Source organism: Uloborus diversus, chromosome 3 (assembly GCF_026930045.1).
Source record: "Uloborus diversus isolate 005 chromosome 3, Udiv.v.3.1, whole genome shotgun sequence".
Classification (NCBI taxonomy): Eukaryota; Metazoa; Arthropoda; class Arachnida; order Araneae; family Uloboridae; genus Uloborus; species Uloborus diversus.
The window spans coordinates 175,086,358-175,374,715 of record NC_072733.1 but is presented as its reverse complement, the minus strand read 5'-3'; the positions used below and the strand labels follow the sequence as shown (position 1 = coordinate 175,374,715).

The 288,358-nt window shown below is 31.7% G+C and overlaps 1 protein-coding gene across 1 annotated transcript; it reads left to right on the top strand.

Moving 5' to 3' along the window:
- The first annotated feature begins 78,641 nt into the window (after positions 1-78,641).
- Positions 78,642-270,348, top strand: LOC129219301 (homeobox protein Nkx-6.1-like). The gene is made up of 3 exons (XM_054853644.1): positions 78,642-79,454; positions 227,042-227,427; positions 268,725-270,348. Exons 1-3 carry the CDS (start codon positions 78,782-78,784, stop codon positions 269,337-269,339), a joined length of 1,674 nt encoding a protein of 557 aa, XP_054709619.1. The 5' UTR covers positions 78,642-78,781; the 3' UTR covers positions 269,340-270,348.
- The last annotated feature ends 18,010 nt before the right edge of the window (positions 270,349-288,358 follow it).

Below are 288,358 nucleotides of genomic sequence, written 5' to 3'. Positions count from 1 at the left end.
AAACTTCCGGAATTCAGTAATCGATACCAGTTAAAGGAAACACGAGCTCTGCGCCAGAAAACAAGAGATAAAACAATGAAAATAACGGTTGTGAACTTTTTAAGTTCATTCAAGCATTCGTCGAAACATTAAGGAGATTGAATATATTAAGAAGGGGACGAGAAGAGAAGCTCAGCATGCGTCTAATTACGAATCGAAGCTTGTGTTTTCTTGAGGGCTTCCAGGAAAAAAAAAAAACCTTTATCGATGCTGATATCGATATCATGAAGTGTGCGGTTTCAACTTTTAACTAATTATAGCGTTGGGGAACATTTATCAGGTTCGGTGGAGCGCGCAGCACAAAACTAATGATTTTAAAACATCATATTTTATTAGGTAGAAACGCTGTCCTGTACAGAAAGAAAGTACTTCATAATTCATTAAAGATAGCTTTATAAAGTTATAGATGACAGCGTGTGCTGTTGGCGATATTTTAACGGAAATCAATCCGGGCGTCAGTCCGGAATTGAGAAAACGATTGTGTGTGATTTATGTACCTCTACGACCAAAAAACCTTTTTCAACCAAATTTGACCGCCCGTAAATCATTGGCAGGTCCGCTTCGCTTAAAAGACAACACTTGGGCTTTGTTCAAATTACGGCAGCTAGTTAAGAAAACGCATGACATGAAAAACGTAAAACTCTTTAATTTATTTAGTTCTTCATATATATATATATATATATATATATATATATATATATATATATATATATATATATATATATATATATATATATACTGAAAAAAAATGTAAAATCTTAGGAGCCATGAAAAAAATTTAGACGCCGGACAAAGTATTTATGTCAGTCAGTTCAAAAAAATTCTGTGTAACATTGGTAATGAAAGATCTAGGTATACGTGTGGAGAGAGAGAAAGACAAAATGTGAGAAAGAAATACATAGACGGATGTACAGCGGTTTTTTTTTTTTTTTTTTTTTTTTGCTTAATTTACTGCTGTACATAACTTCAGCCGAAAATTTAAAAAAAAAAAAAAAAAAAATAGGACGGAATGGTAAAACAATTTACAAAAGCAGATCTTTCAAATTTAACGTGGAAAACCAACGGGAATCAAAAATACATAAATTGAAAAAAAAGATAAGAGCAAAAAGAACTTTTTAAAGCGACAGCAAAATAATGCAACAAAGAGACACATTATTAATCAATATTTACGAAGAAAAATGTGAAGAGGGGAAAATGGCTGGTAAACTTTGGTGAATTTTCACTCCCACAAAAAATCGTGATTTAAAATGCCGTCTAAAATAATGAGCTACAATAATTTTATGTTAATGAAGTTAAAAAAACTTGTATAAATGCACAGATAGATACATACATAGTATATGATAACGCAGTGCATTCGTATATTTTCTTAGCTTTCAAAAAATAATGTCTAAAAATACTAAAAGTCGGTTTATCATGAGCAAACAGCTCGGTATAAGAGGGGCGAAACGACTTGTAAAAAAACACTTAGCGGACTGTTTAAACCTTAACACCTCATCCCGAACTTTTTTTTAAATAAAAAGTTATGTAAAAGGAAATGAAGTCGAGTCTTCTTTGACTCTTTATTGTTAGGTCACAGATTAATTGCCCTCCCCCCTTTTTTTAGTTTTAAGCGAAATTTTATGTGTAAGAGATTTGAGGTTATAATATTATTCATTTTTTTTAACCTCATTACGTCTTGTTCTACTTTTAAATAAGACGAGGAAAAGAGAGCAAAATGTTTGCTTTAAACTTAACAACTCGCCGGCTTTCATATCAATTCACTTTGAAACAACTTAAATTCATTGTAGTGAGTATTGTAAAAAACGAAGAATCCTAAAAAGTAAAAAAAAAAAAATAACTGAGCATAAAATAAATACCTTTGAAAGATCCGTCAAAGAATTTTCAGACATTGTTTGTGATCAAACAATCATTTTAGAAGATGGCTTTAAAAAAAAAAAAAGAAAACGGAGAAAAGAAGAGGCTGGAATTAAAGGACTTGGAATCGATAACATTTACGAAGCGTTCCCACCGGAATGAAAGTAGCACTTCTTTTTAGCCTAAAGCATCCGCTAAAGCAAAACGTTCTATCGTTAATTAGAAGCTGGCGAGAGAGCGCTTCAGAAAAACTGCAGAAAACAAGACCGTCAAAGCACTGTGAAATGTAAGCAGGCCCCAAACACGAGAGTAGCTGTTTCTTACAAAGACCTTCATCCTTGGAGTGCTGATTTAATTACCAGAACTCAGTTTGGCCCTCCCTTCCCTTTCTTTTGTTCTTATTCTTTGAAGATCCGATGGCAGATTGGACCCGCTGTTTACATCAACGCAAAAATCTTTTTTCCTCTTCTTATCCGCTCGGATATATATGTTTTTTTTTCCACCTCCTTACAAGGCCCTCTTTGCCTTCGTTTTAATTCGAGGTTCAATTACTAATTGGGAATTTTGCGGAAAAGTAGTCATTGAAGAGGACTGATAGAAGTCGCTTTGGGGCACCAGCGACACCGGTTGATAAAAAAACACCACGTACGAAGAAAGACGTTCGAATAATCTTCGGAGTTCGCTTTTATCTCGATCCCCCGTTTGATGAAGTATCCGGAAAAAGGGGAGACGATAAAACTGACTTTCAATGAAGAAAAAATCTTGCCCATTTTCATCCCAGAGCTGCAACGGTTAAGTATGCTTAAGTACGCCAAGCGGACCGCAACAAAAGATAAGAATTCTGAGAAACTTCGAGGCAATTAATGGTTGCTGTTAATGTTTATTTAACACGAGTCCCTGGATAGGGATTCTGATCGAAGCAGAGCCCACTTGAAAGGATTTTAAATTGGGCACCTCAATGAACACTTTTTTTGGTGCCCAGACTTTATAATTAAAGAAAGGAGGAACAACAAGGAGATCGTGAGAATGATGGTTCGGACATACTCTAATGGCTTTTTAAGTATTTTCGGAATCCTCTTAGAGTCTGAAGCAAGAAAAGGAGACTATTTCCATTTTATCGAGAGCTAATAGTACTGAACAATGAAGGGAGATCTACGAAGATAACCGAATCGAGAGAAATCTCTCTGTCCCTGGAGTTGTTTAAAACTAGGAACTTCTTTGTGTTTTTTTATTTTTTGGAGAAGAGAGATAAATATGAGAATTTTAATGGGGGAGGCATTCTTACAGAGAGAACTAAGTCTTGCAAAACTAATTTGCCCAAGAAAATTACCTAAACTAAGTTTCAGATGATTTTAATGTTTTTTTTTTTTTCAATTTTTGTTCTATCTTCAACTAAAAGCACGGTAAGGTCATTTGGATTAATCAAAAGTGGTGTTATGTAGGATAAATTACTTTAACTTTACTTAATCAAAAAGATAGGCTCAAAAACTAAGCATATTTTGTTTTCAATGCTTAACAGATTTCGGAAGATATGTAGGGGAATGTGGGGCAAAGTGAAATGGCTAAGATGACTGAGCTTTTTCAAAATGGAAAAAGGAAATTTGTTTTGAAAATTTCGGTACATAAAGAGAGAACATTGTACTTTATAATAAAATTTGCGTTCAAACAGTATTTTTTATTTTTGGCAGCAAATTTGATTCTTCAGAAAAAGGTGGAAAAATTTCACTTTTTTTTTCCATATGGCAAAGTGAAAAATAAAATATTTTTTAAACAAATATTTTCTATTTGATTATAAAACATATTTTTGATCAAAAGAATCAGTAAATAAAAGGTTGAATGAATAAATGAAAAGATACTGAAAAAAAAACGAATAATTAAATTAATAAATCAATTAATATATGAGGAAAAATAAATGAGCGCGTAAAAGAATGAATGAATGACTAAATATAAGTGAGTTACTAAATGTATGAATATAAATGAATTAATTAATAAATGTAAACGTACTATTTCACTTAGCCCCATCCACTTTGCCCCGTATGAACTTAACTAGTTGTACAATTTATTTAAAATACAAAAGAGATCAACATTAACTACATTTTTGCTACATTGAATATTAGGAGGTCTCAATTAATATTTAAAATGTTAATAATAAGTGCTTTATCATTTTATGGTAACAAAAATAATTTTTAACTTACAACAAAATATTACAATATGAGTATCAATTCTTTAAAGTTACCTGTATTAGCAAATGCTTTAATCTTCGACGGTATTTTTTTCCTCACTGGAGTATACTACATATGGTACTATATAGTTAAAACAATGCCAGATAGGTGGAGCTGAAAGCAGAGTAAATATTTCACCATTTCACTTTGCCCCATGTCAGGGGCGGATACAGAAAAATCTTTTGGAGGGGGCACGGGAAATTGAATCCCCCTCCCGCCTTCGATGTTTCATAACAAAGTTTTGACGACTATATTTTTAAATGTGTGTTTTTTTTTTATTTATTTACTAGCCGCCTGCGGCGACCAGCTGGCCCGCCTTTTTACGCCATTCGCCTTTTTGTGCCAGGGTTGCCGCCTTCGGCGGCTGCTTGGACAATTTAGCTACGGTATTAATCAATATTTCTCTCTATATTATCAATTTTATCATTCGCCTTTTTACGCGAATGTTGCCGCCTTCGGCGGCTGCTTAAATAAATTTCGTGGCGGTATCAATCAATCTATATCTTTATCATTAGTAGTTTGAACAAAACATTTTCTAGATCTATCTCCAGTTCCGTCGTTTGGAATATTTTTAAAGGAGGGGGAGGGGAGACACAAACGGCGTACTCTTCATGCAAATTTTGTCGAAAAATAACAAAAAGCACTTCCACTTTTATGTGAAAGCATTGTTTTTTCGAAGTCATGGTGTGTGTATGTGTGAGGGGGGGGGCATTGACACCTCGTTGAAGTTCTTTAAATGACGGGCATGTCTCTTTCTTTGCTGTCTATTTACTATATCGACCTCTATATTTGTTTATCTATTTATACGATCTATGCATATCTATCTCTGACAGTAATTAACAATCTTTTTTTATTTATATAAGTATTAATTCGAAAAAAACATTTTTTGTTCACTAAATCTCTATCTCTATATCTGCCTAATGCGGCCTTCGGCGGCTATCTACCTTTACGATCTCTCTCTAAGTTTTCTTATCCATCTCTATTTATTTTAACTCCCCGCTCATTTCCTAATAAAAACAAAGATTACTCAAAAAATCGCTTTTTTTATTTAAATAGAGCAAAAAAAAAAATTATCTCGAATTTCCCGTTGTGTGCAAAAAGTAACGAAGTAAAGTAAGTGACAAAGAAAAAAAAATCTCGCTGTTTTTATTGAATTAAATGCGCACATCTATGAAATGTAACGTAATATAGATACAGCAAAAGGTCCAGCTTGGGGGGGGGGGGGAATGGAAAAAGAAATAAATGCAATCCCTAAATTAAACAAAAAAAAAGGAAAAGAAAAAAAAAGCAAGCGCTGCCGGAAAAACACGTGGTCATCACGTCATAAAATGTAAAAGTAAGCTATATAGTAAAAAAAAAAAAAAAAAACATTGTTTGCGATTAAGATTCCGTCGTAAATATCTAATCGAAATCCAAGTAGTGACGTCAGAGGTATAAAAGATTGAAAAACGCTTTTTTCGACCGATGCGTAGAAAGACACGATGTGTTCAGCATTAAAAGAATTGTAGAAAAAAAACTATTGCGCATTTTTAAGAACTTTTTTCTTTTGAAGAGGGCGAAATGTTTTTACTATTACCAACTTAAATTTTAGAAATGAGGCTTTGATACTTCTCGTAAGATGATATTAGAAAAATATAAAACCCAGAAAAAAATGCAAATTGAAGGTTTTTTTCAAAAATTCATAAAAAATACAAAAATTGCTCTATCTTCAAAATTTTTTCATTCATCGTATTTGAAATTAAATTTCCAACACTATAGTACAAAAAAAATTTGTGTGGTGCGATTGGTTCGGGGTCTGTGAGGTAAAAAGTACTAAAAAAACGCAAAAAAACACATAAAACATTAAATAACTTTTTTTCTAATTAAAATATCAAAAATCGAAGCCCGAGGTGCACATCTTCAGCAGAAACTGTACCTGTATACCAAATTTCATCGTTCTAGGCCTTACCGTTTTCCCGGGAAGCGCGCCACACACACACACACACACAAACATCTTGTTTTATTATATGTATAGATTTATTTATTTTTTTTTTCAGGATTCCTTAAGGTCAATGAATCTACTTCTAAGTACATGAATATTATGCACTAATATACTTTGAATGTGGACGGAATACATCTTTAACGTTTCAAGCCATTTAAATACTAAACCCAATATAATGTCACCAAGAAGCTAGACAATGAGCGGCTTTACCTAGGAACATTGTCATAATGATTATAACATGAGGGCAAGGTTATTAAATAAACCCATACCTCTCTTGAGTTTTTTAAAAATTAATTTAATCATAACTTCATAACATATATAAGTGTCACTGAAGAATTCAGAAACTATTTCTGTGTGAATTTCAAAACAATTGCTGATTTGTTCGTAAAGTCATGATACAGTTGAGATAACATATTGATACTACATGCCGTTTCTATTAAAAATCATTGTTTTTCTAAGGAACTACCACATGATTTCTTTAATTTGCATCTTTTATTAGCTGAAAAAGAAATCTATTATTTCGCAAATAGGTTCCTAGATCAAAATGACTCTTTTAGGTGCGCCTACAAATTTAAAAAAAATGTTAATTATTGATTCCATCAAAGAAGAATTAATGGACGAATCGCGATAATGCGGTCTCTTGAATTTGAAGCCAATGAGTTAAATGTATTCTGCAACTCTGGGCCTCTGACTCCAGTAATACTTCTTTTGCAAACAAAAATGCTTTTATTCAAAATATGATGTGTGTGTGTGTGTTTTGTGTTTTTTTTAATTAGCTACGTAAAAAAAGTGCAAAGGAAAGGTCAGTTAAAAAGTAATAAATAAAATAGTGAAATTAATTTATCCTTTTGGGGGGACACGTGCCCCCCCCCCTAAAATCCGCTACTGCCCCATGTTTCCCTATCACGTTTGTATAACTCAAAATAACAGAACGACGCGACGATTAAAAATGCTAAGTTCATAAGTTTCTCATTCGTTCAAATCTGCAATAGATATGTATACTAGCTGCTTACGGCGGCCGCTAAATTAAATTTGGTTCGGTATAAAAATATTTCAATCAGCATCTGTACCACTGTATTACATATGGTTGTATATTAAAAAATCCATCTAATCTATCTCTGTAAATATCTATATATTTGTGTTTGCATACGAGGGGGGGGGGACTCAAAAATAACCAGATTTTTGTTCTAAAATACTTATATATTAGTTTATTCGCAAAATTTCTTTAGTCTCCTTCAAAGGGTTCACCCTTAGATGCAATACACTTGTTAATTCCTTTTTACCTCTGTTAGAAGCTCCCCTGGAACTCTTTAACTTTGACCATGTCCAGTGCACGTTGCAAAGCAGTTTCAAATCAGCAGCATCATCAAAATGCTTCACTTTCAGAATTTTTTTTCATCCTCGGGAACAGAAAAAAATCACAGGGGGCTAGATCTGGTGAATGCGGGGATCGAGGAACGACTAGCCACCTCTGAGAGTCCAAGTAGCTGTTAATAATGAAGGCACTATGTACGGGAACGTTATCATGGTGAAGGAACCATTCTTCCGATCGCCCGCAACTCACTCCTGTTTCTTCTGAAGTTTCGTCAATTGTAAAACGACGACTCTCGTTTTATTTTTTAACGGATTTTTTCAAAGTTTTCATCATTTCGAGACGTTGAAGGGCGCTCAGAGCGAGCATGATCTTCAACATTTATGCTACCACATTTAAAGCGCCCAAACCACTTGAAAACTTGTGTACGGCTCACAGCATCGTTCTTGCAAGCTTGTTAAAGCATTTGGTAAGGTATTCCGTTGCTGACTTTTCAAGCAGGAAGTAAAATTTTAAGCTTACAGTTTGTTCTTTTAAATGTGCCTTAATGAGTTCGCAAGCGGAAAGCAACAACACCTGAGAAAACTAACACTACGATCCGGCGTTATCAACTAAACTGACGCCACTTGCACAGCTGGTTTGTGAAGGTCTCTGCTTGAGCCATCTAGCAGGAGAACACTACTACATCTATGATTGGCATCGCACCATTAGTCCGGTTTCTTTTGGATCCTCCCTCGTACATTTATGGTAAATGGTTAATGCGTGAGTGTAATATTTTAGATCATAGAGACGAAAATGGCTGCTTCTACAATAAACTGAAAAAAAGTTTGTGTTGGGTTTTGTTCAATCAACCTAATGAAAGGGGAAAAAACTAAATGAAAAGAAGAAAAAAAGTCTCGGTGAAGCAAAAACAACTTTCTCTACAAATAAAGTTTGCGATTTTACCATAAACAAATATGTTTATTATTCGAAGAAGTAAAATAGCACCTAATGCGCACGCGCATACATACATGCACTAAGAACATCGGCAAGACATTTGTGCTAAATTGTTTCTTTGTTTTTTCTTTAAAAAATATCATTGACCTATTTAGCTTTTCTGGTAGAAATTGTGCTTGTTTTAACGAATTTGCTGAAACCTTTTTTTATTATTATTTACGTAGAAAAGTATATTTTATTTTTAAAAATAAAATCTGACAAGTTCCTAATCCAAAGAACTACATTTTTCTATATTTGGACACTGACGATTTATCATTACAAAATACGAGAGTTATCTATTAAATATCACGTGCCATGTGAATCTAATAGCCCCACAGTGGCGACAGGGCCTATTCAAAATGCGTTGCGTAGATCCACGCGTTCATTATAAAGCACCCCCGCGTCTTTTCACACATCGGTGACTCAGAGTCAAACTTCGTTATAATGGCCGAGTTGTATAAAAATCGGACAATTATGAGGATACACTGGTAGGCTGGAACCAATTAGGCTTCGATAACTTTCATGATCCAGGATGACATTGCAAATAAGAAGTTGAAGTTTCATAACCACTGCCAAAAAATGTGCTATATTGCACAGATGAAAAACACTTTCCGGATCGAGTAATTGAAATGACTGTTAGTAGACAGTTTTAAGTATGACACAGTTTTATTATCTCGTTAACGTCGAGAGGAAGAGTTGCTTTCTTGGGCTTGGCTTTTCTTGATAGATCTGGTGACAACCAAATCTAGGCTGAAGATTTCTGGAAAATAGATTCTTGAATCAATTTCAAAAGGCGTAAGGTCAAGGCCATGTGTTCGTCATAGTTTATGTTTGAATAATATCTTTTGAAATAATTTTAAATAAAGCAATATTATTTCTCCCAATTTCATCTCTTTTAGCTGTTACAAAACTACAGAAAATTAATGCGATTAAAAACATAAAAAGGAAGTTGGGGGGGGGGGGGGGATTTTCAATGCCATTTTTTAAATCATAAGCTCCTGATCAAAAAGAAAATGAGAGATTTCGTTTTCATTTAGCATATAATAAATGGCTTTAGTAAAATTGATTTATGGGGGTTTAAAAAAATAATAACTACATTTTATTTGGTCTCATAGCAAATAAGTTTTATTTCTTTGATAACAAAAAGATAGCTATAACCCTGCTGTAAATTCCATGTAGATTTCTACTCTTAGAAAGTGGAGTAATACTGAACGATTTTTTAACGAAATTATTTATATATTATCAAAAATTTGTAGAAGTAAGGAATACCGTTTACCTTTGGTAAATTTTTTAGTTTCTCGGAGATATATTGTTCACATGACCAGCAGGGTTCGCTAAGGTATGATTCTGATAACCAGACGTATGTCCTCCGATGGAATAATATTGTCTGAGGAGCGAAAAGGAGGAATTCTTACATTGGGTTACACGGCCAATAACTACAGTATTTCGTTGCTGACAAAGCAATCATGCTTTGCTTACTCCTATTTCAATCAACTGAATCGTTTAAACCTTACTCAGTCGAAGTTCAAATTATAAAAGGCAAATTATATATCACTGAAAAAGAAAAAAATAAATAACAGTAGGAGAACGAAGGACTATGAAGAGTAGAACGCACATACTATAAAGTGAATTCATGTAACGCTTTTCCATTTCGTAAAGCATAATTGTCAAAGACTATACTAAGATCAAGTGAAGATCATCATGTATTTTCAACTTTTTCGAACCCACGTACCTCTTTTTGTGTATCATTAACTATGTTTACCCTCCCCCCCCCCCCTCCAAAAAAAAAAGTTTAGCTTTATTGAAATACGTTTCACTAAAGTTCTATAAACGTTTAAAATTCGATTACATAAAGGTAATTTTAGTTTTAAGAAATTTTATTTTAAATAATATTTATTATTTAGACATAAAATTCAAGAATTCAGAACTAGTTGAAACTCTTTGTTTGTTTTTTCTTCCCCCAATATAGAGCCATTGAACCAAGTTCATCAATGTTTGGCTACCAGCTTGATCAGATAGAGCCTCAAATCACCAAAACCTTAATTTGTTACTTCGAAAGTGAGTAGTCGATAAACCACTGGTAGGTATTTGTCTGCAGTTTTTACTAGTCCTCATTATTTTTTTTAAATATCAGTTCAGATGTTGATTGAAAAAAATAGTAAACTGTTAATTTTCTCTCGGTGTAGGACCACACAATGTTAATCAAACTTCTGTCACGATCTCATAATTAAGTTATAGTTATCAGTATATTTGTGTGCACTTTTTGGTTGTTAACTACATACCCCTTAAGAGAGTATTGGTACCTCCGGTTGAGCTGGTCTTCCAGCGTTCATATGTATGCATGCTTAATAGGTTAATACTTTATCTTAGACTGTGACTAATGCAGCTTTTTCGAAACTTAATTCAAATCTTTCGATGAGTAAACTTTGGTTAAGAAAGTGAAATATTTAATTTATATTTTTTTTGTCCAATGCTTTTTTCGTTTATATCTCTTTTCAATATCCCGTAATAGGAATGTTATAAATGTTTCGAATTTCGCACAATCTGGCCTTCCAATATGCAGTCTTTATGGACGTTTTTCTCTCATACTGTAAATTAAGGAACTATTAGTTTACAAATAAAGCTCTTCTTTTTTCAACCGCAGACGCTGATGAATGTATTCGGTAGTTCAGATAAATATACTACCTCACTTAGGAGCCTTTTGCATTCATTTGTTTCCGAAATTTCGTTATATTTCCCTTACTGCGTCACAATGTTTCATAAGCACTTTACCATTGCAATGGTTTATTTGAAGTAAAACTGATCTACGTTAAACCTTCAAACTCGTTCCGAATTGACATAAGCAGAAAATGGTCTGTAGCAGGCCTGTCATTTAGGGCGTTCAGCCAAACATTGAGAAAATAATGTATTAACATGCAAATAAACGTGATTTCTCCCCCCTCCCCCCCACACAAAATTCAAAATGCCGGGTCTGGACTGGCTTTTGCAAGAGACGAAGAGACGTTAAGACTCTAGCAAAAACAAGATTTCAGCTATTGTTAAACCCTTTTGAACATTTTTGATAAAATCACAAAAGGTTTAGAGCATCGTAAAAAATCTCACAAAAAACAAAAATAGTTCAAAAATCAATTAAATATTTAAATGAAAACTGAAAAATAAAAATTGGAAAGTAGAACCATGCGAAGGATAAATGTGTGCCTGTCAATATGGTCTTTTTTCTCCCACTAATAAATTTGAGAAAATAACTCAATTCGGAAAAAAAAAGGGAAAAATCCAGTTTGGTACCGGCCAAAGCAATTCTATCATATTTGTTTTTCTTTTTCTTTCTTTCTTTTTTTTTTTTTTTAGTTTTCAAACATTTTTGCTCCATTCTGTACCGTTACGAAAAAAATAATTTAAAAAAAAGAGGATGTATTGGACCTTACGGGAAAATATTAGTTCCATATAAACCCTCGTTTAACCGGTAAAATGTCTCTCGATACCGTACCGTAAACGGCATTTCTCAATTTCTTAAGCCTAACACAAATGATTGCAAACACTTAAAAAATACTTGATAAAAAAGTAATAGATTCCGCTTTCAAATGTAGCCAACTGTGTTTTACAGAAAATAGCCAAGTTTCATTAAGATGGAATAAGGCTTTAAAAATAAAAACTTCAAACTTTCCTTTCAATTTTTATAAATCGATTGATATTGGTAAGACATTCTAATTTTTTTTATTACAAGAAATTGCTTAACCGAAAACATGATGAAACCATACAGAGAAATTGTTTTGTAAAACTAAACAGGAAAGAAATAAAAGAAAAAAAAACTAAAATGCGAAAAAGAAAGAAAAAATTATTTTCTCCTATTTTTCTTTTCAGCACAAATTTCGCACATTAAGAGAATATGGTACGTCATCAGGAAATTTTAATTATGGAAATAATAAAAGGTAATTATTTATGAATATCCAACCCAAGTGTGTACTGTAAGATGTGTCAAACATTCCAGTTATATACATATTACAAATACTTAAGTTATAAAAAAAAACAAAAAGAATGCATATTTCTTTACTTGTGGAAGTCGTTTAGAACTATTCCGATTAAAGTAGTCAGGAACGCGCTCTACACTTTTTTTTTTATTTTTAAGATCTTAAAAATACAACTTACAACAAGGATACTTTCTTTCTACATTCTGTAAGTTACTTCTTAATTAACGTCTGACAGCTCTTCCCACTGTTTTGATTTACTGCCAGAAATATTGCAAGGGAAAACAAGTTCACTCAGACGACAACGAAAAGAAGATTATACAGGTCGTACTAAATTTTGCTTCGTGATGAAATATACCCAAAATATCACTTAACACTCATAAAACGGGCCCCTCCCAATAGCCATCTAATTGAAAATCGAGTCAATTGGGCAAAATAATTAGATAAGTGTTGAGGCAATTCAATCTTTTCCTGCTGAGTATTTGAGGATTGCTACTCGTTAAAAGTTATTGGTATCCTTGACGTTCTCTGTTTTAATTGGACGAAGGCGTGTCAGTAGATTTGATTCGAGGAGATAAATATAAACATGAATCTTGAGCACTGATACAGAGATAGAACGTTTTAGATTGATTTTTTTTAAATATAAATAGAGAGATTATTTTTCAAAGACTCCACAACTAATACAAAGACTTAGAAATGTCTAAAATACTCTAGTAGTTTAATGAAAGTTTTTAAATAATTAATTCTTGAGTTTGATCTTCCGGAATACACTAAAGATAAATTCATATAAAAATATAATTTGATCTTTATATAGTTTGTGCAGTGAAGATATATAGTGTTTGTGGTCTGAAAGTGGTCATATCCCCCCCCCCTATTTGCAACAGCACGTTACTTTTGGCTTAATATTTATTACGCACAGTTACCTTGAAGTCTTAAGAGTCATAAGCATCGATATGAACGCCATCCATGTCGCAACACAGATGAATTTTATGCCATACGGTCGTACATTACTTTGTGGAGATATACGGAGTCACGAAGACGAAGGCGTGTTCCACAGCTGCTCGTTTTTCATGTTTTGTGTAATACCGAGGTATTCTTCCTTATTGCTTTTTGGAACACCAGAAAGCATTGTCTGGTGTCATCAAATAATAGGGATTTCTTGTAGGTCAGACAGAAGGAGCTGAAGAAGATCTCCGAAAACATGGCGCAGAATTCAGCTGTTTTACGACATGGATGGTGTTCCTACCAATGTTTGACTCTTAAGACGTCAAGGTAACAGTGCATAACAAGAATTTGACTTTAAGTATTATAATGTGAAAGTTAAGAGTTGTGGGTTCACCCACTTCCTGATCACTCTATGTTGGAAATATTGTTGTCACATTTCCTACAAATACGTATTTATTGAGCATTAGTTACTGCTTATTTTTTTAATGCAATGTTAGTTACAATTGGTTGCTTACAATTGGCTACGCCCAAAGATGGTTCAATCAGTAATGCTGATGTGTAACTTTGATAGTGTCAGGAATTTTAATAATAGATGTTTACTAATAGCAAAAAGAGGAATGCTATTATTTTAACTATTTTTAAACTGCCCAAATAACATTATTTAGCATTACTAACCCAACATTACTAAATTTAGAAAATGCATTTAAACATTAATATTAACAGTGATGTTGCTTTATATATCTCTGGGATATGTACTTCATTCAATATTTCTGAATAAAAGGTTGCGGTATGTTCTCATTCTGTTTAATAGAAGAAAAGTAATAGTCTAAGATCCCACAAGGCTTAACAACCCTCATCGAGTTTCCAAAAATTGTTACCACAGACGAATAGTGAAAGTTGTAAATAAAACGCAAAATTCAGAATTCCTACCTCATTCACGTGAACTAATCAGGGTTGCCAGGGGTTGAAAGTTGTCTAAAAATAAATAATTTCCCCTCATCGAGTTTCCGTCGTTATCATAAAAAAAGTCGTTATCATAAAAAAAGGAGTAAAAGATGGAAATAAAACGTTTAAGTAAGGTTTCCTACCTTTTTCGGGTCCCTAATCAGGGTTTTCAGGGGCTAAAGGGTGCCCAAAGAGGGAGATAGTTTACTCCTCATCGAGTTTTCAGAAATTGTTGTCATAAATGAAGAGTAAAAGCTGTAAATAAAACGCCAAAGTAAGGTTGTCTACCTTTTTCAGGTACCTAATCAGGGTTGCCAGAGGCTACAAAACGCCCAAAGATGGTTAACTTACCCTCAGAAAGTTTCCAAAATTGTAATCATAAATAAAGAGTAAAAGTTGTAAACGAAATGCTTAAATAAGGTTGCTTACCTATTGCATTTGAACTAATCAGGGTTAATAGGGGGCTAAAAGGTGCACAAATATGAGTAAGTTACCCTCATTGAATTTAAAGAAAACGATAAAGTAGGTTTGCCTAACACGTACCTATTGCGTGTGAACTAACCAGGGTTGTTCGCCAACAACCCTGGTTGTGGTTGTGTGTTGGGTGGAAAGGTCTCCAAAAATGAGTAATTTTCCCCTCATCGAGTTTTCACATAAGTTATATTAAAAAATGTAGGTAAAAAAATTACAACACCGATGGTATAGGGTTGCCCAAAGAAAAGCGGTTCATACATACGGTTGACGCTGCTCGCAGTTTCAAATATTGAAACTTCCTAGTGGGATCTCTCGCTCTATAATGCGTTTCCAATTCTTGATTAAATTATGCCTCTGTTATTAAAATGGGTACCACTATATTTATTGCCAAGGATTTTCGATTTTCCCAAGACGGAGAAAAATCTTGAAACTGCCGCTTATTACTATCTTCCTTCAAGTTTTGGTATCGACAAAAATATCCCCTTCCAAAATTTCACCGCCGAGGGGAATGTCCCCGGCTTGCCACCCCCCCCCCCCCCCCCCGACACACACACACACAAGATCCAGCACTGACAGTATTTAAGTTCCATACTGAATTTAAAATCAGTTTAAAGAAATTCCACAATGACTTCTGATGTTTAAATTAACTTCATCATAAAAGCAGAAGAGATTAAAGATTTTTTAGAAGCATGGATAACTGCCAAGAAATAAACACGAGATAAATAATTCTGTTGAAGTTTTTATGATGAAAGTAACTCTCATAGGCAAGAAAATAGCTCTCAACTAACGTGATTTATGCTGTCAAATGATGTATGTTACATAAATTTATGTTACATCCATACATGGATAATAGTTTTAAAGTTAATCATGAGTACGTTATTTAGTTTTAATTTTATTGTTTTCTCTATAGATTTTATTATAGTTGAATGTTGCTTTAAGTACCTGATCCATATGTTTAGGCTGTGTATCAAAAAATGAATATTTTCTGGTAATCTCATCGCATTCGAGTTTAATTTCATTCTTCCATACTTGTTTAATATCGACTAGAATAATTAAAATACATTTTTTAACTCTAGATATTTTTTTTTAAAGCGCACTTTCTGTGCATAATTAATTTTTATCATTCGTAACAATAAACACAACATGTGATCAAGTTTTTTTTTTATGTTTTTTGTTTCTTTTTTTTTCGTGGAATAGTTGGTTCTCTGAATTTATGTTCCATTTGAGACGTTCTGTGACAAATCCAGTAACCCATTAGTTAATCCCATTTTTAACGTTTTATAAAATGTTGTCTCAAAATAGCTTTTTGGTTTTATTTGATTAATAAATACTTAAATACATTTGATAAAACTCAAGCTGTAAAGCTCCAATGCCTGCTACAATAGAGATCTTCAAGAAAAAAACTAGCATAGAAGTTAATGCCACGAGGCGGTATCAGTCTGGTCTTAGCTCCAGGATGTGCTGTTGAGCAACTTTTTTTTCTACCGACAAGCGTCCCGTTTTTTCTACATTGAAGTATAATGTATTTTCTAAAGTTGGTAACAAATTTACTCATTCAACATATATTCTAATTTATCCTCCATTCACTCCTTGGCGATATTTGTAATTTGCTTTTGATGACTGCATATTTTACGAAATTACTTAAAGTGCCTACCTTGTTATTGACTTACGAAAAAAAAAGTAAATCCTTACATGAACCAAACCAAAAATCTAATGATTTTGGATCAACCCCACCAATATATCAACTAAGTTTTTCTAGGACAAAATCTCTAACGTTTCTCCATATAACGTTTACCCGACTAGACGCTTAAAGGGTTCACTATTATCAGTTCATTTCCGAAAAGAATTCTTAATTGTTGATGTTATCCTTGGGATGGTACGAATGTTTTATATCTGTACCTCAGAGCCAGAATAACGTAAGTCACATAATCGCAATTTTACAGGAGACAGAAAAACTTTTGTCTGGCACAAGCAAAATATTGGAAGCGCGCTCTTTTAACGCTGATAAATAATGATAATATATATATATATATATATATATATATATATATATATATATATATATATATATATATATATATAAATTATTTTAAGAAGTGCATTCACCTTGCTCGATGCGGAATAGAATTCTAAATGCATTAATAAACAGAATATCGCAATTTTTGAACTTACGTCAGTCTGGCTCTGAGGTACAAATATTTCAAATCGACTGAATTCAACACTGCTCTAAAAGGTATTTTTGACCCTAGAATATTCTGCGACTAATAATAAACAGAGTATTTGTTAATATAGTAAAGATTATCTGATACACTGATACATAAAACATTACTGAAGAGAATAGCAGCTTTATCAGTACATTCTGAAAAGAATGTAACTAAAAGTAAACTTTTTTAATCGTATGCTCAGAGCCGGATAGTCCAGATGTAGGTTGTCGTTATCAAAGAGAAAACGGTGGTATGCAGTGAAAGTAGTACAGTGTAAACATATTCCCCATTAGATTTTATGAAATACTCATAGTAAGTATCAAAAAAAAAAAACTAATAGTAGGGAAATGTGGGGCAAAGAAGTAAAGATAACTTACCTTGATCAAAATGAACGAATTGGAAATTTGTTTTGAAAATTGTAGTACATTAAGAAAAAATATTGAATGTTATAGTAAAACTTGCTTTGAAACATTTTTTTTATTTTTGGACGTAAATTTGAATCTTCAAAAAAAAAAAAAAAAAGATTCCTTCTTTATTCATGGGATAAAGTGCAGCATAATTTTTTTCTGTCAAGCCTTTTCTATTCGATTAGTAAAGATATTTTTTATCAAATGAATAAATAAATAAAACAATGAATGAATTTATGAAAAGATAATGAAACAATAAATGAATAAACAAATTAATTGACGTATGAAAACAAATAAATGAGTGAATAGGAAAGTGAATATATAATTGAATGCATTAGTAACTTAGTGGATTAATAAAAGGAAAGAATGTAAAAGAGTTAATCAGTAAACGAATACGCAATTGATTTAATGAATGATTGAATAAGTAAACGAAATGAATTATATTATTTTGCCCCATCTTGTTTTCCCCAGCATGCACGAGACAAATTTTACAAAGTACAAAAAAGCTCAGATATTTAACTACATGGATTATTCTTAATCAATTACGGATTTTATTTACATATTTTGTAGTGTTTAATGCATAAAACTTAAAATTGATGATAAAGCTGCCTCACTTGTAGAATTATATCGTTTTTTACGAAGTAAATATTACATACTGCGTATGTAACTTTAAAAAAATATCAAGTCTTCATAACAATAAAAAAAATATATACACGTTACGTTAATAATGATGTTAAGTCGACTTCTTTCTGTATGTCAACATAGATTTAATGACAATCTTTTTAGGGTAATTTTATAAAATGTGGAGCAATTCCAGAATGTTTCGCGCCTCTCGTAATGACAAAACAGCACTTTTAAAAACAGAAAATATAACTTAATTACAAAGCAAACACAATAAACACAAAACATAAAAAGTGCTCGAGGATAAAGCAAATAATAAAGGGAAAAAAAAATCCGGGAAAGTATAAATCTAGGCAGACTTGTTTAATAATAACTTTCTTCAGTTCTTTTGCAAATGTGTTTTAATGTCTGGGCAGTTTACTTATGATGAAGAACAGCACTTGTTTAATGAGCATTAAAAGAAAAACAGCGGAATTTCTCGTGCTTTAGTTTAAAGTCTTTTGTCTGTGGAATTTAGTAACTTCTTTCACTTACAGCGGAGGAAATTTTTCTTTCTTTGATGAAACCAATTAAGCGTCTGAAGTCACGGTATTTCTTAATAGCACGTCTATTTGTCTTGTCGCTTTCATAAGGACGCATTATTAGAGATCATGTTTCTTTGCATAAAGAGATCACTTAGCATAGCATGAAAACGAATTGTTATTATATTTAATTCTTTGAAGTACCTGCTTTATTCAATTATTCTAAAGCGAGTGTCGAAGAAGAAAAAAAAATTATTCATTATATTAAAAAATACCACGCTACATAAAACTTTAGTTTCAGCCCTAAATGTTTTAAGTCTGGTGTGAGGCCTCATATATATACATATATACCGGGTGACAGTTTTGGTATACATTCGAAAAATTAATAATACACGGAATATTATACGTAGATAGGTACAAATTGGACATACATGCTTGAAATGACGTGGGGCTTTATTGTAACCACGAAACAAAATTATGTTAAGACATTGGCGGTAGATCTTATCCCTTTTGATGTCGGGTAACACCCAAAATGAATTTCCGAGTTTTGAAAAATTACGTATTCAATTTGAAAATTTTCTCCAAGATTTAAATTATATTTATTACTAGAGGTACCCCCCACGGCTTTGCCCGTAGTAGAAAATTAAAAGGTCATTTGGTTCGCCTGTATATAAATGGAAGATGAATTTCTCGCCAATTTGCTATGTTAATTTTCCCGCCCATTCCCTAAAGTTGATTCCCTTTTCAAATTTATATTTGTCTTTTCTACCTTAGATAACTAAACTTTCGTTACAACACATATAAAAACAAGTTTTTTCTGAAAACTAGATAAATGTCATGTTTGCATAGAATTTTTTTTTTTGCGGTTGAGGGGGATGTTGACACTACAAATTTCCAATTTCCTCCTCGGGTGACAACCGTCCTGGTTAAGTCACACACACACACACCCACATATATATATATATATTGAAAACATATTAAAGAGGATAAAATTACAATACTTAAAACCACAAACCCTAAGATGCGCAAAGCAGCCAAACAAATTAGCCAGGTAAATATAAATATCAATAAAACAACAAGCAGACAAGGTTACAACACAGATAAATGACAAAGATGAAGCCAGAACTCTTCAGCAGTGGAAACTTCATTCTATAGTCAAAAGACCAAAAAATTATACTAAAACTAAATGTAGGATGTTTTGTTCTGAAAAAGCTAGAATTCAGGACTACATTGGGCTAAACGCACCACATGTGAAAAATGAATGCTGATTTTTGGAACTAAGAACCTAAAACTAAGCACTGGGGTTTCATCTTGGACATTAGAAGCCAAGGCTATCATTAATATCCCTCCACCGTACCACCAGCTAAAAATCAAAAGTCTTACCTAAGTGTCCGGATGCAAATTTAAATCCATGTTCATCAAGTCAATTTTCGTGCCAGTCTATAAAAATAAAATTAAAACAAAATCATTCAAATGAATTTAAAAAAAATAAAAGGATCATCCATTAAATCAGGTCCAAAAACATTCCAGGTCGACCGAAAAACAAATTTCAAAAAAAAAAAAAAAAAAAATTATTAAATAAAAACAAAAAACCCGACTGCGTAAAAACCAAAAAAACTAAAAAGAAAAATGTATAAGCCCATTAGTATAGAATGTTATTAAGTACTACTGAATAACTACACCGTTGAAATAGTTTTATAACCGTACACAGGTAGGACAAATCATAAATTCAAAAGCAGAATAGAAGGATCAACAGTCGAGGCCCATTCCTTTCTAATTCAAAGAACCCCGTAAAATTTGAATGGGCCCCGACTGTTGATCCTTCTATTCTGCTTTTGAATTTATGATTTGTCTCTTTTTCTTTTTAGTTTTTTTTTTTTTTTTTTTTTTTGGTTTTTACGCAGTCGGATTTTTCGTTTTTTTAAAAAAAATTTTTATTTTACACTTTTTAGTTAATTTTTATTGACTTAGTTATTATGATTATAAGACGGTACATTTCGCTACCTTGTCATTTCATTGGGATAGTTTGTTTCTATCGTGAGGTTTATTAAGCAATTTGCGGTGGTCTAAACTACTGATAAGTAATCCCTCTAGGGACCTAACTCGGCTTAAAGCTACATGTGCTTGACCTTCGGCAAAAATGCGCGAACTTAAGTCCACCACAGCACAGCTATATAAGCAGCCTGTATAACTCATGATGACGCGAAATCGGTAACGTCGTCAGTTAAATCTTTCTCGCAAAACTAAAAAACCCTCTCAAGAAGTACACGTCGCGAAACTCAGTCCCTTGAATCAAGGCAAAAACAAATGCAACATGTTAGAGATAAAAATCGAATTAGTAGACTCTTTCTTTTGGTGCATATTGCACGGGTTTATTTTGATGAGGACTACAATCTTGCCTTCGCTACGCATAATATATTTTTTATTACAGTACAGAATACATATAAATAACACATGTAAGAATTTACATCTGAAAGAGGGGAAAGTACATCCGGAGCGAGGGTGTCTTCACGCACCGCCTCAAGTAGGAGAAGCAATCGCTTAGACCACTCGGCCAATGAGACCCCAATTAGTAGACTTAGTAAACAAAAAATTTCAGGCAATGAAAACTACCTGCATTTGTCGCACGCAGGTAGCGTGCGACACAGTGTGCAACACCCAGCGTGCGCCGATCACCAAACTGACAAAATATGGCAACTGGTTGTTGATATGGTGAATTTTGATTACTGTCATGTGTTTAGTGACACTCCCAAGGTTAAGACAAATCGATTGACGTAAGAATTACCAAAATTGGCCAAGGCGTTCAGCCTGCAGATCGCCACATAGGAACAGACATACATACATAGATTTGTAAACACATTACCCTCCTTTGCGTCGCGCACGCGCAGTCGGGTAAAAAACATCTTCAACTGAAGTCCAAACACATGGTTTCCTCCAAAAAATTCATACTAGTGAATAGGGCTCGACCGATGGCATTTTTTGGCCGATGGGCCGATGCCGATTGTTAAAGGATGGCCGATGGCCGATAGTTTTCCTCCAAATGGCCGATTGCCGATGGCCGATGCCGTTGGCCGATGGCAAAAAAAAAAATCAAACAGAAATAAATTGTTAAAATTATCAGGGATTTAAAGGATCTTTGATTCATTTCACTTTTTCTTCCTTTCTACGAATAAGGAATTGTGATCACAAAAAAAAAATCAGATTTTGACCTAAATTTCTGTTTTACGATCACCCAATTTAATCTTCACAAGATTTTTCGGCACATCTGTATATGCATATGTACTTAAGAACATATAGATGACCGAAATATCCATTTTGAATGTCTCCTCAGTTAATTATCGCAAATTCTCTTGTGATCTCTTCATGTGCGTAAACTTGTGTCACTCAAAAACGTTATGAAATAGTAAGTTTAAAACTCATACGTACGTAGTATGATTTAAAAGTTCGAGGACAAGCTGTATAAAACCTTACCCTGAATAGTTCACATTACCGAAGCACATCTATCTACAAAATAGTCACCTCGAACGACTATGCACTTCTGCCAACGTTCGTATAGCTTTTAGAAGCACTCCTGAAAGACATTTTTCGCAACCTCCTGTAAGGCCTCTTGCGCTGCTGCTTTAACTTCATCGTGGGGAAGAAGGCAACTTTCATGTTGAGGATGCACGGTTCGATTGGTCAATACTCTGATATGACAAACAAATAACGTTTCGTCGGACTCAGCTCCGTGTGACTTTTACCTGTTCCCAGCAAAAAAAACATTTGCATGGACGCCGCTTCCGTCATGAGAAGATAAAGCTACATTATAGAAGGCTCATCGAAAAATGGATTCCAGGAGTGCTTCCAAAAGTTATATGAACACTGGCAGAAGTACATAGTCCCTCAAGGTAACCTTTTGAAGGTGGATGTGCTTCGGTAATGTGAACTATTCTGGGTAAGGTTTTATACAGCTTGTCCCCGAACTTTTGGATCGTACTACGTACAATCTTTATACTTTATAAAGTGTAGCTATGCTTCTTCTTTTTTACTGCTGTATGATGAAAGAGAAAGAACAACAGCTAAAAAAAAAGAAAGAAAAAAAAGGAAGAAAAACAAAGAGATTGTTTAATAACCAATTGATTTGTTTGTTTGTTTTTAATTGAATATTTACTAAGATTTCAGTAATATTGTACTAATGTATGGATTTAGGTACATTAAACATAGTTAAAAAATATTAAATTATGTTGATTAAATTAAAAAAAATAAGAATAAAACTATCAAACCGTTAACAAATTACGCAATTAAAGTGGAAAGATTGCACACGTAGACATTTTTTACTCATCAAATTAAACAAAAAAGTAACAGATAAATTACAATATTAAATCATAATAGGAATATTTTTATACTTATTTACAATTTATGAATAGAAAAGTTTGCATTTTTCATGAAAGCCATAACAGTGACATAAATTTTGCTGAAAAAAATAGCCATGAAAAGAGAGATGTTTTTAAAACGCAGCTACAATAAACAAACTCAATATTTACACCAAGTTAATAACTGAATACATATATTACTTGATCTGATGTTTGCACACATAATATTGAAAATTTGATTGTTTAATCTTTTATGAAGCTTTACAAATAAGTTCAAATTAAATTTTTCAATTTAACAATAATTTTCTGAAATTTAAAAAATTGCATAAAAGAAAATCCTTGAAACTTTTCTATAAAAAACAAAAATAACATATTCATTGATTTTATATAAATACATAAAAATAGTTACTTACAAAAAAAAAAAAAAATCGATCGCTATTAATGATGCAAAAAAGATGGCGCATTACGAAATATAGGTGAAACAAGTATGAGAAATATGCAAAATGACATTTCTTGACTAAAATAAATAATTGCTAAATATTTAAGAAATGCTTGAAACCTCGAGAAAGGGTTAGGGAAGGGGTCACTCTCTGGTTTTGGAGTAATTCACACTTCGGCCCCAACCTCGGCCTAAATTTTTTAGTAAAGAACCGCTAAAACCAACGCCTCGGAAGAGTTTCTGAATCTATTTCAGCAATTCCGAAGAAAAAATTAAATAGTCCCTTCGATTTCCGAATTATGTCACCATCCAAAACGTCTTTAATCAATTTCTTACATTAATGCTCTAAATTCCTTCTAAACAATAGATAAAGTTTTTTTTAAAAAATCTCTAATTTTATGAATAGTGTTAGTTTTAAACAACTCAGAAGTACAATTAGAGTTTAATTTCAGAAATTGATGGAGTAGGAGGAGGAGCACGCAAGTGTTCTCGGAAATTCAAAAAATAAGACTTCAAAATAATCATAAGCATTGAACGGAAAAACCCTTTCAAAACTTGCACCCGAGTTTGTTTTGACGTGCAGTGGCGGAATTAAAATATAGCAAACTAGCTGCGTTGCCCGGCTTAGCCCGGTCTACCTTGAAAAAAAAAAAAAAAAAAACATTGCATCAAGTGAAGTATCTTCAATAACCAGGATTAAATGAAGGAAAAAAAAAGAAAAAAAAACATCATGCAAAATTTTCTCGCCAAACAATGACGACAGATACTAAAATACTTTAAATAAATTAAAATAAAATGGGAAAGATGGATTTAAAAGGCGTAACCATGGAAACACAAAATAAAATAAGTTTAAGAATTGAAAATGAGAAAGATGGAAATAAACAATGGATTCAAAAAGCGTTACCGTGGAAACGCAAAATAAAATGGTTAAAAACTTGAACAGAGAACTGATTTTTGAACTTCATTTAATTCGCTTGTAACTTTTTTTCTAATGGAGCTAGAGGGTTAAACTTGCGACCTTAGGTCGAGTTAGATCTGGAGTAAAAAAAGCAGCTTTTTCCAATGCTGTCAAAAAGAAAACTGTGGGACAAATCCTTCACTTTTTATTGATGGATTTAATGAAGAAAGTAGTGCCTAAATTTCAGCTAAGCCTAAAAAAATTGGAGCTAAAAACATAAAAAACTCCCGCCACAATTAAATTAGAGCATTGGAACAAATTGCGTGGAACGCGGAAAATTCTTCCCTTTCCAACGATATATAATATTACTATTTGCGAGTAATTTCTCACTCCCATATTCGGGAATTTATGTGAAAATTGGACCTAAATTGGAATAAAAAAAGAACTATTCATCGAATTATTTTCGAACTGGTCTGCAAACCTTTTCAGGACTTAAAGGAACAAACTGTGAAAATTTCATCGAAATCGGCCAGGTAGTTCTCGAGTTTTGCGAGTTCAAACACACAGACGCTTTTTGGGGACTTCATTTTATACTATGTAGAGATGTTGCAATTGCGCGAGAAGCCCCATAACCATAGGGGCACCGTAGGAGTTACAAAACTGCTTACGGTAAATGTTTTACAACTTGTGTGATAGAGAAATAGGGCCCCATAATGTATTTCGACGGGCCTCAAACTTGTAACTCCGCCGAAGCGATACAGAAAAGACTGCATTACTGTGATTCATATTACAAATATCGAAAAATTAAAAATTACCGTCGGCTCAACGGGAATCTAAAAAAATGACACAAAAACCGGTTTTGCCATCTCTTATTTGTTTCCATGGTCTTCAATTCGGCAATATATCACCAAATGATCGTCAGTCTGAAATGCTTTATTAGTTTTGCATTGAAATAAGTAATTAATAGCCACAAAAAATGAGTAAAGAGGCTTTTCAGAATACCCGATCGAAAACAAAAAGGGAAGTGCACAACTGGAACGTACGCACACAACCCACATGCGAAAATTTATCCTTCTACAGCTTAGCATTTTTGAGTTATGACTTATGAGAGATACATACGTACATCCAGCTGCAAGAAACAAAGCAATAATTAACTTGTTTGGTACCTGAATGCAGTATTAAAAACACTTTCAAAGGGGACTAAAATAGAAAGTCATACTGAAATTTTATATGAAAAAAATAACTCCCTTTACTTTGCATTAAAAAGTAAAACATCAAAGGTTTTTTTTTTCGAAAACATCGGCCAATTCCATCGGCTTTTCGATGTTTTTTAAGGCCGATGGGCCGATGTTTCCTGCAAGTTAGCATCGGCCGCCGATGCCGATGAATAAATTGTTGAACCATCGGCGCCGATGCATCGGCCAGGCCGATGCATCGGTCGAGTCCTACTAGTGAACAGTTAGATGGTTACAATGAAGCGAAGTGTCGATCAAAAAATCCATGCTAGAGAAAATACTATTTACGAGATTATTTGGGAAATTGTTTTCAAGTAGTTTATTTTTAAGTAGATGTATTTCTTGGTTGAATGATGTAATAGTGTTGCAAATTCTTTTGATTCTAATGACTTGCGAAACAATGATGCCAATAAAAACTTTTTTTCTGAGGCAAGAAGAAAAACTTTGCAGACAGTTAACTTTGAATTGGAATTTCCGTGTTTTATCATAAATTGTGGTTTCACAGTTGAAGTCAATATTAACTTTAATGTCAAGAAAATTGAAAATTTTACAATTAGAACTAGTCTTTTTAAATGCAAGGGAGTTATGATAAGTGTTTTTGCTGTGTTCGGAAAAGTTGGAGCAGTTGATACGTAATAAATCATCGATATATCTGCAACAAAAAGGTGTAGTACCAGGATTATCAATAGAAAATTTTCTTTCATAAAATAGAAGAAAAAGGTTTGCTAGGGTCGAATTAAACTTAGCACCCATAGCAATACCATTAACTTGTTGAAAGCATGAATTGCCATTTTTAAAATGGTTGTTAAAGATGAAAAATTTAAAATATTTTGAGAAAAAACTCCTGATTGAGTGAAGTATTGATTGTTTTGAAAAGTTCAGTAACTGTGTGAATAGCAGTTCATTGAGTGAAATGTTGGTAAACATATTTTCGAAATCAAATGTTTCCAAATGAAACAAATAGCAAACAAATAGCGATAGTACCAGCATTTTACCTTATAAAATACTGGTTTAACACTATTTCGAAATTGCATGAAATACCGGTATCCGGAATACCGGAGTACTATTATTGCAATCGCTACATTTTACAGATCATATCTTTTTAACATGATAAAAGACCTTATTGGTACTATCATTAAACATGTGTGCGAGCAAATATTCATCAAACATTGAATTTTAAACGATATTGTTCCTGGAGGCACACTTCCCTTAATTGAGCGTGCTGTAAAACGGATTCTTTGAGCCAAATAGCACTGAAAACCTATTCTCTTAATAACCGAATGATCGTCAATTTCAGAGTGCTTCTGAAACGTAGCGTGACTTGGTTACTTTTTCTAACACGCACAGTGAACAGTTAAGTAAAAACATTAGGGAAGAATGAGCAGTTCTGTAATAGGCAGCAAAACGCAAAAGCGCAGGTAGGTTTCTGTTTCATGAAACTGGGATCAGATTGGATATTGCGTTTTTGTCGTAAAACTGTAAATCTACCCAACCCTTTTAGTTTAAAGCGTTACTTTGGTTATATCGCCTAAAATATATGACTTGCATTTTTAAGTCAATTGCTCGGATTTGAAAATTTATATTTATTGCCTTAAATTTGTCATGAACAAGTTTCATTCAATGAAGAATGGGTCAGTATTTTTACGGCACTTTTACTCATGAATGTAAACTAAATAGTCTTCGCTCTTTTAATTTATTGAACAGAGTCTTATAATTGCATTTCTCGATACGCTAATTTTACAATAGATAACAAAAATACATATCCTGCCTCTCTAAAAAAGGAGCCAAACTGCACCCTTTGTGAAAAGGTGAAAATTGAACAGTTTTGAGTGAAATATCACACAAATAGCACAATAAGTCACTCTTGGTAAATCCAAGCTAGTAAAGTGTTTAAACAAACATGAACTTTGTCCAGTGGTTGGAAAAACTACATTTTATTTTTGAAGTGAACTACAACTACTTTATTACAAATGTAGTTAACTACAACTACACTACGTTTTTTAAAATGAAGCGACTACAAACTGCTTTTGAAATGCAGTCGCTACTTTTTGCCTACCTGTCCAGTAAAAGTCAAATATAGAAGAAAAGATCTCCGCGAGGACAACTCATTCCCATGTTTCACTTTTTCATTTGAACAATTTTTCGGTACAATATGAACAGTTCAAAAAACCTTATTACTAGCGCCTGAGGGGAAATTAAAGGCAAACATAGAACCCGCACTTAGAGGCGAATTTGCTTCAAACAAACTTGGGAAAACTTTAACTGTTGGAAGGCATATTTACTTCAAATATGCCTTCTTTGTTGGAAATAGCTCATGATAACCAACTCCTGACTCCAACGCCTAGAATTTCAGGGTCGTCGACCCCGTCCCCTCAGTCGGACGCCGGCTCTTAGCTTCACAAATTTAGACACTGAAGGAAAATGACAGACTCCGACTCTGGAATTTTAAAGCCTCCGACTCCGAGTATTTTATCTCAAAAGAAGTCCGATTGCGAATCCGCAAACATTGGCAGAGTTACGAACTTAGAGGGAAAGTGACAGACTCCGAGCTTTGAATTTAAACCTTCGACTCGCGAATCGGACTAATTTACCACAAAATCAGATTGACTCTGACTCCAAGGTCCTGGTTTTTACTATGTTATTGATGATATGAGTTACTTTTATTTTCTCTCAAAAGTTTTAATTTATGTATTCTGTTTTTGGCAGCGGCTAATAAAGCAAAATTCGGAATACTTTATATTTTAACATAAAAAGTTGCACTGGCGATTTTTTTAATGATGAAAACTATTTCTTTGAGTTAAAGTTTTACTGATTTCAATTATTTTTTAACGTATATTTTTTCATTTCTTTGTTTTTTAATTATTTCTTGGCAACGGAGGAAAAACAATTTTTTTTCATATAATGTGTTTATTTTAATGAGCTTATTATTTTTTGCTCTTTTTTTCTTTTTGAAAACGATTAAATTTTTAACGAAAAAAAGTATATTAACTGCTTTGTTTAAAACGTGTTACTACTTTTTTTGCTCGTTTATTAATTTCTTACGTATGTATTTCTTAAGATGAAAGAGGCATATTTTGTTCCCAGAAATGAGCTTAAAAAGTTAAAAAGATAGGTTTGTCATAATTTGCAGTCTCAGCTAATTAAGAGAATATTGTTTAGATAATAGAAAGTCGATGTTGGCTTACGAGAAAGTAGGCTCGTTTAGTTCTGGACGGAGCTTCTTTTTAAAATAATAATTAAATAGAAAGCGTACACACACAACGTTTGAGAATTGAATGAAAAATTATTAGCTCATTTGAACATGGAATATTACTCAGAATTAACGTTTCTTTCTTTTGTTTCGTTTTTAAACTCTTTTTACGTATATTCGGTGCAAGAAAGGATTAAGAAGTTGAAAGATTCAATTTTTTTCAGTTCAGCTATTTGAAAAATGTAAATAGAAGCAGTCACATAATTTGATTTAAATTTTGCATCGGCATACATATAGAGTAAGTTCGGCGATCTTGCCCCACCTAAGCAGAAACTTTTTTTACAAAAAAATATGTTAACAAAAATTAAAAGATAATACCTCCCGCCTCTTTTAGTGTAGGTCCAGATGCTGTGTAAAATTTATCGTGGCTAAAAACTACGAATAAAAGTTTTTATTGCAAAAAAAAAAAACTGCAGCTTTGGGGCATATTACCTTGATAGTCAGACAATTCGCCCCACTACACCAGGTAAAATGCTCCACTTGACCAGCACTGCAAAACTTGCTGCTATTAGTAAGAAAGTGCATTGATGGACTAAATTAGTTGAAATAAATACAAATTATAATGTGGGCAACTAAATGAAAAATCAAAATCAATTTAATTCTAAACTGCAAATATAGGTTAAAATGTTTTACATAATAAGCACATTACTTGTGGTTTTTAATAACTTTTGCTTTTCAATCTTGCCACAGCCATTATATCTCTGATTATACATTGTGCACGTTTCATGCAACCATCCTAAGCAGTCTATACATTTTATCCAATCTACAGTCGACGTCATTCAGGTCTTCATTCAGGTGGGGCATATTACCTTTTTGACAAGGTTAATTGTCCCACCACTCTCTTGTTCAAACAGCAAGCCAATATGGCTGCTGTTATAATTAATAGTAACAGCCTTCTTTATGATACTCTTTTACTGTATAAACCGATAATTGAACATAATATTTGAACGCTAGTTAATTAAACAAAAGTTCTTAAAAGTAAAATCTTAGATCAAGCGTTAAAAAAATGTCACTCTTACCTTTGCTCTGAAGCTGTAATGACCTTTGAAAAATCGCTGAAAATGGCTTTAGTATATGCGTGTAGCTTCTTTATACACAAATCCCCTCGAAAAACTTGACACAGGCGCACTCTGAAATACAGTTACTGTGACAATTTATCACACGGGGCAAATCGCCGGACTTACTCTACATAAAATTGATTCATATGAGGGAAACATGTTTTAAACAAAGGAGAAAAACTTTAATTTTCAATATTGGAATTAATTTTATAGGAACTTCTATTCTGTAAGATCTAATTAATTAATAATGAACTTCAAATTAGGGGTCTGTATATGGACACAATCCCCTTTCTTACGCTACTGATAAAATGCTTTCTTTTCTCTTATTTTTTTTTACCTCAATGTAAAAGTAGTTTCTAGAAATCTCTATAAACTACAATCTTTGTATCGAACTACTCGCTACTCTAATTTTTTTTTCAAAGTAGTGCGCTACACTACAAAACTACTAAAAAATGTAGCTACTACAGTAGCGTCGCTACTTGTAGCGCGCTACTTCCGACCCTTGACTTTGTCGCAATTTATCATCGAAAGTAGAAACATACTATTTTTACAAATTTTGGCTAAAAACATTAGAAAACAGCATTTTTTCGAAACTTCAACCCAATTGCGGCAGATCAAGAAATTGTGCAAAAAAAATTCAAATTTTTTTTAATGTGCACTTTTCTTCACCAATGGCTCCTTTTCCGCACTATCCATCATCGAAATTTGAAAAAAAAAAAAGAAAAGTTGTTTTTCGATCCACCCTATTGTGCAGCACACAGAAATGGGAATGGGTGATAAAGTTGCAAAATGTCTTCTGCCGTGGGCAGGTAAAGGATAGTAGCTGCAAATTTTTAATTTTTATTTTATTTTATTTTATTTTATTTTTTTTTTTTTTTTTTGCATTTTTGTCATTTATTGTATGTTAGCCTTATTGTACAAGCTTGTTTATTTGATTTCAACTGGAAAAAAAAACGCAAAAAACCGTCTAATATCAACCTTTCCCTTTTGGTAGTATTGAATTCAAAACGCGTTTCTTTGAGTATCTTGAACACTCATTTTTGAAGATACTGCCGTTTACCCGCCCACGGCAGTCTTGACATCAAAACTATCCCATTTAGAAGCATGTCCTTACTCTAAGATAGTCCTGTTTTATCTTAACCTTTCATCCCGTCGTTATGTCATATTCATTCTTTTACATTGCTTCACTTTCAAAATGTTTTACTTTTACGTAAAGGGTTGTAGTTTGAGTGCGCTTTTTGCTTCGTAAAAAATCTTTTTGATAAGAATTATGAAAGTAATAATCATATTTTTGTTTTAAACTTCAATTAGAAAGTCTTACTTAAGCACCTATTTCCTAATTAAGGAGGAAAACGTCTGTATTCCACTGACTCTGCTTGCTTTGATAAAGCTATGAGATTATAGTGTGGCAACGTATAATTTCAGCGAAGGAATTAAGTATTTCTCACGGCACCCTAATGCTTGACAGTTGTTTTTGTAATGTTCTTTAAGTACGTAAGAACACATGTTTGTAAGAGCTAGTTGATTAAAATGTATCTTTCAGTTAGATGTGAAGTCATATGTTTTATTTTATTCTGCAAAAATTACCGAGAAACATGAATTCAACTTCTCATTTATCATTCCACAGCTGTCAAAGCTTCCACTTAAAAGTGTAAGGAACTTTCCACAATACTCCGCCACGGACACCAAAGAAAGAAATTCCTTTTTCCACCAAAAAGAGTCGTTCTTGGAAAATAAACCTCATTTACTGTAAAGACTCGAGTAACAGTTACAAAGAAACCCGCGGCCATTCGCGCTCAATTTTATCGGTATGTAGGAATAAAATCAAGGCAATTTGGAGCCCCATGTCGCTTCTTGACCAATCGATATATCGGGAGCAGATTGAACGTCCGTGACAGAGAATCCAAAGCTATCGAACTGAGCTTTTAACCGCATGTAGAAAATGGCTTGTCAACATCTCCAAAGGCCTTTGGCGAAGTTGTCGATTTCGTCTCGCGCCGATTTAGCTGCCTTTTAAAGATAACGTATGGAGAAATGACATATTCATAGGCAATTCAACCGTCAAAGTAAAATAATTGAAAACATATTACATTTTATCAATGTATGTCATGTAATAGATCAGAAGCTACGTTGGAATTAAAAATAACTTATCAACAACTATATTTCTTATGCAGTAAACATTCACTTTGTATTTTTACTATTGAATACTTCTGTGCCTCAGAGCCAAACAGACTAAGTCCAAAAATTGCAATTTTCGGTTTATTAGTACATTGTATGTAGAAGCCTATTCCGTATCGAGCCATGTGAACGTAATTCCTATTAAAAAAAATCCTTTTCATTTTTTACCAGAGTAAAAAGAGCGCGCGTTTCATTCTTTAAATACGCCAGAAAAAGTTCTTCCTCGCTACTATAAAATTATCACAATGTGACTTACGTCCTTCTGGCTCTGAGGTACAGATTTTACAACTGGCTCCTTCTGCCAGCAAAACAAATTCGGATCTCTGCTATTCAAAAATGATTTTTAGTACCTATGAAATGTTCTGTTTTTATTTCTCGCCTATACCAGGTTTTGAAGTCGTCTATAAGTGATGTAGCGCTTTTTAAGAGGAGGGAGGAGTCATGAAATCGTGACAGTTTTTGTCCAGGCGGAGGAAGGTTGTGACATATCACATTTTAGTTAAAATAAACATGTTGTTTGAAACAGTATACTTATATAACACAGCTTGACATACGAGGAGGGAAATGGTTAAGATGGAGAATAAAATTTTGTGACAAAGAGGAAGGGGTCGATTTGTTAAAACAAAAAGTGTGACATCATTTATTAACAGCCCTTTTACTGCAATTTCACGTTTTAATTGCGCTTTCATTTCCTGTATCATACTTTATTGCAGCTTTTAAACCGATATGAGAAGCTTAATTTCAAGTTAGTCCCATCTATCTCATTTTATCGCAATTTCCTTTCCAGCATCATGTTTTATCACCATTACAATTCTCAAATCAAGCTTTCAACTAAATTTCATATCCTCGAGGCTTTGACGCAATTTCATCTTCTGTGTCATGTTTAAAATTTCATGTCTAAAATTTTCTTAATGACGTGTCTCAGTTTAATAAATTTTACAAATAGCTGCATTAAAAACAGGCATCGTTTTGCTTGGCTGTGATTTTTTTCTCTGGGTCTAACCTCGTTACATCAATTAGTACTCATGTTTTGTTCCTTGATTGGCACTGCAATTTTTGCCATCTCCTTCGCCATATCAACAAGTTAATACTCCTTTCCTGTTTTGTTAAATAAATGTTTGCTTCCAGTCAACAAATAAATAGCTCAGAAGATCAAGGGAAATAATATGTGTATCAAATTTTGGAAATAAATTATATTATTAAAATGTTTTGTGATATATCAGGAATGATTTTTTTAAACTATAAACTAATAATTTTTTTGCAATTAACATTCAAATTTAATTTTAATTTTTTTACTGCGATCCACTGATGTTTAGTGCACAACTTTTATAGGTAATATTATGCATATTTTGATTTTAAATATTTAATACAATTTGTCAAGCGCATGCTGGGCAAAGGGAATGGAGCAAATTGAAATAGATGATTTTGTTCACATATTTATTAATTAATTCATTCATTTACTTTCCTTCATTTAGTAATTCAGTTACTTATTTATTCATTCATTTACTTTTTTTTCTTTTTCAATCACTAATTTATTTCTTTTCTCACATATAAATTCATTAATATATTTATTTATTAGTTTATCGTTCAAATATTTATTTATTTATTTGTTTGTTTGATCAAAAATATTTTAACTATCAAAAAATATATATATAGGGTAAGTGCTCCAGTAGCCGGCCACAAGGACATAAAACTGCTTATAAATAAAATATATAAAACTCAGAATCGGATATGATGCATTCCCACATTCCTTTACCTGTCCCCAATTATCATTCAACTACAGTGAAGTTGTGAGTATGATTTATTAAGTAGTAATGAGGTCATTTTATTTTAAATGGTGTGCCCTTCATCCTAGTTTGCGATTCTACTTACTTTTTCCTTAAGAAGACACTTCATCTTTAAATGTTAAGTACCCTTATTTTTTCTGTTCGGATGTAAATTTGCTTTTACTTATGTTTTAATGGGTAGTATAACATTACGTTTCAATTAAAAATTAAACTCCTTCTTCGATTCAATTATTTTTAGAAGGGTGGCCGACCACTGGGTACTGAATTCTTATGCATTTCCAATCGCCGGCCATGGTAGGTTGACCACTCGTTCTATACTGTTTTGTTGATCCACCCAGTAGTCAACTGCGTACCTAATATAGATTTTCTAATGTTCATCAAATACTAATTAAAATAAAGTATTGACACAGCAGCAATTTAGCTGTTTTGAGAAAAAATTCCCCTTCTAACGTTTTCTTCTAAAGAAAATGTTTAAACTTTCTGCCGAAACTTTTGACAAAAGGGGGTTATTTCGTCATTTTACTGCTTCTAACATTGATTTCAACTTAGAATTATTAAAAACTAGTGCTATAAATTTATTCCATCGTTGCGTTTAGAATAAATGTTCTATTACTTAACATGCCATTAACAAATGGTGATTTATCGTCTTTCTTAACAAATCATCTTACGTTTATGGTTTGATTTTACTAAGGCTAATTATTTTATATGTCGGTAACACTTTTTATTACTGCTTTTCCATAACCAAATATTTATTTCCTTAGGTTTTCTTCTCTAGGAAATCAAAATTTATTTTTATTCCAGAAACAAGTTAGTGAATCATTATCAGAGAGGTACAGCCTAACGGCTTACATTGATTTTGTTGTTGTATTAATAGCTGAAATTTATAGGTTAACAAAACTCAACAACTGATCTCTTAAATGGTCGACTACTAGAGCATTTACCCTATATTTCATTAGAAAAATAATGGCGGTGACTGAGTTTTTTTCAAAATGAACAAATCGAAAATTTGCTTTGAAAATTGAAGTACATAAAGAAAGAACATTGTATTTTATAATAAAATTTGCGTTGAAACAAAATATTTTATTTTTGGCAGTAAATTTGAGTCTTCAAAAAAAAAAGTGGAAATTTTTCTTTTTTTTTTTATGGGGCAAAGTGAAAAATAAAATATTTTTCTAATGGAATATTTTCTATTCGATTATTAAACATATTTTTGATCTAAAGAATCAGTAAATAAAAGGTTGAATGAATAAATGAAAAGATAATGAAACAATATAACGAACAATTAAATGAATAAATCAATTAATATTTGAAGAATAATAAATGAGCGAGTAAAAAATTTAATGAATAAATAAGTGAGTAAATAAGTAAATTTCCTAAATGAAGGCGTGTAAATGAATTGATTAATAAATGAAACCGTAAGTGGTTTATTTTAAATGATTGAGTGAGTAAATGAAACAAATTTTTTTACATAGTTTAAATAATACCAGATAGGTGGATCAGAGTAAATATTTCACCATTGCACTTTGCCCCATTTTCCCCTCCTTTCTTACAGTCCTCTAGTCTTAATTACAGTAGACCCTCGTTTAACGCGGGTTCATTTTACGCGGTTTCGGTTATACGCGGTTTAAGATTTGACACCTTTGTTTTACTTTACGGGGTTGATTTACGGTTTTACGCGGATGCGGTAATGCAAACAGATAAAATTTTCCCCTCTCTCAGAATCCAAACTCCTAAAGATTGCAGATTACGAGTAATCAACTGCATTTTTTAGCGTGCTAATAATTGAGTTTAGGCCACTGGAGACGTTTTATGCGATTGGTTCCAGAGCTCTTTCCGGAAGTAAATTTATTAAACTCACACAGTTCAGAGCTGACTGGGAGAAGAGCTTTTAGGAGTGACAAAGGAGGCCAAAACCAACGAGGATACCGACGTCGGTGACGCACAACCAAAAACGTTCAGATTAAAAATTTTGAGCCATTCCTAGACAATAGAAATGATCTTTCTGATTTGTTAGTGAAGGAAGATTCTGTTATGGAAATGACGCAAGTGGTCATGGATGCGTTAATGTTCGGCAAAGAATTAGAGAAAAATTCTTAATGACTGCCAAAAGACTATCAATGCGAGCTCCTCTTTGCAAACAGAATACGAAATTAATTCTAGTTTTCTTTACGCATGCTGTGCATAAAAATCGATCTAAGTACACATAAAACTTTTTTCACAATTAGTCTACACTAGAATGAAGTAGGTTTTTTTATCTACGGAAGCTAAACCCTATTTTAACACTACTATTGAGTCTCAATTTACGCGGTTTCGATTTACGCGGCGTTTCCGTGGAACGTAACCCCCGCGTAAAACGAATGTCTACTGTATTGCATTAGATCATAAAATGTTAAAAAAATGAGAAAATAATCACATGGAGGCATTTGAGTGGTCCCAGGGGAAAAAATTGCCTTCAAGGCCCCCAAGCTATTTCGGAGAACAGTTAAGTCCACCGTTTATTGACTGCCCGTTTATAATATTTCAAAGCTAAAAGGATTTCTTGAAAAATTTTGTCAAGTTTCTTCTTATCAGAGAAGAATTTTACCTCTCAGCGGGATGCATGAATGACTCAACCATAGTGAAATTATGGTTTAATTGCTCAGAGCATGCTGAAGCTAATTATGAACATTGTTTGTGCTCTCAGCAGAATACGTAACTTAAGAGATGGTTGGGCCTCAAATTGAAAATATAGCGGTTGTATCTCATTCATTCTTCAAAACTTTCCTCCATAGTTTGCAGGGAAATGTGGAGCAAACTGAAATGGTGAAATAGTTACTCTACTTTTAGAGCCACTTATCTGGTAATATTTTAACTATATAAAAGCACGTGTAATCTATTCCAGTGAGGAAAAAAATACCACCGAAGGTTAAAGCATATGGTAATATAGGCAATTTTCGAAAATTTATATTCATATTGTAATATTTTGTTGCAAGCCAAAAATTATTTTTGTCATTATAAAATAATAAAGTGGTTGTTATTAACATTTTAAATATTAATTGAGACCTTCTAATGCTCTGTGAAATATTTATTTAGTTAATATTAAGCTTATTTGTATTTTAAATATTCTCTACAATCAGTTAAGTACATGCGGGGCAAAGTGGATGAGACCAAGTATAGTTTATTTTGTTTACTCGCTCAATCATTTACTAAATAATTTACGTAATCATTTATTTACATTCCGCCATTTAGTAATTCACTTGTGTGTTCATTCATTCACTTATTTTCTTATTCATTCACTCTTTTAATTGTTCATTAATTTTTCTTCATACATTAATTAATTAACCAATTCAATTTTCAGTTTATTGTTTCAGTTTCTTTTCATTTATTCATTAAACCTTTTATATAATGATACATTTGATCAAAAATATTTTCTATAAATGAGTAGAAACTATTTCATTAGAAAAATATTTAATTTTTCACATTGCCTCATGGAAAAAAAATGCAAATTTTCTAATTTTATTTGAAGGGGCGAATTTACGGCCGAAAATAAAAAATACTGTTTCAGTGCAAGTTTTATTATAAAACTAGCTGCGTGCACGGCGTTGCACGGGCTACTTAAAAAGTGAAAGAGATGTCCAATTGATGTTTTTGTATTACTCTGACATCAGTTTCTAAATCGCTAAGGAGTAAATAAATACGCGTAATGTAAGGTTTGCAAAACATCAAGAGCCTATTTTTGTCAAAAATCTCTTTAACGTTAATCATAGTTATCAATGATACAAGTTATGAGTATTTTAAATTAGCACAAAAGATGAAAATATTTGCATTATCAACTATAATCTGTGCTCATGTTAAAATGAATTACATCTGATAGATTATATCTGAACTATTTATGTACAATTACAATCAGCTTTTTACACAGAATGACACATACTTTTTGGTTGATTTCGTGAAACTAAAGCACCAAGACTAAATAACTACCAATAAGCATTAATTTTATACCAAGTCATCAGATTCCAATTTAGCTTTAGTTAAAATCCTTAAAAACAATCTTTTTTGTTCAACTCTGTTTCACAAAGAAATCCAAACAATCTTAATTTAACATGTTCTTTTAACGATATAAACTGTATTTTGAAAATAGAAACAGGAAGGAAAAAGAGAGTTATTACAATTCGAAAACTCACCCATGTGACGGGAAAAAGTCCAACAAAATAAACATAATTAATCGCACATCCTAAGTGTACCAAAATATGAGGCCCGGTGAATGATAAACTTACACTACAATAAATAAACATAGCTAAAGAAACAACTTTCATATGCTGAAAAGAGTTAAGAACGTTGAATGTAAAAAATTAAAAATGGACAGACGATAAAATAAAGGCTATGTCCGAATAGGGAAACCAATTTTAAACTAATTTAAAATAAAATTCTAGATGGAAACGTTGTTTTAAGATTTGGACAGCAGCCAAAAAAAATTTTTAAAACAATTATTAGAATTTTACTTGCTTACGCATATGCAAAATGGCAACGGGAAAGAAATAAAATTCCTGAATGACGTTATGTTCATTAACGTTTTAATTAATATCTCCGCTAATTAAAGTCGCACAATTACGAGATTGGTCCTATTGTTTTCTTTGGAAAATTTCGAATTGATCGGTATCTCGTTTCACTCTCGATTCGCAGCGGTTTTGGAGAAGATCGATCTTCAGACAGACAGACAGACGGACGGACGCGAACAGATTTTAATATTATAGTGGATAGAATGTTCGTTCTTTATGTGCTGCAATTTTCAAAATAAATTTCCAATTTGTTCATTTTGAAAAAAGCTCGGTCATCTTAACCATTTCACTTTGCTCCACATCCCCCTACTTAACATGACACCAGAAAAGTTAAACTTCGAATTTTAATTGCCCCCATAATACGATGCAAATTTGTATTTCATTTTGATTCAAATTTATCTTATATTTTTTACACCATTTCACACCTCATATTTTTTCCCTTATGTTTCTTACACCTTAATTTAGAAACGTGTGTAGATAAGTTTAAATCTTTAGTTAAAGAATTAATGAACATATATGAAATTAAATAATGATTTAAAGAGTACAAAACAATCTTTAACAAAAAGTTTCATTCTAATGTAGATGCCACAAGTTGTTAATACGTATTAGACATTAGCCTCTGGATGGTTTCGTAATAGTAATATATGGATTTGATTAGTTAAATTAGCTCTACACCTTTATTTGCTTCATGACAACATTATTTTAATTAGCAGAACATAATTTCCTTTAGTTGTGAATACTGCTATAGTTTTACTTAATAATGTTAATATGTTTTTTTTTTTTTTTTTTTGAAAAAGGGTTTGACCTTCACAATTTCAAACATTCCAACAGTCTTACTGAATACTTTCATCTGGACCTTATTTAAGCCTGTATGTTATTTTCAATATTTACTGCTTAATTTAATTTATTCCATTACAAACTTTTGATATAACAGCCGGTATCATTTTAAACATTTTTCTTCATGTACAAACATCGATGTGAAAAATACTTTTATTTTTACATTGATAGGCAATAAAAAGGCGTTATTAACTAGTAGTAATATCACGTATTAAAAATTGCTTTTTTTTAATTATTTTATCATCTCTGGTTTCATTTCAATTTTGTTTTGCATTTAAACAAATAAATGGGTCTAACTTTAAATCGATTTTCAATAAATGTTTTCTAAAACTGATTTCTCACTTGAAAGTAAACAAAGTGTCCCTTAAAAGTAGTAAGTAGTTTATCTCAAGTATACCAACTGGCACAAGTATAACTAAATTCTATAGAAGCATAGGGACTCCTTGTCATCACTCGTCGTTTCAACTTAACATTCACTCAAATTCGATAACACCTTTATTACTACTCGAATTTATTTTTAATAGGGAAAAAATATTTAAGAGCCTCTTAAGATATGTTTTACTTTATTGCACGAAGAAGGTCATAAAGTTTGCGACGAATTTTTCTTGAAATGAAATTATACAAAGATACATTGATATGATACGAAGCATTGAATATTTTGCTCACAATTAATAATTAACAAGAAACACTAGATTCTTTTCACCACAACTATCAAATCTCGTATTAAGGACTATCGTGACTCGTGGGGTATAAACAAAAGTGACTCTTTAACCGGGAGTGACCACATATCCGATGAAGAGAAAATACCATCAATTTTAATCCTTAAATATAGGAGAATTTTAGCTCTTAAGCAAGATCAATTTATAAAATCGCTGAACTGAAAGTTAGTTTGTAATTACATAAAAATCATTTTCTTTATTTAAATACTAAATGCAATATTGTCGTGGGCAGGTAAAGTGCAGTAACCACAAATGTTTCATTTGTTTCTTTTTTTCTGCATTTTTATCATCTGTTGTACGTTAGATTTATTGTACAAGTTTGCTTTTTTGGTTTCTGCCGAAAAAAAAGTGCGGAAAAAAGTCTACTTTAAACATTTCCATTTTTTAGTATTGAATTCTAGGCGCGATTCTTCAAATATCCCGAAAACTCTTTTCTGCAGATACTGCCGTTTGCCTGACTACGGCAGAATAGTTAGCCAAAAAAAAATGTTTGACATTAGAAGTGACGCACATTACTAATCGAAGATCTAAAAATGTTTCCCTGATTTATGCAAGACCGCTTTTGCTTCAGTTGCTCAACATTACTCGAGTCAACAATTTTTAAACGGTGATCTTATGCTTCTGAATGCGTGAAGAACGTCAAACAAGGTTAAATGCTTTGAGCGCATCTGCATGGGCTAGGACATAATTTCCAGGGACATTATTTTTGAAAAAGGAATAAAGGGAAATTTATAATCAAGCCCCTGTTCTTTTGAAGCTAAATCACTTGAGAAAACTCTACTCACCGAGTCCCACAAATCCCGATCGCTGGTCACTTGGGCGACCAAAAAATATTTTAGCGACAAATTATTTCAACGACAAAAAAAAGAAAAATCTGAGAAATACTTTGTCTGGCGACTAAACTCTTTTCATATCTCCTAAAATTTTACAATTTTTGTCGGACTCTGTAAACAACGAGTCATTCGAAATTCTTTATCAGTCACCTTCTGAATCCATCTGGTCACACTCTTCAAAAATATCTTGGAATAAATTCCTAGAAAATGGAAGCTTGTTTTGAGGCAAACATGGACTTAAAAACAGTTTCCGGTTAATGGTAGAGCGAGGATTAATTACTCAGGCCGGAATCTCTTTGGAATGGCATTCTAAACGCGGAAGCAAGCCGGGAAGTTACAACGTAATCACGGAGCAGGGCTTGTTACGAGTTCTCTAAGTAATCACAGCATTTACTCCATTAGCGTATAAATCGAAAACATTTAATCTGCGCTAGACCACACGTTTTCAAACCAGTTTCCCTCCACTGAATAGCTGCTAACCGATAATTAGAGTTAACTATGCCGTGAACCGAAAACTGTGATATGTACACAGAAAGGGAAGTCGAGGGAGCGCTTTCCATATGCCCAGAACAATCGGAGCTGATCTTGACCATTGGTCATTGAGAACGGATGATTATTCATCTCTGAGATTGCGTGTTTGTTTTTTTCACCGAGCTTCAGGACGGTTTGTTTGTATTGTTTTATTTATTTTGATTTTTCTCGCATTCTATGGTTTTGTTGAAAGGGCTATGATACAGTAGGTACAGGAATGTTAAAAATTCGGATAAATATGGCGGGTAGTCGAATCATAAAAGATGTCAGTTTTGTGGAAATATAAAGCGCAAAAGGTTCAAAATATATGTCATTTATGCAGTGCGGAATAATAACAAGGGTTTCATCGATTTTTTCATTAGAAAAAAAATCCTGATTATCTGTCCGGATTTTTGCGATCCGAATGTTGTTGTTGTTATTTCCTATTCTCAATAGCAAGAAGGGGGGGGGGGAAGCATTTTAATCTTCTTTGGTAAGACCAAAGCAGTCCAAGATGTGTGACGGTTTGCTATATTTTCAACCGTGGTGTTTTAAAAATGTGATGATGGTTCAATCAGAGGCTGTCATGAACTTCTTGTTGACATGGCATGAGGAAAGCTTTGCATCCCCTCTATTCTTCCCCTTCTCCAGATAATTTCCCAAAAACTTCAAAAATATAATTATATTGTTTTTATTTCAATTTCCGACATGGTGGTCAGTATCAATCAACTCTTGCGTATCCGTTTTGGTCTTAAAGGTGTTGAACGCTGTCATATATATATATATATATATATATATATAATATATATATATATATATATATATATATATATATATATATATATATATATATATATATATATTACGGTGGTCCTTATTTATATATGGACATTTTTTTTCGGAATTCAACAAGTGACGCCCCCTAGTTTTGCTAAATTAGTTAACACTTTTTGATAATTTTCTTACAAATCTTTGAGTTTTTACTTCAGATTCAGTGCATCGTTTCTCCTAGGTTTGCAAAATATTTTTACAGTAAGTTAGCACTAAAATTAATCTTTTAAATTACTTTACATCATCTAAAGATTTTACATTGTTGAATTAGATTGAAATAATGCTACAGAAACTTTACCTTAATCGCACGCTTTTCTCAATGTATTGGTGAATTCCAGCGGTAACGGAAGGACAGTTTTACAAAAAAAAAATGCAATGCATTTCTGTCTGTGAGCATATCAAAATACATATTTTTTTAAAAACTGATGCATAGACTTTTATACACATCATAGTAAGTTGCTGAAAAAAGTCAAAGCCGAGAATTTTTTGTTAGTATTTTTTTTTTAAATAAAATTTATAAAACGGTAACGGAAGGACATTTTTGCGACATGATTTTCAGCACGCTATCATGTTCTCCCCAAAAGTTCATCTAAACTATAAAAGGGAATATTCTTTAAAAAATTTAAGTATATAAAAGTATATATGTATTTGTTAAAGGTAACGGAAGGGACAAGAAATCCAAAACAATTAAACTTCATAAATTTTAACTTACAAACATTTATTAAAGCTAATACAGCAGTCTGAAACAATGATATCTAGTGCCTGAGCAATCTGTTACAACTCTGAATTCTTTAAAGATTCAATAATTGTATCATAATCCATAGAACATTTGTCTTCTTTCTCAGCAAGCATTAAGATCATTCCCACATTATTATGCATTCTCAAACAAAGTTATTTCTATTCCTTCATCTTCTATATGTAGTACCTTTCCAACATTGCTCTTTGTTAATTTCTTTCCTTTCCATCCAACTAACAGAACTTGTCCAAACGTTAATGAATCTTTTGGCATATTCTTATGATTTGGTGTTTTTGATTCAGCAGTATCTACATTTTTAACATTATTTATAACTGAGAGTCTGTTGACGTTGAAGTGATATCTCCTTCGATTTGTTGAAGTACTTACTATATTCAATAACATAACTTGTTACAAGATTCAAATAGTGCATATTTTATGTATCAGAATGAAAATGGATCTTTTTTTCTCCATTTTTTTGAAAGTTGAACAATGAATTTACTGATATTTGCGCAGTACGTTTAACGGTTAAATCAATGCTCTCAACAGTCCTTTTCTGTGACTTGTGGCAACAAATCTGAAAGTAGCTTCACTATTGTATTGTTCCAATATAAATTTCAATTTTTTAAGCACATGTTTTTGCTTGAATTGGCTTATCATATAAACATGTCATACCAAAATGATTTTCACACGCTTAGGAGTTTTTAAGTGTAGTTTTCATGATTTTCATCACATACAATAAAAGAAATACAATCACGAAACGTTTAGAAAAAATAAATAGAAGTTTATATTTTAAACAAAAGTACACAAAATATTTGTACAAATATTACTTATGTATGTTTTAATTGTGACTACTAACTTTAAACAATAGTTTGTTTTAGACTAGCATTCTTAAATTTTACCCTGTTATCAGCTTATAGTTAAATGTTCTTCCGTTACCGTATTTTTTGTCCTTCCGTTGCCATTAAAAACCATATAAATTAAATATCTATTGAAATTATAAATATGCCTCCTTGAAGAGGAGCATTATTCTGCTTTGCATAAAAAAACACTAGTTTCTAAACCCAATAGGTTTAGGGGTGTCTTGATGAACTAACTGAGATGTAGTATTTTGGTAACGGAAAAACATCAAATTTTCACCTTAGTAATGGAACCTATTACATTAGTTGAAAAAGAAGAAATTTTAAATTACTTACCAAAAACTTTAATTAGATATTCAAAAGATAAAAGTTAACCTCTGAATATTATATGCTGGGTAACATGTTTATTGAAATTACAGTTTGTAACAAAATTGTTTGCTCTGTAAAAGTATAAAGAAAAAACTTAATTTTGCCCTAGATTTTCTGGAAGTCATTAAAGTAAATGGAAAAAAACAGGTTAAGATTCAAGAAGTTCATTTTTTTTTTTTGAAGAGAATGGTATATGGCAAGTGACAGTCATCAGACACGTCTTCCTTATCAGCGAGCATTTTTTGGAGTTGTCTTTTCCTATTTTCAAAGTTGATTCCTTCATCCAATACGGACAAAGCTACTAGTTTATCCCTTAAATACCGTAAGTGATCTATGAATTTTCCAATCTCTGCTTATCTGCTGCATGTTTGGCATCATTTTGTATGCTGCTAGTTTTTTAGACACATTATATTATTTAAAGGAGCCTCGATTGGGTTGCTGCGTAAAACCATATCTTTATACAGCATTTAACTGTAAAACAGCATTTAAGGGTGTGTAAGATCAATTCAAATTTTTTCCTAAATATATAAATTTTCAAACAATAAATTCCTTTTCCCACTCTTCTGGCTCAGGAATAAGCTCCATGTTGCCGAAAGCATATCCCTCTAGGAGGGACTTCACCAGGAAATATTATTACAAGTTATGAGAATTCTCTGCAATCTTTCTCAATTACCACTACTTAAGTGGTATGTGTACTTGATTGAAATGTTATAAGTTCTGAATAATGGAGATCTTTCTACAAAATGTTGAAGCGCTTAAATATTGAAACATCAGGTCTAGAACTAAGAAAGGCAAGAACTTCTTTAAAGACACAATTTCTGCAGTACAATTTCAAGTGCATAATGATGACAATCCAAATGTAATATATCACCGTTCAGTTTTTGCTCCAAAAATTGCATGCACAATTTATACGACTGGTATTGGAAGCTGCTGTATCAAACACTACAGCTTGAACAGTTAGCAATAAAGAGCAATTATCTAAGATATCATATACAACTGAAGAAATATCTCAGGAATTCCGAGTAGCTGTTCAACATTGGAACATGAGTAAGCCTTTCGGCGTTTTTTTCCATTTACATCTGGAAGTAGCTTTGTATCCCAGTGCATAACTACAGTATCTAAGTTTAGATTCATGAAATTTGATTTTACCTCTCGAAGATTTTCTTTTGCTCTCTTAAGAGATGTACGATTGAACACAATGTCATTTGGATTTAAATGTACTGCATCTACATAAGCTGTTAATAAATGAACAGCATCTTTATCCCTAATACGGCACTTGTCTAACATTAATGAAATGCGAGCAGATATCAATAGTTGTCAAGCTTTTTTGCGTTGTGGTAGACTAGATATAGAAAAAAGTTTCAACAGGTTAGAATAGATACCCATTTCGGTTCCTAAATCTTGTGAATTGCAAGGAGAATTTGATGATAATAAAGGACTATGTAATGAAAAAGAAGACAATTTAAAGTATAGATTTTTACATTATTCCGATGGGGAATTTTTTTAATTTATATTTTAAATATGGAAAATACAGTATATTTTTATGTTAGAGTAATCGAGGATTTTTCGAAACTCATATTTTAAAAATAAAAAATTGCATAAAAATTTAAGTATATTTATAACTAAAGAACAGCGAATTAAAATATAATTGTCATGACCTATATTTATAGCATTGAAACCTACCGATCCTATTTTTCACACCGTTTACATACACAGGAAATTTTATAAATCAAAACCCCCAAAGCCTGGAAGAGGCAATTTGTTGTTTTCCAAGATCACTCATAAACGGCCTAGGACATTCATTAATGGCCTTTAGAGTCCCTTGTGTCCATCTTGGTTGAAAGAAATGTTTTCCCGCTGCTTGGTTTCGAACGAGCGCAGAAAAGCGGCATCCCTGACCGAAGCCCATTAGTGTACATGTACCCTTTGTAACATGTAAAATTTTACAGAATGAAAGTGAGAGAATGGTCGGTCTGGAAGAAGCAGCATCTATTGTGGTTCAAAATTATTTTAAATATAAAACGTAAGAATATTTTTGCTTAGAAATGAGAAAATCCGCATTTTTTTCTACGAAGCTCAAAAAAGGGGGCCCTAGGGGCACAGGTTAATATTCATGGATTGACTTAACATTTGCAAGGATCATTTATTTGTGTAACGGAACATATTGAGGGGGCGTCGCATAAAATATCCACAACTTCAGAAATGAAGACCTCCCTAACATATATATATATATATATATATATATATATATATATATATATGTATATATATATATATATATATATATATATATATACATATATATGTATATATATATATATATGTATATATATATATATATATATATATATATATATATATATATATATATATATATATATATATACATATATATATATATATATATATATATATATATATATATATATATATATATATATATACATATATATGTATATATATATATATATATATATATATATATATATATATATATATATATATATATATACACACACTGGTGTCCAAAAGTTTATAATTCATAAAATGCGGGAAAAATCTGTAAATTTTCGTAAAATTATATAAAGTTACTTATGGAGATATTCATTAGTTGAAGAAGAAACAATATGTTTATGCAAAATAGTATAGTCGATGGTGTCATGCGCGAATTAGGTGCGCGTTTCGGAATGTGGATAAAACAGCTCGCACGCTTTAGAGAGTTCAGGCGCGTTTCATGCAATTGCTGCACCAAGAAACATTGGATCTGGTGAAACAGAACTAATAATGGCACAAAGACGCCAATTGGACATGTTTGCGAAAGGAGGAATCGTTGGAATGCTAGAATCTGGACGATCACAAACTGAAGTGTCTCGTATTCTTAATGTGCCTCAGTGTGTAATCTCGAGACTGTGGCAGAGGTTTTCAAAAACGGGAGATGTTACCCGCCGACCAGTACCAGGTCGACCAAGAGTCACAACCGCAAGCCAAGATCGTTTTCTTGCAATTTCTGCACGACGTCATAGGGACAGATGTGCCAGAGAACTGGGTTCGGCGCTCAGGACCGTCAGAGGAATAACAATTTCGAGGCAAACTGTTTACAGGAGACTCAATGATGTCGGTCTGTATGCCAGAAGACTAGCAGTTTGCATTCCTCTCACATCAGCGCATAAACGCGCTCGTTTAAACTGGAGCTTGCAAACATCGGCATTGGAGTCTGGGACAGTGGGCTAATGTGATGTTCAGTGATGAGTCCCACTTTACTCTACAGAGTGATTCTCGTCAGGTAACAATCTGGAGAGAAAAGGGAACTCGTTTCCAACCTCAAAACATAAGAGAAAGACATCACTTTGCGTCAGCAGGAGTAATGGTGTGGGCGGGCATTATGTTGGATGGCCGCACCGACCTCCATATTTTTGAGACAGGCTCCGTCACTGGTCAAAGATACAGAGACGAGGTTCTTGAGCCTTATGTTCGCTTGTTTCGAGGTGCTGTTGGTCCTGAGTTCATATTCATGGACGATAACGCGCCATGTCACCGAACAGCTGTGGTCGATGACTTCCTCGAATCAGAAAATATCCAGCGAATGACGTAACCTGCGAACTCCAGTGATCTGAACCCTATCGAGCATGTCTGGGATATGCTCGGGAGACAACTTGCAGCCCGTTCGCCCCCGCCAAGCTCCGCTCCGGAGCTAAAAAGAACTCTCCAGCATGCTTGGAACTGTTTAAGCCCACAACTCATCCACCACCTCCTAGAAAGAGTGAGTAATCGTTGTGCAGCGTGCCTGGCAGTCAGAGGTGGCCATACACACTATTGAACTTCAGCATCATCTTTTAAAGAAAAATTTTTGTGCAAAGAGTAAACTCCTCATATGCCTAATTTTCATTTAAACTATTTTTTGAGATGATAAAAGTAAATATTAGAGTTTTTTGAGTAGTTTCCTTATTTTGTGACCATGTTGCACTCGCATATCACGATTCCCAATATTTCGATGTATATTTCTCACATTACTCACATAAATAACAATTTTGCTTAACTTTCGGACACCAGTGTATATATATGTATAATATAATGGGAATGTGAAAAATAATATATTCTACACTCAACCAGCGCATAATTGCGGATAAAGCATTAAATGTATTTTAAATATTTGTCGTTATGCATGTGTTTCACCTCCAGGCGTGCACGAAGTCTTCATTAATATATATATATATTAATGAAGACTTATCAAAATTTAGATTTAAAACAAAAGTATTTAAGTTATTCAGCTGTGACGTAGATAAATACAAAACATATAAAACAATGGTAAATTTGAAAAATGAAATGGTCGTCAGAAATTAATTTTTTATGTGTTAGCATTTTTCATAAATTTTTAAACAATTTCAATGCACACTTTATTTTTTACAAAAAAGAAAAAATAAAATCTGGCGTGCCAAATAATTTGCGATCGACTTCCTTGTACTTGCGATGGGCAGCAATTGAATTCATTGCAAAATTTCTTTTAACGAAAAGCTCAGAAGATTAAACAATGTAAGAGACTAAGTTTCAAGACTGCACTTGTTCGTCGTATGTTTAGATAACACAAATTAAATAGCCATTACAAAAAGAAGTTTTATTTTATCTAAGCTTTTTAAAGGATTGAAAAAAGCGTTTTACTCTTCTTAAGCTTTTGATTGAAATTCCTTAGAAAACCCGCAATTAATCTTTGTGACCAATTAAACCTTCTGACGAAAAAGTGTTGGCTTTTATTTTAAAACGACCAATTTAAAGCTTTAGACGCAGTTAGTTTTGCTCCGAAAGTAAATATTTAACGAGCTTTCCTTAAACTCATTTATTTTCCTTCCTTTTTTTTTTACCTTGAAGAAACTTTTATTTATAATTTTTTTGAATGGATGATAGTAGCTCGCATGATACTAGCCACATTTTATTAATACTTTCCAACAATAGATTATTTGTGACACTTAGGTTTGAACAAAAATTACTTATTCAGTTAGAAACATTTTACTTTTGGTAAATGTTATTCTGTGCAAAAAAAAAGCAGCGTATTTTGGAAAGTGTTGTTTCATATAGAACTTAAGGTTGAATGGACTACTACTAAATTCTGAAAATTTCACTTTAAAAACATATTCATTTTTATATTCTCTGTAAGATTATAGTTGTGATTCAAGTGAACTAGCAAGATTCCTTTGAATTGTGCCATTTTCTTCCGAGAGCAAAGTTAGAAAGAATTGGCTTAAAAACTGAATTTTCCCTTTCCTTTAGGTAAATGGGCAAAATAAGGCCACCTTAATGTTCATGACCTAATATCTCGCTCATTTATGAACTAATAGGGTCCATTGATTGCACATTCACCAGCTGATTCATAAAAAATAAGAAAACAAAATTCAATGCGAGAATTTAAGTTTTAATTGTTTTTGTCAGCGGTTTTAAGAAGAAAGGCAATCTGTCCGGAATACGGCCAACTTTGAAAAAAAAAAGAAAAAGAAAGAAAGAAAAAGTACGGTCAAACTTTTAAAAAATTTAAAATTTATTTATTGTCTTTTTAAAAACATAATAGCTGACTCGTTTAAAAGCATTCGCGCTCGATAACAGGAATTCAAAAATCTGACTCTTTTTTTTTTAATGTATTTTTTAAAATAACAGCCAAAATGTGAATTGTTTGTTTGTTGTTTGTTCTTAACGGTGAAAATAATGTGTGATGATTCGCTTCTACTAAGTATTAAGGAAGTTAAAGCGTAACCACAAAGGGAAAAAAAAAAAAAAAAAAACTCTTGAGAAATAATGCATATGATACGGCGATTTACTATGTTAATATAACCAATTTATTTTGCGGTTTCAATGCAACAATACAACTGTGGTTTAGAATCCTGCCCACAATGATTATATACGCATGGAAATTTGAATCAGAATTAATCATTCAAAATTATATTTTCTGACCCATGCAAGGATCAATCCCATGACCTTTGCGTTATTAGTACGATGATCTTTACAACTGAGCTAATCAGCCTTCATGTAGGGATGCTAGACCCTAAGCAATGCGCAAATTAAATTTTTAATGCCTCTATTATGTTAAAATATTTTTAAAAAGTTGCATTCTACAATTTACGATGCTAAAATTAATGTTTTGATTCTTTTCTTCTCGGAGCCAACGGGTCTCCATTTCGGAGTGCTGCACATGAAATCAATGTGTAATTGAAAACATAAAAAATGCTTTTTTTCGACAAGAGAAACAAAGTGTAAGTTGTCTGTTTGCATTCACCACTTTTGGCAAAAAATAAATCTTTAAAATAATGCCTTGCTAATGAAATTTGATGAAGTGTTGTGGTAGCTATAGCGTTTCCACAAAAAATACCTTTGGGAAATAATATATATGACCTAAAGCACATTTAATAAACTGAAAAATGCTATCAATATACCCTTTTTACTTCTTGAATGTTCAATTGCCACATTCGAGGCACTGATAGTTCGTTATTTTCTGATTTTTAGTTACTCCTGCACAAAGTTCGTGCACATTCGTGAATGATTATGCATCACAGGATAATATCCTGAACCCGATCCTCTGGTGTCCTTAGAAGTACTTTAGAGTCCTAATAAAGATAACTTATAGGATCATATATGGGGCGGGCTTATTGAGCTACAATCTACTTTTGTAGGTTATCAAATCACAGCAAAAAATGACGGTATACAACGACATTATCCTTTTGGAATTCGTTAAATATATATATATTCGGCTTCAAGAACAATAAACAAATTTTTAATAGTAGAACATTACACTGAATCATTCAGAAACAAAACTTACTGCAAAATAAAATCAGGTAATTTCGACAACACTCATCTATACTAATAATATAAAGCTGAAGAGTTTGTTTGAACGCTCTAATCTCAGGAACTACTGGTTTGAATTGAAATATTATTTTTGTGTTGAATAGTCCATTTATTGAGAAAGGCTATAGACTATATTTTTTGAAAATCATATTGATCGAAATTTTTGTAATTGCAAATTAAATGTTTAATTAAATGCTTATTCTATGAATTCCTAAGAGATGGCCGGGTAAGTTTAGTTCTATGAATTTCTAATAGATGGCGGGGTAGGTTAACTCATCGAATGGGCGCTGGCCGACACTGTCGATAGCTGTGAGAAACTTTGCTGCGCGGCTCAGACTTTACGCTATTGCGGGACTGTTGTGGTCAGCGAACTTATTTCTGCATGCGTTTTGTTTCGATATTCAGGTACATAATTTGTTTTTGTAGGATTTTTCTATTGAGTTTTGTTTTCCTTCGTTTTTGTTCTTAAAATAGGTACTAATCTAAGTAGATCATTTGATTTGTCATATTATTCAATTGTGATTGTTCTTTAAAACATTTTTATTATAGTATTGTTTATTTGGCGAAACAATTTAACTTGCAGGAAAAAAAACCACTTCACTCGCTAAAGGGCACGGTTACGTTAGCGTGGTTGCTTGGCACGTTAAGCGATGAACTATACAGTGAAAGGATTATTTTGAGTTTTAAAGCTACTGTTATTTTTTTATGTGTTCTGGAGAAAAGCTTTAAATTCCAAGGATAGTTTAATAGGTTTTTTTGAAAAGTCACGCATGTTTTTTGAAGAATAATAATCATTTCACATCAGAAGGGGAGGGGGGGCGTGGATTTTTTTTTTATTCAATGGACTTCCTTTAAATTGTTAGCACGGACTTCTAGTTGGCAATAGTTAATGCTATACTGCTGCTTGGTGATAAGAAACTGCTCGTTGATAACGCTTTATCGTTAGTTAGAATTTCTGATGATAATGAAGCCACGATCTAGCGAAGTTTTGTTATAGTTAATTTTTGAACTTCGCAATGTAACAAGCAACTGTGAAACCCTCTTTGATAAGCCGGCAGCATCCCCCACCGAGTCGCAGCAAATAAGCATGTCTCCACTATTTATTTTTTCTTTTTCTTTCCTGTATTTTGGGTTTATAGATATAGGCGATTGGTCAAAATGTTATAGAGTGAGTTGGTGTATCACGCCTCACTATAGCAGAAACTTTTTTTTTTTTAGAGAAATCATTTCAACAGAAAATTAAAGATAATATCTCTAGCCTCTCTTAATGTATGTCCAGATGCTGTGTGAAATCTAGCATGATCAAAAATTTGATATTACGTTTTTTTATTGCAAAAAAAGAAATGGTAGCTTTGGAGCATATTACCAGGACAATCAGGCAATTCGCCCCACTTCATCAAGTTAAACGTAACATTTGAGTCAACATCACCAAACTCATTATAATAAGCAAAAAAACATTTTAAAAAAATCTAAATTTATGCAAATCAATACCAATCATAATATGAACAACAAAATAAAAAATCAAATTTAATTTTAGTATAGCAAAATAAAAGTGCAAAAGATTTTAAGCTGCGTTAAAAAGTGAAAATTGGTACTTTCACTTTGCTATAAAGTTGCATTTACCTATAAAACATACCTGAAACTGGCTGTAGTATATGTGTAAAACTTCTTTATACACAAATGAGGCAGTGAGAAGCAAAGAGATGTAAGCATTTTCAAATTTTGAGTAAAACGCGTTTAAGACAATGACCGAAGTAGGCTTTCATTGATTTTTTTATTTCTAAATCATACTGTATAACAGAACCTACCAAGGTACTATCTCCTGCCCCAAGACAGAAAAGATACCTGCTATTTATACTGGATATCTCCAAATTTTTTAATATTTCCACTTACAATTTTGCCTGCTTCTCTCTGCCTCATATGCTCTTGAAAAAATAAAGGCAGAGGCATACGCTGTTGCTGAAGTCGTGAACAGTTACTTCGGCGTTTTACCTCATGAAGCGTGATATACCGACTTTCTTTAAATACAGTCAAATATTCAGAAATTGGTTCATGGAGAACAGAAAAAAACTTCTCATTAATAAACTTGCCATCAAATAATAATGACAAAATTCTTTGTTTGTAATTTCCAGCCGTTTTCCATATTTTCCTACGATTTTATTTTTTAATTACAGTGAAACCCCGATTTAACATCCCCCAAATCTACATTTTCCCCACATTTAAGGTTTTTTCATCTTGTCCTATCATCAGATTTGTTGCTATGTATTTCATGTATTCACCTTATTTAATGTTTTTAATCCAGTCCCTTGAAAAACGTAAAATCGGGGTTATGCTGTATATGTGTCTGGGTCCACTACATAACATCTTAATATGATGTGCTGCCTGCAAGTATAAAAAGATTTGTGAAAAAGAATGCGTGAAAGTTCGGTGTCTAGCTACAGCATTTGCATCAGCAAGTGTAATAGTTGTTCTCTTTTGAATTAAGTCCCTGCCTTCTTTAGCCAGGGAGTCTGCACGTTCATTTCCCTCGATGTTCACATGTGCAGATATCCAATGTTAGAACACATGACTTTCCACGAGTGTGTAGCAATTCAAGGTAGTCGAAAACCTCAGAAGTGATTGCGCTTTCTCCTTTTCTGATGGCTTTAAGAGCAGATCTGGAATCGGAGAAAATTACCAGTCCTTCAGTGGAGTTCAGACCCTGCAATTCACTTAAATAAAGAGAGAGTGTTTCCCTAATCACAAGAATCTGCGAAGTAGCGACTACATTCCAAAAATAGTTTGTCGTTGCTACATTTCCAAAAATGTAGTTGTATTTAACAACATTTGAAACAAAGTAGTTGTATTTCGTTACAAAAAAATGTAGTTTTTCCAACCACTGGTCCTTACTAAACATTGTCATGATAAGCAACAAAATTTGAGTAACTAAGGAAAAATTCTGACGGTTGAGGAAAAGGTCTAAGGATTGATAACATTTTGATAACTAAGGTGATATGAGTTAAGTGAAAAAAAAAAAGCGGGAAAAAACCTTAATGGTAAAAAAAAATAATGTTGAAAACATGAAAAAGATTAAAGAATAAGTAAATAATCATAAAACAAGAATTAAAGGGAAAATTCCAATGAATGATATAACATTCATAGTGCGTAAAAGAGGACAACCAAAAAAAACCGAAAGTGGCTGGTAACTTCTGAAAAAAGTAACCCGAAAATTTGGAGGAAGGCTCTGTGCCCACAGAACACCGTCACAAAACGTAGATCAGTCTATTTCGGGAAAATGATTCATGTTACAGTATACCAAGAAAGCTGAGCTTGATAATTTTACAAATAGAAAAGAGATACTTCTAAACATTGACTAAAACATTTCAATTACAGTCGACTCCCGCTACAACGCGATCCGACTTACGCGAAATGGCTATAACGCGAATTTTTCATGAGCAATGAATTTTAGAGCTAACGCAAATTTTTCGCCCACAACATGAATTTTTTTTAGAAGATAGTATCAGCTTTGTTATTGGTTACTAAATATTGATTTCGTGAATGTTATTACGTCCCTTTGAACATCACTGACAGCCAAAGTTCCCACGCCAAACTAGTCTAGTGCATCAAATAACCATAATGGCACAGTAGTGTCACCTTCATCTAAAGTTTGAAAATGTGAAGAAAAAGAAAGTTTGTGATAAAAAAATTTAAAAAGGCTAAGATTCTCGATATGCTTGAACAACTACAAAACGTCGAAGGTAGCGCGACAGTAAGTATGAGTGAATCTTCCATATGTACAATTAAAAAGCAAAACAAAAAGATGTCCGTAAAAGTTTAGAACTTAGTTTCAATATTGAAGCTTGCAGAGTAGTCTAGCAAAGTAAAAATTTTGAAAATAGAAGCTACACGCGCTCTTGCATTGTGGATTAATAAAAAGATCAGGTAGAGGAGATGTAGCCACAAATTGAAACGTTTTAAATAAAAGGTAAATCGTATTTAAGAATGTGTTAGATAAGAATGACGATCTGATCTTGGAGCATAAATTATCGCTAGTATACTCATTTTTTAACTCGTAAATATTGCTACTGTATCTACTGTACAGTACTATTTTGTGCACCATTTTAATTTTACTGCATGCAGTGCACACCGTGTTGTTTTATTTTATATCTTTTATTCCGATTGGTCATTCATTTTGTGCATCTTTAGTATTTCATATTGAATAACAGTTTTTTATTTTTTAAGTACAGTAAAAGTTCAGTTCTTTATGGAAGAAACTATAATCGTTAAGGAATGCTTTAGAGCAGTTTGAGGGGTGTTTATAAGTGCCTAAAAGTATTTGGTATGCTTTAAAAAAGTTGTATGCATATATTTTTCCACAACGCGAAATTTTAACTTACGCGAGGAGTCTTGGAACGAATCCCTCGCGTAAATCGGGACTCGACTGTATATCGAACTCTTGGTTTAGGAATTTAGCACATAAAACAAATATTCGCTGTTGAGGGGATAGGTTAATTTTAGCTCAAACCAGTTAAAACATTTCTAATCAGAAAACTACAATATAAGTACAGCCCCACCGGAGATCATTAGATTTAAATGCTTGAATGCATAATGCATTTAATAAAATATTTGTCGCTAATATAGTTTACCTCTACAGAAGAGCAACCAACAAAAATGTAGCTAAATTTCACTTGAACCGATAAGTTTTAACCTACGCCAAAGTTTCAAAGATTTAGATTCACAAAAATGTTTCATTCTAAAATTGAACTTAGAAACCACAGTATTAAACGTAAACTACAGGGTGATATAGGATTTAACTACAAATCTAGTCCACATCAGCTCCATGCTCTTTATCCATGAAAACCGAATCGCAACATAATTTACACTATCGCTACTTCTCACAACATAGAGAAAAACAGCATTTGCCGAACCAACCAATAGGACACCTGCAGCTTCGTCCGAATTGGAAACCGAAATCCCTACTATTTGCCCTCATGATCAATTCTCTACACGCCCGCACAGAGAGAAGGGCCGAATTTCATAAGTTGGTCAACGAGTGTGTTTCATCTCAAAATGAAAAATTGCTTTTTATAATGCATGGCTTTGACAATAAGTCAGTTATTGTAAATTGTTTTGTTTTTTTTTGTAAATTAACTTTTTTTATTAGACTATTTAATTATTTTCTAACGGTGTAGTTTTAGAAAACGCTTCCACATCTATCTGAAGAGAAGAAACAAATGGGGAAAAAGGTGACTTTAAAATTTTAAGAGTGAATTTTTCGTGTTTTGTTGGATACTGAAAGTACAGAAAATAGCTTTCGGCATAAGAGAAGAAAATAGCAAAGCAATATTAGCAAAATATTGTTTTTTTCAAAAGGAATAACTTTTTTCCATTGCTGAAAAACCGATACAATTGTTCTAGAATTTTTGAAAAAATATCGAGTTATTCGATTTATAAAAATGCTGTTTACTGAAAAAATTATGCCGAAAATATCAAGATAATCTAAATAAACTTCAATCAGTAATTTTTACATAAATGTTATGAATTAACAGTGTACATGCGAACTTATTGCATCAAAAATCAATTTTAAATAGTTTTAAGATATCTGCTGCCAATGTGTTTTTCAAAATATTATAAGTTTTGGATAAATCCATAACTGAACTTTTGGATTAAACATTACAAAAAAGTACTGTCTTAAATATTCGCATTATGTGAACTTGACGGTTTTCATCAGCGCAGATGGCTTGATGGCTATTTTGAAATTAGTGCTGACTGCTGCATGTTGGAAAATACGCTACTTATTACATAGACTGAAATTCATCAATAAAAAATACCGAATGAATTAGATTCACATTCATAACTATGTATTAGCAAGACGTATTGAAGCCAAGCCTGTTGAAGAAAATCAATAAAGTGAAATCGCTGGTTAAGATTTATTGATGTATTTTTTAGGACACCAATAAACCTTAACCAGTGGTTTAGGATTTATTTAAAATGTTAATTCAGTGGTTGATTTGATTCGGTTAACTTGCTGGACGCTTAGGTGTGAAGCCCAAATCTATAAATTTTGCACCCCCTCCTCACCTGCAACAAAATCTTTAGTGCCCCTCCACAGATGCAACGCTAAAAGTCTCAGTGCTAGTTTATTTTTTCAATTTCTTTGGATGTTGGGCTATTTAAAGACGTGCTACCACTCCCCCCCCCCCGTGTTGTAGGGTCTTGTGACAGTGGCAGTTAATCACTAAGAGCTTTATTTTTACATTTTTTTCTTACTTTCCGACGTATGGTGAAATACCACAAAAAGAAGGGATAAAAATTGCATAGTATAGTCCATAAATACTCAAAGTTCCGTCTTATACAAAACGAAACTCCAAATAGATAAATTTTAAAAGCAACTCTTAGAAGGTGAAATTTGTAGAATGTAGGCAAAAAAAACTACACAATTAAAAAAAAAACACTGTTAACACTGTGTATAGTAAAATAAATTTTATTAAAATACTGAAAATTTTAAAAGTAGCTTTACGCGTATCTATATTTTGATTTGTAAAAAGTAATAATCAATGGAACTGAACACCTGCAAAACCCTGGTCACTTACCAGTAATTTTACTTAGTACTATGAAATTTTAATAGAGAAAATCTCGTTCGATCAGAAATACTAAAATATTTTACATTTGTTTTTTGAAATTTAAAAATAAATACATTTAAATGCTTTTTGAAACGGTTTAACTGCAAAACAATAGCCTAGAGCAAATCGTTGCGATCCAGCTTTCATTATACTAAGAAATCTGAAGATTCAGGAGAACAGGAAGTCTGATAATACAGCTTTTAACCGGTATTAATTGCGTTTTAATATTTCTAACATTATAATAATGATACAAGAAATTAATATAATCAAAACCTTTTTAGTTTCAAAAGTTTTACAAAAGTTTTGAAACTAGAAAAGTATAAGGCTTCAAAAACAAAGTGTTCTTAAAAGGGGTTCCGCTCACCCCAATCAACGCTATCTAGAAGTTTGTTTTGACTATCCAGTTGATTCTCTTATATTCACTTCGCTTCAGGAGAAAAGTTTTGAATTAAAGGATAAAGTTGGTGAATCCTTATTGAATAGTGGGTTTATTCATTCGTCTGGTTTTTTGAGATACAAAGGGAGGAGAATGAAAAAAAAAATGAACCTGAAACTATGACTGTATTTTTATATTTGTTTCTAAAAATACGAAAAACATCACAAGTATAATTTTTATCTTCTTGCTCTCGCACACTTTCGTTCTTTTTTTTCTTTTTTTACATAGGAAGAAAAATAAGAGAGAAAAAAACTGTTGTTCATCGTTTGTCGGATTTTCCATCTAAAAAAACGATTCCTGAGCGAAGTGGACAGTAAACGCACAATACCTTCCACCTTATTTTCTAAAATTAGATTGTAATAATTTAAACACTCGTTTTTTTAATGTCGTAAAACTACTTAGTCCTCAGAACACAATTCCACAACACAAAATATTCAAAGGATTTTCAGAGACTTGCAGTTTATATTTTACTACATCCAATTACAAAACTATTAATCAAATAATTATTCTCCCACTAATTATTACCTTTGCAACAAATATAGGTCAGTAAACCAACATATTCAGGCCCGTTTTCTATCCAGTACTTTAACATAGTGTACATTTTGAGCCTGTTTCTTCAATTGAAACATTCCTTTTACAAATTTTTTTTTTCTCCCCCACCACTTACTTTGAGCTTTGATTCATGAAGTACCCAAAAATGATCTCACCATTAACTTCGGTGATTATTGCTGTTTATCTGATGCAGAAAAAAAGAAAAAAAAAACACTCAAACGCTTTTCCCCTTACCCTCTTTGTCAGATGAAAGCGACATAGTCTTCGAATGATGCGGGGCATCCCCATCAAGCATGAGCAATCCATCTCCCCCCCCCCCATTCAAATCCCCTATAGCGCCGGACGACATGCTAGCAATTATGAGCCATGGAAGTCAGCCTGCACGGTGGATCATTAGCAGCGTCAGGCAATACGGACCTCTTGTGTTTCACTCCAGGCACCCCCTCGAGCCCCCTATTTCGAACAGTTGATGGACGTTTCTCCTACGACCTAAAGGGATGTCGTGGGTGTGGAAGAGAGGGTTCAATTCCAGCAAATGCGGGGTGAAAAGAGCCCACCTGCAGTGGCTGGAAGAGGAAGAAGAGTGTTTTTCCTCTTTGTTCGCAGAGAGGATTTGGAAACGCTGAAATTTTTAGAAATCAAAATTACAGTTTATATTTGAAAAATGAATTCATTAGAAAAATGGTTTTGACTTTTTAAGAACTTGCCTCGATATCGCTCTATATGACTTCTTAAAGGAGCCAAAATACATTTCTAGCCAGTTAATTTCTTTAACAACGATATTTTCATTAAGTTAATTTGTTTCCCTTTCTTCATTAATAAGTTCATGTAAAAGCTGACTTTCTTTTTAAATGCAATGTTTAAAAAATTCTAAGTGCTCTCTTTACTCCACGATGCTAAATTTTGTTCAAAATACGAAGCGTGAAAATACGCTAGACGAAATATTTTTCAGATTTTCAGTCAGTGAATTGCGCTTGAAGAGGCACTAAAAATACATCTGTACTCTATCCGTGCTGCCCAATTGTACACTATTACAAAATGAAGTGCTTTTAAGGGTGTCAAAGTAACATTTAAGCAAAGAGTGAAAGTCTCACCAGAATCTCATAAAAAGAACTATGTTTAGAAATGCAATAACATGTACTTCTTTTAACTCGACGAAGATCAATACTTATAAAATTTCAAATATCTCCATACTTACTATTTCAACTCGACGTATTTGATTAATATAGAAAGGGTGATCAAGTTGAGGTGTGTAATTAGTAACATAATACGCATGTAATTTGACAAAAACGCCTTACGATTCCAAAGTTTCATCAAAGTCGTCACCAACTTACTGGAACAATAAAAAAAAATCTTGAATGTTCAAATACACTTATTGATATTGACTGATTTTGATTTGCTGGTTTGTTGGAGGTAAGACCTATATGAGCTACTCAAGAACCATGCACTATATACTACATAGCTCGCTTGGTTGCACTACCGTGGGCAGGTAAAGGGCAGTAACTGCAAGATTTTATTTATTTATTTATTTATTTTTGCAATTTGGTTATTTGTTGTACGTTAGCTTTAATGTACATGCTTGTTTGTTTGGTTTCAGCTGAAAAAAAAAAGCGAAAAAAGCGTCCTATGGTTGGTTTTGAGTCCAAAACGCCTTTCTTCAAATATCTCGTAACATCATTTCTGCAGACTGCTGTTTACCTGCCCACGGCAGTATAGGCGGTTACAATTTTAAATTTTAGCTGAAGCTTAATTTTTCCTTTGTTCTCTCTCTCTCTCTCTCTCGAACTTTAATTTCGACCTCCCGTTTCTTTTTTCAGTGAACGCTCAAGATTAACAGCTTGAAAATGCAATAAGTTTGTTTTCGGGTTAATTGGCTATAACCAGACTTTCTTCCTAAGTTTCCTCAAATGACCATCTGTTCTTTCCGTTTCTTTAAATTCAACGTGAAAACTGAACAGGTTGCTGGAAAAAGAATGAGTGTAATCGGAAATTGGAAGATACTTTCGAGAATGCCGGTTCCTGCCCCAGAACACCGAAAGGAAGAAGTCAGCTTTCAAAAATACTGGGAGTGTTTCGACCCTGTTAGCATAGAAACACTATCGAAGCTTTGATAAGAATCACCATATGTTTGCGGAAAAGCATTTGATGTATTTAATAAAAGTTCATTATTATTGCATGCGAATATTTTGCATATTAATTATATTTATGGGTGCCATTAAGTCAGAGTTAAGGCTCAGATAATAATGTGAATACTTAAAATCGCAGCATGTTAAAAAGTTTACTACGAACATGTTTTTACAACTGTAAAAGTTGTAAATGGTTAATATTTACTTTTGCACTTGAACAAATTTAATACACTGGTCTCAAAAAAGTTAAGGTACAACCGTTTTTTTTTTTTTTTTTTTTTTTTTTTGAGCAATCACGATTGTTTATTGTTCTCATTTGACCGTTTTTGAGGTCCGTGCCTTTTTCAGCTTAGACCAGAAGCCTCTGCAGCACCACCGTCCTCTGCAGGTGGCGCGGCGCGGCTGCTCCGGTCCTGAGCTATCCGCTTCTCCTGGTCGGAGGCGTCCATGTCCTACACACACGCACGCTCACACACTCACACACATATACACACACACACTCCTACGTGCATACACACAGGTCTACGCACACACACAAGCCTACACGCTTGCACACACAACTATGTACACGTAACCGCCCAGGAGGAGAGGCAAGCTTGTGGGGGGGGGCAGGAGCTGTTTCTAGAAACAATAACTCCAATGAGTAGGGTCCTGTCTCAGTTTGTGATTGCGAAAAACATAATTTGAATTCAAAATTTCAGAATTCAATTTTTTTTTTTTTTTTTTTTGCGTCTAATTTGCAAATGAGTGAATGTAGAATCAGAAAATTTGGAGGATATGTGCATTAAATGGTTTTTTTATTGAATGCGTCATAGAAATTTGTATAAGTGTATTGCAAAAACGATTTATAACAAAAAAAAAGCAATCTTTGCGGAAAAGTTCATTCTTGAAGAAAACAGAACATCACAGTGTTATGCAGTAAAATGTCACAGAAACAGTACAAAAATGGGTTCGAATAAGGAATGTGTCCCCTCTAACTTGAATTCATTGGCGGCATCGATTTTCCATGCTGTTTATTATGTTGTCGGACGCCGAAATAGGAAGCGAAAACCAGACACAGTATAGGTGGAGGAAAGGAAGCCCTGTTCCAACTCATCTAATGACCTTTGGAGGAGGATTTGAAGCATCAACCTGTCTACCAAGATAGTCCCAAAGATGTTCTATCGAATTCAGGTCTGGAGATCGAGCTGGCCATTTCATTCGTCCTAAACCGGTGGTCCTCAAGATACTCCTCAACAATCCGAGCTCGGTGAGGTCGTGCATTATCATCCATCAAAATGAAGTCATTACTAATAGCGCCAGCACATGGGCGGACATATGGATCAACGCTCTCATCCCGATATCTCAGACCAGTAAGAGTTCCTCCATGGAACAAATGCAGTTCAGTGGGAATACCGAGCGAGATCCCTACCCAAACCATGATTCCACCACCTCTATAACTGTTAATTTCAACAGTGTTGGGATTGGTGGTATCTAGTGTGCTGTTCCCTCCAGATCAGGAGACGCCTTGAATCACTCTCCAATGTAAATCTGGACTCGTCTGTGAACAGCATAGAAGCCCATTGCTGCTGGGTAGAGGAAACATGTTCTCTTGCCCAGCATAAGAGGATCCTTCGCTGTGGTCCGTTGAGGGGAACACCCAAAACTGGTCGTCTTGCATAGAGACCTGCATTGTGAAGACGATTTCACACCACAGTAGCAGAGTACTTCTTCCTGATACTACAAAGTGGTCTGCTACGAGCTGCGGCACAGTAGTGGTTCTTCTCCTTCGGGTCGAAAGAACTAGAAAACGGTCTTCTGCAAGTGTTGTAGCTCGTGGTCGGTCTGGAACAGGTCTTCTGTACAGAGAATTTGGATTGGTATCGATCCTAAACTCGCTGAACAATAGTACGAGACACATTGAGACGTCTAGCAGCATCAGCCTGGGATAATCCCATTTCCATTCACCTAACTGCCCTCCACCTTAACGAATCAGGTAAACGACGGACGTCTCTGAGACATTTTCTAAACTCTATTGACTATTGTCACCGAAACTGCCAACAACAGTCGAAAATCAACGCAACTTACACACAAATGAACGAAAGCATGATGTTACCATATTTTTTTCTTACTCGTAAAAATGTGTCTTTTTCTATAAACTAAAAGCGGTACAACCTTTTTTTATAAATGGTTTTAAAGTTCGTTATTATCATTCATGCAAACTAGGCATTTTATTGTTACTGCCATTTATTTTAATGGTGAGCTTCGAAAAACATGTTGTACCTTAACTTTTGGAGACCAATGTATTACTAAGTTAAGCGTTATTTACAGTGGACTTGATCAAGGGTGTGTTTCCAGCTTTCTGCTTTTTTTTTTTTTTTACTTTTCACTTTTTCGAACAACACTCATCGGCTTTGTTTAAAAACTATCAAAGTTTCACTGTAAAACTTTTTACTTGAGACAATATTTCACGTACCAATTATTTCAAACACACTTGTATAAACAGTCAATTTTCTGCAGCAAAAAATAAAATTAATATTTTGCACGTGTTGAATCATTACATTTCTGGACGAGAATTGAGAAACTTATCAATTACTTTGAAATTTTCCTTCAAAATAGTCAATTATTGTAACAAAAAAATAGAATCAATCACATCATTTGATCCGTTCCATATGCTCAGACGTATTTTATAACAATGTAAGTGAAATAGTGAAACACAAACATATGCTCATAACTAGAAAATATCAGGTTTAGAATGCATTGGGTAAGATTTTCTTTTTCTAGCCCTAATCAGTCACTGAACGGAAAACTATATATTATATTTTGTGTGGCTGCTCGATTTAACTCTAGATATTGTAGTTAATCTATAGGTGACTACACTGCAAAAAATAATTGTTGTTTTTATAGTAATATACTGTTTTTTCTTACAGTTTAATACTGCTCTGCTAAATAACAGAGAAAAACTGTAGAACTGTTTTAGATTGCGCAAAAGGTGCTTCTTTTCATACGGGAAGAGAAACTAATGAATTCAAGGTATCGATAGCCATGTTAGTTATTTTTCGAGTGTGCTGAGGCAGGACTGTTCAGCTGTAATCCAAGTTAAAGGTAAGTGCTAGCTATATTATTCATTCCCTTTTCCTCAAAATTTAGTTTTCTTTATCATCGATAATGTATGTAAAATAACAGTGTTTATTCTGAAATCATAATTTGTATTCCAATATTCGTTGATGTTTTTCAAAGTGAAGTGGTTGCTTGGTGAGCAAAAAGCTTCCCGCCAAACAAGATAAAACATTTAAAAGATCTATCCATATTTCTGAGGAGTTGAAGGTGGGAGGAGGTTCTAATGGAAGTAGCTGTGATGAAAAAGGAGAAGAGGGAGGATGATAGTTTGGCAGATACTTGGCGGGCACTAGATATCATAACTTTTTATGGTTGAGGGTTTTTGGGTTTAGGATGCAGGTTTTCTTTTTTGTGCGGAAAAGTTAAAGGTTTTCTTGGCGGGGAAATTTTTACAACAGGGTTGTTTTTGATGAGATACATTACGCCTCGAATCACGACGACCGGATTCCAATGGTGTGGGGGGGGGGCGATTGTTTTTGGATAGGGTACGAATACTATGGTATATATTCAAACAAAAATGCGTATCACTGTCAACGATGGAAGCGGAGTATAGTTCAATTAGTGAACAATCTAAGGAAGTTATGTGGATCAAAAGAATTTTAAATGAATTGGCCACGAAAAGAGTTCAGAATTTTAGATTGATTAATAGTACTCTGTACTGTGACAATCGATTTTTTTAATTCTGCAATAGAAAATTGCAGAACTAAGCAGATTGATGTGGGGTACCATTTCCTAAGGAATTCGATTGATAAAAATGAATTTGGAATAAAATTTGTTTAGAAACTAAAAATAATTTAGCTCATTGTTTCACAAAACCTTTCTGTAGGGAAAATTTACGTAAAGCTTGAATTGCAATGACATATTTTCTAGTTTTTTTTTTTTTTTTTGAAATGTTTCAATTATTCCATTATGTTTAAGCTATAACTTGTGCACACAAACGGATGCCTATAGAATATTTTTTATTCATGTCTTAAATTATTTCCTTTTTTCCGTGTGCTGGAGTGCCAAGAAGGGGGGAATTTGCTAACGAATATTTTGTTCCTGTCCCTCTACACTGTATTTTGAAATTCCCTCAAAAAACGGAAAATGTACTGGCAGCAGAGTTGCCGACAATTTTCCGTTTTTTTTACAGGAGTGGTGTTTTCCGTTTTTATCACGGATGCTTTCCGTTTTTTCATACTAACACTTTCCGTTTTTATCACGGACACTTTCTGTTTTTAGCACGAAAACTTTCCGTTTTAAAACTACTATTTTCCGTTTCATGAACTGATGTTTTCAGTTTCTAATATAGACATTTTCCGTTTCATGAACAGATGTTTTCAGTTTATAATATAAATATTTGCCGTTTTATTCACGTATATTTTCAGTTTAAAAACCTATTATTTTAAAAATATAGCTGGGCAATTAAAGCATAATGAATTAACATTTGCAGATTTTAAATGCCCATACATATATATTTTTTCTTTTTTTGAGAAACAGCAAAAAAAAAAAAAGAAAAGAAAAGCAGTTTTATTAGAGCAGATACACGAATTTCTTCATTAACTTCCAAAAATTTGTGAAACTTCCTAAAAGTGAGGAAACACATTTTTACTATGCAGAAACTATCTTTCTCTTTTGAAGGTATAGAGGGAAGATATAACAGCTATCTGGGAATGTATTTGCTTTGCAATTTATTATATTGAAATCTTTTATGAACAAACAATTGCAAAATATATGAAATAAACGCAAATCATACCAACTGTTTTTTTTTCTTTTTTAAATCAGTCTTCACAAAAATACCCTCCTCTTCCCCCAACCCCCCGGGAAATAAAAAAAAAAAAAAAAAAAAACAGTTCCTGTTGTTAACTGTGCGATGTTTTATTTAACAATAACTGTTACAAAATTTAAGTTTATCAAAAGTATTGAAACTTATCAATTGTGCATAGTTAACATTGTTTTCAATAAGAAAAAACATTTATTACAAGTACAAAATCATTTATTGCAGATCTTATGTTACACAATTTTAAACATTATTTGCTTGCACAAATGTCAAATTAATAGTTCGCTTTGCTGTCATCATCAATACCATTTATTTCAGCACTCATATATAGAGATCAAATCATAGGTACAACTGGGCCATCTTTCGACGATTACAATTTTTCACAATTAATGTCACAAACCTAAATTACCAGAATAAGAGTATCAATGCATTGTATCAAAAATATTTAACACATGGACTTTTTATTGAATAAATTACCAAGTGTCATGTCATAAACATGCAGATGAAAACATCACAATTATCTACGGTAGGAAATTTGACTACAATTTTTCTTGACAACGATGTAATACGCTGACGGTAAGCTAAAAAAGTAGCCAACAGCACTGTGTCGGAATTTGGAGAGAAATTAGGCATATCTTACTTTAGAAACAGTTAATTTGTAAAAACCCGTGCATACACACATATATATATATATATATATATATATATATATATATATATATATATATATATATATATATATATATATTTTTTTTTTTTTTTTTTTGCAATAATTTTTTTAATTAATACTTTCAATTTTACAAGTGGCAGTGTGGAGTAGTATATATGTTAGAATTGAACGTGCCAGCCAATAGCTCAAAATCAGTTATCGATCTCTTCTAATTCTCGGCTAGCTATAGTTGGGGCGAACCTAACCTGGCAGCCAAGTAATACTGAGCTTCGGATGTGCTTAGCTTTCACAATGCTTCCAGGTTAGGTTTGCCCCAACTATAGTAAGTGTAACATTTTATTTGCTAACTCAATTTTTGTACCGAACCTCATTACTTGACTCCCAAGAAACAAAACTTATCCATGAAAAAATAATATTTTAGTAGGTCATAAGAATTGTTTCGAGCATATTAATAACTTCAAAAGAACTGTCATGAACGGAATCGTGAATTTGTGAATCACAATAAATATAATGGAGTTGTACCTGGATGTTTTTCTACTATATTCTCTCCCCCCCCCACAAAAATAATCATTATTTTTTTATGTTTATAATTTGTCCTTGTACTGTGCTTTCAATCTCCTTTTGCATTTATGTGGAAGGATGCAATAATGCACAATTCCACAAAATCGTATAAAATTGCAGCTGGTGCAGAAATAATTTTAACTACGAGAAGGCAACCTTTTCAATGTATATGTTATAGTTGAACTCAAGTCAACAAGAGCCAAGGTTAGCCTTTCTTAGTTTGGTCGCCTTAACCCCTCTCCACATAAAACTAAAAATTATATTATTCTGATTCTGACTGATCAGAATAACATTGCCTCTCATCAGTGCACTGGTAAATTGAGTCAAATTTCAACTCGCATATTATACACCTGAATTTTTTTTTTTCATAAAACATTTATTTTTAAAAGAGTAAAATATTGTTAGGCTTTATTTCTCGAAGTCAGTCGAGTTTTTAAACTTAAATTATATCCTTCCGCAAATGGAAAGACTTCTGTTTAACATCAGTTTTTCTTTAAATTAACATTGAATTCGGTGTACAGACATTCTGCATTTTAGAACAAATTGTGAAGGATGTTGAGTTAGGATAGGCTGTCTGCTTTATTAGTTTTATTTGCTAAAGCAGCTATGTCGTCAAAACTAGATGACACTGCAATAATTAAAAATTACTTTTGTTAGACTTAAAGCGGAAAATTTTCATGTGTGTAAATTTTGTCATTATAATTCATAGTAATCTAGTAGCTGATAAACAGCCCGCCATTTGTGCTGAGTAGGGCAAAGTGAAATAGTTAAGGTGACTGAGCTTTTTCAAAATGAAAAAATTAGAATTTTTTTTTTTGAAAATTGTAGTACATAAAGAAAGAACATTCTATTTAATAATAAAACTAACATTGAAACTGTATTTTTTAATTTTGGCAGTAAATTTGCAGTTTCAAAAAAAAAAAAATTTTCATGGAGCAAAGTGAAAAATGAAATATCTTTTATTCAATTATAGAAAATATTTTTGATCAATTGAATCAGTAAATAAAAGGTTTAATGAGTAAATGAAAAGATACTGAAATAATAAACTGAAAATTAAATTAGCACACATGTGCACACACACAGTTTGTAAGCATAATATTTCAAATTTTAATGCATGATTAAAATAAAAGGATATGTATTTTTCATAAACAATTTTTAAAACTTTTATTGATTAAATGCAACTATTCTTCAACATTAAAAATTATTCACAATGAAGATAAAGGACACTCGTTTATTAGGAATATACTAAACAGCCCACAATATAAACTAATAGCTATTCTTCACAAAACTTGTAACATGTATTTAATGTATTAAAAAATAAGTAATATACTTTGAGTAAATTTTTAATTTATTTTGTACTCATTAAACTATGAAACAAGTACGTATTATGTTATTTATATAGTTTGAAACGTATTTAAACGTGTTTTTTAAAAAAATATCATGTAATTCTATGATGCGACTAGCCTTTTGGAACATGCCGCCAGTTATTACTTGCATATGGTGTAAAATTAACTGTTTACTTAAAAAATCAATAGAGACTAATTATGGGATTGATGTTTCATATTTCTTTTAATTATCCAACTCATTTATTTTGATTTTAAACTTTATTATTTCCTATACCCACGTCCAATAGCCAAAACAGATTTGATCCAAGCCGGTTTCAACCGGTGTTATCTATGGTTAAAACCACCACTGGCCAAAACTCTAACAACCCTGCTAAAAGCAGAGGAAATATTTCACCATTTTACTTTGCCCCACATTCCCCTACTTCCACTTCTACTCGCTCTAGATGTAAAAATTAATCTATTTTACTGAACTTTCCCACTCGGGTAATTTTAGTTTTTCTAAATCAATAAATATTTGGTTATCGTGAAAAATATATTGTTACTACCTGCAATTAAAATGTGAAATCAGTTAAGGTTTTAGAAATATTTTAAACTGATTGTCAGTTGTAAGTAAAAGCGCACTATTTATATTTAATTAAGCGATAAAATTAGAGAAAATTGTGAATTGGTAAATTCCATTTGCGACAGACATGACATGAGACTACTTGTTTGTTGATTTTCAAGTAGTAAATAATAATTTTTAAAAAACAATTGCATTTACTACAAGTTTTCCGAAAAGTGAAAGTTGTATGTTAGTTTATGATACTTCTTTACAGACAACCCCGCTTTTAAATGTTTGGGAAGGGATGATTTTTTAATTTGCCGAATGATACTCTGAATTTTGCCGAATGATAAAATACGAGCATGAACACAAACGTGCATCTAATGAGAAGAGACATTAAACATCAATATTTAAAATTTTCAAAGTTTTGCAGAAAAGTGTCCAAATTTACCGAATCATCAGAAAAAATTGTCGACTTAGAAAATTTTTGGTAGGTCACAGTGACCTCCCATCAGGGTGCCGCTTCCAGTGGCGTTTTGAAACAATAAAGATATTATAACGGCAATGATCGTAAGGCGATGTCCATACATTGGCGCTTCGATTTGTAGTTGGTGCGGAACCAATGCATTGGTTAAGAGAAAAATTTGAAACCGATTTAACAATGCAGGATTTACACTGGTTTTTGACAATGTATCGATCCAACGCCCAACCCTAATGCATATGTAACACAACATGTTTTATACTTACAATTTGCATATTTGCAGCGAACTTCCCTTTTCTGTTCAAGGAGTTCTGTTCACTCATTGCACATTTGAATCCGTGTTCCACCAATAATTCTCCGGTTCACTTTGGAAAGTTAGAGCGCTGAGAGGGTGCAAAGTGGACAGCATCTGGAATGTTAAATAAAGTGCTTTAGAATAATATGATTCAAAGTTCTCAAATTAATGCTTTTTTTAATGATTGATACATATTTTTATTTCCATCTCCTTAAAAAATTATGTATTATATTCATTAATATTGATAACAAGCATTTAAAAGTTTGAAAGAGGGGGAGGGGGGGAGAATCAATATTTAAAATTGTTTTCTTGAAAATCCAAGTAGTTAACTAAAACTAGATGCTTCAACTTGTTAATTGAAATCTAATCAATTGCAAGAAGCAAGTTTATACAGACACAGTTGTTATTCATAGAAGAGTTAAAATAAATAAAAAATAAAAAAACAGTAGTATTTTAAGTAATAAACAACATCTTTACATTAACCTTACATGTAGGCAGAGAATATTCTTCATTAACAATAAAATAATCAAGACTCAATGGTGTCCCATCTAACAATTACTTAGTTATTCGAAACAATTTTGTAAAATATCCCCTTAGCAAACAAAAGATTTTAATATTATTAGAAGTTTTTTTAATTTTACAAACTTGTCACGATGTTTTAAAGTTTAAACAAAGGTCTGCGGGAAATTGAATGTTCAAACTAGATAAAAACTTAATTTTAAGCAGCAATCATCGTTACAGAATTCAAAAAGTGTTTATTTGTAGTAAAAATGTAAACACTCACCAGCAATCAATCCCGGATGAGAAGATATCAAAAAATTCCTATTCGGCGAGAGCGATTTCTGACCGCTACGGCATCCGCCATTGCTGCAAGATAAGCAAACTAGCCTACGAACAAGCACTCGAAGTGTTTCAGTTAATGCCGTATTTGATCGAAACAATTTGATGTTGATGGAGAAGAGGAAAACGTTCGAAAAATGTTCAATATTTCAGTCATGGAGTCTATCAGTATACATTTCCATGCACGAAATAAACAACGTGCTTCACCGCCATAACTCATTTGTTGCCGTTTCTAAGTACTAAAAAAATCTTCTACACTGGAGATATTCCGTTTTTTCACAGATAAAGGCTCCCTCTAACGATCGCATACGGACATGTTCTGTTAGCTCTCTCAAGTAAAAGAAAATTTCCAGTAATTCCATGAAAAGTTCCGTTTTCAATCCAGAACGGAACTTTTCTTTTTATAAGGGGAAATTGTACAGTAAATTTACGGGAAAGCATTAGTAAATTAAATGAAGCAATTTTACAGTGTAGCGCACGGAGGAAAAACAATTGTAGTTGATCTCATTTTGAATTTGTGCCCGGTGATATGGTTGCGGTTACGTATTTCGGAAAAATTTAAACTATAAATTTCCTTCTAGCCGCCTGAATTTATTTCATTTAAAATTTATTCACTAATGCAACATCATTTCTTTGAGTTTAGAGGTATGCAAATGTAAAGAACTACGTAACTCGTCACCAGAACTGAATGGAATATTGAGTTTTATCTAGATGGTAGTTCGCGGTTGTGTTCCGCTTGGAATTTCAAAGAAGTCTCTAGTCTGAATGATGTTGCGATGATTCACTTTGTGACATGAATGCCGGCAACGGAAGTTTATAAAGTATCTCTTTTCATTTATATTTTTGTGTTTTCGAATGTAATTTGTAATCATCAATGCTTTTGAGTTTTAGAGCGTTCTTAGCCACTGATGCCTATCCTACGGTCTGCTTGCCATATTGGGCCCCTGAAGCTGATTTTTGTGCCCTGTTGTCAGGTTCTATGTTACAATCAAGAGCTATGTATTGGAATAAGATAAACTAAATTTTATTTTGTTTTGATTGAAATGTGATCTCTCATACAATTCATTTAAGTGTGATTTTTTTCAAATTGTAATTCAATATTAGATTTTACGGGTAGTTGAATATTATCGCTTCAAGAATCGCCGGAATATAGAAATTTCTGTTGCTAGAGCTAAATTAGACGTACATTTATTTCATTATAATTTTTTCAATTTTCCAGTAAATTTTGGAACCCTGATTCTTTGTTTTTACATGTTATTAAAATCGAAGGAAGCAAAACAGAATGCTAAAAGTACGATGTATTACAACGTATGAAACTTTCTTCGCATATTCAGACTTGTGTGACACTTATCAAAAAAAAATTATAGATTATTTTTATTGTAATGTAAATAAACAGCAGTTATTTTGCAAATGTGAGCATGTTTAAATCTACAGTTAAAAAGTGATGCGGTCTTCTGGCAAAGCATTTTCAAGAAGGGTAGCATTGTTTACAACAAGGACGGCGGGCCAAATGTGGACTTACAATTTCTTAATGATTAGAACTGGCCCTACCAAATTTACTTTTTTTTGACATGTTTGACGATTTATTATTTTGTTAAAAACTTTCAACTTTTCTGACCGATTTTCATTTTTTACTGAATTGACTTTAATTAAACCGTCTTGGTTTTGGGTATATAGAATTTTTTCTTCAAGATTTCAGGTAAATTCTGAAACTTAAAGATAAATTGTCTAAATCCTCTCAAAAGAAGTGCAACTTAAAAAAAAAAAGTCGCTGGTGGCTTAAATGGGGACATTGATAGCTCTTCAAAACGGTTGTCGGGGCGTGGGGAGTCGTCCCCATTTTGAAAGCCATAGAATATAAATGAAACATCTTAAATTATGCTTAAATATTAAGACATATATAAGATACAATGTTCTTACGGTATTATTTTATTTCAACTCAAATGACTCTTTTATGTGATTCTTTAGTACTTAAGAAGAAATCTCCAAAAAATTAAACTTTAACAATATAATAACACAATTATGGAATAAAATGCATGAAAAAAATATTTTAATAAATTAAGTAAAATATTTCATATCAAGTACAGAGTTCTAAATAATTATTTTACGTTACACTTTGTTTCATATTCAGATTTCTAATAATGGGCAGCTGTCAAAGAAAAATAAGATGAAGCTGGTATCAGTTGAACATAGCTCGAACTGTTAACAAGTGTTGGAAAGGAATATAGGTTACAAAAAGAGAAAGAAAAGAAAAAACATCTACGGTTTTCAGTGCTACTATAGCAACTCGGGGGGGGGGGGACTAAAAGAGGCTAGATACAGTATTCATTGTTTTAAATGAATACCCCAATATTTCCCAATTGGTTGTCCTAAACGTCGACCTTGCTCCATTTTCCAAAAAAATAATTCTCTACCTCATCCTAATTATTGTTTTGAAGTAAACATATTGCAATCCGAAAATCTGGAGCCTATTGTAAGAAGAAACTAGTTTCAAGTTTTATCATCCTTAAAACATTTTTATTTTTTTAGGCCAAGATGTTAGCTTTCCCTTTTTAGCCTTTTTTTTTTTTTTTTGGACAACTTTCCGCTGCTTTTTTTTTTTTTTTTTTTTTTGGAATTCTTGACTTATAGAAGGAGTTATTCTCTAGATCATTTCAGTTAGCTGATCAAAGAAAAAAACATTATTCTTAATCAACAGTCTCATATGTAATTACAAAATCCTTCAAAAATACCGAAAATTACAAGGATTGTTTTTTTTTTAATTGTATATCAGAAACCAGTATAAGTGCATTTATTTACATGGAAGACAAAATGTAAGATATTTTCTTTCTTTTTTGAGTTCTTATGTAAAGTATCAAGATTAGGTCTACTTTAATTATACATTAATAACCACCGTTACAAATGCGTAGCTTGTAAATTGCTGTCAAAAAATTTTTTCTCCTTAAAACAACATATTTAGCGCTTAACTGGTTCCTGAAATAAACGGTTCAAGTACAATTTACGTATATGTTGAGCAGTTTCAAAATAAAAGCAATTCCCAAGGTAATTTGAGATCATTCAGAGTCATAATTTTAATCATATTAAGGCGTATTTTTATACCTACGTAACAATTTTTATTTTGACAGAAGCTTTCATAATATAAGTTCTAATGATGGCACCTACGTCGGCAAAGATGTCACAAAGAAGAATCAAGTTCGTGATGTAAAAATGTTGACCTTGAAAAAATTAGCATTCGATTTTAAATGAATTTCTGCAATTTCACTGTAAAAAAGACTAATCTATATGGGTAATGTATACGAAATAAAATTATTTGGCAATTTTTAATGTTGTTAATGTTTCGTTTTTTCTCAACAGTATAACAGAAACAGTATAACAGAATATAAAGTTACATAATTTTTGGAGTAGTAAAACAAATTTTTAACTTTTAATACAAGTGCTCATAAACGTAAGATTTTACTATACCGAGTGAAAAATTGTTTCTGTTTAGTAGCTCTGGAATTTTGAACCGTCACATATTTATTGTTTTCATGTATGTAAACTGTAAAAGGTTAATAGGATAAAGTATTATCTAATCTATAATGATCAGTTTACAATAATAATCATTCTGTGCAGTCTAAATGCTGAATACTGCACATATGGTGTGAAATAAAGTTAGTTGGTCAGTAGTACTTCTCAAATAAAATATAGGTCCAAGTGCTACTTATAACATTAAAAAAAGAAGAAAAACCATGAGAATAATCTGTTTTACCACAAAAGGAAAATAAATGCACAGAATTGCATGCATAAAGTTAAAATAAACTTAAAGGCATAATGGATTGCATGCTGCAAAACATTTCCCACGTTATGCTGCACATTTTAGCAACACAATATTGCTGGAAGAGAAAAAAGTACTTTTAGTGAAGATACGATATAGTATTTTCAGTTATATATAAAAAACCTTCTCATTTTTACTACCTTCATGTATCAATAAGTTTTGTTTTATGAAAAGGCTATAATTGTTCTTAAAATAAAGCTTCAAACCATATTTTGCAATTTCCTTCTATTTGTAAATTTTTATGTTTGCAATAGAGCAATGCATTTTTGTACAAATGAAAAAGCGCCATTTTTTCTCCTTTAACAGGTGTTTATGAAATATAGAAATGGGGGGAGGGGGGGCATTGATTTATTTTTGTACAATGAAATTAATATCAATAAAACATATATTTAGCAGCAGTTAATTATTTGTATGTAAAAGGCTTTTATATTTCTTTACTTGTCACTTTTCATAGCCTAAAATATTATTTTTGTTGTTGAAAAACTTTAGAAAAGGAACACAGATTTCGTTTGTAGGCTGATTTCTTCTACGTATATACAGAATCAATTGCTTTACTTTTCTATATTGTTCTTCAGCTGTAAAAGCAGTGATTTTTTTACTGTACAAATCATTTATAAAACCGTATACTCCTGCTTTTATAGCGCAGTGCAGTTGATTTCGCAGCATATTACTGCTAACTTTACAGTTTGTTACTGTTAATTTTGCAGGGCAATTTCATTAAAAAACAGTATATTACTGTTAATTTTACATATTATCTCTGTTAAATTTGCAGGCCAATTCATTCCTAAAACAGTACATTACTGCTACTTTTACAGTTTGATACTGTAAGTTTTACAGGGCAGTTTCATTAAAAAAACAGTATATTACTGCTAATTTTACAGTAAAACATTGTTAATCTCACAGAGCATTTCCATTAAAAGACAGTATATTACTGCTAATTTTACAGTTTATCGCTGTAAGTTTCACAGTACAAGTCTGTTATAAGACAGTATATTACTGCAAATTTTACAGTTTAGAATTGTAATTTTTACAGTTTTTCTTTGGAATGTGAGCTGCCAGTATTATACTGTAAAAACAACAGTTTATTTTTTGCAGTGTATAGATTTAACTATAAATACCGTAGTTAATCTATAGGTGACTATAGATTTAACTGTGGATAGTGTAGTTAATCTATAGGTGACTATAGATTTAACTATAACTCCATGTAACTTTATATATAACCCTTGACAAATTCAATCAATTTTAACTCTTGAAAATGTCCTAAAAATGTTGCAAATTATACAAACCATTTTTATTCAATATATTTTGTTCAATTATATTTAGTAGAGTTTTCTCCAATATGTCCTTCTATAGTTTTTTTTTTTTTTTTCAGAAAACTAAAATTTGTTTCTGAACAGTTATTGTCTGTGTGTGTGTGTATTTTTTCACAACTCATTCCTCCTGTTCTGAAAAAAGGAATTCCGTTTAACAGGAAAACGTGTGGATGCGATTCTGTAGCAGATTTCTTTTACTACGTTGATTATATTCAGACGTATTTTCTGTACCAAAGCAAGTTTTTTTTTTTTTTTTTAAACTCAAATGAATTTTGCAATAGTCAGATTCATGTACTACTATCATTTTCAAATTCTTGTAAGTTATAAATCCTATATTTTTGTAGAAATTGCTCATTTTGCAGAAATGTATTTCAGGAATTTTTAATAATGTCTTGTGTCCAGTTATTTTTAGCATATTTGTGCATAGAATTAAAATACATAGCAGAAAACAAAGTTAGAAGTAAAATAAAGATAAAACTAATTTTGCACAGCATTTTTTCTGTTATATTCATAACACTAAAAAACTAATATTTGATCATTTTTTATTATTATTTGTATGAAATGCAATGATGCAGAGAAACTTAGTTAATAATTTGATAATTTTCTTTATCACTGATAATGTATGTACAGTCAGCTTCTAAATGTGAATTGCAAATCGAAGAAGTTTATGTACGGATTATTAAAAAGAATTATAACTGCAGTGGAAACCCTGATTTTAGGTTTCTCAAGGGACTGTGTTGAAAAATGTAAAAGACTAGAAAACGTCGACTACGAAAAATCCGTAGAAAGCAAAAATCAAATAGAAAAAACAAATCCATATTTACGTGAAGAACATTATTATACATACTATTTTAGATTATTTTAACACATTTGGTTGCAAATCCAGGCGTTTATGGTATAACTAGTCCGTAATAGTGGAGTCCGTAAGATAACCGGATGAAGCAGTAGTATTTCTATTTTAATTGATTTACTTTCAACGGCGTGAATTTGCTTTAAAATGCACAAAAGGAATTATACTGCTTATTTTAAAGTATTTTTTTCTTTTCTTTTCCTTCCCAGGGAATGCGTAAAACGCGGGAAATTCAGAAACTAACTTTTTATCCGTTTTAAATTATCATTATTAGGATAATGAAAAATTGGGATATGATGCGGGTAAACGAATAATGCGAGGAAAACGTTGATTCGGGGGACGTAAAACCGAAGTTTTGCTGTAGTACACAAAATGTAAACTAAGATTTATACACATTTTTTGAAGTAAATAAAAGCTTACCAAAATGAGAAATATTATAAGGAAAATATATCTCATGAAGACAAACAAATTAAAATGCTTTTAAATCCTTTTTCTTGAATATAAAAACATAATAAATATTGACAATAAAGGAAACTTACTTTTATAGTTACTTTTAGACGCAATACAAAAATGCGCGTCCCGAATTGGGGATTAACATACTAAGGGAGTTGATGTCTGCTCGGAGCAATGAAATCAGTTTTTTCAGAAACAATCAGTAAAAAGTATTTTATTTTACACTTAATTTCAAGCTGGGGGGGGGGTAATTCCTTTCATGCGCACTATGTTATGAAAACGTATTGAATAACTCAATCAAAACAAAAAAAAAACTCTTTTGTACATTTTCAACGTAGAAAGATCTTAACGCTAAAAGTCTGTTCAAAACAAATTTATCCGTTTCGCGAGGATTCATATAGGAGTAAAATTTTTAAATTGACTCCAATGTTAAAATTGTTGAACTGTTCACATTTGCACGAAAAGTCACTCTAATAAGAAGGAGAAGATCGAAAAGTCACTCTTGTACTGGAAAAGAGATTGCAAACATTAAAAAGATTTGACTCAAATTAGACTATTCTTTCAAAAGTTATTGAGCATCTTAGTTTCAAATTTTCCGTTTTTCTATGTATATTGACATAACTAATGTATTGTTGACAGGTATTCATACTCAGCCATGTCTATGAGATAAATAAAACTGTCTGTAATGTTTTTAAAAAGTTTTGCGAAAAATCAGGCTAATACCTAATTTTCACCTTATCAGCATTTTAGGAAAAACACGGAAAATCATACGATTCCCCCGTAGCCATCTCAACAATTTTTCCTATGATCACAAATTTTAAGCTAACAATGAAGTCATTTTGCTCATCTGTATGTTCAGCGTGAAAATTTAAGTCTCGCTGAGCTATTCCTGAAACAATTTAATTCGCGAAGTCAAATTTTAAAGTTAGATTATTTTGATGAAAAAAGATTTTTTTTCGTGCACTGAAACTAGAAAAAAAAAATAAGAAACTAGACTTTCTTTCTTTCTTTCTTTTTTTTTTTTTTTTTGAGAGGGGGAAGGACGACTAAATGTATGGATTCTGGGAATCCTATCAGCTTTTCGTATTTCTTTAATTTCCTTTATTTCGATTATTTAATTATTTATTTTAAATTTTACTGATAACGTTCAAGAACTTTTAAAGACATTGTGCAAAGCTTTTAATCTTCGTTTGTTTGAAAGCAAGTCGACTAGATTTTCTTGACAGCTGGCTAAAGCGCTATGTTCGAATGTGCGTGAAACTCTCCGATTCCCTCACGTGAGAAATATGAGCAAAACCAACCCTCAAAACTCTTCACCTTTCGAGTCAGAGTTAAAAGTGTCCTAGATAATGCATGACACATTCGTCAACTGTTTCCTCCTCGTATGTGTTAAATGTAAAATTGTGAGAGGAGGACTTGCTTTTCCATTCTCTCTCTGTCTCTCCAAAATCCGATTCGATTTGCCGAAAGTGGCGCGAAAAATCGATGCATAGCAACCCCGAATGCTTGGCGATGGTTTGGCGCCGGACAGAAAATGCTGAGAACCGCTCGATGGTAAACCCGACGGAGCGCGCTCAAGTCGTTTAGGTGATCTTGTGGCGAGTAGTTCGGATTGCAACCGAAGTGATAAGACGCAAAGTGCTCTGGACGCAACTGTTTCGGCTCACTTACTATTTCAATCATGTTTCGGCGCTCTGCAAATAGGCAATGTAGGAACGGTCTTTGTTTATTTTGGATGCTGGTCTTCGGGGCTGTTTGATTTCCTATTAACAGCGTGTTTTGAGTGCGTTTACAAAATTAAGGCAATCGGCGTAACTTTTGGAAAAGTTATTTAAAACTTCTTTTGCATCATTTAAGAGAAATTTAATATTCTGAGAAGGGTTGGAGAAAATATATTATATTAACTGAGACTCATTGAGTAACATTTTGCTGTTCCTACTTCTGTAATATTTGAGCTTAAAACTTTTTTTTTTTTTAATGAAAGAGAAAACATTTTTAAAAATTTGATTGTATATATTTGAATGTTATAACTGCTTGCTAGTAAGAAAGTAGCATATGTTTGAAGTTGATTTTTGAACTGTGAAGCAAAGCTCAGAGAATTATTAATGCATTCAAAAATATAACTCTTGAAATTCAATTAGTTCTCGGATCATTTTCCGTATTGCGTTTCCTACCGAAGCAACAAGTGGCAAAAGCCGATGTGACAGCAAATAAATTTGACAATGTTTTTATGATTTTATCCAGAGGCTTAAATTTAAACATGAATCATCCAACGCAATTGTTCCAATATTTTTAAAACTCTTAAGCAGCTACGAAGTGCAAAGTCATGCATCACGAATCTGGGCATTTACAACGTCCAACATCTTATTCTCTTTCGAAAATGAGGACTTGGCATCCTCATGTGTACGCAAATCCTCCTAAACAGCCCACACCTCACTTTATCATTGACATTCTTGGCATTCGTGACAGCAACTCGCCTTTGCCACCAGCACAAGTGAGTGGTCCTATCCTCCTGTCGTCTCCAACACCACCATCTCAACCGGTAGTGAATGGCAGCCACTCGTACCACCACCATGCAAACCATCACCACCATCATCACCACCACAGCAACCAGCACTTTCACAATAGCAGCAGCAACAGCAGCAGTTGCAGCAGCTACAGTCCTTCCATGGCTTCGGCTAGCGAGGACCTTGCAGAGCCCGCTAAGACGGTAATTGAGCAACCTCTGAACTTGTCGTGTCCAGAAAAAGGAAGGGGCGAGACGCCATCACCGAGTAAGCTGACCCCCTTCAGGGTCGTGCCTAAGCCCAGTCCGGGCCCTACACCTCAAAGGGTCTCGCCTAAGAACCTACCGATTCAGGCCGCCTTTTCTCCTCCCGGCATTAACTTGATTCCTGTCGGGCCTCCAAATGGAGTGGTGCCGGGCGATATTGCCAAAAAGGCGAACTTAACTGCTCTTATAGGGACTAAACCACCAACGGCTGGGACAACACCGAAAGGTAAGTAATGCTTCATTTGAAGCTTTTTTATTGAAAGCCATTTACACTATGTGTCATTGTTATATAGCAGTGCTCATTGACAGTTGTTCAAAATAACTTCTAAATTCTAATTAAGAGACATCTTTCGCTTTTTGTTGGAAACTAAAATAGTTATCAAACGTTGCAGAGTAATTCCTCTTAGAAATGGTTTAAGCCATAATGCAATTGTTAATGTAAGGACAGTTCAAGAAAAATACATCACCTTCACGAGAGACAATACTTGCCGCACCATTAGTCACTCAATACCACATCTTGAGAGCTATGTTCCTAACCAATTTTTTTTTGCCCTTGCCGTCCATTGCCCTTTTAAAGTATTTACTTTTAACAAAACTTTTGCCGGAAGGGAGTTGTTTCATCACGTCCCCCTAAAAAATAATTTTACAGTCTTTTAGATTAAGATACACTTGTTTCATCAATGTTGCCGTCTTGTGTGAATTTTGAACGTAAGTTAAGTTAGAAAAACTAACTTCTTCTATCACTTAATCCATTTTTTTTCTTTTTTGCATTTTCTTTTATTTTTCATTTAAGCCCTTACTAATCATACCTTGGATATTTTTTTTTTCAATGCAGCTTTTCAATAATTCATCTCTAACATCAACAGAGATTATTTTACATGTGTCGTTGAAAAATCAACTACTTTTCTCACACATAAAATAAAGCCTTTCAACAAATGAAATCAGAGGTATATATCTCGTGTTTTGATACTTCAAAAGTGCTTACAGATAAAGAGAATTTCTTATGGAAAAAGAAAATTTTACTCTGCAAGCATACTAGTATGGTCAGTCTTTTTGCATATTTTTTTTTATTAGAAAGCACTGCTAATAACAGGTTTATTACATAGTGTAAATGCCCAGTTACAATGTTTTCCAATTCTGAAGCACAACCAGAGTATTAATTCTAAAAATTTGGGCAAAATTTTTCACCCTAAGTTTTATTTGTCTAAATCGTTAAAGTATTTTGTGTAAGTATAAATGTTACAATAATAACACTATTTCAAACTTTGAGACACATTTTTTTACTTATTAAGTATTTATTTGTGATGAGTGTAAAATAGCTTACTCAAAGTGTTTTAAAATATGTTATAAATCGATTGATTTTGAGGGCAAACCAACTGAAACGTAGCTTTTAGTAACAATGAAATTGCTATTCAAAAACATAAAATTAAGAAATAACTGGATTCACGCTTCGACTCTTTTAAAATTCCTGTAAAATTTGCATAAAAGTATTTTTTTTAGATTTATTTTGTACTTCTTTAAATCTGTATTTCAATTTCTCGAACTGGAGAGAAATGCTAAAGTATGAAGAAGTCAACCAGTTCAAAATTTAACGATAGTACTGAGAATAAATAAATGTGTTCTATCATTTAAGACGTTGACTCTTCTTTAAAAAAAAAAAAAAAAAAAAAAAAAAAACTGCTACACGTTTGCTAACACTGCTCGAATAGATTGTTATTCCGACTTTTTTGCGCACAATGGTTCGTACCGCGGCCAGTGGAAATTTAGTAGGGTGAAAACAGATTGGGATTTGAAAAACCCGCGTTCGGAAAAATCATCTTCGTAAGTGATAGCGTCTTGAAGCGTTACTGGTTCTGAGAAATCTCTCTCTTATTCCCCAACCAGGGCTTTGTTTCAAACAAAATAAGCGCGAGTGACTTTTCAATAGGTTAACAGAACATACTTTTTATACACAAACAGTCTGAATTTCTTCTTATGTGCATTTGAAAAATGGTCAAGGGTTGGGCTCCGTTGAGTGCACATGCTAATTTTGCTACGTGCCATATTTTGAAATATTCATCATGGATTCAATTCAAAATTATTATTATTGTTATTATTTAGAAATGGTACTTCTGCAAACAATTCCTCTAGGCAGTCAACGATCATGAAATACATAACGCTTAATTAAATCATTATTGCTGCAATACATTTTCTATGATTATTTTGACGTTTTACGTGTATATTCAATTGCTTCACAATTATTCACTGCTTGGTAGTAATAATAATCTTCCGTACACAAGTATTTTCTTTTCTTTTTTTTTTCTTTTGTTCTGTTTTACCTTCTTCACGCGAAACACACCACTTCTCGTGAATAACTTAAAAGGTTTCAATGTTTCTTTGAAACACACCATCCGTGTTTATGCAACTGTTGAGTAAATGTTTCATTTCTTAATAGCAATACTGTAAATATGATCAGACAATTATGAATGAGAAATATTGTTTTTAATTACTTCATATCTTTTAGTACTTAGATTTTCAACGCATAACATAGTAAATGATTCCTCTCCTTTTGGCGGAGAACTTCCGAATTTCGGACCGATTTTGCGATAAGAAATTAAAATCTTCTCTTTTCTCCCTTGCTTCTTTTTTTGTTTGCTTCCTTTAAAGAGAGATAACTAATCCCTGATATTTAATGTTTTATTGAAATGAATGAATGTCATTTCTTTATACGTTCAGCTCCATTTTGTGTTTTGTAATGTTTTTGAAAAAATTTCTTAGTTTCGGTAATTAAATAGCCTTTTTCCGCCCAATAATCAAATATTTTCTTTTTCATCAATAAGAATTTAGGTTGTTTCAGTTTAAACTTTTTTATAACTTTAATTAGAATTTTACTCCATCCATTCTATTCATTCTTGTTAGATGATGAAGGTGTTTAGGGTGGTTGTTTTCACTACAACTGTTACTGGACAAGGTTAAAATTGTATACGTGAAACCTGTGAAGTTGACCACTTGCGGTGCACTAATTTAGTGGTCAACTTAAATAGGTGGTCAACTTACAAAGCTTGATTTATATGATAAGGGCTAATTCCGTGCCTGAAAAAAAGCGGTCAACTTAGACAGGTGGTCAACTTACAAGGGTGGTCAACTTCACAGGTTTTACTGTAAAAGATAACCTTTTTATATCTTACTTGCTTTAAAGCATTTTTAATTTTTTCTATCATCAGTTGGAATAAAAATTGCGTAAATAATAATCGTGTAAGAAAATTAAAGTTTATGTCGTGGAAAAAAATATTTCTAATTTTAGAGAAACGTTGCTTGTTCCATCTATTGGAATAATAATTGTGTTAATGATAATCGTATAAAAAGAATAAAAGTTTATGTCACAGTAAAAATCTTCCTTATTTTAGAAAAAATTTGCCACTTCTAAGTCCTTTTTTCTAAGATAGGCCAGTAGTAGTTAAGTATTACACTTTACTTGGAGAAACTTTCAAATTAAAACTTTAAGTCTGAGCTTAAAATTGATATACATATATTATTAAATGAATTTGGAATAAATTATTAATTTGCTTTCAAATTACCTTTTAAGATTTGGCGTTTAGTTTAGCGAAATATATACAAAGCAGAAATTAAGTAGCTGTGAATTTCGAAGCAAAGCGCGAGGTATTTTTCTAAAATAACATTAAAATAATTAATAGTTCGGAGAATTTATCCTCATACCTTCCGCGTATTGTCACTTAGTAATATGTATTTCGAAATACATATATCGTTTTAAGTATTTAAGAGCACTTTTAATAGAAATAATTTTCAGCATTGCACTAGACATTTTAATCTGGTTTTGAAACTAGAATTTCGTAAGGCATCTCAGTTTTTGAGAAAAATCAAAATCATGAATTCGTTCAATTTAATTAAACTGAAATTGTTAAGACATTCCCGACGTAAAACTAAAAAAAAATGTTCACATAAGAGGCAAAATAGGAATTAATTTTTGGGAGAAAATTAAAATGATCTCAAACGATGAAAAGGTAATTCACTTTCTCTTTAATAATTGTGCGCAGCTTCAACAGCTACGTAAGGAGAAATTTTTTTTAAAGCAATGAATTAGGGAATTATTCTTCATGTAATCCCCTTTGAAATCAATGAATAACTAGGCTGGAATCAGAAATTATCCGAAAAGATAAGATCGACGAAAAGATGCGATCGCATTATGCATTAGGGAATCCTGAAAGAAGTTTTGCGTTGAAAAATGTGATTAACTTGTAATATTTTATTTTATTCATTTCAAAACTAGTTGTTTTCCCTCGAGTTAAGCTTAAATGTATTACGGTAATGAAAGATTTTAATTTTAAAGGCTATTAGAATGAAAATTGTAAAGTCACATCTTTTGTGGACAGAAGACATTATTTATTTAAAATTTTGTGATGAGTAAAATAATTCCGTCTATATTTATAGTTTCATTTCTTAAGGAACATAAAATTTAACTTTAACTATGTATCAAGAGTTGGATTGAGAAATGACGCCCGATTCCTTATTGGAAATTTTTACGCGTCCAATTTGTTAATATAGTTTTGATTTTTAGTTTTAATTGTTAGTTTATTCAGTATTTGCGGTTATTATTTTGAAGATCGTGAAATGTTGTTTTTACTTGATCTCTTCTGAAATGCATTTACTATCCAAAAAGAAAAGATCAGTGAAAAAATGCGATCGCATTATGCATTAGGGAATCCCGAAAGAAGTTTTGATTTCAGAAATGTGATTAAGTTGTAATATTTGACTTTATTCATTTTAAAGCTAGTTTTCCATCGAATTAAGCTAAAATGCATTACGGTAATGAAGGATTTTAATTTTAAATGCTATTAGAATAAAATTTGAAAAGTAAAACTTTTGTTGAGAGGAAATATTACTTATTTTACGTTTTATGATAGATTAAATAATTTCGTCCATATGATCTAACATAATTTTTTGCTAAAACAACTACGTAGAGAGGTTTGAATGAGAAACAGGTTTTTGATTCTTCATTGAAAATATTTATTCGTCCCATTTGTTGATATTAGTTTTTTAAACTTGATTTTATTTTTTAATATCAGTGGCTTTTATTTTGAAGTTCTTGAAATGTTAATTTTTTTTTTTAAATTTGATATCTGCGTAGATAAATGTATTTTTAACAATGACCAGAAATGAAAAGAGGAAAAAAAGGGCAACCTGAAAACATGAACCTTTTTAAACCTTAAAATATTTTTTTTTGTTAGATTTGTTAACTTTGCAATCTGGCCCTTGCCGCAGCTGGGTTGTGGCAGCTGAAAGGCACAATAGTAGCTTTTTTTTTGAAAGAGACTTAATGTCTGATATTTTCTTCATTTTATTTATTTTGTTTTATTTTTGAGAATTCAACAATTATAATAACAATTATCAAAATATTACTGCTAAAAATACATTTGGAGATGCCAAACCATTTTCAACATTGTGTTAAATTAAAAACTAAATTGCTCTCATTGTATTCCAATTGGATGTTATATTTTCTTTCCGTAAAATTTCACATCTTTCGACTTTTAAATCTTCAAAAACTGATTTTGAAAATGACTGCAGATTAAAGAACCGTTATTCACAAAAAAAAGTATATAAAACGTTAAACAGTTCATTATTCTTTTCAGATATATTAGTTTATATAACAAATTACGCGATACTCAGAAGATGGCATTTAGCAGTAAGTCCTCACGAATACTTCTGATGTAAATGTTTGACAAAATTTTTAAACTGATTTCACAATTTTATCGTCTATTAATACCTCGTCACGTCAAGTCTTGAGAATATATTTTTAAAGCTCAACTAATGCGCTATCAAAAATAATCTTTTAACTTCTCATATAAATTGTGACGCATTTATTCAGGACTAATTTCGTAAAATAGTTTTAGTCATATGGTTACGGTTTTTGTCATGATTTCTTCAATGTTTTTCTTTATTTATTATTATTATTATTATTATTATTATTATTTTACGTTAACTGTAACTTAGTTCAGTACAAAGTCCGAAAACCGAAATATTCGAGAATTCTGCAGGTCCGAATTTCGAAATTTCTAGATTTCTGATATTCTGCAAATTACGGCAAATAATAGCTTCCATCATAGATTGCCAATTTTTGTAAATTTTTGATTTAAAATACAATTTTTTTTCTGGGAAAAAATCGGAGAAAACTTTCGGTCAAAAATCAAGTAATAAAGTCCGAAAAAAACGTACTAATTTTAGAATTTTCCAACTATCAGATATCCGAATTTTGTTCTTTCTGTGTAAGAATGAACTAGGAAAATATAAATTGCTTACTCTTGACAATCTCGAGAAATACTTCTTTCTGAATTATTATTTGGTTAAATTTTAACTAATTGTTATCGTCAATATGTTTCTTGTTTTTTAGTAATAGTTTTTGTCAAGTTTTTACTCACATTCTTTTGTTACTCAGCGATGAAGCACGTTAAAAATTATTAGAGACCTCGAAAAGAAAATTACACAGACTTTTGAAATTAGATTTTGTTTTAACCTCTGAATAAGTACTCCACAAAAGTACAAACCGTAAAGTCAGTCTAGTCATGCAAAAAGTTAAAGACACGCTACATAATACTTTGAAGTCACGTGAATTGTATAAATATAGTTAAAACCTAGCTATTGAATCAACATTTCTAGGAAAATAAATTAATGTATCTGTCAAATCATTGTCGACACAGCAATAAAATATTAGAATTGTTTTAGTTTTTAAAGCAATTCTATTTCAAGGCAATTTTGTTAAGCTGCACGCTATGCTAGAGAGAAACATTCACCATACAATTTATATGAAATGGCATTTTTCGTCCTTTACAAATAGAGACGATACTTTGCCGACAGAAAAGAATAGAGAATTTATTTTCTGCAATGTAAAAATGATTTCCAGCATCAACGTTTGCACTTTTACATCACCTTCCCTGAATTTATACTAATTTCCGAAATCGTGATAAAGTATACAAAATTGACTTCTAAGAAATAAATAATAAATATGCAACGTTCTAACAAAGTCACGTGGGTTAGCCAAAAATTACATTTTCTTTTTTTTTTCAATACCTTCGCTAAAATACCCTAATTACCCTAATATGTGATAAAGTGTTTGAAATTGAACTACAGGCAATCGAAAATAAATGTGCAAAAGTATAACCGAGTCACGTAAGTTAGCCTAGTAACATTCACTTTTTTGAACATCTTTCCTAAATTTATGCTAATTTCTCAAATGTGTGATCAAGTATTTAAAGTTGAAATACAGAAATGCAAAACCAAATATGCAGTATTCTAACAAAGTCATGTATGTTAGTTCATTCACACTTATTCTGTTTAGACATCTTCCCAAATTTATTTCATAGTATTTATAGTAAGAATGCAGGTTTATTTAAAATAATAATCAATTTTACATGATTATAGATAGTATCAAAAGAATCAGCAGATAACAGGAGTGCCCACCTGGGGAGGGGGGGGGGGGGTTGGCGCAGACTGCGCCATTGAAATTTTTAGGGGGGTTGTTTTGAGTGGGATTTTCCATTTTTGGGGGGTCTCTTGCTTTTGGGGAGTCTGCGTGATATTTAGGGGAGGTGCGCCCTTGCTCTTAGGGGGTGGGCACCCCTGTAGATCATATCTGAAGCAATAAACTATATCTTTTTTTAGAAGTTATAAGGGAAGAAAACCGTGTTATGCCGCAGAAATATCGATAATATTGCAGAACATTTTTTAGATAATGATGAAAATAAAAGTATATGTAGAAACACCTAAGATTTATTCAAGGGTTAATTTTTGATTTGAAGCTTTCGATATAATGTTTGGAGATTAGTCATACGCATCATATATTTTTATAGCTCTTAAAATCTTGTTTCAGAACACTTTTAAAATCAATTTAGTTTTTATCCTAATTGTTGTGCCGCTGCTTGAAAAATAAATCTTTTTATGTGTGTGAAACGAAGAAAAATATTAGCGAGGGGTTGGGATCCCTCCCCCCCCCAACAAAAAATCTCTTTTATTTCGTGGCATAGTTCCAATCCTAGTACGCTAATATACAGTCGACTCTCGATAACTCGAAGCCTTATAACTCATATTCTTTTAATTCGAATTTTTCTGTCGTTTTAAAAATAATTTAGTATTTTCAATACAAAGTTGTCACTACATCTCGTATGTTCTGATTTAAGTCGAAGTTTTTAACTGAGCTTCGTTTCCGACTTTTGCACAAAATACTGCCAAAATAAGAAAAAAAATGTTTTTTTCCCCTTCAACACATTTTTTTTTTCAGCTTGTGCGAGTTGGATAATTTGTTTACAATAGTGCTCCTTAATGCACACAGTGTTGCAATCTTACGTGAGAAATAGTTGATCGGGCTATATATTTTGACGTGGCTGACGGTCTAAAATTTTATTGCTGGTTAACATTTGAAAGACTTGAAATTTTGATAAAAATTTAAAAAAGTTGCCTTTATTTTCTGGATGACTCAAATAATCTGTTTTAAGGACGAAAAAACGTTTAAAAGCAGTACGAACTGAAATCAGGAGAAACGAAATTGAGCATATGACATACAAACGTAATGACGTTTTAAGATGCGATAAATAAGCAATCAGTCAAAATAACTTCCTTTTTCGAAGTATCTTAACAAAATTTATTCTCTGTAAATATATTCTATCGTAGAAGCAATAATTAATTTTATCAAAACTATAAGTGTTACAGTTTTTCCATTGCGCACTATTTCTGAAAACGAAACTAAGAAGGTAGACTTCTAAGAAGGAACTTCAGAAGGCTGTTAAAGAAACTTCCGATAACTCAAACTTTAGCCAGTCCCTTGGGACTTTGAGTTATCGAGAGTTGGCTGTACACACATCTAAAGATTGTTTTGAACCTATTCCCATAAAACAATCTGGAAAAGAAAAAGAATGAAGCTTGTCGCAGATTTCGAATCCCATTTCCTACAATTTCATCAAATGCTTCAAACCTCAAACTGGAAATGCAAATTTCTGTCTTTTAGCAATACTGAGAATTGCCAATGATGAATAAACGCAAAAGAGTCTTGTTGATTATTCCTTTTAATGAACTGCGGATCTAAAATTCCGTTAAGTGTATAGAATAGAGAATATTGGTGAAAAGGCAATTTCTCTATGATCTGTATTCAACGAGTAACTCCGAAAGGCAATTGCGAAGATAGTGCAAAGCCCATTAAAAGCTCTATTTCAGAAATACTGGTTTGGACGTTTTAGAGGCATCGCGATAACATCGTCCGAGTCTAATTATGTGGTACTCTGGATGCTCTTCACAATAGCGGAAGTCTGTAACTTGTCGGAGCTACAAGTTACCGGGGAAACCACAACGTTGACTACATATCTAATGTACTCAAATCACATACTTAGGATTTTGTTCAATGCTCCAGGAGATAAAATTTCTGTGAAGTAGTGTTAATGCTGCTTTTGTTAGTGACATGATCGTGTTATTATTTTGTGACTTATTTGCTTAATTAAGTTTTTAGATAAGAGCTAATTGCACGACGATGGTTAATTTGTCTTTAAATTATCAATAAATTGGTGTTGATAAAAATTGTTTTATGAACACTAATTTGTTGATAATTTAATGACTAATGGGTTTAAAGAACACATTTTTGATTCTCTAAAAATGATGATGAATATTGCCTAAAAACAATGAATCAGGGTTGGTACAAATTATTCTATCATGTAGCAAAATTAAGTTTAACTTCCCTAAAAAACATTTTTAGGGTAGAGGTTTACAAAATAGATTTTAAGGAGCTCGTTACACATTAATAATTGATAAAAATCTTTAAACCATGATCAATTTGACAGTTTTTAATTGCAAAGATGTACTTTATGGAGCAGTATAAGAAGTAGCTTCACTGTAAGGGAGGGGAAATAAAGTTGATTATATTATTAAAATTTGTTCAGAGCATGTTTGTTTTTCAACTATATATTTTTTAATAGAACTGTTTATGCAGAACAGGATTTTCATGAACTTTTTACAAAATATCTTCAATAGACTTAGTTATAAATGCTTTTCCTGGTGTTGTTTACTACAGATAAGTGCATACTGCTTAAAAAGCTTTTCAGAATTATACTTGGAAGTCAAACTTTTGGAAATTGCTTGCAAAATTCGTTTAAGAAAATTATTGCCAACTTTCAAGGAAGTGTGGTGTTACGTAAATAGTTTGAGGATTCACCGAAAAAGAGGAAGTGTAATATTTTTAGGATTTTTTAGAAAAATGAGCTTGTAAACAAGAAAGAAATGCGTACATATGACCGGCGTCTGTAAATTGTGGGCTAAACGAAGCAAATGTTAAGACCCTTTTTTTAAACTTTTTTTTTTTTCATTTATTTTCTCCGTTTTTTTTTTTTTTTTTTAAATGAAGTGACATTGATAAAATTAATTTCATGATTATGATTGTTGAACGAATTTAAGGAAAATATGTTAAAATTTTAGTCACGGGGAGTTTTTTTTTTTTTTTTTTTGCAATATGTTTTTATGTTAGTCTATTTTGTGGTCCATATCGGTGGTGTAATATTTTGTAAATGAACTCTTACATTTTTAATTCCTGAACTTATTATAGACAGACGAGGCCCGTCATTTAAGGGGGCAAGTCACCATTCCTGGCTTTGAAAAATTAATGCTTTTTCATACAAGTGAATCACTCTATTTAGACGAAATTTTTTTAAAAAGCTATAAATGTTTGTAAGGTAGTTTCTCCTCTCTTTTTTTCTTAATATAAAAGGTAGAATACAGATTATTTATAAAATTAAAGCGGGTGGTTTGCTTAAAAAATACGTCTTGTCACTTTTAGTTTCCGTAGCGAAAGATAAAACTTAGTGTAAAATTGTTTTATACCGGTTATGATAACGATAGATCTCTACTTGATGTTTTCTGAATGAGGTTCTAAAAAAAAAAATATTTTTGTTCATTATTCTTTTATTATTTCTTTTTTTTTTTTTTTTTTCAATTTATTAAAGTCTCGTATAACACGGTTTCGATACAAGAAACACTTGTACTTTGTAATAATTTTATGTTAATGTTTTTGTATTTCAATCAATTTCGAAAAAAGAAACTTAAAACGAAAATGTGACAAAATAAGGACATACACATAAACAATATGTAAATGTTTTTTTTTAACTACTAAGAACCTTTTTTGTGAATACTTATTGTTATTGATCTTGAAATTATTTTTTTTTAAACTGCCCAGACATAAACAAAGTATCTTTTTACATACTTTAAAATGTATTTTATTCTGAAATGATAGGAAAAGCATTTTTAGTCTTTTTTTTATATAAAATTTACTATTTTCTTTTTAGTGCAGCATTTCAGTTCATTATTTGCAAACATCTATGCTTACACAAACTTTATCAATCATCATATCATTTTTTATTGTCCTGCAAAACTTTTTTGATGGCAGATAAAAGTTTCTGTTCAGTACATAAATGCTTTTTACAATTGCTGTAGGTTTTCTGAATGGATTTTAAGAGTAATTTGCAGATATACTTTTGACTGTATGATTTTCAACATGATATGAGATATGCGGTGAAAAAAATAAAATTAAAAACTTTTGACTGTATGATTTTCAACATGATATGAGATATGCGGTGAAAAAATAAAATTAAAAACTTAAGACACTCAAAAAACTTAGTGAGGGAAATAATTATTGCTTCCGTAGAAAGATTTTCTTTTAGTTAGTGCACAAAATTGCTTTTAAGGTCGTCTACAATGAGAAATTGAAAAACTAAAAATTATTATTGATACTTTCAGAAAACAAATAATTTTTTCGTAAACCTACAAGTGTCGCCTTAGAATATAGATACTAATAAATTTGTCTGCAAATTGTTCAGCAGAACACAATAAACCGCAAAACGCTCTGTATACTACAGAAATTCCCTAACGGACCTAAAAAGTATGTATAAGTTCTATAGACATTTCTTTTAAATTGCAGAAAAAAATCTTCGTTACGTTACAAAAGTTATTGACAAATAATTCAACTTCAGGTAATAAAAACAACGATCGTTCTAACAGCAATAATTCAATCCGTAAAACGATACGAATTGTCGAAACGATACGATTGCGATTGTCTTGTCAGCTTCGCTGTTATTTCTGCGATGGCTGGAAAAATAGGTATAAATGTAATATTACTAATTGTTAATTTTCATTTACTTTCAAAAGTTTTTAAAAAAATTTGATTTCAGTTGTAAAAATTGTATGAAAAAAAGAAGATCCTCACTAAAACCAAGTACTTTTTCTTTCACTTTAACTTTTTAAAAAAATTCCAAAAATGCCCTATGTCTGATCTTAATTTTTAGATCAGACATAGATAATTTTTAATTCTAAGGATGGTTTTAAGTGCAATCTCAGAGCAATATCGCATTTGTTAGCAGCTTGAGGTCCCGTTTTTTGTCATTTGTTCTCGTTCTCTTTATTCCCTTTTTTTTTCACTTTTTATTGTTTATTCATTTATATATGTGTTATCTTATGTGCTACCTTTTAAGACATTTTTCAGTGCAATTTATTTGAACTAAGTTTGTTTTAGACCCGTATGGTTTTTTGAACTGCAGTTGGCATCTTTTTTTTTCATTTTGTCATTCAGATTTCTTTCCTTTTTTGTTCTGTCTTAGTAAATTTCTTGGCATGTTTTTGTTATGGGTTACCTTTCATTTCGTTATGCTTAGTTTTAATTTTTATTTTGTTTAATTTTCAATTATTTTTCGTTTAATAATTTTTTCGTCTTTCTCTGTTTTTTCAAATATCTACGGTGCTTTGAGTTATAGTTGTTAAAACCATTTATTTTTATTTCAGCTGTATCGGCTTGGTCTTGCTTCCAATAAAGTTCTTTAAACCAATGAGAACCAGTGATTTTCCCCTGCAATTATAAATCATACTCTTGCTTTTATTTTACCTTACCTCGTATTTATCTTAATCAAAATGCAATTTTCCAACGATTTTCAAAAGCGAAATAATTGCTGATAAAAATTATATAGCTGTTCAATAAATAAAAGTGTAAAATTAACTAGCGTTCGACATTCCACACCAAATCAATGAAGAAAATTACTTTAAAATTATATTTAAGTACAGTTTTTTATTTATTTATTTTTTTTATGTATCGTCCAGTGAATGCAAGGCATTCTCGAATTCTGAGTTTCGTCGAATACTTTCCAAGGATTTCATGCGTAAAGCAATTCCTAATAAATACGCTAAATAAGGTAATAGCTACGAACACAACGCCACTAAGTAGTTAATAAATGATGCTTGAGGAAGTAAACAATTATCCCTTCGCTTTGTCTGGTATGTTAGCTTTCTATAGGAGGCTACGTAAGCAGCCCTTGTTTAATAAATGATACTCAAGGAAGTAAATAATGATCTCTTGGTAGTTTGTCTTGTATCATTGTTCCAGTTGTAACAATAATATTTAAAGGCATTAGAAACGGTGGTAATTGTCAAAGGATAATCGTCATGGCTAGTTAAAAACTCTTTTTATGCTACATTTAATTCGTTAAAGTTTATTCTGCGCAGTTGTTTTTGAAAAAAAAGTTGAATCTGAGAAAAGAAAAAGTATTTTACGAAGTTAATTGACGATAACAACAGGTTACTAGTTGTCAGTTTTTCTTTTCTTTTTTTTTTAATTTGAAGGTTTTCTCTTGAAACTAAATTTAGATACAAACTGTTTATGGTGCAAATTAGATTCTAATGACATCAAACGCGATGACTTAACTGTTTAATAAATGTCTTTTTTCTAGACATAATTGAATGCGATGACCTTAATTTTGTGTATGTTATTCACCGACTGCTTCAGTTACTAAATTTTAAAAACATAAATATTCGATTTATTTATGGTTTATTTGTTTTTATTTAAGTACAGTTTTCAATTTACTCTTTATTGGAGTAGCAAGTTAATATAGCAATGTTATTTGATTTTTTAACTAAAAATTGCAACAACTTTTGCGATAAATAATTGTATTTATAAAAATAATGATAGTGTTTTAATAAAAGATATATAGTTTCTGTGAGTATAAAAAGTTTCTTTTGTGCAAGATTTTATTTGCAAATAATTTTGAAATCTTTATATTTGATCATTTCGGCAATAATGTATGAAATGTAAAAAAAAAAAAATATATATATATATATATTTAACTGTCTTATCATTAGAGTTTTAAATTTTTAAATATGACCTTTAGAAACAATTAGGAGTTTTTAATTCGATGCTTGATCTGAATTTATGAATCAGTATTGCTTTTATCAAGTGATTAATGTTTTACAAAAAGTATCTAAGAGCTTTGTATAAATGTATTTTTGCTCCATCAAGATAATGTGTAATTAATAACGTTTTTCATAGCTTTATTAAATCAGTTACTTTATTTTATGTGTTCAGACTTAAAATGTTCAATCTATTCAGTGTCAACGCTACTCAAAACTTAATAAAAACAAAATTGAAACTTTAATGTTATTTAGCTTTGGCTTTTTCGGCCTGCAATTTGTTGAATAAATTTCTTGAGGTAAAAGAGGGTCTTCCTTGAAAACGAAGAACTTAAAAACTGAAACTAAAATATTTTCTCCAATGTTTCCATTATTAACATATGAGTTTTTCAATTTAACTATAGTGCAATCTTATCAAAGTGCAATTTTAATGTTATAGTGAATAACATTAAAATTGCACTTTGATTGATAATTTTGAATATTACAAAATTAACTTTGAAACTTTTTTGTTTTTAAATTAATTGCAAATACTTGGTTCAAAACCACAGATAAACATTTCTTTTGTTAGTTCATAACACGTTTTTCTAGAGTAGTAATATAATGTAGTATTGTAGTTATATTGCTTATATAGAAATTCAAGGCTTTATAACAATTAAGTTTATTCATAAAAATGTATTAAAAGTTTTTTTTTTTTCAAATAATCTTCTTGATGATCATTAAGGGGAATAAATAAGTTAATTCTATAAAAAATTCTGACAAACCTACCTTTGAATAGTTTCGTTTGTAGGTAATACTGAGCTTTTTTACTCTCATAAAAATGTAACTGAGCATAAAATCTTAAATATCAAGTTTGTTAATGATGTGGATTTTTTTTTTTTTTTTGGCTTTTGAAGTTTACCAATCTATGAGGGGTTTTTTTTTTTTTGATGAACTTTATATGCTATTTAAAAAAAAATTCTTATTGAATTATATTTTAAATATTGTTTGTGCGGTATTTAAATTCTCTGAAAGCAGGAGTTCAAAATAAAATTAACCAAATAACGCAAGTAAGCTGCTTCAACGTTGCAAAACTCATCGTCTTCCAGTGAGCAATCATAAGGTCTTCTTTATTTTGCTGTCATTGCGAAAGATTTTTTTTCTTCATAAAACATATTTATACATCTATTTTTCAACGTACATATGTTTCAAATTGTACACATTCAATATCAGTTTTCACCAAATTTTATTTAAAAAAAAAATTGAAATATATCCAAAGTTTAAACACCTCTTTTGATTGATTTCCCTAACTAAAAATTTCTTAAATAATCCAAGAGGAAGTAAATTATAATCCCTTCCTTTAATCAGGGTCCAAAATATGTACTCCCTTTACAAATCCGTCCATTTATGCGGTTGAACCCTGGGACTTAACTTCCTAATACACTTGGCTTCATTTGACGGAATTCAACCTGATGGTCAGCAATTACTGAAGAGTTCTTGTCATGGTTGTCTGCGCATTATCCGTCAGATTACTAATATTTTATAAATAAATCGACGAGGAAGAAGTGGTTGATACGCTTTGTCATGCAATTTTCTAACAGCAGATGGTACAGGAATTCTTCTAAAACACCCGATTCACGTGTTTGGCAAACAGCCAGGATCCAAGCGCTCCTAATTGTTCTTTCACTATTTTCCTTAAACGTCTCTTTTTTCCATCTATTTGGCTCTTTTACCAGCAAAAAGTATATTAAACCTTTTTCTTCTACTTGGAAGTTACACACCTGTTTTGTTCACAGCGCCACTCAAGACTGAAATATCTCTCTTAGAAAAAATGTTGCTTTTTTCTCTCATATCTTGTTCAAAATATTTTTAAAAAATAAATATCTTCTTCAAAATACGGAAGAAAAAAGAAAAGAAGATAAATTTACCGAAAACCAATATCATGGCATTAGCTCTTGTTTTGTTGCCAATTTGGTTGGAATTGGTAGTTGCTGTTTTGGAGGGTTTAGCTTTCGATAATCGTGTTGTGTAGGCAAGGAATAAATATTATACTCTGTGCGGAAGCGAAATAAGATACTGTTTACTAACCAATTTCGTCATGCATTTTAAATTTTTGTAGAAGATGTGGAATTTAAACTTACGTAAAGAAGGCGGACTTGGATTCTGAAATCTATTGGTTTTCTTTTTCTGCTACTTTTTTGGCTTCCATTTAAAACCTTTTCAAGTGTAAACATATTACTTAATTGTGTAAATTTATATGAAATTTACAAATCTGGGGAAGAAAAGCTTTTGTAGCCAACTTTCAGACACATTAAGGCTTAGAATTCCTGTTCTTTGAATTAAATTTCGGAAACAACGGTTGTTCATGATGGGATGGTACGAAATGAAAATATACAGGCTGATTTTTATTTTATTATTATTATTATTTTTTTTTTTTTGAAAAAGGACTTTATAGACCTATTGAATGTCTTTATCTTTTTCAATATTGATAGAACTCAAGTATTTGATTTGATAAATAAATCTCTATATTACAGATCATGGGGGCAGAAAAAGTTAAAAACAAATATTAAACTTATTTAAAAATATATTAATCACGCATCGTATCATCTAAATATGAAATATATATTTATAGTTAATTTTTTTTATATTTTTTTACCTCTTTATGTATAACTTACTTTAAGACAAAAATGGCTATTCCATTTTTGCATAGATACTTTTGACCCTGTTTCTTGATGAGATAGTACAAAATGATGATAATTAGCGACGACTAGACATTCTTGAAACCAACCATCATGGCCCTTTTTCCATATTTTAAAAGATCTTACATATTAAGAGAATCCGTTTATTACGCATGGGATTGAGTAGTCTTAAAATAATTTTACATATTTTAAGGCTCTTCAATCCCATAGCATTAAATGCTCAATTGTTCGACATTCTAATAATTTTACAATTACAAAAAATAATCTACATATTAAGAGAATCTGTTTATTTTGCATGAGATTGATTAGTTTAAAAATAATTTTATAATAAATTAATGACTGTTATGAGTTTTCTCAGATTATTTCAATTACCAATTAGTAAAGTCTAAAAAATTATAGTTAAATTATTTTTAGTACTTTATTACAATAATAATAATTATTACTATTGATGGATATATGTACTTTAATCATAAGCGTTTTTCGCAGATACTTACATCGTCTTATATTTGCTATTTTTCGTTTAGAAGTAAATCATTTTAATTATGTACAGCTATCTCTAAAATTAAATAAGAAATATACTCTTAAATGAGTTCCTATTAAATTAAAGATTTTAAAAATAATCGTTCAAGTAATATCTTAAAAACGTCGTCATCGTAATTCAATGTTAAGGTTTTATCGTCATAGTAGTTTCGTAGTATAAAAAATTTATCGTAAATTGTCTTTCTTTACTATAGTTGATATTTTTGGGTTCCTTATTAATTTGATGCGACATTAAAGTAAAATTACGGAACAAAAACTTTTATTACCTTTCGTTATTTTTAGTATTTGAAATGTCGATATACATTGGTACTTACGTATGTTATACTCACCTTTTCTTATAAGTGTCATCTTTCATTAGCATAACCTTATTTATTTCACCATTTTGTGAGCACGATGATGCATAAATCCTTAAATTTTAAGATCAAAGTAAACATAAACTTCACTTAAGAACCTTAAACTTGCAGAAAAAATGCACTGATATAAATGTGCCAAAATCAATTTTGCAAAATTGAATACCACATTTTTCATTTATGAAGCATAAGGGTATAAATTCCAAATCTAAAAACAAAATGAAAGAAACTATTACAACTTGTGGACGGGGATTGTCTTCTATTTTGTTGCAAGAAATAGTATTAGTAGCCCAGATAGATGCTGCTATGCAGCATGTTTTCGATAATCGTGTCATTGAAAGTCTACGAGAAGAAATTTTGAACTTTGCCCCTGTTTTACGCAAATCTTTAAAAATACCACTTAAATCCCTTTGCTTCTCACAACTTCATGTAATGAATAATACACGATAAAAAACAAAGGCTACTAACAATTAAAAGCATTTTTAAATAATACGATGTTTGGTATTATATTTCAAGATCTTAAACCATAATTGTTATTTTTGTATAACACCATAGTAAAAAAGAAGCAGTACAATGACAAGTGTGCGCTTTATTGAATGAAACTCGTTAATCTTTCTTTTACACTGTACTTGTTTTTAAGAGCTGTTTCGTTTACACAGAAAGTAGTCTATTTTTACTCCTAATCTGAAACGTGTTTCTAATCCAAGGCGCGAAAGCAGTCCCTTGCATATTTGAGCTCTTAAAAAAATACAAACGTTTCGATTGTTAGCAACGAATAATGCTTTACGGTAGCCGAGTGATTTATTCTTTACGAGTGAATCTGACACAATTGGAATTAAAGCTGCTTACTCTTCTACCTTATTGTTAAGACTTTTTTTTTTCTCTTAAGTTCCTCAATTCGGTGAAGTTAGTTAATTACCGAGAAAGGAAATTATTTAACTAGATCTCCTTACTAACTTCGTCAAGCTTTTTTTTTAAATTTTTTGTTCATGTGTAAAAAAATTTAAATCCAGCTAAAAAAAGTCCTTAAATTGCTATTTAAATCGGTTAAAATTAGGAGTTCATCTATATTACTATTTTGACATTTATAAAACACCAAAAGTTTTTATGAAAACTTAATTTATAAAAAAAAATCCCTTTATCGTCATTGTCAAGTAGTATAAGTATTTAAGCATATTTAAACTTCATTACTGTAAATCCTGCTGCTTTCTTTTCAGCCTACTTTCTTGTAGAAGTACCATAACAAAAATACATAAAAGAAGGTTTGATGTATTGTAAAATATGACTAGTTGCGAAATATTTTCAAAAAGAGTTAAATAATGAAATAAATATTTAAAATGAAAATTTTGAAAAAAATGTTTTGAATGGAGAAATGTGTGACTATCTGTCCAAACACTCTAATAATTTTTGAAGAAATAATACAATTTTAAGACTTTGTTCAAAGAATCTCGAGCAGAACTGATCACTCTAATACGTCACATGTTTTTAATTATTTTTTTATCAAAACAATTTTTTATTACATTTGACGAGTACAAAAATCCTTTCTAAGAAAATTTATTATTTTTTTGATTTAAGAGATCAACATCAATAAAATTATTTTTTAATACCGAGCATATTGGAAAAACCGCGTGAGTACTCTTTTTTTAATTGTCTTCTATAAGAAATGCAACAAAGATATTAATAAAATCTAAATTCAGTTTTTTGTACATTGGCAAGAGACTGATTCAAGCTGCAAGTAAGTTACTAATAGTGTAAACACAGGTTTTTAAAATTATTGTTAGGTTTGTATTTCTTTATTTGTTAGGGTAAGTAATTGTCCATTTTTTGTATGATCTCTGGTTGTGAGTTGTGCTATTGGAAAACATTTTTATCTGTTATTTTTATGAAGTAATTGCTTTTAGACAGCGTGAAGTGAATTTTTAAGCAGATTTCTTAAAAGACTCTTGGTCAGAGAGTATAGAGGGAGTTATTTTTGAGACATCAGTAATCGATTTACAAAGAATTAATTTATTTTTTCCTTTCTTTTTTTCAAGGGACCATCACAAACATCCCTCTTAGCATCAGTATTTTGTAAAACAGTGCTCTTTTTTCAAATTTTCTTAAATAATTGTATAAATATTACAATATTTGGACAACTTTCCGACTTCTTTTCACAGAATACATGAGTAAATATTTAAAATAAATTTTGTATAATCTCGAAATATGAAAAATATATAACAATTGATTCAGCTTACAAAAAATTATTAGTCTATGTTCTAAAAAAATCCTTATTTTTTAAAAATATTTTTTCCAGAATTATTTGAAGTATTTTCCAGAAAAGTTTTAATTTATGTGCAAAAATAAGAATATTTCGTATCCTCCCATGTCACTAGCATTTGAAAACACTTTCATTGGTTTTGCAGTAGTTTGCACAAATTTTTTAGCTCCGTTCTTTGATGGAGTATTTTATTTTTTTCACAACTTAGAGATGTTTGTTTAAGAGGAACTTTGAGAAAATAAAAGAAAAATTAAAAGCGTTTATTACTCTCGAATAATTTATATAATAGATACTTCAAAAATATTTAAAACCAAATTGAACTAAATAAATATTTAATTGCTTGAATTTATGTAGTTGTAAAAGCGATTCCTTCACGATCATACAATCCTGATGTACCTTTATTACATCCAATGAACTTAAAAATGAACGCATGCTTACATCATGTTCTTACGATAGTTTTAAAACGGTAGAAAATGGTCTTCACCTTTTTTTTTCTTTCATTACGCTAAAAGCTTCGTTATGCTACAGTCTAATTTAAATATAAAATAAATGATATAATGTGGCAGGTAGTGTAAAATATGAAACGGATACATTTCACTGATAGTCACAGTTCGGATTTACTTTACTAATAGTCAAAATATGGACTATTATATTATAATAGAACGGTTTTCCTCTCAGTAACGTTGTGTTTTTCATATAGTCAAAATACCTCAGGCCATTGATTTGAAAATTTAAATGATTTACTCATAAAATAATCTCTTGATTAAAAGTATCCTTTCATGCCTAATATCCAAAGAAAGAGTTGCGTTTGAGGAGGATTTATAACAAGGCATATTAGTCATTTCAACTTTTATTTAATTTACATGCTTACACGCGTAATGAATGCATTGATATTCTGAATGTTATTTTCTTGATTGATATATTTTTAATCGGAAAAAAATACAATACCTTATTTTTTTAAGTTGAAGAATTGTGCATAAAGTGATGATCACTTACATTATACACTTAGTTTTTGAGATATATGAAGAAATGTATGGTGGATTCAATACTAACGATTGGAAAATGTTGGAATTAGACTTTTTTTCGCACCTTTTTTTCAGCGGAAGCCAAATAAGCGAGCTCGTACAATAAAGATAACGTACACTAGATGAGAAAAACGGTGAAAAATGAAAAAAATTGCAGTTACTGCCCTTTACCTGCACACGGCAGTATAAAAGAACATACATCTTTGCATTTTTCTTTTTGCTTCCTGATATTCTACGTAAACATTGGTTGAGACATTTATAAAAAGACGTGTGCTCTTAAATACGGAATGAAATAGCGCATTGTACGTAAGTCCGTAAGTTTTGAGAACTAATTGTGAGTAGTTTTAATGTTACGTAACTTCTAAATAAAATCAATGACAATTTTTTGTCATAAAACATGCCAATTATAAAAAAAGAAAAAAAATAAGCGATTACAAACTTTGTTGAAATGTTTAATCCAAAATATTTAAATTGTTATTTATCTTTTCTATTACGTGTTTGATTTTCTGCAAAGATGTGTACTCTCTTTCTTTACCTATAAGTTAACTGAACAGCTTGAACATATAACTGCATTTAGTGCAGGAAAAAGAAATACACACTGGCAGGTGCAAGAGAAAATAAGCATAAAAACATGAAAATTATAATGTAATAAAGCGATAACAAACGTTGTTGAAAGCTTTAATTCAAATTATTCAACCTTTTATTTTTCGTATCTGTTATGTGTTTGTTTTTCTTCAAGCATGTGTGCTTTCTTTCCCTTCATCCATAAAGTTAACTCAATCGCTCGAACACATTGCTGCATTTAGTGCAGGAAGAATATATGCACACTGGCAGGTGCAAGAGAAAATTGAGGTGCAGTTTTAATGTGATAACTTTGTTGATGTGCTATCTATGTAACGTAAATATTCATTAAATAATAAAACAAAATGACATAAATGACTAAAGCATACGGGTATCACTCTATTTCACATTAACTCTAAAGCGGTATTCCTCATTCAAACAATAATTGGTAAGCGACTATTATAGGTTGTTTCTTTTCCGAAGAAATTCGATATTGAGAAGCCTCGATATTTTACAAAATAGCCTTTTTTTTCTTAGATATTATGTTTATTTAAAAGCGTTCCGTTGTGACCGAATAAATGAAAAATCAGAAATTACAAGAATGTGTCTGTTTTGATAATAGTTTTAATGCTTTCAATTGACTCTCTCGTTAAACGGTTTATTGAAATTTAAAGATATTGTTTTCTGTGCATATAATTAATTTCTTATATACTCTAAATAAATATTTCATTCATATTAATCGTTATCCATTAAAACATTAGTTAGTGATTTTTTAATTTCCTAATGGTATTAAAAATTAAAATCTACAAGTATGTTTTGGAAACTCCCTTTTCAGTACAGTTAAATACCATTGCGTAAAAAAAAATATCGCGTGATATTTCATTATTTATTTTTTGTATTTTTCATAACAGTAATATAACACAGAAATAATAACGGGGGGATCATAATAATAATATAATACAACTTTTTTGAATCGGGAAATCCTTTGAAGAATTAGAAATTTCTCTCGACGACCGAGTCCATCTTTTTTATGAATATATCTTGATAATCATGGACTCTTCAAGGCACCCCTCATCACTCTCTGTGGCACCCTCTGTGAGAACTTCTGTAACACATAAATACATTTTTAAATATATAGTTTAGTTACATCAAAAGTCAGCATCAAACCAAAAACTGCTAGTTGATTCATGCACTGCCGGCATCTGATGGCCGGATAACGGATAAAAGAGGACTGCTTATAAGAATAAAACTTTCTGGAACCAAATCCCATTGACACAATGTTCCATTTCCCGCCTAATAGAGTAGCTAACGGATTGGTTCAGGAATACATATGTGTATGCTCTTAAAACATTTTTCCTGAAAGAACTATAAACAATTAACATTTTATGGAAATAATATTGTCAAAATCGAAATACAATTTCACTACAGCAGTAAACAAAGCATTAAATTTTAGTACACTTTTAATGCATCATAAAATTATCAGTAGTGTTTAATTGTGTTATTCATTCGATTTATTTCAGTAATTCTGCTTCCTACAATTAACAGCATTTTTACATAAGACTCGAATCAGAAAACAAAATTCAAACGTATGAAGTAAGGATTTGCACAAAGTAGCAAACTGAGCATTATCCTTCAAGCGATGGCGGTTAATATTTCAGTCGCAGGGTTACAAACTAAGTTGGAAAAAAAATTAAAAATTTGAAAAACAAAAATCTGCTTTATATTTGTTAACTGCTATTTTTAACATTCTGTACTGCATTTTGTTCTGTGAAGAATAATAATTTTACAGTTGGGGATTAAATGATATTAATAAACAAAGGCCAGGTTATCTTTCACAACTTAACAAATTTAGAAAGAAAATCAACTTCTTCGTTCGCTATTAACATACAGAGATCAATGCTTATTGGACGTTAAATGATTTTTGAGGACTAAAAAGTGTGGCGATTTTTAAGACTTATTAGAAAAGAAAACACAAACATTCACAAAAACTTTAATATCGGCTCTGCCAACAGAAACTTAGAATAATCGAGGCTATACTCTACTTTTAAAATATTTATGTACAGGTCTATTAGAAACATTTTTTTGAAATATTAATATTATTTTATTTTTATTATTAAACATTCAATGGTTTTCACAGTCAACTCTAAAACATTTTTATTATGCTATAAGAAATAACTGTACATTTTTAGGGTTTTCCATTTATGACAAAGGAGAAAACTGAAAGTGATATTTTAAAATCAACCTTCAAGAAAATTAGTAATTAGTATCTAACCAAAAATTGGCGTGTTTTGTATGAACTCATGCATGCCAAATAATTAAAATTGACAAAGGGTTTTTGTAACCGCTTCTTGAGTAGTATCAATAGTCGTTATCTGAAGAAATATCTCCCCATGAGAAGTTCTTTATTTAAATACGCAAAATTCTCTGTAATCAATACCTCAGGCCTTAATTCTTCAGTCTTAATTCTTTTGTGAGCAATTGAAATTTAACAAATATTAGTATTAAAGATTTTTTTCACAATCCTCTCTTGAACATCATTATTAGTTATTATCCAATAACGAATCGTTGCATAGGTTTCCCATATGCGCTAAAGAAGAAAATTGACAGCGATATTTTGAAATCACCCCTCAAGAAGGATGTGTAATCATTATCTAATCAAAAATTGCCGAGTCTTGTATGAATTCACATACATGCCAAATAATTAAAATTGATAAAGGGTTTTTGTAATCGCCTTTTAAGTAGTATCAGTAGTCATTATCTGAAGAAACATCTCTCCGTCGGCAGTTCTTGATTTAAATACGCGAAATGCTCTGTAATCATTGCTTCAGGCCTTAATTCTTCAGTCTTAATTCTTTTGCGAGTTCATTGAAATTTATATTCCAATTACAATTTCTTTTCGCTCGCTACAGTGCTTGCGATTCATCAAACAGCGCGTGCATCATTTCTTCGGAAATTGTTTCTGATTGCAAATTAGCCCCGGCGAAGGGTTTTAAACGCTGCGTTTTGCAACTGCTATCATCCGAGCGTCTTCTAATCCCTCTGCCCGAGAGGAACGGAATAATCCATGAAATAATTCCTCGAAATCTGTTATCGGTAATGAGGAAGATATCCCAGGTTCGGAAAATGAGTTAATTTATTAGAGAAGGCGGCGTTTGCCTTATTAGTAAGTGCAGCCTTTTTATTCATCATATCGACTAGTAAAGAAATGTTTGTTTCTTCCTAGCGCTTGCGTTATACGTATTACTTTTTTTATACACAGTGTTATTTTATTGTTTAAGGTAAACTTGCTGAGAAAGTTATGTGTTTTTTATATGAGTGTATACATTTCCGTGCCTTAATTATCATTAGTGGTAAGTTACATTCTCCTTTTATTTATTTATTTTTTTATTTTGTTTTATTGCTATTTTTATTTATTGTTTTTTTTTCATGCACATTTTTCATACATTTATCTTCCACAATGCTGGATGGAAAAAAACACCTGCTATGTACGATAAATACTTATTTTTCTCAGGTGGAGAACCAAAAACAAAATGATCGTTTTTTTATGCTTAAATATTTACTCAACAAATGGCATGAAAAAAAAAGTAAAATGGTAAGCTTCATTAATTTTAAGCTTTTAGTGGTTTCTGCTTTAATTTTACTTTCCGTAAACCCCTTTTTCTTGTATCTAAATTTTGTTTTCAGGTCAGAAATACAATGAAAATGTCATTAGTAAAAACAACGTGTTCAAAGTAAAACTAACATTGTAAAACGACTTAAAGTTATAAATACACTTTTAAAGTTAACTACAGAAGTTTGTGAGCCTAGACTTTGCAAACAGTTCTTTTTATGGAAAAAATGTATTACTGGAAATTTTTTTTTATCATACGATCCAAATAATCTTATGCATTTATGCTATGTTTTCCAGTTATGTTAAAAACGCTTTACAAAAAATGTAATACTCATAGCACAAATTTACTTCCTGTTAAATAAATAACACGACTTGCATCAAGCAATTTTCCTGACTTACATTTGCAAAACGAAAAAGAGCTGATTTCAATGACACTTGCTTTGTCTAAAAACTACAGGCGCCATTTTTTCATTGAATAAATATCAGCTTACGCAAGGATCCACACAAAATCGTTAAAGCACTTTTTATGCATAGATACTGTAAGATAAAACTTCGTAAAAATCTGGAATCTCTTTCTCGGAGGTGTATAGAGCATAAAAATAAAATCAAAGTACACTTTTTGCATCATGAAACCCTTAGATTGCCTTATAAGCGATGCAGTCTCCTCGAGTATTTCTGAGCTTAATAATCCAACCCCCCTAAGCGCAACTATATTGCCAAAAGCACTTCTGAACTGTAGTAGCATATCCCTCTTCATATGCATTACGCACGCCTATTGCACTCTTATTTTCCCCCGCTTGTGCGCTATAAAGATTGTTAGACATAAATCATCGTCGAAGATTTGACGATAAACAATTTAAACGGATGTCTTGTATTTGGTGGAAGCGAACACATTTTTATTGTGTAAAGGAGCTTTGAACTATCGCTAAAAGAGCCATTTCATTGAAAATTGCCTTTCAAAAGATTATTTCTTTCCATCTACTCTGAGAGGATTGTTTTTTATTGAGAAATATCGTGCATTAGGGCAATCGCTGTCTTTCTTTTCTCAATATTTTCGGCACCTTTAAGTGCACTATTTACACTTCATACTTTTTTAATGTGAAAATGTAAACACGCGTTTTCCTCCTTTGAGGGGGAAGAGCTTGAATGCGAAACTCCAAATTGCTTCAACGCGCTCCTTTAAACGTTGGGAAGATGAACGTTAAACGTTGGTCTCTTTCGGAATTATTTTGTTCTCGAAATGTCTTTTCTCACCCCCCTCCCCTCCTTCCCCTGTTTAAAAGAAGCACTTCTCCCGGCAATCGTTTATAACTGAAGATTAATAATGGTGCAAAGAACATTGTGTTAACATAATGTGGTTTTCGATAATGAGTCAATCGCTCTTTAAACTGCTGTTGACTTACACTGGTAATCATTTGATATCTTTGTTTGGAACAAAGGCAATAGAACTTGTAATAAGTGGAATTAAGTTTCACCGAAAAAAAATATCTCGAGAGACGGTTTTTGATGAGAAACAATATTGTTTTACGATATGGGATTTTTGATGATGAGTCAATCGTTCTTTCAACTGATGGTCTTGACTTATACCAGAGATTATTCAAGATTGTTTCATAAAAATCAAAGAACATGATAGCCAGCTTTGAACGAATTCAGGTTTCATCAATACATGAATAATTTTAAAGTGATTATGTTATGGATATTTATTCAGTTTTGTAAAATCTGTGGGTTTTGATAGAACTTGTTTTTCTTTTATTATAGCTGAAATAACCCAGTAGTCATTTATGGGTTTTTTTTTAACGTAAAGCAATGAAACTCGTAACAAACGAAACCTACTTCATCGGAAAAATGAACCCATAAGCTTCTCTCTTGACACAATATAGCTAAAAGTTGCTCTGTTTTCAATAAAGAGCCAATAATTTTCTTATAACTTTTGTTGACTTACTCTAGTTTAATATTTGATTCTACTTTATTGAAATACTTTTATCAAAGTGTATTTACTTTTATCAAAGTGCGATGGAACCTGCAACAAAAAATTCCACTGAACTTATTATGCCGATTAGAATTTATTTTCAGTTTACCATAGTGTAACAATTATGGTGTATAGTTTTCTGCAATAAATCAGTCGTTCCTTCAATTTCAATTGATGGCACTGAACTTCATTTGAAAACTAGCTATATATGTGAGAACAGAACCTGTAAGGATTGAAAGTGAGGAACAAAAAAAATATATTTTTTTACTAGTTACCGTCTTCTGCAGGTTATGAATGAGCAGGTACATGGTACATGTCAATTAATTGCGACTTAAAATAACATTCATGATTTAGAATATAAAAATACCAAAACAAATTCAGTTATTTAATAACTACATTTAATGTGGACTTTGGATTTGTATGTAGAATCGTTATTTTTCTGTTCTTAAAAATCATTTTCAATCGTTTGGCATATATTATCTGACAATTCGGCAAATTTGAAGATGCTAGTGCATAATTGAGTGTTTTTTTTTTTCTCGTGGTATAATGTACCTAGTTATTTTAGGTATGTGTGTATGCACTTATTTTATCATTCGTTAAAAACGCAGTTTATTTCGGTAAATTAAGAATTTTTCCCCTCCCAAAAGTTTAAGTTCGGAACGCCTATGACTGCTTTTCACTAGCATTATTCAAAGTTTATAACTCTTTGAAGAAAAATTTATACTTCAGACATGAAAGCAAGAAAGAAGCTGAGTTAGAATCGCACTGACTACAAAGTACACTCTTTCAAGGAGACCCCATACATTTAATTCGTTATTTAACTTGAATGCCAAGAACCTTCAAAAAGGCATGCAGGTGAGAATTGCAATAAATGACGTCATTTCAACAGACTGGTAGAGCAGTTACTTTGTCACATGGTCGAGCTAGAAGAAAATAGACTAAAGAGGGGAGGGTGCCATTAAATCTTACCATGAAGATAAAAAATATCAAAACAAAAATAAATAAATAAATAAGACATTTTTAATTTGAGCTCGGCATTACTATGTAGAATTATAACAATAAAAGATTGTTTTTCAGCTTTTTAAAACCATTTCAATCGACTCTATTTCCCGAATGCTTTGCGCTGGTATTTATAGTGTATAATTCTTTGAAGAAGAATTAATATTTCTGACATGAAAACGAGAGAAAGAAACCGAATTAGAATTGCACGACTACAAAGTATACTCTTTCAATGAGAGCCCATATATTTGATTTGTTATTCAACTTGAATGCCAAGCACCCTCAAAAAGGAATGCAGGTGAGAATTGCAATAAATGACGTCATTTCAACAGGCTGGTAGAGCAATTAATATGTCACATGGCCGAGCAAGAGGAAAAGAGACTAAAGAGGGGAGGGTGCCATTAAATCTTTCGATCTGTGGCTGCGTGTCGTCATTTCTTAGAAGCGACACAGTTTGACCCCATTAGCTGCTTTTGCCGACGCCATCAGTTCTCCCTTCTGTCTATTTTGTGTGCCATAGCAATGGCAATGGATCGTTTTTTGACATCTGTTACCATTTTGATGTTGGTTCAGGAAATGAAAGTTCTGACAATTGGATTTGTTTCATCTATCCTGATTGATTCTGTCTAATTGCGCACTTAGCAAGCTGAACTGCATAATCACATGCGTGACTGCAAATGGTTGTATTTTGAAAACAGACATGCTGAGGTGCCCTGAGCTTGAAATTTTGGGAGAAAAAAAATTCTCAATTTACCAAATGAAACTCCGAGTTTTACTTGATGATGAAATCTGAACATGCACATGCACTCGTATCTATGTGTAATGAGAAGAGACATCAGGCATCTTCAAAAGCTTGCCTTACATGGCCATCTTTTTGAGAACTCGCAGTGACCTCCCGTGACCTCCTATCGGGGCGCTCCTGCATATACGTTTGTCGGTTTAAATATATTTTTCTAAGCAGAGCAATTCTATAACTTAAAATACAATATTTGTTATAAATTAATGAAGTTTTCTGCAGTCATAGAATTTTAGAAATTTCTTTTAAGGGTCGTAGTTAAAAAATCTGATTTTTTTGCAACTATAAACCTAAAACAAAATCCTCTGGTTTCAACAAAGAAGCCAAAAAACAAAAAGACTTCGTCACCAGGTTCCCTAGTTAAGACATAAGGAAAACTAAAGAATACTGTTATTTTTCCACAAAGGTATTATAAATACACACCAATCGCTACGTAGCATATAATATTTCATCTTAAACGAATAATATGGCATAATAATTTTATACATTAGTATTTTTATTCTTGTGGCTGATGAAATACAAACATAAAATTATTTTTAAACATAGATATAAGTACTTCTGCCTAGTTATATCTGGACTTCGAAATCATTGTGGTTCATTTTAAATTTGAGCACAATTTGATTTCAAAATCTGAAGTACACAAGAAAACATTTGGAATGAAAATTTCCCTTAATGAGGCGTTCACTGATATTTGGGGATATTAGAAACTATTTTACTTTTTCTCTTGTGAAGACATGTAAGAAAACTACTAAATATTTTTATTTCACTAAATGTTTTGACCCTAAAATATGCTTGCTTTAAAATACTGGGAAAATTCAGTAATTATCCAATGATTCACTTATTTCGCTTTTTTCCTGTTGAGTATATCATTTTCGTCATAAACTGATTTTTTAATCTTTGAAGTCTGTAGCTATATTTTACGTTTTTAATGTCATTGTTTGTACGCTATGCAGACAACACACTATGCGAGCACTGTACTGTGCATATGTACTCTATGCGAGCAGTGCAACTGTTCCAGAATTCCAACGGATTTTGGAACAGTTGCGCTGCTCTTTCCCTTTTTGAAATAAAAATAATTTATTTTTCGAATCATACAATTTACGCAGAGTAATGTAGTCTGTAATAATAGCACTTAATTCTTTTTTTTTAACAATACTTTGACTGCCTTTCGTGGTATTCTTGTAACTAAATGAAAGTTGTTTGATAAAACTGTCGGTGGTTTATTCGTTATCTTTCTCCAAAAAGCTCTATTTTAGTGATTCATTTAGTTATTATCAATATAGAGCCTCTATATATGCTGGGCTCCTAAATTAAGGGACCTTAAACTAACCAAAGCCCTTTCAACAACTTTTACTAAAAGTTCAGTTTTTTTTTCAAAAAAAAAAGATTTAATATGTTTTAACCTTCTCATTTACTGATCAGAATGAAACGAATGATGGGTTTCTTGAAAACGATTTTTTGCGGTTTAGTTTGGTTAAACCTTACAAATAACTAAATTATTAAAATAATTTTAAATACTAAAAAAAATTAAATAAAGGTATCTATTATTTGACTTTGTTGCTGCGCTTTAAGTTCATTATTATCCTGTGTGACCAATTGAAAATAACTTATACGAGCTATTTCTGTTCCTAAACTTTTTGTACTGTCCTTTTTAGCTTTAAACCCTTTAGTTTGCACTCTGTCCAATTACGATTTCATCTAACTTTTATTTTAGCTTACTTATTTAGAAAGTCTTCATATAAAAGTATAATGTTTTCCCCACTTGAAATCTAAACAAAGACCTTAGGCCTTGTAATTCATCCAAAATGTTAATCCAGATTTTTTTTTTCATAAGGTGATGTTTCGGTAGTCATGTACAGAAAGACACAATTGACTTTTGTTTCTTATATTCCTTCCTAAATCTTTAATTTAACATTTATAGTTGGAAAAATTGAATGAACATTAGACTGGGTTTTTCCTGTGAAATTCTAATTTATAATTCAGGACTTGGCCAAAAGTCTCTTACGTTACTCCATAAATTAAAAATAAAAATATATATTATTAGAGCAATCCAACGAAACCCTCCTTTTTTCGTTTCTTTCCCATGAAATTCAAATTTTTAGTTGAAAAATTGTGCAAAATTTTAATCTGCTACTCCAGCTACACTTATTTTTCTACTATCTGTTCTACTTCAGCAGATGCATACACCTTGCGTTTCAACTTAATATGTTGTTAGTACGATTTTATCACACCTAACGTCGAATACATGTGTCTGCCCTTTATATCTATTTTTCCTTTTAATGTTATCAAAATGAAACCATTTTAGGTGCCACGTACGATTTGGGAAGTTTAAATTTACTTCATTTAAACAAGAATTGAACTATTTTGTTTTATAAAACTCACCGTTAGTATCAAAGACATATTTATTATAAAAATAATAAAAAATAATAAATTTCAGTTACATAATAATATAAAATTTTGTACAGGAAATATATATACACATACATACATTCATGCATACATACACACATATTTACATACATACAAACATGCATACATACATACATACAGCGGATGTGTCAGGTGTCTCTTGATAAACTTTATAAACCGATGATTCAAAACCTGACACAAATTTGTTCTAAATAGCTTCCCCTTTTATCATTTACGCTTAAACACTTCGCCGTTTAATACTGCTAGCAAGCTACATTAGGCAAAGTAATAAGTAATTTGGGCGTCCACTTAACCTGTGTTGAAATAAGATAGCGATTCGCATGGTTAAACTATGCGAGCATAAAGCACAGCTCTAATAGCTGGAGAACAAACTTTTCATCGCTTTTATTTGCTTATTAAAATTTCTTATCTCAGGTTAATTAAGCCCCGAGTCTTTTTTCTCACTCCATTTTTTCCCCTCTCTCCTGGCTCGTTGGGATTTTTTTCTTTTTTGCTGCTTTTTTTTTCATCAAAGGGACTTTTTTCTGCATAGATGAAGGCTTTACAACTACGACGTGTTTTATCCTCGTTATTAAAGATCCAACGACCTTATTCCTCAGCTTTTAAGTGAATGATTTAACGATAATGAACCTTAATAAGACCGTCCTTACCCGTTAAAGTTGGAGTAGGGGTGAAAAAGAAAAAGAAGAAAAAATGGGAGAGAACGATTAAAGCGTCAAAGCGTACTTCCGTCCCCGTATTTGTAAGGATTGGTGCTTTGTAGTAAGAAATATGTAAAATTTAACTGGTCTTTTACACGCATAAACACAGCTCTGAGTCATGCTGAGCCTACCAGTTATTAGACGATGTGACATTGATCACTCTGAGGGACTGTTTAAAAATCTAAATTTAATATAAATAGGTTGCGTTGCTTAATATTAAGGTAAGTCACTCGTAAATAAATATTGGAAATGTTATGTTCAATGTTATTTTATGATGGCTAAAGAATGCTAATAATTGAACGAGCTTCATTTTATGCATTTGTATCAAGTTAATAAGGAAAATTAATTGAAAAACTAATCACAGTTGAAACTTTGCTAAGGTAAAATTAATCACAATTGTATCTTTACTAATGCACAAACTGCACACGAATAAGTCGTATAATACATCCAAAAAAATACCAGACAGCCCGGTTATAATTTCAGGCAGAACTACATGTAATATCTGGTGTATTGCATTTAGTTCTGCTTTAGCCCTGGCGATAACTTACTGCTAAAGTCGCATAATGTTATTCTTTTAACTCATCGTTTCATCAAAGTCAGAATCTAATCATTATATATATTAGATAATTAATAATTTCAAACGATTGATGGTATAAACATTTTTGCAACATTGTCACAGATCATTGAAATGAAATGAATGGATTTTTCTCATAATTTCTTTACAGTAAAATGTCTGGAATAATAAAAAATTCCTTTATTACGTTATCCTGCCCTATGCTGGATAAAATGTTGAGGCACACGTTTCGTTAAAATGTTAAAATAAAGTAGTAGAAACACAATAAGTAGTTAACACCACTTTTTTTTAAAAAATATTATTCCTAAAAAAACGGCGGAGTGGAGAAGGAAGAAAGAATTAGAACAGAAACAAAATATTTCGTTTAAACTGTATTTTTATTAAGAGTTAGAACGGAGTAAATGTAAGCATATTTAAGGAAATGTTTAATTTTAAGTACATAATGTAAGTTCTTTTACATTTTTAACTTTTACTATCTACTCTATTTAATATATAAATTTTTCATGTTGTTCTGAGAAACAAATACAACAAATAATTTTTGTTTAATAGAATTCGTGTTTGTATATAAAACGTGTAGAGAATAAATAAATATGAAAAGCGTTGAGACTAAAACGTGAGGAAAACATATTGGAATTCCATCTCTTCTATCAGTATTATCAATGACTTTTTTGTTTTGCTGAGCTTGCGGCGTGTGCTGTAATAATAAACATTAGAAAGAGGTTGAGACGAAGCACTTGAGACACCGATTTCTTCCATAAAATCGTTGCGTTAATTTAAGTCTATTCTTGAAATTGATTCTGATCGTCTTGATAAAATGTCTTTCATTAATGGAAATATATTTCTAATTGATAGAGAATAACGCTTTATTTTCACCTGAAAAAAAAATTTAAAGCTTAGGTAAGGGATAGTACATTGAATTGGGGAGACACACAAGAAAAAGTGCATAGAAAATCAATAAAAAAACTGCAACAAGAGAAAAATTCACAAAACAAATAGGTACAAGAATTAAAATAAACTTTAAGTAAGTAAAGCATTTGCCCTTTTTTTTTTTTTTCAAAAACCGTGAAAAGGTTTGGAAATACGGGATCTATTATTTACTTCACTCCTATTATTGACTGCTGTATTCTTGACTGTATTTTTCAGTAATTTATCATTAATGAAACGCTGAATAGTCAAAATTGGGAAAAAAATGCATAAATAAAAATAGGAAACACCATGTTTCGTGAAACTATAGAGAATTTCACATAAAAATAAAAATATTTATCGACTACATTTTAATTTTTTTTTTTTCTTATTTATTTATTTTTGCATATTTACCCGGCGATACGGAATTTTTCTACTCTAGAGAAGATCAAAACAGAAAAATCCCCCAGACTTTAAATTGTGTGAAATTTTGCCGAAAATGAGGGGGGATGTTTTTTTTAGAACTCAAGAGCAACCAGTTATTTTATTTCTTTTACATTTTTTCTCCTGGGTTTCTTATCAATACACATGTTTTTACATTGGAACATAGGTTGTGCATATTTTAATTTATAGCTATAGATATATAGATTGATGGCAGATGTTTTTATGACACGATATACGCTTTACACAGAATAATGAGTTGCTGAATAATAAGGAACAAAGACACATATTAGCAAAGATACTTCATTGTAAATTTGTGCTTTGCTGCTTTGGGTGTCAATATCTTATTGTCAGATTAAAAGCATTCAGTTATTTTTTATGGTCTAAATGAAAAAAGAAATGTTATAAAATAAAGACAACAAATTTGAAACTCAAATTTCCAGCGTATGGCCACTATACTATGAAGAGATTATTCAAAAAGTCTCAAAATGAAGTGTATGGCTGCACCAGAAGGTGATTGGAAAAAAAAAGAAATATACACATATGTCGCTACAAAAAGACTTGGTTCACAGAAACTTTTCCTATTTTGTTTAAACCATTTAGAATTTAGATGATCATTTTAAAACTCTATGACTATCTCAGGTTCTTGGCTTGACTAAGTAATGCAACATTTGAAAAAAAAAAAAAAAACCGCATTTGCCAAATAATTGGAAAAATCTACTTTTGCTTTTACACGCTTAAATAAGGAGTTTGCACACAAAAAAATTGCGCCTAAGAGGCATGAAGTTTTAACTAGCTCGACATGATTGTAACAATTAACAGTTACTATAATACATGAAAAAGTAATGAAACACGTACAATATTTAACGAAAACTTATTACTGATATTTAATTCTGGTAACAAGAGTTAAATTACTTTCGTGTTTTGTTCGTGCATAGATTTTGCAATACTTCGTCTACAGTATTTATCAATCGCTTAATCATATTTTGTATTTATCTGACTTCTTCGAATATCTTATTACACTCTTCTTTTAGAATAATGTTTTTAGTTAAGAGCTGTATTACTCATTCACAATACGATGGCTAGACGATTGTTGTTTTCAAAGAATAAAGGCAGTTGGCTTAATAAATGAAGGATTAGGAAAGAAGGTTTCGTGCAATTGCGCTAAAGGGAAACATCTCTAAATAAAGAATTTCTTGAGCTTGAGAGAAATAGGGATCTTGTTTCTAAGATCTCATTTCATGACATGTTATTTCTTAATTTCGTCCCAATGTTTTGTTAAACATTAGTTTAAGGTCAATAAATGAAGTAAAATAGCTTCATTTATGTTTTACATATGATTGCATAATCAATTTCGTATTACATAAGAATACGCGAAAACTTATAGCAAAATAATGATGAAAAATGAATTTTGAAAGGTTAACATAAGGAAAAAAATAAGTAAAATAATCGAATAATCTCAAGTGTGGCGATATATTCAGCGAAGTAAAGTATGGCCATTACTAATGAGAGTTATAAGCCTTCAGATTGAAATATGTAATTGGAATTAAAAGGGAAAAAAAGAATTTGATTGATTCCTGTTAGTTCTCTAAATTTGTGTGTTCTGAAAACGTTCTCAAACACGATAGTAAATACTTGATGTTGTATGACAACAACATTACTTCTAGTATTAGTTTTCAGTAAATTTACATGCACACACTATACATAAACACAGATATGTATGTGTGTGGAATGGATGTATTGATGAATAGAAGAACCAACAAAAGAGGAGGTAAAAAGTTGAGAATGGTCAAGTTCATCAGTTTTCGAGCGTAGTTACAAAAAGCGCATTTAAAATGTTTGCAGAGTTTGTTATCAGATGTGCTGTCAGAAGTTTTCCGAGTCCGCGTGCGATTACTCTTTTTCAGATCAACACACTCAAAGTATTCCGTATTAATATTAGAAACTCATCGCGTGAAAAATATCAGATCGGAACTTTAAAAGGTAGAATCGTGCCTTGTGCACGAAAGCTATTGGAACGCTTGAGTGCTAAAATAGCCGTGAATGCAGTTTCCTCTCCGTCCTAAGTATCCCGCGACAAGAGTCAGATCCAAGAAAAGTATGGTTGGCAAGTAGACGGGAACAAGTGATCTCTACCACTTGTTGGATACCGGTTCCGGTTATGTCGCAGGAGGGTCATTGATTTTATTTGCATATGCGCAGCGATGACCATTTGATCTCAATGAATATTGATGGAGACCATTTGCTTCGATGCTTTCCTCCAACAAGGAACGAGTTCCCGAAATAGCCGGACTATAAATCAAGCTAATTAAATTCGTTTTTAATCGGGTCGTTGTTTTATTCGCTTATTTCTGGAGGAAGTAATCGAAGAAAAAGCCGAGACTAAACACGCATTCAGATGTTCGTTGATTTTGTGGAATCTGATCTGGAACATCTGGAAAGGCACTAGCGCGTCTTTTGCCTATTTGTTAAATGATGAAACTTCTGATAAATAAAATGGTCGTCTTGAAGTGCCTGCTTTTATCCAATTACGCTAACTTGTCTCTGGTTATCAAAATAGACGCGTAACATAAGGCTGCATTGTATGACTCATTTGTTTTAAGATTGGGCGATCAAAATGTATTTTTTTGGGCGTATCAGTGCGAACTGCTCGCCAGACATGTTAATTACCATCCAAAAAAGAAGCAATTGAAATTCCATTCATGACACAGACGAAAGTATTTTCATTTGAACATTTATCCGTCATTTCTCCAAATATGGATTAGAGGAAGCGGAGTGTTTTGAATGATTAGCACCAATTTCGTGAAATGTTTCATTTCTTGTTTACTGAAATTGATCTAAAGTTTAGTTCCACGTGAGGGAAAAAAGTTACCAATATTTTTTCGGAGCCGTGATCTGGACGGTTTGTTATGCTTCCGCTTACCATAATTTAAAAACACACGTGACATAAATATGAAATTTAAACTCCTTTAATACTTTTCACACAGTTCTCTTCTTGAAAATAAACACTTGATCTAAGATATTGGTATCCCTTTCAGATTTGGGACGCTACTTACAATATTGTCTTCGTTGTCAAAATGTAAAACTGATCACACTTTTTGCTTTCAATGAGGAATAATATTAAAGTAAATGATCTGTTTTCAAAAAGACACTTTTTAAACTTTTTCTAGTAGCATAAACTACAGATACAGCTATTAACGCTGATGGAAAAAAATATTTTCCTTAATTTAACGTGAATGGAAGATAGTTACTCGCTAAAAAGGGCCATTCCGCGGGGAGCGAAAAAACATTTCGTCCCGCACGTAACAACTATTATATTAATATATAGTGGATTCCCCCCCCCCCCGTTTCTGCTAGTCAATCCTCGGAACTCCTGACACAGTTCCATAAAAATCGTCACCGGTCACTAAACATTTTAGTCTATGTCCATGATGAAAAATCAAGTGCTTTTGCAATAAAAAAAAGTTTTTAGTCTAGCCTCAATGACCCTTCTCAACTTTTTAATACAGGAATTACAATTTATTTCTCAAACAGTTTTGCGAAATTAAGAGAAATACAAAAATTATGAAAGATACAATTACTTTTTGAAACTAAAGTACGTCAGCCGTTTAAAATAAAGCTTATGGGTACATCTGCCATTTAAACAAAGTGTCAGAATTTTCAGTTATTTCAGTTTTCGTCTTTGAAAGCTCTATACGTCGGGCCACATCAGTTAGATATAACGCGTGACATTTTTAGCTGCAATAATTGCCAATTCTCAAGCGTTGCCATTCTATGAGTTGTAATGAGGCCTGTTTTTAACTTCCACTTACTGGTGGTTCTACATATATATATTTAGATATACTAAAAATAATAATAGGTAAAAAAAAGAACTAGACAACGTTTTCTTTTTTAAGAAATTACAAACGTATGTGCGATTTCAGAAGAAAAACTTTTTATTCATTATCTTTTTAAATTGTTATTTTTTGATATAATAAATATATTAGCTGTTACGTGCGAGACATAATGACATCTTTCGCATGAAATGAGCAATTAGTGAAATGTCGCAGTTGTTTCCAACACAAAAATGTAACTCCCGTATAGAGCGAAGTCAATTTAATTTATTCAAATTTAATTTGTATTACATACTGCAAAAATAAAGCACTTTAAAAAATGCATGAAGAAAAAGCTCTCATTTTTATTAGTGGCATCTTTAACTCGTTTTGCCATTTAGCAAGTGTTCATAATTTGCGGTTTAGTCACGGCATGTTGATTTTGATTGACGCAGAGCTAAGTGCCATTTATTCTAATAACCATATTTTATAACACACAATGATCGAGATGAGATAACATAGAAACTGAAAGCGAAGATTAAAGTTAATTAGCCTACATTTTATTTTGGCAGCCACGAATGGAATTTGGGAGCAATCCCTGTTTTGAAATTAACGATTTGCGGGGAGAAAATGTCAGCGATCGTAAATGATGACTACTTGATATGCAAAACGAGTCGACACTCAAAATACGGAAAATAAAGCTCGTTATCATAGGCAGTAATGTCGCTATTTAGTTCCGGTGTAGATGGCAACGGCCACCACAATCATCTTTTGAAAATGTGACACTTAACTTCGAATAACGTTTCATTACGCCTTCATGACTTCATTCGTAATACTTATGACTCCCTTCGCAAACAATGAATCTCGGGAACAGCGATGAAAAAAATTTTTAAGGCAAAAAAAAATAAAAATAATAATAATAAAAAAATCTCACATCAAAGGGCGTGTTATCGACAAATTCACCGGAAATATCGGAGCTCCTTAAAAACGCTGGCTCTTTATGTTCCTATGTATAAGCGCATTTATCTACGAGCGTTTTTTATGGCTCTTTTTATGTAACTGCTTCGTACACTTGTAGCTGCTGAAGAGAAACAGTGGTCTCTTTGTAAAGTCAATTCTACAGTCATTTTCAGCTTTAATTACATCTTTCGTTACATTTCGAATTAAGCCAGTTAATGTGGTGAAGTGAGTAAATTGCTGAGTTTTTATTGAGGAAATATGGAAAAAAAATATTTTTTTTTATCTCGTTTTAAATCAATATTTTCAATAGATTTTTTTTGTGTTAAAAACCATTTTTTCCTTTATTAATAACCTTATAATGCAGTGTTTTAAAGTGGTGCACCATTAAACGAAAAGTTAAATTCAATAGTTTTGCGATATAACGATTTACATTTAAATCTTTACTAGAAGTAATAAAACTATCCTTTAAACTTTGGAAACTCTATTGTTAGTCAGATTAGGCTAATACATATAACGTAGCTCAATATAAGATAATTATTGATTTATGTGAAATATGTGTTATTAGAGCAGAAAATACGTTACAGTATTTTTTTATGATTCTTATTATTTTTTTTAAACCAGTAGGCTATGTGGAAGCTTTTAAGATTAATATATTTTCTTTAAAAAATGGTTCGGTGGCAGCAAATGTGACGCAGTTAACTGTTACATTTTTACTTGCTCAAATAAATGTTTAAAGCTACTTTTGTATCATTATGTTTATCAACCCAATAGTTTAATGAAATGATAATTTTTTAAAAGCAAAGCTAATTATAAAAATGTTGCATTCTTTTTATATAGTTATGACTTACAGTCTTGTCTCAAATCTGAATTGAAGTAATAAAATTCTTCTTTAAAATCTTTTCCTTAACTGCTCTGTTATTGAGATGGTAGTCATAATAACGCATTTGTGCAATGCTGTGATGCGTCAATATTAATTTACATGAAATGATCCCGTAAAAAGGAAATAGTTGTTTAAATAACGTGAAGTTATTGTTTGCATTTCGACATACTGTCTGGATTTTTCAAATTAAAGCAGAATATGCTACTTTAACTGTGCATTTGCTTTAAATTTTTGAATTTCAAAGATTGGAAATAGCCTAATTTTATTAAATTGCGTTACTTGTTATATTTTTAATTTAATGGAATTTTGATGCGTAATCTTATTATACAGCAAAATTTTAAATCAACAAATAGTAATGAAGAGATATTTTTACTCACTAATGCTAGTAAATCATGAAATCGTGGTATGTACCTACTTCAATGAAAAAAAATTATGGATTAAGTTTATATGAGTTGCAACATATACAATCTGAAGTGTAAATAGTGCCAAAAATTTAACTAACACATTTACAAAAACTCAAGTGTAGCGTTTCTGAGCAATATGTTAGGATGGTATCTTAAGTCTTTAAATGCATTCCGTTGCTATTTCGCAACATAATCAATTTTGTCTTCTAAAATCCTGTAAGAACAAATTCAAACTCTGTAGTTGCCAATAACCAAAAAAAAAAAAAACTTACTGAAAATGCTATTAAATCAATTTTAAACTTCTAAATGCCCCAATCTGATAGAATACAAAAGTAGACTTCTTTTCTTAGAATTCGCAAATGAGGATTTTTTTATTTTTTTTTAGTTTAGTTTGCTTGAAAACTCCTACTTCTTTTAATTCTGTAATGAATAAATTTTACTATTACTAAAACAGTAAAGCACTTTTATAATTTATATCAATGTTTTGGGACGTTTGGTTGTAAATTTTTTCTTGTTATTTCTTTAAAAGTCTGATGTTGCCAGATTGTTGTTTAAGTATACACCATCACTAACTTAAATTATTATTTTTTAAGCATTCTTTCATGATTTGAAAACAAGTTTAAAGCCAAAAAACACATTTATTATTATTTTTTTAATCGTGCAATTAGGGGGAGGAGCACACTATTCCGAACACCTTCAAAGCAGTAAACAGGAATTAATAGGTGATAGCCCCAACCCAAACTGAAATTTTAATTATTCATTGTCGGTGCCATTCACGACGTGTTCGAGACATTTGTTATCTATCTCTCTACAAGCGCTCAGCGAGGAGGTAGGTTTGGGGGTCCCCCCCCCCACCCAAAATCTTAGATTTTATCATTATTACTAATCCTAGTATGGTAAAATATATGCATGTAAAGACTTGACCTACCTCTCTCCCTACTCCCCCAGAAGGTAGATTCTGGATGCGTTTATGTCTCTTCATCATTGGTAATAGGCACGAACAAACTTTTTTTGCCGGCTAATTGTGATGGACGCACCGAAAACAAAATGTACGTTTCTTGTTGATTGGTTCTCATCCGCTTGTTGATGCTACAGCCTCCGTAGGCTATTGCTTCATCAAATCTTGTTACATCTGTCTTTTTATTGTGACTATTGGTCAAAATTTTCCATTACTTATTAGTGACGTACAAAGTTTAGAATCGTAATAGTAACAGTCAAAATTGAAACCTCGTTTTGTAGCTGATTAGTAACTAAGCTTCCGAAAGATAGTGATATATCACTATTGGTAAATGATCTGACATAAATCCAGTGTCTGTCGTCTAACAATATGCTAAGTGTTTACAAAGGAAACGGGGGGAGGGGGGAGGGGGGTGATGGCATAAAGTGCTTCGTTAAAAATTTTATGGGGATATTTTAAGGGGTATTTCTTTCTACTTGGAGTACTGTCATTCTGGGGGATACTTTACAGCACTTGAGATGGAGTGTGCCTTAGCTCTTGGGGATCTCCTGCAATATTTGGTGCTTATTCTCATTTTCGGGACATGAAAACATCAGAAACAAATCAAAAACAAATCTTTTAATGAAACTAACCACATTACGCTTGATTTAATCATGAGTATTGTTGGTGTTTAAAGTTTGAGTAGACGCTGCAATCAATACAGAAATGCTGAAGATGGAATCTTTTAATGGTATTATAAGATGATATCTTTTAATGGTATATCAACGCAAGCACTTTTTTGATTCGCAATTTGTCATTTTTCTATCAACGTTCCGAGCACGTTTCTGATAATTAATGCACTTCTAATTTTTCTATGACGGATATAAAAATGACCGTTTTTCCACACCACCATGGACGCGGCAACGGGTCTTTTGATTAATGAATGAGAAATTAATCTTCTATTGTGAAGATTATTTCTAAGCGTCAGCAAACAAAGAGGATCATAAATGAGTATTTTAATAAATATCTATGACACGGTTAAAATTTCGTAGATGAATGTTTTACGCTAATGACAGCTTATTCCCGTTCATTTGTAATATACGTTGTAAAATATTATTTTGTAGATCGGTAAATATCCTAACTAAATGATTCTTCATTTAGTAAAAATGCAATTTAATGTTCATTTTAGGGCAATAAATACTATGCATGTTATCTTGTAAAGGAGAAAATCAAATTTTACATATTAATATAAAGAGCATCAATGAACCTGTGGACAAAGTAAATCAATATGTTATTTAATAAAACTAGTTAGCATCTGCTAACAAAGAATTATTTCGTACATTTTTTTGCTAGTCAAAAATTGTTGAAATGAAAGTGCTAAAATCAAGTTTTTTTTTTCCCTTTCATTTCCTTTTTTTCCCCAGTGTTGTAAAATACGAAAACAAAAACTGCTTTGCTGTTTTACCAGGAAAATTATTTCATACAGTCTCATGATATTGCACCAGACAAAAAACAGGCAGCCTCTGATCGTGATTACTAACTTGGTATCCATTTCAGGTTAATTTTGAGTGGTTTTCCGGCGAGATGGTTTTTACTGAGCTGACAAAATCGAAAAATGACTATTGTAAAAAAAATTAAATGCCATGATTAATATTAAAATATGAGGGATAAGGATGATATTAATTGAAATATAAAATTTTTAGCAAATACAAAAGTCATAGTAATAATATCACAATCCGAAAGCTAAATTGCGTTTGGAAAACTTAATAAATAAGCCTTAAGGTAATAAACTTAACAAATAAAAAGCCGCAAGTCAAAGACAAAAAATATCACCACGAATCACTTTTCTGACAATTAGCCAGAAGTGTTGTAAATCTGATTCTAATTTAAGGTTTGATGTTGCATTTTAAGCTTTTGAGCCGATTTTTTGTACATACAGACGATGTAAATTTAAAGTCAGAAACCTAGCATAAATTTCTTAAGTTGAATCTGAGCTTTTATCGTTAGCTCATAGTTTATTTTTAAAACCTACCAGTTTATCAGTTCTAGAAAGAAGTTGTTACTACAGTAGCGTGATTTACTCTTATTGTAAACTACGACTTGACAATGCTAACTGATGGCACTGAGTCTATTCCAGCCATCGAGTTATTCTAGCTTTACTTGACTTCAATGCATTGCCCAAATTTCAGTTTACTTGTCGTCTTAAAGAATCAACTTTCTAATTTATAGCTGATAATTTGTCACGCGATGGAGCTGTTGGAGTTATAAATTTTTCTAAAGACAAATTTCATCACTATTTTGTCCCGTAAATGATTCACTTTCTTATTTCTACTTAAAAAAAAAAAAAAAAAAAAAAAAAAAAAAAAAAAAAACCCTACTGATAGAAAAGAAAATTTTTGCTGCTAAGCAAGAAGAAACGAGAAGAAAAGAAGGGTAACTATTGTTCAGTGGCGTATTTCATTTTTTTGACCGTTGAAAAGAACTAAAACTATCCATATACTCTTTCGGATTTTTTTTTCTGGCAACACCACTGTAATTAACTAACAGCAACTTACGACACAATCTATCCAATGAAGCAAAAAAGGCGAGTTAAATGTTTTGCATTGATACGGTGCGTAATTTATTTCATTAGTCAACGCCTATCCTAGATCAGCTAATCGACAGTCAACAATCAATTTCCAGATCAATACTTTAACTAATACTTCAAATCATTTTAGTCAAAAATGCATAAATATGAATGTGTTTATGGAAAAACTTTGGTTCTTAAAAGGAGGGTCGTTCTAGAACCCATCTATTGACGAGAAATAGTGCAGAAAAAGAGGAAAACGGCTTTATACTAGCTTTGGCATCATTGTGTTAGAAATCTTTTCAAACCTGGATTCGCTGATTTAGGCAACACCAAAATGTTGGTAAATTTAGAGCCCTAACCATTTGACTCGAGGTCATGTTTAAAAACTTAGTTTAATTTATCAGAGTAATACATCAGTTTATGTACAACATAAGATCCAGTCACTAACAACTTAACCTGAAGTTAAAAGGGAGGAAATGTAGCTGTATATCAGCATGGGCATGATTGTGACGCGAATCGTCTAAAAAAATTGCTGAAGTAGTTAACACCTAGGAGCTGGAAACAAAAGACAGTGAAACCAAAACGTTAAAAACGCTATTTACTTCAAAACTCCTTCAAAATCGAAACCAATCCGTGTGATAAATGAAATTTAATTGCTGTTACGAGTTCTAAAAAGTATAACTCAAATTGCAAAAATTCATTCAATTAAAATAAAAGCAAAACAATCAATTTTCAATGATAGTTATCTTAAATATAAGTTCAAAGAAAATCACTCTCAATAGCTAACTAAAGCATATTCTCATTAACACAACTGTGACAGAAAACTATCTAGAATTAATTTTGCAAGTGAAGAAATACCAGAAATCGAGAACTACTTCGTATCCTTCATGCGTGTTGTGATGATAAAAATCTATAAGTTATTCACAGTCTACTAAGTCATTCAGCTCTTAAGGAAGAGCTGAAATTTCAGAGAAAATGATGATAAAACACACAAAACGATCTTTTCTAAGGTCACGGCATCAGTATTTATAACCATAAATATTTCTAGATACAGTCCATTAACGTTGCCGTTCTTTCCTTAGAGGATCACTGTCCTTTGGTTAATGTTAAGATGACCACGAAATGTCACACTTGCACAACGGTCACGCATTTACATGATTTCAGACCAGCGGAGCGTGCTGTATTTTGCTTTAGCTATTTTTCTCACTTTACTTGAGCATAAAACAGTTTCTTTTACACGGTTAATTACTCTTCCAAGTGATAGTTCTTGGCCTTAATTAGGTGAATCTGAAACGACATTTTGTTATCGAAGCTGTTTTCAACGGAAACAAGGAAACCTGTAAGCTGCTGCTGAAGTTTAATTTCTGGTTTTTAATTTTAAAATATAAATTTTGTTCAATTTTAAATGGGCTATCCACATTGGGACTGCAGACCAGTATAATATAGCTTGTTAGTTTAAGAGGCCAGAAACTTTTTTTAAGGATTTCTAACGCTAAATTCAAGTGTCAATGTCCCATTCTTTCATCATGATTCATATATGATAGGAAATGTTTACAGGCTTACTGTCCTTTGGTTAATGTTAAGATGACAACAAAATGTCACACGTGCACAATGGTCAAGTAGTTACATAAGTTCAGGTCAGCGGAGCGTGCTGCTTCAGCTATTTTTCATTTTACTTCAGCATAAAACAGAATCTTTACACGGTTAATTACTCTTGTGATAGTTCTTGGCCTTAATTAAGTGAATCTGAAACTTCATTTTCTTATCGAAACTGTTTTTAACGGAAACCAGGAAACTTGTAAGCGGGTGCTGTAGCTTAATTTCTGGTTTTTGAGTTGCTAATAAGGGCATTTTCCATTCCGTTAACTTCATTTTTTTTTTCGAAATTTCTAAGCACAACTCGAAGGAATCTTGGAATCTTCTGTGCTTACGGTTTATTTTGTTCCTTTTTTTTAAATTAAAATTTAATTCTTCATAATGTTTCTCTTAAGCTTTTCGTTTCGACAAACCAACGTGTATTTTTCATAGCTTTGTGATGAGTTTAATACAGTAACTGATAATATTTAAAATCTATATATATAAAAATATTTAAAATCTATGTATACAAAAATTGATATATGTGGGTGGGTGTGTTTGTGCGTATGCTCCTGATTCAAAGCCGCAAATTTCGTGGAGAGGGGAGGGCGAATCCGTGAAATGTGGAATATTTACGCCTGTTACTAACAAGGACTGAATTTTTGGATCTTTAAAAAATCCCAACAGGTCAAAATTTAAATTTCGAGTTTTAAAATTGCCCTTTTCTACACATTGAAGGGAAATTTCGCACTTTTTTTTTCTGAATGATTATTGAACATGTGTCACTTGAAGCAACTTTTATTTTTGAGGGAGACCGTGCAACACCGGGTAACGCAACGAGAAATGAAATAGTTAAAAATAAATAATATACTCACTTCCCAAAGTTACACACAAATTGGTAAATACTTCGCTCACTCTACCACTGCAAATAATTGCAGCTTCTCTATCAAAGGTTTGGTTTTAGTTTCGTGGACCAGTCGCAATGATTATTAATTTATTTATAGTTTAGCCTCTCTTCCATCGTGGAAAATGAAGAAAAAATTGGTAACTGTATTTTTTTTTTTAATTTTTTTTTTTGAGTGCTTTTTTTTCCCCTCTTTTCTTTTATTGTAATTTTTTCTTTCAAATCAAATTGTCGGTGCTAAAAATCAAATTAGTATACATCTTGTCAGACATTCACTAAGAACGTTAAATTTTTATTCAATTCATCACTAGCATGGTCATTCTTCACGATTTTCATGTATTTCACTCCTCTATAAATATGTTCAGGACTTATTAAACGCCTTGAAAAAAAATCTCAGCCATAACTTTTCTAGTAACAAATGCCTTATTTGCGCATGTTCAGTAAAAGTTTGTTTTTAAAACTTATTGGCAATTCCAGTACGGAAAATACGTCAGGATTGTTATAATTACATATATATATATATATATATATATATATATATATATATATATATATATATATTGTTTAAAACTGAAATGCAATCTATCTGGAAAATCAGAATTGTAACTGTTTGCCACAGTGCTATTCGGCATCTAGATATGGGCTACATTTGAAACTTGGAAAAATCAAAAGCTATTGACATATTCTCTGCGATTGGTTTCCTTCGTTTTTCCTTTCAAATACCTACTTTTATGCTATGAAGGCCTGTAAACATATCACTAAAATCGCATCCTTATCACTTGTGAAGTGTTTCAGATAACCTTATCGCTTTTAAATATCCGATCTCTTTAAACTGTCTTAAAGTACTTTGATAACACAGGTGCTCTCTTATAACTTTTGCGGTGCTTGTGATTTGCTATAACCTTATACAGACCACTAAAATGATTTTTTCTGTTTTTTTGAAGTGTATAAATTGATTTCCTGTATTCTTTTTCTTTTGTGCATTGACAAATGTTCATGCACTTAACGCACTTTAGCTGCAACAGTTATAAATAAAAGGAATTATTCATTTACCTTTGCCCATGCGCATTTTCTTATATATAAATCTAAAAATAAATGAAGAATTAAGAAATGAATAAATGAAGGATTTTATAAACGATGATAGCTTTCTCCGGTTAATTTATTTTTACAAGCAGAAAAGTAGCTTTAAAGTTTGTGGTTTTTGCATTTCTAATGTGCGCTTTATTTCATAATTCTTTACAAAATTAATTATTTCTCACGGTGCAATGATTTTTCCCAAATTTCCAAACAATTTACATAGTTCCTGTAGAGCTAGTTTAGATGCCCGAACGTGTTATTTCTGAGTAATAACAGGAACGGTAAGTAAAGAAAAAGATAAACAGCTTAGTTAGAAAATTAAACAATTAAAATGTAGAGTGCAAGTCGGGTTGAAATTATTTACATTTAAGCAACGTGCACAGTACCGCGTGCGAAATTATACAAAGCGGTATTTCGTTGGGTTATATCCTCCCCTTTATATACTTGCTTTGACGTACACCCTCGAAAATGTTTTCTGGGATCCATCTTCCGAAGTTAGACAAATGCATCGTTATAATCAACAACCAACTTTCTCCGGAAATACTACTTACTGTATGAAATTTCACAAGGATATTCAATTTTGTATCCAGTCCTTCTTTCAGATATAATGATACGCTACTTTTGTTTTTCATTCAGTTCCAGCGAAAATTCCTTATCACATTCCACCACGTAACTTTAATCCCTTTTTGATTGCCTTAGTGCTTGGTTGACTTAATCAGATTTCTCAACACCATTTTTAAGGTTTGAATGTGTAAAAAAGTGTTTGCTTCTACAAACTTTTATTGTTTAATTGTCATTCTGAAGAGACAATACGTATTTTTTCTGATACAGTGACAAGAATAGAATAACGTTCAATATTTTAAGTAAATATGAAATTAGAAATCCTTACGGGATTTGCTAAGGGCAAATTTTACGGTAACAATTGATTTGTTGCAAAAAACACCGTACTATGGCTCCAAATATGTCATATCCCTGATTTATGGCATGAACTTTGTGAAGAACAGATGCTCTATTATTACAGTATAATAAAATTAAATTTTGAAGATTTTTAGGAGAAAAGTTTTTTATTTAATTATTTCTCGCGGACATAAGACACGTAATTAAATGTAAGCAATATGGTTGTAAACATATTTCGTGTTAATTTTAAATGGATCAGCACGATCACCTGGAGACCAGTACCATAATTCTTACTAGTTCAAAAGACCAGAAACGTTTCTTTAGGGTTTCCAACGTTGAATTCAAGTGTCACATTTGTTCGATGCATCATGATTCACATATGACAGGACTTTTCGACACATGACATGACGAACTCATCCTTGACATCAGACTCATTAACCGAATTACCTTGAATGTATGAAACTGAACAGAGTTTGATAGTTGAAACCCCCGGCCATATAAGTAGGAATTTTTATTGCAAATAGGAAGTCCTCAAAAATAAACAAGCGCTAAAACCCTCGTTGTGGCTTCAGCCAGTTTCACTTGAACGCTTGTGAACGGCACTGCAAGGTTCAAAGATGCCCTCTTCATAATCCGGTTTTCTTGATATTCTACGTGACAGCCAGTAGTTTGTCAGTGACCGTCTTTTTGACATTATCTGTTTTCATCAAAGTCGTATGCTTCTGCTATGTTAACAAAGTGGTTGATTGTTTTAGTAGACGTTAATAAACCTAAAACTTTTTTTTCTTTCTGCTTTTGCTTCCTTCGCATATGGAATTCTTCCTTTCCCTTTTCTTCTCTGAGAAAAGTACTACACAGATAAAAACGAGGAAACGCATTAGTAACTAGCAATAAACTACAAGCTTCCCTGCGTTCCTTTGACTCGCTTTACATTTTATTTCATCCTTTTATATCTTACACGTAAAATGCTAATTTGAAATGAAATATATTGTCGGATAAACTCAATGTTAGAATCAAGTTTTGCTTCGAATTTTTCACACGTGAAGCTCAATTATTGCTTAACTTATTTTTTCGTGTTCAGCACGGTGACTTTGGATCTTCTAATGGACAGATCAGGCAAAGAAACTACGCTAATCACCAGGAATGCACTTAAATACTTTCCCACGTTCTTTAAATGTAAATTTAACTTCATTTCATTCCAAAAGAATGTCTTTTACTTGTGCAATGCCAATGAATGAAAAACATAGTCTTTTTTTTTATTGTTCATTAGAGTGAATTTTTGTCATCTTTTTTTCGAAAGGAATATATATATATATATATATATATATATATATATATATATATATATATATATATATATATATATATATATATAACTGATAAAAGTTAAAAGCAATAAATTGGCAAAAGCCATAGTTTCGATCAAAAATTTATCTATCATCATCTTAATTATCTATCATCTATCCATCTGGTTGACTGTTTCAGTAAAAAGGTGATGCACAGCAAAGAAGGGGAAATCCTTTTTAATGTACACCTTTCAATAATTGATCAGGAACAATTGCACTTCTTTTAAAAATTTATTTATGCTGTAAAGGTTCACAGCTTTTCGTGATAAATTTTATTTTTGAAGGATATGATGTAAGAAATTAATTAAAAAACGAAGAATGAAAAAAAAAAAACCAGATACGACAGATGGAAAACACACGTATTTAATGCAATAATAATAATAATTTTTTTAAAAAAAAAGGGAAAATTCGTGTAAGTAAATCATATCAGCGATTATCTATTGAGTTATTCTTCAAAGCGCTGCGAACGCTGAGAAAGAGTTAAAGAACTTCTCAAAAAGTTTTAAATCAGATGAAATTCATCTCCAATTAACTAACGTGTATGGTGAGAGGCAAGAAGTGTATGTATGTACAAAATGCCCGCAAGTAGCGTAGGGAAAATTCATGACAAAGAAAAAACCATATGATCGCAGAATATTTCGAATGAAACCTTTTCACTCATCTACTCTATAACTAAGGGAACATTTGTCCAGAATGCACTCGAGTTATGAGGTACCCTGCGTTTTTTTTTTCAGGGTTGCCCAATGATGGGGGGGGGGGAGGGGGTCTGTGGTGCAGACTGCACGGTTGAAATTTTTTAAAAGGTTAATTTAAGTGGGTTTTTGTCCTTAATTTGGGGGCATGTTGTTCTGGAGGAGGGGGGGGGGGGGGCTCCGTAGCTATTGAGAGCGGTGTGCCATCGTCTTGGAGGGGGGAGGGGGCACCCTGGATTTCTCAATAACTCGTGGTGAACTGGCGTAACATGGCTATACAAAACTACACAATGCCTACAAAATGCAAAGCCCAAAACAGCGGTTAAGGAGAAAAGTAAACAAATGTTTTATAAAATTACAAACATTAATAAATATTAACAAGTAAATACATATTTCAAAAGCATAAATGCCCTGATTTTTAGTGTAGCCCTAAAAAAATTCAATGCAAGCTGAGTGTCTAAAAAGAAAAAAAAAGAAATATTCGATTAATTTTTATTGATTGCTTGTAGCAATAATTGCTTGCTTTAATGGCGTTTAATCACCTGGTTGCAGAACACGCATCGGTTTTTTTAACTGCAGATATTTTTTATAGGCATTCGATCTCCGCATTATTATAGTTGTATTATTAATATATTGCGTGTGAATATAAACTAGTGTTTAAGAACATTAATATGTTTGTAAATATACAATGATTTCTTCATTTAGTATGCATTAATCATCGTGTAAGCGAATCGAATGAGCATTAAAGTGCACAAATATGTAGAAAAAAAATCTAAGACTCGATTTATCCCTGAAAATGTGTCAGAGTTGTGAGCTTTATGTGTGATTTGTACTCATATGAGTTTTTCTGGATGTTCTCGTTCATTTAGATACTGCTGGATTGTATTTTTTGAAACCATATTAATTGAGATTTTTGTATACAGAATATTAAACTTGTTATGCAACAAACTGCCCTTCGATCTAAACATTATAAATGGCATTTTTGTTTTTCTGTTTTCCCCCCTTCCTTTTTTTTATTCTAGTCCTTTTACAAAATCAAATAATCAGCAGAATTTGATGTCAAGATAATGCCATATTTTATACCGTAATTTGCACCTATACCAGAAACTGAAATTTTGTTCTCTAATTAAATGCATATAATATTCATGCATAGTTAAATACTCCAATTCACTTGTTTTTCTTTTTTTCTTTTTCTTTTTATGATTTTTCTTCTAGTTTTCTTTGGAGTTTCTATGTAGGGGTACAGTGTGACTCGACAAGTTGAAGCTCGACCTTGGCAACGTTTACTTCTTTATTGGGAAGTTAAGTGAAAAAGAGGACAAGTTATTAGCACGGATTTGAGTAGGAACACTTTATCAAAAGTACTAAGAAAGTAAGTAGCCCAACTCAACTCTGCGATAACCACCCTTTACCTCCAAAAGAAGTAAACATTGTTAAGGTCAAGCTTCAACTTATCAGACATTCCTTTTCAACAATATGCTCATTTCACAAATGCTCACAAGCGACGGGTATAAGATCTCAATATGGCATTCTATAAAATGTATTTATGATAAAAATGTATAAATTTTCGTGTGTGTATGGTATGTGTGTTAATACATTAATTAAATAGAAATTAGAGATATGCGTTACTTGCCTTGTAGGCTTTGGAATTATGTTGAACTACAATCTTTTTTTTTTTGTTTGTTTTTGCTTAAATACAACTCGTTTTACTTTCTAAGAGTTTATGTACCTTTTGTATTGTGTCATTCTATTAAAATCATTCCATTTTGAACTTTTGCCAAACCTCATTATTTGCTTAGCATAGCGCATAATTGCAATCTAAAAAACATCGACTGTTAAAACTGAAACGTGTAACGTAGGAGAAGTCTCTGAAAATGTCTTGCCATTACGTTCAGATGGATTGGACGAGCTACTTGTCCTGAAAATTAGGCATAAAGTATTTCACTTCGTGACAAATGATGTCGCAGGCGACACATTTTGCTTAACAGTCTCATATATTTGTGATGGTGTTAATCTTAACTCAAAGTACTTTCTTGTTTCAACTCGACATTGCTGTGAAGAAATACTTTGTTGAATGATCTACAGAATCGTTACTTGCAATGGTTGAATGCTCAGAACTGTCAGTCATTTCCCAAGCATGCAAGAGTAAGTGAATACGAAGACAAAGAATTTTAACCTGGTACCTTCGCCAAGTTGAATGTCTCTAAGAACAAAAGATGGTTAATTTCGAAACCTATTTCTGTAGCTGAAAAAGCATGAAGTTCTACTCAAAACTTTTCTTAGCTCAAAAAAGCATTTATGGTATCTTTTTCCCTTTGTTTTAACTTCACTTTTGTTGGCTAATTTTGCCATCAAAGTTGTTCATAGTGAAGATTTTGAACTGTAATTACTCGATGGAGTTTTTTAATTGTTGTCATGCACTTAGAAACAACTTAACTTTGTTGCTAAACGTTATTGGGAAATCAATTTTAAAGAGAAACCAATGTGCGTAATGAATAACCTAAAAATTTGGCAAGCACAAAGAAGCAAAGTTCATGCATTATGGAAACTTAAGCATTACTCACCTTGGTTTTGCTGCTATTTTGTTATTCTATGTACTGAAATTATTTCTTTTACAAAATTGTGAGAATGTACGTTGTCAACAACTATTTGGCCAAAATTTTATGTCTACCTGGGATAAACAATGCGAACGAGATAAATGCCCCAGAAAATTCCGAAATTTTTGATACCAGGCTTGAATATAAAATCTCGACTGTTCTCAAGCTGATACCATACAAACGAAGATATATTTGCGTGTTTGAAAAATTTCCTTTGAAGAGAGTTTTTTTTTTTTTTTTTTTTTTTTAGACTAGCGGAGCGCCACATCCAATACTAAAAAAAAAAAAATAACAATCCTTAATTGCTCAAAATAGAAAGAAGTAAAATAATATTTTGAGTGGTGAAAATGTTTTTTTTTTTTTTTTCAGATAATTAACCAAGGGCATATGAACATGAAAAAAAAAAAAAAAAAACATAAATGAAACTCTGCAAAACTTACATCAAAAACTTTTAGAGAAAATGTCAATGCATAAAATTTTGAATACGGCTGCCAAGAAATACCTAATTTAAATGACGGTAAAAGTATTAAAATATCGTGCGATTCCATCTGCTATTTACGTTAAAAGAGATAAGCAAAATCAATTTCATTTTAAGCAACGAAACTGAACAAAAATTTAAATTTGATACTCTCTAGTTTTTTTGGTAGAAAAAACACGTGTGGGTGCTAATGGGTACCATACTCTGATTAAAATTTCTCTTCATGATGAACTCTTCAAACAATACTACTCAACACGAAAATCATTCAATATTGAAACGAGGGGAACATTTTGACTTAAACTCGACCAATTTATGCCTCTTTTGTAAAAGAGACAACAATTGGCATTTAAAGTACAGCCCCCAATCCGCCCTCGTAACATTTCATCATCCTGCACATAACGACAAAATTAATTTTTCTATCGCGAGCCATTTTTCTCAGCTATCAGCTCAACCTCACGATGACCAAATAGACGAATCAAATTTCGGAAAATCTCTCTTTTTGAAGATCGTGTTGGATCATTCATCAATCCCATTGCAGTCATTCACGCGACAAAGCACTTAAAAGAACTGAGGGGACTGGGTACAAATTGCTTTTAAAAATACCTTGCGAAACGTTTTTATTCTGCGCTGTAGCTGTGATTTTTCCCCTGACATTTATAACACAAGGTCTTGGTTATTCATTTTGAGATTGTAGAGTAAGCAGTTCTCCGTAGGCATAGTTTTTGACTGTTAGAAATAGTTCTTATATTTAATGCGTATATTTTAATACTATATAAGATTTTTTTTTTTTTTTTGATGTAATAAAATTAGATGAATTCTTTAATTTAAAACAGAAAATATGTAATGGGAATCGACCATACTTTCTTGTTAGATGTCTTCTTGTTCGATTATGTGTCGACTTGTTAGGACTTTTAATCTTCATTGACAAATTATTGACTTATAATTGTTAATTAAATGTGTGCGAAGTATTTGTGTGAGATTAAAAATGATTATTTTTGGTAGAAATGCTTTTGCCATTGCCTTGAAAATGGAATTGATTTTGCTAAAGCATTTTTTGAACGTAAAACGCAATGATTAGTAGCGTCACTTTTCTACAGAGAGTGTTTCATTCTCTGATTTTATGTTTTTATTAATTTTAAAAAGAGAACAAATTTTAACTTTCTAATTTCTTATAATTGATAATGTATTTTTTTCATTAAATGCTAACATTTTGAATGTTTTACTTTTTAGTTATCGTTTTTGTTATCAACTGTAAGTTAAATAATTGTTTATTGCCAATTGGTATTTCAGATTCTTTCCTAAAGTATAAACCATGCTCAAAACCTATCAAAAATATTTCATTTTCTTAATCGTTAAATAAACAAGTTATTGGATTTATTTGTTTACTTAATTTTATTGTTTTAATTTCATCGCAAGCTCCATAGTATATTTTAAGGCGGAAAATCTTGTTAAAGAATATTTCTGAAATGTTAATTTTTAAAAGAATTTATATCACGGTTTGAAAGCTTTTTTTTTTTTTTCCCCCAACATAAAATTCATTATATCGGTTGATATTATCCAACAAATACATATAGAAATATTCTAATGTCACCATCTTTATTGACTTAAGTATAGACTGCGTATTGATTCTCAACTCCGGAAAAACATTTCATTGAACTAATGCAAATTACATCTGAAGAAAAAAAAAACATAAATATGAAGTAACTTAGTTTATAAATTCAACAGTTTTTTTTTATTTTTAGCAGTTTTTTTTTCTTATTTAGCAGTTATTTAGTTTATTACTAGCGGTTTTACAGTAATTTTAATTGTTTTAAATTAATGACTTAAATACGCAGTGAGTAAAATACAGTAAATAGATATTCCTTCCTAAATTGCCATTGCTGTCATTGATTTTTATTTTTATACGGAATGATGCAGAATGCTAGACATTGTTTAATTGCATGAAAAGAAATAGATTGTAAACATGGTTAATATGTACCACTTCAGTGCAAAGATTTCATTTTTGCTTGCATAGCTTTTACGATAAAATAAGTAATAGAAGGGCATATCTTGTGTCAAAAACCATCAATATTTTTCATATTGTATCAAACATAGCATGATAGCAGCCTTTTCTTTCTTCTCTTAATGAAGTCAATCGGTATGAATATGTTACAGGAACGACTTCAACCATGTTTGTACCTCAGTCTTGTAATCTCTACTGAATTGGTTTGCTGCTAAATTTTAAAATGAAGCCACTTCCTAAACGATCACTTTTCGATCGTGCCGAGAAGGATACTTTTGAGTTTGAGCACTTGACATATGATGTGTGTCTGAACTAGAATCTATTGGTGCTCAATTTAAAAACACTCGGGGTGTCTTATAGTGATTCGATTCAAAACTTATTTTCTGCGTAAAAACCACGTGATTTGTAAACGCACAGAATAAAACTTTGTGACAAAATTGGACTTTTAACATGGACGTACTTTCTAATACTTTTGCTCTGAATTCAGCAACCCAAAGTTCCATTTCATCCAGAATTTCTTCAGTTTATTCATACTTGCTTTACTTATTGCTACATCATAAGTATTAACTTCCACATCTTAACATTAACCGTACTTTTCTGTTTAACATACAAGACAAAATATATTTTCACGGAACTAAAAGGGACACAAAATCTTAAGCGGGAGAATATGATAATTTAAAGAGGAGGAGAGAGAGAAAAAGGAGCTAAGCATTTTTATGATTAGAGCTTTCTCTCATTCTGTGAAAAATTATCTAGTATTTTAGCGTTTAAAAGGAAAATTTTAAGATAAAGGAACTTTTTCAGTTAGTTTTTGCCATTTTTTAAAAAAATATTCTTAGTTTAAAAACAAATTAACTCTGTAAAGACCATTGCATCACTTCCGTAGAATGATTTACATACTTTCATTCGTTAAAGAGAATAAATATCCTTTAAATGATCTTTAAAATATATCTCATTTTCTGACTACAGTAAACTCTGAATAGCTTGAACTTAATTAAAATCGTATTATTGTGATACTGATTTTAAAATTTTCTTACATTTTTTCTCCAACTTTAATATTTTTTCATTAACTTAAAACGTTTCCCGCTCCGATCAAGATCACTCGAAGTGAGGTTGAAATTTTCAAAGCTTAGATAGTTACTTTTAGTTTTATTGTCTTAGGAGTTTAAAATTGCACTCAAATGTTTTGACCAATGTAAGACGTACTACTATGCATTTTACTGAATACTTCAGAATAGTGTTTATTACATTTTAAAGGAAGGAGAGCGATATTTACAAAATGGTGTTTTAATAAATCAGGTAATAATTTAAAATAAAAAAAGTAAATGTACGCTGTAAAAAACTTCCCGTAAAATGTTACGAAGTAAATCCGTATAGTCACAACGGCTTTTTACCGTAGTAAATCAAGTTTTCAACCATTGCGACTACGTATTTATTTCGTAACTTTCAGTGTTTTACTGCCAATCTAGCAGTCACTTTAAAACCGTAAATTTTATGAGATTTTTTTTTACAGAACAAATAAGCTAGAATAATTGTTTTATCATTTTTCCATAGTGTATCCGATGAATTTTTCATTCTCTTTCCAATCAATCCCTGCTTCCAATCACACGTCCGCATATGACTTTTCTAAAGTTTTATTTCGCATCAAACTTTCTCGAATACTTTCCTATGTAGCTCAGAAAAATAAGGAGAAATTTCTGATTATTTCGCTCTTTTAAATCCGAGTTTCCTTTTTCGAAACTCGAAGCAATCAATGGTCTGTCTGAGAAGTAATTAGGCTTCGGTCCCCTGTTTGAGGCGTGGATCCGGTGGATGGAGTTTTGGTTTTAGTTGTTGATTAAGGTTCGGATTTGGAGGAATCGAGATGCATCAATTAAGAAGTCAGCAATCCATCATGGCAGTTAAGCACCAATTCGAAGGACTGCCTAGAAGACAATCTGGGAGCTGCGTAATGTGATAGTTGTGGCCAATGCAGCTAATTAGCCGATGATGGAAACACTTGCTAACTCTTATTTGGGATTTCTTTTAGCAACGCTGCTAATAGGTTTTATCTCGTAACGTTTAAAGGTGCTGCTGCTTATATTATCGTTTATTGATTAGCAGGGGCTGGCTTTTATCGCCCGAACATACCTTTAATTGGCGCTCTTTTAATATTTCCCTGGCGATTTTCGGCGGTCTTTTATGAATTTGATGACACAAAGATTGATGACGCCTTAGTTTAGTTTGAATGCAAAAAATATCGCTTCAGATCGATGTTTCGGGAGCCGCTGATTGCTTTTCAGTTCCGCCACTGATTCTGCCGCTGAGGAATCCCTAAATGATATATTGAGGTTTCGTGCTTTTACCGGCTTCTCGGCTTAAGAGAAACTTTTGCTTTCGCTCTTAATAATGTTGCGCTTTTCTTCGACAATTGAGTGCCGAAGGTAGAAAAAAGTATTTATCCTCAACGGAAAATGCAAATATTTATGTTCGCAATAAATAACAGATGAGGTTTAATGAATAAATTTTGCTAAAGGAAGACATATTGCTTAAGAAAGAGGAGCGCGGTGTATATAATGTTTTTATTGTACTTGAAGAGTTGTTTAATAGTTCTCGCCGTGCTGATGTACTTTAGTTATTACTTATTGGCTATGAGTAAATTGAGTTTACTTTGTCATAAATTGCCGGTTGGGGTATATTTTAAATCAAAAAAGCAATGTGCTTCACACACCCTTGTTTGGAATAGCGATGGAAATTGCAATGTGAATATAGTTTTACTAAAGTATGTCCAAACACCATAAATTTTCCTTGCAAATCGATGTTTTTCATTTTTGTTTTTGATTGCTTTTGCATGCTGTATCCAAAACAGCAAACGTTTTTTTTTTCTTTTAATTTTTTTGAAATTACAAACGTTGTTTAAACTACAAATCGTTTCAATTTCTAATCAAAAGTTTGAATGCCTCTATGCAGTAGAGAAAGTTTAGAAAGTCTCTATGCAGGTTACCAATAATTAAAAATAAGAAAAGTCGATTAATATCTAAAATTAAATACAAATTTTTGTGAATTTGGACCAACATTTAAAAAAAAAAAGGAAAGTTTTTTTTTTTTTTTTAATGTTTTATTTACTTTATAATGGTATTTTCAAAATATTTTATAGTACATTCATGTTTTTTTTCTGCTGTGGATCTTGTGAATCATTTCCTGTGTAAACAAAGCTTTAAGATTTTTCTAGGATTAAAATGGTGAAATTAATCGCACATTTTGCTCAAAAACTATTTAATAGGGTGGGCCGAAAAAAATAGAAATTTTGCAGAACACTTAGCAATAGTAGGAAAAATTTGTGACTCCCTATCACTAAGTACTGTGCAAAATTTCGTGATTCTGAGCAAATGTGTCAGGCTCTTGACAAAAGACTCGAATTTTTGAGATTTTCAGAAAAAAATTAAAACAAGAACGTTGACAGAAGATTTCAAATTCGATGAACGTTAAGCTTTAGTGCGGGAATTTTATAACTTCCTAACAGGAACTACTGATGCTTATAATTTCAAGCCTGCGAGTTAATCATTGGCCTGAATTTTGAGATTAAAAAAAAAAAAAACCTAATACGCTACAATACTTCGAATTTTTAATCACCTCAACTACACCATCAGACCACCCTTTGAACCAGACCGTCATTTAGAGGGTTTAGGCGGAGGAGGCAATAGCCTCCCTTCCTCTACTTTGAAAAACTTATGTTTTTACATATAAGTGGGCGCGGTTTTGTATTTTTCTGGATCATAAATAAATATATATATATTCTCACAAATAATAGTTTATTATGGAAAAAGTTTTCTTGTTATAAAATGCTTTTAAGTTTTATGCTGGGTACGGTAACTTATATAAAATGAATTTAAAATTTAATTTTTAACTAAATTGAAATGTTTTGTGTCTTTTTATTAGTGGTAGCTGTTCCATAACACTAATCCATAAACAAGCCAAAACAAAGAAACTGTCGCCACAGAAACACAAAATGGCCTACTGCTCAAAACGTTTTACCAAGAGGTAGGACTAGTACTGCCATCACTGGAGCGTTTTTAAATGGAGCGTTTGCTTCAAGTTATTATAGTAAAACAAACATTGTTCACATGATCACATGTGCCCCTCTGTCCCCTATTTATCATTTGATAAAACTAGGAGTTTCACTCAGTAAATTGAAAATTCTCCCCCCTCCCAAAAATTGTTGTGGGCATCCCCTCCCCGTCCTGTGTATAAGTTTTAGGACAATATTGGTGGTCTCAGAATTACCTGCACAGCTTTGCAGTGAACCAATACCAACGTTGAACTATTCTGCTCAGCACCTGGTGAAGAGTGTTTATGACTTTCATTTGTTTGTATGTAAGCCTACTCTCGTAATTAAACCTGTTTTGCTCTGTAATTTTAATATGCTATTGACATTCACTACAACTTGATCATAGTGGTGAATCTAGAATTTTTTTTAACGTTTAACGGGTGGGGTGGGGGTGAGGCTGCAAATAATTATAACCTCGGTGTTTCCAAATTTCAATGACTTAAACGAAGTGTGGGTGTGACTGTGTCAAAGTCCGTCCCTGGATTCACCTCTGAAAGTAAACCATCTAAATTAAGCAGCTGTTTTCAGTTTGAGAAAAGTCTCTATGCCGTATGCTATTCAGAAATCAGCTATATGAAGGTGCTCGCATTTTTCAGAAGAAGATGTTAGCTATTACTTAATCTTTTCTGTCTTATCATTTAGCACTTAGATTCAGACAAACATTCGAGTTAAAAGTTTTAACTGCTTACATTGGTATAAATCTGACTAATTGGCCTCAGCAGTGAAAGGAGAGCAGTGAAAGATTCAGAAGAGAAATGTCTCCGATGCGACGTGGCAGTGTTCATGATTGGGATCATTATGGAAAGTGGGGATTTTATCATCAAGTGATCATTAATTGGACAACTTTCGCAGGTAGTGGATTATTAATTGACGGTTTATCATGGACGCAGTGCTTGACATATAACTCGATTGAATTATATCTTCTGATACCTGGCATCATTTGCTACTGATTACTAATGTTGACAAAGACAGATGAGCCGATACAGAAGCAGAAGGAAACCTAGATAAGGCCTCAACCACCACAACCATTACTTACGGGCTAGCCCAGAGTGGTATCCAGCTGACAAGGCAAGCGACAGGGGACAGCTATTTGTCATCCTTTCGGCCGAGGGTCCTGCTGGGCCTTCCACTTTTGGGCTTCTCTCAAATGACTACCACGTTACGGTGGGGAGAGAAAAAAGCTGCGGGTGGTTTTCTAACTCTGCGCATGCGGGAGAACACTTCCTCGACAAGCGATCCCCGCGTCGATGAGAGTCCTTCTTTGTTTCGATTAACAAAGCTCCGCAGCCTTTTTGTGATGATGTCACCTAATCAGTCAAGCTTTAATTTCGCTCTTCAAATACTGGCTCAAGCACTTCCTACAAAGTTCGCTCTACAAGCAATAAATAAATGGGCTATTAAAATAATAGATCCGTCTCTACTAATAAATTAATGCGTATTTTTTGAGATATTATATAAGGCAGCGATAAGCTTTGACTTTTTGAAAAGGTTTTGAGTAAAACGCGTGTAAAGTTCAGATCAGACCATAGGTTGGACTTCGTTGAAAAGTTTTTCTAAAGAATGCAACCGGGTCTGCCATTCTTGCCTCAGAACAGATGAGAGTTTCTTCTTCTAGCATTTGCATTAGCTATCTCCAAATTTTAACTTTGGCACTTACACCCTTTGCCTCTGAGTTTTACATGGAATGGGGGAATATGATGTTTTGTTGACTTTTTAAACTTAAGGAAATCAGCAAATAGATCAAATTGGCAAAAACTGTTTATGTTATAAAACTGTTTATTTATAATTTTGTAGTTTTTGCTCAGTAAAGTTATCGAAAAACGGACCATCAATACATCCGTAGGCCACATACTGACGCAGGCGGCCTGTTGATTTGTTAAATGTTCCAAATGGGAAAGCATATTGAAGAATATTCCAAAGCAACCGGGAACCGTCCTGAGCATACGGAGAGCAACATCCCCCGAATCGCTGTCAATCAAATCCCTCCTCCACTTCATTACCGCTGAACTTCCTCGTTCTTTCCTGCTTGTTGGGTTTCCTCAAGGCTACGGAGTCAGAGGGAGGAGGGAAAATGACCAATTCCGTCGTCTTTACCTCATAATCAGTCCGACTTTTACCCATGATTACAATATAAGTCGACCCAACGTATGAAACGAAATCTATGACATTCGTACTTGTTTAATTTTCGTGTTTAAGTTAAACCATTCTTCGTCAAAAAATTCCCCCACCCCCTTTAAATAATAGTTGGTATTCTGCCGTGGGCAGGTAAACGACATTATCTGCAGAAAGAAGTTTTCGAGAAATTTGAAGAAACGCATTTAGGATTCAATACTAACAATAAGGAAATGTTGGCTTTAGACCTCTTTTTCGTGCTTTTTTTCCGCGGAAACCAAATAATTAAGCTTGTATAATAAAGCTAACGTACAGCAGATGACAAAAATGCAAAAAAAAAAAAATTAAAAATTTGCAGTTACTGCCCTTTCTCTTCCCACGGTAGTTGTCTGTGATAAGCGTTGAATACGAAAATAGTATGTAATACAAGTGCAAAAGTCAAATCGTATTCTTAAAAAAAAATGACCTTAATGAATAATTTAGTTCTAAAAAATAAATGTTTTTTGATCAATTTCTAATGTAAGTTTGAACTTTGAAATGGATGCAATGTATAGGCTCATGAGTCAGTAGGTAATTGTTTACTCTCTTGAACATTGGATTTAGCAGTCACATTTTTTTTCGTAAACTGTTATTAGTTTCTCTCAACGTCCAAGTTTTTTAGAGAATTCTACGCTATATTTGTATTTTAATAATAAGTTGTTCGAAAGTTAAATCATTATGAGTTTTTTAATTTGTTTTTATTTTCCTCTTTTTTAAACCTTGATGATTTAAACCTTGATGTGAATTGACATTCATTCGTATGGCGCAATCTACCGTAATCATCACTTTTGATGTAAGTGTGTGAGTTTTACGTAGTAAAACAATCCTATAAAAATGTTGTTCCGTTTTATAGATAGAAATATCGATTCATTTTCAAGAAATTCAAGTTACAGATGACAGCTTAAGCGTAATTAATAACCGTGATCAAACTTTGACAAAAGTAATAAAACAGCACTTTGAGATTTTATAACACTCTCGATAAATATTCACCACACTTTTCAAATGATTTAAACTAGATTCCTTTTCAACAGTTCAGCAATTGCACCAGGAATGTCGTAAACAGACCAGATAGGCGTGTATTTTCGCTCTTTTTTATTTTTAATTTTATATCATTTGTAGTTCACACTTGATTTCATATTATATATTTATTATTTCCTAATACAATTGCTAAAAAATAAGTTAGATTAATGGTCAAAAACTATCTACAAAGTTTTGCTTTTAATTAATTATTAAGTCTAAAATAATACTCTTTAATGTGCTTTATGTTTATTTATTTAGCTTTTTAACTCATAACGGAAAATTTAATTTCAAAATATCTTGATAGTTTCTCTAAAGGATCAGCATTTTTACATTTTCATACCAGACTGCTTAAGAATGCATACTTTTGTTTGTTGTCAGCTCATTCATCTTGTGCCATTAAAAGAACAAAGTATGTTCTGTTTTCAATCACTTTGTCTCAAAATATTTCTAAGTACGTTGCGCAGGAAGAAGTATAGCAATTGCAGTAAAGTGTCCTCTTGAAAAACAAATATGTTAGGGTACTAAGTTTTCTCTCTCTCTCTTTCTTTCTTTTTTTTTTTTTTTTACACATTATTAAATGTCATATCGCCTGCACAATGAACTACTAATTCATATAAAAAAATATAGATGGTATAAAAAAGTTATTTCTATTATATTTCACGAATGCTGATGTTTGACATCAGCATTCACTAAAGGTAACTAAAGGTAAGTTCTTTACAAAAGACTCGGTATTTGTTCGTATTTGCTACTTTAGTGAGATTTATCACCATTTGGCGTTAATTTTCAAAAAACAAAGTGTTACTTATAGCAGTTGTTAAAGTCCGTCATTCAGTCTTTTAAATGGAAAAAAAACAATGGGGTATAGGTTCTTTGTGTGTTACTTTGTTATCAACATGGTATATTTGAACACATAATTCAAATGAATTTTTCTTCTCAAAGCCTAAAACATAATTTATCCAGATAAGAGTAACTTTACGATATTTTAAGATGCGAAAATTTAATTTCAAATTTTGGCACCTGTGTTTTTTTATGGACCAGCAATATAATTGAATAAATTAATGCATTTTATCAATATTGCAGCAATAGTTTAATCATCAGAATTAAAATAAATACTTATTTAATTATATCACGCACGTTACAAATAACAGCACCAAAATTGCACAAATGGCAATTAGAATTGCACAAATGGCAATTGAAACTTGTTTTGAGTTAAAATCTTTTTCTTCAATGAGCTTGTGGATGAAAATGCATCTTTCCATCCATACGCTCATATTTTGAGTTAAAAGAGGGTTCTTTGTAACCTCAATCTTACGAGCCAATTATATGTTTAAAGAGAAGGCAATATATATACTGGATGATCTTATTGCCTATAAAAATATTTAAATATGCATGTTAAGAAAAATTGAGAATCAATTTTTATTTAAAGTTAAATATTTGAGTTGCAATATAATAGTCAAAACTATTAGAAAACATTAAAAATAAAAATAACTCTAAATCATAAAAAAAATAATAATAAATCTAAAATGAAAATAAATAAATATAAAAACTTACTTCACTGAAAAAATTCCAAATCAAATGAATCGCATTCTGAGGGCTGAAATCAAACACCTGAATGTTACTTTTATTTGTGTTGCTTGTAAATTATTCGTATCGTTATCTTTTATAATCGAACTGGATTTCTGGCAATTTTTGTTACATGCTACCAAATATGCGTGTGTGATTTATTTGTCGATGTGAATTGTATACAAAAAAATAATTTGTCATTTTGTCTCTGCCAAGAAATGCAATGGCCAGGCGCAAGTGAATGCTGCAGTAGATATTCCGCACTCTTAACCACACGTTTTACATGTATATAAAATTCCGTACAAGAATTAACAATAAGTCTTGACCCTCCTCTCTCACTGCACCCCCGTATCACTCACATTCTTTAAAATTTATTAGAAGTCGAAAGAAAGCTTTAAGAGAAGAAAAGCAAGCATCCAAAATCATCTTCAACTGACAGACAATAACTCGGTGGCCGGATTCCGGTTCATACGCCCATTTCCCCCGCTTCCAAGTGACATGAGTATCTAAGTGGTTGCCAGTATCAGGATGACGTATACAGATCTCTATCTATAAGCAAGCGGAAGAAAAAGACAGCAGATTCCAAAAGGCCTCTTGGAAATGGAAAAATAAAACCTGTCTCGAACGTTTTTAAAGAGTAAAAAGTAAGACTTTTTGTTCACCTTGGCTACTTGAAAACTACTTGAATACCGGCTTGGGACCAGGGGGAAGTAATAGGTCTGAAGTCGTTTGAACATTATTAAGTAGAGACTATTAGAAGGGAGGAAGTACGTCCTAGACAGTGTGCTGTATTCGTAAAAGTAGCAAAAGGTAAGATGTACATAAAATAAAAATTAAGAGAGTATGCGCTGTGTTTTTATAGAGAAAATGATGGGTATCTCCGATTAAAATGTAGAAAATAGCTACAAGAATGTTAATGCTTCTGAAAATGCATCCCAAAACCGTCCATGAACCGTAGTCATCATACAGGAGCGGGTGTCTCTCGGAGCTGCAATTTGGGGTCTTGCCCCCTCCCCTACCAAACCAAAAAAAACAAAACTTTTTATATAAATAAGAGGCAGTGAGAATACCAGCTTGGGACCAGGAGGGGGATGAAACTGCAAAATTAAAAATTTGGAGATAATCAGTACAAATGGTAAGAGAATCTCTCCTCTGTTTTAGGGCAAGAGTTGGTACTAGTAGCTCTGGTGAGTACTGTTGTACAGCATGAATTAGAAAAAAAAAATCAATGAAAGCCTACCTAGGATCTGAACTTTAAAGGCATTTTACTCGAAAATTTTGAATGTCCACTTACATCCCTTTGCTTCTCACTGCCTCATATGAAGTTCGCATAATTTTCTAAAACAACTCATTTATATTTTTGTGATGTAAAGAAAATTTAAATTAAAAGACAAGTATAAACTACCAAAGCTTTTATGGTAAAATTTGCCCTACAAACGTATATAACTACCCCCTCCCATATTAGTGTACTCTACTTTCACTGAAATTTGGTACATGAAATACAATTTGAGATCTATGGGTGAAATATGTCAGAGGGAAAGAATTTATATTTTTATAACCCTTAAATCCACTTTGGGTGTTACCACCCTCCCCAGATAGGTGTCACCCGGGGGAACTATTCCTTGCCCCCTTTCGCAGTGAAGCTATTGCATGATACGTAATATATATATATATATATATATATATATATATATATATATATATATATATATATATATATATATATATATATATATATATATATATATATATATATATATATATATATATATCAGGATTATTAGACTTCGAAAAAAAAAATTTCAAACTAAACGAATTGCTTTTAGAGATTGCTCCAGTTAGTTACCATGGCAAAAATACCATGCAAAATAGTTTTCAAGTTTTGCTTATGTCAACATGTTGGAACAATACTTAACTGCACGATTTCATGCTATTTATTTGCATTTTAACCAGATTAATGGAGCATTGGGTTATATCTGAGGGACTTGCACACATAAATGGTACTCGTCACGAAATTTTCAACTACAGATCTATAAAAAACAACCACTCATTACTCCCAATAAATTGGTATTAGTGATAAATAAAATTAATTAAGACGGAAATATTCAAATATTGCCAAAAGCAAATAAAATTTAAAGATTCCACTAGAAATGTATGCCGCGTATAAAGACAAATTTTTGTAAGAATAATTACTTTGACTATGCTTATTTATAAAGACAAAAAACTTACATTACACCAAGATATGCATAGAATATCCAAGAGTAGCTTCAATGCACTGGTAAAACTTTCTATGTATTACTACTTGTTGAAATTTGGTTATCTTTCCAGTTAGAAGAGATTTAAAAAAATGATTTCAAGGAAACAAGTTCTACCTTAACATCCTATGCAGATTATTCAAATCAAATCATGCATATTTTTACAAATAATTTATGAACAAAGCGTAAAACAATTCACAGGAAATTCATTCAACCATCAAGAAAGTTTTCTTGTATACAAATATATAAAAATAATCCTGCTAAAATATGAGTAAAACGAATAACTGATGCAATTTTGCTCAGTGTACAGATAACTGAAAATTGAATGTTTTCTTGTGTACAAAAATATAAAAATATTCGTGCTAAATATGAGTAAAACAAATAATTGATGCATGTAAAGCATACACTGTCAAAAAGTATAGCAAACTCGGGCCCGAGGCCGTACTCGTTTCACTCGCCAAATCCTAAGTTTAGGCAATACAGGTTAAAATATTAAAAACACCATACAATAAAGTTATTAACCATCGCTCCTGTTTTCAGTGGCAACATTAAAGCAAAACGTTTCTCTTGGATATCTCACAGATTTAAAAAAAAAATCGTCATTTATTTATGCAAGTGTTTACTTTGCACTTCTCTACAATATTTAAATTTCATCCAAAACAGCAAAAAGGAGCGTTATCAAAAAGAAACAATATTCCATTAATAATTTGTCCTACAAGTAAAATCAACTCCTAAAATCAAAAACACGCACCAGCGACGTTACAAAAATTCGACGTTACAAATCAACGTCCAGTCAAAGAAAAAATAAATATAAGTCTATATTACCAATCGAAAAAACGATATTAAACTGAAAATACTACAAAAAAGAAAAAAAGACACATTTCACTGAGAGGAAAAAAAAACTTAGAGAAGTACGACATGAACCGACTTACATAAATTACTTATGTTATTCAAAAGCATTCAGATGCGTTTAAATCCTTTTGTTAGTCCCTTTTCCTCTTTATTCATCTTTCACAACTAAATTTTTGACACCTTTTTTGCATTTACCATATTACGGAAACCTAAATGTACGCCGTTCAACCTTAACAAAACATAATTCTTATTAAAAGATGCATTTATTTTTTCAACGCTTTTCCTGTAATTAAGTGCATTTCGTCCAAAAAGTGCGCCAAAAAATTATGAAAGTAATTCGCTTTACTCTCAAAGTTTAAAGTGTTTAATTTCGTTTCTGCAAAATTAAACCTAATTAAAAAGTGCAAAATAACGGCTCCTTTTGAGTTTGATTTTTGGAGAATCTTAAGGTTTATTTGTCGCGAACTCGTTTCCTTAAACTGTATATTTTTATTATAATTAAATGATTTAACAGTCATTTATGTAATATTTCAATACTGAATCATTTATTATGTGAATCTCTTCGGTGAATCTTTTCAATTCAGCGAAGCTTTTGAACTTGCTTTTTCGTTAAAGTTAAGTTTTTTTATGCAATGACCGAGAAGAAAATACTTGCATCATTTACAAAAGAATTATTTCATAAAATTTCACAGAATTCTCTTTCAATTCAAAAGCAGACGATATTTAAAAACAAAATTGAAACTTTTACAAAACAGGTAGAGTTGTTTACATTACAACTGCCTTATATTTTCGTTCATGCTATAGAATCAGAGAAAAAGTGTAAAATCATGCCACTGGACTAAATGAAAGGAAATTTATCGAAGATGTGCGAATTTTGTAAACTAGTTTTTCTTTAGTTTCTTGCATTTCTTTTCTGCGATATTTTCACCAGTCATACTACTTCAAATTTTTTTTCACTAGTTTCGTTTAAACATCAAGGTTTCAGCTACAATACGCAATACGCTTTTTCTCTTCGATGATTTGTTTGCTTGTTTATTTATCAGCTATCTATGTATTTAGTTTACATCACAAGGTTTGTTGTATTCACAATACAATTTTAATATTCATTCAAATTTATTTGGAAATTCGTGATTTCTTTCTTTTTTTCTTTTTTTTAAATTTAGAAAAGAAGTGGGTTTTGATGAATGAATTAAATAAGAAACGGAACATTTTGTAAAGTACAGTATTAGTCCGTAACGAAAAGATGAAGTGAAGCATATACCCTGGAATTTAGAAGAAAGAAGGAAAAGTCTTTGAGTTGAGTCTAAACAATGTCTAAACCTGGACGTATTTTTCGTCATACTGTTCACTTTTGTTTTCCAAATTTCAGAAGAAAAAAATCGTAGTTTTAATGCTTGCTTTTTTTTTACTTCCTTTTACAAAAAAGGAAGTATTGTATTCGCGAAAAAATTTGCACTCAAAAATCAGCCTTAGTTTCCATTTTGCTCGCCCCCGAATGAATATTGATTTTCTTTTTCAACTTGACCATACGTGGATACATGCCTAAGAACGTATAGACACCTGAAGAATCCATTTTGACGATCCCCGAGTTAATTACAACGAGTTTTCTCGTGACGTCCGTATGTACGTGTGTATGTGTGTATGTATCTCGCATAACTCAAGAACGGTATGTATCCTAGAACGTTGAAATTTGGCACATAGAATCCAAGTGGGGTCTAGTTGTGCACCTTCTCTTTTGGTTGCATTCGGATGTTACAAAGGAGGTCTTTTACACCTTTTTGGGATAAAATCATTGTTAATTTCAATGTAAACTCAAGCGGTACTATAGTTTAGCAAACACTTGGCAATATATCGCCAAACTTTTGTTCGCCAAGTTTTGTCGTCAACTTGGCGACGAATTTGGCGTTTCAATTTGGCCATATTTAGAGAGTTAACCATTGAATCACATCAAAACTGCCAATATTGGGAAAATTTATCTGTATAAAACGTTTTCCTTGCTTCGGTTCGCAACAGACTTGGAATGAAAGTATTTAAAGTGTTTTTGCTCACTCCGAGGCACTATTATCTTTAAATTGGAGTAAAAGGAAGTCATGTGATGCACACATCAGCTCGTTTTTTCAAACACTACAAAGTGGAGTTTTAGCGCTTTGCATTTAAACTAACTTTTGGACACAAAATAACTTTTAAAAAAAAGAAAGTAAATGATGCAGATCTAGAGAGAGAGGGAAAAAGAAAGAGCTGCTTTCGTCAATGAATTTTATTATTAGTGTTGTTATTTTATAAAGCAAGACATTTATTAAAGACAGTTAAACATCGGATTCTGAAAAAATTTTACATTGGAAGTAGTTCAAAATTTTCCATAAACCATATCAAGGCATGTATTTTGTAGAGTAGCTGATTGCGCTAATTTTTTTTTCTTACACCTTTAGAATAAAATTCAAGTTATTTGATGCAAAATCTAAACTTTAACAAGCTGCGGCGATGAACAGTCAATAGGGCATTTGTCCCGGATTTGGAGGGATCCAAGTTTGTATACCAACGTCGCTATAGTGAGTACATGTGAAGTACGTCATCGTTAAAACCGCGAGTCCAAAAGTCCTGTGGTCGGTCGTTAGAAGTATCATGGGTACGGAATAACTGGAGTGGGTATGAAATTGCTGCTCTTCCCTTCAGAACTATGCCTAAATTTTGGAAGTGACCATCTGTCAAGACCAAATTCAGACTACTCCCTGTCTTAGAGCCTTACATTATCAGGAGTCATCCCTTCTGCCTTAAATTCATCATCCCTTCAGGTTTGGGACTTCGTTCTCGAAAGCGACACCAACAACTTTAAAGACTAAACTCATTTAAGTATTATATACCTTCTCATCAGAAACGCAGTTTTAATGCGCAAATCCGGAGGGCAATTCTTTACCTTTGATTAAAAATTTAACACAATGAAAGCACAACCGGATTTCCTACATCCTCAGTTTCACAACTCAGTTGACAAAAAAGTTCCTTGTAAACCCAAAACACGCATGTTTTTACAGAGTGGTCCGAAATCGGGCATACCCGCATTTTATGCTCAACATTATGTCAGTTATGGTTGAGTGTTTGTTATACTCAGTTAACTTGCAGTCGTAAGACTTATAACATTCGGGAGAACACCATCCATGTCGTAACTCGCAGACATTCTATGTCAAAACAATCTCCGAATCCACAAAACTCATTAAAACATCTGTGTAAACATATCGAAAAATTCTACTGTGTTACGACATGGATGGTGTTCCACCTATTTTCATAACTCTTAAGACTAAGGTGACAGTCTACAACAAAAACTCACCCGTAGCAAATAAATGTTGGAAATAAAAGGAGGATGCGCCCACTTTCGGTCGGACCACAATAATATTTCAGTTTGTGCTGCGTTGATTCCTTCATCTATTTCTGTTGTTCCTGCTGAGAGAAAACGCTTGGCTACTTCAATCGCTATTCACTAATTAGCAGAGGTGCCCACAGGGGTTGGGGGGGATTATGGCGAAAGTTGGCACCATCAGAATGTTTAGGCGGGATTTTTTAATTTATTTATTTAAATTTATTTATTAATTTACTTTTGATTTAAATCATTTATTTTATTTATTTTATTGTGTTTATATTTTATTTCATTTATTTACTTTGTGTGTGTATGTTTCATTGGCGTAGCATAAAACTTATGTAATAGAACACTAACAATTAAAATCAAATAATTAAATAAATAAATAAATAAAAAATATTTAGAAAATAAATTTAAAAAAGAGAGAGCTAAAAATATAAAAGGAAAAAAGGGTTGAGAAAAATTTTGGGGGAGGGGGGGAATTTGTGCCATAGAACTTGGGGGGGGGGGGGGATCAGCACCCCTGCTAATAAGCTCAAAACAATGAGTTTAGTAGGGAAGAGGGGAAGCGCTTGGGAATCATGGATACGCCCCCCGGAACAGGCTTCGTTGGCGCCAGAACATTGGCAATCGGATCCGAAGTCCCGTCTGTCAGTTTCGAATGACAGACCGGCCGCCAAAGCGATCTCAAGCAGTCCTTTTCCTCCTTCGTCCTTAATAGGCTCCTTTCGGCTTTTCAATTTTGACCCTTATCTGGCTTCTCTACCCGCTACAATACATGCCACGCTCGCCTTCATCCCTACTTACACCACTTTCCGAGGAAATGGGTCGGAAATTCGACCCAATCCTCACTAGATTTCGGTATGAATTTACATAGTGGGGATGGGGACTGAAATTAATGGATGGCGGTATGGCTCAAGTAAGCTCTTAGATCGTTGAAACTTCTGTTCTGCCGCTCGATGAACAAAGTTGACGTTTCAAAGAATTATCATTAGATATCCGGGCACTTTGCTTTCTTAAACGTAGGCGTTCATGAGACGACATAAATTTTTATTGTACGTATAACCATCGTTGTTTATTTGCATTTTTTTTTGGTGCTCCCAATCTTATGTTTTCCGTCTTTTATATTTCGTTTCATACTTATCAGTAAATCACAACTCAGTCTTAATGTAAGAAAATTTTAACTGTTTTATTCTGGTACCATTAGTAAGACGCTGGAGGAAAAACGTCTTTTTGCGGAAGTAGAAAAAAAAATCAGATAATAAGTTCTTTTAAGATACCGTTGTATTAACTAAGAAATTTCACTGGCAAATTCTGTTGAATTACTTACATTATTTACTTTGTAAAGTAAGAAATAAATAATTCTTCTCTGAAGTTTTGGCTTCACGTGATTTTAGTTTCCTTCCAATTAGTGCATTTCAACGTCGTATTCTTCAAGTTTCAGAATAGTTTCGTGCTAGTTATGGTGAGAAAATCTAGAAGATCGTTGAAAGAGCAATATAAATGGACCAACAATTTACCAACATTTTAAGGACGAAGAATGGAGGAAATAAGTTTTGGGGTCGATACCTTCCATTTCATTTCTAACTCACTGATTTAAAACAACCTTGATCTGAACTTAATCAATAAAAAGTTATCAGTAACTATTAGAATAAAGATGTTTGTATCAATGGAAGAATCATGATAAACAAAATACTTTAGGCGTCCGATACTTTTAGCATTTGATGGATCAATTTGTTTTATACAGTTCTATTCTTTGTTCCCTGAATTGTGTTAATAGCATGCCGTATAACTTCAGTGCACCGTAATTTAAGTTCTGGAAGGAAGAGGTGGTCACAACACGTATATAAACTACCGAATTAGGACTGGTAACAATGTTATAATCCAGAGGTTTGGGTGGAATGACGCCAATGGTGCAGCATCCTCTTGCTGCACATTGGGAAATGAAACTTTTAAAATATTAAACTTAAAAATACATCTTTTCATCAAACAGTTTACGTTTAAAATTCTTGAATTAAGCTAGAAAAATTGAAACAAAGCTGTTTGACTGCATTTTGATTTATGAGGTTCTTCAATTTTTCAAAAAGTATTTTCTGTTATGTGTAATGTAAAGCCACTTTACTTTGAAAACTACGCCATTGTTGAAAGTAATGATGCTGTCCCTGAAGCTTGAGAAAATAAAATAAGAATTCTGACTACAAAGACTGGAAATATTAAATGTTTCCCGGATTGTTTATAAATGATGTTATGACTGGTTAGGAAATAAGAAACGTACATGAAACATTTTTTTTTACTCACAGGATATCCTTCAAATGACCCCCCCCCCCCACTTAAAAAAATAATGAAAATAAATGCAGTAATAATGCTTTTTGAGACAGATCCCAGACAGTGAGATAAACGGCGTTAATAATTTGTTGACGTGTCATAAGTTTGGCAATTACGCACTTTTGACAGTTAAATATTTTAATATTACCCAGTCATCATTAACCTATCGGTTAATTATTCAGATGATAAATGATTCCAAAGGCATAAGAGCGTCAGTTTTTCTTTCTGCATCGTTGAGTTTTTTTTCTTTCTCTTTTTTTTTACCTTTCTTTTGAAACTAGAAATTCAATATCTGCAACATGTTGCAATAATGAGTTGCCAACTTTAATTAGAGTTTATAAACGCATGAAAAAAATATATTGTGAATATAACATCTTGTTTCGACAAAAAAATATTTTTAAATTTCAGATACATTATTCACATATAAAACAAACATTTATAAGCAGATTAAACGATTCAGAAGATAAAACTATACTACTACTTGCGATTGGATGTTCATATTTCTTTTACGATGCAATAACAAATTGAATTGCGATATTGCATTTAGCTTCTGTTTCACAATGCCTCTTAAAACCGCGGGTACATGACCTGTGTTCTACAGCTCTCTAAAGCTCAGTGATGACAAGAACAAAATAAATGTGAGCACTTAAGAAGAACACGAGACACTTTTTTTACGTAACAAGACTTGCTCTAACAACTAATCTACCAGTCTTCTTTCAATACTGTAATCTTGTATCGTCTATAATCGCTGCTAAGCAACGCAAAAAAAAAGTTATTTCTGCAATGTGGCAGAATTCTTTAGTAAAGGCAAAAGAAAGACAAAAGACACCATGATGAAACGTAGCATAACATAGACATATACAATGATCTTTAGCTGGGGTTGTCAACCTTTTACACTTTGGTGAACCCTTTAAGCTTACCCTTTACTTGAAGAAACCTCTTGATCAAAGAGCAGACAAAGTTTAATCCTACTCAAGTTTACAAAAGTATTACCACATCCAATTTACATCATTAATTATATCAAAAACTTAACATTGCCGTTAGTATTACCCAAATAAGACATTTTCATAAGAAAATGAATGATAAGACAGCTAATGGAGGTTTTTTTTTTTTTTTTTTGGCTTACTAAAATATGTTCAATGCAGGTCCGTCATTTTGGATTGGAGGCAATTGGCCCAATTCGCAAATTGGGCTTATTGCCCAGGCTTTGGGAAATCTATGTACTTTCACGAATATGGGCGTGGTTTCGGTTATGTTTTTTGTATAGTATGTATTTAATATATACATATATACTTTTTAATACCACTCCCTTCACTGCTCCTGAAAACATTTAAAATGACGAACGGGGTTCTGCGAACAATTTACAAAATCAACCAATAAAATTTTTATTTTTTTCATGCAACTTGCTTTAAAAGAATCGATCTTTTATAAAAATTAACATTTTCCTGCAATTATTTTCGCTTTGGTTAAGCTAAGAGTAATTATTTGCTGAATCCCTGTCAACGTTTCAGGGAACACTAGTGTTCCGCGGAGCTCACGTTGAAAACATCTGATGTGTAGGACTCCCAGCATTTTCAAATGTGCTCTCACTTGAGGATATTTCGTCGCCTCAGAACAACAGTAGGATATCTAAACCTGCTCATAAAAGTAAAATATCCTACTGTTGCTCGGAGGCGATGATATAGACTAATTAAAATACGGATGAAGGAACAAGTTGTATTTGAGTGCTTGCAAAACTTATACGCTATCTAACTTGGTAAGCCTTAATGACCCGCATGAGCGTGTTGAAATTATCTTATAAATGCATTTTAGCACCTGAATAATAAATGATATTTTGCTAGTTTAGTAAATATAATCATTGATAGTGTACTTTGATTTTCAACGCTTTTATACGTTGTTAATGATCAAACACACTTATGCAGCCGGTTATTTTTTAAAAAATTGTTTCGTGTTGAAAGATCCATTGGTTTTATTTTGAGGCGCTAAACTCTCTTTTTCTTACTTTGAAACCATTTCAATGATACGATTGAAAGTCATTCACTCTACCTGGAGTTTCTGAATAATTATTTAAACATAAATCAGATGGTAGTTAAATTTACATTTCAGGCCTTTGAACAAAAAATAGAGACTTCATTATTGGGTCATTCCATGCGAAATGAGCAAATCAGCTGTGGCCGACATGTCACATATTTCAATGAAAATTTTTATTTAAGTAAACCATGCATATCTATGAGGGAATGCAAAGTATGGAAGTTTAAAAACTGTTTGTTGCTTTGTTATTGAAATTAGAAGTTGATGCTTACGCTAAGCCTAAATTTTCAGAGTTCATTGCTGCCAGTTTGTGACTCAATAACTCCATAAGTTATAAACGTACACTTAAAAAATAAATATTTGTGCATTCTATAAACAAATCTCTATTGGGAAAGAGCAAAGTAAAATTTCTTCGGATCCTTTTTTCAATCTGAGGTATTAACAAATATTGAAGTTTTACCAATTTACTTCAGATTTCAAATCTCTCTTCTAGCTCTTTTAATGAAAAAATAACAGTAAAAATGATTCAGATTAAAAAAACTATCTATAACTAACTATCTGCTCTAATTTAGTAATTGTTTATGAATTTCTTGCTAACGAAATCGTACTTTAAAAAATCGAAAATTTCCGAAAATTTCATTTTTCCTCTTTTTTAGATGTTTTTTTGAAGATGAGGGAATGCTCTAAATTTACTTAAGTTTTTTTACGTAACATATTGAAGTGTCTTTTAGATGCTACTAAATTTTAATCTTTGGTATCAGCGTATTTTTGTTACTAGAGTAACTTGAACTAAGGCAAAATTTCATTAGTTAGTTCTTCTTATTGTAAGTTTAGCAAAACTAACCATTTCTTTCGTGTTTCACTTTCTCAAAAGCATGTTCATGAAATACTTGCTAAAATGTACATTTTTTAAAAATCGAGATAAATGTTAGATATACTTGCTTTTACATCATTGAGTCGATTATCTACTTTTTTGAATTCTCATAATTTTACATAAGGGTCAATCCATACAGGTTCCATAGAGTATAAACTACTCATTTATGTTCAAATATTTCTAAGTTATAAAATTAAAATAATTATTTTAAAAATTACAATATATTTTTTCGGTATAATGTATTATATAGTTGTACACATTTTATTTCTGTTTTATTGTGTGAATTGACTAGCAAAATTGCTCAATTTCAAAGACCTGTATCTTTTTTACAAACTAAATACAAAAAACAATATGTATAACATGTATAGTACTTGAATGTAATGTTCAATTGACCGATAAATTTTATTTTTAATTACATCCCCTTTTGGTTTACAGGGGTATAAAAATATCATTTTTCCGATTTTTCAGTGGCTGTAATCTATTAAGGGTTCACAAACACACAGCAACAGTTACATATTCTTTTCAGCATGGTTCCAGTGATTAGTTTTTGTTGTATTTCATTTTGGGTTTCCGTCCCCTACGCGAGTTATACCCCTTTGAAATGAGTAAAATTTTTACATTTGACCCTGAACTTTAACCTGTTGCTGTTATTTTAATTATTAACTTACAGCTACGTAATTCAGCATGTAAGACTATCAATTTATGCACTTTAACATTAAAGCGTTAAATTAACTGTTATAAATGTAATTCAAATAGATTTTGCCCAAAATGCGAAGATCTAAAAGTCGCATTTTTGACTACGAAAATCACTTTGATGACCGTTTAAAAAATCAAAGGTCCAGTTGAGAGAAAAATAAAAGTGGTTTTTAACATCTTTCATATCCAGCTTTTAGGGATATGAATTTCAAAAAAATTAAAAATGGTCGAGCGCACCCATCTGTAGAACCTGTATGGATTGACCCATAGAACACAAAGAAAATATTATTTTTCTGAATTTTATTTTACGTTTGGAAATCAAAAACCAATTTCGAGTTTCTTCAAGCAAATAGTAGAAACACAGCTCTATATTCTTGTAAAATTTTAAAGTTGTCTGAGTTTTCCCTCATTTGATTTTTTGTGTGTATGTGAAGGGGAAAATCATCATTTTACAAAATGTCACTAAGTTTAAAACTGATTTTGAAGACAAAGAAGTTAAAATACAACTTCAAAAGTAAGGTATTTCTTTTATGATACTTAGCACATTATTGGGTATTAATTTCATCAAAGCTAATGCATTCCTTAAAGATTGAGATTAAAAAATAAAATGCTTAATTATGAGAAAATTGAAATATTTTCAGTTTTTGAAATTCGGTTAAAAGTTAACTATAATAACTTCGAAAATTTTATTGACATCAGATTAATCACACTACTCCATAGATTGCAACAACATATAACTTTTATGTTTTCATTAAATAGTTAATAAGATACAAGCCTTCAAAAATGCAACATTTAGCATTTATGAAAATGCTGTTCAATTTGACCAATTTTCAATCGCATGTAACTATTGAAATAAAAAATTTTAAGCAAAAATATTTTAGATATTTTTATATAGGCATAAAAGGAACCTGTATACCAAATTTCATAAAAATCTGTTACCATGTGGCCACTACTTTTTTGCGAATTTTGCTCATTTTGTATGGAATGACCCTATTATTATTTTTTTATTTTGTATAGAAGCACAAAAATAAGTTACACAATTAATACAAACAAGTCATTTATTGACATATTCCATTCCAAGGCATTAGTCCTTTAGTTTCAAGCCACGCGCTTATTTTCCCTCGAAATGAAAATAGTACTGATGTAAGACATGATTTAAAAAATGCACCAGAAATGTTATACCCAATTACAGTAAGATTCGCTTATGCTATTGGAAAATTATTTCCCTAAGAATTCACAAATAGTTCTGCGACATAAGTGCAAAAAATTCTCGGAATACCTAAGAACTATTTGTCATGCGATCAACATAATCTTCTATCCTTTTTGGTCTGGGTTGGGAATTTTTCACTTTCCTTTTGCAAACCTGTAATCATCTGGGCTCATTTCAAAATTAAACAGAAATTTCTGACAATAACCTCTGCACCTTTTCTGCCTGTTGCCATATATTTCTTCAGCTGATTAAATTTTTAAACGGGACAATGTTGAAACCAGACTGAGATTGCTCACGTTGCCACTGCAGTACACAATTCCACTTCATTCATTTTTAAGACCTCTTTGAATTATGACCTAGAAGCATCTCCAGATTCTTTCACGTTGTAAAAGATAAGAGGATCCCAAAGCTCTTTTGCCCGAAGCCACGTCTTTAAGGACTGCTTCAAATCGCATAAATAGTAGAAAGAGATTAAAGACCCTAGAAAATTGAACCCATAATACTCCAGAACTCCCTCTGGTCTTTAACCACGGAAAATCAGGTTTTAGAGCAGATTTAAAAAATGCGATAAGACCCAAAGTTTAAGGGGGTAGGAATGAGCAAGGTTGATGGCTTTCATGCCAGTTAGCTCACTAAATACTAAAAGCTAAAGGAGTTTTTAACTAAGCGTATAGTCAAGTCAAAAGCGTGGCCATTTGGTGAGAAGTTGGATGAAAAATAAATACCTAGGAGTTATAGCGTGCTTTTAATTCGCTACTGACTCTGCCATAGAGGAACCATTACAGTGATGAGTGTTGCTTTTCAGGTGTAAAATAATATTTTTTCTTTAGTAAAATACCCTTAGAAAGAACAGGGTATCTGGTTTAATATTTTTTAGACCCTTGAGATACATAAACAGGGCTCATTTTTTAACAAACAAGTGCGGAAGTCCTATAGTCTTCAGAACTTATTCTCATGTGTACATAGTGATAATTCCGTCTAGTATGTGGAAATTTACTTACCATTAAACAGAATTGTGGGATCTGAGCTTCCGTGAGCTCCCTTTTAAATTAAATCCTGCATATATTAAGAGGCAGTACTACGCTTCTTAAATGGTGAGATCATATTGATCAATGTGCATAATGATGAAGAATGGGGGAAGCAGGAGGGCGGACGTTGCTCCTGATTATCTTTTATGATTTCACAAAAATTATGATAAAAATTAATATTGTTCTGAATTTTAAAAAATCCCTTCCGGCAGGGCTTATACTTTGAATGGATTTTTGAAAAATGAACAAATTAGCAGTTTTGTTGACTATCGGGAGTCAAAAAGAACGTTTGAAAATTTGAAGTTAAATCAGGTTAAGTGTCTATTGTGCATCCCTTCAGGAAAACGAACAGTATTAAGATTTCATCCCACACTTTTTTCTGAACATGTCCGGGTGACGTGCGGGCAGACTATTGATGAGGAGTGGCGCCCAATTTTACTAATGCGATAATTTGTCATTAAAATTATATTTAAGCAAATAAATGCAGTAGGTTGGTGTAGTATCTTGCTGTAGAATGAAACCATTAGATTTTACTTCTAATTGTGGCCATGCTGTTTCTTTTATTTTGATAGTCTTTCAAAATGGCGGTATTCACTTTTTTGCATCTTGTATCTATCGATCTCCCCATAGATATTTTTAAAATTTATTTTTCTGAAAAGATTAACAAAAACTCAGAATCGTAAAAATATTAGTCTTTTTAACTTTCAAATTGTTGCATCCGTTTAATGAATTCCGTTTATGTATGCTTTCATCATGTTTTCAAATCTTACTGAATTTTAAAGAAATATACGAAAAACAATTTAACACACTTAAGCAAAAAATAAATTTGATTAATCAAAATGCATTCATTTACAAATGGGTTCATTAAATTAAGGTATACTTAGTACTAAAGGAAGGTATACTTAGAATTTTTCTCTTGAAAAAGATTTCAAAAACATTTGATACAAGGAAAACATTGTGCACATCACCTGAATAATTACAAAATAAAAATAATTAAAACTTCTTCAAAAAATTTTACAAAAACAAACAATGCATTCCTACTTGAAAAAATTATTGCCGTTAATTGCAAAATCAATTCCATTTCACGTTTAAGCGGGGATATTTTAACAGAGAATTTAAAGCAATCATAATCAAATTACGCAATGTATTAAATTTAAGATTTCTCAGATTTTTCTTTCTTCTTATTCGCTATTAGTATTCAAATCAAGTGAGATTCATTCAGTTTCAGTTTAAAATCTTTTGCTTCTGCGTTTTTAATGTGTGATAATATCCATTTTGGTTACCCTAAAACGTTGTGTATTTACTTGAAACAAACTTTGAGCTTTTGATAAAAGCTTTATTTTTCCTTTTTCACCCGATTTTGCTTTTTCAATGTTGGGGGTTTATTGAAATTTTTTTCACTTCATCTGGTGCACTTATGATGAGAAATAAGAACTAGTTTTCTTCCTCTTTTTATGTACAGAAAAAACCATTCACTTTGTAATGCTGGCTTCTCATCAGAAGCAACAGCAACAAAAAGTTTTTGCTCTTGCGTGCCGTGTACACAAAAAAACAAAGTGAAGAAATATGTGTTGCTGCTGCTTCTGATCAGCTGGTCCAGATCATGTCGTTTATACTTTGAACTCTTATGCCTTTGGCCAAAATGCATTTAAGAGTTTACTAGCAACGCTAAAAAACATGGTGTTTTAACTTTCCCTTTAAAAATTCAGCATAGCAAGAGCAATGCAAGATGTATGGTAATAGCAAAAACATTGAAAATACAACTACGTCGTTCCACGATAGACTTCACTGAATGTTTAATTGTGGAAAAAATAATAAGGATAGAAGCTGAAGACAAGCGTTTAAACAGTAAACTAATGTCAAAATATCTTTTATATAGACTGAATATTTTAGACAAAATAAAGTATTAATAATGTCTTTACTGAGTGAAATTTTAAAAACTGTTTAGACTATTTAGCAAGAAATTGCGCTCTGAGTTGAAAAAAAAAGTACTAATAAATATTTTCTTCAGCTTGAATTTGACCCACATAGAAACCTATTTATATCACATAAAAAAAAATATTTTGAAGCTCAAATTTAATTTTTGTTGGAAATATACTGCGATTCACCTAAAAATATTGAAAACAGGAATTTTGCACACGATACAATTTTGAAGCTCTAATTATATTACTTTTTATAATAACTAGCACACAACATGAAAATATTGAAATTGCAAAGGAATGCGTCTCAAGTTCAAATTTCGTATCAGAGGGAAAAAAAAGCATAGTTGACTTAATTTTAAAAATGTAACAGTTAGAAATTATCGCAGTCATGTATGCGCCATTATTACTTCACTTCTGTATCCTAGCTTTTTCCTGGTCAGATGATCAGCTATTGAATTTCTTGTTTAGGGACAATATTCGGAACGTATGGCACTACGTGAATACCCATGGACCTTTTCTCATTTCTTAGAGCTGCATATGACTGCCTCAACGCATTTCAATAGCTTAACTCTTTTCAACCTATCCATTATCCTAATTAAGTTTTGAATCCATACTAGTTTATTTCTACAACTCCTGGTAATTTTCATTAAGATTGGGTGAGGTCCTCGTTTCAGAATAGTTCAACCTCTTGGTTCAAATGCAAATTTGTCACCAAAGAAGTTGGCCGCATTGTGGAGACTCTTAAAAATAAGAAATATGATTGCAAATATAGTTGAAAGACTACAAAAATATCAGACATTTTTAAATATAGAAGTAATCTTTCACTTAAAACTATATTTCAAGCTTCTTACTCTGACTTGAAGTCCATGGTTCAATAGTTTAAGACCCCAATTAAGTAGTAATGAAGTAATAGTGAGTTTAAGATATTTTCAGAGGTAAAAAAGGCTAACTTTATGTATCTAACTCATTTGTTGGTCTATTTAAAAAATGAGTATGCTAGTGAATCTTTGCTGTGAAAAACGAGGTCCTGCTGCTGCTTAGATTGTGGTTAATACCTGAACTAACTATAGGAACTAAAAACTCAGATTGGACTATTGTTATAGACTTACGTACCTTTGAGGAATTTCATTTATAGGATTTTAAAGTTCTTTCGGTGCATCTTCATGCTCAGACATCATTAGATACCACATAGTCATACCACATAGACAGATGGTAAAATCATTAATACAATGACATCTGCAACAAAACGGATTCGTATTGCTGACCAGTTGAGAGTTTTTTATTCATTTGAAAATTTTGTTGGTACATAAAGAGTAAAAACAACGACAATACGACGTCTCTCTTTAGGTTTAAGGGAACAGAATTAGGTGTTATAACGTCAACTTGAATAAAGAAAATTAAAATTGGTATAAGACACTGTGGCCATTCCAAGAGCAAAGGCGGTCGCAAAACAAAAGACCTTCTAGTAATCTTTGAATGGGATTGGTGTTTAATGGTCACTTTGAGCAAGATGCATACCATTTGAAAAGTTTATAGCATGCAACCGAAAATGCAGCAAAACTGATCAATTTCATGAACTTCACAACATTGTAACATTGACTTCAAACACTTGCAAAAAAAAGTTTGGTTTCCGTTCTTGATATTGAGTTCTTCATTATCTGTTTAATCTTCACATTCGCCCATTATGTTGCCTTAAGTGTAGATTATCTCTAATTTTTCAACACTCATTATCTTGCTTAGTGTGACGGAAGTTATTGAGTCATACATCATTTCGATGTGAAAGAAAATAAATAGTTTCTATTAGTTAGTAGTAGAATGGTATCGTAAATGTAGTTAAGTAGACGCTTCCTACTAATCTTTCTTAAAGCTCATGCATGATACTTTTATAATATATATGTATTTCCAGAAATGCCATTGGTTCCTCACATCCGTTTACTGAGAAAAACTGTTCCATTAGCATTTCCTATTCATCATCACGTATTTGGGACGTGCTCTGTTTTTTGATGTTTTTAGTTCCGTGCCAAGAGCTTTGTATTTTCTGCGGATGAGACACAGTAGTTTTAGGAATTCTTAGTAGTACAAGCTCGAAAAATAACGCTTTAAGTATAATTTAAACTGTTTCCTGTTTTGCGCTTGTTTCATGATATTGTTTGATTGTTTTTGAGTCAACTTCAAATGACTTCATCTCGTAGTAGCTCTATAAATGACGGAAAGGAGTTTAACGATTTTCTTTTCATAGCATAACACTTGTTTATTTCCTTTGAGTTAGTTTCATGTCTGCTCTTACCTAGTAAAGCAATATTAACGATTAAGTTGATACTACTTTAGTAGGAAAGAGAATTATTAGGTAGTTAATTTGATTATGTCATTTATATAAAAATAGCCTACTAAAAAAAATTGAAGTAATTTTACGCTTAAATTAGTTCTCGCAGTCATTGTTTTATCATGGTTTGATGGTCTGGAGACCGTGAATATATCAATTTCCAGTGCACTTCTGGCACTGAAAGTACTGCTGACTAACTTGTAGCCTTAAATTTGACATCATTTTTGATACAAGTTATCAGCAACTGAAAGTTCAAATCCAAAAAAGTCATCCGTATATATAATTTGCATTTTTCAAAACTGGCTATCATTTCCAATTAGTATGTTGATAATTTTTATCATTTGTGTATAAATCCAGCTTTAAATGCTCAAGTCACAATCTGACTGATGCTATTCTTAGTTCGCTTTAGCAGAATTGTCATAAAAAGAGGGTCTCTTACCTTTCAAAAAGAGTTATTCTGGCAACCTCTTCCACGGGGGAAAGTTTACGCCCAGAGTTCATACCAACCAAGCTGCCAAGCAATGGACCATAAAATAGTGATTAACGATCTTTTAAATCAGGGATTCCCTGCGAGTTGCAGCATCTCACCCCCCTAGGGTCGCAGAATCATTTCAGGGGTAAATAGATGGCAATCCAGGAAGGTGCTTAAGTTGGCCAGCAATGTTTATGTCTAGCTTGACTGCATCGTTTAAGGCTACGTAAGCCGCACTTAGTATGTATGCATAATCGATAAAATTTGAGCACATTTATCTGTCTATGCCGCTTAAAATTTTAAAGGAGAGTAATTTTTACCTTCTCTGGAACATATAAATGTTAATTCAATCTTTCAGTCTTTCGTCGTTCCAAGCCGCCAACTGTTTATGTTTCATCCTCTTAATCCTCTTAAGCATCCGTTTGTTCATTTCGTTCATTTGAATATGTAGTTTGGAACGTCATTTTTCACAACTGTTTCTAACAATCATGCTTAAAAAATGATTAACCACTGTTGCACATCTGTTTCTTGTTTTTACTATTATATATATATATATATATATATATATATATATATATATATATAACACAACATTTCACATTGCATTGGAAGATTTAATTTGTCAGAGAATCGTCCATTAAGTAAACCTTTCACCGCCAATGCAGTAAAAAAATGTCCCCCCCCCCTCCCCAACTGTAACCTCGTTTATAGTGCAAAGAGGATGAGTTTTAAACTTGAATTTAGCTCAGTTTATAGTATAGAAGGCCCACATTTTGCTTAATCAGCTTTATTTTTAAAAAGTTTTTTTTTTTTTTTTAAAGCTGTACGAGACTAAACGGTACGAGAGTTAAAAATCTTTAAATAATTGTTGAAAATGAGTGAAATCATGCAACGTTCAGCTAAATTCGTACCAGAAACCCTAAAAATCCCACGAAAAAAATAGCATAAAAGATGAATTAAACTGAAGTATTTTCCTTTTAAACTGACTAAAGTGGTATGCTTAATTAAGTAATACAAAAAACTATATAAATAAAACATAAAAAACAGTATAATTTATTTAAATTTATATAGGTTGTCGCTAAATAGTGAAGGCAATAATCCCGTTACATTCACCCTGATTTAAAAATCAGGTTAATTCTAACTTTTGAACATATCGCATACAATGATGCGCCCAGTTTTTGAATTCTGTAAAAGTGGAATATCCTATACAAACAATTTTTAGCAGAGTAAATTTATTCTGTTCTTTACAGACAAAATAAGTTCTGTTTTTTTTTAAAGTGCCATAAGGTTGTGATCATATTTTATGGTCTAAGTAGCAGATTATTTACTGTACAATTCATTTTAAACTGTAAAGGAATTTAACTGCGATATGTATCCGCTTTACAACAATTTATTTTAACTCATTTTTGAAACTTTCTGGGTGTTTTAAGTATTTTATTTTACTGATCATCTTTCCTGTTTTTGAATTCATATGATGCGTTCAAAACCATCACATCCAATAATATTAAAAAATTAAACACTTAAGTTAAGCTTAGTGAAGATAAAAAGTAAAAAATACTCATATATTTTTGTGCAGATGCACTAATAATTTTAGAACTTATTAAAATTCTTAATTTTTTTAAAATGCCATTGCAGCTTTTTTCACCAGCCGATTAGAACCTTCGGCATACAGCCGATCGGAAAATGAAGTCTGAATACTGACTGCCATATTCACTAGCCGAGTTGAGCCTCAGTCAGAGATCCGAACCGTCGATCGAAGCCTTCTTCAAACAAACATAAGGCTTCAATTGGCTGTTCGGGTGTCTCACTAAGGCTCAACTCGGCTGGTGAATAAGGTCATTAGTGTCCTTATATTTGAATTCCTATCTTCCAAAGCCATCACGATTATATTAGCCTAAGATGTAAATTGTATCGGCAAGTCTTAAGTGTTGTTCTCTAAGTTACGTTTCTCTTTTATTCTTATTTTATTTTTGTATTTACTCGCAGTAACTGGAGCTTCTTATTTTTTTTATTTTTTTTACAAGCTATTGAGTGTGATAAGAAGTTGTCTGTGCATTTACGTATAGACAGAATAAAACCAAGGAAAAGCTAATCGATCAATGGTTGGAGGAAAAATGAGGCGACAGTAACACATTAAGTGTCTGCCTACTTTCGGGAAAAAATCTCTGTTGATGGTTCGATTGATGTTCCTAATGCATTTTGCATTGAGGAAGATACTTCGCAACTCCGCTACATCTTCATGCTTTTAATTGATGCCTTAATATACGTTTACCAAATGTCTCTTTAATGAGAACTTCTCTTTCAAATACAATTTCTTACAATGTAGCAGCAAGTAGCTAAATTTATCATTCGAGTAAAGCAAAAAATAAGTGTAATTTTCCGCTTACAACTATTTTCTTCTGATTTATTTTTATGCAAATATCTTGCTGGATATTTTCTATTAACGCGGCATGACAAAGACAATTATGCATAACCTTGAGTTGCTTAAATAAATACGGTAACACGAGAACTACCAGTTAATTATCTCACTTACAACAGCAAATCGGCAGGCAGCATTCGCTCACATTTTCTTTATCATTTAGCTTCGGAATACATTTTTCATTTTCAAGGTTCAAAACCCCTTCATAAATGGACACAAATATGGTATCGCTGAAGTCAAACAGCAATTAACTTACATACAAGCTATGACTAAAATGCATCATTTTACTTTTCCGCCTTGGGCTTAACATACATTGAGCACATTTGTCATCTTGAAGGACTAAAACCAATATAAAAATGGATACATTTCGCACTTAACTTGAGATTCTTTATCACTAATCAATGGGGCAGCTCAAATTGCAGCCACTGTTTGACTTGATCAGGATCGATACTCAGCTTGGTAATTGCTGCTTTGGTAATAACACCTCTCTTTCTCTCTGACTGATTCTTTTATCAATCATTTGTGCATAGCTTTTTTTTCATTAATTCTTAATGAAGATTTGTCTAAACAAAACTACTAAAGGCAATGAGCAATCAAAATTAGAAATACGATAAATGTTATTTATGGATTAAATATTTAATTTGTTTAGGTAATTCATAAAATTTTGCAACATACTAGCGCCGCGAGCTGCGATATTTTATCAGCTAGTAATTTATAGAGGACATTTTTTGGTTTGTTGAGCTACGCCTTAAACTAATTATAAATAAGGAGGTCGATATATTATTCAAATAGTTTGAAGGCATTTTGGCAAAAGAATAAGTGTAACCATTCTATTTGATAAATGCTTTTTAGGATTCTGCAAGTTAATTTTTCGGAACCTTGATGTAATTAGAGATCGAAGCTCTTCTACTGGAGAACTTCCAGTAACTTTTTAAGGCCGTAAGTTCTGTGCGTTTTCCGTTGTCTGGTTTTCATTGCCATTTTCATCGATAGTCAGGGGCGTGCACTGGGGGGGGGGACACCTGTTGGCCCGAGCTTGAGCCTGAAGGAGGCTCGAGGTTTTTAAAATGAGGGGTGAAATATATGTAGGGACGTAGGGGTAAACAATATGGAGGGGTCCCATAAAAGTCATTTGTGACGGGCCCCAAAATTCCTGTGCACGCCCCTGTAGATAGTAATTTAAGAAGACATCACATACATTTATGTTTCAGAGATAATAAAAATTAAAAAAAAAATTATATTTCATTATTGACTTCATCGCTTAGAATTTCAAAACCTAAAAGAATATTTTGAATTTGATTAGAACTGTTGTTAAATAAATGTAACTAACAATTAGAAATACTAATAACTGTTCAAAGTAGTCTAAAATTATTCTAAATCGCATTCAAAAGCTATAAAACTTTCAAGGACATAAATAGATAAGTATTTATATTAAATGTCATAAAACCGGCAATTTTTTCACCTTCAGTGCACATTATGCTTCCTTGAAAAAATTATAGAGACAAATGATCTTTTCTAGTATGACACTACTAGCTGACAAATAGCTTACGGTTATTGATTTTAAATTTAAACTGTAAGATATTTTTAAAAAATCTTTGCCTCATTCAAACTTAAAAGATGGCACAGCATATTTTTTAGACAATCAAACCTTTTGTTCGTTTAAATATTTCTTGTGTGACGTTTAGAACTAGATTTTAAGCCCTTGAATACGGTTGAATTTCACAAAACGTAAAATATCTAAAAAAAAGTAAAATATCTGAACTTGTTTGATGTGGAAATAATTTTATACTACTAAATATTAAAAGCATTCCCTGTAATGGTCACAGACATTAGTTTCTTTTTTTTATGAGAACCATCCGTTTAAGAGAGTTAGTATTGACGGCAGTTGACTGAATCTACTCTGTGACTTTTCAAATTTCCTTAAACATTATTTCTTTCATCAGACTGCAATAATTTGTTGTCTGAAAAGTTATCAATTGGAATGTTGCCGACGAGAAATATACATGTTTTTTTATGTTTCCTTAGATCTTAAACTTCAATTAAATTTGAAATTACTTCTACTCAGATATAAGTTATATAATATTACTGCATGTTCTTAGGGGGAGGGGTATATACAGTTTATACTAAAAATAATCTTTAAGCAAATGAAACTATAAATAATCGTTTAAAGAATTATGACCTTCGTCTTTCTCTTGTTATATTTCCGTCTGTGACGGGGAAAAAACAGGTTATTCATTTTTTTAAAATATTTCTCTAGAAAAATATTTAGTTCAACAGCTTACAATACTCGTCAGTGTGTTTTCTAACATCATTTCAACTCAGAATATGACCCAAATCTGGGAAAAAGCAAACTGTTTCATGCATAGTTCATTTAACCTATATCACTATCTTCATTTATAGATGTTACTTTACATTCAAAACTCAATTTTTAAGAATTTAAACTTTGCACCGTAAAAAATTTGTTTTTAACTCTATTTATTTCATTAGAAATCGAAACAAAATCTGAAACAATAATTATTGTTTTATTCATAAAAAACTTTAAAACTAAAGAACTGAAAATAAAGCTCGAATGTGAGAGCTATAAAATATTTTTGAAAAATGTTAATTGTAATTATGAAATTAAAGCTGCTCTTACAATAAATTAATTTTGAGGTAGTGTTCAGCAGTATCTTTAATTTATCTATATTGACTATGAAGTTGACAATTGGATTTATATAGCTTTTAATGAACCTAAGAGAAGTGCAAACTAATAAAAAAAAAAACTTTTAAAATTGTTACTTTAAGCTTATATATTATTAACGCAACAAAAATCATCGTTCTTTACTCCAATTTGATTTTAATAGTTATATAAAAAATTGCTGTTTCAATATTTACATCATTTGTATCATTCAGATCTTGTCAGAAAGCAGTTAAATGGCGGAACGTCAGATTTTTATAATTCATTATCAAAATATTGTGAACAATAATCTTTCGTATGGTTTCAATGTGCACCTGAAAATTTACGGATAAAATGCAGGAATGATTTATAACTTATTTAAAGACTACCGACCTAATTTCAAAGAAACGTAAAAAATTCAGTATATTATTTTTTCTGAGGTGCTCAAAAAAGTCTTATCAAATTGCATTTTTATCAATTGCATTTATTTGTTCTTTTAAATAAATCAATCAATATGGATGACGGATATGTGTGTCGGGTTACAAGGAACCCCATTTTCAATGCAAAGAAGTGTGAGCTTTTGGATGAAAAGTCATTCAAGGAAAGCTCACACTGCTTTGCTGAAAAAGGGGTTCCTTGTAACCCCGAAACACATGTATACAGTAATTTGCAAGTTTTGTGTATTAACACGGTGCTCAATTTTTACACATAAAGATGTATATTTTATTAACATTATAACTGTCATACTTAAAGAAAAAAAATTAAGTTTTAATTCACTCTTTACTTACGTTTTAATGTATATGCAAGATTTCAAATTTGACATTACGACAACTAAAAAAAATAGCCGAATTCGATGACAAGAGGCTTGAACTTTATCGGGAATTTATGATACGTTTGAAACAAAGTTACGGGAAAAATAATCGTTTTATAACTTGATAATTTAACTACTCAGTAAAAGCAATATTGCTTATACTGAGACTAGTCTTTTTCCTTCTGAAACTAGTCTAAATATGACAGGGTATGTGAAAATCCTAGATTTTTAATTTAACGAATCAATGTGCTCCAGACTCCAATTTCCTTATATTATTTTTTCCGAAGTTTCGTTTAATGTTTTCCATTTTAACTCGTTATTAGCAATTACTACACAAGAAATTAATTTGTACAACCAAGATAACCATAAAAGAACAACATAATTTAAGCACAAATATTGCACGAAAATGTTTGCAACTTCTTGCAATATTAGCGCTTGTATTATGTTGTTGTTTTACGGCTGATTGACTGCAACGTAAGTTTTAAAATGTACTATCATTTCGTTTAGTTTATTCAGGTGTAAAATATTTCATAGATTTTGGGTCGGTTACTGATGTCTTATCCCTTTCTATGGCTCCGAGAAGAATAATTTCCACAATATTTTATCAATTTTTAACTCCCCATTGTTAACAAATTCCCCGCTTCTAGATTAGATGGTACAAAGGCCAAGTACAATTAATACATACGACTTAATGAACTAAGAGAATATTTTGTATTTAATCAATCTTACTCTGAAAAACATTTGTGTATAAGACTGATTGAAGAAAAAAACCCATAAAGGGTTAATTAATCGAATATTTATTATGCTAGCCACCATGAAATCTGTTTTCGTGAAAAATTCACTCACGCTTTCTCTTAGTACGGAACTCTAGAAACTCGGGCTCGTGATTAGTAAGTAATAATGGTTAAGAAAAGTGAGTGACATGCAAAATCCAATGTTCATTTCTGTGTTATAACAAAAACGGGATTAGTATATTAACTCGTTGCATTTTTATGCAGTCATGATGTGCGTGTACGTGTAGCTAAAAATTAATTAGAAGATGCAGTTGTTTATTTGTTTAATTATGCTTTTTACTTACGTTTCATTTGCAGAAATTTGATATTGATTCAATACTTGAGATCGTGGAAGTACAATCTGAAAAACTAATACAGTGTACCGCATAATATTAGGAAACTCTACGTTATACACATTGAATAAAAAAACTACTGTTCTTTCCTAATTTTTTACTCATCGTGAAGAATATTTTTTTATGCTTAACATTGCAGACTGAATTTTGAACAAATAATAAAATTTAAGAAAATCATATACTTGTTCATTTAGCTTTAAATAAAATTGAAGCGATTTTCGAACCATTGCCACTAACTTTCATAAAAGCAGTTATCACTTCAGAACTTATATTATTTTTTTCATACACTGGTTGTTGGTTTGCTTACGTAAACCGTTTTCTTTCAATTTGTACCTTTTACCTCATGTTTGTGATTTATTTATTTATTTATTTATTTATTTATTTATATATATATATATATATATATATATATATATATATATATATATATATATATATATATATATATATATATATATACACAAAAATATTCTTGTCAACAGTTACACAATAATAAAAATAATAATAACTAGCTGCGTGCCCGGCGTTGCACGGGCTACTTAAAAAATGAAAGAGATGTCCAATTGATGTTTTTGTATTACTCTGACATCAGTTTCTAAAGCGCTAAGGAGTAAATAATTACACGTAATGCAAGGTTTGCAGAACACCAGTAGAGCATATTTTTGGCAGAAATCTCTTTAACGTTAATCATAGTTATCAATGATACAAGTTAAGAGTATTTTCAATTAGCACAAAAGAAGAAAATATATGCATTATCAACTATGATCTGTACTCACGTTAAAATGAATTACATCTGATAGACTAATTTATGTACAATTAAAATCAGCTTTTTACATAAAATGACAGATACTTTTGGTTGATTACGTGAAACTAAAGCACCAAGACTAGATAAATACCAATAAGCATTAATTTAATACCAAGTCATCCGATTCCAATTTAGCTTTAGTTAAAATCCTTAAAAACAATAATTTTTGTTCAACTCTGTTTCACTTAAATAAATCCAAACAATCTTAATTTAACATGTTCTTTTAACGATACAAACTGTGTTTCAACGGGAAGGAAAAAGAGCTATTACAATTCGAAAACTCACCCATGTAAAGGGAAAAAGTCCAACAAAATAAACATAATTAGTCACACATCCTAAATGTACCAAAATATGAGGCCGGTGAATGATAAACTTACACAACAATCAATAAACATAGCTAACGAAACAACTTTAATATGCTGAAAAGAGTTAAGAACGTTGAATTTAAAAAATAAAAAAAAAGACAGACGATAAAATAAATGCTATGTCCGAATAGGGCAACCAATTTTAAACTAATTTAAAATGAAATTCTAGATGGAAACGTTGTTTTAAGATTTGGACAGCAGCCAAAAAAATCTCTTTTAAAAGAATTATTAGAATTTTATTTGCTCACCCATATGCAAAATGGCAACAGGAAAGAAGTAAAAATTCCTGAATAACGTTATGTTAATTAACGTTTTAATTAATATCTTCGCTAATTAAAGTCGCACAATTACGAAATTGGTCCTATTGCTTTCTTTGGAAAATTTCGAATTGATCGGTATCTCGTTTGACTCTCGATTCGCAGCGGTTCTCGAGAAGATCGATCTTCAGACAGACAGACAGACGGACGGACGCGAACAGATTTTAATATTATAGTGGGTAAGCACAACAGCTCCGCTATTCATTCAGTCAACAAATTGTCGAAAACAATTCAAAATTCACCTGAATAACTTTTTTTTTTTTTTAACTTTTTTAAAAATTACGTTGAGATAATTTACAGAGACAAAACAATTTATTTTTGGAAAATGTCAATTTGAAGGTTGTTAGAAAAAACAAAAATATACATGTTTTGTATTAAATATTAGTAGGTCGTCTGAGAAGTGGATATCTTCCTAACACCAGACACTACAACTTCAGTTTTTAAACTCAAAAAGTGCTCAGGCTCATAATTTCAAATAAAAACCGTTGAATATATATATATATGTTAAAATTTCGAACTATTGCTGCTAACTTTCATAAAAGCAGTTATCACTCCAGAACTTATATTATTTTTTACATGCACTGAACTTTATATATATATATTTATATACATATATATTTACTTACAACAGTTTTCTTTCATTTTATACTTTTTTTTTCTCATGTTTGTGCAATGAATATATTTATAAATTGATTTCTGAACTTGCTATTTATACATTAAAATATTCTTGCCAACAAACAATTAAAAACATAATAATTACCACAATTGCTCAGCGATCCGTTCAGTCAAAAAATTGTTGAAAACAGTTCAAAATTCATCTGAATATTATTTTTTTTTTTTATTACGGAGAGATAAATTTATAGAGACAAAACAATTTTTTTGTTTTTGGAAAATGTCATTAAAGATAGAAAGGAAAACAAAAATATGCATGTTTTGTGTTGATGATTAGTAAGCCGTCTGAAAAGTGAATGTTTTCCTAACACCAGACAGGACAACTTCAGTTCTTAAATAGTGCGAAAAGTTAATTTTTAAAAACGCAAACTCAAAACTTCCAACTATAAACCGTACTCTCGTTGAAAAAGAAATATATAGGTTAAAATTTAAAGATAGAATAAAGAAACTATTTCAAAAACTTCTGATTAAATTTTAAAGAAATAAATACAAACGTATCAAAAAGTTTTTATTATTGTAGAAATGAATAAGAAGAAATTCCAAACTTAACTGATTTAATTTCAAAGAAACAAATAAGTATTACCTCTAAAAAAGCTTAAAAAATTTCACAGAAATTAACTAAAAACCATTTTTAAATACAAACTTATTTTTAAAGAAATAAGTATCAAAAATTATTTCGTACTTTGAAATACCTAAGAGACAATTAGAGTTAATTGTTATAGGTATTTTAAAGATTCAAATTAAAAGTAGTTTAAATTTGAAGACTGGAGGATATGAAAGTATTTACTTTCTGTGTGTCTTATCTTTTTTTAATTTTCATAAAAGCAAACAAAAACAGATCTTAAAATCTATACTTTGTGAAATGTAAGAATCGACAAAAAAAAAAAAAAAAAAAAAATCTTTTGAAAAATCAATTTGCTTTTCAACACGCTTAGTGAAATTTTCAAAGTTAAAAATAGGTTTCATAGGATCAATAATATTTAACAAGCAATCCGATGTAACGACCATTACCTATTAGGAAAAATTAAAATAAACTAATATGTTCGTTTGAAACTACCTACGATGTTTTTCTCATACAGGAACCAAAGAGTTCTTAATATGGTGATTATATTTGACTATTCGGGCAGTGTCCCGTGTCCCTCGTTATATCGCGCTTGTCGAGAGGCAACAATAAAAGCATGATATATCCAAAAGTGCGTTTTCTCTATAACCATAGTCATTAAAAATAACGATTGAACTAACATTAGAGTAATAGTTATATGCTTCTTCTTTTAAATTAGTTTTTTATTATATTAGGACGAAATTCTGCATAAAAACATTGTCTTATTATGTGTTTTTCTTAAAAAACGAGCTGATGTGTGCCTCACATGACTTCCTTTTACTCCAATTTAATGTCATTTTCCCATTATTGGTAATTTTATTGCGATTGAATAGTTTACTCTCTAAATATCACCAACAGTGGCCAAATTGAAACCAGATATTAAAAAAAAAATCGCCAAATTTGTCGCCACGTTGGCGACAAAACTTGGCGACCAAAAGACTGGTGATATATCGCCAAGTGTCCGCCAAATTGTGACACCACTTGAGTTTACATCAAAATTAACGATGATTTCCCCCCAAAAAGGGGCAAAAGACCCCCATAAAAACACCCGAATGCAACCCAAAATGAAGGTGCACAATTAGACCCCACTAGGAGTCAAAGTACCAAATTTCAACTTTCTAGGACATACCGTTCTTGAGTTATGCGACGTACATACGTACATACAGATGTCACGAGAAAACTCGTTGTAACTAACTAGGGAATCGTCAAAATGGATATGTCGCGTGTGTATACGTTCTTAGGCACTTATCCACGTGTGGTCGAGTGAAAAAAAACTCAACATTCATTCGGGGGTGAGCAAAATGGAAATTAAGGTCGATTTTTGAATAAAAAATTTTTTGCGAATACAATACTTCCTTTTTTGTAGAAGGAAGTAAAAAGAATTAAGAATATCCCGGTTATAAGAGCCCAAGGAATTATGGCTTGAAATGTAGGAAATTCAAACTAATTGAATATTCCTATTTCATTTGCTGACTGATAAGGGAAGAAAAAAACAAAATCCTGAGAAATACAGTGCTTTTACGATTTAAGTTGCCTTGAGTTTAAAGCAAAGATTTATGGCCTTTATGTTTTCGGGAGACAGACAAAAAACATAATGTATCCGAATATGCGATATGATAAGGGGTTGTTACTGTATCAATAAATAAAAATCAGATGACAGATCAATATGAGGTGCTAAGAGTTTGACAAAAATTTCAGACAGAAAGCCATGGGTGGGTTTCATTTTGGTTAAAATTATTTATTTGTCCTTTTAGTCTATCGAAGTACACACAAAAAAGCAGTTATAGTTCATAATACCTTTCAATTGTTTAGTTATTGATTGATCAATTGAATGATACATTCATTCCCAAAAGAAAAAAAATATTTTTCCAAATTTGAGTGTAATCTCATCTAATTAAATTGAAAGATTAAGCGCAATTGCTTTCAGATTTTTTAGCAAAAGAAATCTTTCATTTTGGTTTAAGAAAAGGCTTATCGCTAGTAATAAATAAATGACAAATAATTACAAAATTTAGTTGCTGCGAGTTAGAACCACCATGTATTGTTTAAATTCCTCTGTGTAAAAACAACTCCTACTCTAGCAAAAAGAAAATGGCCTAACGGGAAGCGTAAAAAATTCAGACTCCAAAGAATTATAGGAGAGTACGACGGAAAGAAAAGTTAATAATGTAGAGCTCGGAAAAGAAATTTCCCGAGAAAAAAAAGGAAGAAAAGACTTATCCTCAGTCTTTAGAGAGAAGCGAATCTACTCTCCCAAAGAGACAATTTCTTTCTATGGCTGAGAATTTGTTTCAAATGTGCCCAATAAGATGTCGCCTATGAGTGCAAGTATCAAATGGTCATGGGGGCTCTGAGTAATGCCTAATCCTGTTACTAGCAGCGACGATGACTCAGCCGCGATCTCGAAGTATTTACCTTTCCGGGGACCAGTGCTCAAATATCGTCGCCTTTCCATCGGTTTTTCCCGGGAAAAAAAGTGGAAAAAAAGATTTCATTCAATTACTCCAACGCGAATGGCCGCCCGAGTCTATTGCTACAATGGGCGTCGTTTTTCCACATGAAATCCACCCGCCAAAGACCGTCTCCCTCCCCTACAATGGAGAATAAACTCTTTTAAAAACCACTTACGCAGAGGAGCTCAGTAGAAATTAATTAGAGGGAATGAAATTATATTGCTGAAACTGGCTTCTCTTCCCCGGACATACGTACTCATTTGATGAACGGTATATATTTTTTGTATTGAAATACAATGATTATAACTGAATAAATGCTTTAGTTTTACTTCACACACACACACAATATATATATATATATATATATATATATATATATATATATATATATATATATATATATATATATATATATATATATATATATATATATAGTTTTTTTTTTTTTTTTTTTGAAAAAATATTAAAGAGAATAAAATTAGAATCCATAAACCATAAGCCCAAAGATGCGCAAAGCAGCTAATGGGCAGTTCCACAGGTAACTGACGTTGTTAGAGCAAAACAGTTTGTGGTTTGCAAACATTCAACGAAAAATATACGATGTGCAAACGTTCTTTTCTCCTGTAGTATTGGATTTTTTAAGCTGAATTAAATGGTATAATTGAATTCTAGAAATAAATTTTGAATGATTTTGAAAAAAAAATATCATCATGACTGACGTGACTGACATGGCACTTCTAAAATGTCAGTCAGTTACCGTGTTTTTAACATTTTTTAAACCAACCATAATACATTTCAAAAATTCAATTTGACCATTAAATTCAGCTTAAAATTTGCAGTAATCCAGGAGAAAAGATCGTTTGCACGACGTATATTTTGCGTTGAACGTTACAAAATACTTAATTTTTTGTTCTAAAAACTTCAGTCAGTTACCTGTGGAATTGCCAATATATATATACAGAGTGTTTCAGTTAAATGTTTCAGAGCTTCTATGATGCGTAGGGTGCATCCTGACGTCTTGAAATCATCTAGCAATTGGGGGGGGGGGGAGATCGGAAATGCTTTCCTGAAGCTATTAGTACACAGAAGCACCATAAAGAAAAAGAGACCGTAAGTAAAAAATCTTTCTAATTTTACATGTAAAAAAGCAAAAGGTACATGGGCAAAATAAGTGCTCGAAGGTTTTTTCCCTGGATACAATGCACACCTCCCATCTTCGGCGCATGGAACTCCGAACAGTCTGGAATACACCCGGCATATCAAAAATTTCTCAGATCAGGAAATCATCCCCCATTGCAAAATAATTTTTAGTCGTCAGGATGCATCCTATCCATCATAGAAGCTCTGAAACATTTAACTGAAACACCATGTATCCTGTCATTCCTGTCATACAGCCCTGAAGAAATTGTGCACAGTTAAAAAGAAATAAGAAATATCGCTGAAAATAAATAATAAGAAATCAAAAGGGTGGGTTCGAATCAGTGGTTCCTGAATCTTTTCTTGGCCATGAAACACCCTTGAAACATAGTTTTTCCCCTATGGTAATGTGTCACTCCTATTACTTAAAGGAATGTATTTTCACGTGGCATAATCTTAAAAGATTTTGGATTAACTGATTTGGATATAAAAGGTTTTCGAACAACGTGTAAGATTGAGGAGAAAACAAAAGATGCGTGGTAAAGTTACAGAAGAAATCATTGGAAGTCAAATCGAATAATTTATTTTTGGATTGACCCCTGAAGAAATTAAATGCCGCAGTGCACCCCTCGTTGAGAAGCGCCGAGCTAGATCATAGTGTTAGGAGGAGGCAGATACTTACCTTTATCCAGAAGCTTCTTGGTGGTGGTTAACTATCTAAAAGAAATTATTGCCGTTTTAAAACTATTTCCTTTACAAAAAAAGCTTAATATAGCTCAATTATGTGAGTAATAAAAATTAAAACATTTTAAAGAATTGGGAAAATAATGAAGATTTTGTTACGAACAGTGTGTAATGAGGCATTTATTTTCAAGTGATGTTGTGCATTGGGGACACATTCAATTTTTTTTTTTTTAGACATTGGAAATGAAGCATTGAAACAAAAATGTTTTTATAAACTTTATTATGTACCCCCTATTAACTACACCCTAAAGATGGAAATTCAGTAATACCTAAAGCATGCATGTCTAAAATGTTTGTTAATATTTTGAACCTACGCAATATGTTATTCTTTACAAAATCTACACCGACACAAGAGACAATTGTAATTTAAAATTCACCTAAAATTTGTATATTGCTACATTGTAGTATATAGTGTACGCTAACCTATTTGCATCATTAGTGTATCTCATGCGTGAAAATTTTCTTTCCATTATCATTATCTTCAAAACACATATCTGAGCACATATATGTAGTTGGTTATTTATTGGAAAGTGGCGATCGCAAACGTAAAGTATTTTTCCTCAAGTAACAATTCCTAAAAATTTCTGAAGTTGGTAGGAAATCACCATGTAATTATTACCATCGAGTGGTTAGCTGGGCCATATTTTCTAACAACTGTTGAAACAACTTTAAAGCTCATGAACGTTGTGTAGTTTGTTTATTACAAATAAAAGAAAAGATTCAGTGTTATAACTGCTACATAGGATATATTTGTTAATCATTTCAAGTACTATTATTCGTTTTACATTAAATTGAATTTCTCAGACTGTTTGCAATGTATACCTTTATTGAAAAAAAGCTTTCGTACGCGTAAAATTCATGACAAACTATGGTAAAGATGTGTTGAAATCGCTACATGGAAATAACACGGCTGAAAATCGACCGATTAAAGAGGTCAGTAGCTTCCATTTTCGAAGCTTGTAAACTTCGTAATGCTTGTAATTGCGATGAATGCGATGAGATTTTCAGTACTCAAAGCAATTACACCAGCATCCAACTCTACCCCCATAAAATACATGCTCGAAGCTAACTTTGAGCAAGGAGCACAAATCAGCATTAAAGTAAAGAACGCCATTTGAGAGTCATCAGACGAGAGTGATGAGTAGTGCAGACACAGCAACCGTCCAGGATTTCCAGCTATTGTCCCCCAGAGATAGAAAAGGAATTTGTGGATGTCCCGTGTTCCTGGATCGATGTCTGGAGGCCTACTAAGCTTAAAGATCGAAGCCTGGATCTTGTGAATGATGGGGCCGGATCTTTCCCAAGTCGACCTTTTCTGCTTTGTTACCTTCTTGCGACCGCCGCTTGCTGGAAATTCTTTTTTGCCATTTCGAACTTTAGTCCGCATTTTCGTTCGTATTTTTCAGATTGTTATTTTTTAGTTTTTGGAGAGGTTTTTGCCGTCCCTTAGTTCTTTTATACCTTTATGATGTCTTTCTAAATGGAACTGCGTTATTCGATCGGCTTGGTGGATTTGTACCTTAGCGGCAGGGAGCTTTCTTTTTGCGTTAGATTTTTCGGATTCACCGATTCACCGATGTGTATGTTTGTGATGACGGATTTATATCTGAAATGCTCTTTTTATATATCTTCTTGCTGAGACTCGTCTTTTTTATTGATATTTTGTTTCGATATCTTTTTACTTTATAAAGCCATTGTTTTCAGTGTCAAAAGTGTATTTTAGAGTGCTGATTACTTATTAATAAGGTGAAAACGAATTGATCTTTCAATGAGTAATGATGCTGATTATGTTTTATTTTATTGTACTATTATTCGTTCTGTAGTGCCTGTGCGTAAGGTTCTCATTAATTTAAGCATTACACCTATATCATGTTAACCAAACCATTCTGCAGACAATAATGCTGCGGAGTCTGTCCAGTATTTTTCACAGGGTCCGTTTTATGTGAAAAAACAGATAATTTTGTGAAAAACAAAATAGTTTGAAATTTTATATTTTATATTTCTTTGCAAAAGTAGCAGACCTTTGTTTAAGCTGGTTTTAGCTTCAAAAAAGGTCCCAAAAGCTTTTGGCTGATACACGAAATATGCGTTATTTTACTTTAGGATTTGCTTTTCCAGTAAATAATTTGTGAAACGTCCGTTTTGAATGATTAGAATTTTGTGAAGGGCCCGTTTTGGTTGATCAGAATTTTGTGAAAGATCTGTTAACGGACTAGAATTTCCTCTGGCCAGACCCCCTGTATGCTTTTGTCCTATCATTGCTTATCACATTTTATGGCATCGCGAAATTTCCTCATGAATCTCCATTTCCTTTCTTTGAAGTATTGATATTATTAGCATGTAAATTACGCCTACTAGTTTACTAAATAGGTTGTCCCAAACGTTTCTAATGGGAAAATGCCAATGAAATGTATAACAAAGTGGCACCTCACCTTATTCGTTTTCGCTAGTCAACCCTCCAACGCACCACAATGAGAATATTCTTCGATCATATTTCCAATATTTAAGTAGTAGATCTCCGAAAATCTGGGTCCTGTAATCCGAGCTCCGCTTTAGCCGGAGTATTTTAAACACTGTACTGTTCCCCTGACAAAAGAAGACAACCTACAAAGAAGTTAAGCGGTGAAGAAGAGACACACGTGACTGGAGACAAAAAAAGGGCAAAAATTAAAACGCGCAGTGTCTGAGATTTTCTCCAAACGTTTAAAATACATTTTTATCTTTACAAATCTGGAGTTTTTTTGTTTGTTTTCGATTTTTATCCTTTCTAATGTTTAGCTGTAAATAAAAATTATTTGTTCTCTTCGATTTTATTTTCTATTCCGCGTAATCGTAATTTTCAGTAATCTAAGTTGGCGTCAGTCCTAATCAACGCGACGTTTCAAACTCACCATGTGATTCTTTTTTTAATGGACTAGAACTAAGACTCTTGATCACACTTTCTCCTGATCTGGATACTCTAGATGGCTCATTTTTATTTACAAAAGCAATTCAGCTTTAACACATTTAAAGGATATTGACAGTGTTTGAAAATTTGTGCTCGACTACAGAGAAAAAAAAAATCTGTTTTTCAAAAGTAAACAAAACAAAATGTGTTTCCCAAAGTGAAGTGTCTAAAATTAGAGTTGGCAAGTATTTACAAGCTGGTCTTATTTAAAGCTTCATATTTCCATCTTCGTCTCAATTTGCTGATCTGCATCTGCGAATCAAAAAGTTAAAGAGTGAATAAAACTACGATTTTTTCAAAAATAATAAAAATAAATAAATTAACTAATTTAAAACAAAAAGCTATTACCACAAAAAGAAAACATGCTCTGAGCAATATGTAAATAAAAATTAAGTGAGAAAGAAAAAAACACATCACACAAAAGAAAAAAAAAATTGTTCGTTCGAAATTTTGTATTATTTTCTTACACATAATGAAAGAAAACAAAATTAGCTGCAAATTAGAATTCATTTAACCTATACAGTTCACAAAAATCTCAATTTTATTAAGCGGTCTTACAAGTTACATTTCTTAATAAAATCTTTCAAACAATCGATACTTGACTAAAGTTTCAGAAGATAAGTAATGCCTAAGTTCTTTCATTTGCGGAGAGTTTTCAGGCAACATGCTGAAGGTATGTGCGTCTTGCTTAAGTGTTTTTATGCACCGCATAATGTTTATAACGGGATTTAAAAACTTCTGTAAATTGGAGTAAAATATTCTTTATTAAAAATACAAAAGTATTCGATTTTTTTAAAATTAATCTGTTTGTGTGGTTCTTCAGTTACCTCCTTTCCAGTATTAAATTTCCTTTCCTAACCTTCATAAGTTCTGATTTTTTGAAGTGTGTGAATTGAAACGTACAAAGTTTCATCACAATAAAGTACCGGTCGGCAATTTGTTACAGCAGTTTAAAAGAAGGAACATATTTCAAAAAAGTCTTTTTAGAAAGCAACAAAGCCGTGATATTTTGATACAATTGTACGTCTTCAAATCTTTGTAACAGAAAAATGTCCTACAAAAAATATATAAGTTCATTCAGGAGATCTTCTCATAGATCAGGCTTCAGCTGGTTAGACTAAATATTTCCTTATTGTTTTTTTTTCCTCGAAAATTCGAAAATAGCATAGGTTTTCACTAACAATATGCAGAGTTATTCTAAATTTTTTACTTTAATTAAAATTTGCAAATTGTAATAAAATTAATCTGAATTTGTGTTATTTTTGAAATAATTTATATTGTCAATAGAACAAATTGTTCAAATTATCATTTTTATGAATGTACCAACTTTTAGTTACAAGTATTTAAAGGATTTTACACTTAAAAATACCGTAAAAATTGGCATTTTTACGGTAAAAATGCCGATAATCGAAATGCCTCGTTTCATGAAAATTTGCCAACTAAAAGAAAGGCATTCTTTTTTTTTTTTTTTTTTTTTTTATTAAGAAGAGTGGATTTAACGTTGTTTCAAGGTTTATTTTAGCTTTTCGTGAGAAAGTAAAAGCTTAGAAAATTTAAAGAATCCACTTAGCCTTGTCAATGTCAAGCTTAAAAAATTCTGAAATGAACATAAATGAAAAAAATTAACGGCAAAGTAAAGATAACATAACATATTCGAATTGCTCTATCAAATGCCACCATTTAGACGTAAACTCTGAAATTCGGTTTGTCGCAGATTTTGTGACTAGCAGAAGCTTAAGAAGACAATCATACCGCGGCGCAGAAGTATAAACAATTTCAGCAGCAACGATAAAAGCCGAGAAAGGAGAAATAATCAAAAAAAAAAAAAAAAGAATCGAAAAAGACAGCAATCCCTTGTCATTAGTAATGGAGCAATTGAAACAAAAAAGAAGGGGAGAAAAGAGGGTGGATAGAAGAAAAAAAGCCCAACCGGCCTGAAATAAAAGACAAGAATGCCAGTTGGGCAGAAATTGATGAAATGAAGCGTCTCTGAGGCCCTTGAATCGCCCCTGTTTTTTAACTTTCCGTTAAGCCGTTACCGAAAGTGATTGCGATGAGAGATTGCTCAAGAAAAAGAGTCCTACAAATCCCACGTTCACGCTTCAAAGAATAAAAACCTTTTCTTCATTTTGGGAAAAACGGGCGTCGATTTGAGGGGAGAACTTCTGCAATGAAGTTCTTTCGTTCCTCTCTTAGCTCATGCTTCATAGTGATTGAGCGTATCTACTTTACCTGATCTTATCAATCGTTGAAGTTCTGGAGATACCAGAAAAGGAAGCTATGTTGGACACGCTTCCACAAACAAAATTTCAGTGAGTAAATCTCCAATAACACAAAGAAGCTAAGTTATTAACTAAACATCACAAAGATATCATAAGTTCTGATTCGTGGTAGCTGCACTATCTCTCCACGTGATAGCATCAATTTCATCCATGGAAGTCATCCAATGCGCTGCAGCAACCTGTGGATGTTTCATTAATTTCCAGCTGCCTAAATCATTTGTATTCAAACTTCTATGCCACGTTACTCCTTGAAAAGTACATGTAGGGTAGGGTAGAGTGTTAATGAATGGCTCGTTTTATTTTAGTTCTTTCGATTAATCAGGGCTTGTTGAAATATTCCGAATAATTTCATTACACAGAAACGTTTTTCAAAAATTAACCGAAATTTTGCAAGGAAAAAAACTCACCTGTATTGAACGCGATAGTTAAAAACTAAATAAATTTATCTGTCCCATTCACCTTCCACCATCAGGGTTGAATGGGTCACTAGTGGTAATGAATGGGATATTATTTAAAGGAGAAAAACAAAAGTATTTGTTCGACGTACATTTATAGAAACTGGTATTGGTCCATTCAAACCCATGTCTCATTCACAACTACTCTCCACTAACTGGTCCACACTCATGTTTAACTTCTAGAAGCGGTGATTGTTAGGAAGAAAAAGAATGAGAGAGAGAGAGAGAGTGCCCTCTAAGTACTGAGAGTTAACAATTCGTTTGCAAATGATTGTACTGTGACTCATAAATTCACACAACGTCTGAAGTTGCACTTCGAGAAATGTTGGAACACTGTCTCGTCACATGTCTCCTAAAACTGTCTTGGAGTAATCTCAGAGACAACGTCTCAGACTGTGAACTCCGGTTTGATACGCAGACCGGTAAAAGTTTGAAAAGAAAAATCGACGACCAGAGCGAAATTTTTCAAACAAAAAAAAAGGAATTAGAGAGCAGTTTTAGAAGTTAATCATAAAATTTTTTATTACTATAATTCACTCACAATGTCATTTAAATGTAAGTACGGAAAATGCTGAAAATCTATCACATCAATAACATGAACAACTTTTTACACGTATATGCGGTTAGCACCATAATGCTTCCCATGTTTAAGAATTTTTTTTATGACAGCGTAAAAAAAAAGCTGAAAAAATAAAAAATGTAATTATAAGTAATTTACATAAACGACCGGAATTCAATGCGTGCACCGTATGTTTCTTGAACTAAAGTCCTAGATCGTAACTTAAGTAGCGACACGTCCACCATCTTGGGGCAAAACGATGCTTTCTTTTATGTCTGTTACGGTGAAGTAACGAGTTTTGCTACTTGAATATGATGTTTCTTGATTGCGAATTAATATGGAGTTAATAAAAAACCCCAATCAAGAAGCAAAACACGCTACTTCACCATAGCAGACATCGAAGAAAGCATCGTTTGGCCCCAAGATGGCGGACGTGTCGCTACTTAAGCTACGATTCAGGGCTTTAGCTTGAACCACATCTAAACGGTGCTCAAGTTCATTCCATGTCCACAAATGTTACCCACATTGAATTCTGGTGGTAAAAGTATTGCTTCTTTTTCAATAAAATGATTCAACACCTCACATGACGTTTGTTTTTTCTTAACTGTAATGATACAGCCGTCAATGTAAATTACTTATTATTACACTTTTTCTTTCCTTTTTTCTTTTTTTCATCTTCTTTTTTTTTTTCTATGTCATAAAACATTCTTGAGCCTATGAAGTAAAATGGCTAAAACCGCACATTCATACGACAATGTTTAGTTTTTTATAAACTTTTAAAATGTATCAAGGACTTTTAGGACACCCTGCATTTTAAAATGTAAATAGAATAATGATCGGTAAAGTGTTACCTAATCATAAACTAAATGATTCCTCAATATATCATTAAAGTAGCGGATTGTTAATTGCATTATTGCCGTTTTCTATTTTCTGTAGTCAAATAAAAAAATCTCCTTCGGTGACGATTATATCATCTAAATATCATACATTAAATATAATAAAACACTCAAAATAATTATTTTTAAGTGTTTTTCTAAAACGATGCTTAAGTCCACCACTCATGGAGGTTAAAGTTTCGTACGTATTATTTACTAACAGTTTGATACTGTTATTCTAATGCAAGGTCGTAGTTTGCGACTATTGTTTAATTAACTATTTAAACTTATGGTTATATTAAACAATTAAAACCATTTTGTACATAGAATGCCAACGTGCGGTTGTTAGTCTAAACACCGCCCGCCTTCTTTCTTGTCATTCTTCCCACCATTTATGGAAAATGCAACATCGACTTCAATTTAAATAGCTACACAATGAGAAACTCCATGAATCTATTTGATACGTGAGGTCTTCAGCCTTCGCAAAACCGTGATAACCTGTCGCATGCTTTTTCCTATCGGTGTTTGATCTATCACTGCAATAAATTATTAACCCTTGCAATTTTGCAATTACAAAATCAAAATCAGCGTGAAGAATTGATCACCACGCGTAGCGGGCATACGCCAAAAGACAGGTTTATACTCTCTGTTCAGTTGAGAAGCTCTTCTGTTTAAACTGCTGAAGAGATAGCACATAAATTGGGATGATAACGCTTTTCAGAATGTCCGGCGGAATTCGTTTGAGTCCGGCATGCGTGAAATGCTTTTGAAATTAGTAATGATGTCCTTACATAAGTTGTATAAGCAGTAGCAAATTAGTTAGGTTAAGGGGTCGAGTAGAAATTGCTATAAAACCTGGTAACTATTTCAGGGTTTTGGTACAGACGAAATCACATGTAACGAGCCCTGATTTAACGAGAACCCGGATTTAGCGAGGAAATCAGAAAAACTTGGTTGGTACAACGTTAAGTTTATGGGAGCATAACTGGCTTTTAACGAGCAAATCCCGCCCAAAGCTAGCAAATTTTTTGCGATTCATTAATTTTCTATTGACTTCCAGCTCAGTTTTCCCGTCTTTTTTGGTAAATTTTCTTTAACAACTGAAGTTAGTAATAAATCATAGATTTTGAGAACAAGCGATGACAGCACTTTTTTAATTTGTGGAGTTAAGAAACGTTTGAAAATTACTTATCTGTGTATATGTACATTCCTCAAAAGCAGTGACATAAGAAAGACGCATTCAGACAGTTCAAAGCAAAGTAAAGTAACCAACTCCTTTGGTACTGCACAGTGATTGAAAAGAAGAAGAAAAAAAACACCTATGATGAATTTTTATGATTTTTTTTTTTTTACAAACTCCTTTTTCACGAGCAAATATCGCGGTCCCTTTTTCGTTATAAGAGAGTTCGACTGCACAGTTATTCATTATTTGAAAGCAATAGATGCTGAGAAACACAAATATTGGCCAGAAATGAATCAAAGAAAAGTTATCGTATATACATTTTTTAAATAAATTTGAGCTTAAAATTTTACATACCATCAATTCAGAATTCGATTTAACCCCGGAAGTTCTTGTTAAGGTAGAGGGGAATGGAGAGTAATCGCAATTTGTTCAAAGGGAAGGTACATTTCTTGCAAGAAACTTTTAAAGTTACTAGCATCATTTGCCAAATGAAAAGTATGTGTAAAACATTAAATCAATCTCGAAGATTTTGTAATTATATAAGATAATGTGTTTTAATCCCATATGTATGTAAATTTTTTTACAATGTAAAGAAGTAATATAACATTTTACATTTTGTTCGTTTAAAATTTACTGGCATTTTTCAAACTGAGAAAAAGTTTTAAACTAATTAGAAAAATAGTAGGAAAATAATAAAAAGCATAATCTTAAAATATACTGCTACATTGATTGAGAAATTAAAACTAAGCAGCAACAGAAGGATGCGAAGATGTCTTTTTTTTTTTTTCCTTTCGCTGCAGTATTATTCATGATTTAATCTGACCAAATGCAGATGTGTCAGGGATATCTAAATAATGCTAATTCTATTCACTGTATTTTTTTTCAACTAATGCGAGTTATAATTTTGTTTAGTTCATGAAATTTTGCTATGTACTAAAACTTTAGACCAAAGTCAATCGCGCTGTAATTGTGTTTGAATTGGTAGTAATGAAACTTGAAAATTGAAGTACATTTGGTTCATTCTTAAGCACTATTTGTGTTGATGGCTTACATGTGAATCGGTCAAAAAATGAAACAAGTGAGCTTAAATCGGCTGTTAAGAAATTAAATTTTCATACCCAATGCGTGCTTATTGTACAAAGTAAGAAACGATACAAATAACTTTCATATGTGTTACGTTTATGACTAAAATTTATAATAAGTAAGCAATAAAACAACACATTGAAAAAAGGCTAAACAATGTTTGCTTCTGCAAATGAAATTATTAAATAGCACAAACAAATATTTCTATTACATATTGTATTCTCTTCGGAATACAAACTTCATCATCATATTTTTTATCAACAGATTCTAATTCTATTGGACATTTTTAATGGTTACTTGATTTTCGGTTAATACTTTTACACATAAGCTATCTATGACAAACTTAATTTTTGTTCATGAATTTTAAGAATTATTTTATGTTATTGCTTTAAAAATCAAGCTTTTAAAAGGTATGGAAAAATTGCATCATTAGGTATCATTCAAAATTAAGATGAGAATGTACAGTAAAACTAATTTTATGCCTCAAATTTAAAGCCTTTAACACTTAGGTATTTATCTTAAAATATACTAGTTGCACATTGTATATTTTTCTATGTATTTGACGCAAATAATGTAATGAAATGAAAACAAGAAATTCTATTGGATGAGGTATATGAACATTGTCTAATTTTGCATGTCACTTTCATGTGTTATTTCTCAGTTAAAAGTGTTGAATCCATTATTTAAAAAGGTGAGTTATAAAATTGTTTTGCAGTTTGGAATTTTGAAACTTAGTGAATTCAATGGTAGGTTATTAATAACCATAATATGATTTTCTAGAAACTATTTTTAAATCATTTATTCTTTGTACTTGTTGCATTTTGATTGTGCTAAAATACTCAAAAAGCCATAAACTTTCAGAATAGGTATTTATAACAAGATGGCTTATCTTGCATATCTTGTTATACTCGAATATTCAACGAACTATTAATTTCCTCATTTTCAGGTATAAAAATAACGCCATTTAGAGAACTTAATATATTTGACACGCTTCGTATATTCAGTATTTCTTATACAGCAGGACAAGATGTCGGATTCTAAAATTGACTGATTAAATATGGGAACTTGCATATTTTTAAAGAAGTTAATGTATCCGATTGTTGCATCAGAGAAAATGTTTGACAAGTCTGTATTACACGAGCTTCTAAACTTTCAAACATTGCTACCACTTTTTAGAAATCAAAAACTTTAGTAGCCTATTTCATACATATGCGTGGATTTTTTTTTCAAACATAATGCTTGCTAGAAGAATTCCCCCCTAAACAAATTCATCTTTGTATTGTATTGTATTTTATTGTTTTACATTGACATCAACGTGTCACACTAAATGTCATTCATATTCTTGCCAAAAGAGGTTTACTAGTCAAAGAGAAGCTTCTACTAAAAAAGTAGTATGAGGCAGAGCGATGCAAGAAGAAGTAAGTGGACTTACACTCAAACCTGTTTTTGTGTGATTTTTCTTTTTTGTGCGAATTTTTTTTGTGCGGTATATGAAAATTTCAATCAGATGGGACTCAATTGACGAAATTATTTATTAAAATGGACGAAGTTATTTTTAAAATGGACAATTTTTTATGCGGTCCCTATCCAACGCACAGAATTGCGTGTATTTAAGTTTTGAGCAAAAGGCGCATCCTAGATAGATTTTCATTGAAAAGTTTTTCTAAATGATCTGTATTTGTAAGAGTATCTATCAGAGCTAATGATACTATAACTCCTTGCTAAAACCAATAAGAATTTGCCCTGCTATGTGTACTAGTTTTCTCCAAATTATTAATTTTGGCACTTCCTACCCCTTTGCTTCAAGGATTTCCATACTAAGTTGCTACTTCGAAAATTAAAAAATCCTCTAAAATTTTCTGCAACTTATCTCTATTTGTTACCTGAGCCAAAACGTTTTTAAATAAAAAACGCCTCGCCTTTGATTATATTTTTCTTTCTAAAAATAATGTTTCTAATTTCAGTCAGTTGTGAAACAATCATATAAAACTAGAGTACATAGAATGTCGCTACCCAACTAAAATCAGCTCGTGACCCAGCAGTGGGTCGCGACCATCAGTTTAATATATGCTGCTACATCATAAATCAAAGGATTTATTTAGTTTTTGTTATTTTTTTATAACTGTGTTTTCGTATTTGTTTCAAGATTTCTTTTCATCCTGGCACACATAAAATCCTTTTTAAATCTAAAAGTAAATTATTTTAATGTTTAGTATTCATACTTTATTATTTGTTTTACCATTGACGCTAGTTTAATCACATCCAAAAATTAAAAAGTAAATTCTAGTAACAATCATATTTATGACAAAGCTAAAGATTTAGTTGCCGCTTATTTGTAAGCAGTCCACATCAGTGACAGCCTAAAAAGAGGCCAAAAAAAAAAAAAAAAAACACGTCTGCGGGAAACAATGCAACTTCAGATAATTCTAAATTGCAGTTAATCTTATGAATTATGTTAATTATCATAAATGTTTTTCTACAAACTGGAAATAAAAAGCAATAATCATTGCAAGAGTGATTTGATTGTTTTTAAAATAAAAGATTACCTTTTTTACTTCTAAACAAAACATATATGAAATAATGATGATAATTCCCTATCCTCGATTGAAAGAGCAAATAAATTTCTAACAGAAGCTAAAAACTCAATTCCCGCTAATTTGTAAAAGTCCCACAACAGTGACAGGAGAAAATACACACTTTGGAAACCCCATCAGAGCAAAAACAAGGAGAACTCCAGGCAAGTCTAATTTGCCAAACTGGTTAAATCGGTTTAACACTTAGCGTGTTTTCTTCCACGTCGAACTTAATAGTCGCAACCATCATATTTAAACGAAATTATTGAGTGACAGACACGCCTTATCTATAGCATGCTTCACGAGCATTGCCTCCAGGAGTTCTCTCCAAACAAAATAACAATCATCAAAATATTACACGTGTGCCTGTGAGGAACTAGTGGGTAATTTAGTTGTCAACTCTAGGTTTTTTTATTACTTCACAACTAAAGAACGTGTCGAAACTTATGTAATTTTTTATAACTCTGACAGCCCAACTTGCGAACAATGGGTTGCAATGCACGACGTGCTTTGTTAATATTAAAATATTTCCCGAAAAAATTATTTACATACCTGAAGGCAGGCTGCAGCGTATCACGTATCCACTGAGACCAATATAATAATAACAATTGCGCAGAAATGTAATAATAAATAGCTCGCTGTTTTCCAAACACGATCGGTTAATTTGTTTTCTATCGCTAGCAATTTCGGAAACTACGAAAATAAATTTGAATCCGCAGTCGCAAATGCAATTTGAAACGTTCCTTCTTCGCATTTGGTTGCGTTCAATTTTCTTCCTCAAAACTGGAGGGGAGTTAGTTCTTTGTGGCATAATAATGATATTATTCTGGGGATGGAAGGAATGCTGCCGATTTCAAAGAAAGAGAGATACTCCTGTTAAGGAACTTTGGACTGCTATGAGCAACGACTTTGCATTGAAATGCATTTCCTAAGATAAAATCCAGAAAACTTATTGTTGCAGCTTTTTGCTTAATTGATTTCCATTAGGTTACGAAGCAGTTTCGACATTTTGAATTCGGTAGCTTACACTACCACAAATTTCTAAAAACAGTAAATTATACACGGTAAGGTCTCACCTTGTAGATGTAGTCGGAATCATTATAACGTCAAAACTATGATCAAGACAAAGCCTACAAATGCGTCTCGAATATATAATTCCAACTTAGAGTAAAAAAGGATAATTTAAATAGAAATAGTAATTCGGGTGCGTGATACAAATGGAACAGGAAAATAGACATATAATAATATACAATAGACAAGTAAACAAAAATCACCCTACAGATAAAACATGGAATAAATCCAATAAACTAAACGATGATATTAAAGTAAATTTCGTAGAAAAAGATCAATTCAGGGGAAATATTGAAAAACATTAACATGGATCATAGGAAGATAATTTGCTATGTGTAATTCAGACAATTACCAAAAGGAGAATTATTTCTCATAACCAAATTATAATTAAATTTTAAGTTCAAAATTATGTGCATCTTTTGTTTTATATTTTTATGTTTGCTTTGTTAACACAACTTTTATCAGACAAAATCTCAGAAAATTACATCACTTTCCCAAATTATTTGAAAATTATTGATGAATTTAGGGATTAAATTTGTTCACCGAGAAATGCAGTTTCCAAAATATCTAGTTACAGAAAATTAGTTATTGGGCATGGAGTCTGCAAGTTTTATTTTTGCAAAAATCAGCAACTTTGTAAAACATTTTTGATAGGCGAAAATGAACTTCATGCAATCTATTTCTATAGCCTTTATTTAATAAACCACTTGTTTTTTCAGTCTGGTGTACTATTGAACTTGTGACACGAGCTACATTAGAATTTCATGAAATGTTTCATACTATTTTAGAAAATTCATGCTAATGAGCTTAATTAGAAAAGAAGCATAAAAGTGAAGTGTTGGAGTAATTAAGGAGAGAAACAAATTGCTAAATCATTTTGCCCTTAATTCATTTTAATGAAACGATCAGAAATTATGATTTACAACTAAACGATTTTTTTAAAACAAAGAATTACTTGGACAACCAGAATTTTCCTTCGGAAGGGGAGAGTGCCATAACAGTCTGCGTATATAGGCAATATGTTTTAAAACCAAGGGCTTATCGGAGGGAGGACCGCCACTGCTGAAAATAAATAACCATGTATCAAATTGCAGTTAACTCTCAATAACTCGAAGTTGCAAGGGACCAGCTAAAAATTTTTAGTTATTGATAACTCGAGTTATGGGAAGTTCCCTAAATCTTCTCAAGGGTTTGGGACACAATTAAAATTTCGATATGAAGGTATATTCGAGTTATAAGCCTTCGAGTTATTGAGAGTTGACTGAATATTTCATTAAGAAGCGTATACTATTATATGACACATTCAGGGATGATTTCTTCCGTGTATTAGCTTTTGATTAAATGATATCACGTAAGGAAAAAATTCTTTTTATTGTTAAAAATAGCTCGATTTCCGGTTTTAAAGTCTAATTTTTAGTTTTAAATAAAGTTATCCTATTTTAAGTAACTTTAACTATAAAATCCTTTCAGTTTTTTTCTTAACTTAAGGTTAATGTTGTTTGAAAATCAGAAAAATCAAATTATAGAAAGATCACTCGGGAAGATTTTCAATTGTCTTTTTGTTGTCAATTGCACGTTATTCTAATTCTATTTTTGTAAAACAAAACTTATACATTAGGTTTTAAAGAAAATAAAAATGCATTAATAATGAGTAAGGCTTAAATCAGAAAAATAACCGAACATTCTGCTTCTACATTTTATATTCAAAAAGTAATCAATGTCATCTTGGGAAACAAATTTATGGGGAGAGATATTTTAACAGCGATAACAGGCATAGCAATTATATCCTTTGTACTTTCATTTGAAAGTTTAGCAGGAAATCCATATTCATATATGTATATTTATGTTACTAGAAATCCATTTTAGAAAGAAAGCTGTCCATGCATTTCTGTGCATTCACCTTATTATGACACCCGCATCATAAAATCAAAGAATAAATCAGGTTAACAGAACAGTTCATATCTAATTTGATGACGTTTACAAAATTTTAAAGTTAATGTACGATTCAAATCATTCATCTTTCTTACCTTGATTTTTTGCATTAAAATACAAAATAAATTAATTCGCGCAGTACCAAGTAGAAAACACAAGATAAGAGTGTTCAACCCTCATTTGCAAAAATGGTTTTTTGTTTTATTATTGACAAACAGAAACAGCGTTTCTGATGGCATCAAAATTTACTTCTTAAACAAACCGTTTGAAAAATTTTAAAAAACTAACATTTGGAAATTTAGAATTTGAAGGACTTAACCATTATGGCTTTAATTAACTGTTATCTTCATTACGGCGCCTTTTCCATTACTTCCCCACTGGTATTGAATAAGCAACAGGTTATTCATCACTCAAGACTTTCATTAATATGCATTAATTATTTTTTATCCACCTAGGACGCAATAAAACCATGTGATTGCTATTCCTAATTGCACTGGTACCAATGAGATTTTGGAATCGCGTGAATGTAAAGAGGTCTTTTGAAGCTTCGTGTAAAGGCATGGCGTGAGCGAGAGCCATAAAATCGACATGCGGGGTTGTATTCTCAGCTACTCGCCAACGGTCTATCAGTCATTTGCGATGACCCCAAGTAGTGATGTCCATATGGAGTGGGTGAATGACTCTATCCACTCTCTGTTCTTCTTTGTAGTTTCTCTTTTAGCGTAGGAAGCAGAAAAATAGGAAAAACTTCGAGAAGCGATTAGTCTGTTGAAATGGGAGGGATTTTGAGCATAAGTTGTCGTGAGCTTTGTAGCGTACATCTATGAATTTAATAGGACATGACTAAGCTTACTGTTGATTTGAGTAAGAGCAATCGATACTTCAACACGGGATGATTACGATACATTGTACACCTGTTCCACAACAGTTTTTAAATTAAAGATGCTCAATGTGTAAATCCAGAATTAGTGCAAGAATCAGTTGTGTAAATTGTGAAAAGCCAGTGTTTGTGCAAAAGTGAATGGATATATCACAATCAAAAATTTCAAACATTTCGACAGCAATCTGGCAATGTCATTTACGTAGAAGAAAAGTGTAGTTAAAATAAACGGTTTTTAAGTCTCAAGAACTTTTCATCAGTGATAATAAGAAAAGGAAGTCAAAGATAGCAAAAAGTGCTCATTGCATTTTTAAAAAATCCAATAAAAAAAAGTTTTTTTAAGCTTTAAAACATTTTCTGTTCTGACTAGTATTGTGAAGTAAATATTCATTGCGTATTAGTAATATATTAAAGAATTATGTTAAAAAATACTTCAAAGTTATCTACAAAAGTTTGAATTCGAATCGGAGAAAAAAACCGCATTTAAAACATTCCTTGCATAATCTTTTTTTAATGCGTACTATTTACAAAAGGGAATGTGAAAATAAATCCCCAAAAAACTTTGATCCTGAATGCTATTCTTGTCTCCAAGTCAAACCTGATACGTATACCCAAGTAATCCATCTAAAAATATCCAGTTTGTCTTCATTTTTAAAGCTTTAAACGAGATTAAGTGTCGGAGCCTAAATTGTAAATGGTCTTATTATCTATCAGCAGCATCTTTCAAGATTCCAGAAAGAGCGATGGCAAAGAGCGATAAAGCAATTCTTTAGTTGCCAAACTGAATTGCTTTCGCTCCCAAAGTGCAGATTGAAAAAGAAAATGTGGTTTTTAATGAGCCTGGAAAAAGAGCAGCAAAGAAACTAAACGGTAGCTACCACAACTGGCAACTCTAGAAATTAATGGTATTATGGGGTACAGTTAAGTGTTGACATGCAGGAACTGCCGCCAAAATAGATCGCCTTAGGATTGCTGTGTGATTTACAATGGGGCATCTCGATTTTGATGTCTACTAGTTCAAACGTTGTTGATTCTTGTAATGCAAAGATGCTCAAAAGGTTTGGACTTGTACGCATCTCGGTAGTTTTAAAAATAGATATAAACTGCGGTGTAGGCTATTTTTTCCAAAGGTTTTAACTTGGAAAATCTGCGGAATCTTGTACACTAGCAAGATTAAATTCTTTCAAATTTTATATAATGGACGAGCTTCGAAAGATAAATCGTGTGAACAACTTTCTACATTTTTTAATGATGAACGCTTTAAACAAACTATGTTTCTCATCACTTGCCAAACTCTGCTATTTTTTTAGTAGTATAAGATTTATCTGGGCTTTATTAAAAGCTTTCAATGAAAATTGTCGTAATAAAAATTATCAAATTCATAGATCATCATAATAGAAGTTTAGTTAGAGGCTAGTTTTATACGATCCAATAAGGTGATAAATAAGATATTTTAAAAAATAGTTTCTTGAAACTAAAAATGTATAATCTACAATAGTATAAAGCCGCATTAAAGAAGTATTCGAAGCAGTTTCTAATTAAGAGTTACAAAATCAAAAGTAACAATTACGTATTTGTTCTGCAAGTAACACTATAAAAATAGATCTATAAAAATAGAATATTACAATATTTCAATGAGTAAGTTATAATCCAAATCAAATGATGATGGAATGTCTATAAAGAGAGGACTTTTTAAAGAAGGTAACTGTGTTTGTTCTACAAATAGGTTTTCCTTATCAAAGAATAACGCACACCAGTGCATGAAACAGTTTGTGTATTTTAAAAGAAGTTAAGGCTTTAAAAGTTGATTTTTTTTCAAATGAAGTGTATGCGGTTGCTTTAATTCTCTACAATACTAATAAGAAAACGACTAGAAAATGTTGTGTTCGTTCCATGGATAGATGTTATTTATTGGCTAGGTTGCTGTGACATTTTTCATTTTGTCTAAAAAAGAAAAATGTTACATATACGAAATGCTAGCTTTTTTCAATTAGTCTACGAATTTCTGAAAATAGTCGGACAACTCAATATGGGGGGGGGGGGGGGGATGCATAGTGAGCATTATAGAATTTGATACCTGTTAGTCAAACGACCTTATGCTTTCTAGAAAATCATTCAAAGGAGATGCCGAACATTTACTGAATTTTCAGCTTAGAAATGCATGAAATTAGATTCTTAAAAGGATTTTAGAAAAGCGCAACCTCGAAAAGGTTTTAAATAAATGCTTCTGAATGTTGTCCTATTGAATATTTTTTGCCTTTATAAATAGAAAGGAAAAAAAATATACTATATAAATGGAAAGTAAACATTAATTTAATAAAAAGGTGGTTTTAACTGTAAAAATATTTATTTGGTCCCCCGCGCCTCCAAATTAAGAACCGTATAGAGCTAAATATTTTAATACGTAGACTCTAAAAAAGATAAGAGCTCTAAAAACTCTATTGGTGGGTGGCATCCATTATCCGTGGAGCGGAAAGGGAAAAATCAAACTACATCAAAAAGAAAAAGATGATTCAGTGTCAAAAACACTAAGTGTATCTTCTGCCCGCAAATTTGCTTCATCTTTCGAATTAGAGCTACATCAATCTCAGTATCTTAATAAATGGCAACCAAGTAGAATAAGGCTTTTGCATGCTGTCTTGTTGGGTGGTTTCCTCCATTAATCGACAAAACCAGTGAAATGAAACAATCTAAAAAGAACAGAAAACGCTTCATATCTGAAACACTTACTGGAACCGCTACCCGTTAATTGCTTGAATGTAATCTAGGGTGTTATCACACGCATGGCGAAGAGCGATGAGAAACCAATTTCATGACTAATTTTGTCGGTGATCCATTTTCTTCGTAATTCGTGGCCTGAGGGGGGATCTAACTTATTGCTGGTGCGATTTCTATCTCCCCCGCATTCATTCTTTGGGGATTACGCATTCAAAAGTTGGGGAACAATCTGGGGTTGTGACGTCATTAGAGCGGCGCGCATTTGTTCTCTGGAACCGATGTCCATAGCATACTTCCTTTCCTGAATACTCTCCTGTAGCTTTTTATGAAACGCTGGCAGCAATTGAAAGGAGCTCAATTGGTAAAAGTCATGACATGTAAAATGGTTTTAGAGAAGACGTGATTTCTGTGTGGCTAAAAAAAATAATTAAAATACAGGCGCGAAATGTTTGCTGTGGAGAGATTTTTTACATTACTATTTCTTCTGATTATTTTTGGACATTGCTAATCTTTTACATTTTTGTCATAACCTACACATATTTTGCTTTTTCTACACACATATATATAGTTGGCTCTCTATTTAACGACGCTCTATTTAACGATTTTCTCTATTTAAAGACGGCTTTTCAGGGACCCAGATGCTCCACTGTAGTTTTAAAAGCATTCTATTTTAGAAAGCATTCTACTTAAGGACGATTTTTTGTGGTCCCTTGAAAGTCGTTAAACAGAGAGTCAACTGTATATGTATATCAGTGGTGTTGCTACGGGGGGCGGGGGGAGGGGTCTGGCTCGCCCCAGGTGACACCCAATGTGGAATTGCAAGTTTTTGAAAAATATGAAGCAAAAATGCAATTTTAAGACAACAAATTTAAAATTTTTCCGGAGACCCCCCTCCCCCTTTTATGGTATTTTTATGGATATTTTTTGTCACCCATGTTAGGTACGCCAATATATATATATATATATATATATATATATATATATATATATATATATATATATATATATAACAATGAAAATCTTTGCATTCACGAAATGTATAGCTACTTTTTCTACATTTAATTCCCGGAGAACTTGATTAACTAATAAATAAAAAAAATCAACAAGTGATTTTATGTTAAAGAGTCTTAGTTGGACATCTCGATACATTATCATTGAAATAATTTCTTTTCAAGAAAAGCACGTATTTTATAAAATATTTTTCTTTTCTATGAAAAATATACTTTTTGTTCAAAATGTTACATTAAAGCTGCATATCATCAAAAATATACAGTCTAGAAATAATTTTAAAGCAAAACAAACATACTTTATTTTCAACATTTTTGATCATAATGGTAAAAATGACTCGTGTGCATCGTATTTCTGCTCTCAAATGTCTTTCATGCGTGTCGTAAATAATTTTTGCAGCCAGAGTACTATTATAATCTTTAGATTCTGCATCTTATCTTTATACAAGATCTGTAACATCATTTTAAACAATATTGAACGACGTATTTTTGTTCCAAAATCTTTTTGCGGGTAAAGATGGAAGAAAAAATACAAAAGAGAGTACTTAGAAAATAAGTACTCCCTTTTCTTAAATTCTTTCCCCTATCTTAAATTACTGCCACATTTGAATACTTTTGTACTGATTTGATACTTTTCTTTACCTCAACTTATTTCTTAGTACTTCGTTGTCACTTCGTAGCCTTAGGTTTAATTACTGATACTCAGGGACGTGCACAAAAATTTCGGGGCCAGTGTCAAATCATTTTTACGGGCCCCCCTCCATAAAGTTTAACCCCTACGTCTCTACATATATTTCACCGATCTTGAGCCCCCTTCAGTCTCGTGTCCGGGCCAACAGGTGTCCTTTATACCCCTCCCCCCTCCACCTGCGCACACCCCTGCTGATACTGATGATTTTACAAATTTGTTTCGATATATTTTAAAGATTTCAGGGCTCTGTACAACCATTTACATTTACTTATCCAGCATTCCTTCCCTTGTTAAATCAGTATTGAATTAGTTTCAGAAATTAGTTCGCAACTCTCCCCATTTTAAAGGACTTTACCACCCGTATATCAGAAAGATCATTTTGATTTCTACTGAATTTACGATTCATTAGATAGATAGAGTTTTATGCAATTACTGGAGGAAGAGTCCTTACAGAATTGAACATGGCTTAAGAGTGTTCAAAACATGGATTTTTGAAATTAATTTGGTGCTTTAAGAAGGGAAGGAAAGAAAGCTTGATAAGTAAATGTTGTTGATTGAGAGTATAGCACTAGGCGGGTCACGGGAGGTCACCTGACCTTCCAAAAATGTCCTTATTCGGTAAATTTTTCCTGTCAGTTCGGCAAAATCGTCATCATTAGGCAAAATTTGAAGTTACATTCGGCAGATTGAGAATTTCAACCCTCCCAGAAATTTGAGTTAGGGCTGCCCCTACATAGCACTCAAGCACCCTGAAATATGTGGAAAACGTTATTCATTAAATCATGAATTTTAATATTTAGTGCAAAAGTAACAACTAATTTGGTACGAAAGGTAAGAAGTAACAACTAAAATAACAATTTGGTAAGAAGTAACAGCTAATTTGATACGAAATTTTTAACCCAAATGCAGCGACTAATTATGGAAGTAGCACATATTTCGCATTACTTTCGTGAAAGAAAAAACCTAATTTTACGCATTTTGACATTTAATTTAACTTGTGTTCCGTTTATCAGCATACAGAACTTAGAGATATGGATAAATATCTGCATTATAGGCATTTCAAAGTAATTTAGAACGCCATGTTTATCAATATTATATCTATATCAACTTCTAAGACTTCAAACTATTTAATTATAAACAAAACTTCTGAAAATCTAAAAAGAGATTATGTTTCTTTAATTAGTAGTGGCCATGTTAAGCTGACGTCTCACAAACGTCATTCTTTTCTTTTTTCCTGTCCTTACTTCATTATATACATAATGGTTGCGCAACCATTGGTTCAAATTTCTCTCACGACTGAGGACATCTGACAGCCATCTGAAAGTCTGACAGTCGGCTTAAAAGTCGGCTAAAAGACGCCTTGTTGACGCATTAAAAAAAGTAGAATAAAAAACTTTTAAATAGATGATGATGTAGACGAATGTTATTTCTCTTTAAACGTTTGAAAGTAGTTTGAGTATAATTGAACACTTATACTCAATAGAGTGAGTTCGTTTCGCACATTGCCAATAACACTAGTTATATGATATTAACAGCACGACTTCTTTTCATTGTGCATTTCAACTTATTTCTATTTTTTACTGCTGTCTAAGTTTCAACTTAATAGTTCATTGGTATATCTGTGTTGTGCGTGTATTTTCTTTAGGTTTGAAAACTTGTATTGTGTATTTGGTACTTGTTACTAAGTAATGCGTGAATTTATAAAGCGCCGGTGAGTTTACAATCTGAGCCCAAGTATACAATCTGAGCATTTAATTATCTTTTTTCTACTTAAGCTATTAAAATAAGAAGAAAACCGTTTGTATCTAACACGGTTTCAGTTTGTAAAGATATCAGTTTGTTGAAAACTGAGAAAATGTTTCGAAATCAGCCACCCCCCCCCCCCCCCCAAAAAAAAAGAGAGTAAAAGAAAAAACATGTTTGTCAGCTTGTCAGTTACAAATTGACATTCAACGATTTAATAATTAAATTAATGTAATAGAAACGCGTGTAATTGTCAATTTAGCTAGTGATGAAAAATTACTTAACTTTGTGTTTAATCTGCTGAAAGGTACTTAAAAGTAAAATTTTTATTCCATTCAATAGGCTAAACTCTAACACGTTCTAAACACCAATAGAATCGACATGGTAATCTTTTCATGTTATGGTGCATGACGTTTTATATTAAATTTCTTTTCTTTTTTTCCCATTAACCACTAAAATGAAAAAAGAAACGCCGCTTACTTTTAAGGCATTGAGAAACTGGATAAAAATTGTTGCTTGAACCGGTATTTTTTTCTGTAACGAACATAATTTATGTGTCTGAATACGCCCAATAATCTTTAACATTCATATGCTTTGATATTTAAATATTTATATCAAAGTACTTTAAAAGCATCATATTTTCTATTAAATATAAGAATATAGAGATGGAAATAAAATGTTTAAAGCAATAAATTCTTGTCTGTTGAATAGTAGAAAAACAAATCCTAGTTATATGTCAGAATGCGCTCGTCGGAAATAAAGAAAAAAATATATCAGAACGCGATATATCAGAAACCACGACAAAACCAAGGTCATTAAAAAGAAAATGATTCACATCGCATTCAAACTATTGATATGGGCATCTACAATAAATATAGTTATTTTTGTATTTGTATATAGTTTTAAATAAAAAAAGAGAGAAATATTCTACATATTGCTTTTCTAAAAATAAAAAACAAATCAAGAATACTCAAATTGCTTTTTGATTAAATCAAAGAGTTAAGCAAACTAAAGGATTTTCTTCACAAATATTATGTTTCCTATATTTGGTGGATTCAGATTTGAAAAATACATTTTATTATCTTTCCTTTTGGGGGGGGGGAACAAGGGAGGAGCGCGATAAATCCGAATTACGATGTAACGAGGCTCGATATAGCGAGAAGTTACAATACATCAAGTAATTTTGTCATACTGTCTCAGAGCTCCAAATTAACGAATAATAAAACTACTATTCTTTCAAAATTCATATTCCTGTGAGCCAAAACCTCTTATCGCAATCTACTTTTAAGAGCTCTTCATCCAGCCAGTGTTTCCTAATTATAGTAATCGTGTACTAGACTTCAATAAGCATAAACTTGGTACCAGAATTCATTAGAGGAGGAACCCTTAAATAAAAGCTACTCGATTCTTTTTTCAAGATTTAGCCGAAAGCGAGCAAATATATTATTTGTTCGAACAAAGCCTCCCCGGAGTGCGAGCGGTTATCGCAATTTAAGCCAACTTTAAAGCGATCGGATCGGTGGTAAATTTGGAGGGACCGTCTTTAAAGTACGTTTTTTATGTGTAGTATGGATTTTTATATTATTCTCGTGGCATCGCTTTTTTTTATGTGTTTTTAAATAGGTTATGGGGTGTTTTTCTTTTAGGATTTTGTTTGTTGTTTCTGATGAAATAAAACAGTTAGTTTAGTTTTTGGACAACTGTGAACATTTTTAACGCATAGTGTTTACGCAAATTCGAAATGCATAACAGATTTTATTTTGTTTCGAAATTCTAAATGTTTTAATGAAGTTTTTGGTTTCTGTCTTAAATAGAAAATATAAGTTGTCTAGTTTTATAATAATTGCGCATATTTTTCAGCTCAAAATATTTTTTTTTAAATCTCAAAACACGTTTAAACCTTTTCATTTTTAAACATCGATCTTATTTGGTTTTGAACCTTGGTTATTAATTTTTGAATCTGTTAATAAACCTGCATCATTTTAGAACAATGGCAAATACACTTTACAGCTGTTTAAAACTCAACAAGCACTGTAATACTTCGATAATTTGATACAATATTTAATATTTGACACAGAACTTCGCTAAATTATTTTTGAGAAGATAACATCAAATGTGATTGTAGTACAGTTATAGGTATTTTCTAGTATTTAGCATGTGCTATGTTGAACGCATTGCAATATTTTCTGTGTGATGCGTTCTAATTGTTATAATTCAAACCGTAATAAAAAGGAGTTTAACTACTCTTCATTCATTGATGTCACATAAAATTGTCATTATTAAAAGTGCTGAATTAGTTTTATTTATTAATATAAATTCGATATTATTTCATCAGCTGTAAGTAAAGGAATGCAGTTAAATTAACTGAAATGAAATTTAAATTGTAAAAATGTGTGCTCACACCTTAATTGTTTGCCTATTTACTGCATCCATTTTTTTTTTTTTTTTTTTTTTTGCTTTATCTTTCAGTATCACTTTTTAACGCGTTTTTATTTTCAATAAATGAAAAAAATGGTCATTAACGTTAAGGAATATCAGAAGAGTTTACTCGCAATAGACTGGTTAAATACCAAACATAATTTTGTATCACAATACGGATTGTGAGTTTTATTACAGTGCGTCAACATGCATGCGGCCTGAACACTTTCAGGTGATCTTTGAAGTAACATTCAGCGCTTCAAAATTTGTTACACATATTTCTTAAGTAAATTAAATATAACATCCATTCACCGTTTAATCAACACTCAACAACAGCTGTACTATGCAATATATTATTTCCATTTTTTAAAGCCAATGCGAATCTGTGTGTGTGTTTTAGAGGGGAAAATATGTTGCAAATATTTTATTATGTTTTAAATTTCTTTGGCCGTGAAATCTGTTGGAGAAGCATTTTGTGTAACGGCGTTTCTGAAATTTTTATAAATATATTATGTGTATATATATCGTCGCCTCAGAGCAACTGTAGGATATCTTACTGTAATTCCTGGGATTAGATGTCTTAGTGTTGCTCTGAGGCGACGATATATATATATATATATATATATATATATATATATATATATATATATATATATATATATATATATATATATATATATATATATATATATACATTTTCCAAAATTAAAGGTCTAAAAACGCAATTTTAGACTGTATAATCTGACCACAGAACTATGAGCAGTTAAGTAAAATAATTACCTTCAAAAATCGGAAGCATTTTTAAATTCACTAGGTTTGTGATGAATTTTTCTTCTAATTTATATGTACGATATTTATGTTCCAATAGCGTATTTGTAAAATGATAAAAAGAAGTAAGAAAGCAAAAGTGCGGAGAAGGACCACTTTTAAATAATGTCTTTTTTTCTTTTTCTTTACTTTTTTTTGAAGATCGTAAAGGTAAAAAAAAAATCCAAAGATAATTAATAACACTTTTATGGAAAACAAACACCTCACTCTAATTCGTCTATGTTAGATAATTTAAGATCGTATGATTAATTGAAATTATTCACAGAAAGCATTGAGAAAGAGAGAGATACAAATGAATTACGTCATTACGTCTCGGGGGAACACAAACTTAAAATAAATTTTTTATTACATATGAAATGAACGCGGAATGCAGATGTATGATTTATGTTGTTTTAGTTTCTAATATTAAGAGTGATACGTTCGGTACTGGCAGGAGTTGTTACGTATTGATGTATACCTAGAAACCCCGAATAATTATTATCTTTATCAGAATTATCTTCTTCATTCCTAAGTATGCTTTTGTATTTAATACTCCTTTATAGAAACAAAACAGTTTTAGTCGTTGATAATGTTTTTTTTTTTTTTCTTAAAAGGTATTTACTGTACTTAACTGCACTTAAAGTAACTTTATACAACTAAAATTCCCAAGCTTTCTTCAAGTTTTCTGGAAGTTGAGATTAAAAACGATTTTTAGTTGATTTTTTAATTGCATCACTTAATTATATTCGTTTATAAAATCATAATACTAAAAAACGCTTTTCCTACACATTTTGTAGCAAATTTTAATAGTACATTTGAAAAAGTAACTTTGAAAAGTAACAGAATCTATCCTGGAAAAATTCATATAATAATTCTACAATCAATATTAATGATCTATTAACAAAGTTGCAACACGATGTTGTGTCTTTAACGGTTGCACAACCCTATGTACCAGATGATTTCACCCTAATAACTATTTACAGTAATAAAGTTAATAAATTTTAACTTCGTTTCATCTTTTCATTCATTTCTCAATGCGCGAATCCGAAACCAGTGAACCAAGTGGCCGACTATTTATTCTTTCGCGAGCTGGGGATTGCGTTTAATGACTTTCACAAAACCGAAACACACAATAAATTAAAAAATAAGAGTTTACGATATCTGTTTACAGATAAAAATCAAATTTCGTTTTAGACAATGACAATACCATTGATCCCAGAAAAATATCTATAACTTGAGTAAAATGTTAAGAACAGCGAGAAAATTTGTTATTTTGTAATAACTTGTAGATTACATAAAAATCACACAATTAAGTTTATAGTATTGTAATAGCTTGAAGTATTGCTAATTCATAATTAAGTTTATATAACCAGGGTCCGAGAAATCCCACGGCTCGAGAACACTCGGACGACTAAAATGGTGCCATGGCGACTAGTTCTTTCAGTTCACGAATCTTTCTAAAGCCCTGCTATGCTGTATTGAATTCTCTTATAAACTCTGAGAAATAATTTGGCCGGTATTTTTTTTTCCCGGGCTCCTAAGATTTTAAAACTTCTGCGCATAACTATATATAAAGGAGTTAAAATTCAGATCGTAATACCCCGATAAAGCGCAGAAAACTGTTTTTTTTTTTTTTTTTTTTTGACACCATTCAAATGGAGATTCTCACATGAAAGGTTTAAGATCAACCTGAATTTCGAACTAGATTTTCATGCGCTGAAGTTTAGGAAATATTTCATGAAAGTACAAAAATCTGATTTTCTTTTTTTGAGTTTTAAGACTTAATTTTTTGAGTGCTTAAAACGTGCGCAGAAACGAGTCGAAAGAACCGTTTTAAAATGCCGTGCTATCCTTTTATACCCCTTTTACTAAGAAAAAGATTTATACTTAATTAAGATTTGAAACATATATTGATTTTGTATATAAAATTAGCCCCTTCAGACCTGGCGTCCGGTATACCGGACATGAGCTTTAAACAGTTGCTATTTAAACGTTGATTAAATTAATTTTTTTTTTGTAGTTGATTCTTTACATTCTGTTTATTATTATCTGTGAAAAAAGTTTTCGTTTTGCGAAAAACAACACTAACATATAGGGATTGGAAGATACAGAGTGGCTTATTTTTCCAACCATGGATTCTCGGCGCAATGGCAAGGGTTTTTTTTTCTGATTTTTTACAAATATATAAGTTTTCATTAATCATTTTAAATGCTTATTTATATATTTTATTATTGTATGGAAAACATTTTTCAATGGAATTTATTTGATATTTGCTCGTTTTTTTTTATCAGAAATATTAATTTCAAAAATATTAGTCCGGAATATTGGACGTATAATAACTCTTATACTTTTCCCTACAAACTTGAAGTTTTGTCTATAAAGTAATCTTTACCGTAGTACACCATGTACCAAATATAAACATATTCAGTTTAGTATTTTATAATTCCTACTGAAGGGGTTAGGAAGAAATTTTCAAACCTTGTATAAAGTCGTTAGATTGAGCTTAAACTTTTCCTACGTGGGAATACATCGAAAGCTGACAAAAATGATTAATTATTTTCCTCCCTCTTAAAAAACTGTGATTCATTTCATTTAAAAAATTTAATTAAAATCTGATATACTTGCTTTTTTTAGTTTTAAGGGGGGGGGGGAATTGCGTTTAATGTATTTTAGCTTAAATACCATGTGCAGACTTAGTTGATGGTGTTATATAGTATTTTTCGTATTAATTGATCGTACCGTATGCTAATCAGAGATCAAAAAGTTTAGGGGGACGATACCTTATTAAAAAGTTTCGAGATCTCCAATAAAACAGAATATAAAAGCCACTGTCCGGGATTTGATTTCTTGGGCAGCATTATATTTCTTCAATCTGCCATTGCGCAAACCACCTCTTTCCGTATTAACAAAATTTCACTTAAAATTGTATCTCATACATTTTCTTCACAAAATCAAACCAGTACAAAGTTGATATAAACTATTTACCAGACAGCTAACATAATTCAAACTTCACTCAGGTTTGTTACAATTTTCTGGCTTCCTGTAAATGCTGGATCATTCAAAATGCGTATTAAGTTCCCATCTCTTTTATCGAACCGAATCATTTTTCGTCATTCCCCCGGAAGCAAGCATTTGATATCTTTACATTCAGAATTTCCCAGACAGCTGCGAAATCGGAATATTTCCTCATTCCCAAGTGTTTTCTTTGGAAGGAAAATAATATGCGTCTGGTCCCCTTTCGAGCGCTTCCATCTGTGCCGCCAAAACAAACAGTAGAAGAAAGAGGTCCACCTCATATCCTGACTATGATAACAGACGGTCTATCTGAAAAGGCCATTGAAGCGGCCACCACTCCAATCTTATCCTTTATGGGTTTCTCTCTCCCTAACAGGTTTAGATTGGAGTGCCTCCTCGTATATACAACCGATTGATGCTTTTTAACACGCAAAATGCGTGAAGTTCAAAACACGTGTTTTTCTCATCAAATGTGCTCTGAGAACATACTGATTATAGAGTTGCTTCCGATTTTTTTTATTTTCCCCCCTACAGATAGAAACGAGTGGAAAAAGTTGTTTGTAAAAAAAATCCTGAAAGTATTAAGAATGTACTCTTTTTTTTTTAGTTAATTTTTGAACTTGATAAGCAGAGGTAATGTTCAAAATCTCTGCAGTGCTTATCTTTTGTCATTTAGTGTGCTCACTAGATCAAATCACTCGCAGACGCAACTTTCAAGAGTGCAGAAAAGTTGATGCGGTCTAATATGCCTACTGGATTGAAGAAAAACGTTTATTATTATTATTATTATTTTATTAAAACATTTTACCTCTAAGTCCCGAACCCTGCTAGTGCTTCCGGAGTCGGAGTTGGACTGGTTTTGGGGTAAAGGAGTCGGATCTGGTCGTTTTCCCTCCGACTCAGTAGCACCGACAAAATGTACTGCTTCAGCTACAACGATCCTGTTGTTGAAACCTTTTGCATTACATATAGTAAACATAAGTTTAAAAAAAAAACTGGATTAATGTACCCTCAGCTGAAAAATATTTGTATAGATATAAAAAATATTAAGTACAACAAATCGAAGGGAGCGGCCTTTGTTGTAAAGCATCCAATAACGCTTTGACTGTCCCTAAGAATGCAATTTCTGCGAGGGAGAGGGAGGGGGAACAGGTGGATAGCTTGGTCATAACAGTTGTTTATGTAGTACACATGTATAGTAACATGTATTGTAAAATACCATATTAGGATTAGCAATTTAAACCAAGGGTTCTGCCGGGTTGACACCCAAAATTACTCTTTTGTTGCATCGCCGTTAAATTTATATAAGTTCTGATACAACTACCTCCCTCCAACTGGAGAAACTTTTGGTCGTTCTCGTTTAGTCTCATATTTTTATGAAAGGAAAAATCAAAAACTATATTCTGAATTAAATAGATAGCTAAGCCGAATCTTGATCAGTTTACATGGAAAATGTGACTATGCTGGATTTATTGAAAAGCAATTAAACTGAAGAGAATTAAGAAAAAAAGTACAAGGTAAAGTGGATAAAAAATTGGAATGTGTTTAGAGTTTGTCTCACGGATTTTATTTAACCGATCAATTGCTAAGTATTCTTATTATTCAAAGATCAGTCGCAGATAAAAACGATTAGTAATCCCTCCCCCCCCCCTCTGATACAAGTTGATTTCATCTGTGTTATAATCCGTATTAGCTTGTTCTTTCTTTCTTTCTTTTCTTATTTTTTCCCCATATTCTCATAATCTAGGATAATTAATTGCACCTTTGAGATGAAACGTTTACACCTTAAACACATGAGCTCAAGCGTGACCGTGTGATGCATTCAATGGGGGACCATCCAAGCGTTCAAAAAAAAAAAAAAAAAAGCACTCCAAAACGTCAGATGATAATTCACCAACAGACGCTTATCTTTTTTATTGGAGTTCAGATAACGGTCACTGTCAGCAGCAGATAGGCTGACGAGTCATCAGATTGCGTTTTTCGGCCCATAATCGACTCTCGCTTCGGAAGCACTTCTGCAACCGCGCGTACGGTTGCAGAGAATGATTAGAAAGATAAGTTTGTTTTGTTAGGAGCTAATTGTTGGAAGAAAAGAAAAGAGCGTCGATATGAATGTATCTTTTATTTTCTCAAAATATAATATTGACTTTAAAATATAATAAAATAGAAAAGAAAAGTTATTTTCCATATTAAATTTTTACTATTATTTTTATTCATTGCTTTCTTTTTATTTTTTGCTGTCTTTTGAAAACTTTTTTTTTTTTTAATATTTTTTTTTGTATTTCAAACCAGAATAATTTACTGACTTATGCGCAGTTGTATCCAGTAATTTTCCTCGAAGTGCAGAGCCAAATTACAAAGTAAGTTTTTGTGTTTAAATATACCTAAATTGAACGATTCAACTCTTGCCGAAATTTCAAAGAAGAATAAGATTTGTTAACTTGTATTTAAAGTTCCATTGTTGCACTTTTTAAATGTAAATAATGAGAACGAGGGGAGCACTCCATGTATGATTTGCACTATTTTTGAAAGAAAATTCTTTCTAAGAATATAAAAAAAGTTTCTTGCTGTATTTATTACAAATCTCTTCCTCTACTACTTGATAACTACTCATTCAACCGATTCATATGATTTATTCTCAGCTAATTTCTTTGTATATTATGCTTTTATTTTTCTGGAATGTCATGTAGGTGGGACGAACAAACTATTTTTTTACACCCAAACATAGTATAACAGAATATATAACAGAATATTTACAAACAAACCTTTTTTTTTTTGTACAAAGATGCGACCAGAATTCTTTAAATACGAATTGCATCAAGAAATCTCCGATGGATTCTTGTCATTTTTGTGAATTAGTCTCTTTTTATCTGACACTTATGACGCAGCAGAGATTTTTCTAAACAGACGAGTGTTCGCTACAGAGACAGAGTGTCTTAATTTTGCAATCGGAAATCGGGAAATGGTTGGAAAATAGAGATGTCTATAGGTAGAGGCTGTCGTAAAGAAAGGTTTATACTCTTATGTAGCTTTTGTTGATACAACTTCTATAATTTGTAAACACTCATTGATTAAATGAATAATTGCTCGTCAAGAAAATGGACTTGTAGTTGTTTCAATTTATTTATAGTGTAAGAGTTTCATTTATTTTATTAGAAATAAATCACAAAATCATATTTTTATTGCTGCGCTTAGTCCGCTTGTGGAATAAGCATGACGACTTGGGAATCTAGCTAAGCTAATATTCATGCTCCAGAACCAGTTAAAATCTCACCAAAACCTACTGCATATATTCTTAACTTTCACAACTGAGAACATAATCATAGAATCTGTTTTTTTAATAGATTCCGCCTTGTAGAGCTGAAAAAAAAAACATTCAAAAAGAAATTGATTTTATGATAACTGACCTACATTTCTTTCAACTAGAAAATCTCTCAATATGTCCAAGGTTATAACTATAACTGAGGTTATAACAGAAATCCCGTTCAGTCATTTCATATCCTAAAAAAAGCAAATCTTTTCTTAAATAAGTAAAATGTATCATTAATATTTTCATCTTTGATTGTGCCCTCTACAACCTAAACGTTGTATTTTTTACAATAAAGCTGTAAAAAAGTAACTGAATCTTTTGATTGTAATCAGCCATTAAATTTCCAAAACAACAAAAAAAAGATTGGAGCTTAGTTCCAATAATGCTGAATAGTTATATTTTAAATTTATAACAAACAGAAAGTATATTAAAGTCAAAATATGTGAATCAACAAAGTTAATTTCATGCTTGTTTGTCAGGACAATGCACTATTCTGATCCGTTTATTGAGACGATTGACCTTATTTAACTGTCAATCAACTTTATTTTCAGTGTTCGGATTGAGAAAGATTTTTGTTTGCTAAGTAGATATTCAAAGAGAACGCAAAGTGGATTTCACAAGTTAGTCTTAGACAGTAGATCTGCTTTATTATTGCGAGATGACATTCTGAAAGCATTAATTTTTCTTCTTTATTCAGCTGTCAATAAAAACATCAAATTGTCTAATCATTGTAGAGAATTTTCTTTTGATTGAGATTAAATCAAGAAGCAAAAGCGAAAATACCGGCTCTTTTAATCCAAATCTCAATAATTTGGGTTTTCTCTTGAGCGGAAATAAAATCAAATGTTTTGTATTCAAAAGTTAAACATAACCAATTCTTTATTTGTATCTTGGTATTTTCAGTTGCTTTCTTAAAATTTTACTTTAAGTTTAATATCTTTCAGTTATTTGTACAATTTTTTTGCAGAGTATAAAGCTTCAAGATTTTCTGCGTTAACATACTTTTTATATGCCTTGTAAAAGTCAGATTACCGCATGTTTCTCTCATTAAGCTGAAATTATTCTTTCGCAACCCCAAAAGCCACAAAATACAAGTAAAAACAAAATGTTAAAAATTTATCATCGGCGTTTAGGCAAAGCAAATATTATCAAGTAAAAAAGTGTAGGTTTATGGCACTGTCAATATTATTAATTTGATGTGGCATTATAAAATATTGCTGAAATAATTACCTCATGAAATAACTACGTATAAAGTCTAATTCATCAGTGATTCATCATTTTTTAAAAACTGGATTTGATTATTGTGGCCACAACGCCGAAGATATATCTCCACACTTGTACTTCCTATTGCAAAGGAGGGTTTTAGATGTTTTTACCGTCGACAAGAAAAAAAGAACTAGTTTTCATTGATATTTTGCCTCAAACTGAATCAAGGCTTGTTTCTACAGTGTTACTAAAATAAAGAATAATAATACATTAGGCAGTAGAGGGTTTAAAAAAAATGTATTTTTATGACCCACCAATGTGTACGTTAAAAAACTACATATTTTAAAAGTTTGACTCACAACGTTATCCATAGCGTATCAGTGTAACATTTTGCCGATAAAACCGGTCACCAATTGTTTTTTCATGAAGTTTTTTTACGGCACCAACAAGCACATAAAAACTTCACTCACTTGAATAGCGGGATCTATACCCCTAATAATAACGGCAACTCAAAATGGGATCTCTGCCGTGAGCGATGCACTGCGCAGAGCTGTGCGCGTGTTATCCGTTAACACTTCCCAAATATATGTCATCCCACTCAATATGAAAGCCTATGCAATTGCCTCGCGTCATATCACGCTCAGCTCTTGATAGATTGGTCTTGGGCTATTTTATCTCTACAATGCAGTTTCTCCACTTAAAAAAGAAGAAAAAAAAATGTCCTCTCTTTCGGCGGCTTATCTTTCTAAAAGCCCAGAAGGTCCAACTTATGGATGAGTTGTGGCCTTGTCGTAAGGGGAAAAAAACCGAAGGTGAGATAGAATTCTCATTCGCTCTACTTTGTAAGCTACCTGAAAAATGATTTTTACCCTCGCCAGAGACATGCCACTTCAATTGATAGGAGATCATTTGAGTTTGTTTTTCGCTCCGAATTTATTGGTTTATTCTAGCCGATTCTTGAGGAGCTTCAAATAAACAGGTTGGAATGGGAATGGATTTGGCCTGTTAAAATGGTTTATTGGAGTCTGTAAGATGTTTTTGAAGAATTTGGAATGACGGCTGAATGCTTTCTCCGGAGTGTTGTTGCTGAAAGAATGGTACAAGTTGGATGTTCCGCATAATGTTTCTTGAGGAGTTCGTGACTTTTTTTTTTTTTTTTTTTAACTCACTCCATGCGAGAAATGACAAATGTTGCAAAAAGTTAAAAACTGTATACTTTAATGGTAAGAGGTTATTAAATACTTTATAGTTTTGTTTGTAAAAGTTATGTTTTCCTTTTTTTTAACATTCTTCATTTCTTTTCATTTAGTTCAATTTTCTTAAATACAAATCAAAGAAAAAAAAATCAGGCATTTCTTTTGTTTTGCTTACTTTTTGTTTTGAAAATAACTAAAAAAAATTAAATTAAATGTCCTGCCAGATTTAACTTGCAACTTGATTTTGCAGTTGATTACAGAAATTCTCTACAGTATATACATATCATATCCTAAAAATATACAGCAATGTATTTTAGGTAGTTCATTTGCTTTTTACATGACATTAACCGCAAAAGTATGTCTAATTACAGTAAAAATCGGCATCTAGAACAACCCTTAGAGAAAAATAAACTTATTCAACTGTCTGTTTCCGCAGTTTTTTGGATTATTTTTCACGTCATTGTCTCTTTTGAAGAAATGGAGGAGGGCCATCTTTTTCAACCGCTCCTACACTTTAGGGGATAACTATTTTTTAATCGAAATTTAACTATTATAATCTTTTATTTGTGAAAATTCATTAATTTAATGTTTCAGGCTCTAAAAAGTGTTTCATTTCATGCGTTAAATTTTTACATCGTCATCGTTTAAAAATTGAAGTCATACACCCCTGATTCATTCGAGTATTTGATAGGCTCCGATATCCACTGGAATAGGGATTTAGAAAGCTCCTCTTTCACCGTAATTAAGACAACTATGAGTATGAATATTTACATTTTCACGTAATTGTACTATTAAAAGACCAGCAGACTTTTTTTTTTTCTTTTGGAACCATTAAGACTCAGGGATTTTTAATTGCTTTATAAAAGATATTGCCCATGGTAAAATCATATACAGTGATTCGTTTTCTGAAATACAGTCGGAATAATTTGATCTCAAATTTACACTGAATACTTAACAAATTTCTTGGGAAATATTTACTACGTTATCTATGCAAAATACGTGGTAACTTCTTAGTTAGTTTTCTTGTACAAATTCCTTGGGGTGATAGTTTTGTGAAGGTGGGATATATTATGAAAAGATGCGGGTGATAGCGCAAAACCCAATGTAATCGTTTTTTTTTTTTTTTTTTGCAATTCCTTTATCTCTTGCAAAAAAGCAGTTGTGTACAGTATAATGTACATTTGATATAAAAGTAGCGTTGAGGTTTTTTGTTTTAAATGTTCAATGCTTACCACTTGAATAGTCTATTCTATGATGGGCATTAAATAAATGTAAACAAATGAACAACTTTAAGTAGTTCTCTTAACCTTGTGATTTTTTTAAGCCCGTCTTTTCAAAAATACTACCCATGAACTACAAAGATATTACAATAAAAGAATTTCACATTAACCGCCAAATATTTAAATGTTACAAAACGTATTGGAATCATGAAAAATAAATACTCATAATCTTTACGATTTAGCTCTCCGATTGGAAAATCATTCAAGAAAGTATACAGTATATAAAGTCTCGCTGGCATGAAGCCAAAGCGCCGGAAGAAGTTTTTGAAATATTTGCATTAAGGGAAATAAATTGTTCTCCAAAGTTTGCAATCAAATCCTCTTGCATTGAATTTCGATTTTTGCTTTTCGGCATTTGAAAACATTCCTTGTGCATCGATAGTCAGTCTCTTCACCTGTTTCAAAAATGGGATTTGAATTCATAGCAAGATTTTTCTTTAAGAAAAGAAATGTCAAATTTCTTCCAGTTGATTACTTTATCTGAAAAGCGCAGCATGAAACGATTTTGTAATATTATTCTTATGAACAATTAATATTCGTTTAATTTTATTTTGAATGTAAATATTTAAAGATCCCAAGCTATAATACTCTTAATTACAAGATACTTAAATTTCAATTGCACGTTTTTGAGTCTGTTTTCATACTTTTAATTTCTAAAAGGTACTTTGCCAAATACAAAATTTGTTAAAACACCTAATGATCTTAAATGTTGAACATAAGCACTGGAAGCAACCAAATATGAAAAAAATATAGTGACTAGAGTATTTTTATTCGTTTAAGCGCGTCAGTTCCTACCACAGAATATAACATTGGAAGTTCGAGCCGCGTGGAGAACCAAAAGCTTAATGTTTAAATTATGTAAATATTACGTAAAATGAAAGCAATAAATCTGTCTACTTCTTGACGTATATCACAGCACTTTAAACATAAATTACATTAAATACATCGCGCGTAACACAACACAAATCATTGATTAGATACTTTTTATTTTCTAGCAAATATGAAATATTAGCTCAGAAACATATTGGTATCTGAAAACGTTATGGTATTCAACATATCTAATCTGCATCGATTAATAAATGCTTATTAAAGAAATCATTTGTAGATTTTTTATTTTTATTTTTATCAATTCCATAACAAACTTTTAAGCTTAACAAAAAGAAAGTTTTCAATAAAAGAGCATCTTTTGGGCGCCGCCGACAAATTAATTGCCGGAGAGAAAAAGTAAGAAAATTGCAGATGAACCAACGAGAAACCGCTTCGGGTAAACTGATTCCGTAACGCTCAATTAAAATGAGAGCCTTTTATCTATTTCCTCCGAGCTACGTGGGGGACAGAAACCCTCACTTTAATTGAAAAAAGTTCGGAACAGAAAGAAAAAAAAAAGAAACTAACGAAGTTTTAAATCAAGTTTCTTAACGATTTCATAAGTGGACTATGATTAAAGAATTCTGTCTTTGGATGAGATCGAGGATGTAAATTAGTGGATCACGATGCGCGGAGTAAAGTGAAATGAAAAAAAAGAAAGTTGGAATTCAATATATTTTGAGAAAATATTTATAAAAATGAGCGCGAAGAGACAAATAATTATTTGAAACTGCTCGTTGGGATGGAGAAAAAATCATCTTCTTCATCTCTGACTTGATAGTATTAAAAGAAAGTGCCAGCACTTTTAGATCTTCATCAAAAAACCTTTTTACCGTGTTTAACGAGCTGTGAGCACTGCGCAAAAGAGCAACAGGGTGTTTTATAAGGTTATACATGGTTTTTTTTATTCCCCCCCCCCTTTTTTTTTCATGTTTGAACTCCTTCTGCTTTTCTTTCTTTCTCTTTAATGGTGCGTTCTCTAAGCAGAAATTGTGAGTGATGATCATAAAAAACAGAAGCAAAAAGAAAGAGGATTTGCATTGGCACGTTTCCTTCTCGTAGTAAATAATGAGGATAAAAAACGTGCTTTTCGGAGTCGCGACTAATGATTAAATAAATCTTCCGACTTGGTCGTAGAATTTGTACCCTAATGTCAAAATGCGTGACGGGGTATACTTTATTTAGCTTCGATATAGGGACAAACGATTTATTCGTAAGAATATCCGAAGTTATATTTTAAAAAAGGCTGCTGCTGTTCGAAAATCCAAACTAACTTCAGAAATTTCTAATACTGAACTTTGAATATTATTTGTTAAAAATACTTCTTTTTTTTTACTTGGCGTCTAGTTAATTTTATCTTGAAACTTTGAAGAGAATATAATTTGACAACTTTCAAACAGTAATTCGAAGGCAGCAAGTGCACATGAATAATTCTTATTATTTATTTAATCTGATATTTTTATGCAAATCTTATAATTTACTAAATTTCAAATTGAAAATTATTGTAAACCTCTCTGCACTTTATTCAGCTAATTTTATGTGCTAAAAAATTTGTTGGATTGTTGTAACTTGATGGACAATATCTGATTTTGGCATTATACTAAGATATTACAAGAGGAAGCGCATAGTTTTTTCATAAAATTAATTTTAGATCGAGCATTAGTAAATAATGATGAAAGTATTGTTTTAACATTTTAAAAAATAATGCAGTTGAGTGAACTTGTAACTATTAAAATTGAAAAGATATTTACTTTTTTACGTTTTTTCTTTCCATATTTGAATACTGAACATGAAATTTTGTTTGCAAAGTAGATAAAGCTCAGCTGCAGTATGGTATTCATTTAATATTAGGCCCTTGGAAAGTTTGATGAAATTATTTTAATATTTTAGTGAATTATTTTAGTATTCTGCTAAAAAAGAGTTTAATTAATGTGTAGGAAAAATTTATTATATATATATATATATATATATATATATATATATATATATATATATATATATATATATATATATATATATATATATATATATATATATATGTTTTCATGTTTGAATGTTGTACTTAAAATTTAATTAATGCTTATTACAATCACGCAGATGAGTAAATACAAAATTTACTTTCTCTTTTACCAGTTAGTTCAACAGCGACGTGATTTATTCCTGTTTCAGAGTTATACCGCTTTGTTAACACATCTAAACATCTCGCTTTTTACACGTTTATCTCCTGGAAAATTGTTTCGAAAGAAAAAAAAACAGTTTATGAAGTTTTTCAAAAATCTGCTTCTGATACAAATAGTTTGTTAATCTCTTAAGTTAATGTCATTGTAATAATAATAATAATAACAATAATGACAATAATAGTAACAATGATAATAATATCAAAAATAAATAACAACAACAATAATATTAATAGTAATAATAATAGTTTTGATTGAGCACTTTACTCGGATTTTAACTCTTATTTTGCTAAATATACAATTAAAATAGCATGTAATGAAATAAAATAAGATTTGATATCTTATGGAATAAGGAAATGCCTTAAAACTGACTTGTTTAATTAATAAAATTAATAATATTTATAATTTTTCCCTATAGTTGAACCACAAGCATTAAGGACCACGGTATAAAACCACTTCTAGTAGAAGGAGAAAATAGCATAATTATGCATAAACATGTACATTAACAAGAAGAAACCACGTCTAACTATCGTATTTAATTAGTGTTTATTAATGAATCTTAGTCAAAGTAGTGTTTAATTGTCATCCCATTCAACATGGATGCGGAGACAATGTCCTACATACGTAACTAAGCACCGCTTATTATTCACTACATTCAATTACAATGTGGCAGGAAATCCGCAATTGTAACTAAATATTCATATCATCTGACATCCCCAAATGTCTACTCCATAATAAGCGTCCTAACTCTCAAGCGAGTACTATTTTCCGCCCACCTTCGCAGCCCCAACTTAACTACTATCCGACTATTGTCCCCGCTACAGTAACATTTCATTACGCGTGCTTAACCATTGTCACTCCAGCCACCACTGTACACAATATGTCTGTTTCTTACGAGGCCATTTTTCGAGTCCATTTCCTAATAGAAGCGATTCGCTGCTCAATTTCGAGCCTGACCTACGTTGTCAAATTATTAAAGTTTATATTAATCGCTCGTAAGCCTTCGCATTTAAATTGGAATCACTATGAATAGTCCCGGTGCTCTATATTAGACCGAATGCCATTAACTCGTGTTGCGCAGTTCATTAAGTCTGCATTTAACATGATGAAAACTGAATATTACAATCGTCATTTATCCTCCAGTTATCATCCGTTTAGCGATCACTGGCTTCCCAAGAGAAATATGTCAAACATTCAATGATATACTTCAGCTGAATCATTAACGTGCGTTTCCGAGTTGAACGAGTCAATAGCTACCCTCATTTAATAACTTTGACAGCGAGCTCCCCGCCTCATTGCAAATTAAAGCCTCAAAATGTTTAATATAATAATTGTCAGGGGCCAGTTTCTAATTGCGACTGCCCTTTTGTAGGAGGCACTGACAAGTCGGCTTCGTTCTCAAGTTCCTGAAACTTTCATAGCAGTATATTTTGGATACTTCACGATTGCGTTTCGGTGTGAATGAGAGAATCAGTTGAATCTTCATGTCGTTCTGATTTTTCAGTCCGTTTGACTTGACGGTGTTAGAGAGTTTAAGCCTTTTGAAAGGGCAATTAGAAAAGAGTATATGTGCAATGGGATGAGAAGCAACGAGATTAAAGTGTCAAAATTAAAAATTTGGATATAACCAGTACACATGGCAGGACAACCTCTTCTCTGCTTTGTGGCAAAAGAAAGTACCAGTAAACGTGATTGGTGTTGCTGTGCAACATGATGTAGAAAAACATTGCATGCAAGTCTTCCTTGGATCTGAATCCTACGCTGAAGTAATTATGTAAACAAAAGAAAAGAAAAAGATTTGTAAACTTGGCGAAAAAAAACCAATTGAAATTAAGAAAAATGCTATGCAGCGACTTTAGTTGCGAATAAAAACCACAAAGTTGAGAAACTAAAAAGATATTGAAAATTTATGCATTATATAAAATCTTTCGGATTCGTTTTTTTTTTACTGTTTCCACACTATCTAACCTTTGTTTTTTTTTTTAAATAACTCTATTTTTTATTTGAGGGTTGGTTTTCACATGATCAATTACTTCACTGAAGCTACCTCGTACCACTTAATAGTAGTTCATATGCACTACAAACTTAAGAATGACAGATCAGGTGATCAATAATCTGACAAAATGCTTCCTTACATATTTTTTCTACAATCATCAGTATCACAAACACAATATACATTAAACTTAAATTAACATTATGTAATATCTAATATATTACCGCTTACACCCAAGTTAGCCCTATCGACACTAATATTTTGTAAAACATTCTCTTAAAACAGTTGTAGAAATTCTTTTCATTTAACCTGTTTTCAAGAAACGTTCCGTTACGCAGTTTTGATACTCCTCCATAAAGAACCTCGCTATTATTGAAACCCCATGAATGTTCAACATTATTTTCCTCATATGTTGTTTGTTTTATCAGCTTCCCCCTGAAACTCAATCTGATAACAAGATACCCCTAACATCTGCTCTTTTGGGTGGAGGGGAGAACTAGGGTTGAAACGTTTATGCGTTTTTATCAGCATGGTTCGACTAATTGCGACAATAAGTTTACAAGACATTTGTTTTGCAACGTCAATACTTTGGAATTATTTTTAGCTAATTTATACTTAATTTTCTTTATCTGAGAAATATGAGAACTCTTTTGATTAAGATTGTGTTTGATTACCTGTAAACGTGAGAACTTATACATACATACACACGCATTGCCTGTAAAATTCTTAATATGCTGCATTTTCACACTTAAAAAACTCATCCTAAGTATATTCATATCATAATGTATCAAATCATTATTAAGACGAAAAGTTGGTGAGAAAATTTTTTTTTTTTGATATTGTTAGTATAATGAAACGGAGTTGGAAAGAAAGAGTTTCATGCAGAGATATTTTAATCCCCCTACCATAAGTATTTCACCCATTGAAAACTAAAAAGAAGACTCAAAAACTAAGTCTGGCGTCTTGTCTATTCAATGAATATTTAGGATCAATTAGAATGAGGTGAAGAGCAGTTGAACTTTTTAAACTATTACATTTGAAAGATTTTTATTATTATTTAGGTCCGTTTTTCCTCTGTTATATTTAATGTCATCCTTTAAAAAAATAGTTGTTTTTTATTTATTTATTTTTTAATGGGATTCATTACTCTTGTGGTTTTCGCTATATTTCACTTCCTCAAAATGAATTTCACTCCTCTGAGTAATGTCCGTTTCACATTTTGAAAAAATACCTAAAAATATCTCCAGTTTTCTGTATAAAAAAAAGAATCGTTTTTTGCAGAAACGGTAATTTTCAAATAGAAAGTATTGGGAATGTATCAGATAAGTAAAAACACGACAGCATCAGTTCAATGAACGGAGACAACCGTCAAAGTTCAATCATAATTGTTAAATAAATATGTCAAAGTTGTAAATGAGGATTTTCTAAAAATGTTTTGGTTTTTTTCCCCTAAGTGTTATCATATTCACTGCACACACTGAGTGTTCTTCACGTTAAAAAAAAATCCAAACTTGTTGAAATCTAGTAGCAAATGTGATCCTAATGTAGATAATAAGAAATATAGTACAATAATTACGAACAGAGGTTATTTACCTCGTCCCCAAGCAAAGTAAAACTGATAAGTGCAGTAGTAACGTAAAACAAATTAAAAACAAATGTTTAAGGAAGGTATTTGTAGTGAAAGTATATATATTCTAATAGAAGCTACATTTTTCCTTTTACTTTCACGGCTCATTTCTTTCTTTTTTTCACAATAATCTACTTAATGATTTTTCTGCGGATGTTAAAATTTGTGAATCAATTTGGGAAAGAGAAAATGGAGTGCCTCCAAAAAAGTGAGATCTCTGCTATCCAAACATATTATGAAAAATGTGACGAAGAATTGATAGCCACAGCTGTCATCGTATTCTGATCAAAAGGAACGTGCCAGGATTATTAAAATTCGAGCAGTCTATGCGCATATATCTCATAGATGACCAGTGTCCGAGCGGACCACTTCTGAACCAGTGCTCCTAATATCCGAATGGACGGTCCAGAAAGTGGTATTTTATAAGCAAAAAGTGGGAAAAACGACAGCTTGAGAAAAAGCGAACCGAGTGTAAAGAGATAAAACAAAAAGTTATAAAGATTCGTATTTTGGAAACAATCCGAAAGTGAAATAGGAACGCGATGCAAAAGAGGGGAAAAATATAATAAATTCAAACCGAGATCAAGTTGAAGAGAAGCGCGGGGAAAAAAAGAGATCTCCCAAAATAGAACTTGAGATAGAATCCGCAAATCTTACAGCTGTTTTCCAATCCAAATTCTTCCTCACAACCGGCAGATATCGCCTATCGAACTTTATATTGCATACATGTTTTACCATGTCTCGAAAAGCATCTGCATGGTAGCCAGTTGTAAGGAAAACTGGCAGTTGTAACGTCTTTTAGACGGCTGGCCGATTCTTATGCTTCTTGTCCCAACATCTCGCGCTACTAGCGATATATTATTCGTCCTTACACTTGCACGAGCAGATACGTATGGGTGGATGAAACGTTCCATCTATTCTGCCCTTTTTCGTTCTTTTTCTCTCGGGTTAGATGGATCCTCTCTCACCACTTATTTCCTTTCCATCGTGAGAGAGTCGATTGAAAAGGAAGAAAACATAAAGTAACTGCAGAAAAGAAGGCAAATTCTGTTTTGGTGATAGGCAGGCAAGTGTTTGCTGATGTAAGCTCGCCGACGCACACGATGTGGCAGTGCTTGGAATTGCAAATGCCTCTTTAACGGAAAATACTCTCACTGCATTTCCCGCCTGCCATACTCTCGAGAGGGGATTTCGTAATATTGCTCGCATTCGACAATCTGTGCCAATCCTCAGCTCGTGGGAAATCTTAAAACCTTTTCAAAAGGTTAGAACCGATATTTTGTGACAATGTGCCACACTTCCTTATTCGGAAAGCCATTTCGCGAGAAATAAAAATCTTTCCAATTTTCCTTCCACTTGATTTACATTTGGTGTCGTCTTCATTCTGCTTTGACTCTTTTTATCCTCTCCTATGTAACACCGATTTCGTTTCTGAATGTTTTAAATTAAACAGCAATTAGGTGAACATGGTTCGGCACTAAAACTAACTTTTTGTTTACTTACTTTGATTTTAGAGCTAGGAAGGACCACGTTTGACCTGTTTTAAAATGGTACACTCTATTTGCCATTACATTTTCATAAAATGACTTTTTTTTCTGACTTACGACAAATGCCTGTACTAAAATGCAGTTACACGGCATTGGTAGCTCGTAAATTTTGTGCAAAGATATATTAATATTAAATGCTACTAACAACCTCAGAGTCCAAAAAGTACAATCTTTGAAACTCTAAAACTTAGAGGAACACCACATAAAAAAACGTGCATCAAAAACAGACATTACAAAGGGAGGAAAATATCTTGCTCATATTTGCAATTGAGACTAGATGAAACTACAATATTTTAGTTAGGCAACCATTGTAATGTTTGTATTCAAGTCTTATGCTGGGGAGAAAAATTAGTATTCGAAGAAGTATCGAGACAATTTTAAAGTTGAGATTTATGTACAACATACTTTCGATATAACGAGTCTTCTTTTGCATCCGTACGTTTCGAGACAACTAGAAAACCCCAGGTCACTTAACGCACCGAAAGGCATTCGTATGTTATCACGTTCTCTAAAAACGACTTTGAAGTGGCTTCAAGTATGACATTCCCTGTGATATTTCAATTTAAAACACTCATCATGTGTGTTTGGTGCTGATTTTATTTTTTAAACTACCATTAATACTTCGAATTTAGTACCAGTTATGCCCATTTTCATACTTAATTACTTTTATTCATTTTTAAAGAACGAGACATACAGTGTTTGGATTGTGGAGGTTAACGATATTTATCTGACACATAAAGCAGCTTTGATATATATTGTCAATCAGAGTAGACCAACTAGTAAATGAACAGTTAAGCGCAGTTTCATTTTCAAAAAACTCATTACATAGTTAAAAACCAACATTTGGTGTATGATGATAAAACATATAAATTGATACAAGCAGGGTCCGACAAACTTCAGGCGATTAATAATATGCCTTGGCGACTAGTTCTTTCGAAGCAAAAATCTTTCAAAAGCTATGTTACACTGAATGTCTTATAAACTCTAAGAAATAATGGTCCTACGATTTTAGCTTTAGTAGTATTCTGGATATAAGTAATTATTTTCAAAATACTTGTGGTTTTTGCTGCTTTTTACTGTTCTACGTTAGGTATTTTGGGAGGTTGAAATGAAAAAAGAAGTGCACCAACTTTGAAAATTAACATCGTAATTTGAAACTTTACTTTAAAAAAAAGGGGGGGGAGAGGACAAGCTGTTGATTCACTGGGGGATAATTATTCGCTGGTTAGTCCCTATCTTGCATAATCTAAAGCAATTACTTATTTTTTCCAAATAGTTCATTTAACCTTGTCGGAAACTAAATTAGCTGATTTAAATTAGCTGTCAAGAAATGTAAAGCGAGCAATATATACGTATTAATATAGTCAGACGAAGTATTTTCAAGTTAAGCTTTATTGTTAAGCATTATCACTGGCAGGTGGATGGTAGATTGATGATTGTAAATGAGGCTTGAATGATGGTGAATTAACAACACAACTGCTGGTATATACCCGAAATTTCAAATTAACATACGAGCTGATGGTTACAGAGATTGTAGATTAGTGTAGCTTTGTTAACTACCATTTGACTTCTGGAAATTAACTGCAAGTGATAGTCCAGTGAGTGAAATATAGACCTAGCTATGTCAAAGTTCATCAGCTTTAAATGAGAATGGAGATGTTAGTACCAGAAGGAGGGGAGAAAAGGTAATGAATAGCAATTATAGGGTCATTTCACTCGAAGCTATTCTCTCGGAGGTTTCATGCCGAATAGTTCTGAAACTATTAAACTTCATATTCGTTAGGTAACAGCGTGTGCAAAAATGGAACGCAATTTTTGAATGCTCTCTTTACAGAAAACCTGCTTTTAAAACATTTTAATAAAACATTTTTAACAAGAACGATCTCATTTTAAAGAATGTTGTTACATTTTTTTCAAAATTTAGTGAGTTTTATATAAATAATTAAGGAAATTTTACATTTTGTAACTTAATGTTAAGGAATTTCATTTCAAAGAATATTCCAATTTAAAATTCACCACATACATATTTTTTTTTCTCTTTTTTTTTCTCTCTTTTTTTAAGAGCACTTCTTCAGTCGGTTGCAAAAGTTCTACATTTTAGCTTACATGGTTTTCCTGAAACCACCCCATTGCATGTCAACTCGGCTAATAACTCAAGCTATTAGTCTTTTATAACGAATAAATACCTTTGTGCTTGAAAATTAACTGAATGAATTATCCAACGTTTTGATGAACAGAAATTTCAAACTACTGCAGACACGTGCTTCGGTGTTATAAGGAACACCAAGGTGTTCCTTATAACACCGAAACACGTGTTTACAGTAATTTGCAATTTTTGTGCATCAAAACTTTGGATAATTCATTCATTTAATTAGTCTTTTGATTGTGTTCAACCGTGAAGACATTTGATTTGTACCGAAAAAACGACTATTTCGCAATCATACCATTGAATTCAATGTGTTACAGGAGGAATCCCAAAGTCGGGGCTATGGCCCCTTAGTGTGAAACAAAGAGAGGCGAGGGGTGCCGGAAAATATCCACTGTATTAAAGTATATGATATCAGAGAGATAGGCTAGGGTACCGTGAGAAAATTGAAATTTTTCAAAAGGTTCCGCGAATCGAGAACGTTCGGAACCCCCGTAATAGTGTATTAACGAATGTGTAATGAAAATAACTTAGTTAAATAGAAATGATATCAAATTAGCTCTCTCAATATTTTAATTATTACGCTTGTGTAAATTCCAGCTATTACTTTTCCTTACAGAAATTTATTAAAGTCAAATTTTTTCCCTAATGTGTACGTAGAGAAAAATAGTATAAACTAATAATAAAACGAGTTACAACGAAAATTTCCTGAAAATAAAATTTTCAAGTTTGATCAATAACTAATCAATAAATACAAAAAAAAAAGGGTTTTTCACCGGATTCCAAGTTAAACACGATAGCATTAAAATAAGATGTACTTTATGATGATATATCTTGTATTTCAACACTTATAGAAAAAAAGTAGTTAAAACTTAAAACTTTCCTCCTAAAACAATGTTCGCTTTTAATTTTCAATCTTTTCCGAAGACGAAAATTAAATTAAGCCAATTAATAAAGTTTATTGTCACAATAAAGCTTTTACACATCAATGATCATCTATATCAAGCAATAAAACCGTTTTCAGCTTTCTCATGCTCTGAATTTACTTCACTTTGATTCAATTAATCAATCAATCTTTCGTTAGCGTCAATGTTATGTCCATAGGATATAGTATTTCTGTTTTATTAATGTGTTTTATAATGTTTTTGGGTGGAAAAACTGAAAATAAAAACCTCTGCCATTTTTTTTTTCCATTTTTTTCGTGATAAAATATTAGTCTTATTGGTTTCAAAGATGAAGTATAGATTTCTCTTTTAAGCACTACTGTTTAAAGTTTCTGAATTGTTCAAAAAATAACTTTAAAAACATCGAATCAACAAATTTATTACCTGAGCATATCGTCATCTCAGAGCAACAGTAAGATATCTTAATGTTATTTCTGGGATTAGATATCTTACTGTTGCTGTGAGGCGACGATATTTACGTAAAAAGATCTTAAACATAAAGTTTGGCAAGCGTGAATCCGCCTAGTTCCGGTCGTTTATATGACTTTAATTTCTCCGAAGACGCTGAGTAAGTTAAGTATTTTTCCAATCCAAACGTGAAAGAATACTCGAGATCGTTCAAACAAAAATTGATTTGTTCAAATCTGACCATTCCCTCGAACATAATAGAGAAGACGGATTGATCGGGGTTGGCAAACCAACAGGCATGCATTTATCCTTAAATTTTTTCCTTTCTCAATATTTACTTAATTATTTAATTAAATTTTGTCTTTTTTTGGCGATAAGGTACGATAAATTTAGCTTTACTCTCTCTATCTCTTTTAATTTCTACAGGAAAGTAGGCTACAAATAGAAAATAAATTATTGGTAAACATATGTCCGAAAATTAATCGCGTATTTCAATCGCTGAACATAAAGTGAAAAGCTTTTTTTGTATACATTTAAGTCTTGTACTGTTTTAAAGTAAACTTGAATTATTTGAAGAGAATAAGAGAGCTAGAAATGTGCAATTTTTCTAAAAGGAATTACACATTAAAAAACCATATATTTTAGGGAAGAATATCTCGCTGGCTAAGTTTTTTAAAAAGTTGAAACAATGATAAAATATTGTTGTTTTTCTTACATAGCTCTATTAAAGCCATTTTTCACATATCTTGATTTAAAAGAACCAAACCCCTTTTAGACAATAATCTTTAAAGAAAAGATGCAGAGCGCTTCTACTGAAATCTTAACAGTTTTACAAAATGAAGTTACTCTAAAAACTAGAAATATTGTAAAAGATGAAAAGTTATTCATAAGTGTCTTTCAATCTTTATCTTCAACGCATAATGCGAGTAAACACTTAGTTAAATACAATATTAATACACCCCTATATTTATTTTAGTAATAACACCGTCTAGTACTTCTTGTATAGTTCTTCTTCATTACATCCTTACTCAGAGACTAATTTTCTCAGAGACTGAATCATTGCACGTATACAGTTTTTTCATGATTGCTTCTTTGCTTTAGATTCAGCTTCGAAAAAAGTTCTACATCAAAGTTTGGCTAAAAAGCTTCAAGTTTATTACCCACAAATAAATTAGTATAACTACTAAGCACAGAAATGTTCATCAGTATCTCTGTTTAATCAATGTGTAAGCTGCCTAAGCAGTAATTTTGCAGCTTAATCTAGCGAAAGTAAAATGTGCTAAAAAGATGTTTGAATCGAAAGCTAAAAAATAAAAAATACAATTTACAATTTGCCTCTAGGTTACAAAATCAAGTAATAAGGATATTGTTCATATGTATAATATTGAAATGTATTTAAAAATGCTATTACTATTTATACTTCTATTCCTGTATATTACACTTTATTTTACAAAAAATACCGTAATACATTTATCAATTGTATAATCAACTTACAAGCTTTTAATCATTGGGAAAAGAAATAGAGGCTTAATCGAATATTACTTTACTTATGTAATTTTTGGAATTAACTCTTGTAGAGAGTATTACTCTATTTAATGTTTAAAGTATAAATGGACGTTTGCGGGCTATCTGAGAATGAATATTCTTGAGCAAGTTCTCTTCTCCCTTCCCCTCTTTTCTCTCTGAAAAAAATAACCCAGTTCTTTTCAAAAGTGGTATACCATGTCATAAAACTTTCGAATCTGAAAAATTGCTTTGTGTATCCTAATTTTAAAATTCAAAACGCATACCAATGTGTACTATTTCTTTAACTCAATATCGTTTACAGTAAATTTTTAATCTCTGCGACGGCTACGTAAAACTCCCACCCCCCTCCCCTTTACAAGAACTCGTTTTTTCCTTCAAAGCGTTTAGAATCACTGAGATATCCATAGTCGAAGTACTTTACATCCCTGAATATGAGAGTGCCCCCCGTAATCGTTTCAAAGCACAGCAGTCGACGATGTCAAGTGTTTTCTACCTGAATAAAGTATGCATACAATGGTCCTGACAATACGGAAATAAGTGTCAGCAGATGGTAAATTTGTTGCTTGAGAAGCAGACATGGTAAGGGAATGGAAAAGGATGTCTGATAAGGTAGGATTGAGTTTTTGATTGAGCTCTAAAGCAATTGTTGGTAGAAGAGAAGCAATTGCGTCGAGACGAAGCTGCCACAAATATTTCAATCGTATATTCTTGGCTCTTTTTATTCATCCTTTTCTAGGGTGTATTGGAAAAAAAAGCGAACGACTACGTTTAACCACCGATAAACTGCCTCGTAAAATTCGTCTGGGATTTTCATTACGATTTTGATAGTTTGTCTCTTATAAGGTGGAGCTCGAAAATAGATTTTTATTGATTTACTTTTTCTTAATTATTCTGATACAAAAGGGGTACTGTATCGAAGTAATGTATAATAACTTTTGATATCATAGTTTTTGTTCCTTTTTTGTGACGCAGCGTAGATTATTATTTGGGTGTGAATATTGTGTCAAAGCTTTTAAATGCTCATTAATTTATTAATGTTTCTAAGCACTTGAAAATACGGGACACATAACTTTGTTGTCTTTTCGTATTAAATTAAAACTGCCACGAGATAGTAATATGAAATATAATGAATCGTTAGTTTATCTTATTGCTTTTTTTTTAATTTTAATTCATTTTATTTCAATCAGGGATTTTTTTTTTTTTTTTTTTTTTTTTTTTTTTTACAAATATGCATTTCAGAAATAAAATAAAATAAAAAAGAAATTACAAACAGAAATATATTTCACCCTGTCTATTTGAAAATCCCTGATTGAGTAGATGGGAGTAAAGGCTATAACAACAGTCTGACTAGCTCCCACCACTCAGAAAAGAAAAAGCCTTTGTTTCATTATCAACCGAATAATGTCAAAATCAAGTTTTTTTGCATCTTACATAGGGATATCATAAATATAATGGATTCCTTTCAAATATAAAGTTCTTTCTTTAATTAACAAAATTTACAAAAATTAAAGGAAGAGAACTGTGTTTTTTCATCTGTGTCTCACACCCAATGAATCGAAAAAAATATTTCATAAAACTTCATGTGTATCATTGAAATACCATAAAGAAACTTTTCTATGACTTGTGTCTTGTGTTGAACACACAAAAAAATTTATGCTTTCTGAAACAATACAGTAAAACCCCTTCTAACGGACACCCCTCAAATGCGGACAATTTTTAATTCGCCGATTCCAAGGCAAATACCATTATTAAACCCTATCCTGCCCCCTAAATTGTCCCGTTAGTGTCCGTATTTGAGGGGTTTTACTGTACTTTAAACAATATTTCATTTCTGAAACAATATTTCATTTTAAACATAATGTAACACGATGTATTCTCAACTTTCCCACACTATAGCAGTGGAAATAATGTGCTTTTTTCCTTTCCAGTTAAATCTAACAACACGGTCAACAAACCAGCGAAGCGGAAGAAAGAAACGAAACCAAGTCCTCCACCTGATGGCAACAACAACAAGAGTCCAGTTGTTGGTTTAGTAGCAGATGCCGATCCTATTGCTCTGAGCACTGTAAGTCCAGCAGGCAGCTTAAATGGCAACAGCAACTGCTCAAGCAATCACAATTCCACACTCGGAGACAATAAGACGAGTTGTGGCAGTGACCAAGAAAGTGGAGACAAAGGAAAACGGAAAAAAGCAAGGACAACTTTCACAGGAAGACAAATCTTCGAGTTAGAGAAACAATTTGAAGTGAAAAAATACCTCTCCTCGAGTGAAAGGACAGAGATGGCAAAGTTGTTGAATGTCACTGAAACGCAGGTATGTTATATAGTTTCCTGATACATCATACTTAAATGAATTTGACAATTACCATGACTAATACAGTCAATGCTTAAATCAATATGTTTAACGATAGTGGATCAATGCTGCTAATGATTGGATGGTCTTATGCCAGAGTGAACCATCATACATAATGTATATTTTTCTAGGAAAACTTTCAAGGTTAGGTTAATATAAACAAATACACATAAAAGATGTTTGCATTTTTAAACTAGGAAAGCAGTACCAAGCAATATTTGACATGATTATATTTAGTCAATTTAAGACAGAACGCAACGTTTGCAACATGTTAAAGCATAAACTTGAAAAAAGATCTCATAGTTCACCCTGGCATAAGACCATCCAATTCGTGTTCAGGAATTTTCGTGAAAAAATGCCCATTTTGGTTATGCACAAGTATTTATGGTTTAATTTCGATACAAAATTCAATTGAATCATAAAACAGACCATAACTATTAATCTGCATGCGAAAGCTATTTTCTGTAAATGTATGCGAAAAACATGTAAAACTTTTATAATTCAACAGATTCTTCATGACTAACTTATCTTTTAATTTTAAAACTAAGGCTAATAATGAATAAATAACCTTTGTGCAACAAAGTAACAGTTTTACAAAGTAAGAGTAATACAACGTTCATAAAGTACAAATTAGCAATTGACTGAAAATAGGTTCCTTGAAACCCTGAAACATGCCCTTGCAACCGATTGTTAACTGTGCTTTATGGATTGTGTATTTCTTATTGTTACTAAGGCTAATTGTTAATCTTTCCTCTAGATTACAGCGATATTTTTCTTTTTCGTATTCCTTTTCTTATAAGCAATTGTTTTGAAAATATTTGTAAATATTTAAGTCTCTTAACCAGTGATTCGTCTTAGAAATATGCTTCACATATGTAATAGTTTTTTTTTCCCTCTGGTGTGGTCAGTAAGTAATGAACGCAATTTATTAACTAAGGAATGTGTCACATTTAAGATTTTTATTTAAATGGAAACTATATCGTTATTTTTTTAATACAGTTAGTTCAATGAACAAATAATGAAACTACATAATTTAAAAATAGTGTTAATGTTTATGGATACTTACGCCTTATTTCAAATATTAATTTTATCCAGCTGTAACAGCTCAACTCCGCAATGCGACGTCATTATCGAAAACCTCATTGGTGTGAGCAGAGAAGAAACAGAGCCTTTTCTAGAAAAAAACTCTTTTATTCATTTTTAAAAGCCTATTCATTAATTGCCGGTTTAGTAGAGCACATAAATGCCACAACAGTTTTTCTTTGCCATGCAGCATTGGTTCAATATTTTGTTAATAAGATTAAACAAAATTTCTCATATTTCATACATACAAGCTCAATATTTCATTGAAAAAAAGTCACTCGTACTTCAAAAACACAGGCTCAATAACACATTAATAAGATCGTTCATACTTTGTACACAATATTTTCACACGGGAAAAAGGTTTTCGTTCCTTAATATTTACGAAGTATAGTAGTTTAAATTGTTCGAAATAAATTTTTAAAACTGTAATTTGAAAACAGATAGTGTTTAGCAAATGAAAGAGTATTCCGTTAAAATATAGATTTACGGACGAATTCTACTCTAACAGAATTCGATCGAATCGAATACAATCGATTGTGTCAACCAATAGTGAAGCCAGAAATTTCCGTTGCCCTGCCCAGAAGGATTTTTTTTTTTTTTTTTTGCTGAACTACTGGTAGATAAAATTAGACCAAATTACACACAATCTTGTAGAAGTTCCACAAAGTACATTTGTAACCAATGAAAAATAATATTCATAGGTGTTTTGTTTTATTTATTTATTTATTTTTCAATGATTTGCATGTTTTTATTCCTATCTAATAAATACAGCAATACATCTATCTTTTTTTGTCAATTCCCTGAAAAACATTTTTCATTATAAATTACAATGTCCCTTTAATTTTTCTCAATAAAAATCATAGCTGTCTGGTTAATTCTTTCAATTTGTCCAATAAGTTGCTTTTTTAAGTCTTCCTTTCTTTTATTTTCTATCAACGTTAGTGTCTGATGTGAAAAAGTTAAGATTTATATTTAAACAGTACTTAGTTTTGCTTTGTGTAAATTGCACAATATTTTAAGTAGTACATCACACTGAATATTTATTATTAAACTTTCAAGCAAGTATAATTAAAGTATTAAAGTTTGGCGAGCAATAATATAATTTTAAGTATTTGCTAAAAAGCAACTAATTTGAATAATTTTAATTCCCATAAAATAGTATTTTTAGAATTTATTTACACCTTATTGAACACATTCAAATCTGAAATGTCTTTCTTAGCGGTCTAGACTCTATTTACTTTGTCGGCGTTCAATTATTGTTTTCCTTTCTTGCAATAGGAAAACATTGTTATTGCATTTTCCATTAAGAACACAATTGAAAAGCATGCTTCAATTCACCTTTATTTCACCAAATTGATATCTTTGTTTCATAAAAGGACTTGCAATAAAAGTTTTATTCGAAAACCGACGAGCATTTATAAACAATAGAGAAAGAAAGAAAAAGCGAAGTATTTTATAAAGTACTGCATCAATGTTTAGCAATTTTGTACTTTAATGGTTAACGATCTTCTTTTAAAATATCACAAAATGACTTCTCATTATTGCTTAAAGGTGACTTATTGTTTTTAATATCGGCAGAATATGCTTTCTCTTAAATTTATTTATTATTATTATTTAAATGTCATAAATTTATATTAATCATTTATGTTACTTTCGTGTGTGATTGTATTTCACTCTTGAAAACGCTTTTAGAATTTTATGAAACATATAAACGTTAATATGTATGTAGTGTTTTTCGTTTAAAAATCAAATCATTCATGCATTAAGTTGTTTGGTGTAAATTAAAAAGAAATAGACAAAAGACAATTCGAACGAAAAAAATAAAACCTATTTTGCTATTTAAAAAAAAAACAATTCCAGGAAAGCTCCACGCTTAACAGGACCTTGAAACCAATCCTGCTTTAATAAATTCAAGAATAGAAAGTAGCGTTAATTTACAAACTCAAAAATGAAGAATAGAAAATGAGTAAGATAAGAGCTCTTTTTTCTCTACTTTTTTTGTCTTCCTCATTTTTGAAATTATTATTTCTCCTTTAATTATTTGATCCAGTGAAAGAGTTACTTGGCTTTGTATGATATAAAATAAGATTAATCCTTTAAAGCGATTTGAATAAACCTATCATTTTATTGCTAGACTTTAAAAGTTTTTCAATCAGTCGCAAATTAATTTCATCAATAGATTTGAATAGAAACAGAGAAGTGAGACATAAAAAAATAAGAATACGAATATTTTCCGCTTAAAAACTCTCGCTCTCTCACTCTCTCTCACTTCTTTACTTGGTCCTTATTAAAATTCGTGCGGAAAAAAGATTTTTTTTCTTGTGATAAACTTTTTGTTTCTGTTAGTACTTCAGTAATTCTTTTAGTTATTTTCCTAGTACTGTAGCAGGAAAAAAATATTTTAGGGAACCTTGGGGTTTGAGGGGACTCTCCTAAGAAAATGTGATTTAAAATCAATTTAAACTATATTTGCATTATTTTTGCAATAACAAAACTAACATTTTGCCAACTAACCTACAGCACTGAATATTGGCGTGGGAAGGAAAAGCGCAGCAACTGCAAAGTTTTCATTTTTTTCTTTTTTTTTTTTTTTTTTTTTTTTTTTTTTTTTTTTTTTTTTTTTTTTTTTTTTTTGCATTTTTGTCATCTATTGTATTAATACTTTAACTTTATTTTTGACGCTTGCTTACTTGGTAAAGGAAGCTCGCTTAGTTTAATGTAAAAACGTGTCAAATTTCAACATTTCCCTATTATTAGTATGGAATCCAAAACACATATCATCACACATTTCAAAATCTTAATTCTGCAGATACTGCGCTGTACCTTCCCACTCTGCAAAATACACTTCCTGATATTAAGTCAATTTACTGAGTCATTAAAAAAAAAATTCTATCTGTATTTTAAAAGAAACCAAACGGGAATAAACAATAAATACCAAATCCAAGTCGCCTTAATCTTGAAATATTCAAATTCACAACCCCTAGATCGTTCCTTCCGAAGAGAAAAATAACAAATTCAATACCACAAACAATTAAGCATAAGCCTGCATACCCCAATACCGAGAAAATAGTTTCCCCGCTTAGCAGCAATCGCGGCGAACATCAGTTCTTCGAAACTTTCCTTTCCACCGCGAGGTTCGCTTCAATTGAGTTCCCATTGCTGCCGCTGTCTCAAAAGCGGTCATAAGCTGATTTTCTGCTACCGATTGAGTGTCACAGCGTTCAAAAATGTATCTGATTTGCCTGCAAATTACGAAGCAGAGAGAAATTTATCACAATTTATACCGTTTCTTCCCACAGCCGTTTCTGTTGGAAAATACTCCCGAGGATCTCAAACTCGATAAATAAGCAGAGCTTTCTGTTTTCAAAGGCCTTTCGAGGGGTCGCGTAAATATTGAAATCTGCCAGAACGGGTTTGTTTTGAAGTAGTTGATTCTGCTATTTGTGAGGACCAAAGAGAATATTTTAGGGACATTGTTCTTTTTTCCCCCTCTTTGAACATGTTGCAAAATCATCCCGAAGCACTAATCACTTTCACAGTGCCTAAGCTATTAAAGAAAAACAATAAGAAATACTTATTCTGAAATACTTTTTGCTCTTCTTCTGATACTTTTACTTTTCTCGGATGTAAATTGTTTCAAAAAACGAGAGGAGAGTAATGACCGTCGCTTATATCGTCTTGCTGTCAATAAATTAACCAGATTAACGAAGTACTTAAACTTAAGCAAATGAAATGAAAAAAAAAATGTTTTGTGTGGCTTCACTTGATTGCTTTTTTAAACACAAAGTCTGTTTGATTATCAAATTGTGGCTTTTGCTGCTCTTAACAAATTATACGGGCTGTCCAAAAAGTACTCGACAAAGTTTAAAAATTCATAGAAAAGCAACAATTTGTCGTATCCATATGCGGTTTGCGCAATAATACTTCACAAGTTCAAGAATATTTTATGACATCGTTGAAAAAAGAAAAAAAAACGGAAAAAAGAAAAACCTACAGATATTAGTAATCGCTGTATCGTCACAATAAGAATGTGTTTTCGTACCAAGACGATACAGATGTCAATGTAAATTACTTATAATTACTTTTTTTCTTTTTATTTTCTTCCCTTTTTACGATATCACAAAAAGTTCTTGACCCTGTGAAGTATTATGGCGCAAACCGCATATTGATGCGACAATTTGTTGCTTTTATATGAATTTTTAAAATTTGTCAAGATCTTATCGGACATTCTGTAATTGAAATAGTAACGTTTAAGAGGTAATTTTTTTATGTCACAGAATTTTATTTCATCGTTGGAAGTTGATTACGAAACTTGATTAAAAAACGAGTACAGTAAAACCTGTAAAGTTGACCACCCTTGTAAGTTGACCACCTGTCTATGTTGACCGCTTTTGTCAGGAACGAAATTAGTCCTATCACCTCTCTATCTTGACCACCTGTCTATCTTGACCACTAATGTACGCCAAATTTGGTTTGGAGTATTGTAAAAACCCTTTGTAAGTTGACCACTTGGTTTATTTTATTAAACATTCTTCAGCAAATTATTTTATTATTTATTCATTTATTATTATTTTTTTTTATATATAACTTTCTAAAAATGTTTTTAATGCTTTGATGACAGACTAGCATTATACTAACTTAACAGCAGCATAAAGCTTATGCTGCTCTTTATTCTCCAAACTTGTTTTTCATTTGTTGTTCTAAATAAGATAGCTTTTTGTACTCTGTTCAATAAAAATAGGTGTCAGTAGAAAAGTTCAAAGTCTTTTCTTTCAGTTGCAATATGTTGTGGCAACACATGAATTGTGCTAAAAAAAGCAGGCCCGGATCTATACGTTTTGGGCCCCCTTGCAGTAAAATGTGTGTGGCCCGTCCCTAGTGGCCAGCTGTGTCTATTTGTAAAGTGAATAAGTCTTAGTGCTAGTTTTTTTTCGATTTCTTCTTCAATTTCTAGTGCCGTTAGCCCCTTTAAGGACGCGGGCCCCTCGCACCGCGGTACGCAGATCTAGGCCTGCTAATGGGTAAAGTTACATGTTTCTGGCGCAAGGGATTAAGAGATGAAACAATTTAATTTTGCCTTTATGAACTGGGAGAGTCGCGCTTATTGCTCTTTGTACTATAAGTTGTACAAAAAAGGCTTGAAAAAGAAAGTTAGTTGAACTTGAGATTAATAAAAAGTATGAAATATTATATTAAAATTAATTGAAAATGGAGAAAGCCAGAGAAAATTAGCCGGTACATATGAATTTCTAAAACTACAGTCTAATATAGTTAAAAACAAGGAAAAAATAACAAAATTATTTGAATAGTATTTTTAATTATTGTTTCACTTTCAATAATGTTGAACAATGAAAGTGAATTGAACAGAAAGAATAAGGGTGAATAACTCAAAAAATGAATACATGGTGCAAGAAATGACAAAAAATTTAAAAAAAAAAATCATTACCGCCCTTTATAAGTTGACCACCTGTCTAAGTTGACCATCAAAGTACTGCACCGCGAGTGGTCAACTTACACAGGTTTCACTCGCCCAGAGTTGACTGAACCTGATGCTTATTTGTGCAAATAAACATCATTTATTGCGATTTATGCTCATTGCTTATCTTTGCCATCATGTCTTGGCGGAAAATATTAGCGGGATATATTTCTCTTCCTATTTCCTACGTCATTTTAAAAAGTATACCAAAGCAGATAAACTTTTCTTAACAAAAAATATAAATAATTTTACTTAATTTTAATTCATATTAAGATTTTTTCACATTATATCAGACTTGTGAAGATAGTTTATGGAAAATGAAACAAATTTTATTAAGAAACAAATTCTAATTTTAGAAACATTTTTCTCAAACCTATATTTTGCACTTCTTTAACAATATTTTCATGAATGAAAGAAAGTAACAAACAATAAGTTTTTTTTTTTTTTTTTTGTATTTTTAATGGACTCTTTTTGTTTATATTTATTGTGAAAACTGCATAAAGAGGGTGGTATTGATAATCCATATAAATAAAGCAGAGAATATATATGTGTGTGTGTGTATGTTCCTCATACAAATCCAGTTTACGTCGGATCTCGACCAAATTTGGTACGGAGGTACTTGGGCATTCAAGAAGGAACGTAGGGGGTTTTTTCGAACGCCAAAAAAGAACCGAACCGTTCGAATTTTAATTTTAGAGCCAGAAAATGGCATTAAATGGCTCTTTATACCCGATCACCTTTTTATCGGATCAGTTCGATTTTGGGGCCATTCGAAAGCGCGCGAAAAACACCCATATAGCTCACTCATTTCCTTCGAATTTCAAAAAAAAAAAAAAAAAGGCTGTAAAATCACCGTGAAAAAATTAAAAAGCACTGCTAAGTGTAATGAAACAGAAATTTTAAATCGGAAAACTATCGTTTGCGCGATCTCATTTTAAATTAGCGTTCAGAAGGTTGCCACTTTTTTTTTTCTCTCGGCTGTGATTAAATAAAATTTTGTTTTTGTTTTAAGGTACAAATTCCCCTTTTGATTATTATATGGCGATTTATCTTTTTTTTTTTTTTAAATTTTTAAATTTTTTTTTTATTTATTATTTTTTTTATTTAGGATTTTAGCTGTATTTATCGAGGGTTGCATTTAATTTTTTCGGGAACTTATAATTTGTCGTTTCTTTTCTTTGATAATGATTATTTTGACGGGAAATTTTGTAGTGTTTTTTTTTTCTAATTTAAGCCTGATTGTTGAACATGCGTCACTTGACAATACTTTCATGTTCAAGGTAGACCGTGCAAAGCCGGGCAATGCAGCTAGTTATTTCATAAAAACCTAGTAGCAGTTGATTTTTAATGCAGTCATAAATATATGATTACATACACGAAACACGCAACAACCGAAGAAAGGAATGGAAAATAGTTTTTCAAAACCTTAGGTAGTGTTAATATGAGTTATTCAAATAAAGCTCAAAAAGTCTCCTTTTACGAAACTTTTAAAATTATGCCATTGCAGTATCAAAGCAAAGTAAAAGCTTCTGATTGAAAATTTTCATTCGAAATTGGGTGACCGTTTGTAGTAATACGCCATTAGTTTGAAAAGAAATTCAATAATAATTACCAATGACTACTTTCGATGTGACCCACACAATATTTATTAACTGCATTTTCCAAACTATTCATTTGCTTGACTTCGTCATTTTGCGTAGAAATTTAAGATAAGTGGTATTTAGTGATTTACAATGCAATAACTTTATAGTTTATATAAGTTTTTTTTTTTTCGGAGAGTGGGTATAAAATTAAGAAACCGCCTAGAAATTTACTTACAGGTAGTTTTAGATGCTCAAAAGGGAATTTACTACTTGAACAGATACAGTCACATTTAATTGTTGTTAAACTAAAGTTAGCTAGTTCCTCAAACCGTAGAAAAGTATTTCATGTTCCCTTTTTCTGTATAAGAAATCCTAAAAAACGGCATCTGTAATGACGACTTATAACTACAATTTTTGCAATTACTCAGGAAACACAGTTATTTAGGTTTTATTTCGGAGGAGGGTTTTCCAGTACCTAAAAGAGTGTTAAGAGTAGATGTTTAAAATATTGAGGTATCTAGTACAATAAAGATTACTCTAACGATCGACTAATTAAAGATTTACCAATGAAGTATTTTATATTAAATTTGATTAATATAAAATAAATTGGTTTGTATAAGTTTTAAGATAATTTGCTTCAGTGTGAGTTTAAGTTTCTAATTTAGTTATTTTTATTAGTTTCATTAATTTGATTATTTTCGTCAATTTCTATAAGTGAAATGAATTGATTAATTTCAGAACTTCGCCAATATCTATGATTTAATTAAATTAATTTCTATAATGATTTTATTATTTTTAAACTAATAGATAAAATGCCGCGAGGATTTTCATTTCAAATGTTGGCCTGGTTGACTTGTTTAACAAATAAACTCTATAGAGGGCCGACGCGAGGCCATGTCCACCTGTTCAGAAACTAGGAGCCCTGGAGAGGGCCTTGCTTTTAATCCTAGTAGATGACTCTCGGCTACCCTGGCTCTATATAATCCTTCTGAACACTTCAATGAAAGCTGAATCACATTTTGGCGAGAGAAGAATTGACTTTAACCCCTACAGTCGGAATTATGAAATATTGTACCAAAAATGTTGATATTTGGTACATAGTGTACTATGGTAAAGGGTATCTTATAGACAAAAATTTGAGTTTATAGGAGAAAAATAAAAGAGTTATGGCATGTCCAATATTCCAAACTTATATTTTTGAATCAATATTTCATAATACAAAAACGATAAAATACCAAATAAACTTCATTAAAAAATATTTTACAAACAATTATAAAACATAATATAAGCGTTTGAAACGAGTAATTAAAGATTATATATTTTTTTAAAAAAATTAGGGAAAAAAACCTCGCTTTTCAGATGAAAATCCATGGTTGGAAAAATGAGCCACTCTCTCAATCCTATATGTCAGTGTTGTCAATCCCAAAACAAAAAATTATTTCGCAGATTATAATAAGCAGAATGTAAAGAGTCAACTACAAAAAAAATCAACTAATTAAATCAATTATTAAATCATTAGCAGCTGTTTAAAGTGGTTGTCCGGTATACCGGACACCAGGTCTGAAGGGGTTAAAATGTGGGGAAAATTTAAATTATCTCGTATTGCAGGCGGAAAGTTCATGTTAGCGTTGAGATACGTTACTCGTGAAAAACTCGCGTTATATCCATTGCGTGCAAGCCAAATCGCGTTCTAGCGAGAGTCCACTGTATCTCCAATCACTTCAGCATAGAGGACAACATATGATCATAAGAGTCTCAATAATATCTAATAGTTTAGCTATCGGTGTTGCCGCTAATTGGATATATCACCCGAGACCAACTACCCATACATCCTCCAAATCTGACACATTGTAACGGTCAGATACAAACCACGGCGTTCACCTGGCAGAAACTACGATATTGCAGTACTAATATACGATGCAGTAAGGCAATAATAAAAACTATGAATAAATTTTAAAAATCGGTAGTCAATGAAGTTAGTAGAATCAGAAAAAAACATTTAATTAAACTAATACACCAAAGAACACATTCCAATAAGAATCAATGACATCATTCAAATCTTCGTGTAGGAGAGAGTATAGAGATTTTCAGTTTCAGTAGACTTAAAATTAACTTCGTAAATATTTGAGTATTTTGATAAATCTTCTTAATACAAGGCATTAACTATAAAAAATCTAAATTATTAATATCCAAAGTCAATTAACCACAAGTATGCCTCTAATTGTTGACTATGATTAACTTTTGAATATTTGCGTGCCAAACACTTATTTACTTTTATTTATTTTATATTTAGATATTTATTTTTATAGATTAGCAGTAAATAGCTGTAATTTCTTTATTTTAAAAATCATACACAATATTAATTAAGTCATGCACGTAAACATATTTTCGCTTATTACCTAATACGATGTACTTTCGTTACACTTGCAATCCGCTTATGTTGATTCACAAAATGTTACTGATTTCTCACTGATAGTGAATCTATAGTTCTTACTTTTTATTTCATAATTAATTTTAATTTTTAATCAGAAACGTCTCTCTGCGTGAAATATAGCCCATGCCTCCTAAATAAATGAGTAAAAGTAAATACTTTTGATATAGCGCTTTTCTTTTTCATTTACTTTCTTTCTTCCCGACCCCCCCCCCCTTTTTTTTTCTGCACATATTTGGAGATTACAATGCTATTTTTTTTTTCATTTTATTTTGCCATTTATTTTATTTATTCATTCATTTCAAAATTTCACATGAAATTAGATACAGGGGTGTGCCATATTATTAGACACATAGAAAAGATTATATCTTAAATTCCACTAAGTAGGCACTGTGAGTGATTCGCCGACAATATTACAATGTAGTTTTAAGAACTGTCTACACTGAATTGTGCAGTTGACAGCGACTTACAGCTGACAGGAAAGAGGCACCCAAATGACACTTTTCTTTATTCTGACTCCAAGAAGTGCTTAAAAGTTGTGCAGACAGCATGCCACACAGAATAACGGCTTTCCATTACAGCAAAAAGACGTTGCACGAAATTCGTACTTATTTACTTACTTATTTATTTTAACAGATCATTTTTTCATGCTTTTTTTCTCCTTCAACATAATAGTATGCCCTTAACTAATTATATATGTATCACTTTTACGTCATAATTCCATAATTGATAACTAAATGATTAAACACATTTAACATATTTAACAAAATAAATGTTATCTTCCCCATAGCATGGCACACCGTAATAATCTACTGTCTATATTTATCTTAAAAGTTTCGCTAATTAATGTTTTTAGATTAAAAATTAAAATCCTATTGGATTTTAATAATTATGAAAAGTAGTTGTATGGACATTTTGGTTCATTTTGAAAATGTCATTCAATTTTCTTTTGAAAGCACATACTAGTTAATTTAAAAGATTATAACCATTTCGGGTTCGATTTTCTAAGGGTTAAAAATTTTAACAGAGTAACAAATTCATCAGAAATAACATTGTATTTATAATTTAAGTATGATATACTTGACTCAACGTGTTTCCAAAGATTCTTCCAGGAAGCTTTTAAAATTTTACTGAAAACGGTTCTTTACCGCAAAATGCACTAAAATATTAAAATTGAAATAAGTTACACATAATACTTTATTTTACATACATTTAGGGATTGCAATACCGGTATTCGGTATTTAAAAAAACGTGAATGTAGTAGCACATTTAGTCTATTTCATTCAGGTAAAAAATAATCGCTGAATGTTAAAGCATATGATAATACATGCAATTTTCAAAAATTGATAACATTTTGTTGTAACTCAAAAATTATTTTTTATTATAAAATGATGAAGTTCTTGGTTTTAACATTTTAAATATTAATTTAGACATTATAATATTCGGTGCAGCAATAATTTATTTACATTTTAAATAGTTTGTACAATTATTCAAGTACATGAGGGGCCAATTGGATGGGGCAAAGTGAAACAGTTGATTTTGTTTATTCATTCAATCATTTACTTTATCACTTACGTTTTCATTCATTCATTTATTTTCTTATTCATTCACTCTTTTACTCTCTCTCTCTCTCATTTATTTTTCTTAATACATTAATTAATTTAACTATTAAATTATTATTTCAGTATATTTTAATTTATAAGGTTCAACCTTTTATCTACTGACTCATTTGATCAAAAATATTTTTCAATCAAATAGAAAATATTAAATTAGAAAAATGTTTCAATGCAAATTTTATTATAAAGTACATTGTTCTTTCTTTATGTTCTGTAACTTTCAAAACAAATTTCCTATTTGTTCATTTTGAAAAAGGTCAGCCATCTTAACTATTTCACTTTGCACCACATTCCCCTACATAAGGAAAGAACAAGGTACTGTGTTTTGAAATTTGCATTGAATCATTATCCTTTAATTTTTGGGAGTAAAGTTTTACTTTCAAAAAACAGCAGAAAATGTTAACTTTTTTACATAAGACAAAGTGAAAGCTAAAACACTTTTTTAATGAAATAGTTTCTATTCGAATAAAAAAAAAATATTCTCGCTCAAATGAATAAATAATTAAAAGAATAAATGAATAAACGAAAACATTATGAAACAGTAAACAAATAAATATATAACTTAATTAATTAATGTATTAAAAATTAATGAAAAACAAAATAGTGAATGACTAAGCAAATAAGTGAGTGATTAAGTAAGCAGGCAGATTATTAAATGAAATAATGTAAATGAATAATTTAATAAATGAATACGTAAATGTAAAACGATTGAATAAGTAAACAAAATGAACTATTTCATTTTGCTCATCTACTTTGCCCTGCATGCGCTTGTCTAATTGAATTAAACATTCAAACTACAAATAAGTTTAAAATTAAATAAATAAATACTGCATCGAATATTGGTAAGCCTCAATTAATGTGTAAATTGTCAAAAACAAGAATTTTATAGCAACATTTTTTTTTTCTTACAACAAAACATTACAATCAATTTTGAAAATTGATTGTGTTATCAAATGCTTTGGCCTTCAATGGTAACTTTTTCCTGACTAGAATAAACTACTTGTGTCACTACATAGTTAAAATACTAAAAGATGGTTCTAAAAACTTCTTTTTTAAAATTTTACCATTTGACCTTACTCCGCTGTCTCACTTTTCCCTATATTCTCCTACAAACAAGTTCTACGACAGTCTCGAAATACTTCAAATAAATTTAACTAAACTTGGGCTAAAAAGTTTTTCAGTTATTCAGCTTCTGATGAATAAAATTTTGTAAAAACTATGTATATATATAAAAATAATGAATGAAAATGACAATAGAATCATCTTTCATTTATTGAAAGATAGGAGACAAATTTTTATATCATTGTTCATTTTTTTAACGTAGGAAAAAAATGACCATTTACTTCAAAATTTTGTACTCTTGAAAACATTTGGAGTTTACAATATTTTCATAATAATTTTAGCTGTCGATACTTTTCCAAACCAGCAAACAAAATTCTGCTCATTAAGTGAAGGAAAAACTTTTATTACAGTTCATGCGTTTCATTCAAAGCAACACGAGAAAAACTTGCCATCGTATATATCATTTCTTAATATCCCTTAATGAACAAATGTATAGGGTCTGGTGGGGGAAAGTGGTCAATGGGGTAAAGTGGTCATACTTCAAATAAATGACTATAGCTTGGAAATAAATGTTCGAATGAATGTGAAAATTTTATTTTAGGTTCGGTGAGTTAGAAACTACATTTTGAATACAAAATTTCAAAACTGGCAAAATTTTATTTGGTAAAAAAAAATATTTTGTGTAAACATGAAAATTTTAAAAATCTAAACACCTCTTTTAACATCTTTGGGAAATTTTGTTTGTTAGAATTATGAACAGATTGACGGCACAGGAAGCTTCCTACATGTCTTAAGATCGCTTACTCATTAGCAGTTAGCTGAATATATTTTAGATAATTTTTTAGAACAATTTCAGTAAGATGGGGTAAAGTGGTCATAATATTAGGCTTAACGAATATTGTTCTTCTAATGTCACTTAATAGTTAAGTATAAGGCAGATATAAAATAAATTAATTTCACTTAATATGTATTGTTCTTACAGTAAGTAGGGTTAAATGTACCTGTATATGCGTATGCATACGCATATACTCGTGTAGGCGCGTACATAAACGTATTCACATAAATGCATCAATAAATACGTATATGGGTATCTGCGATATAGATATTTTTAATCTATGCAGATATACATTCGACTATACACGTATATTCTTGCTTTTACTCGTATGTATACGAAAACTTATATACTCAGGTAGACACGTATATAAACGTACATACTCGAATAGACACTTACATACAAGCATATGATATACAAGTATACAGGGTGAGTTTAAACTCTTGGGAAAATTTTTAAAAGGTGTAGAGGGGAGGATAAGAAGCAAGAATAATAAGGAACATATGGTCACAAACACAATGCTGACGCACTACATGCACGCAAAGCCAGACTGATGGATGCAAAATAGGTTACAAATTTGTTACACTAAGACAATTTTACACAACATTTTAAGTCGTAAGAAAATTTTAAAGCGATTGAAGAAATCTGCAGCCTGCAACTGTAATACAGGCGTCGTAATCACAAAGACCTCTCTGTTTTAATAACGAGACTTTTGAAAAACTTTCATCCATCGCTGCGCCTTTGTTGCGATGCGTGTATTAGAACTACTACGGACCGTAACTTTTAACAAGTGCTCTAAATATTTCTTAAAAACAAAAATTTTGAGTAAAATCATCTTTGTGTAAAAAATTTGTAACCTGTTTTGCATCCATCAGTTTCTGGCTTTGTGTGCATGTAGTGCGTCAGCGACCATAAGCTCCTTATTATTCTTTGCATTTTATCCTCCCCTCTCACACTCCTTAGATTTTTGCTCCAGAGCTTGGATTCACTCTGTAGGTATACATGTATATAAGCGTATATACTCGTGTATACATATATGTACTGGTGTATGCACGTAAATGTACGTATATTGGTCTTTTCAGGTATATAACTGTTTACACGTATACATACGTATATAATCATGCTTCCATATATACATGTATATACGTGAGTAGATATGTACAAACACGCACTGGATGCATCCACGAATTAACTCGTGTATACCCGTATATACATTTATGTACACTTGTGTATGTACCCACATGTACACCTGTATATATATGCGTATATACGTCTACTATACACGTATATATTCAGGTATGCACGTGTATACTCGAGATACAAGTGCATACATGCATATGACGTTCGTTTATACGCGTATATACACGTAACACGTATAAAAACATGACACATATATACTCGTGTAGATACGTCAACACTCCTTTAGGTAATCACGTATACATGCTTATATACTCGTGTATACACATATATACTTGAGTAGGCACGTGCATGCATGTATCTGATGTATACACGTATCTACTCATATATGAACGTGTTTACTCATGTTTACAGGACACGTATACTCGTGTATACACACATATATTAGTGTATATACTTGTAACCATAAAAATAACTGAAATATACAAATATTATGGTAATTTAATATGGTTTTGCATTTATTTTTAACTATGACCACTTTACCCCATACTATGACCACTTTCCCCCATCCCATGGGGTAAAGTGGTCATAAATACAAAGGGAAAAGAAAGTGTTGTAAAACTAATTAAATAAATATTTTTTTTTCTAAACTTCAATGTACTGTGTTCTTTAATAATGCAATGTAAAATATCAACAAAAAAGGTTGAAGTGTTTAAATAATTTGTTGTATTTATTATCCACCGAAGTTAAAAACCTACGATTTTATGACCACTTTACCCCACCAGACCCTATAACACACAACTTAAAAGAGAAATTATTTGCTTGTAAATTACTGTTTTTATTTGTTTATTTTTTTAATATTGCTTTGTTAAAATGAATGTAATTATTCAAATTTATGTGCTCAGAAAAGTTTAATTAAAGGTTATTAAAAGTAAATTTATTTGACATTTTAAACGTATTTATGTGGTGAAAATTTAGGAGTCGCTATAATTTTGAGTAATTTTCTGTAGCTGCAAATGCAATGAACCCTACTTGTAAATGTTGTTACATTTATTTCCCATGTCAATATAAAAAACAAACTTCAAGGAGTTTGCGCATTTCATTACCTATATAAAAATACGCTTCGCACCCCCGCGGGCTACTCTGAACTAGTGAATCTGCCTTTGAAATAAAACTTTATTTTAATTCAAAAAAAAATCTTAACTATATATATTTTTCATTTTCCCAATTCGAATTTCTGAATTGTGTGAACCAGTTCTAAATTATACTTCAAAATACTAATTTTTACTTAGGGTTTTTTTTTTTTTTTTTGACGTAAGTAGTTACATTTAACTCTAATGAAACTTGAAAATGTCATTATATTCATTTCCCACGTGAATACAAAATAGCAAACTTCAAGGAACTCGGGCATTTCATTATCAAATATGATTGTGCGTCGGACTTCTGCGGGCTGCGCTGAAATAGTTAATCAGCGAACAATTTCGAAATAAAACATTACTTAAATACCACAAAATCTTTAAGAAATCCGAATACATAATAAAAAATAAACAAATAATTAAAATATTAAGAAACATTCTTGCCAAATAGAATGTATCAATTGTCTGTACCAGTATTTAGTAAAATAGCCCAAAATGTTGAACTTGTAACTTTACTCGGTTACATTTTGTCCCTATAAATCAGTAATTACTTAACTGTAACTAGTAACTACAGTTTGTTATTTAGTTTCAATTTACTTAAGACTGATTATAGCTTAATTATGTGTACGAGTATCCTTTCTTCGGTATCTTTGGCTGATTGAGGCTTATGATTGCTAAATCCTTAAAGTGCTACTAGCTTATGCATTTTAAGACACGTTTAAAGAAAACAAAACGTTATTTTGACAACTCATCATGGCAATATCTTCTCTATACAACGTTTAAAGTCACAAATTGGAAAAATCATCACTACGGAGATTGCAGTAAAACTGCATTGGCACATTTCATTTATGACTGGCTCCCCCCATTTATTTAAAATATATTTAACTTTTATAAATACTTTACTTTTATAAAATACTTAACTTTTGAGTACTCTTTTTTGCAGAATTTTTTTATGAATAAATCTTTCTTCGATGCTCGTATTGCATTTTTAAAAACTGATACAGACATTTATAATTTGCTAGTAAGCAGCAGACAGCAGACTATTTTTTGTACTTTATCCAGCTCTGTTAAAATTTCTAACAGAAGTGCAATAAAAGAAAATGTTAAGCGGACATTTTTATAAGTTACGACACAAATCCATAATACTTCAACATCGCGTAAGCAGAATATAAGTAGTAAAATGCATCCATTTTCTTGCAAATTAAATAAACAATAATTACTTGCGAAGGCTAACCAATTGCTGTTTTACTAAACATCGAACTAAAAATGTCCAGTTCAACCCCGGTGATCTCTCCTTCGGGTACGATAATGTTGATGATGATAAGCATTGGAAGATAATAGCTACAAGTAACTGCTCTTTAAGTCACTTCCAGCGTAGCATTAACGATTCAAGCGTAGGAATGGGGTCCCAGTCAGCTTCTAAGTCTCTTATCGATTCGGGCAGGCAATTTTTACCCAGTCCCTTGTTGGAAATAAATCTCTACCTAATTGGCTTTGCATTGCAATTGTCGTCGCCGGTTTCGAAAAGAGAAGCTCGTGATCCGCAAGAAAATGTTTTCCGATCATCATAATAGCTTTTTTAGTGTCGACTCATTTGGAAAATACGGACGATAGGAAACAAAAGGGGATCTTGGGCTCATGATTTTTAAAATAAATATCATTCCCCAATTACGTGGCCAAACAAGCGGATTTTATTTCGGCATTTTTTTTTTTTTTTTTTGTGATTATTTACTCTTCTTTGTTTCTGTTTACATAGAAATCGAGCGTTTCAGAGAAGAAGCTAAGGCAAAATGGGGTGATATTTATCCATTCCGATACTGGTTCGCCTTCAATTGCGTCTGAGAGTAGGATAACAAATTTTGATTATATTTGAATCAAGCTTATATACATACAAAAAAACTGCTTTAAAAACTGCTTGTTGCTAAAATGTAACACACACACACGCTGCGTAAGATAATTTTAGAATGATAGTGGAAAAATTTCATTTTTCAAATTGCTCTTTATAGTCCTTTTTTTTTTAATATACATATACGAATTTGCTCCATTCATTATTTTTATTGTCGATTCTTCAAATGAAAGGATACTTCATTTGTGACTTTAGAAGCATAAGTGCTTTTTTTTTTTTTTGTGCTCTTCACGTGAAATCTCGCACGAATCTTTCTAGTAAGGCAAACTAATAGGGACTTAGTAAACATGAAATAAAGTATTTTGCAGCATTTTAGAAATCCTTTTTAAAGCTTCCTTAAAACTAGTGTCATTGGAGAACGTGCTTTTTTTTTTGTAAATATAGCAACTTTTTCTTCATTGTTACGTCCATGACCATTAAACTTTGATATTAAATCTCAAAATAATAATAGTTATAATAATAATTATAGAAATACTAATAATAGTTATAATAATAGATATGATAATAATAATATAATAATAATAATAATAGAAACAATAATAATAGTTACAATAATAATAATAGAAATAATACTAATAGAAATAGTAAAAATAATAATAATAATAGTAGAAATAGTAATAATCGTAGAAATAATAAAAATAATAACCATAATAACAAAAATAATAATAATTAATAGTAATAGAATTAATAATAATAATAATAATAATAATATAAATATTAATAATAATACTAATAATAACAATAATAATAATCTAATTAATAATAATAATTATAGAAATAATAATAGGTAGTTGTAGAAATAATAATAAAAATAATAATAATAGTAGTGGAAATAATAATAAAAATAATAATAATAATAAATAGAAATAATAATAATAACAGCACTATTAGTAAAATCATAATAATGTCTTGAAACATAAGATTTTATTCTTATCAGAGTTTAATTTGCATCGAAGCTCTCAGTACCTCAGCTCATGTACTTATTTTCAATTTGATGTGAGTTCTCGCGCATTTGACGGACACTATTTACACATAAAAAGAAGCACTGAAGACTAATACTCTCGCACTTCTTTTGTTACAAATTAAGCTCTCTACTTTAAGGGTTTTTTTTTTGCCTTTTGCGTGAAATATTATATAAATCATTTGAATAACATGAAATAACTGCATTAAAAGTTTCAAAACTGTAGCCCATTTTTCAGAGCTGTGCAACATTTGATCATTATTATGATTTATTCACTTTTAATTCTCAAAAAATAAAAATCAGAATTCTCAACTTTTTAAACGAGTTAATATATTTTAAGCAAAATATATATCTCCTCTACTTTTCAAAAAACGAATTTACATAAAGATTCACAAAATAAAATTGTATCTTGGTTTGTTGTGTAATTCTACCGCTACATCTTGAAAAACAAACTCATTGCACTCCTAAAACACGTGTCTCACTTTCATCGCGTATTTTTTTTTACCCTCATCAAAATTTGTCACTTACCAGATCAAATATTAAAAAGAAACAGAACTGTAGTGACTAAAATGAGCAAAGATGAGTAATTGCATAGAGAGAAAATGTAATGTTCTACAATAGATTGCTTGAATTTGAAGTAACGAAACATGATTCCTTACCGTAAAAATAAAAAAAAAAAACTTTAATGGCAAAACTTATTAGAAATTTTGAAATATCGAATAAGTTCTTTATTTAATAAAATCCTCTTTTCTTTGTTGTTATGTCCGAAATGCTTGCAGGGTTTTGTAATTAAAGAAAATGCTAAGTCAACTATCTAAAAACATAAATTAACTTTATTTGGATTCTACATACGAAAGGGCTTCTAAATTGCCCTTGCAATGCGAACTGCCACGAGACGACCAACATCAACAAAAATAGAGCTATCGAATGTCACGAATCCACGATACAGTAACAGAAAGACATCTAATAACTCAATTGAGCCGAGAGGTGGGAAATTTGCATATCGAAAAGCGCCCTCTTGCGCACAGGTATACTTTATGATTTTATGGAGATTTTCCACAGTAATTTTTAATTTCTGCTTTTTTTTTCTAATTTATTCACTTTTCCAAGGGTCACTTTTTAACATATTTTCTTTACCAACTTGGATCTATTGTATGGGAGTCGTCATATCTTTGTACACCATGAAAAACTATGATTAAAACTCATTTCAAGAATAATAAATTGTCAGTATTTATAAGATGTTTGAATCAGACTTTGTGGAAATAAACTACACGATTGTAGTCTGCTAAGTAAATTGTATGATGCAATAAATGAATAAGCTCGAACTATCAAATTGTAAAATGGTTTAATTTAGTGAAAATAGTCTAGCAGTGAGAATAGAATATGAACTAACTTTTCGTTGGGAAATTTCATAAGAAGCTGCAGGACTTCCCTAAAGGGCAACAGGGAGCACTCAAAAGGGCAACATAGAGCACTCGAATAGGCAAAAGGGAAAATACGAAAAGGCAACATACGAAATGGCAATAAGGGGCGTAAAATTACGACGTACCAAAATGGCAACAAAGAGCCCCAAAAAAGCAACAGTGGGCTGTAGAAGAAAGAATAAGTGGTTTCTAAAAGTGTGGCATATTCAAATGTCTCACATTATTTGATGGGCAAATGTTTTCGTGTCCTAAAAGATTTCTAATAGCGAGGCATTTTTTAAGCTTATCTGATGTATGTGAAGCACGATTTTATTAATCGTGCTTCGCTATTGTAATATTTTACGTGAACTCGAAAATGCAGTATATTCAAAAAACTCAAAAGCATTTGATAGGAAAATGGTTTGATTGTCTTTAATATTTTCTAACAGTAAAGCAAACTTTTTAAACGCAGTACATTTTAAAAAAAACTCAAAAGTACTTGATAAGAAAATCGTTAGACTTTTCTCAAATTATCTAAACGTAAAAATCACCTTTTAATCTTATGTGATATTTTTGATATACAGTATCATTAAACTCGTTTTTTTTTATGTCTAACCATTTTAAATAATTCCGGTTTGATAATTTATCTGTCTTATAAATAAAAAAGAAATCACAGAGCCTTTTCTTTCATTTTCAAAAGATAAGCTTTCAGTTTAGTCGATGGGAAAATTTGAATAGCTCTTAAAAATACAAAGCGATAAAGAACTATTAAAAGCCCAACTAAGAAAAACAATAGCATTAACTGTAGTAAGCAACAGAAATTGCTGAAAATTTGACATTAGTAGCGTGCAGAATTTGATAAGTAAAAGTAGACGGGACAAAAAAAAAAAAAAAAACGAAAACGGAATCCGATGCCGTCATGACTCTTAACATATTTTATCGATAACTTTATGAGATGTAAACTATAAATCAGACGCAAGTAGATGCAAAATTTTTCCTTCTGCGTATTTACTCAACAACGAGTTTTTCGTTCCGCCACATCACACTTTAATACAGGTCATAAATTTAAGAGCTCATCGTTTTAATAAAAGTGGCATACATAAAAAAATCTACGTCCAACAAGCGAGGAATTTAATTAGTGAAGAGCAGGTAGAAAGTACTGATCATCATCGAAAAATTTTTTTGCTTAAAAAAGATTTCTCTTTTATTACATACAGACACATTTCAAGGTTTAAAAGAAAGTTTTCAAGGGAAGAAGTAAGCTGACATATTAAAATGACGCTCTGAGCACTCTTCCGAAATGCTCAAAAAATCGGAAACATACGCTTCCTTGACGTCAAACAAAGTATGAGCTGTCAAGAAGCCAAACTCTAATATATGTTAACCCTTTTTCGAATAAAAAGAATATGAAAGAAGGAAAGATTTCTCCCACCTCCTCTTTTAAGATATCCGACAGAAAGACAAGCTTGACGCTGACATTTTATTTGTTTTAATCGATATAATTACTTTTAAAGTTTTATGACTTGTTTTCGAACTCTCTTTTATAAACGGTTACTTTCTTTCGTTCTTTGAATTTGTCGTACTTGACTAATAAACTGTTGTTATTGATTTCAGTTAAAAGCTCAGGATTTTCTAGTTTTTGTTTGATTTTTCAAAGGCTTTCCTTGTTTTTTTTTTTCGTGTCTTGTTCCGGAGAAATCAGAGCTTTCTTTTTTGAAAACAAATACTCCCATTTATTCTATAGTATTCATTAAACGTAATCCACTGATGATAAATTATTTTGAAATAAATACTAAACTATTAATTATTTTTAACTTGACTGTAAACCGGTTTATTTTATTCCTTCACATCGATATTGAAGCCTGGATGTTTGTGACAAATTTCAAGTGATATATTTTCTTAAGTGAGTTCATCCTTTAACAGTTTCTTGGGTTGATATTTCTCTGTTTAAGCTTTCTTGCAAAAATTATAATGGGATAACTGAATTTATTTCTGTAGAAAACACCTCATCTAAAAACAGCGAAGGGCTTTCTTCAAAGACCGGTAGCAGACTAATATATATATATATATATATATATATATATATATATATATATATATATATATATATATATATATATATATATATATATAGATATAGATAGATAGATAGATAGATAGATAGATATAAAATGTCGATATTTTTGTCATTAACATTCTCTAATTTTCCAGTCAAACACATATAAGTGACCTCCGACGCATGCATAAATTGATGTAAAGTGATTAAATAAGTTGGAATTTTGAAATTTAATATATAATTAGAGAATTTAGTCTTTTAAACATCAATACAGTTCAAAATGCTGCAGATTTGTTAGAAAACAGAATGTTGCCTATCTGTTTACAGCTGGTTGTACGCTTTCAGAACATTCTTCACCGAACAATAAAAATTTCTTTTGTGTTTTGGACTAATATTATTTTCATTATTATTTGATACTTAAGATGAAATATATCTTTCGAATATTTCATTCATTAGTATAAGTTAAGCATTTTTATGCATTGTTTTACTTTTTTTTTTTTTTTAATTTCAAAAATGAAGGTGATTTTTTTTTTCCTAAGCTGTTTATGAAAAATGGTGCGTAGACCACCTATGTCACACCAATTTTTTCTCCGAAAAAATGCTGTCTAAAAATGATTTGTGACATATGTGATGCCTAATAGGTTTTCCTGGCGCCTAAAATTTTATAATTTTTGTCGGATAGGGAATAATACCGTTAACATTTCTATGAATAACTCAACTGGTTTTTTTTAAAAAAGGTTGTGACCGAATACCGAATATTCGGTCACAACCTAGGCCGAATGTTTGGTATTCTACCAAATCAGTCGGGAGCATGCCAATAAAATCATAACAAGAAGTTTGCCTGTAAAATTTTTAACTGCTGAAGTTTGCTGAAGTTTGCCTGTAAAATTTTTAACTGCCAAGCAAATGTAAAGTTTTTTTTTTTTTTTTTGCTGCCGCTGTAATTCGGAAAGGAATAAAGATAAAATATGCGGTTTGCATTAACCGAATGGAAAAGAAGCCGGGTTTTGTCTGGCAACGAAACAAAATTAGTTATGATGGTGACCAACATATGGCGCTGTCGGATTTCTGATGCAGGATCATGCAAAGTTACAAAGGATATAAAAAAGAGCAACGGCAGCAGGTAACGGTAGTCGAAGCTTATTATGCGTCGAAATGCTGTACACATACTTAAGAAATCCCTCTTAGTTAAACTATAGTATAAGAATTATGGAGATATAAAAGCTGTAGCGCCATCTGTTGGTTAAAAACAAAACTAATTTTGTTTCGTTGCCGCACAAAACCCGGCTTCTTTTCTATTCGTTTTGTGCAATCCACATCTTTTTATTGTTATTCGTTTTCGATTTATTTATCTTTAAAGTTCATCCTGACTTTTGGATAACCCTGTATATATGTTAAACATCTAGATGGATACTCCTTCATGTTTAAAAAAAAAAGGTTTAGACTGTTTTCTTCCCTGAATAAAATACCAACATTATGATTTGTTCATTCCTATCCATGATCCATTTAAGTAAACAAATATCCCTATCCCGAGTAAAACACAATAGCGGTGAAAGATAAGCTGCTGCTTTCTCCGCTCTAGCAAAATCATTCTAACAAGCCAAAAGGCCTCGAGATTGAAGTGAAATGCGAACCATTCCTGTAACGTAGTAGCGGGGAAAAAAGAGACATCAAATAAAATCTTAGTCCCACAGCATTGCGAAGCAAAACTCGTTGACACTTTGACATCCGGCATCGAAACCCCCCTCCCCCGGAGGAATTGGATCAACTTACCTCTCCTCACAAGAGCTTTATTCTTGCTACAGACGCCCACCGCCGGGCGCTGGAAAAAATATAAAAAAGTCCCAAAATAAATAAATCAGAAGAACATTGTATCGCCATCTTTGACGTCGAGAAGTTGAAAGGATAAGTAGCTCATCCAGAGTACATCCGGCCGCTTTAAGATCGTATTTAGAAAGATTAGGTCCGGCATTAAGTCAGGCTGCTGCTTTTCCTGGGCATTTTTATTTCAGTCTTTCCTGTGTATAATCTGCTTCTGTTTTGAAGATCTCCCAGGTTAAGTTTCCGTTTTCTTTTAATAAAAAATCTACAAGAATGATAAACAGTGTCGTACTGCTTTATCAAATGAGGATTGTTTTTCTTTCGTTTGGGAAACTCATTGGAAATTTATTTCAGTAACGAACACGGTGATTGATTATATCTGCACCATATATATATACGTAAAAGCTACCATTTGCGCACATGGCATTTTGACAGCATCCCTTGCGCAGCATTTGCCGTATGTCATGTGATTCAAGCAAGGACCATACGAGCAAATATCTTTGCTACAAGTTTTCTTCAATACTTCTGACAATCTTGTGTCATTTTCATTTTACTGATTTCGATTACGAGACGACGCTACTAAACTATAGAACGAATGAATTTATTTTTGACTAATTAATACTTTCTTGAATTTGAAACTCCTTGCTTAAATTTTTAGTGCATTCTGAATTTTGCATTTATAATTTTCGAAACGGAAAATCAACAACTTCAAAGATTTTTTTTCAAGCTTTATCAGACTTACGGATCAACATTTTCTTCAAAATGTCGTACTACTTCGTCCTGATGCATAAATGTATCATTCTTTTTTAGAGTACATTTAATGTATGATACTTCACTCATTTCATTTTTTACTCTTAAGTATCGTATAGTCAGAGAGTGACAGTAATGAATCATATAAAACTCTTGAGAATTTTAAATAAACTGATAAACAACAAATTGTGTTTTGTAACTGTGTTGAAAATTTCACAACATGTGTAATTACAAAATAAAGTAAAATTGTATTGTTGTATAAAGAGGGAAAATTATCCAAAACTTGAGGCTAAATCCAAAATTAAAAATTTATTATCGCGACGATTTTCATAAAGACAGTGAGAAAGTTGCAAATTGTGTATTTCCGCTTTTTACCAATGATTTGCTTGCAACAGAATCACAAGTTAAATGTTTAACTAGCTTTAAAGAAGAAATAGATATTAATCGTAATTTTTCAAAAACTTTCCCCTATTTTAGATAACATAATTGCGTTAGTTTAAAAAAATTGGGAATCTATTTTCTAAAAAAAATCTTATCTTGGGAGTTTATATTGAAGGTATCCCGGGGCATTTTTTTTTTTTTTTTACATGAGACACAAAGTAAAATTGAGGCAGTGAGAAGCAAAGAGATGTAAGTAGACATTTCAAGTTTTGAGTAAAACGCATTCAAAGATAAAGTCCTTGGTAGATTTTCATTGAATTGTTTTTCTAAATCATGCTGTATAGCAGAACCTGCCAGAGCTACTAGTACCGTCTCTTGCCCGAAGACAAAAGAAAGGTTCACCTACCTTGTGTCCTGGTTATCTCCAAATTTTTAATTTTTCCGCTTACATCCCTTTGTTTCTCAGTGTCTCAATTGTTCAGCGAAAAAGTATTGAATTGAGATCATGAAAAACTTACACTATGATGTACCACATGTCTGATATTATCAAATCTTTTTTATGGTTTAATGAAAAATTAGGTCAAATGAAAAATGATACGAAAGTTTTTGTTTTATTTACACTCGTAATTTTGATTTCGGCCAAAATGTAAAACATTTCTGTTCCAAAGAAGTACAGAACTGTTCTAAAAGCCAATAAACATTAAAATACTGTGTTTTTTTTTTTTTTTTTTTTTTTTTTTGTTCAAATTAAGAAAGGAACTGTGATTGTTCTGAATCAAAAGTCTTAGATTCAATACGTTTCTTACTGTCACAACTTGCCCCACACCCTCCCCCGGCACGTGGCTAAAAGCTACACAGCTATTTTCTAAGAATTCACTTGTTTTTGCTTTCTCTAATAAGCTGGTGCCTTATATTATTTTAAAATCTGAAAGTAGAGGAAATTACTTAATCAAAAAAAAAAAAAAAACAATTTACATAAAACTATTAAATATGCAAAAAGTTATGACGGTTTTTAAAAAAATGTTTCAACCAGCCCCCGTCTCCCCTAAGTTTTTCTAGTCATCTGTTTGAATTCCTTCGCAACATGTTTTAATATAAACAGCCCTAGTTGCTGGTAATTCTCCAGAAGTTCTCAAGTCATGATGACGCAATGCTGAAGAACACCGAAAAATTGCAAAGCTATGAACACTGTTTCTTTTGAAAATAACTGAACGAGGCGATATGCCATAGTTAAATTACTAGGATATAAACTGAGCACCAAAACGCAAATTAAAGACGAAGCATTCTAATTTAATCCTTCACAGTCAGCTTCTGACGAAATCAATCAGATTGGAGAAAAATGTGGCAAAGGCAGAAATTCCGCGGTAGTCTTAATCACAATGTAAAAGCCGTCCACTGAAATGAGTTGGGTGATGCATTTACCACGAAGATGAAAGGAGCCGACTATAAAAAAAATGGTAATTACACTCGTAAAAGTTGTTGTTCCACTGCGACATTAAGTAACTGCTGTCCTGGCTATAAAAAAGTGAATGAAAAAGCCCTCATCTATCTACATTTAACTTTTCTTTGTCGACTCTACTTTGTGCACAGCCGACTATATTAGCGTAGGAGGTCACATCGAAATGAGTTGCTGAAGTATGAGACCTGCTTTACAATTAACCAAAATGCTACTTTATCAACATGTCTTCTTTTTCCCCCGAGTCATCTGGCGTGCATCAAAGTGTCTCTTGTTTTGCGCATCGACAGTAGCTTCATTGACAATCTTCGCTAAGCTTGGTAGAGAAGCATGAGTATGTTGTATCACTTGTTTTGGCATTAGTGTTTTCTGGATGGTGATAATAATTCTAAGTGGAAAAGGACTTGTGCTTGAAAACTACCACGTCTCCTATGAGGCTATGGTGCTTAAATTATAAAAGATCAGAAATAATGCATAATGTAAAAAAATATACTTTGTAAAATGGCTGATGATAAATGCTTCGTGCCAACACAATGAAGGGCCCTCCCTCCCCATTCCACGAAAAAGGCAACCGCTTGTCCCGCACTTAACGGTTTATATATTTCATTCAAAAGTAGTGCTTTTAAAGATTAATAACGAAATTTTTTACTCAAGATATCACACATAAGTTTAAAATTTGTTAAGCAGAAAAAAAAAAATTCATTAATATTTCAAAATATTGTTTTTAATGACATATATGAGGCGTTACGTGCGGGACAAAATGACCGTTTTCCGTGGAAATGCCCTAAAGCGTTTGATAAATTTCACGTTGCTGAATCCCGTTTTAAAATATTTTCACCAAAGTGTGAACTGGTTCTGGAAAATATCATTGTTAAAATATTTTACTGAACATGTCTTAGCGGAAAGCATTAAAATAAATTAAACTAATGTACCAAAAGTCAGCATCACCTTGAAGACTATAGTTTCATTTCTACTGGTATGAAACACTATAAGTGTTCTACTATGTTCTCTTATTTTAACTGATACTTATCTGGGTGAAGATTCGGGGAATCCCTTCTTACGAGCAAAAAAAAAAAAAAAAAAAAACGGAGCTACGCTGAAAAGTAGCTAAACAAATACAACGTGAAACACATTAGACAGCTGTTTTACTTGCATAGTTCCATTTTCTAGGCATGAAGAAGGAGTAGTTTCCTAGTTAGTACTAAAAAGGGGCGTATCGATATGGTAAAAAATGCGTGCGACGAAGACGCTAAGCTAATCAAGGCGCAAAAGATATATTAAATGGATTTTTTTTTTAATTTCATGATGTTGAAAAACTTTGAAAGTGCTTAATTTTTCAACAAATCTCACAGCTACTTTTAAATATTTATTCACAGAAACATTTACTTCAAATGAGTGCATTGAAAAGAAATGTGTATAAACGCCAACGTTTTTCATTCAGGTTTCGTACACAGCTAGCATGTACAGTGCGAAGTTAGAGCTTATACGAATAACATTTAAAATACGTGTAATTGAATCGTATTGAGCATCACATCAAAAATTAAAAAAAATAAATGAATATTAAAAGAAGTTTATATTTCAGTTAATAATAACTTCAATTGAACGTCATATTATTTTCTTTATACTATTTTCTAACGCATAGAATATCTTATATTTTAATATAAGATTATATTTACATATTTGTAAAATGAATAATTTTTTAAGGGAAAATTGTGTCTTTTGAGGGATTTTTTTCAAAAATAAGTTCAAAATTCTAATAATAAAATATTATGATATTAATGGTATGCGATAATTAATTGAAAGGAATGCCTTTGCGATGTGCTTATGGACTGATGAATCCAACATTAACATTATAATCAGCAACCGCTAAAAATGGACGAGCTTTAAAAAAAAAAAAAAACACGTAAAAATGGAAGTTAGTTAAAATTGTTTTTTGCTTTGAAAAAAACTTTACTTAGATGCATAAAGCATAATCTAAATAAGTAGAAGCATAACCTAGCTAAAAGGATTTTTAAATGAAAAAGTTATAAAAAATTAATTTTTGATTTGGAAACGGGTTTCTTTTGATCCCGAGATGGGTGTCTGCAATTTTTTGCTAATTTGTGCTCTTGTAACGAAGTGGATTTTAAATTTACCGTTAAGCACAAAGGTATTTATTTATTTCCATTTCAATATTTTTGCCTCATACTTTTGATGGAAATTGCACACACGTTTCATCAGTGTTTTATAAAATTGGTTTTTCCGAGGGAAAAAAAGAAACTGCGCTAAAAAGAAGAAAAAAATACAACGCGAAACACATTAGACTGCTATTTTATGTACTAGCACAGTTCCATTATCTAGGTCTGGAGAGAGTTTATTTTATTTGCAACTTCAAAACATGCAAGCGCACATGTTTTGCGAATGTGTGCTTTTTTAACATGCAGGTATTTTTAATGTATAAAGGTATTTACTCATTCCCAACCCAATATTTCTTGTCGCAAACAATCGATAAAAGTTTGTCACATGTTTCGGTGTTACAGGTTGTCACTTTTTCTGTGCAAAAAAAAAAAAAAGACATGCTGAAAAGTGACTAAAAATACAACGCGAAAAATATTGAACAAGTTGTTTTATGAACATTGTGTTTCATTTTCTTGATCTGAAGAACCAATAATTTCCTTGTAACTTCTAAACACACGTGTGCATATTTCATTACTAGTTCGTGACAAATGAACAAAGTTGAATTTGTCAGTAAAAATTAACTTCATTAAATAATTTTAAAATACTTTCTGAAAATTGCTTTCACTTATTTTATAAACTGAAATGAATATTTTCTGCATATTGAATGAAAATAAACTTCAAGTTTAAGTTGAAAACAAACAAGATAAAAATTAAGCGAGCTCTTAATCAAATATTTAAAAAAGCTTAAGTACATAAACAGTTTGTTTAAGCATAATTAGCTGACCGCTATCTTATTTGCGAGTAAAAATAATCCCGACTTTATTATAAATTCCATAAGAAATATACCACGAAAAATGTACTTACTCATTTTCACAAAAAAAAAATAACTGTTACTTTTCTGTTTGTTCAACGTGCAAACATTTCTGTTTGCATTTGTGATTTTTCTACAAAACAAAAATAAAACCTTTCTGGCTCACAAGAAGACCAACTTGGTTTCATTTGTTTCAAATACATTCAACATGGATAAGTTATCCAAATAATCTCTGTTTGCATTTTAACGATAAATATATTTAATTTCATTGTTAGCGCTTGCACCTTATTCTTTTGTCAATAAAAGAATTTTTACTCACTTTACGATTCCAGTTTATGAAGAATTACATTTCAGAATTAATTCCCCATATTTCATCCAGTTTTTCTCAACACCGTTCAAATGTGCGAAGATTTGCATTAAGTCAACATTGCTCAAATATCTTAAATATAATAATACTTTAACAACAAATAACATTTTACTTTACTGATATTCTCACAGTAGTGTTGCTTTTCTGAAAAAAGAAAACTTACATATTTGCGTAGTATTTACCATGAACAATCTAGTAATAAATAGAACTGTCAAATAAATTTCAAAATTCAACTTAATTCACTTTCCCAGTTACTTTTGTAACTGCTTGAAATTCAAAGCAGTTTTTATTTCTTTATTTAGTTTCCATACGTTCCTTCAATGTTTACAAAAGTTTATTGGTATTGTACTAAGTTCTTGCTTTATTTGAAATGTGTTTATACCACGTAATCTTGGCATCTGGGCCTACGAATTTTTCCGTGGAAATTAATTTAACTTTCACGAAAAACATCCGATTTATGGTGTATTTAAGAGAATTAAACTGTTTGCACGCTTGTTAAAAGACCCAATTTTTAATCTTATGTAATGTTTGCTATTCAGCTCCGAATTTGATTTCTTTCAAAATGAATTTGACTTGGCATCCTACTGGAAACAATCATATCGTAATGTAAGTGCTAAAAGGTAACTTCTGGAATAAGACGACGTCATTCAAAAACTAAGAAGATGGTAATTTTACATTGCTAAATGCATGGTTTATAATCCATTGTATTTTAAAGAAATTTATATCTGTTGATGCATATATTTGTAAATTACAGTATCTGAGCAGCAGTAATGATTTTTTTTCTATTAATGAATTGAAATTACTTCAAATTTTAATGCAATATTTAATCTCGATTCCCATGCAAATTTTTCGTCATCAAAGGTATCGTTGCAAATACTGTATGTTTAATTAGTTTAGTTATATTTTAAATAAAAGAGTGAGATAAATTTTATGAGAAGCTAATAGCACATGATGTTACAAAAGTTTAACAATAACTCTAGAATTATTCACATTCTATTAAAATCACTTAAGTTTTTAGTTTGTATCTCAATACAAGTAACTTCAGTGGCACTATAATTTTATTTTCGAATCAACTTTACAAATTAAATTTATTCAAAAATACAAAATGAACGCTTTCAATAAAAGAGCAATATTTGTATTGCATATTGAATTGATTTCAAAATACATTTGTAAATATATACTAACTGTGAGTAACTATTCTAAAACTAAAATTCAAAGCGATTTTTTTTAATAATCAAAATAATCATGCTCAGCTTTAACTCACATGGAAATAATGCTTACAATATTTCCACTTTCATATCACACAAATTTGAAGATATCACTTATTTTTCAGTTTTTGATTTCGAGGGTCATTGCATAATTTGCAGTTAATGCAAAGATTCATAACGTTTTGTAACAAAATGTACTATGAGATGAAGATTGATGTATCGAGGTGTTATAATTAATATGTTTTAAATAAAATGTAAATATTAGCACATTTTATAAGAAAATGATGATTTGAAAGAAGAAATATATTCCTGGTTGCACACGTATAAAGCATCGAGATTATAACTTTTCTTTCTTGATTTTTTTATTTATTAATTCATTATTTCTTTTTCTTTTACAATTTTTATTTTTATTCTGCTATTGAAACCTCTGAAAAGTAATGAACGCAAACTTCGTTACATAAGCGTTTAATGAACGTCTTAAAATAGTTGGAACTATTTTAAAACATTTATTAAATGAAGCATACTTCCTTGGAAAGTAATCCAAACTCATTATTATATCATCAATAAATAAAGTCATTTACGGATTGAAGCATGACAATGAGCGTCAAGAAGAGCAAAGGTATTCATAAACAAGTAAACTGCTAAAATGAAAATGATTTCATTTCCTTCACACAATCAAACTTAAAAAAAATATTGCAGTTTAAGTATAAAGATGATTACCGGAAACAATTGGGAACATTTATCTTATTCTTTGTGCATAATTCTCAAATGCAATACATACTTACTATCGAATTAGCGAATGTAATTAATATTTCTTCGTTTTGCAATGTATTTATGCTGAGATTTATTAGGATTAAACATTTTACTCATTTACGAATTGATCTCAAAAGCGATTTAGTTTTCTGTAAATGATAAATTGTGTTACACATTTTTTAAAAATATTTGAAAAAAACTATAAAAATATCATACTCTCTCTCAAAGACCATTTATTCATCGCTACGAGGTTTTTAACTTCTGACACAGACGTACTTCTTTTTTCTTAATTGGCGTGAAATGAACGGAATATCTTTAAGAGAAACTTCGCCACTTTGGCGGAATTCATCCTTTTTTTTTCTCTCTCTCTTTTTTCCCCCGAAATAATTCACTTCACTCCTAACAGCGACGGGTGCTCGAAAAGTTTTAATTATTGAGCTCCTAGGGCCTCTGTCTCGCGCAGTAGATGATACCCTGTTTTTAAGGATGGGCCATTACGTACGGAGCAAGCTTTCTCCCCAGAACACCACATTAATCAAAATGTCAGCTCGCTAGCAGCCAAACAACCACCGCAACAGCAGCAAGAAATGTAGCAAAAGAAGCCACCTCGAAGATCGTTTTCCGCCAACTATAAATACAACGGGTGTCTAGGCACTTATCAACAAGCAAGACCTCTATTGCAAAGAAGCCCATGCATTTCGACGCCTCGACGCTTTCATGATTTACTAATGCTTCATCCGGTTGCCTGACACGCGACGCTGCTGCAGTGTGAGGAAGATTTTTTGCTCTCGCTCACAGATTCTTCCCGGCTTTTCGTCAGCTAAACTTCAGGAAAAAAATCTTCTCTTGCTCCTGGAGCACGTCTACTGGGCTGTTTTCTTTATGAATGGGAGATTTTTTTTTCTACAGGCATTCAATTTGAAGAGAAAAATCTGTCGTGAGCAGTCGGATTTCGATTTATTCTTGCTCTTATGTATATAAAGGAGTCTTTTTTAGGAAGAAGCTATCAAGTTTTAAGTGGCAAATTAGGATTGATTCAAATGAACTTATGACTTAACACCACAATACTTCAGTAGTTTAAAGAAAGTCAGCGGTGTTCGGTACAAATGTGCTCTGAAAATTGAGTACACGATCTGTGAATTTACCCGCATCATTACCAGAGACATTTGCTAATGTGGGTTTTTTTTCTTTTTTTTTTTTTTTTTTGCATGTCATGAAAATACGTCTTGAATGTTATTTAGAGAAGTGAAATACATTTTGGAAGAATGAAATGTACAAAAACAATAAGACCGTAATAATAGTCAATTCCATAAAGAACTAACTTCCCGCCAAAATCAGCTAAACTACATAAAAGAAAGGAAAAAAAAAAATTCTCTTGCTCCTGCAGCACGTCTACTAGTCTGTTTTATGAATGGTTTCTTTTTATTGTTATTATTTTACGGGAATTTATTTGAACCAAAAATCTGTCATGGACAGGCGGATTTCAATTTAATCTTGCTTTTATATAAATGAAAAAGTCTTTTTTTTTTTACAAAAAGCGATTAAATTTTAAGTGTCAAATTAGGATTGATTTAATTAAAAGTATGGCTTAATACACTGCAATATTTCAGTAGTCTGAAATGAAAACAACGCTGTTAGTTGAGAGCGCAGTACATAGAGTGCGCTCTGAAAGTTGAGTACACGTTCTGCGAATTTCCAAAGAGATATTGCTAGACTTTTTGAATTTAATTTTTTATTTTTAAGGCGCAGAAAAATACCCTTTCACATTGTTTATATGAGTGAAATTCATTTTGGAGGAGTGAAATGCAACAAAATAATAAAACCGAAATGCTGGTCAATTCCATGAATCAAAAAAAGCAACTTTATAAAGATTGGGATGGATGATGTGAGGGAAAGAAGAGTTGTGCTACTATTTTGAGTTTTAGCCTTAAGAGATAAGAAATTTTTGCCCATAATGCATTGCGTGAAGATTCGTTTGACTTAATTTTTGAGACGTATTTTACATTTTCAATACTTAGAATAAGCCTGTTGGTATGTATCTGATTTTTCCCATATGCAAAACTAGAGAAATATAATAGTAAAAAGACATTCTGAATAACTGCATTTACAGCCTAAAATTTCTGACTTTGAAATATAATTTTATTTAGTATTTTCAATGGATGGGCGTAGTTCTACAAAATGTGCTTCTAGTGCTCAGTTTTTCTATTTTGTATGTAGTTTCATAACTTCAAACCACTTTTTTTTTTGCAAGTTTGTAACTTACTACACTTAATTTCTTTCGATGTACAGTTGTCATCGATTATACTTGCAACCAGGGCTTAATTTTTAACAAAAGAACTGTAAGAGCCCCATAGTCTTCAGAACTTATTTTTATGCGTAAATAGCATGAGCTCCGTTTGATTCGTAAAACTATAAGTAAATTTGAATAGAAGTACAGTTCCTGTGAGCTCCCAAGCAAATTAAACCCAGATTAGTTATTTACTTACGTAAATATTTTCTTTACATAAGCCCGCTATCCACTCCATATCGCAGCTCTAACTAGGCAGTAACTGTTTAAAAATCCTTAACAACTTAATTATAATAATGCAAATATTCAGCAAGCATAGCCGTCTTCCCCGTGAAGAATAGAGCCAACAGAAATTTTGTGCGTTCAACGAAACTTAAAATTTTATAGAATTCTACGAAGGACATGTCTGACAAAAGTGAAGAAGTTATTGATTAAAACCTTTTAGAGGATAATAAACTTTTGTTTCCACAGTTACTCTCTAAAGCAAAACCCCAGTAGGTTAGGAATTTAAAACTTGAACGTTAACAAATCATACCTATTAAGCCTCATTTTGAAAACAGTAAAAAAGTGTGAGGGGAAAAAGAGTGAAAAAGTCACCAAAGTAAAAGCATCATATGAATTAAAGGGAAAACATTTTACAAGCGAAAAATATTTTTGGAAAATCTTCATCACACGAGCACTAACAAGTGACTGCAAATAGGTTAGCTTTCTGGCAGCAATAATGACAAGTAATATCACCAAAAATTTAGCTTCAAATTTATCCTCACATTTAAAGAGAAACGCCAAGTGCCCTTTTACCTTCACACGTGATAAACAGACACTCAATCATGAAGTCGCGTATTTTTTAGGAACCATTATTAGCTGGTTCCTCCCGCGACAGGCGCTATCACTTTCTACGAGTGTTATGTATATTTATCTAGGGATGACGGAAAAAGTGAGAAGAAAGAAAGCCTTGAGGTTTTACTGCACCTCCAGTGGATTAGAATTCCCTTATCACGAAAAATTACAAACACACGTCAAAAGCTACCATTAGAAAAAACAAGAAACGAAAGAAGAGAAAAAAATAGGAACATCAAGAACATCAGCAAGAAGCTTGGCAGTAAAGTTTTGCACGAAGAAAGAAATTCTGAAGCTGGCAAAAAGCTTATATTTAACTCGTCCCCAAAAACTCGCCTCCTGATTGCTTATCTCCGAAAGTATCATGATCTAACTCCATCTTCTATGTTCCACAGTTGCAAAGAACTGCTTCATATAAACCGCGCGGCAATGTAGGAATGTTGGTGGGAAGATGTCTGTTTGAAAGATGGTTACACTTGTTGATAGGCAAGCAGGACTTGGGGGAAAGGTTGCATTATTTACAGTTGAAGCATAGTTGATATACGCAGGGATTACCGAGTCTCCAGACATGGTCATAAATTTTGATTTTTGCAGAAATGGGGAAGGACGGACAGCTTGTCATTGCTGTTGAAATGTAAAAACTTGATGACGATTTTTGCTCGATTGCTCCCTTTACCAAGGATCAAGAAACCATTTCTGCGGGAAACGGGAAATTCCCTCTTCTGTGTCAAATAAAGGCCCGCGGTTTTTCCCCTTAGTATTTTTGCGCGTTTCGGAAATGATTTTCAACGAATGGATTTTAAATGCTAGTACATGTTTCTCTTATACATGTACTTTAGAAACTTGAGAAAACTATTTTGCTTTAGACTTGGAGGAAATGTAAAATGCGGGTCTATGAAAGGAGGACGCTATTATTGAAGCTATTTTAAAAGAGCTATCAGTATAATGCAAAAAATAATCTAAGAATTTTGTGCTGAGATGTATATACTGAAAATGCCAGCATTGAAAAAAAAACCTCTTAAATAAAAGGTTTAATATGCAATTTTAATTACTTCTATATGTAACTTAGTTACTTAAGTGCAAAAATATCAAATTTTACTTTACACGTTGAAATCTTAGCTTCTGCAAAAGTAAAAGTACGAATTCCATAGTATTTCACAGGTAATGAATTGTAATTGATTTCTTCCCTAAAATCGAAATTTTTCAAGAAAAAGTTTTCGAAAACGGAAAAAAGAAAAATAAATATGTAAATGCATTTACAGATATACAGAAGTAAGATTGTAATTTTGGAAGGAAAGTTATAGGAAAAATGGAGAAAAATGTAACCGCTTATAAGTTTATAATACTTTTCCTCTAATTAAAAATGTTAAAAGTATTTTTTCATCCACATTATTTTTCAATTTCTTCTGCTTGCTAATTTATAATGCTAATTGCTGAATTTCTAATCGTCAAATGTCGTATCGTTCTAATCGTCGTATACATAAAATAGTCCATCTAGTTCAGACGACCGGGAGTTACACAAATATTTGATTTCAATTGGTTTAATGTATGTTGTGTTAGGCTATACGTAAAATTATTAATACAGTTCGTCACATTCCAAAATGTACTTATATTTTTTTTTAATTCTAATAAAAGGCCATTCCGTAGTACTATCTAAAACGGTAAAATCTTGATACTTCGAAAACACAATTTTATTATTCTTTCATCTATTCAGTTGTTCCACCAAATGATTAATATCCAGCCGTTTCTTCTTGTTCTGAAGCAATGATCGAGCATTCTGAGCTCTATTCTTTTTCACACCAGAGGCGATCTTCCATGCTGCTTTTTAACCCGAAAGAAACAATTTTCCTCGCATCAGTCAGTTCTTGAACATTATCCACAAATTTAGAATCCGCGGGTGAGAAATAAAGAACTTGAATTCTCGCAACATTTGGCTGTAAGTGGACACTATAAAAACAAGTCGTGGAAGCTGGAGCTTGCTGGTGTGCCAGTTGGCTGAATGCCGAGCCATCAGTGGAAGTTTCCCTCACAAAGAAAAATGGTAGATGAAAAAAAAGGCAACAGAAGCAATCCCAAATCTTCTGCCAGATGCGTCATTAATAGTACCTGAAAAGATCGATAGAGCGCACGTGAAGCCAAACATCTATCATAAGAAGGCAGACCGAAACAGAGGTACTGTGGTTCCCGAATTGGTGTCTTGATGCACAAGCCGTGTCTGACCTCTTTTGGTTCCAAAATATTTGGTTATCTATGTAAGACATAGCAGTTTTGATGCATTGTCTGACAAAAACTGTTTCAGAATTTTCGAAAGAATCAAGTACTTTATCTGAGTTTTTGTTTTAGGTTTATGATGTTCATATTGAATATAACTTTACTTAGGTTCATTTAAAAATAGTTTTAAAATGTTGCTTACTATAAAAACTTCATCTTATATTCATAAGGTACACATCAAAAGTTAACATAGTTGAAATTCTGAATGAAAAGTGACTTCACGCATTAGTGATGGTTCAATGTTCAACAGTTTGAAAGCAATACTGCCATGAGAAGGTACAACGTAGCTGCAAATGTTTCATCCCCCCCCCCCTTTGTCATCTAATGAACTTTCGACATTTTACAAGCTTTCTTATTTGGTTTTCGCTGAAAATAAATCCCGAAAAATAATTTTAAAACCCTCCAATTCCGACATTTTCCTGTCATTAGCATGGAATTTAAAATACGTTTCTTGAGATATCTCCGAAACTCATTTCTGCAGATACTGTGCTTTACCTTCCCACTGCAGAATAGTGTCTTCTGGTATACAGGCATCCATATATTATTTTTCTGATATAAGCAAAATTCAACTTTGAAATAACTTACTTCATGTTACTAAATCTGATAAATTGTTAATTGAGTGCATGGCGATGTTTTTTGAGAATATTAGTATCAATAATTCAATAACTAAATGTTTCGCTTTGTTATTCTCTTCTTGTTACTGCGGAGTCGTCCAAAAGTAAGCATTATATCTTCTTTTGTTTTTCAACATTATGTTCGTTAAGGGTGAATGCTTGTTATATACAGTTTCCCTAAAGTCTTAAAAGCCATTAGCATCGGTAGAACACTATCCATGTCATAACACAGCTGAACTTTGGGTCATGTTCTCGCGAATGTTTTGCGACAAAACTTCTCTGAATCCCTGAAACCTCAAAACATCTGCAAAAACATGGCGCAGAATTCACCAGTTTTACGACAGTAATGGTGTTCTTCCTAGGTTTATGACTCTTAAGGCTTCAAGGTAAAAGTGAAAAACAATTATTCAACAAAAACTGACATAATGCTGAAAATAAAAGGGAGCGTACGTACACTTTTCATACCACTCTGTACAACTAAAAGTTAAACTACGACCTAAAAAAGCTTACTGAGGAAATGAATTTCCTCAGTAAGCTTTTTTAGGTCTGAGGAAGGACATTTACTAGTCTTCAAATAATAATGTAAGCAAAAGTTGAATTTTTCTCTCCGTTAAAATGCACTAAAATTCAGGTGTTTGTTACGAACGTAAAGCAATTAACATGAGTTACATGATGCTTCAAGAAAACTTTTTTTTTTTTTTTGCTAGATACTATTTTTGGCGAATATTATCAATGCTCCCGTTGTAAATAGTGTACGTACTGCAAAAACTGTGAGTGAAATAAAAACAAAATTTTAAAGTTTTCCAACTCAACTAGTCTAAAAAGTTGGAGAAGTTAAAGCTGTTGTCAAGTCAATGTTATTCGATAAAAGTTCATGCCATTTCATGTCACAAAAATGTTGGTTTATGAGTTATCCTCATACGAGCCTACTACGCAGCTTGTTTTCAAATGTAAATATCCTATTTAATTGCATGTCCCTACTGTGTCTAAAAAATGATACAGAAGCTCCTGAAGACATTGTAAATCAGTATTGGGAATGTAACTGCAATGGGACACCTCTTTGTATACGTTGAAAAATAGTTTGTTGAATTAACATTTTAGGTATTTTAATGTTTGTCATTAATTTTGAAAAATAAAATATTGACAAATCTGACACAGCACTTTTGTCCAGGTTTGATGTAATGATAAAATATCAAAATTGCACAGTTTTTAATTACGTCATTTTTTAAATTTAACTGATAAGTTGTACTAAATTTGGTTTTCTTTTCTCAATCATTCATCTTTTTTTTTTTTTTTTGATGGAGAAAAATGATATGAGGTTATTTTCAAAACGAAACCAAAAACTTTTGAGTTTATAATTTTGTCCATAAGGCGCAAGCCAGTTCAAATATTCGTTTTAGATATAATTACTCGTTTTGATGTGTTTTATCGGGAACAGTATTGATTAACTCCTGTTCGCTCGCTTCACGATTAACGCTTTGTTTGGAGAAAGATCTGAAATTTTTCGATTCTGATCAATACCTTTTAGCTTGATTGTAAACAAATAGATCAAATGAAGTCCATTAAAAAATTAATATACAATCAAAAATAATTTATAAAAAAAAATAGAGAACAAATCACTTACAAACAGGTACCGCATTAAATATGTATGAGTCCAACCATATTAAACAAGACACAATCATGTTTTTCTTTCAATAAATAAAAGAATTGTTTATGTGTATATTAGTCTACTAAAACTTCAAATGTCTTTGCTTAGATATTGCTGTAGGATATCCGTGATCTTTACTAAATATCAATAATGAATATCAAGTAGTATAATTACAAGCACATGAATTGCCTTGTTATTAAAAACCGAGGCAAATCTTGCCCAATTTTTTTATCAATTTCTTTGTATCATTTCCTTTAAAACACAATGGATCGATTTTTCGCTTCCGACGGAGGGATTTGTGATAATTAAGTATTGAAAGGTTTGCCGTTCGCTAGCTTACTTATGCTAAAAAGATTTTATTTTTAACTACTATCTTATTTATTTATTTATTCATTTTTTATCATTTTTAATTTCATTCTATTATTATTTCGTATTTTAAACTATGTTCACAACGGACATTGCTCTAAATTAATTTTCAGATCAAAAACAGAATCCTTTGGCAATAAATTATATATCTTGAGTACTACTTCAATGAGTACTACTTGCGTTTAATCGCGTAAACATGAATATGCGAGTAAATCGCATCTTTAGTAACTTAAATTAGTTATAAACCCTCACATAAAACTAAATACTAGAAATTACTGCGGAAATGCAGATTTAAGATGCTCGTTGACATTAAATCAAAAATAGCTTTAGTAGCACATTTCAAACATGGTTTATTTCTTGTGCTTGGATGTGATACTTATTAATCGCATCAAATAAATAAAATTTGATTTCGTACCTCGAAGTTCACGAAATTTGTCATCCAGATGATGTTTTTCCTCCATTCACAGTTGAATTTCTTTTTAGTAGAAAACAAAATTTAAATGCTTAAGACAAGCACATATTCTTACGTTTTGAATTTTACTATAAAGATAGTTTCTACCTTTTCTTCCTTTATTGCTCGTTCGTAAACAAAATAATGACAGTGCCATAAAATTTTCAAACATTTACGTATGCTGTATTTAATGGTTCTCAACGTAAATTTGATCTAGTACAGTGTTTTAGCTGTGTCCTAATAAGAGTTATCTATTAACAGTACACATTTCTAGATGGCATAGTACAAGCGTTACCTAATTGATAATTACCAATGGAATTTTTTAATCACTGTCATCCAAGAAATTCTAAAATCACAATCTTGTAATGTAGTAACTCTCTTTTTTTTTTCTTCTCTAGGTAAAAATTTGGTTCCAGAACCGAAGAACTAAATGGAAAAAACAGGAAAACATATCAAATGCCGAAGCTGCCGAGCACAAACATACGAATGAAAAACCAAGTCCTGGAGGAAAAGTGAAAAGTAGTAAATCCTCCAAAACTTCCAACAAAAGTAACTTTGCAAATGCCTCTTCCACAAATCCAGAGACTACAGCTACTGCGCCAGGAAATGCCAATGGTGGCAGTAGTGTCCCAGTTACGAATGGCAAAGTTTCTGGGGACTTATGCAATGGATTGTCTCTAGATGCCATGGATCTTGCTAGCGATCCTCCTCAACAGACTGAAAATTGCACTAATTTGACAATCTCTCGAATATCTGAAGAACCTTCTTCAATGGATGCCCAAGGTGATGATGAAGAACGGTGTGTTTCAGCTTCCTTTGAATCTTCGCACAGTCCTAGTCAAGAAAGTCAAGGGGAGTTTCACTATTCATTTTTGGGCAACACACAAAAAGATAGGCTAACATCTGATCGTAATTCTCCTATCCAGCTTGTCGATCCTTCCCTGTGCAACGGTCCTTTTCCGGTACAAAACTGTGAAGATCAGGAAATGGATGAATCTAGAGAACGTCACTGATACATCCGTCATTTTTGTTTTCTTGATTAAGAAGCTAAAATATTTATCTAGCCAATATTGGTTGCCTTCCACGTCTATATATCCATAGCAGACTAAATTCATGTTAAGGATGTTAAATTCTGAACTGTGTAGGGACGATATGATCGCGAGAAAACAGCTCATCAGAAACCTTGAATCGTAAAATATTCATTACATTCTACCTTTTATTTCTCGTTTCATAAAAAAAACAATGATGTGTTTCGTCATTATTTAGAACAATATCAACTTATTTTAATTAAATATCCGAACGAAATAATTTTACACTTTAATTAAGTTTTACGAATTATCATACTTCATATTTTATATCTTTTTGAGCATATGTAACAACATTTTCAAACGTTTCAGCAAGTCACAAGTTGGGCAATCTGTTCTGATTCAAGATAAAAACGCCTATTGACTAAACGGTGAAAACTTACGTGGTTTTTGAAGTTCAATAGGGACACTGGGCCTGACAAATATGAACTTCGCTTCAGTCACAATTTCAGCATTTCTTGTTCATCTTGCTGTTACCCCCTAAGCACTGATGCAGAATCAAAATCTGAACATCATCATCTGATTTTAACATTTCAAAGCCTTCATCTTCAACAGTGCTGTGCAATGAGCTTTTCCTAATTCTAATTTCATATGAAGAATTATTCCATAAAGAAGGTGGTTGTGATATAACAGTAAAAAAAGGTAAATATGGGATGAATTATGGTGTATCAATTCCTTCTTATACTACACAGAGTAAATAAATCAGAACTTTATAGACATAGTGTATAATATATTTCTATCTTTTTAAATGAAGGCCAGAATATTGACGTACAAGGTGTTAGAACTTAGGTGGGCCTTTCAGGGGTTCTTCTGCCTTATGAGAATACTTTTTTTCTCTTTAAAACCAATGCTGTTGACCGGAAATCTGTTTTCCTGCCACGCAGCTCTTTCGTTTCTGTGTTGCATGTTTGTGAAGTTGCAGAGAATAAAATTATTGTAGACACTGTTATATATTATTGTCTAGAATTTCTTTCTTTATGAACATTTAAAGAGGTAAACTAAATTAGAATAAGAACCAAATGTTCTTATCCTACCACTGTTATATTATTTAAAATATTTATGATTTGTGCACAAATAAATATAAAAAACGTTGCGAAAGCAAAAAGTTTGTTATTTTTAAGTTCTTTATTTTACAATTAGATATTTCGCTGTGATTTACGAGCAAAAAATATCAATTTAGTTCTAACCAATTTTAACTATTATGCAGTTAATACGTTTTAAACTTAAATTTTCTAAATTTTATTTTAGTTTTAAATTTACTCAACACACGTAATTATAATACATATGAAATATAATATTTTAAAATGGGGCTTCACAATACAATTGCAAATGATGTTAGTAGTTATGCATCAACTACTTCCCTTATATTAAAAGATGAATTTAAGCCTTTATCATAGAAAGTTGCCACCAAACACATTTTCAAAATTTTAATTAGAGCTCACATTTCAGCCTAGATAGTATCTTAACTGAAAATCATCTTTAAATTCCTAATTAGTGAAAAATGAAAACTTGATTCTTAAAAATTAAAAAATAACGATGATTTTTTAATGTAGGGGACAAAGAGTTCTTCAAAAACAAACTTTTGGTAAAAGCTTATTGATCATTACCCTCAGAAAACTTTAAAAAATAGATTTATTTGCATTTTAACAGCCCAGTTAATGTCACTAAAATGAAAAAAAAAAAACAAAAAAATAAAGTTTATAAAACTGATGCAGAAATACAATGTACACTAGCAGCACCGTTGAGGCAATCAGGATTTCAGAAAACACTTAATAAATGCACTTCACAAGACCAGTTTGAAATTCTCTGCTATTTTTGAAAACAGATACTTGAACTTAAAAGTTGGGTGCATTTTTGTCTGAATTAAACAAAAATTTAAAAAAATACTTGAATCATACAATCCAAAAAGCAGTTAAATTTATTTCCGTTTGACGATTAACAATTATGTTTAATATGCTATTAGTATAAACTAACTGTCTTATCTGTAATCAACTCATCAAGCATCCCTTTTTTACTAATACAGAATAAAAATTAATAAGTTTTAAGCCCCATTGTTTCTTATTTACATGCTTTTGTCTTGATTTCATTGGCGTAGTATATCAAAGATTCAGTAACTCCAGCACTAAGTATTGGAAGAATTTACCTTTACAAATACCTCAAACCCTTGCAATGAACGAGAGAAAAGAAAACACATTTACTTGTGGCACTTTGAACGTACAATAGCAAATTACTAATCGAAACTTATAACTTGTAACAAGAAGTAAATAAAAAAAATCATTGTTAGTGAGATATTTTGGTTAGTTCGAAATTTAAACGCAGTATTTCTTCGTTTTTACTCTTTCAAAGAAAGTACTGCAGAACTGTAATTTTTAAGGTTTCGCAACTGTCATATGTTATTGTTGAATTTCCGGGAGTAGAAGCCATGGAACATTTCCAAGAACTCAAGCGATTTTTCGAAAGTAATTCCATTGTTAAGTGCTACCATTTTTCAGTTACTAAACCGAAGCCTTATACTAGAAACAGTTTAAAGCATTGAAACAAAATGTAAACACTGATTTCTTCACGAAAATAATATCCAACGCGTTAAATTATTTTGTAAACTAAAATTTATGTTTTATTACGATATCGATTTTTTTCCGTCCCTTTATTAGTACAGAGGGAGGCCAAATTATTATACTCACACAAACGTTTCTGTATTTTTATTGCTTTTTATTGTTGTTACATAGTTTTATTATTTGAACACATTTTAGTTTATTTAAAAGTTTATTGTAGATACACTTTGCTTTTTTTTTCTTTTTTTAAATATATTAAATATGATAGACGTCAGTGTCCGTTAAAATTTCAAGTTAAAAGCTGCTTCTCGTGAGTGATTTTTGGAAAAAAAATTACGACTTTATATGAGGTAGTGAGAAGCAAAGAGATGCAAGTGGCAAAATTAAAAATTTGGAGATAACTAGTACAAATGGTAGATGAACCCCTCCTCTGTCTTGAGGCAAGAGATAGTACTAGTAGCCCTGGTAGGTGCTGCTGTACAGCATTATTTAGAAAAAAAATCAATGAAAGCCTACCTAGGACGTAGTCTTTATACGCGTTTTACTCAAAACTTGAAAATGTCCAATTACATCCCTTTGCTTCTTACTGCTTCATATGTAATACCAGGTAAAGCAAGTAGCCATATCATGCATTGAAAGCATGCAACGCCGCATCCAAGCTGTGATAGCAGCATAAAAGGGAGTTACTAGCTATTAAACTATGATTTTTTTTACCTATTTTTAGTATCGAACAGAAGGCACTTTACGTTTAATATGTTTATTTTTTTTTATATTAATATATTTCATATTTTAAATAAACTTTAAAATGTGTTCAAATAATAACAACACTAAAAAACAATAAAAATACAGAAAAGTTTGCTTGAGTATAATAAATTGGCCATCCTCTGTATGTTTTACTATTTTTGTTATTCGTTTAATCGTTGCTCATTTGTTTATTTTTGATGACTTTATGTTTTCCCTGGTATATCCAGTTATATTTTAGTTTTGTTTTACGTTCTTTGGAATCGGGAAGGAATAGTCAACAAAAATGCCTTTAACATTTGTATGAGACAATATCGATCAAATTATTATGGGTACGTACCTAAAAGAAACAATCACGAGCCTATTCTTTCATTCTGAACACTACTGAAAAATAAAAACTAATACGACCTAGCTATTTTTATTGAACAAAAATGGTTCATTCGTAAAACCAATTAATTTATAAATTTATATTCAGTTATGGAAAGTCACTGAAACGTGTTTGATTGTGTTCAAGTCCATTAGTTGCTGTCCAATTACTGAAAAAATCAGGGTTGTCTATATGACATGAAGGATTCCTATAAATTTCTTAGTTTTCCCCCTCATCACTTGGCTAGTTGTTTTCCAAAAAATCCTCATTTTTCTTCTCAGTAAAAGGATTATATAATATCCTAAATATCATCAACTGATTATTTTAAAACTTTTCTTAATTTTTCTACCCATCAAAGCTACTTATGGAAATTAAATTCAACTACTGGTTCACATCTCTCTTTCTCTCTATTGTCTAGTTTCAGCAGTAACCGAGGAATAGAAATTCTTTTTACGTCGTTTCTATGTAGTCAGCGTAAATGTAACATCGGGAACACTGATTTGGACTTGCCTAACCAGAAATGCTTTTAAAGTTGAAAAAACCATATGAGCTAAAATTTCATAAGGAAAGTGAATCAAAGCTGGCATCCTTAAATGAAACAAATATGAAAGGCATTGCCAATTCTCTAAAATAACTTAGGATGAGGTTTTTTTTTTTTTTTTTGGTTTTATTTAAAGATGTCCGTCTTGGAAAACTTTTTTTTTTTTTTTTGGGGGGGGGGGGTATCTTTAGGGAACTTAATCTTCCTTGATTTTTAAATGAAAACAAATTCAGTTTCACTTCATTCAGTTAGCGTCAAAAGAGGTTTTTACCTGACAATGAATTCTGAAAATTGGAATTTGTTCTGACTGACAATGCGAATATAAATCAAAGACAGTACCGAAAGTTTGTTCTGCACTGCCCAACAGCTCTCGTTTTGGTGACCAATTATCATCATTTTTTAGTTTCAATATTTTTAGCAGTCCCAAACTATTTTCAAACGTACATAAATTGAAAAGTATATCTCTAATGCATTTTTGATAAAATGTTTATGGGCAAGTCTTTTTCTTCTTATTGTTGCAATTTAGAGACTAATAATTTCCATTTCTTTCGGAGACGTTATGCATCCATAGATCTTGATCCGAAACCTAAACAACCACCGATCTCGGAGCGAAAAACACTTTTTTTCCCCCTTGGTTGTGAAGGGCAACATACGCTTTTGTAAGGAAGATGATTGGAATAGCGAGTATGGATGCATTAAAGGATCACAAGCTCGAGGAGCCGAAGAATCTGAATATGTAGTTTCATTTTTTCGCTTCAATTTCCAACAATAACTGCACAGAGCAGAAGCATGATCGATCGAAGAGGAAAAAGATCGTATTCTCGATTTCCAACTCTCGCTGTCTAACTGAGCTCGAAGAAATGATCAGGCAATGCATTAGAAGCGTTTACATACATGCGACTCTATGTCATTTATATGTTTATCGTTGTGACGCTCCTTTTTACAAATGATATGGTAGATTATTTGGCCGTTTACTTTCTGCGCGTTTCCATTTTTGCTCCTCAATGAAGGTTGCTCTAAGTAAAATAGCTGTTTGCTTCCCCGAAACGAATTCTTTCCGTAACTTTTGCAGAATAAATACCGCAAAATTTTCTCATGAAATATTCAGTTCAGTTTTGGTGGATAACACTGAAGAAAATTGCTATTCGAATCTGTATTCTGTATTTGTTGTTTAAAACATACGATTTTTTTGGTTTTCTTTTGGCGGAGAGAAGGGTTGAGGTTGAGACCTTCTCAAGTTTGTAAGTCCCGTCGTCGCTTCGCTTTCAACTTCGAAAATTTTTAATCAGTTACGTTATTTCTATTGCAGTTTTAGGTATTTATTTGAAGACTATAATTTGTGCATCCCATTAAGCCCTTCAGTTAGTTTGAGGAGACGTTTAAAGAGTTTTATTTTGCATTTTGAGATAAATATGCGAGTTAAATTTTTATAGTAGAAAAATGGAAAATAATGTATTAAAATGAGTTTTCAATAAAAAGTTTCACACATATCAATGCACTAGAGAAGGAGTTAATGTAACTCTAATCGTGCAACAAAGCTGAAACAATAACTATTAAGTTTATATATCTTCACAATAAAGACACATACACTGAGTTATATATTTTTTAAAGTAATTTTAGATTAAAAACTTTTCAAAACACTAAAAATGGCGTAAACATGGGTGTTCCAGAAGTAATTGCTTCAGCTCAACTTTTTTAAAATGGAGAAATAGTCCGGGTGAAATTATGGTACAAATTATAAACTATGTTTCTGCGCATCTGAAATTATCATTAATATTTCCTTCAAATAACATTCTACTGAAATAAATACTATTTTACAATACTAAAGAATATATCTGTTATTCTTAATTATACAAGTTTTTTGACACATCATCAACGAAACAACAGTAGAATTGCTCTGACATTATGTAGTTCGATCGATGTAACAAATTTAACAAATGAAATAGTTCAAGAAAAAGTTTCATAGTTCACCATCAATTTTCTATATTCTATCCTTCATGCACGTGACATAAAATATGAATTAAAGGATTTAATAACGTAAAGAAAATCTAAGTACTGAACTCTGCTTTATTTTTCCATTATTAAGAGGCAGCAGCCAACAACAGAGTTTTTAACACTTATTATGTCAGTTTTTAAAGACTAAATAATCCTTGAACCTATTGCAACCATTTCTGGAATTACGGTCTAAGTACTGTAATTACTTTTTTAGTCACTAAGTGTCGTTACTAGCAGTCAAAATCCGAAAAAATCTATTCCCCAGTAACAATTTATGACATACTCATATCTAGCAGTCATAAAACAACCTCGTGTCATATCATTTTTTGAATCCTAATTGGATTTTCTGATACAATAAAACAAAAGAGTAACCAGCGTGGAATAAGGTATGGCATCAAGTCAAAAGAGTACTCATTCAGATAATCTTTAAATCAGTCCAGATAACTTTGCACCACCTTATGTTCTTTAAGTTATTTGACGAAGAAGGAAAAAAAAACTAGATGTCCCAGCGATTCATTCTTGCTGGTTTGGCCATAAAATAAGACGTCTGCTCTTTATGATTTTGAAATGAACTATAATACGAAAAATATGAAGTTGCTCAGAGTTATCTGGATTGACTCAAAGATACCCAGAATGACTGTATCTTTCTCGCCTAATATTTAAAGACAACTATCAATATTAAAGCACTAAGAACTAAGAAGAGCGAGAAAAATCAATGGTTCTGGTAACAGTTAACGACCCATCTACCGGAAGAATTTCCATTGTCAAGTCAATATGTATGTACACCGCGATCGCAACAGGAAACGGTGTTTCTTTCGCATCCATCGCAAGTAGCCACTGCGTGCCAGGCACTGGCCCACCCTGGTCGATTCCGCTGACTGCGGTGCTAAGTGAGGAGGCACCCCGAATTTTATGGCCACTCAATGGCAGTTAAGGCCCGATTTTATGTGCGCGGGAAAAGCGAATACCCGGGCAGTAAACGGCTCAGAGCTGGCGCTCAATGATAGCCTACCGCACAAATACGAGGCTCTAAAAATTGAGGTATAATGCGACAGTTAAGGTTTATTTCCCTCAAATAAGCGAACGCCTGGACGAACAGTCCCTGCGGTAGGGCGGATTAAGTGGCGATCACGCCTTTGCCTGTGAATCCCACACGAAACATGCATGTCCTGCGTGTAGAGATTAAGTGACCCAATCTATCGTCCGCCACCAACCTCACTTTTATGGAACTTGCTTTTATACGTTGCGTTTATTGGAGTCCAACTCACGAAAAACTCACATGAACAGATTATTGAATGCCAACTTGGTGTTTCTCAGTAACAGGAGTTTAAGCTGCTTTAGGAGTAATCAGGAAAACATTCCTAAATTACTGCAGCGTTACACGCGTAACTTCAATATTAAAATTGCACTAATAGCAATAGGAGCAGCAGGAACGTGTTTCGGGGTAACAAGAAACACCTTTTCCCTTGCAAAAAATAACGGAACCTACAGATGAAAGAAGTTTAAAATAAAATAATGAAAATATTATTGCTATTTGCAATGTTAGCGTTGTTATTACGTTTGTGACAAATCTCTCACTAATGTACATCTGAGACGTCAGAAATTAATTTAGATGATTTCATTCAAGTTAAGGTTAATACGTCCGCAATTGTTACAGTATTGTGAACATTTTTTCCCCTTGAAAACGAACAATAAATATACATCTGACTGAGTTTTGAAGAGAAAGATATCCGATTCAAACCAATATGAAATACGCGCGTGTGCACATTTTTGCAAGAAGAAATTTACAGAAATTTTTTTCTCTTGTTCTAGAAATTGTCAAATGGCGTATTTCCAAAGCATTACGAATAATGAAGCTATTTTAGATTTTATCGTACTATTGGTCAAAGCTTAAACCAAACTAAAATAGGAATAAGTGGTCACAGAAACCAAAAATGACTGAGTCAAGAAATACGGAAACAGACTTGAAGTGACACGATGCACCTGCATCTGTTCCGCCATCTTTGTCCTTGTGACAGTTATTTTGTTCATAACGAGTTCGCTATAAAGCTTGACTACAGAGATATGGCGGATGACCTTGAAGCAAAAACAACATTGTTATAATTTGTAATAGGTTGTTTGTTACTAATTTGTAGCAGATAGATCAGATAGGACGTGCCACTTACTACTGGACGCTTTCCGACTGATTCTATCAATTACAAATGATACAAATGAATTTTCATTTCAAGGTCATCCGCCATCTCTCCGTGATCAAGCTTTACTAACTTCAAAATTTTTTCAAAAAACTAATGTTTTCTTCAAATGCATAACAATAGTTATAATTAGTGCATTCTATCGCAAGTATATCCTTGAAGAAACACTGACCAAATCATATATTTTCCACAAATTTTAGTTTCTGTTAAATGGTCTTGTACATTACCTTCCTATAATCTAACGCACGAAAAAAATAACTAATCCTTAAAACCATTAAGTTGATTTATTTACTAAACTTTTCAACTAATTACTTTGTATTGAATCTATAGACAAATAGAAAGTTGTTCAGCCAAATTGTTCAATAAAAGTCCCATGCGCGTGTTATGAATTAACAAGGAAAGTAGAAAGAATGGAACTGTGAGAAAAATATGGCTATTTTCTCGAATAGCTCAAATTCTTAGACCATGAATTCAAAGTTAAAATCTTTGTCAATTCACAATACACGTGCAATTTGTATTACAAGTGTCTTAATAAACACATCTGTTGATGAATTCAGCTGGTGCAAAGGAAATCATTTCAATTAAATTTACATTGTTTTAATAATTTTAATGCTAACAAATTCACAAATGCATTAAACAAAGTTTTTTTAACAATCGATTATTTTTTGAAAACATGTAGCCCATAAGAACAGATTTTGAACTGATTCCATTAGGAAAACACGAAGCATACAATATACTGCGTGATCCAATATATCAACTTCCATCCACTCTACTTTTATGGACGTTTATATAAGTCGCGTTTCTCATAATCTACCACACGAAAAAGTTAGATGAATCGAATTTTGGATGGCCAATAGGGGGAATCAGCAACATAATCATTGTTACAATTGAACTTAGCAAATAATTAATCAAATGATCATATAACATGCATACGATTGAGTTCTAGACGTTATTTCAACACCTCACTTTGGTTCAATCAATTTAAAAAGCATTTTTTATCAATGAGCGTTTGTCAGTTAATAATTTTAAATACCATTCCCAATTTTATTTACACAAATCATAATTGTAGACAGAACCTCGTTTGCAGGCGACAGCATTTTGGATATTATTTTCAACATTTTATGCAAGCAATTACAGTATAACTTCGATTAAACGATACCCGATTTAACGATTTCCTCAATTTAATGATAACATTTCACTGGTTCGGATTCAACGGCATTGAATGTATATGCTCCTAGATTCAACAATATCCTTGATTTAACGATAACTTTTTCCAGTCCCTTGACGGTTGTTAAATCGGTGTTATACTGCATTCAACTCCGTTAAATTTACTGCGTTGGTGAAGCAGGTTTAAAATGCTTTTAACAACAAATTAACAAATGCAAACAGTGAAAACACGAAAAATACCCTACAGTTTGGTCGTGTGCTGTCATAAAATTTACCGTAAAGTTGTGTGGTAAAATCTATTCAAGAAATAATTAATGAAGTAATTATTGTTAAGTCATTCTTTTGTGCAGACCTTAAAGTAGTATATTTGCAAAATGTCAGTTTTTGACCAACCTGATTTGATCTATGATCTTACCCTTTTTTTAAGAATAAATAAACTTGGTAGTAACACATTTAAATGCATATGAACAAAAACGTGTTTTCTAAACGCTATTTCTAATTTTATTTAATCCACTTTAATAATGCATTAATAAAATTTTCCTCAGCGTTAAGAATTACTTGATGTATAAACGTAAACAACAACAAATACGCCGAGTTCTGTCGTACGCGGGATCAGTTGTATCCCCCCACGCTTTTTTTTTTTTTTTTGGTTGTGTGCAGACGCCCCCCAACTGTCCGAGTTGTTGATATACGACAGAAAGCAGTTATTTCATTCCATGAGTGAGTTCATACAAAAAAAAAAATATGAACGCCAGTTTTAAGCATATTTTAAACATCCGATATTACCAGATGTTTATCATTTTCATTTTTAGAATTAAAAGTAATTGTAGAAACTTCAAAGAAGTAATTAGTTTTTTCATGCACTTTTGCTGTACGTGAAATAATGCTTGTGCTCTCCCATCCGATTGTTTGGAAATTTTTTCAAATCGAATTCATCCATTAATGTATGTGGCCAAGAACATATTTCATAAAGACCCTTTAAATTAGTTTGAACAATTTATTATTTCTAAAATAATACCCCCCCCCCCCAAGAACTTCCCTTGATGTGAAAGGAAGGGAGTAAATAACACTAAAAATTGTATATAATGTAAGCACTAAAGAAGTCGTTGAAACTCTATCATTTGTTTTTCTTATAACGAAATGACATTTGTGTCAACCGTCTACCTAACCTGTGTCAATATTCTATCGTGTTGTAAGGAATTGAATTTCTTTAAAATATCAACTCATGGCAGTAAAACGATACGAAAATTTACACAAAAACGTTTTTTTCCGCATCATTGTATATTAGCATTAACATAACATTTGACATTGAAACATTAAAGATAACATTATCATACATCTTCGATGTTATGGTTTAACATTGAATCTATGCCATGTGTTTTCATAGATCTTAAAATAATATTTATTAATCGCATACGAGCCCCCGTCTGCTTGTGTTGATATCCTCTCGCATCGTGTTTTGAGAGGAATGAATTCCTTGTCGATAGATGGCGGCAAAATCGGAGCCGGAGAAACATTTGTGCAAAAAATGTCATCTCGGATGCAGGCTGCGGACGGCATAGGCCGAATGTAATTGACTGATAATGATCCCCTCGGAGAAACGGGGGGTATGAATGAAAACCCCAGAGAAGAAGAGATGAGTAGTTTTATTTGCAGTGCAGCCTCAATAGCACTTCCGCTGGAGATTGAAACGATTTATTTCTTTAATTTGAATTCGAGACATTTTTCCCCAGCTTTTTCCCCCCTCGGGTAAGCGATAAGTGCAGTAATTGAAGAGTGTTTGAGTAACAGGAATATTGGAGGGGTTTTCAGATCTTCCTCAGCAAGAAACATACTTAGTCGAAATAAACGTTTTCTCCTAAGTTGGAGGAAGCGTTGGGTGGGAGGGGATTTTTCTCAAGCGAAATAGTCATTTACATCTGGAGAAATTGAGCGGCAAACGCGACAGGCAAATTACAGATCTTTCTAAACGCTTAAATCTTATACATAGCAAAGAAATAAACAAATATAGCAGAATAAACTGAACTGTTTAAAATCAGTTTCGCGTACTTAACGTTTCATTTAAAGACTAAAGAGTTTTTTCCCTTCATCAAAAAAAAAAAAAAAAAAATCACCGCACATTTTCAATTACTAATTTACTTCGTCATCTGTCCCCCCCCCCCCCTCCGAAAAAAAATCCAGAATCATGTTTTTGAGTCATAAACCAAATTTCGTATCGCTATTTGAAAAGTATGCAAAATGATTTAAAATCTATTAGCCGAAAAGATTTCTGAAGTCCTCAGTGAAACCTCTTAAGTGTATTTCGATGTTAAGCATGAAATTAAGTGATGCTTGCAAAATCAAGTCGGCTAAATTAGTTTCTCGACTATTTCCGTTCGCATTTGAAGACTTAATGTATATTTAATTGACGCACAGTATTTTTTCCCTTTTGTGCGTGCGGTTTGAGAAATGGGCGTGTAGATAATTGTAGGATTGTTGATAAAGATCATTGCTTGTGATGACTCAATTAAGGATGGAAGTCTGATTCAATGATTTTGTGCAATAGTTAGGATTCTGTCTATGCTTCTTTTAGTAAAAGAAAATTATGTTTATTGTTTGTCAGAAGAATAGAAAGATAAGCTACTGTTCAGAAGTTTCATCTGCTAAAAATATTAATTCTAATCAGTATTTCAAACGTGCATGGTAGAATATAAAGTATGCAGTTCGTTTTGCGATTACAAGTTTTGTCAACATACAATTTTGATTTTTTTTTCTTATTTTTATCTATCTATTTATTTTGTTCCCTTTTTATTTAATATTAAATTAAGGAGCTCCTGGGATAAAATTTTAAAGAGGATTTATTCCCGTCAGGTACAAATTGCTGATCTAATATTCCTCAGATCAATGGTATAGTCTTTTTTTAATTTAATTTCAAGAAAAGATGGTATCTTTTCATCGTATTAAAATAAAACCTTTTGCACGAAAGACATAGTTAAAATGAGAACCTTTAAAAATGTCCAACATGAAAATTTTATCAGTAGGAATATGAATTAGCATGAGAGGCATGATCAAACACACAAATGCTTGAAAAGCAATAGCTCGTCAAAAATCTATTAGTGTCGATGTATAGCATCTCAATGAAATGGTAAAATTTACTACCTAATTCATTAGAAATTTAATTAAAATTAATTTTTCCCACATTTTTTTTTCTTAAGATTTAAATACATTATTCGTACTATATAAAAAAAAATGTTAAGTTTTTTTTTTCTTACGTACGTTTACATAATAAAAAATATGCATGCCTATTTTTCCTCCGTTTAATTTTTTCTACATTTCAAACGTAATAAGGTAATTTTTTTCCATTTTTAACTAACCGTGTTCCGTATTATCTTTCAGTAACATTCATTTATTTTTCCTTTTATCAAGAGCGACGCTTTTCATTTATTGACAACGAAATATGTATGTTTCAGTTTTCACCATAAAGGGCTGCCCAGAAAGAATGTCACGTCTTGAGGGGGGAGGGGCTTTTGAAATTGTGATAGTTTGTCACAAGGAGGAGGAAGGGGGTAACAAGAAGTGTGACACACATTTTTTACACTATGAATAGCAAAATTAACGTGACTTATGACAAAGGGGGTGATGGGTTATAAGGAAATAAGATACTTTGTGACAAAAGAGGGGGCGGGGATGGCTAAAAATGTTGAAACAAGTGTGACATCATATATATATATATATATATATATATATATATATATATATATATATATATATATATATATATATATATATATATATATATATATATATATATATATAGACGGCTTCTAACAAAAAGCCCTAATTAATTATTGAAATAAAGGCATATCAACATTTTTAAAAGAAAGTTAGTGATTTATAATTAAAAAACGCATTACAGAGCAGAATTAGTAATACATAAATAGTAAAGGGGAAACTGAAGAAAGATTTCCTTAAGCGGGTTCCATTGCAACCGACAATAATATTTTTTACAACTAAATTCACCGTTTTCTTCCTATCACTCATCTTTATTTCCAATATTCACGTAAAAGAGAGATGTCCATGATTTTTATGTCGAATAAAAAGTGAAAATTTAATATTTTGATAATACTAATGTTGATTCTCTTTTTAACGACTTTCAAGGGAACACAAAAAATCGTCCGCAGAATGCGTCCGTAAAAAGAATTTTTCTAAACCTACAATGGAGGGACCGGGACTGTAAAAATACGTCTTTAAATACAGAATGTCGTTAAATAGAGCATCATTAAGCAGAGAACCAACCTATCGAATGCTTATAACGAAAGAAAACATATGAAGGTTTTTTTTTTTTTTTTTTCTTTTGACTAGTTGAAGTTTTATTTTCATTTTTTAGTTAGCAATATCATGACAAAGTTACTGCGGGTAAACCAGCTATGTCACACAAAAACGATTTTTTTACGATGTATATAATTAAGTTTTCCATTTGAAACTTGAATTCATAATCATATGCCAAATCCGTAAAATAAATGAAGTACACTGCCGTGTTAAGTGCAAAAGTCGTATCTGAAGTCAAAAGGAAAAATCTCGGTGTAAAGTTTTGCGCCTCCATGTATTTTATTCAGATGCAACATTTTTCAGAGGGTTTTTTTTTCTCCAGATATTTTTCACTGACAAATAACCATAAAACATTGTATTTATGTGAAATATATCACAAAGAACCACCTGATGACGGTAACTCAATTTTGATTTTAAAAAAATGCAGATACGACTTTTGTGCTAAGCACGGCAGTAACACTTGTTTCGTATTTTATAACACTGTGCTGTTGATAAAAAATATATAACCTTATAGGTGTATTTAAACATATTCAAGTTAAAATAACTCGTATGAGAACGTAACTAAAACAGATTTAAACAATCTTTCGAATTCTTTCCACTTAAAAGTGCTTTTGTAGGTTGTGCATCCAAATTTATGTGGAAAATTGCGTAACTTTCGCCAGTGCAGAGACAGGCTCAATAACGGGATTTGTGTGGATGACAAGCTGCCAGCTTAGCTGTCACGTCGATTCGAGTCTCCTCTTTTACCCGTATGGGCTACTCGCGATGAGAGTGCAGCATCTGGCATGATGGAAGCTGATTGCCTCGGGGGGCAGAACACCCCTCCCCCTCAAATATAGAACGAAACAAAGAGGGGAGGGAGAGAGAGAGAACAGGACTAGGTTTGGGGAGAAGCCAATAAATATAAGGGAAGAATACTCAGCCAGAGCGCGGTGGTACAACCATTTCAGGTGGTTGATGTCATTGCTGAAGACGTCTTTCATCATTTTATCCTGTTGCGCAGAGCCACAATTGTGGTGCTAATGACGCAATCCGTAAGCGATCTATGTTTGCCCGAGGATCGTCTTCAAATTAGGCTGGAGGCTCAATATATATGAATGGATGTTTTCAAAGATTGCTTTCATCGGTTGAGAGAGACAAATTTCCTGCATCAGCTCTGATAAAAGCAATGGAATTAAATCGATGCGGGTGCGGGATATAGATTAAATGATAGGATATTTTGTTGAGGATAGACAATTACTCTAGGCGAAATTGTAATAATGACGCCCTTCAGAGCATCTGCAGACACTCAAGGCAGACTCACAAACTGTACTAAAGTTGAAACTCAAAAAAAAAAAACAGCTTTCAATAAAACAAATATTTAAAGCGTTACCATTTTTATAAAATAACTTTTGGTGAGTCTTTCGTTTTTTTTTTTTTTTTTTTTTTCTATTTTGAAAAAAAAAACTCATTCTTAACTGTTTAGGAAATCGGTAATACCTTAAATATTTGCTTTTTCTATTTTTTTAAATGAAATAAATATTTATTTAAAGCATTATCAATTCTCTAAAATAACTTAGAATAAGTTTTACTTTCTTTTTAAGAAAGATAAACTTATTCTAAATTATTTTAGATATGATTAGTAATGATATATATATATATATATATATATATAAAGTATTACTAATTCTCTAAAATAATGTAGTGAGTTTTTCTCTCTTTTCAAAAAAGGTAAACTTGGAAAATTCGTAAATTTCGTAAATATTACTTTTATTTAAAGATGCTAGCTTTAGGAGCTGTTTCTTAGGTGTCAGCTATAGGGCACTTTACCTTAAATGGTTGAAAAGTTAGAGCAAAAGACGCCTACATTGTGAAACTGAAATTACAATGCAGTTTTCAAGCTCTTAAGAACTATTAAAAAAAGAAATTCATGTGAAACACATTTTATTTAGCTCTTATTTATACGCTCTATATAATTTCAAGTCTAGTAGAAGTCTTAAAACATACTTTTACTCCTTATTTTATAAATTGTTCTCATCTATTATGTCATCATTGTTCTGTGTGTGAGTTATAATCAACATTTTTTTGAAATTTCAGAGGCCGAATAATTAAAGGCGACTATTCAAAACGGTTTGAATTATCGTTTCACGTATGTCGTATAAAGTGTGATTATTTTTCCCGTTTCCCTAAATTTATGTAAATGTTCACAAAATTATTACATCAAAATATATTTTACATTTTCTTCCAAAAAGATAGGAAGTGTGACAAACCTTGTTCTTTCTAATTACTTAAAGGTACAATATGTATGGAGTAGCTGAAAACACCTAACTTGTACTTCAAAAATGGCAGGGAAGGTGGTAATTCATAACTAAATACACTTAGTAGCATCCTAAGTGACAAATTAGTTAAAATAACTTACTTCGCGTTTCCAGATCTGCTGGAGAGGAATATGTAAGATAAACCTTTTTTCACCGTGACATCCTCAAACAGTGGTGACACCAACTCAACTGGTTTGATATACACCGAGCTTTATGAATGTCCTTCCGTAATAATAGTTTAGAGTTTTTATCATCAAACATGTATTCGTTTCCGTTTACCTCATGTGTCCAATTACGCCAACTAACCTTCTTGTCGTAACAAACATGATACCGACGTCAGAACAGTTCTGTTTAATTTATTAAAATAAATAAATAAATAAATAAATAAACAGAGAGAGATAGAGAGAAAATAATTACATCGTTGTTAGCTGACTATTAAAAATTTTTGGAGTGTAATTTAAGATATATTTCACAGGTTAAAAAGTACACCACAAAAGAAATTTTGTGTCCTGGAAAAAAATGAAAAAAAAACACGTTGTTAAAACTGCGGGTTGCATGGGCATCATCTGAGGTAAAACGCATGTAACACAAACGGCACCCCCTTAAGAGTTCCCTTAGGCACTTTCTGGCACCTCATGGCAAAAAAGACACCCTTAAGAGGAGGCTACTTATGCTACAAGCGTTACATTCAAAATGATGCCATATGAAACTCTCAGTTTTTACATTATATATATATATATATATATATATATATATATATATATATATGTATGTATATATATATGAACTAATTTTCTTTTTTTATTGTTTCCTATGAAAAGCTGCCTGTGAAAAACATATAAGACGAAAAATATAGTTAATAATTTTCACACCCCGGTAAAAAATATTTTACTCACGCTCGCGCGCGCACACACACATACGTATATAATATACAAACGTATTGTATAAAAACTGCTTGAAATTTAAATTCTGTAAAGGTTATTTAAAGCTCTATTGCACCGCCTGCCGAATTACTTTTTCTACATAAAAACTTCATCGAGTCACACTGATACGTGTTAATAATGACTACTTGATATTTGATTACCAGGTTTCTATTGGCCGTAACTACTTAAAGAAACATCACATAATTTATGCTTTAGCAATGAAAAGGAAACGTAGAGGCAATGCTCATCCCTTCTCCTACAAGAGCAGGAGCTATAAACACAGCAGATGACAGATATGGATGGCCCTTCGTTAGGTTGTTTCTTGGCTCAGTTAAACGATAATGCTAAGCTATTGAGACGCTGATAATGTATCTTAGGTAGATATTTTGGATCTTGTTAAAGAGGAATTACCGTTTATGTACTTGATAAGGTGAAGTAAACAGAAACACTACTTTTTTTTTTCTTTTTGGTTGAACTGCAATAATTTTTCGATGTAGTTTGTTATTTGATTACAAAAATTTTATATTTGAAATTAAAAGATATAATATGGCTTTAAATGTATGTTTTTGATTGATTTTTATTTCCTACCCTTCCACGATTGCACAATCTTAAATCGTCGTGCTACCCACTTAAATACCTATTCTAGTTTTAGAGGTGTTCTTGAATCGGAGAAATGTGAGCGTTGTTCATCATAATGGTAGTCGTTTTATTTTTAGCCATAATTGCTGTCTAGGCGATGAAATTTTTCCATTGGTCGGAATTGTATGACATGGAAGTTAGTTGAAATTGGCATACAATTAAAATATATATACAGGATGTTCCGTTTTAACCTACAAAATACCTCTATTTTCTCAACCGTTAATCCTAGATGCATATTTCCATTTGTAAAAATGTTCAAAATCAGATGCAGAGTTAAACTATTGAAAGTTTGAAATGAAAATAAAATAAATCAAAAAGTACAAAATTTAACTTAATCAGATACTTTACTTCACTCTTTACTTATGATACTTTACTAATGAACTTTAATCAGATGCAGAGTTAAGATATTGAAAATTTGAAGTAAAAATAAAAACGGGTGAAAAATTACAAAATTTAACTTTTTATACGGGCCCCAGGTCCCCTAACTTATGTTTAGGGGAATAATCTCCATTGAAAAACAATTCCAACACAAAAAGTCTGAAGTTAGTACGACCAATATTCACCAAGATATGAAAAGCAGCGTTTTGTGACTTACACCACTTTACATTCACCGTCAATAACACTTTTTGGGGGGAAATATAACAGTTAACAAGTGTTTACAATTATATGTGTGCAAAGTGTGGTTTTTCAAATTGTTCGAGGTTTTACAGTGTGTTTTTGCGTATCAGGGCATAACATTTGCATGAATTTTTGAATAGCAATGAAAAATATAAATACCATGTTTTTTTTTTTTTTTTTTTTTTTTTTTTTACTTTGACAACCTGTCATTCTTCTGAAAGGGCGATAAGTTCCAATCTTATTTTCTGTGTGGTCTCTTAAAGCTTTGAACTGGAATATCTGCTTGAGTTTTCGTCGCACAAATGTCCAACTTTTTTGTATGGAATTATTTTTTCAATGGAGATTATTTCCCTAAATGTAAGTTGGGGGACCTGGGGCCTGTATAAAAAGTTAAATTTTGTATTTTTGACTCATTTTTACTTTTACTTCAAACTTTCAATATCTTGACTCTGCATCTGATTTTGAACATTTTTGAAATTGGAAGTATGCATCTAGGATTTACGGTTGCGAAAATAGAGGTCTTGCAGGTTAAAACGGAACACCCTGTATATACAATCATGTGTGAACACCTTTGTTTTCATAAACTGTGAAAAAAAGCTTTTATTAG

Coding starts and splice junctions, on each gene's coding strand:
- LOC129219301 (XM_054853644.1), top strand. CDS start 78,782: ATGCATCACGAATCTGGGCATTTACAACGTCCAACATCTTATTCTCTT. Junction 79,455..227,041: donor GGCTGGGACAACACCGAAAG/GTAAGTAATGCT, acceptor TTTCCTTTCCAG/TTAAATCTAACAACACGGTC. Junction 227,428..268,724: donor TGAATGTCACTGAAACGCAG/GTATGTTATATA, acceptor TTTCTTCTCTAG/GTAAAAATTTGGTTCCAGAA.